The sequence below is a fragment of the Ahaetulla prasina genome, chromosome 2 (genome assembly GCF_028640845.1).
Source record: "Ahaetulla prasina isolate Xishuangbanna chromosome 2, ASM2864084v1, whole genome shotgun sequence".
NCBI classification, from domain to species: domain Eukaryota; kingdom Metazoa; phylum Chordata; class Lepidosauria; order Squamata; family Colubridae; genus Ahaetulla; species Ahaetulla prasina.
The window spans coordinates 81754187-82042544 of record NC_080540.1 but is presented as its reverse complement, the minus strand read 5'-3'; the positions used below and the strand labels follow the sequence as shown (position 1 = coordinate 82042544).

General features: G+C 41.9%; 2 protein-coding genes across 2 annotated transcripts; one reads left to right on the top strand and one right to left on the bottom strand.

Annotated features, from left to right (window-relative positions):
- The first annotated feature begins 136460 nt into the window (after nt 1-136460).
- On the top strand, nt 136461-240724 carry UNC5A (unc-5 netrin receptor A). The gene is made up of 15 exons (XM_058168679.1): nt 136461-136994; nt 214206-214427; nt 214680-214823; nt 215074-215177; nt 215544-215724; nt 217363-217527; nt 224327-224515; nt 227766-228065; nt 228452-228539; nt 229944-230112; nt 231745-231978; nt 233479-233628; nt 237298-237462; nt 239071-239249; nt 239705-240724. The coding sequence occupies exons 1-15, from the start codon at nt 136892-136894 to the stop codon at nt 239868-239870; spliced, it is 2559 nt and encodes an 852-aa protein (XP_058024662.1). The 5' UTR covers nt 136461-136891; the 3' UTR covers nt 239871-240724.
- A 364-nt stretch (nt 240725-241088) lies between these two features.
- Nucleotides 241089-284652, bottom strand: HK3 (hexokinase 3). Its single transcript, XM_058167847.1, has 18 exons — nt 284553-284652; nt 282413-283315; nt 257819-257967; nt 256565-256684; nt 253479-253577; nt 253279-253378; nt 252704-252890; nt 251787-251942; nt 250133-250366; nt 249271-249575; nt 248405-248553; nt 248108-248227; nt 246936-247031; nt 243495-243594; nt 242560-242743; nt 242303-242458; nt 241574-241807; nt 241089-241329 (listed from the first exon to the last, which is right to left on the bottom strand). Exons 1-18 carry the CDS (start codon nt 284650-284652, stop codon nt 241194-241196), a joined length of 3528 nt encoding a protein of 1175 aa, XP_058023830.1. The 3' UTR covers nt 241089-241193.
- Nucleotides 284653-288358: the final 3706 nt, after the last annotated feature.

Below are 288358 nucleotides of genomic sequence, written 5' to 3'. Positions count from 1 at the left end.
AAAGATGGTTTAATGGTGGTCAGGATCACATGGCTTGAGTTCCTGAACAGAAAAGAGGCTGAGATCCTGTGTGCTCCCTGGTTTTATGATTTTTCTGAGCTTTGACCTTTCTGGGGCACAGGAAGAGTATCCTGATTGGTTGTCAGACTCCCAGGGGGTGGGGGTCTTAGCTAGCCTTGCTGGCTGTCTCTCAAGCTTGCTTGAGCCTTGCCATGTGGTGAGTTTCAGTTGTATTGTGTTGCAAATCATGGGGGGATTGAGTGAGCTTGGTTGAAGCCTTAATTGCCCATTGACAAAGGTGGGGAGAATGAGTGAGCTTAGCTGAGGCTTTTAATGGCCCATTGACAAAGATGGGGGGGAGTCAGGAAGTTGCAGGGAGCTCCTTTGTCTTTAAAATATGTTTCTCCATTTCTCATCCAGGAAGGTATAATATTCTGCTTTTTAAAATATTTCCTAGAATATTTCATTCTTCTAGGAGGGGGGTGGGTGCTAAATTCCTACAATACGAGATTCACTCCCACAAATCCTGAAGTTATGAATGGAATAGGCAGGCTCCATTACATTTATAACTTGAGGACTACCTGTATTGCAGACGGGATATGGCTAGGATATATTTGGTGGATTGCAGAAATGTGAGAGATTACACAATAAGCAGCCCTCACATGAGAATATGCAAAAAGGTAGTGATAGCAGATTCAAATTAGTATGATTTGGGATTTAGGCTTTTGGAATCTGGTCCCTGATTGCACAGAAGTCCCCCTTGCCTTTGGGGCAGATCACATCCTACTAGGGATTCAATTTCCCCAATTTTCTCTTCTTTGGCGCAGATGTCAGTTGCAGAACCTGGAGAGAAACATTCCCAGCCAAGCTCACCTTATGCTGGGACTGCAGGAGTTAGAGAGAGAATGCTGAATTGGCACTTCAGGGGATTTTAGTGGTCCTGCTTAGGACACAGAAGAGTTGGAGAAGGGCTGGCATTGCAGCTCAAGGTCACCTTGCTATATCAGCAAAGACTGCCACTGAGAAAAGCAGTAGGTAATTCTTATTATCATTCAAATTAAATCATAGTCAGGCATTTTGTATGATTGGAAGAATAATAGTGGCCATTTATCTCCCATTTCCTGCTCCACCGGTCGCTTTGTGTCTGTCGGTCACATGGCTTCAGAGAACCCACCCTGCCCCTCACTCCTGACGGTGTTGCTGTTCCATGAAAGAGATTCTCTATGCCGGCCCCAATCAGAAGCAAAGCAATGTGCATTTCTCCTAGCCTATTGCAATTGCCCCTCAAAAAGACAGGAGTGAATCTTCGGGTGTATTTGCACAGCACTTCAGGCTAATTTGCTTTACACCAGGGGCAGGCAAACCTCAAGGTTATCTGGATTTAATTGTTACGAGATTCTATTCCCAGTTGTATGACAACAGCGGCAACTATTTTATTTGTAAAGCAGCTGCTGCAACAAATAAAGTTTTGGAAGAGTGAGGGATGCTTGAGTATGACAGACTCAGTTCTGACCACAAACACAAGATTTTGAGCAGATGCTCTGGCCCTTAATTCTTAGTGCAGAAAAGTACACACACATATATATTTGCAACAAGTTCTTAGTAGTTCCTGAGCTAGTCCTAAAGTGCAAAATATGGGCTGAAAACTATAAAGATCTTGGCCAGTAGAAATGATGAGCTGCATTACAAGGTGCAATGCAATTACATTTGGAATAGGCATCTCAGAAGGTGATGCATCTTGAGCACATTTCCATTATCTGGGGACATCTTGTCTGCTGGACATGCTAGTGTTCTGTGCATGAATTGCCTTCAAACGTTAGGCATTCCCATCGCACCAGCATTAAGCTTTGGCATGTTGTAAATGGCTTTCAAAGGTGCTTTATAAAATCACTATGTGTGAACACTTACTGGTATTAAAGTACCTTCAGTTAAAACTAAGAATTTACCACTCCCCTGGTAAAAAAAAAAAAAAGCTGGTTTTGTATCTTGCCCATTTCTGTCTACAGAATGTCTTTGTCTTGTCTAGATACTGCCGAAGCTGGCATCCTGACAGGGATAGGACTGTGTTAATACCTCCTGGGTAGATTAGGGTTGCCCTCTTTAGCCTGACACGGGCTTTGGATGGCACTCAGTTGGTGGTTAGAGTCCTGCTTGACCTGGCCAAGACAAATGAAATAAGATTATAGTATCTGGCTGTAGTTCTCAGCTGATCCTGCTTTGACTACTAAGTACCACAATGGTTCTTCTCTCTTTTTCTGTTTCTCTCTCTCCTGCTCTTGATTTCTCTCTGTGTGTGTCTGCACACAGTGCAATTGTTCTGTGTCTCACCTGTCCCCAGAACGACTGTAGGGTGCAGTGGACTAGAAGGTCCCGTTACAATGTAGTTCATAAAAAAAAGAAGAAGCTGCTAGGCGTCATCTGTGGGCTGCTGAACATCATCTGCCACGGTCTGTAGCTGGGCTAAGCATTGGGTGGAACTTCAAAGTAATGGGCCTGCCATACTCAAGCCCATAAATTTCCCAACCCCTTCCTGGGGAATAAAAAGTGCTGAGCTTGAATGGAAGAGCCCATCCATCTCAGCCAGCTCTTGACATGCCAGAAAGCAGCGAGAGTGTTGGCAGAGAAGAGAAGAAGGAAGGAAGGATGGATGGATGGAAGGAAGGAAGGAAGGAAGGAAGGAAGGAAGGAAGGAAGGAAGGAAGGAAGGAAGGAAGGAAGGAAAGAGAGGGGAAGAGCGCAGGAGGCATTTCCATTCAAGCTCCTCTCCAGATCTGACTTTTGCATTGTAGATCAGTCATAAAAGCTGCAGGGGCATTTTGTATCTCAGCTGCTGGGACAATCACAGGCAGTCCTTAAGATGGACAAAAATATATTACGCAATAAGTATGATCTGAGGAAGGTTTTGATTTTTATTTCATCTCAAGGCGTTCTTATTTCATTGCTGATGTGAATTTCCAATTATTTAAATTGTCCTTAAACCTTCTATCTGCTTTCATATTAGGGCTTTAACACACTCGTTAGCCCGCATCAGCTCTTCTCATCTTGGCAGTCTCCAGAATGCAGAGTTCAACTTTCCTGCCCATCACCAGGTGGCCCATCGGTTATGCTGTCTGCAGATGAATGGAGCTTACGACCACAATTGAGCCTAGAATTGTTAAGTGAGTTTTGCCCCATTTTACAACCTTTCTTGCCACAGTTGTTAAGTGAATGGGTCTCTGGTGGCTCAGACTGCTAAGACAGTCTGTTATTAACACAGCTACTTGCAATTACTGCAGGTTCAAGTCCCACCAGGCCCATGGTTGACTCAGCCTTCCATCCTTTATAAGGTAGGTAAAATGAGGACCCAGATTGTTGGGGGCAATAAGTTGACTTTGTATATAAATATACAAATGGATGAAGACTATTGCTTAACACAGTGTAAGCCGCCCTGAGTCTTCGGAGAAGGGCGGGGTATAAATGCAAATAAAAAAAATATCACTGCAGTTGTTAAGTTAGTTGCACGGTTATTAAATGAATCTGGCTTCCCCATTGACGTTGCTTGTCAGAAGGTCACAAAAGGGGATCACATAATCCTGGGACTTTGCAACTGACATAAATATGATCACCAAGCCTCTGAATTCTGATCACACGATCATAGCGTTGCTGCAAAGGTTGTAACTGTGAAAAATGGCCATAAGTCACTTTCGGTGCCATTGTAACTTTGAAAAGTCATTAAATGAACTGTTGTAAGTCGAGGACTACCTATAGTCCCATACATCAGGAGCAGTGGTAGGTTGCTACCGGGTCACCCGATCTGGGGCAACCACCGGTAGTGGCGCCGGTAGTGGCAGCCGTGGGAGGCTCCGCCCACCCACCCAGACACTTCTGCGCATGTGCAGAAGTGTTGCATGTGCACGTGGGCGTGTGAGCACCCATGAGCGAACCGGTAGCAACGGGTTTTGAAACCCGCCCCTGATCAGGAGGCTACCAAGTTAGGGAAGGTTAGCATACAGCAGGGGAGTCAAACTCACAGCATTACAGTAGCGTCACATGACATATCGGGACCTTTTTTCCCTTCACTAAGCCGGGTGTGGGCGTGGCCAGCATGTGATGCATTCAGCCCAGGGGCCGGGATTTTGACAGCTCTGGCATACAGGTTTGCCCATATAGACTCCAGTCTGCAGTAACTGTCATTACTGTAAGTCATCTGATGTATGTGGGCACCTCAATAAAGAAAGCTTTGCGGCCAGGAGGATGCAAATCAAGAGTGAAGCTTGACTCTGTTGCTTCATCTCAAGCGGAAGAGTAGGCAGCTTCAGTTCACACCGGTGAAGCTGGCAAGAAGTTAATTTGGCCTCTGCCATGGCCAATAAGATTTGCTTTCACTCCTCTTCTGACACTTTGGTAGGGTGTGAACTCATGCCCGCTATGGATGCTCTTAATCACTAAGGAGCAGCTAGGGTGGTGAACAGCTGCTTTGCCCTGGTTCTAGTTTTGCCTGGTCAACTTCCATTTGATATTCTGTCTTGTCAATCACCATTGTAATGAAGATCTTATCCAAAGGAAAAAGGAAAGCAGATGGTGTTGTTTGTGGATAGCCTGGCACAGGATCTGAGGGAGGTGTGTGTAGGCACTTCTCATGGCAGGCAATCTACCAAGGCTTGACTGGGCTGCCTCTGCTCAGAAGGGAGAGTTGGCATCTTACAGAAGAAGAAGAGGCATTAAGTGGCAAGGAGGGAATTGTTTTCCTGCTGGATTTGATTTTTATTCCCCTACTGTAGAAACAGCAATTATAAATAAGACTGGTCAAAGCTTTTGTAAATTATCTCTGGATGATAGTTCTCCCTAGCCCTAATTCCTGGGAATGACTGGCAGGGTCCAAGCAAGAGGAGTGTGTTGCAGTGCCAATCTGTTACTGAGCAACTGGACCCAAGAGCTACGATCTGCCACTTGGGACAGCAGAATTCTCCAAGCTGGCAAATTGGTATCTCCCAGGAATGGAGTAGAGCCTAAGCTTGAAAAATGGGAACAGCCTGTATGGTGATTCTAAGAATGATGAGAACAACGACTATAGCACCATCCCTGCTCTTGGCACTTTACAGAATAATAGATTATGATTTTATCACTGGTTCCTTGTAGGTACACTGAGAGCTTATGCACCGGAGACAAATTCCTTGTTTGTCCAATCATACTTGGTCAATAAAGAATTCTATTCTACAGAATAATACAAGCAGAATATTCCCCTTCCTCAAAGACCTTACAGTTTTGTGGTAAAACACACTAAACCATCAGCTATCAATGAAACCACATTTTAGCTAAGTGTGTTGTGATTACTCAGCCCCCGGGATTAGTTTATGTCATGCAAACCTAGAACAGGAGGTTAGTGAAGTTAGCCATAAGTAGACATGTCATGCAGGCCACCTAGATTTTCATTACAGAAGAGAAAACAGAGGAAGAGGCATGGATTACAGATGGTAAATATCAGTCAGTGGCTATACATATTATACTAGCTTTTGCTATATTTGTATTCCATACCTTTTGCATTGTAAACACCATTATTTTGCTCCGATAGGAACTACAACCTAACAGCCCACCAGATGTGTAAGATCCATCTCCCAGCATTCCAGCCAGCACATCAATGCTGAAAACTCTGGGAACTGAAGCACAAGGTGCCCAGTTTAGGGAAAGCTAGAAGAAACTGTGGGATATACAGAGAATTAAAACAGAACTTAAAAGAAGACAAGACAATAGTGAATCCAACCTATACATCGACTACCGTGCTGATTGCATAAAAAATAAAACCTACAATCAAAAAATCACCTCCAAACTCCCCATCACCCATAACAATCAACCAGCCATCCCAGTATTCAATCAAGTACCCATCACCCTACCACCCATTCAACCAACCATCTTACCAGCCATTCAACCAACAGCCATCCAACCAACAATCCAACCAGCCATCCAACCAGCCATCCAACCAGCCATCCAACCAGCCATCCAAACAGCCACCCATCAATCCACCCAACCAGCCATCCAATCAACCATCCATCCAAACAACCTAACTACCATCCAACCATCTATACAACCATCTGTTGTACACAACCCCCAACCTACTAACATCCAAAACTAGGTATGCACGCCCCTTACCTCTTCAACACCAATCACTTCAGATCTCAAATGCAAATTGATAAATGCAAGAAGCATAGTCAACAAATTACCTGAATTTATCCTCTTATTAAACAGTGGCACATTTGATATCATTTTTGTTTGTGAAACATGGCTGAACTCATCCCTTCCTGACTCCATTATCTCAAACAAAGAATATCAAGTCTATCGATCAGATCGTGAAAACCGAAGAGGTGGTGGAGTGGCTATCTTTACAAAAGTCACTGAATCTAAAAATATCCAAGTAGCACATAAACTCTCTCTTCCTGAAACTATAGTATCGACCTATCCCTTGACACTACTCTTGATTCTTACTATGCTACAGAGCCCTGACTATGACATTACCCATGCAAATATGCTAACCTCAATGCTAACATGGGCTACCTCTTGCCCATATCCTCTCATCTTCCTGGGTGACCTAAATCTACCTCTCATTAACTGGACAACTAATGAATGTTCAACTGACCCAATCCATACTACACTATACAACGCTGTTACAAACCTAGGTCTTGAACAACTTGTAACTAACAATACAAGACTCAACAACTGCCTTGACCTCATCTTCTGCAACAATTCAAACTCAATTTACGGACTACAAATTAAAGAACCTTTTTCCAACAGTGACCACTGCATGATAGATTTTCGTCTCAATATACGTCCATACTTAAATCGTCATAACAACAGTACTCCCAACTACAACTTCAAAAAAGCCAATTACGACCTTATAAACAACGATCTTTCATTTCTGAACTGGCAAAATCTGTTTGCAACCTGCATAACCGCTGAAGACCATTATAGTGTCTTCCTACTTGAAATCAATAGAGTCATTAAACTATATGTACCACAAATGACTACCATGACCAAAAAAAAACAAACTACCCATATCAATAAAAAAGCTTCAATCAAAAAAAAAATCCCTCTGGAAAAGAAACAAAAAAGGCTTTGTTACAAATTTCAAAAACCGCTACAGAAACATATGCAAACAAATAAAAACTGAATGCACAAATTACCACACCAAGCAAGAAGAGAACCTTCTGCGCACAAATTCCAATCGTGCCTTTTATAATTTTGTCAACAATAAATTTAAAGACTCAAGATCCATCCCACCACTAAAAGATTCTAACAACAAAGAATGCAATGATGAAACAGTCAAAGCAAACCTCTTCAACATTTTCTTTGGCTCAGTTTTTGTTAACTCCGATAACACATATCCGACATTCCACAAACGAACCAGCAATGACTATGATGATTTAACTCATATAGATTTCACTGAAGACAATGTTGGAAAAGCTCTTCACAACTTAAAACCATTGCTTTCTATTGGACTCGATGGACTATGTGCATACTTCTTTAAAAAAACTTTCCATTAATATAGCAGAACCCCTAAGTATTATCTTTGATAAAGCTTTCACTACCAGTTCTCTTCCCAAACTTTGGTCACTAGCCACAGTCATCCCTATCTTCAAAAAAGGAGACCCCAGCTTAGTCGAAAACTACAGACCGATCTCCCTTTGCTGCGTCACCTGCAAAGTCATGGAATCTATCATCAACCAATCCATTACCTCACACTTAGAAACTAACAACCTACTCTCCAACAAACAATTTGGTTTCAGGAAAAAATTATCATGTAACTTACAACTTCCCACTGCAAAAACATATGGAGTTCAAATCTCGATCAAGGCAAATCAATAGATGCAATCTACATAGACTTCTGCAAAGCTTTTGACTCAGTAGTACACGATAAACTTCTCCTAAAACTAATATCCTATGGCATCTCAGGACCCCTCCACAAATGGATATCTGCTTTTCTGTCTAACAGACAACAAGTGGTCAAAATTGGCAATGCTTTATCAAATCCTGTTCCTGTCAAGAGTGGCGTTCCTCAAGGCAGCGTCCTTGGACCAACACTCTTTATACTATACATTAATAATCTTTGTGACCATATCTCAAGTAATCATGTTCTCTTTGCTGATGATGTCAAACTATTTAACACCACAGACAATACTTCTATCATTCAAAACGACCTTGATCATCTAACCGCTTGGTCTAAAAATTGGCAGCTCCAAATTTCAACCAGCAAATGCTCAGTCTTACATATAGGAAAAAAGAACCCAAAAACTAAGTACATACTAGATGGACATTACCTTACAGACGACCCCCATCCCGTCAAAGACCTTGGAGTTTTCATGTCAAATGATCTAAGTGCCAAAGCCCACTGCAACTACATAGCAAAAAAAGCTCTAAGAATTGTAAACCTAATTTTGCGTAGCTTCTTTTCCAAAAACACCACACTACTAACCAGAGCATATAAAACATTTGCAAGACCAATTCTAGAACACAGCTCGCCAGTTTGGAACCCTCACCACATCTCTGACATCAATACAATTGAACGTGTCCAGAAATATTTTACAAGAAGAGTTCTCCATTCCTCTGAAAACAACAAAATACCTTATCCCACCAGACTTGAAATCCTAGGCTTAGAAAACTTGGAACTCCATCGCCTTCGACAAGACCTAAGCTTAACTCACAGAATCATCTATTGTAATGTCCTTCCTGTTAAAGACTACTTCAGCTTTAATTGCAATAATACTAGAGCAACTAATAGATTTAAACTTAATGTCAACCGCTTTAATCTAGATTGCAGAAAATATTACTTCTGTAACAGAATCATCAGTGCTTGGAATACTTTACCTGACTCTGTGGTCTCTTCCCATAATCCCAAAAGTTTTATCCAAAAACTTTCTACTATTGACCTCACCCCATTCCTAAGAGGACCATAAGGGGCGTGCATAAGCGCACAAACGTGCCTACCGTTCCTGTCCTATTGTTTTTTTTATATATATATATATGTTTATTTACTATATAATCTTTTTGTATGATACCTACATATATTGTTGTGACAAAATAAATAAATAAAATAAATAAATAAATAAATAAATTATGAAGATTTTTGAAAGAAAGGACAGAGAGTGCATCACAATGTCCTGGTTATGGGAGCTTATTTTTTTTAGTATACTGAGGCACTTGGGCAAAATTAATTTGGGACTGTAATTAGGATGTGGGAAAGATAGCGATGTAGGCAGTTGTACGCAGTGGTGGAATTCAAATAATTTAACAACTGGTTCTCTGCCCTAATGATTTCTTCCAACAATCAGTTCACCAAACTGTTCAGAAAGTTAACAACCGGTTCTCCTGAAGTGGTACAAACTGGTTGAATCCCACCAATGGTTGTACCCAATTGCTGGCTGGGCTTCAGGTTGGTCTTAGTTCTAGAACTGCCTAGGATTTGCATTTACTTTTCCTTAGTATCGGTAGTCCTTGACTTATAACCACAATTGAGCCCAAACTTTCTGTTGTTAAGTGAGAATTGGTTAAGGGAGTTTTGCCCCTTTTTATGACATTTCTTGCCAGTTGTTAAGTGACAGTTGATAAATTAATAACCTGTTTGTTAAGGTAATCTAGCTTCCCCATTGACTTTGCTTGGCAGAATGTTGTAAAAGGTGATCACATGACCCTGGGAATTCAATTTTTTTTACTACTACTGGTTCTGTGCACGTGGCTTAGTAGGCATGGTGTGGCTTGGTGGGCATGGCATGTGAAGGATATTGCAAAATCTCCATTCCCTCCCCACTCTGGGGCCAGCCAGAGGTGGTATTTGCCGGTTCTCCAAACTACTTGAATTTTCCGCTACCGGTTCTCCAGAACCCGTCAGAACCTGCTGCAATGGCCATAAGTATGAACCAGTTGCCAAGCATGTTAATTTTGATCACCTGATTATGGGGATGCTGCAAAGGTTGTAACTGTAAAAAATGGTCATGTCACTTTTTTCAGTGACTTTTTTGAAGGGTCACTAAATGGACTGTTGTAAATTGAGGACTACCTGTAATCCAATTAGGTGATGCAAAGCCAGTGCTTAGCTGAGAGCACCAATCGCTGCCTTGCCTCTTCCCACTCTAAGGGGATCAAATGGGTTGGTTATCAGCAGCCAATAAAAATTTGGCACGAGGCCAAGACTGAAAGCATTGTCTACCTCCCTGTGTCTATTTCCCTCCCCCCTCCCTGTCCAAATTCAGGCCTTGCCTATTTAATAGGAATGCTGCCAACAAAAAAGCCCCCAATCCATCCATTCCTTGGTTGAGGGTCATTGTTGTTTGCCTCTGTGATTGATAGATGGAGAATGGAAACATCTGTTTTCTTTTTCTAAAGTTCCTCACCTAGCATGATGTGGGAAAGTCCCCATTGCTTGTTCCACCTTCCCTACCTTGGTATTCTCCAAACCATAATCCTCCATCATCCTTAGCAACCACTGCCCTTGGCCATGCTGGCTAGGCATGACTGTTCCACACAGCTTGAGGGCACCAGGTTGGGGAAAGCTCTCGGGCAGCATTCCGCTGCAATTGAGTGGATTCAGGCTACAAACAGTCAGCAGCTGAATATGAGATGATGAAGAGAAGCATAGTTCTAAGATGACATTTGGGCATAATAGGCTTAATGACAAAACCATAGTAACCAATGGGTAATAATAGCAGTTCCATTGCATGGGACCAGAAGGAAGGGAGCGGACCCTTAAATAGTCAGACTCTTATCAGTTTTGCTGGCACGTATGCCACGGAATCAGAGACGTACCTACATGAGAGGAAAGGTGCTGGGACTGTGAGTCACTCTTTCCCATTTCGGCAACCAGAATGACCCATGCTTATTGTTCAGTATGTCGCAAGCAGAGAAAAGCGTTCATGTTCCAAGTGGAACAAGAATGGGAAACATCACTCTGCAAAGCTGCCGAGAGGGAGGGACGGAGGGAGGGAGGGAGAGAGAAAGAGAGAGTGGGGGAGAGATATGAAGAGGGAGGGAGAGAGGGAAATAGAAAGAGAGAGGGAGAGATATGAGAGAGAGAGAGAGAGGGAAGGAGAGAGAGAGAAAGAGAGAGTGGGGGAGATGAGAGAGAGAGGAAGGAGAGAGAGAGAGAGAGATGAGAGAGGGGAGGGAGGGAGGAAGGAGATAGAAAGAGAGAGGAGAGATGAGAGAGAGAGGAAGGAGAGAGAAAGAGAGAGTGGGGGAGAGATATGAGAGAGAGGAGGGAGGGAGGGAGAGAGAAAGAGAGAGAGAGAGATGAGAGAGAGGGGGGAGGGAGGGAAGGAGAGAGAAAAAGAGAGAGGGAGAGAGAGAAACGGAGGAAAGGAGGAAAGGAGGGAGGGGGGGAGGGAGAAAGAGAGAGAGGTTGGTTGTCAGCAGCATCACATGGACTAAGCAGTGGAATGCCGGCTTTGCATCTGCGATTTCTCCCGTTAAATCAGCAGCACATCCCCCCACCCCCACCCCAAGGAGGGGAAGGGTTGGGAGAAAGAAGAATCTGTCTAGTGGAGATTGCGGGCCAGGAGCCACATCCTGCATCGCCCAAAGACGGCGATTCTATACAGAAAAGCTGAACGGCATAGAGACCTTTCTAATACTGCAGAGTTCAGGGCAAGTTGCTCTCCAGGTGAGTCCCTACCGACTTTCCCAAGGCATGTGCTGCTGGAGATAATACGGGAAGCAAGCCCGGTGCACAGCATGTCTTAGCTCAAACAGATTAAACATTCAGATGGAGCTTAATCGTTTTGAAGCTCCGCTTTTCTAAATCTGCCCAGGCCCCATCCTTGACAGGATCAGCAGCCTGCCCATGAAGCCTGCAGACAACTGGCCAAACTGGACTTCTGCTGTCCTCTTAGGAATACTTAACCCCTTGACAGCCGTAAGGCAGAAACACTTTCCGCTCGTCCAGCTGCTTCAGAGAATAGCTCTTGTTTCTTTATCTTTTCACTTGCATCCACTAATTTTCCCAACCACCGAGCGGGGTGGGATGGGGTGGGGTGGGGGGGGGATGTCCATCCCCCACTCCCTTCGTTCAGAGCTGAGCTAGGGCTAGCAAATGAACAGCTGCTTCATTTTGCCTGTACTCCATCAGGAGCGGCTGCTTACAAATGTCTATTGACAAACTTTGAGCAAATCCATTACAGTAGCCACCCTGTAACAAGCCGACCCCCCACCCCCGATAATTTGATTCTCCTCTCCCTTCTCTCCAAAGCTGGGATGACACAATCAATTCTGCCACTTGCTGGCTGCCTCATTACAGCTGAGCCTAGTCGGGCTGAAGCCCTCGCTGACTCCAATCAACACACTCAGTACGGGAGCTGGTGGTGGCCTCGAGAAGGGCATGTGCCCAGCAGGAACCCTCCCTGAGCATTTTATCCAGAGGCATGAACACTGCCAAACAATACACACACCTCTGAGCAGAAGCCTTTCCTGCAGACAAATCGGGTGCCGACTTATACACCTCCACAAATCCTTGCTGGGCGTTATCGTGATCTGCATAACTCCAAAGAGAAGGACACGCTATAAAATGCCTACAGCCTATGCGTTCTTCCGTTCGCTCGCCGTGTTACCTATCGCCTTGTGGCAAGATTTACCAAGATCTTAACTGTCATTTTGGAGGAAGTGGGCTGTGTTCAAATGGAACTATTCTCTATAATTAGTTGTTGCAATTAGTTGATGTTTATCAAATAGACATATCTGGCAGAGGAACTCGATCTTCTCCTTCTCCTCTTTTCTCCCATCAACTGGTTATTTGTAGTCATTAACGGGGGCTATCAAGCAGTAAGAATGTCAATTAATTAATCAAATAAGTCATCTCTTTCCTCCATCTGTATACTTCGGGAAGACTTAAGCCAGCTTCCTAAAAGGATCAAACAGAGTTGGGAGGGGATAGGAAACAGTTTGGAGCGTGGAATTAAGTTTTAACAACCACAACAACTTTGGAACTTTGGGGACATGTGCATTAACTTTGTGATACACACAAAAGCCCTGTAATCATCATGATTGTTTCTAGATCCCATTCAGAGGGCAAAGATGAGGGGGGCAAGCCGAGTTTGCTTCAAAATGCTGCTAAGATCATAGTAAAAATAATAGAGCTAGAAAGACACTCTAACTTTGCCACTAAGCTACCAGCGGCAATCTGCCAGTGTTCGTTTGTTTTGGTGGTAAATACGGTCCTTTGTAAAAATACAGCACTAAGTGTGGAACTAAATGCAGTCACTCTCTTTCTTGGTGACCTGAATGGCAATAAAACTGCTGTGGTTACCTCTGTCGGCAAGAGTCACATCCTTGAAAGCTCCCTTCTGTGAACAAAGGGAGTACTTGGGGGCTTCTCAGAAGCTGCTGAAACACTAAGCGAACATGTCATTTAAACAAAATTTGGTGAGACCTCGTACGGGATCACCTCAAGCCAGTCCAGGCTCCAGGAGGGTTGACAATTAAGTATTTCAGGGATGGAAGCAGGGAAAGAGTTGCCTTGCCTTCGTTCGTCCCTGCCTCGCACCTCCTTGGTCACAGAAGGGATCGAGGGACGGAGATGACGCAAAGCCCTAGGCATCCGCTCTGCCATTTAGAAATGTTAAGGTTGGCTTGCAAATGCCAGGTTACATGCCGATTCCGGTAAGTTATTGTAAGATGTACTTGGAGAGTGCTGAAGCAGGCAGGCAAGGCATTGTAATTACAGGGTTCAGTCTAGCATGCCAGTATGGGAAAAGACACCATTTTGTTATTGTGCGCTGGCTTCAGGGATAGCAGCTGCTATATTGCTCTGCCGTCTTTGGGGAAAAGAAAGCTGCCCTGTTTCAGCAGGAATTCCTCCAAACTGCTGCGAGTCGCATGGTGCAGTTATTGCTGTGCCATTGGGGAAGGGTGTCGGTGTAATAATCTATAATTAAAGTGTATTCAGGGAGGGTATCCAGCAATATCCTTGCTTTTTTTGTCATTTGCTCTATCTATCATAATAGGGGAAAGTAAATCAGGAACTGCTGGTGGATCTCTAGATAATTGTCAGCAGTTGACAAGAGGCTAACAATAGTAAGTAAAATTCAAGGGTTTTTTTGTCATTTGAAAAAAAAAGAACAATCCTAAAATGGTTTTGTATTAATCTTTCATTTTTTAGCTTCAGTTATGACCATATATTTGCACTTGACCACGTTTTTGTGCAGCAATACCAACCATCTAAGTTGATATTAGAATTCCTATATTTAGGCATATATTTGCAAAGGCGCTACAGCCCATGGGTTCCAATGGACCAACCTACTGTCCCTTCCTTCCCATTCATTTGTTCCTGACCCTGATACTAGTAGGCCTTTTGGGTCTAGGAAAAAAGACACACAAGCCTCACATGCCTGAAATGCAGCATTTCTACTGTAACAAGGCCCAGAGGGGTTCAGTAACAGGATTTGTAGGACTGTCCAAATGTGGTCAATAGCTTCGGGAATGAATGATATTATTTCCAGTTTTAATCAGAAAGATTCCTATGGCTAGAAGCTAAGCAGAAGCATTTCCAGGGATTGGCAAGACAGAGAATAAGTGTAATGTATCTTTAAGAGTTTTGGAGGGAAAATAGAGTGGGAAATAGCACGTTGCTGATTGGCTGAAGCCTCCGACTGAACTGTATATAAAGAGGGGTTTTTCCGTTGTTGGTTGCTGGGTTCACTATAAACTAAAGAGCTGTTGTCACTCACTGGTCTCCTGCCTCTTTATTGCCCGAATCTAACACTGGCGACGAAGGTGGGATCTCGAGGCAAGAAAAAGAGCTGAGCTAACCAGGAATACGCGAACCCAGCAAAATAAGGGCGGATAGCAGCGATGTCCAGCTACACACCGCCAGCGCCATTCGACCCAGCTAAAGAAAAATGGGGGTCATACATGGCTCGTTTCGAGTGTTTCCTCGAAGCGAACGAACTCCAGGGAGTCTCTGACAACAGGAAGAGAGCGTACTTCCTAAGCCACTGCGGTTCGGAAGTTTTCGACACCGCAGAGTCGCTTTCGGAGCCAACGCCAGTACAGTCGGTACCGTGGCAAACCCTGCAGACCGCCCTTCGGGCTCACTATGCACCGACGCCCTCAAAATTCGTTCAAAGGTTCGAATTACGGCAACGGATGCAACGAGAGGGCGAATCGATTCGTGTGTACATGGCAGCGCTGAGAAAAGCCGCTAACCATTGTGAATATCGAGACTTGGAAGACGCATTACTCGACCAACTCATTTGCGGGGTCAGAGACATCCGATTGCGACGGCGGCTGCTGTCCAGAAGCAACCTAACACTGGCAGTCGCCTTGGACGAGGCCAGGGCTCATGAGATGTCCACCCAAGCGGCAGAAACCCTGCAAAAGCCGATCGCGCCAGGGACTGGGGTGAAAACAACCCCGGTCCACAATGAGGAAGTCCAGGCCGAGGAGGAAGGCGAGGAAGAGGAAGAAGTCTTCCACACCGGGAGGCCAGAGAAAGAAGTCCGGGCGAATCGCGAGTTGCGGGGACAACACCAGCGACAATACTGCAAGTTTAAGGATGCGACTTGTCGGTGCGAAGGAAGGGCACATAGCGCAGGCCTGTCGAGCGCCCCAACCTTCCCGCCAAAAATTCAAACCGACCAATCAGAGCGCGGGAACGGCGAAGCGGCCCGTGATTGGTCGATTCAAAAAAGGCGCGAAGCTTAATCAGACTGCCATGAGAGTGGGTCAAGCAGCCACGCGCCTTCTTCTCGGACTAGGAAGTTACATTGTCATCTGTAACATGGATCATCTGCACTTGTCATCTTGCACTTTATATGGCCAGCTGGAGTTTGTGGGTTATGGCCATTTTTGGAACTGTCCGGGAAGATGATTGGAGACCGACTGGTGCATCGGGGCCCTACTCTGAAACATCTACTGTGGAAACATCTATTTTGGAAATATCGGTGACGCCATGAACGGGGGAGATGAGTACCACCTCTATTAGGTTATGGATTTCAGGACTGAGCTTTGCGCAGAGTAGTAATAACTTTTTACCATCAGACTACATCTGCGATTATACCATCCTGTATCATCTTTAAGCCAGCCACCATCTGAAGATATTCTGGAAGATGGGTATCCACTTGGACTTGGCATTACATCTTGCCACCCCAGACATTACATTGCTACCTCTTATCGCCTGCTTTCTCCTGTTTATGCTTTTAATTTATCTATGCGATATTCTGCCTTAGAACTCTTGCGCCTGCAGTGCCCCGCCTGCAGGAATGGCCCGCCGCATTATCAAGGGCCGGCCTCAATGACGGGTCTTGGGACCCACAGAGGTGGCATGCGAGAAAAAAGAGCCTTTGGGGTTTTTTAGATAGGGCTTTTTTAAGGGGTGGGAGGGTTAGGGCGGGCATTGGGGGTAGCCCGTCGGGTGGGGAGCCAGTCCTCGCGCGTGGTGACGGTTCTTTAATGGGTTCGGAGGTTAGGGGGGGAGATTGCGTTCCTGTTGGTGAGGGTGGCCTGATTTGCACGGTAAGTGGGAGGGGCAGATATGTCGGAAGGGGGGGATCATATCGTTCTGGGGGGGCGCGCGCTCGATGTCTGCAGGCGATCGCGCGCCCCGATCCCTCGCCCTTTTCCCGTTCCCTGGATGGTCAAGACCGTCAGAGCCTGGGCCTTCGGCTGATGTTATGCAACGCACGGTCCGTAGTCAATAAGGCCCCCCTAATATACGATCTTATTCAGGGGGGCGCCGCGGACCTCATAGGCGTTACGGAAACCTGGCTGGGCACAGAAGGGTGTGTGCCCCTTGTTGAGATGTGCCCGCTGGGTTTCCGTGCATTCCATCAGCCGAGGGCTCAGGGTAGGGGTGGGGGGGTGGCGGTTGTGATTAGAGAGAGTCTAGAGCCGAGGGAGACCACTGTACCTCAGATTGCCGGGTGCGAGTCCCTCTTTGTGAGATGGGGTCATAGGTGTCAGATGGGTTTGCTGATCACGTACCTGGCTCCTTGCTGCGTGACAGCTGCCCTGCCCGAGCTCCTGGAGGTGCTGGCTGGGGTGGCAGTTGAGACCCCTAGACTTTTAGTCATGGGGGACTTTAACTTGCCATCTTCCGGCTCGTCATCGACGGCAGCTCGGGAGTTCACGGCCTCCATGATGGCCTTGGACCTGACCCAAGTAGTTGATGGCCCTACTCACATTGGGGGTGGCACTCTGGACCTGATTTTTGTCTCTGGTCAGTGGTCGAGAGATCTGGACTTGAAGGAAATAGTCACTGAACCTTTGTCATGGTCAGATCACTCTCTTCTTCGCCTGGACTTTCTGACCGCCATTCACCACCGCAGGGAGACGGAGCTGACACGTTGGTTCTGTCCCAGGCGCCTGATGGACCCGGAGGGGTTCCGGACGGAGCTTGGGCCATTTCCTGAGGGTCTGGCTCACGGCTCGGCTGAGGAACTTGTTGCGGCCTGGGAACGGGCCGTGGCGGGGGCCTTAGACCGTGTTGTGCCTTTGCGGCCTCTGACCCGACGCAGGTCCCAACCGGCTCCTTGGTTCTCCGAGGAGCTGAGAGGGATGAAGCGCCGGAGAAGACGCCTAGAGAGTTCCTGGAAGTCTAGCCGTTCGGAAGCTGATCGGACACTAGTGAAGTCCTATACTAGGGCTTACCTAGTGGCATTGAGGGAAGCGAGGCGTAGCTACGCCTCCTCCCTCATTGCATCGGCAGATAACCGCCCAGCCGCCCTGTTTCGGGTGACTCGCTCCCTCTTACACCAGGGGGAGCGGGATGACCCGTTGCAGGGACGTGCTGAGGAGTTTAACGGTTATCTATACGATAAAATCGTTCAGCTTCGGGATGGTCTGGACCAAAATTGCGGTGATGCGGGTGAGACGGCTGAGAGTGGTCTTGGTGACATTTTATGGGATGAGTTTGACCCTGTGGCTCCCGAGGACATGGACAGGTTGTTGGGTAGGTTGAATGCCACCACGTGTTTACTGGACCCGTGCCCCTCCTGGTTGGTGCTGGCCACTCAGGAGGTGACACGAGGCTGGCTCCAGGCAATTCTGGCGCCTCCTTGATGGAGGAGTCTTCCGGCCGCCTTGAAAGAGGCGGTGGTGAGACCCCTCCTCAAGAAGCCTTCCTGGACCCGGCTGTTTTAGGTAATTATCGTCGGTCTCAACCTTCGCTGCGGCGAAGGTTGTAGAGAGTATGGTGGCATATCAGTTTCCCTTACACCTGGATGAAACTGTCTATCTAGACCCGTTCAGTCCGGCTTCCGGCGGTTACAGCACTGAGCCGGCTTTGGTCGCGTTGGTTGATGATCTCTGGAGGGCCAGGGATAGGGGATGTTCCTCTGCCCTGGTCCTATTAGACCTCTCAGTGGCTTTTGATACCATCGACCATGGTATCCTGCTGCGCCGGTTGGGGGGATTGGGAGTGGGAGGCACCGTTTATCGGTGGTTCTCCTCCTATCTCTCCGATCGGTCACAGACGGTGTTGACAGGGGGGCAGAGGTCGGCTCCGAGGCGCCTCACTTGTGGGGTGCCGCAGGGGTCGATTCTCTCGCCCCTTCTGTTCAACATCTATATGAAGCCGCTGGGTGAGATCATCAGTGGCTTCGGTGTGAGGTACCAGCTGTACGCTGATGACACCCAGCTGTACTTTTCCACACCGGGCCACCCCAACGAAGCTATCAAGGTGTTGACCGGGTGCTGGGAGGCCGTACGGGTCTGGATGGGGAGAAACAGGCCCAAGCTCAATCCCTCCAAGACAGAGTGGCTGTGGATGCCGGCATCCCGGTACAGTCAGCTGAGTCCTCGGCTGACTGTTGGGGGCGAGTCATTGGCCCCGATGGAAGGGGTGCGCAACTTGGGCATCCTCCTGGATGAACGGCTGTCTTTTGAAGATCATTTGACGGCCGTCTCCAGGAGAGCTTTTTACCAGGTTCGCCTGGTGCGCCAGTTGCGCCCCTTTCTAGACCGGGATGCCCTATGCACGGTCACTCACGCCCTCGTGACGTCTCGCCTGGATTACTGCAATGCTCTCTACATGGGGCTCCCCTTGAAGGGCATCCGGAGGCTGCAGTTAGTCCAGAATGCGGCTGCGCGGGTTATAGAGGGAGCCCCTTGTGGCTCCCGTATGACACCAATCCTGCGCAGGCTGCACTGGCTACCTGTGGCCTTCCAGGTGCGCTTCAAGGTTTTGGTAACCACCTTTAAAGCGCTCCATGGCATAGGGCCGGGTTATTTACGGGACCGCCTACTGCTACTGGATACCTCTCACCGACCCGTGCGCTCTCACAGAGAGGGACTCTTCAGGGTGCCGTCAGCTAGGCAGTGTCATCTGGCGACACCCAGGGGAAGGGCCTTCTCTGTGGGGGCTCCCACCCTCTGGAACGAACTCCCCCCAGGACTCCGTCAACTTCCGGACCTCCGAACCTTCCGTTGCGAGCTCAAGACACATTTATTCATCTGTGCAGGACTGGCTTAGATTTTAAATTTATAGGGGTTTTAAATTGGTTTTAATATTTATATTTCAATTTTAATAATTGGGCATTAGAATAAGCTTTTTAATGATTATTTTAATTTGTATATAAATGTTTTTATATGCCTGTGAACCGCCCTGAGTCCTTCGGGAGATAGGGCGGTATACAAATATGAATTAAAAAAAAAAAAAAGATTTTTACTAAAACACACATTGAAGGGGTGCCGTGCCGAATGGAAGTGGACACCGGTTCATCGATCACGATCATGTCCTGGGACACTCTCGTGAAAGACTTGCCCGCCATCGCGAAGTGCAAGCTGCAACCACAGAAACTAAGGGTACAAGATTACCAAGGAAATCGCATCCCCGTCCGAGGGGTAACGTCTGTCCAAGTCAAGTATGGACAGCACAAGAAGACCCTGCCCATCACCGTGGTCGACGGAACCTTGCCGAGCTTGTTGGGACTGGACTGGTTCCGGGCATTGGGCATGGGAGTGACCGGAGTCTTCTGAAACGACGTCGACCTAAAAGACGAACTAATGAAAGAGTTCGGGGACGTCTTCAAAGACTGTTTGGGCAAGTACGAGGGGACCCCGATCTCCTTTAACCTTGACCCACAGGTTGCCCCTATCCGGTTAAAGGCTAGGAGGGTTCCGTTCGCCTAAAGCCCAAAATTGACCGGGAGCTGGACAAACTAGTAAGCCAGGAATACTAGTGCCAGTTGACCATGCAGTGGAGACACCCATAGTCACCCCAATCAAACCGGACGGGTCGGTCCGGTTGTGCTGACTACAAGGCAACGCTTAATAAAGCGTTGCAGAAGAGTCTACCCGTCCCAGTAGTACAACACTTACTGCACTCTTTGGGGCAAGGCCAGGTTTTCGCCAAGCTAGACTTGGCCCAAGCCTATCAGCAGTTACCCGTAGATAGCAGCACGGCCGAAGCACAAACAATCGTAACGCACAGGGGTGCTTTTAAATGCACCCGGTTACAGTTTGGGGTTAGTGTGGCTCAGGGTTATTTCAGAACCTAATGGAGCGGCTATTGCAGGGACTCCCCGGGGTGGTACCGTACTTTGATGACGTACTGGTATCCGCCGACAATCTAGAAGACTTAGGGGTACGGCTGAGAAAAGTTTTGGGCATTTTCCGGTCCGCCGGTCTCAAAGTTAAACTGAATAAATGCCAGATCGGGGTAGGATCCGTGGAATTCCTGGGCTACCGGATAGACAGGGAAGGAATCCACCCCACTGAGAGCAAGGTTAGGGCAATCAGGAAGGCCCCAGCTCCCCAAAACAAAACGGAGTTACAGGCATTCTTAGGTCTGGTCAACTTTTACGCGGTATTTTTGAAAAATAAGGCGACCATAGCCGAACCGCTACACAAATTACTAACAAAGACAGCTGTGTGGTCTTGGGGAAAGGCGGAAGCTAGGGCATTCGAAGCAGTAAAAAACCTTCTGTCTAGCGATAGCCTACTGATTCAATACAATGGCACGCTGCCATTGGTGTTAGTTTGTGATGCATCTCCCTACGGGGTGGGGGCTGTGCTCAGCCACAGGTTACCAAATGGCACAGAAGCCCCTATAGCATTTTACTCCCGAACAATGTCATCGGCTGAAAGAAACTATAGCCAGCTAGATAGAGAAGCCTTGGCCATAGTCTCCGGGGTAAAGAAGTTCCATGAATATGTATTTGGTCGTGACTTCGAAATCGTCACAGACCATAGACCCCTACTAGGTCTGCTGGCAGGCGACCGCCCAACGCCCGTGGCACTTTCGCCTAGACTGACCCGATGGACTATCTTTCTGGCTGCGTATTCTTACAAATTACTGCATCGGCCAGGAAAGGAGTTAGGGCATGCGGACGCTTTGAGCAGATGCCCATTACCAGAGACTATCGAAGACCCCACTCCGGGCACACCCGTCCTGCTAATTGACTCTTTGGACTCTGGTCCAGTCACTTCCAAGGAGGTGGCTCGGGCTTCTTACAAGGACATTACAATAAGAACTGTAATTGGTTGGGTGCAAAGGGGATGGCCTGCTGCGCCGGGCGAGCGGTTTAAGGAATATGTAAAGAAACGCGGGGAGTTGTCGGCTCAAGGAGGGTGTTTGCTCTGGGGGGATAGAGTGGTGATCCCGGAGAAATTGCGGAAAAAAGTTTTGGAACTCCTGCACGAGGGCCACCCTGGGATCGTGAGAATGAAGGGTTTAGCAAGGAGCTATGTGTGGTGGCCCTTGATGGACACGGAGATTAGTGACAGGGTAGGAAAATGCCAAGCCTGCCAGGAGTCCAGACCACTACCACCAACGGCCCCAACTCGAGAGTGGGAGAAACCCCAGGGCCCATGGTCTAGGATCCACATCGATTTTGCCGGCCCCTTCCATGGGCAAACATTCCTAGTGGTAGTCGATGCCTATTCCAAATGGCTGGAAATCATTCTTATGAGATCCATGACAGCCGAGGCCGTAATCTCAGTCCTTCGGCGCCTATTTGTAACCCACGGGTTACCCGACACCCTAGTTTCCGACAACGGTCCGCAATTCACAGCGACCCTATTTGAGGGGTACTTGGTGGAAGAGGGCATCCGGCATGTCCTCTCGGCGCCTTTCCACCCTGCGACGAACGGCCTTGCAGAACGTTTCGTTCGGAGCGCAAAGGAAGCATTGTCCAGAATCAGGCCAGGCGATTGGCAATTAAAAATTGACACCTTCCTAGCAGTACAACACAGAACCCCCTGTGTAGCAACTGGCCGCAGCCCAGCAGAGCTACTGATGGGGAGGAAGCTTAGGTGCCCGTTAGACCGGTTAAACCCAAACTACACCCCAGACGGGTACAAAGGGACACACGGTAAAACAAGAGAAATGACAGTGGGAAGTCCAGTATGGGCACACAATTACGGAGAAGGCCCAAATTGGGTAAAGGGACAATCCTTGAAACAACCGGCCCAAATCGTATCTAGTAGAGATAGAGGATGGCGGGTTTGGGCGCCACATAGACCAATTAAGGAAAAGAACAACCAAAAATCCAGAAACAGACGAAACAGGCCCTGACTATCCAATGTTTGAATCCACAGCTAACTCAAACCCGGGGCAAACGCGGGACTTATCTGAGTTCGATGAGGTCCAGCGACACCAACCGGTCCCTCCTGAAGAAAGCAGGGACGACTCTGCAAATAATCCAGGGCCGGATGGCCTAGAGGAGGAGCTGAGAGGAACAAACAGTCCCTCCGGCCAGCTCGACTCACTCCCAGAGAATGAATTGCGCAGGTCCAAAAGAGTTAGGAGACGCCCAGTCTACTTGCGTGACTACGTAGAGAAATAAGATGCTAATTTCATGTAAATATGGATAAAATGTTTTCTGGGAGGGAAGGAGTGTAATGTATCTTTAAGAGTTTTGGAGGGAAAATAGAGCGGGAAATAGCACGTTGCTGATTGGCTGAAGCCTCCGACTGAACTGTATATAAAGAGGGGTTTTTCCGTTGTTGGTTGCTGGGTTCACTATAAACTAAAGAGCTGTTGTCACTCACTGGTCTCCTGCCTCTTTATTGCCCGAATCTAACAATAAGTGTGCAAGGAATGCAAGTTGAAGAAATGTAATTGGCACCAACAAAGAGGCAAGCAGTCTTAAAGGAGACTAGGCAGATGTCTAAACGTGGTGGGAGAATGACTGGCTGGGAATCACTGGGAACAGACCACTTGAAAGAGGATGGAAGGCAAATTCCATTCATTCCCCACACTCTAGAATGGCCGGTGGTTGGGGGAACCTGTCTTAGGCTGTTCCTAACCACAGCATCTGATTACAGTCCAACCTAAGCACAATCGGGGCTTGTGTGCTGGGTAGGATCCAGGGATTTCCCTCCAAACTAACATCTGGTATAAGACACTTTTCTCCTGTTCTGGCTGCTGCCATTTTTGGTCTCTGGAAAAATGTCTATTTTCCCACCACAGTGCAACTGCTCCTGAATCTTGGGCAGCTGTCTGGGTTGGGATGTCACTAAAGGCTGAATCCAGTCTCAAGGAAAAGAGGAGGTCTTTTCTTTCCCCATCACTCTTCTGCTGGTCCCCTTAAAACAGGCTAAGAGAAAGAAAAGAAAGGGCTGCCACTCTAGGTTGGGTCTATGACAATTCGCCATGGCCAACTCGCTGCAGTCAACCTACCATGGCCAACTCGGTGTGGGACAACTCTCGGCAGCACAAGAGATACACTGATATCAAAAAATGAGGGAATAGAATTATTTAAAAAAAGGATGCAAAAGGAGGGAAATGTGAGTGACAAAAATTAAAATAGTTACTTATTTTAAATAATTAAACTGAATTGTTAAATTGTCCTGTGGTGAGTTGTCCCATGGTGATTTGGCCATGGGGTGGATATGTGCTTCTGTTTCTGGTGCTCTGCCTTTTTGCGTTTGCACATCACAGTTTAGGACCATCCTGCTTAGGGATTAGGAGAGTTGACATCCAGTGCATTGGAGGGCATCAGATTGGGGAAAGTTATAGTAGAACTTGATTTGAGTTATATAGCATTTCTGCATTGGAAGTAGCCTTACTTAAGAAACCCTGCTCTGGTCCAACTTCCATACCTTGGTGTTTTCTTTCATAACATTTGATCATATTCAGTGAAAGATCAGAAATAATTGGTAGAAGAGAATGGTATATTTTGTTGCCTTGACTTTTATACCTATAACTTTTGATTAAAGGACTAGGCAGTAATTATAAATATAGACCAGTGTTTTTTAACCATAGCAACTTTAAGATGTGTGAACTTCAACTCCCAGGATTCCCCATCCGCAATATGGATGAATGAAATGGTGGTTAACTCTAAGTAGTGTGTGTGTGTGTGTGTGTGTGTGTGCGTGCACTCAGCTGCATTGTGCATGTGCAGCATATAACCTCTTATGCATCTTTTGAAAAATGGGGCCAACGCAGAGACCACTAAGCTTCAGTCTCTTCTTCTGGAATGTGTTAGATCAGTTGTAGGTGGAAGAAAAATCAAGATATGCTTGTAGCGCTTCAGTTAATTTGCCTCAGCTTGGCAAAGGTTTCTGAATAATTTCATATTAGCACAAAGGAAAAACATTATTCCCCCTCCTGCCCCTTTCCCCCAATTAGGCTATTGATATTGGTACAATTTGGGGAGGAAAAAGTAAAAGCTTTGTGTGAAAGGATCTGTGTGCAAGCTGCTGTTCTGATACAAATAAAAAGTTATGGACCAAGCATATATTCAGAGGCACATTTTTCCCCAATTCTCCATCCAATTTCCCCGGTCCCTATTTTTGATTGATGCACTTCAGATCTCGACTGAAAACGTACAGTTGGTAAAGGCAGTCCCTACACAGGCAAAAAAAAAATTAATTTAAATCTTAGATGATTCACTTATTTTCTTATACCATTTTTTTAAAAAAATTCCTGCTCTCAAACATGTGATATTTTTGAAAAAAGTTAGTAAACATTGTTTGTTGTCTTAATGGCCAGTAATGAATGAGACAACCTTGCTTTAGTTACTCTTATACTGGCAATCTCTAGATTGAATTACTGCAATGCATTATAACAACTTTCAAAAACTACTTGGAAACTGCGCTCAGTTCAAAGTACAGCAGCTGGAACTGACTGATGGCATATGCCTTACTAATTGTTAAACAACATCAGTGACCATGGTCCATTTCCAAGCAGGGTTCAAAGTGAATATATGCGTTCAACACCTCAATAACCTGGGACCTAATAAAGATTGTGTTCAACTCTATGATTCCGCCTGCATGCACCTATAAAAGAACTTTTCTACTCGTTGGCCCAAGTCTAGAGGAGGCTAAGCTGAGCTTTGAAAAACAGAAGTGCAGATTTAAATGAACTTAAATGCTTACTACCTTTGCCCAAGTCCAGTGAGACAAAGTCAAGAACCGTACATATTATGCAGAAGAACAATTACTTGAGAAAAATATTGACTTTTTTTTAAATTTGCATTTATATCCCGCCCTTCTCCGAAGACTCAGGGTGGCTTATACTATGTTAGCAATAGTCTCATCCTATTTGTATATTTATATACAAAGTCAACTTATTGCCCCCAACAATCTGGGTCCTCATTTTACCTACCTTATAAAGGATGGAAGGCTGAGTCAACCTTGGGCCTGGTGGGACTTGAACCTGCAGTAATTGCAGGCAGCTGTGTTAATAACAGACTGCATTAGCCTGTTGAGCCACCAGAGGCCCCTTATTATTATTATAATAAGAGTCTCCTTATTATTGACTACAAAAAAAAACAAAACAGAATTTTTCTTTGTGCACAGGGTTCAGCCAAAACATAGTCAAGATGAATCAACAAAGCTGAACCTATTCCAATCGGAAAAACACTTTTCTACCCCAAATATCTCAGTCATCCTTCTAAGCCTGGTTCACTAACATGTGATTTATTTGGATTGTATGACATAGGCAATCAATATTTCTTATCTCTCATTTTTCCTTACCTGGAATACTTACGTTGATATTTTACAAGAAAAATTCTTAACATTGGGTCCTAATGGTTATCACTATTGTGAAACATTCACATGGCATTGGGACAGGGGTGGGCTGTTCGGGGTTCACAGGGGTTCGGGAGAACCTCTAGCTAAGATTCTGTACAGTTTGGAGAACCCCCAAATCCCACTCCTGGCTGACCCTGCCCATCCCGCCCTGCCCCATCCTTCCCAGGAGTCCCCATATGACCCGTTAGGATGCAGGTAAGTGCAGGGCGTGCATGGAGGCTCGGGGAGGGTGAAAAACGGGCCTACTGAAAGTTCGGGAAGGCCAGAAATGGACCTGTTTCCGGCCTCCGAGGGCCTCCAGAGCCTGGGGAGGCTGTTTTCGCCCTCCCAGAGGCTCAAAGAAAGCCTCTGGAGCCCAGAGAGGGCAACACCCCCCCCCCGCTGTGGTGTAGGAGGCTGACTAGGCCACACCCACCATGGCCACTCCCACCCAGCACCTGGGAGAGAACCCCTTGCTAAAAATTTTGAAGTCCACCCCTGCATTGGGACATACTGTATTGAGCATATTGCTGTAATATGACTATTTTACATGTTTTAGCATAACTTGAGCTTTAGGATATTGAAAAGAGAAAGAGAAAGAGAAAAACACCTTAGTTAACCTTCCTGGATTAAAAGAAAAAAGTTTTTCCATTGAGTCAACCCATTCCCCCATCTCTCCTTGCAATGCCCTATGCTATTCAGGAAAAAAAATAGACCTGCCCTTATTATCTAATTCATTTGTTTCTTAAAGTGGCTTTATGTCCCTCTCCTTTCTATGTTAAATCAATTAACACAAGTCTTCCTCAATCCAAAATCCTTTTACCCATAAAAGTTCATCTAATCCCTCCTTCATTTAGAAGGTCTAGAGGAGTTGCTGTGTCAATCCGTTTCAACACAATTAGCCACAAGGATTCCTGTGGCCTCCTAAAACCTAACCAATTTGTTATGGGATCAGCTTTCATGGACCACTGTTCTTTTCATTAAATGCAAATTATATGTCTGTAAGCATGGCTGGAAAAATGGGATTTTTTTGAAAATGAGAGCAGAGGAAATAAAACGCTGAAAGTATGGAAAGTATTTTATTAAAAGCAGCCTTTCACAAAACAGTGGTGGCTGGCAATCCAATTGTCTAGTCTGGGTTTGGCACTATCTCAAAGGATCATCTTAAGAGGCCCTCCTTCCAGTATTACAACTAGATAATAGACTTCCTCAATGATCTTTCCTAACTTGTGACTCTTCATTTTAGAATACAGAATCCATCAGCCTCTGCTAATGGAGCCGTTGGCAAAGCTGAATTGAGGGTGAAGATGGAAGCTGTCATCCAGCCTACCTGAAGGTTGCCAGGTTGGTGGGGAAGGTTGCCATGGAGGCTCCCAGAGTGCTATTCAATCTCTCTGCAGCTCCAGCTGAATCTGATTTTACTCTGCAGCGATGTTTTCATTGCTCTGCTGGGTGATTAATGGTTTTTTATCTGCTTTTTTTACATGATCGTTAGCTACTTTGCAAGTAGTGACACTGATGAGTGGGGCAAACATTTCCTAAATTAAATAAACAAATAAATCTTAATCTGGAAAAGAAAAGGAAAAAAGAAAAAGAAAAGAAACACCTGGGGGAAGTTCCTAAAGGTATCAGTTGCCTGAAGAATTGAGGCCTGAAAGAAAATAAATGGGAGCGATAACAACATTCAGAAGGAAGGAAGGAAGGAAGGAAGGAAGGAAGGAAGGAGGTGCAAACCTGCGTGGCTCGGTCTGCATATTTGTACACAATTAATATAAAATCCCACTTATGCCTCCAGAGACGTCTCCTCCAAAGAAATCTCAAAGCTCTAAGCAATTTCAGAAAAAATGTTCTTCACTCATCTTTCAGCTGACCACCGGACTGTGCAGCTGAGAGAGACTCCGAAGGGCTTCAGGTGGCGTCCCTACCTGGAAAACTTTGGTAGTTCCAACTAATGATGGCCTTTTGACGAATGGGGATAGGGAGGGGGTGCTAACCATCTGATGGGTTCATCCCTGTCAAAAAACACTGCTCTGCAAAACAGTCATTTTATATTGGTCATTGGCCAGCAAAAGGGGGGAAAAAAGCGGGGGGGGTTGCACGGGATAGTGTCACCAGTACAGGATGGATAACTTCAGTTGGCTGGCTGGCTAGCAAGCAAGTGGTGTACCTCCCTCCTCCCCAGCTGGAGAAGAGCAGGTGGCACAGCAGGGACTGCAGCACTGAAAACAGTGCAGCAAAGACCATTCATCAGCCAAGCCCTTTATAGCCCATATAATTCACCATGTGCTACCTGGCCTGGCACAGCAGCTGCCATAGGAAAGTGACTGTGAGAACAGCAGGTTGGCTGAGCACAGCCACCGGAGCCCATATCCTTCCCTCCATTCTCAGAGAACCATACATTAAAACGTCTTCCGCTTTTCTCGCCTTCTGACACATGCAGAAAATCTGTGCAAATCTGATTGGAGGGTTCATGCTCTGTTAAAGGGAACCGAGACTTGAACGCATCTCCATACGGGAGTGGAGATCAAGAATTCGCCATCATTGGCAGGATCGATCAAGGAAAGAAGAGAGAGAAAAATCAGCTCAAGTCCTATGGTGATGCCAACCATGTGGTGGGAAGGAATGAGGAGCTAATTCATTTAAAGGAGTAAGCACACATCACACGCTGCCTGGCAAGACAGGATTAGGCCAGTGGTTATAGAATGCCATCTTAAATAGCAACCCTGGCCAATGGATTCCTTGCTCCGTGTTCCTTAACACTGGACTACATGGTCTGAAGTTGTAAAGACAATCTGTGGGACCTTTCCTCATCCTGCTCCTCGCCATGAACTGATCAAAGGGAGATGCATTTACGTCTATTTATCGAGGATACTTTCTTCTTCAAAAAGAGAACAAATAATATCTTTGTTAAGTCAGTATTAAACGAGAATTAGAAAGATGTCTTATTTCCATCACAGTGAAAAGTAGCTGCTTTGAAATATTCTAAATATTTTATAGGCAATGCAGAACTCCGTAGAATTAACTCTTAGCCTTAAAAACAAGCAGATAAACAGGATTAATTCTGTGCAGATGTTGTTCTGGCTTTAGACGAATAAGTAGTTCTAATTCCACAGGCTTCTATTCGCCACTAGTTAAATAGAAACTTAGCAAGCGACAACATCTGGCTGACCTCTGTAGCTAAGCAGGGTTAGGTTTGTCTGGGACTTGAATAAGTTACGATCACATTAGACCAGGAAATTTAAAAAAAAATATTGTGGAAGAAAGCAATGGTAAACCACTTCCATTCTGGTTTTTTTAAAAATTTGCATTTATATCTCGCCCTTGTCCGAAGACTCAGGGCGGCTTACACTATGTTAAGCAATAGTCTTCATCCATTTGTATATTATATACAAAGTCAACTTTTATTGCCCCCAACAATCTGGGTCCTCATTTTACCTACCTTATAAAGGATGGAAGGCTGAGTCAACCTTGGGCCTGGTGGGACTTGAACCTGCAATAATTGCAACCAGCTGTGTTAATAACAAGACTGTCTTAGCAGTCTGAGCCACCAGAGGCCCCTAGGATAACAGTAAGCATGCATCCCTAAGATTGCCAAGAGTTGTGTTCAACTAGAGCCGTGATGGCGAACCTATGGCACGTGTGCCACAGGTGGCACATGCAGCCATATCTGTGGGCATGTGAGCATTGCCCTAGCTTAGCTCCAGCATGCATGTGCGCGCTGGCCAGCTGATTTTTGGGCCTTCCGGTCCCAACGGAAGTCGGGAAACGGGCCATTTCCAGCCTCCGGAGGCCCTCTAGGGGGGTGGGGAAGGCTGTTTTCACCCTCCCCAGGCTCCTAGAAGGCCTCTGGAGCCTGGGGAGGGTGATAAACGGTCCACCGTGCCATCATGTGCCAAAAACGGGGGGAGCGGCACAGGCATGCGCAAAGGGCTGGCCGCATTGAATAATGGGTGTGGGCACATGACCCCCCCCCACACTCCCCCTGCTTTTGGCATGCGATGGCAAAAAGGTTAGCCATCACTGAACTAAAGCATCTTAATATGTTTTTTTTTTAAATATAGATAGGACCTTTCCCTCCTTTCCAAAAAACCCCCATACATTCTATCAGCTCCTTCCAGCACCACTCTGTGCCTGGCCATTGCAGAAGATGCTGCTGGAACTGTCAATAAAAAGTGCTCCTTTCTGCAAATGGCACTATTGTCTGAGACATTAATTAACTCCAGAGTCAATCCTGCCCTCCAGAGATGCAGAGGGAGAACTGGGATGTAGGCCACTAGTGCTTGGTGGCTTCAGTTTCATTTATTTTCCTTCTTAAAATACTATCGGAGTGTCATCCTTGGTGTTTTACATTTTAGTGCAGGACCGTAGCTATTGGAAAGCTCTGCGTTGATTTGAGGAGCAGGATAAGATATCCAAACACTTGGTTCCAGGAGCACTACCTGGTCTTGAGATGGTTGGTGGAGCAGCAGAACTGGGGCAGCGATTGCCTTGGGGTAGAGAGGAATATAAGGAGGTATTTGGCAATGGAGCCCTGCAAAGGGAGAATATGTGGGAGCAATAGGAAAGGAGCAATGGTTTCAAGCTAGAGATCAAAGACTGTAGCTTGAGAATGACCCAGGCTACAAAATTCCAGAAAATCACTAGCTGGTGCGGTTCGCTATCTCTTTGCTGCCATCTTGTGGCCATCTAGATTTTTGCATGCCAAATATGGTAATTCTGACCTGAACCAGAGTGAAGTGGAAAAATACGATCCACAGAGATCTGGTGTAGGTTTTATAATTGTGCGCTAAGCCTTAGATGCAGTATTCAGCACCAAAGGAGCCCAAGGTTGTTTTAAAACAAGCAGTTTTCGAGTACTCAGTGCTGAAAAACTAGTAGGTGGCATTAGGCTATGGGAAATTTCTGAAACGGGGAAAAAGAGACCCAGATATCTTGGGGTTGTAGCCTGACTTGATCAGAACCTTTTGTTCCACCCCTGAAACAAAAAAGGGTTATATAATAAGCATATATATATATGTTTCGGTCACTTGCTAGGTCCAAGAAGCACAATTTTCTGGACAGGCGCACCCACAAAATTTTTACGTGTTTTACCTGCAGACAATGAAAAGGGCCAAATGGAACAATTTGCTGAAAATAGGGTGTCATTGCCCAAGGGCAGTCATTGTGCTAAAGCGCCACAGTTTTGAAACTAAAGGGATAGAAAGGAGCAGCTGGAAAAACCATGATGGCATTACGTGGTTACAAGAGAAGTTTGGGGTGGGCCTTGCAAAAGCCCCAGTGTGATCTTAACTAGGATGTTGGAACAAATAGGATTGATGTGCAGAAGCAGAGCCGGATCTGTACATTTGGAGATGGCAAGACTAGAATAGTAAAATGTGCTGCATTGAGGTGCATTGGCAAAATTGCTTGAGGACAGGCAGGAATATGACAAGGTAAAGAAGCAGGTCACCGTGCAGACGGAGCTTTGGGTGGGCAGCTGCCAAGGCCCTGCAATATTGAAGTTTCACCCCTGGCCCTGATGGCCACTTTGGCTCAGAGCTGAGAATTTGCTAAAGGCACCTTTGTGCTCCTCTCTCTCCTGCACACAGTTCTGTTATTACCAGTTGCCCTCACAAGATGCCTGATGGTGAAAGCCACCGCGTGTTTGTCAGCAAAGGAGGCCTCAGAAAAGGGCCATTCCCTGCGGAGAAAAGAGCTTGAGAACCGGATAGTAGGGAGAGGATAAATTGAAGGTGCCTACTGTGCATATGGTGGAGACCTGCAGCTGGCTTCTACTCTATGCCTGCTACCAGGGCCATGTTGGTGGGTACCAGCCGGTGACCCCAAAGGCGTGCTAACCTGTGGTGACAGAAGGAATCATAGGGGCACATGAAGTTTCATCCAGGGAGAAGGAAGACAAAGAAATATTCATCCCAAATAACAATAGTAACAGCAGTAGCAATAGCACTTAGACTTATATACCGCTTCATAGTTCTTTACAGCACTCTCTCTAAGTAGTTTACAGAGTCAGCATATTGACCCCAACAATCTGGGCCCTCATTTTACCGACTTCAGAAGGATGGATGGCTGAGTCAACCTTGAGCCAATCAGGAACAAACTCCAGGTTGTGGCAGAGTTTGCCTGCAATATTGCATTCTAGCCATTGCACCACCAGGGCTCCAATGAACTCAGTTTCTCCACTTTTCATGGTATCCTCACAACAAACTTCAATAAATGATAGTTATTGGCCCATATATTTACCAGCAACAATGTTGCCGTGCAAGATGCTACTTCCCATCCAATGCCATGCAGAAAGAACCAGCGATTCATTGAACTGAAATGACTATAAAGTTCATCTAGTCCAACTATCTACTCAAGAGGCTCCACAGAGTGTAACTGACAGATAACTGATTACACTTTGTCATCAGAGTGCATTACAGGGGTAAAATGCTACCAGTTCGGACCAGTTCAGGTGAACTGGTAGCGGATATTGGGGCTGGTTTGCTGAACCAGTAGCAATCGCTTCCTGGCCATGCCCCTGAACTGGTCTGCGGCCTGCAGTCCTGCCTTCCACGCAACCTTGCTGGTGTCCCTGTGGCCAGCTTGCAAAGGCAGGCAAGCATGGAAGGGCTGCAGGGAAGGGAGCTAGAACCCTCAACCCCTTCCCCGCAGCCCTGCCATGCTTGCCTGCCTTCTATGCTGCTTTCCCAGTGGTCCCCCATGCCTGCTTGCCTTCCAAGGTCGGTGTCCAGCCCAGCCCAGCCAATGGGTGGGTGGGTGGCCCTTGGTGGAGACACCGCTGCTGCGCTGCCCCAGGACATGTGTAGCAGCCCCTCCACTGTGGTGGCGCTACCCCTCTCAGCCCCAGAGCAGCATCTGCATCTCCACCAAGGGCCGCCTACTGTCAGCCTTACCAACGTGCTGGCTCCATTGGGCATGCTGAATACATCAGCGAATGATCTCTAGAAAGTAAGGCCGACTCTGGGGGTGGGGAGAGAGACCCGCTCCACTTGGCTCCTTAGAGGGACATGGCAAGGCTCGCTCGCCTTTTGGGCCTGCTGTGCTTGGCTTCCGCAGGGCCTTTGGACAACTGCTGCCCGCTTGCCTTTCACTCTGCCTACGGTCCTTCCTGCCCTCCTGGAGCACTGCTGCGCTGCCGCCAGTCGTTTTCTTCCTTCTCCCACCATGAAACAAAAGTGAACAGTGACGGGGTTGCTTCGGGAGGTTGCTTCGGGCAGGCGGATGTCTGCAGCCAGGTGGGGAGGGAGGGTAGCAAAAACGGTGGCAGCAGGCAAGGGAGCACCAAGATGAAGGGCTACCCACACTAGCCTGCCTGGGTAAGTGCTGCTGCCCAGGCCGAAGGTAAAACGCTGTGGGCTCTGTGCTGGCACGGCCAGGCCTAGCCCTCTCCCCGCATGAGGGGCTTCTGGCCCTCTTACTCTGCACTTCTGCTCTGTGCCAGCAGTCAAAGAGAGCAGGCAGGTGGCTGGGTGGGAATCCAGTGAGCTGCTTTGGAGCCCCAAGCCCAAGGAACCGGCACGGGAGGCATCGGTGGAAGGCGCCCTTTTCTGCATCATCCCCCTCCCCTCTTTGGATCACCCAGCAGGGCAGGCGGTTTGTACAGGGCAGGCGGTTTGTACAGAGGTTTGTACAGGGCAGGCGGTTTGTACAGGGCAGGCAGTTTGTACAGAGGATTGGCAGGGGGCATGCGCGGCCCTCTGGGATGGAGAGCGGGGCAAGAGAAGGCTCCAAGGTTTGCTTGGGCAGTCAAGCCAGATGGCAGAAGGAAACTCAAAGTGCTGGAGGCTTCAGAAGGGCAGAATGTGCTTCTGAATGTGCAGCTCCTGACTCTCTAACAGTGAGTGATGCACGTGGTGTCAAGTTGGCCACGGCCACCTGGTCACATGAACACCAAGCCACGCCCACCAAGCCACACCCATAGAACCAGTAGCAACAATTTTTAGATTTCACCAATGGTGCATTACTATATTTGCTGTAATGATATAGTTCTGCCTTTATTTCTGGCTTTTTACAACTTTTAAATCCATTAGTGGATTCAGCCCTGGCATTGAAAAATATGAGGACTCCTGTTTCATCTGAAAAGATGCAACCCTTTTCTCATAAGGGATTTAGCCACAAATTGCTCTTGTGGCTCTCATTTGGTGCCCCTACACTCTGAGTGGTAACCAAGCATCTTCACTCTTTCCTTTTTCTACCGTATATCCTGTCTGGCTTCGGGCTGCCCATCTCCTCCTCACTTATTTATTTAAGCTAAGAAACTCTTGTGATAGAATTCTCTTTGATTCAATGTGGTCATAGACAAATTGCACCCAGCTTCATATTTCCACCCTCCACTACAGCAATGTTTTTCAACTTCAGCACCTTTAAGGCGTATGGACTTCAACGCCCAGAATTCTCCAGCTGGCATGCTGAGGTTGAGAGATACTGATCCACAGCATGGGGAACGCACAGTGTTAACTTACAAGTTTCTAAGAATGCTGAGACATAAGACGAGAATTCAGAATATTTTACAAGCTTTCCTGTCTCTCATACCTCAGAAGTATTGGAGTATAAATATCCCAACACTCCTGGCAGATGAGGCTACAATCTTGTAAGCCAAGCTTTCCCAAACAGAGGCCTTCCAGAAGTGTTGGGCTACAAACCAACCAGCACAAATTATGGATAATCAATATTCTTATCTTGCAAAGTCAACAAGAAAATTTTCCCCAAGTCATGCCCAGTGGTAAACAGATCTCTTTTTTTCCCCTTCCACGTTCTTCAGAAATAAGTTTTGAATTCTTATCCTAAGCATGTGTTCTGCTTTCTGGTCCTTATTCTGATTTTAAGGGGACTGACTCATTACTTGTACCATTTTGTTCTGGGTTTTGTAAGGCTTTCAACAATATTTTGGGTGCTGATCTTCTTACAAGGCTATTTGGATGTGCTATGATGGATGGCGTATTTCATTCTGCATTTACTTATAGATTTTGTAAACCGCCTAGAGGATTTGATTAAGGCGAGCATTATAAAAATGTCATGAATGAATCATCACAAAGTAACAAAATGAAGCAACAAGCCAGTAGAATTAAAGCTGGTTAGCTGTGTGAGGCAGACTAAATAAGCCCCAGGAGTTCAGAATGAAAAGAGGGTTGGGGAAGGAAAGAGAGGTGAATGCTGTCTACATCTACCCCCCACCCTTTTGTGTCTCAGAGCAATTTGTCATAGAAACTGGATTTTCCCTGCCACTGCCATATACACACTAATACTCCTAGCTCTAACATCATCCTTCTTGATGGGCAATTTCTTAGCCATTAGAAGAATAATGCAACCTGCATTCTGCCATGGCATGTGTACTTTTCCCTTGTTCATTTATGGAAAACTCGGGGCCTTTCTGTCCCCAGATTTCTGGCTGATTCAAGCCAGCTCTGCTAATCACTGTATATTCAAGTTTAAGTGAAGTAGTATGCCATGTTCCTATGGCAACCTTCCCAAGCCACATGCGAGCAGAAGGGGTGGGCTTGCACTGAGAGAAAACGAAAAGATGTGCGTTACTTCCAACCAGGGGAAGTCTAGGTGTAAAGTGGGGAAGGGAGTTACTATTTGCATTGAGACACATCTGCTGTTCACACTTTTGAGTGATTGGGGTCCAGTTGAGGACAGAGGGGGAGATTGAGCCAGCTGGCAAGAGATAAGGTGGCGTGAAACACACTGTTGGAGCACTGGACAAGATTGGGGGCAGCAGAAGAGGCAAGATGAACAGCAAGATTTCTGTCAGGGATGAGAAAGAAGGGCAGGAAACCAGGGTGCTAATCCTCATGTAGGCTGCAACTATAGGAGGTTAGTCTATATGTCTAGCAGAATAAGCAAGTGTGGCACAGCAAGCAGAAGCACAGGGTGAAGTGGAGAGTGCCATCTTTGTCAGCAAAAGACTCCTGGAAGGAAAAGTTAGCACCAAAGCAAAGAGAATATCACTCCAGCTTGCTCCCTCCTATGCAAGATTTCTGCTGACAATAGATTCAGATGGAAACTGAACAAGGAGAGATTCAACCTGGAAATTAGGAGAAATTTTCTGACAGTGAAGGCAATCAACCAATGGCACAGCTTGCCTTCAGAAGCTGTGGGAGCTTCATCACTGGAGGCTTTCAAGAAGAGACTGGACTGCCACTGTCAGAAATGGTGTAGGGTCTGCTTGGGGGTGGGGTTGGACTAGATGACCTAAAAGGTCCCTTTCAACTGTTAATCTGTATCTGATTCCCTTCCTTCCCATTTAAAAATGGCAGGCCACACCTGCAGCCTCAAACGGTGCTACCACGTCTGCTTCTTCATTCTGCTCTATGCGTAGGATGGGCATGAACCTGAGGCACACTGTTTTCCAATCTTGGCAACTTTTAAGATGGATGGACTTCAACTCCCAGAATTCCCCAACTAGTATGCTAGCTGGAAAATTCTGGAAGTTGAAATCCACCCATCTTAAAGTTGCCAAGGTTGAAAAACACTGGCAAAAAGAGAGCGGCTCTTGCCTCCCTGAAGATGCTCCTCTTGAGGAACTGCTCTCTGCTCTTGATATATCTGTTTTGAGGTCTCTGTCAGGCTCCAGCACTGGCACAAGGAGTAGGTAGGATTCTCAGGTTTAAGGGAATTTTTGGGGAGGAGTCTGAGCAAATAAACAAAGGAACTTCTTTGAGGTCACACTCCTTGGAGAATGTTCTTATTGTGCGCAGAGGTGGGTTTCAGCAGCTTCTGACCAGTTCTGGAGAACCGGTAGCGGAAATTTTGAGTAGTTCGGAGAACCGGTAGTAAAAATTCTGACTGCCCCCACCCCCCATCTATTCTCTGCCTCCCAAGTCCCAGCTGATTGGGAGAAAATGGGGATTTTGCAATAAGCTTCCCCTGGATTGGGGAGGGAATGGAGATTTTACAGTATCCTTACCCTGCCACGCCCACCAAACCACGCCCACTAAGCCATGCCCACCAAGCCACGCCCACAGAACCGGTAGTAAAAAAATTTGGAACCCACCACTGATTGTGTGGGAAAATAATTGACAGAGGAAGTGTATCACTGGTTATGAGGCCTGTGCAAATCAATCTGATACCCAACATCCATTTGATTTTGTTTGCTGAATCGATCGGATTTGAAAAATCAATGTGCTTCAATCTGAACATCCGAATCATGTTAAATCAAATCATTCAATTGGATCTATTTGATTTGAATTGATTCAGAGACAACAACAACAACAAAAACCCCAATTGTTCATCCACACAACTAGTGTCCAAATCATCTGAATGCACCTTCAGGCTACTTCCTGAGATGAGTCAGTCGGAGAGTCTTCTCCATCTTTAAGCATCTAGAATTGCTCAGCTGGCATAAAATTGGCTGGCTCTGAGGCGCAGCGTGGCCTCCTCTGCCCACTCTATCCACAGCTGAAGGAAGTTGGGGGTGTGACAAGATGTCCAGGAAGATCTAAATAGAACTACATTTGAAGCCTCATCCTTCTTCTTGGCCCAGATAGATAGAACTCTTGCAATGCACTTCTAATTAAATTAAACCACATACTAAACTATAACCAAATCCTAAGAAATATTCAGTAAGGTTTTCTTCTGCAGAAATACAGTCCTGCAGTAGAGGTGATCAGTTGTAGGAACATACAGAGCATGTGAATTTCCCTTAAGACATTCAGGGAAAAGGGCACCATCATCCACAGAACTAAAGGGGTCACCTGGAGGAGGCAAGATCCACTCTCCAAGTTTCAAAATCAGAAAAGAATTTTAAACCCAAAGCCCTCGGCCCTGTAATGAGAAGGAGGGATTTGGCACTAGGCTCTCTCCCACCTCCATCAAAATAATGCCAGTCTGCTCCATAGCTCTGAGCTTTAAGGGCAACATTTCCGAGGCTAAATTTTGGCTAAAGGCTAAACTTACGCCAAAGATGATGGAAGAATTTTGAGACATACCTTTGCTCTTACACAGAGATTAATTTGAATTTGGAATGAGACATGAGCAGATGCTCATTTACTTGTTTATTTGCAAAATTTATAAACTGCTTCAACCCTGAAGGATTCTAAATAGGATAGAAATACAAAGCTGCATACTCAATGCAAATAGTAAAATACAATTACACTTAAGGAACGACATCACATTGTACTGAAAATTACATATCTTATGCTGGCACCTCCACCCCAAAACAGCCACATTTTTACAAGGCCTTTAGTGTGGGGAGGGGGCCTCTTTGCCTTGAGGAACAAGCTATTCCAAGGAGAGGAGCTTGGCCAGATAATGACCTATTTCAGGCCCTATCGTATCTTTCAGTGGGTAGAACCTTTACATGCGTTTTCCATCCATTTGACTGGGTAGGCAGAGTCTATATGGGGCGAGCCATCTTGCAGACGCCTAGGCTTTGAGACATATAGGATTTTATAACCAGACTCCTCTGATCATTAAGCCACTGGGGGCTCCTTCCTCTCTTGTCCTGTTCTCCTCTAGGCAGCATCTCTTTCTCTCCTCCCCCAAGGGCATTTACATAGACACGTTATAACATCTGTACAGGAACCAAAACACCAACTACATCTTCTCAAAATCCAAGCACGATACATCTTCCCACCGGTGGTGGTGGGGGTGTCAAGAAAGTCAAGATGGGCCATAGCCATGCGATCAAAGCCCTGCCCTTTTATTAACATGCAAATATCCCTGATCATATGGAATCTCTCTCTCTCTCTCTCTCTCTCTCCCCCCTATCTATCCATCCATCATTCATCTATCTATCTATCCATCCATCCATCCATCCATCCATCCATCCACCCACCTACCTACCCAACCTACCTACCTACCTATCATCTATCCATCTACCTACCTACCTACCTACCTAACCTACCTACCTACCTACCTATCCATCCACCCACCTAACCTACCTACCTACCTACCCATCCATCCATCATCTATCTATCTATCTATCTATCTATCTATCTATCTATCTATCTATCTATCTATCCATCCATCCATCCATCCACCCACCCTACCTACCTATTTATCTATGTATCCATCCACCCACATACCTAACCTACCTATCTACCTACCTACTATCTATCCATCCATCCATCCACCCAGCCACCTACCTAACCTACCTACCTACCCATCCATCCATCCATCCATCCATCCATCCATCCATCCATCCATCCATTCATCTATCCATCCATCCACCTAACCCTACCTACCTACCTATTTATTCTATCATCTATCAGCTCCAAGATTCTTTCTTCCCAGTCTCTTGCAAGATCTGTCTTGTCTTCTGTCTGAAGTTACTGATTCTGCTGTTTCAGGTTCAGTATTAAGTACAGCAAATCACCATCTCCTTTAAGAAATAGATGTCTTGGGGGGAAAAATTCCTAGCTTGTAACCGTGAATCTATCAGCTGCCTTTGCTGGCCTGCTCAGTCTTTCATAAGTCCCAGTTAAGGACATGAACGTGGCAGCGGGATAAAGGATGAAATAGGAGGGTGATAAATGGGATTTGCAAAAATCCCAGCAAGTATGATAGGGGATAGTTGCTTTTATGAATCACTGGAGAGCAATGACTGCATTTTTTCCATCGGAAACATCGCAGGAAGAGGATGGTTTGGGGCCTCATTGTGACCTCTTATTCCATGGTCTGTGCAGATGATTCCACCCACTCTCTCATATCCCCTGTGGCAGTGAGTTCCACAAATTAATGTGTCCCTTGGATGACCTTGAATTTTAGCACTGAGTAAAATGGTTTTTTTCCTCTTCAAGTGAGCCCTGAACTCAATCTTTGAACCTATTTTGTTTTATTCATTTCTCATATGCAAATAGCTAGCATACAACAGAGCATTCAGCTGTATTTGATGCTTCTTTTTCTCCCCTCAGGATCAGTCATAATTTTTTCTCCTTACATTTTGATGTGAAAACCTATATAATCACTGAAACTTTTCTCTGGCTTTTTCAAACACAGGAGGCCTTGCCAGACCATACCTTTGTGTTTCAATTTCCACTTGGTCATGCTGACTGCACAGTTCCTTCTCTTTGGCTATGCTCTGGGCATGCATATCTGTGCGTCTGGCTTATGTCTATAGATTGCATTCTGAGTCTTTAATCATTTATTCAGTATTTGTTAGAGGTCTGTCATGAGGATGTTTGAAAGCATGGCATAATCCCAGAAGTTTCCCAGCTGTTTCGTGAGTTTGTGGGAGGTAGGAAAGGAATAATTTCCCTTGTCATATTCTCTTCTTTTTAAGACATCCAATGCAATACATCTTGCCTCCAGAACCAGGCTGATTTAACTCATTTTGTTATATTCACTGTAACATCTATAATCACAATTGTGTCACATTATAAAAATGGTCCTTAAAACACCTACTGTATTTTTCAGAGTATAAGACGCATCTTTCCCCCCCTAAAAGGGGTGAAAACTTGGGTGCGTCTTATACACTGAATGTAGCCCCGCCCACCCCACTGGCCCCCACCCTTTGGCCTCTGCCTCCCAGCAATTTACCTCCTTGCAGCAAGAAGAAACAGCCCATTTCAGCTTCAGCACAGCCTAATTAGCACAAGTTGATTGTCCCTTGGATCTGCCTCCAGACTCTCAGCTGTTTGGCTGGGGCCTCTGCTGCTTGCTGCAAGGAGGTAAATTGCTGGGAGCAGATTTTTTTTTTCTTGTGATAATCAAGCTATGCTGAAAACGAAAATGAAAGTAAAACAGGCTGTTTGCTGCAACGAGGCAAAACTGTTGGGAGGCAGATTTCTTTTTTTTTTTTTTCCTCATCAAAAAAGGTAGGTGCGTCTTATAGTCCGGAGCATTTTATACTCCAAAAAATACGGTATATGAGTTTTCATGGATCTAAATTCCACTGGGTTTGAAAAGTGTTCTTGAAAAGTCTGACTTACAGCACATATAATGGTGCAGCCAGATGTTCATGGATGGCGAGAAAGAATTCAATTTGGAAATGTCAGTGATAGGAGTGAGAAAAATGAAAGCACATAGGATTTTTCAAGGGTGGAATTCCTCAGCAAACTAAGGAGGTAAAACATCTCCAATCCTTCTTAAGAAACCCAAATTCATTTATGCCGGCTTATAAAATAGCATGCTGTCTTTCAAGTTCTTCAGAAATCTTGATCAGGCAAGATCATAGCCAATGTAAACTAGGTTGTGGGTGTGGGGGGAAAGGCTGATCCAGATGCCATGAATTCTGCATTTAATATACGAAAGAGTTTGGTTGTGGTTTACCTTGGATTTTTCCCAAGGAATTCCAATCCTGTAACAAGAATTCTGATTTGAACATCTTCTGGCCATATTCTTTTCTTGCCCTCTCCCTCCCTGCTGGTAAAGCCAAACAAACATCATAGGTACGGGCTTTTCAGCTTGTACCACTTCAACCTGATATCCCTCTTTTTCCTAAACATGTAAAGAGTAAAGAAAACAAGTCCGTTGGAGACTTGCACCCCTGAGTGATAAGTGTACATTAAACAATTGCCTGGGAACCTGAAGTCTGAAACTGATATCCTAAGTGTACTTCCTAGGAACTCTATGAACTCAGTGGGGCTTAGCCCAAAGTAAACATGCTTCCAGTTGTACAATATGTCTCCTTCGCCTGTGGATTATTCCCAACTCCTTGCGGAACTGCGGCAGCTGCTGCTGCAGAGTGGCATAATTAAAGGCTGCCATTAATCCCAGCTCCAGGCAAGAGACAGTGGCTGTTCTTTTCGGCAGAGGAAGGTGGGTAGCTCAAGCACTGGAGGGATGGGGGTGCATAACAACCTGACTTCTGAGTACAGAGCAACAAGTGCTTGCTTTTCCTAGGCTGCGATGCTCTTGCTGCAGTCGGAGACATGGAAATGTGCTGCCGATTGTGGCAAGGCTCCACCTTTGCCTGTATTCAGCAGACAGAGAAAGGACTAGGGAGCCCCTGAGCCACCCATGCTGAGAACGTCTGAATCAAAGGGTATTTTGTGTCCCTCCTGGGCAAAAGTGTGATTTGCTTTCCCAACATCCTGTGGCATTAGCCTGCTCTCTTTATGTGTGTTAACCCCTGGCATATCCAATGACAATTGGGCTGCCCTTTCAGCCAATTTTAGAGACCTCCAAGAGTTACCAGAGGGTGAGGCAGGGGAGGGCTGAAATTAAGGAGGGACTTGAATAAATATCTCAACTACTGCTGTCAAAATAACTGAAGGGGTTTTACTCTGGGGGTTAAGAAGGTCTGGGGGACTATTATTTAATTTATAAATTTCTTCCCAAACAGCACGGAGAGAATTGGAGATTAAAATAACTGAATGTGGGCCAAAGTAAAGCTGACAGATTAGTGCATCTGGGCTTGGAGTATTTAACTCTTAAATATCTGGGCTCTTGAATCCCCGTATATTCCCTCTCTCTACATTTTGAACAGTCTCCTTATTAAGTTATTGCTTAATAACGTTTCATCTTTATAAAATGAAATCTCCCATTGGTCCAGGAAAGGATAATGGCTTTTATATAGATCATCAGATCATACAATCTTCATATCCGATTGTACATATATTTTATACAGCAAGGAAAAAAAATGTTACATTGGGGCTGACGACTATTTTTCTGATAGATTTCTAAGGCAGCAGCAGAGTGGGTAACATCAGCACCTCCATGCTGGGAATACTTGGTTGAATCTGCCCAGTGTAAGATAGTTGAGGCCTTTTAAAAAAGAATTTATTAAAAGTCATGCATTTCTTCACAAAGGACGGTTGGTTTTTTTTCGAAACTTGAGGTATATAAAGTGAAGAAGGGCAAGGAAACTGCACTGAGCAATTTATCCATCCTTATACAGGGAAGGGGGCAGGGGGATTGAGATGGAAAAAATATAGGGGAAAAAAATCCCCAAGCCTTCAATTTATTGCAGACAAACAAACAAAGTAGTACACAGAGTGGAAAGATTGCCTCATTTTTTCTAAAATATTCATTGATTTGATTTATTAATCCAAATATATAATTAATTATTTTACTGTGACCTAGATAGATATAAGGCACATTAAACAAAGCCAGTAAAATATATACAAGTTTCAGCACCAAACGCAGCATAGACACGCGTGTGCAGCAGACGGCAATTTCAAAAACATTTAAGCTCCACATAACTGAAACTACCTGAAAGTACAAATTGGGTAGCAAGGGGCCTATACGAATAAAGAATAAATACAAAATAAAAGGCCAAGGCAAAACAAGAAATTCTGAATTCAGAGTCCAGGAAACAGGCAGGTTTAAATGGGGAGAGAGAGGCAGTCTTTCAGCCACAATGCCCCCATCTTTTAGTAGTCTAGTATTGCACTGGTTCCTATTTATCAAAAATGTGACTTTTGGTGGAGGTGCCTTTGAGCCAGCATTGATTCCATGCAATTGCCTGGACAAGTTCTTGCTGTTTCTTGGAAAGATTTTTGGAAATAGTTTGCCCTTGCTTCCTTCTTACGGCTGAGAGAGAGAGAGATAGAAAATGGCCTAAAGTCACCCAGCTGGTTTTGTGCCTAGGGCGGATTGCCTATCAGCTCTTTGATGTCAATCTGTATATAATCCATCATCTCATTTTGCTACATCCTGGAGCAGACTTCAAGTCAACCTGAAAAAAGAACCACAGCAACATCAGTGTTTCTGTTTCTGAGAAGGGGAATCTTTGCATGTAAGAGCAGCTTTTTGGTATCTCCCAAGGGCTTGGCTTCCCCATGAGTTTGCCCATGCCAACTGCCTCTCCTGCCCCATACAGGCAGGCTGCTTAAGTGGTCCACCATGAGGAGACGTTGCACAGCATTGTTCAAAGAAGACTGCGGTCATGTGCAAAATTGCAGCATTTGTTTGTGGCAAAGGAAACAACCTGTTCCTTTACAAACAGGAAACCACTCCACGCAAAGAGAAAAATGTTTTGTGATTGCCTTTGTCACAAAGAGCCGCCTGATCGGAGCAGCGAGCACAATTTTCTGGCACCCAGTAAACAAAGAGTTTGTAACAAAGAGAGGTGATCCAGCTGTCTGAGGCCAATCTTAATCCCTTGGTACAGCCATCACCACCAATTATTTTTATTCAAAACTTGATAACAAGGCTGCAAATCCAAACAAGGAGAATTAAGGAAGAATGGAAGCTTTTTCCGCACGCCCAAGCCATAGAAATTTAGTAACAGCAACACGAGGACAGCAAATACAGTCTTCATATAAATAAAGCATGTGGTTTGTCACTGCACTACAGCTCTTTTATATGGGTTACAAACGTTTAGCAAATATGCAGAATGCAAGAGGCCAATTAATTGGTCAGAATCTGAAGTTGCAGTCCAAAACAGGTCTATCTGGAGATTTTATTTTATTTTATTTATTTATTTCCGTCAAGCATGTATTTTATGATAGATACAAGTGTAAACATAATTATAAATACATGTAAAGGGTATGAATAAAAAGACACTAGGACAGGGACGGTAGGCACGCTGGTGCGCTTATGCACGCCCCTTAAAGATGTAAAGTATACATCATCAAATCAAGTCATAGTTATTTTTGAAAACATGTAGATAAAAATGGGAAACAGGAGATCAATCCTAAATCAAGAAAAAAAACCCTATGTCTTAGTTTGTTTTTCATAGCATGTCCCAACTTTGTGAAACTGTAAGTACCTACCATTTCAGTCAATAGAAAAAAAGGTGTACTATTTACTCATTTTGTACCAAAAATCTACATGTTCCTTGGAGATTACTTTATGGTCAATAAGCTCTTAGATTTCTAATAATGGCAAACGCCTCCATAATGCTAATCAAACATGCATCTTTGTAAATTACTTTCCTCAACTTGTAGAATATTCACAGAAAGGGGCCTTATAGATTTTCTCTCTCTTGCATTATTCCTTTCAGTCCTATTGTTTCTTTATTTCCAGGAGGGACATTCGGCATCGATTTTCCTTTAAGTTAATTTTAGGCTGATCAGTTAATTCTGCTTATTGGCCCCACAAAATAAGGCAGAAAAGTTGCCTAAAATTATCTATCTTAAAAGGATATAAATTATGCTATGTGCAAAGATGATACCATAACATTGCTATTAACAACTCTGAAATAATATACTCTTGGGCAGAAGGGAGTATAGTCATTTTTTGACATTTTCTGACATAGTATAGACATTTTTTAACCAAATGGGAGAAAAAACAACTAGTGGAGGAGGACAATTTTTGAACAAAAACCAATGTGATTTTCTGATTTTTCTGATGACTGATTTTCCCACGATCTTATATTTCATTATAGCTGCATGTAGTTTGATCCAAGAAAAATAAACTGAAAAATCAAAATTATTCTGTAGGAATACAGTATAAAAACTATGGATTGGTTAGGAGTAGCTACCTTACCAAGAACAAAGAATAAACTTAGAATAAAATATAGAGAAGAAAAGAAGAAGAGTCATAGCTATAGGGTAGAATGAATACAACAGAATATAAAGAATTTAGGAAGAGGAATAGAGGAATAAAAGAAAAAGGAGGTTTAAATAAAAAATTCCATACCTATGTGGGGCAGATAAGGGAGAGATAAAACTTAAATAGAAAAATCAAACTGGATCAATACAAAGAGTAAGGAAACCCTTCCTTGGAAATATAAAGATAAGTAGAGTGTAGAAATGAAAGATTGAAGTAAGGCATAGAATAATACAAGAGTGTTTAGAGTCAGTATGTAGAAATAAACTCTAAGATTGAAAATAGGTAAATTAAGGCAGATGTAAGTATATGACAGGTTGTAAGGGCATGTTCACTGAACGATATAGACTACTATGTTCAGTCAAGAAACAAAATTCATTTTATTCTGCAACTTGATAATAAATGTCCTCTTCCCTTAACTGGAATTGTATGAATCCATGAACCTGACCCTCACTTTTTAATCCCTTCATCCCTTTCACTTATATCTACGGAGTTGTTGGTCCCTCAATAAGAACAGCTTTTAAATGAAAGGAATGGATCATATAATGACGTGTAAAAGGGAAATCCAACTGGACAGAATTGTCTGGTTTATAAAAGAACAGAATAGAATTTTTTATTGGCCAAGTGTGATTGGACACACAAGGAATTTGTCTTGGTGCATATACTCTCAGTGTACATAAAAGATACGTTCATCAAGAATTCTAAGGTACAACACTTTGTGATAGTCATAGGGTACAAATAAGCAACCAAGAAACAATAAATATCCATATAAATCGTAAGGATACAAGCAACAAAGTTATACAGTCATAAGTGGAAGAAGATGGGTGATGGGAACGATGAGAAGATTAATAGTAGTGCAGGTTTAGTAAATAGTTTGACAGTGTTGAGGGAATTATTTGTTTAGCAGAGTGATGGCGTTCGGGAATAACAACTTGTGTCTAGTTGTTCTGGTGTGCAGTGCTCTATAGTGTCATTTTGAGGGTAGAAGTTGAGACAGTTTATGTCCAGGATGTGAGGGGTCTGTAAATATTTTCACAGCCCTCTTTTTGACTCGTGCAGTATACAGGTCCTCAATGGAAGGCAGGTTGGTAGCAATTGTTTTTTCTGCAGTTCTAATTATCCTCTGAAGTCTGTATCTGTCTTGCTGGGTTGCAGAACCAAACCAGACAGTTATAGAGATGCAGATGACAGATTCAATAATTCCTCTGTACAACTGGATCAGCAGCTTCTTGGCCAGTTTTGAAGGTCTCTACTGTTGATACTGTATTGTCTAGTATTGTAAGAGGCAATACTAAAAGCAAACAGCAGACCAGTTGAAATAGCGCTGACAGTAGCTCTCCACATTGCACAACAATAATTCTGAAAGAAGCCCGCTGATGCTTCTCCAAGGACAGCCTTGAGTGACACTTTTATGCCCTCTCCTTCTTGCATGGGAACCAAGTGGACTTCTTTTCCACACAGGGAGTTCACAATTCCATAGAGGTTTCTTCTGACATTTGCTAATCTGTCTGAAGCACTCAAGCTCTCACAGCTCATGACTCTGCCTTGCCTTGCCTTCTTCCTTGGAGTATTTAGAATCCTCTAACGCTCTTGGTATCCCTACCCCCCATCCAACTTCGCATGAGATAAGAGAGCAGATACAAATTCAGTCATTTCCCTTCAAGAATTCTTTGTCCCAGAGTGTTCTCCAACAGGGACTACACTGATGCAGGTCTGCCATGCTGGGGAATAGCCTTTGTATATGTAGAGGAGGGGCTGAAATTCATATTTCTTCTTTGCTTCCAGGACTTGGCCCAGCATGGCCAGGTTTCTCTAAAACTAGTGTTAATTCTTGTTTCTCTAAAACTAGCATTAATTCTAGTCTCCTTAAGAAATCAAGTTAATTTTCAATGTCTTTAAAAGAAGCTACAGGTAGCCTCAGTGTACAACCGTAATTGAGCCCAAAATTTAGGTTGCTAAATGAGAATTTGTTAAGTGAGTTTTGCCCCATTTTACAACTTTTCTTGCCATGTTTGTTAAGTGAATCACTGCAGTTTTTAAATTAGTAACAAGGTTGCTAATTAAATTTGCCTTCCCCATTGATTTTGCTTGTCAGAAGGTTGCAAAAGGTGATCACATGATCCCAGGACACTGAAATATGAACCAGTTGCCAAGCATCTGAATTTGGATCACATGACCCTGAAGATGCTGCAACAATCATGAGTGTGAAAAATAGTCATAAGTTACTTTTTTCAGCACCATTGTAACTTCCAACAGTCACGAAGCAAACGGTTGTACCTATATGTTTAAATCATTTTGATAAAATTCTGCTGAAGCTGATACTCCATCAGCAATACCAGAAGCAGCCTGATATTGATTCTAATCATTTGCCCACACAGCTCATGGCTGAAATTTTTCTCATTCTATCTAGAGTTATCAGGATGCTGGGACCTGGGACCCCCAGTGGGATGTAGCAAATGGCATCCAAATGAGAGGCTCATTAGGGTTTCTACTTAAAAGCCTTTTCAGTTTTATTTTCTCAGACATTTAAAAATCTTGCAATATTTTTAAACCAAATAACTTGGTGTTGCTTGAGCGTCTTGTTCTATCTATTTTACTCCCAATAGTTTGTGGATTTGTATCTGTGTTACATTTCACTGTTTTGCTTTTGTTTTATTATAATAATAATTTTGGCTGAATCATCTAACTGATTTACACCTACTTGTTGCCAAGTAGTTTAACAACATGCTACAAGGAGGTGAAATTAAAAAGTGTTAAGAAAAAGATCCAGCAAAAAGGACAGCACCAGACAAGTACAGACCAATTACCTGCTTACCAACAACTTTCAAATTGCTAACTGGTGTGGCAGTTGATGCCTTCCAACAGCAACTAGTTGAAAACAAGCTCTTTCCATCTGAGCTGAAAGGAAACGGCCCAAACAGCAGAGGAATAAAAGATCAACCTTTAACTGACACAATGACTCTGGAAAACTGCAAGAGAAGGAAGGCCAACATGTGTGGAGCATGGATTGATTACAAGAAGACATTTGACTCCCTGCCACATGATTGGGTAAACAGGTACCTAGAAATAAATAGGCCTCCGTAGAAACATCAGAAGTTTTGTGCAAAGATTGAAGACACAGTTGCTGGTCATTGGTGATAGACTGGAGAGGTTAGTATCAAGAAAGGAATCTGTCAAGGAAACTCACTGCCACCGCTACTGCTTGTCATTGCACTGATTCCTCTGTCACCAACAGTGAACAAGTCAAGCCATGGCTATCAAACATCAAAAACATCTGCCAGGCTATCCCACCTTCTATACATGGACAATCTGAAGCTGTATGGAAAAACACCATCTGAAATAGAATTGCTGTTCAACACTGCCATATATACATACAGCCATGCTATTACAGTGGAGTTTGGACTGGACAAATGTGCCACGCTCACCATCAAACAGGGAAAAATAATGAAAACTGAAGAAATCAAGATGCCCGATGGATACAAGACCCAAGTCTCGATGACGACAATCACTACAAATATCTCGGCATCTTTCAAGCTGATAACCTCAAGCTCACTAAAGCCAAGAAGAAGGCTAGACGTGAATACATCAAGAGGGTGAAGAAGATCTTAAAGTCCAAACTCAGTGGATGAATTACCATCAAGGCAACTAACACCTGGGCAATTCCAGTCATTAGATACACAGCTGAAATAGTGGACTAGACTCAAGCAGAACTGACATCCCTGGATAGTAAGATCAGAAAAATCATGACAATGAATCATGCCCTTGCCATCCTTGCAGCATAAAGACTCTCTTACCAAGGAAAATAGGTGGGTGTGGAATGTTGCAAGGTTTGAAGAAGAAAAAGGGCATTGGAAGAGTATCTGAAGGAGATTAAAGAAGATGCATGAAGCTAGTATGCCAGGAAGGATTACTGAGTACTGGAGAGATCATATTGCCTTACAAGAAAGACCAGATGAAGAGCAGAAAAGCAACATGGGAAAGGAAAGCAATTCATGGCCAGTACATCAAAAAATAGCAGATAAACAGATAATAACAAGATCTGGCAATCTGCCATTGCCAGGTCTTGTTATTATCTGTTTGTCTGCTATTGGGAAGCCCCAGGTAGAACACATTAACTCAAGGACGACCCCCAGATTGTGCACAGGATCTGCTTGGGGCAATACAAAGCAACAAAGGTAGCACAGCTCCAGAACTGGAGAACCCCCAAAACCCAAAGCCATTCAGTCTTGCCAGGGTTTAGTTGAAGCCTATTGTTGCCCTTCCAGATCCATAGAGCCTCCAAAAACTGGGATAACACACTTATAGTAATTTTCCAGGGGCAGAGATATATAATTCTGTATCATCAGCATATTGATGATACCTCACCTCATGGTGATGGATGAGCTCACCCAGCTGTCTTAGGTAGATGGTGAATAGGAGAGGAAAGAGCACCAAACTTTGTGGCATACCACACAACGTTGGCTTACCAACCTGATCCTAAAATAGGATGCTGCCTCTAATTTGCACCACCTAATAAGAAATGTGCTTAGGCAACATGTTCTGCATACCATTCTAATTAAGAGAGATGTTCCACTGTGACTCAGTAATGTTGGGGCCAGGCACATAGTATAAGCATGTAAAAGCATGCTTTCTGATCTTGTTGTAGCCTCTGTTTAAGCCCACCCCATATTTCATGTGTTCCATTTTTTCTTCTTCATGTTAAGCATATTCTAGTTCTCTATGTTTCTTTTCACTGACTTCCTGTGTTGGGCTACTTATGTTTACAGTTCCTGATCTCTCCTGCCTCTTCATGATCTTCTTATTTATCTTCATCCCTTGTCCTCCTTTTTTCTCTCTGGTTCTTATCCCCATCACATACTGCGGCTGGCTAAACCTTATTTTCTATGTATCACTTTATCTCTGTTTCCTTTATCTCTTGGCCCCCAGAGCACATAATCTTCCCCTTGAAGGCTAATATTGCCCAATGTGATGCCTTCCAGATGTGCAGAGCTAAAATTTACAACAAAAGGGCTTTTCTCAAGGTGAAATCCAGCAGGTTCTGTCAGGTTCTGGAGAACTGGTAGCGGAAATTTTGAGCAGTTTGGAGAACTAGCAAATACCACCTCTGGCTGGTCCCAGAGTGGGGTGGGAATGGAGATTTTGCACTATCCTTCTCCTGCCACACCCACCAAGCCACGTCCACCAAGCCACACCCACAGAACCAATAGTAAAAAAAATTGGATTTCACCACTGGCTTTTCTTGACCCGGAGTGATGGGAATCGTAGTCCAACTCATTAAGTATATGAGACTAGTCTAGAAAAGGCTACTTAAGATATTTGGCTAGCACTCCCTTTGTCTCACTTTAAGAAATTATTTAAAATGCAAAGATTTCTCTTCCTGCATACTTTTCATGAGGTTCTATTTGTATGGGTTTAAAAATTCTATGCTTATTGTTAACTTAATTACTCAGGAATTTTAAACTCTTGCTTCCATTTTATCTCATCAAAAAGAACAAAATAGTTTCTCCCCCTCCCCTTGCCCCAACCTCAAATTTCCTCTTTTTTCCTTGCACATGTCTTCAGTTGTGAACTTGCGGTCAAGGTTCTGCACATTTTATTCATGAACAGTGCCAGTGTATTTTAAGCTTTTTATAAATAATAAATGATGGTGATGATGCCATAGAAGCCCTCAATGAACTTTAATACAAATGATTTATTTTTTATTGATAAGGTTATGGGAGATTGACACATTCCCTTCTCACAGGAATAGAAATCCCCAATGCACAGATAGATCGTAGGGCTTAAACATGGACAGAAGAGCTATGTTTTAATTTTAAAGTTTTAAAAAAATAATATTTACATTTGGGATAGGAATACAGTAACAACAAACCTTAGTTCACAGCTAAACTTAAGCAGCTATGTCGTTCTGTAGGAAGCCTACAGAAAAGGTGATAAAAGGCTGTACAATCAGGCCAGAAATGTATTAGCAAGGGAGATCAGAGCAGCAAAAAGAAGCTACTCTGAAAAGCTAAAGAATCAGTTCTCAACAAATGAACCAGCAAACATGTGGAAAACTCTTAAAAATATCACCGGCTATGGCAAACCTCCTTCCCAGGCTGAAGGAAATCAGCAACTGGCAGATGACCTGAACGTGTTTTACTGCAGGTTTGAAAGGAAATTACAGCCCCCTATCTTCACAACCCCCATCTCAGACACACCAACAACAGCCAAGCCTCCTACAACTGACCCCATCCCATTGGGTTCACAACCCCTAGTGATCACAGAAAAGGAAGTGCAAGACATATTTCACAGACAAAAGCCAGGAAAAGCTCCAGGCCCAGACAAGATAACTCCTTCTTGCTTAAAAGTCTATGCTGACCAATTGGCCACCATCTTCACCCATATCTTCAGTAAATCACTAGAGATGTGCTATGTTCCTTCTTGCTTCAAATGCTCTACTATAATCCCAGTGCCGAAGAAGCCCACCATCAAGGAACCAAATGACTACAGACCAGTTGCTCTAACATCTGTAGTCATGAAAACCTTTGAAAGGCTAGTGCTGTCCCACTTGAAAACCATTGGATTCGCTGTTAGACCCCTTGCAATTTGCATACCGAGCAAATAGATCAACAGATGGTGCTGTTAATATGGCTCTGTACTACATCCTACAACATCTTGAATCACCAAAGACCTATGCAAGGGTCCTCTTTGTAGACTTTAGTTCAGCACTCAATACTATCATTCCAGACACTCTTCTAACTAAGCTAAACCATCTACAGGTACCTGAACACACTTGTAAGTGGATCATAAGCTTCCTAACAGACAGGAAGCAGCAGGTGAAGCTAAGCAGAATCACATCAGATACCTGTACAATTAGCACAGGGCCCCCCCAAGGCTGTGTGCTCTCTCCACTTCTCTCTGTAAACCAATGACTGCATCTTTAACAATCCATCTGTTAAACTATGAAGTTTGCAGATGACATAACAGTGCTCGATCTCATTTGAGACAATGATGAATCTGCATACAGATGGGAGGCTGAACAACTAGCCTTGTGGTACAATTGGAACAATCTGGAAGTGAACACACTCAAAATCGTAGAAATGGTGGTAGACTTTAGGAGAAACCCTTCCATACTTCCACCTCTTACAATACTAGACAACTCAGTATCAACAGTAGAGACCTTCAAATTTCTAGTTTCTACCATATCGCAAGATCTAAAATGGACAGATAACATCAAAAACGTCATCAAAAAGCCACAACAAAGAATGTTCTTTCTGGACTTCCGGGTGGCTCCACCTCTTCGCTGAGCCCTAATTAAAGGGGCTCCGCACTGAACATCGTAAGCCAGGAAAAGCCGGCTTTAATCTTTTTCCCTGGATGAAAGGGGGAAGATAAGAGAAATAGGAAATGTTGGTAGACCTCCCCAGAGGCTTTGTTTTAATTAAGCAGAGCCTCGAAGGGTCGACGGGTCCCATAAATATTCCTGCCATTCTCCGACTTCAGTGCGTGTCTGCAAAAGCAGGAAAAGAAGAAAGTGTCCATCTCTGCTACTTGTCTTATCTTTATGGATCTCTTTAAGCAGACGGAATGAATGCAAGCGGACAATTATTGGATTGCAAGTATTTTTGATTTCCTGACTTCTACCTTCTAAAAAAGAATTTTTTTCTTTGTTTTAATTGACTCTTAAAGATGGCGGCTGAACGGGAGTGAAAGTGACGAATGGAATTTTAAACAGTCTGTGCAACTAAGAAGATAAGAAATGTTATGTGTGGATTTTAATGAAGTGAACTGAGCTCTCCTATACTTAAAGGGGAAAAGAGAAGTTTCTAGACTTATATTTTGTGAATTTTAAAACTGAAATGGCTACTAAACCACCTAAGACTGGGGGCAGAAGGGGTTCTGAACCAGCTTTAGAAGATCTGATTAAAGAGCAAGGGGAGTATATGGAAGAAAGGTTTAAGGAGATTATGGATAATAATGAGAAAATAAGAGAAGAAATAAAAGAGAATAATAAAAAAATAAGAGAAGATATCTTGATGGCTTTTCAAGGTTTGGCAAAAAGACTGGAGGTGGTGGAGGAGGAGGTGCAAGAAATTGTTCAGTCAAATCAACAAATAGAAAATAGAATGGGGAATGCAAATCAAATTGGATAAAATGAAGATCAAGTGGTGGTGATGCAGTATAGAATGATGGAAGGAGCTCTGAGAATTAGAGGTTTGAATGAGGAGAAAGGGAAGATTTAAAAATTTTATCAGAAGCTCTGGCTGAATTTATTGAACTTGATCCACAAGAGGTTGCTTATCAAATTGACAAAATTTATAGAGTTAATTCTTGGATTGCTAGGCAAAAGAAACTTCCTAGAGACATTGTGGTTTATTTTTGAAAGAACAGTGAGGAATCAAATTTTGCAAGTTGCTTTTCAGAAAAACTTGAAAATAGGGAACAGGAGTTGAAGGTTTTGAAAGAGATTCCTCCCAAGATGTTAAGGGATAGAAAGGACTTTACATTTTTACACAAGAACTTAAGAAATACCAGATTCAATTTAGATGGGAGGTTCCAGTTGGCTTGACAGTGTATTATCAAGGAAGGAGATATCGTATTGACACAGTGCTTAAGGCCAAAGATTTTCTTTCTACAGTGCTGTAATTTGAAATAGAAATAATAGAAAAAGAATTCAAGAGACTCAAATGGGTGTGGAAGCTGAGGTGATTCCAGTGATGTTACCATCAGAGGAACAACCACAAGAACAAAGACTGACGAGGGAGCCCTTAAGCGTAAAGAAAAGGAGCAACAAACTCAAAGTAAAGTTCAGGATTCTGCTACAGAAGCGGTGGGAGGAGCACGGTCAAGATACGGGAGGACGATCTTCAGTTGATTGCCCAAAGGCTTCAGCAGCCCAGTAATGGCAAATAAAATCTTGACTTGGAATGTCAATGGTTTGAACTCAGCTCAGAAGAGAAGAAAATATTTCATTATTTGAAACAATTTAAAATGATGTTATTTGCTTACAAGAAACATATTAAATTATCAGATCAAAAGTACCTAATAAACTCAAAGTTAGGTAAACATTTTGTTGCTTCAGCTTTGGAGAAAAAACATGGCATAGTGGTTTATTTGAGAAAAGATATACCAGCCAAGTTAATAGAGGCAGATATTCATGGAAGATATATTGCTATTGAACTTACAATAGAAACAAAAAGGACTCTCTTGCTTGGTATATATGCACCCAACCAGCAACAAGAAAATTTTTATAGAATGTTATATGATAAGTTGATTCTATGGGATTATAAATCGTGTATTATATTGGGAGATTGGAATGGAGTAATAGATACACGAAAGGACAAGAGAATTTCTTCCAAGAAGATACCTGCACATGCAAAGCTGCCTAAATCCTTTTTTGATATGATAGAAGATTTTGAGTTAAGAGATGTATGGAGACTGGAATTTGGAGGAAAGAGACTATACTTTTTCTCTGATAGGCATCAATCCTTCTCACGTATTGATTTTATTTTAATTTCTAATGATTTGCTTTTTAGGGTGAAGAAAACTAAGATATTTCCAAGATGTTTGTCTGATCATAGTCCTGTTTGGATGGAATTGCAATATGGTTGTTTTATTTTAACTATACCTTGTGTTTGTTCCGGGAAGCCAGGGGAGGGGAGGGGTTTGTGAAGGGAGAGGGGTTGGGGGGAAAGGGGGGAAAAAAATTTTTGTAAAACTTTTTGAATAAAAAAAAAACATTAAAAACATCTGCCAGGCTATCCCACCTTCTATACATGGACAATCTGAAGCTGTATGGAAAAACACCATCTGAAATAGAATTGCTGTTCAACACTACCATATATACATACAGCCATGCTATTACAGTGGAGTTTGGACTGGACAAATGTGCCACGCTCACCATCAAACAGGAAAAAATAATGAAAACTGAAGAAATCAAGATGCCCTATGGATATAAGACCCAAGTCTGGAGGACGACAATCACTACAAATATCTCGGCATCTTTCAAGCTGATAACCTCAAGCTCACTAAAGTCAAGAAGGCTAGACGTGAATACATCAAGAAGGTGAAGAAGATCTTAAAGTCCAAATTCAGTGGATGAATTACCATCAAGGCAAATAACACCTGGGCAATTCCAGTCATTAGATACACAGCTGAAATAGTGGACTAAACTCAAGCAGAACTGACATCCCTGGATAGTAAGATCAGAAAAATCATGACAATGAATCATGCCCTTCATCCTTGCAGCATAAAGACTCTCTTACCAAGGAAAATAGGTGGGTGTGGAATGTTGCAAGGTTTGAAGAAGAAAAAGGGCATTGGAAGAATATCTGAAGGAGATTAAAGAAGATGCATGAAGCTAGTATGCCAGGAAGGATTACTGAGTACTGGAGAGATCATATTGCCTTACAAGAAAGACCAGATGAAGAGCAGAAAAGCAACATGGGAAAGGAAAGCAATTCATGGCCAGTACATCAAAAAATAGCAGATAAACAGATAATAACAAGATCTGGCAATCTGCCATTGCCAGGTCTTGTTATTATCTGTTTGTCTGCTATTGGGAAGCCCCAGGTAGAACACATTAACTCAAGGACGACCCCCAGATTGTGCACAGGATCTGCTTGGGGCAATACAAAGCAACAAAGGTAGCACAGCTCCAGAACTGGAGAACCCCCAAAACCCAAAGCCATTCAGTCTTGCCAGGGTTTAATTGAAGCCTATTGTTGCCCTTCCAGATCCATAGAGCCTCCAAAAACTGGGATAACACACTTACAGTAATTTTCCAGGAGCAGAGATATATAATTCTGTATCATCAGCATATTGATGATACCTCACCTCATGGTGATGGATGAGCTCACCCAGCTGTCTTAGGTAGATGGTGAATAGGAGAGGAAAGAGCACCAAACTTTGTGGCATACCACACAACGTTGGCTTACCAACCTGATCCTAAAATAGGATGCTGCCTCTAATTTGCACCACCTAATAAGAAATGTGCTTAGGCAACATGTTCTGCATACCATTCTAATTAAGAGAGATGTTCCACTGTGACTCAGTAATGTTGGGGCCAGGCACATAGTATAAGCATGTAAAAGCATGCTTTCTGATCTTGTTGTAGCCTCTGTTTAAGCCCACCCCATATTTCATGTGTTCCATTTTTTCTTCTTCATGTTAAGCATATTCTAGTTCTCTATGTTTCTTTTCACTGACTTCCTGTGTTGGGCTACTTATGTTTACAGTTCCTGATCTCTCCTGCCTCTTCATGATCTTCTTATTTATCTTCATCCCTTGTCCTCCTTTTTTCTCTCTGGTTCTTATCCCCATCACATACTGCGGCTGGCTAAACCTTATTTTCTATGTATCACTTTATCTCTGTTTCCTTTATCTCTTGGCCCCCAGAGCACATAATCTTCCCCTTGAAGGCTAATATTGCCCGACGTGATGCCTTCCAGATGTGCAGAGCTAAAATTTACAATAGAAGGGCTTTTCTCGAGGTGAAATCCAGCAGGTTCTGTCAGGTTCTGGAGAACTGGTAGCGGAAATTTTGAGCAGTTTGGAGAACTAGCAAATACCACCTCTGGCAGGTCCCAGAGTGGGGTGGGAATGGAGATTTTGCACTATCCTTCTCCTGCCACACCCACCAAGCCATGCCCACCAAGCCACGTCCACCAAGCCACACCCACAGAACCAGTAGTAAAAAAAATTGGATTTCACCACTGGCTTTTCTTGACCCGGAGTAATGGGAATCGTAGTCCAACTCATTAAGTATATGAGACTAGTCTAGAAAAGACTACTTAAGATATTTGGCTAGCACTCCCTTTGTCTCACTTTAAGAAATTATTTAAAATGCAAAGATTTCTCTTCCTGCATACTTTTCATGAGGTTCTATTTGTATGGGTTTAAAAATTCTATGCTTATTGTTAACTTAATTACTCAGGAATTTTAAACTCTTGCTTCCATTTTATCTCATCAAAAAGAACAAAATAGTTTCTCCCCCTCCCCTTGGCCCAACCTCAAATTTCCTCTTTTTTCCTTGCACATGTCTTCAGTTGTGAACTTGCGGTCAAGGTTCTGCACATTTTATTCATGAACAGTGCCAGTGTATTTTAAGCTTTTTATAAATAATAAATGATGGTGATGATGCCATAGAAGCCCTCAATGAACTTTAATACAAATGATTTATTTTTTATTGATAAGGTTATGGGAGATTGACACATCCCCTTCTCACAGGAATAGAAATCCCCAATGCACAGATAGATCGTAGGGCTTAAACATGGACAGAAGAGCTATGTTTTAATTTTAAAGTTTAAAAAAAATAATATTTACATTTGGGATAGGAATACAGTAACAACAAACCTTAGTTCACAGCTAAACTTAAGTAGCTATGTCATTCTGTAGGAAGCCTACAGAAAAGGTGATAAAATGCTGTACAATGAGGACAGAAATGCACTAACAAGGGAGATCAGAGCAGCAAAAAGAAGCTACTCTGAAAAGCTAAAGAATCAGTTCTCAACAAATGAACCAGCAAACATGTGGAAAACTCTTAAAAATATCACCGGCTATGGCAAACCTCCTTCCCAGGCTGAAGGTAATCAACAACTGGCAGATGACCTGAATGAGTTTTACTGCAGGTTTGAAAGGAAACTACAGCCCCCTATCTTCACAACCCCCATCTCAGACACACCAACAACAGCCAAGCCTCCTACAACTGACCCCATCCCATTGGGTTCACAACCCCTAGTGATCACAGAAAAGGAAGTGCAAGACATATTTCACAGACAAAAGCCAGGAAAAGCTCCAGGCCCAGACAAGATAACTCCTTCTTGCTTAAAAGTCTATGCTGACCAATTGGCCACCGTCTTCACCCATATCTTCAGTAAATCACTAGAGATGTGCTATGTTCCTTCTTGCTTCAAATGCTCTACTATAATCCCAGTGCCGAAGAAGCCCACCATCAAGGAACTGAATGACTACAGACCAGTTGCTTTAACATCTGTAGTCATGAAAGCCTTCGAAAAGCTAATGCTGTCCCACTTGAAAACCATCATGGATCCGCTGTTAGACCCCTTGCAATTTACATATCAAGCAAATAGATCAATAGATAATGCTGTTAATATGGCACTGCACTACATCCTACAACATCTTAAATCTCCAAAGACCTACGCAAGGGTCTTTTTTGTAGACTTTAGTTCATCATTCAATACCATCATTCCAGACACTCTTCTAACTAAGCTAAACCAGCTACAGGTACCTGAACAGACTTGTAAGTGGATCACAAGCTTCCTAACAAACAGGAAGCAGCAGGTGAAGCTAATCAGGATCACATCAGATATCTCTACAATTAGCACAGGGGCCCCCCAAGGCTGTGTGCTGTCCCCACTTCTCTCTGTATACCAATGACTGCATCTTGAACAATTCATCTGTTAAACTACTGAAGTTTGCAGATGACACAACAGTGATCGGTCTCATTTGAAACAATGATGAATCCGCATACAGACGGGAGGTCGAACCACTAGCCTTGTGGTGCGACCGAAACAATCTGGAACTGAACACACTCCAAAGCGTAGAAATGGTGGTAGACTTTAGGAGAAACCCTTCCATACTTCCACCTCTCACAATACTAGACAACTCAGTATCAACAGTAGAGACCTTCAAATTTCTAGTTTCTACCATATCGCAAGATCTAAAATGGACAGATAACATCAAAAACGTCATCAAAAAGCCACAACAAAGAATGTTCTTTCTGTGCCAACTCAGTAAGCTCAAACTGCCCAAGGAGCTGCTGATCCAGTTCTACAGAGGAATTATTGAGTCTGTCATCTGCACCTCTATAACTGTCTGGTTCAGTTCTGCAACCCAACAAGAAAGACACAGACTTCAGAGGATAATTAGAACTGCAGAAAAAATAATTGCTACCAACCTGCCTTCCATTGAGGACCTGTATACTGCACGAGTCAAAAAGAGGGCTGTGAAAATATTTACAGACCCCTCACATCCCGGACATAAACTGTTTCAACTCCTGCCCTCAAAATGACACTACAGAGCATTGCACACCAGAACAACTAGACACAAGAACAGTTTTTTCCCAAACGCCATCACTCTGCTAAACAAATAATTTCCTTAACACTGTCAAACTATTTACTAAGTCTGCACTACTATTAATCTTCTCATCATTCCCATCACCCATCTCCTTCCACTTATGACTGCATGACTGTAACTTTGTTGCTTGTAGCCTTACGATTTATATTAATATTGATTGTTTCCTGATTGCTTATTTGTACCCTATGACTATCATTAAGTGTTGTACCTTATGATTCATGATGAACATATCTTTTCTTTTACGTATACTGAGACCATATGCACCAAGACAAATTCCTTGTGTGTCCAATCACACTTGGTCAATAAAAAAGTCTATTCTATTCTAAAAATTGTTTTAATTTTGTTTTAGGTCTGTTGGCTGCCCAGAGTCATTTGTTGAAATGGGCAGCCATTCAAATAAAATAAAGAAACTAGTTGGCAAAGTACAAACTTTTAAGTTTGAGATGGGAATGAAGTTTTATGTGCCTCACAAACAACAAAACCACGATGCCAGAGTAGTTGTGTCTAAATCTCTTGCATGCTCCAACCAAGTGGTTGCAAGAAAAGAAGTGGCTGCAGCAGAGCTCAGGATCTTGCATGGCAGGAGTTCTCTGAGCTTGGCTCGGGGATTACAAACATTTCACTACCCTATTAGGCAAAGCAACCATACTGAATTCAAAAACAACTTGACCTACAATGGGATAGGCTTGTCTGAAACTCAGTGTTTCATGTGAGAACAGCCACTGTGTAACAGAATAATTCTAAATAAATGTTTATTTATTATATTGTTTTATATTGTTTTAATATGCCTGTGAACCGCCCTGAGTCCTATGGGAGATGGTGCGGTATATAAGTTTAATAAATAAATAAATAAATAAATAAATAAATAAAGTATACTAGTCCAACTCTCTACCATTTCAGACAAATGGTTGTCCAATCTTTTCTTTAAAACCTCCAGTGTTGGGGTACCCACAACTTTTGGGGGCAAGTTGTTCCACTGATTAATTGTTCTAACTGCCAGGAATTTTATCCTTATTTCTCGATTGGTTCTCTCCTTGATTGGTATCCACCCATTGCTTTTTGTCCTGTCTTTAGCTGCTTTGGAGAATAGGTTGACTCCTCTTTTTATGGACAATTTACAGTACAACAATATAATATGTAGGGCAGATGGACCCTTTTCCCTTCTCAGTCTGCACCATATCTGGTGCGCATGCTTTCTTGAATTGCTGGAAGCTTTCTGTGAAGGAACCTAAGACTTTTTTTGCTTCTGGGCTAAGTGGAATTATTGTGAAAGAAAAAGCAAGAAAAGAAGGAAACCCATTTTATCACACTGCCACCATCAGGTATATTAAGAATGCAGACAATGCCATTTCAAGGGTAGGGTTGCTCAGCCAGTTTCGTCCCAGGGTGGACAGCTGGGGTTGGTCTCTGTCCCAAGCATAACCTGATTCTCTTCTTAAGTCAGAGAAGAAACCTTGGGAGGAAGGCAGAGAGGGAGAACCTGGGCTGTTTATGACATCCCAGCAAACAGCGTGGAGAAGAGGCAGGAACTGAGATCAACCTGAATCCAGCATATTGAATGAGAGGAGGGGAATCCATAACAGGCAGAAGAATGGGGCAAAAGGGATTAACAATGGGCTCCGGACAGCAAGTATGAAGCATGGTAGCTGGGCTAGAGCAACTTTTCCCAGCCTTGTTTGCAATCCTGAAATCTTTCTCTGCTGCTTTGTGCCTGCATTTTCCTTTCACCTCTTCCCCACTGTCTCCCACAAGATCAGGTGTACTTGCTTCAGGGAGGGTGTTTTTGTGTTGAACTGTAATGAGATTTCTGCTTGGCTGCGTAAAGAAAGGATCCAAAGCAGATGTCTTATGATGTCTCCCCACACCAGGCTTCCAGTCAGTCTGATGTAACTCTGTTCTACCAGTTGACTCTTCTGAAAAGCAGGCCGCTGTCCTATCCAGCCAGAATATGTGTAACATAGGGGCAGGGAATTAAAACAACAACAACGACAACAACATAATGATTGCAACTAGGCAGAATGCTAAACTTTTCTGAAGGTGAGCATACGGAAGCTCCAAGGTCTTGTCCTCTCTTCGCAGCCCTCAATAACGTTTTCAAGGGGGGGGAAACCAGCACAAAGTCTCCAGTCATTTTGAGGTGGGGCATAATGAAAAGTATAAAGTACACACCAAAACAGATTAAGTTTGACAAAAATCAGAGGAAACTAAAATCCCATTCACTCAGAATGAATGGAGGACCAGTATATCCTGGCTCCACCATTCATCTGTATGACACAGATTCATTGTCGCCTCCAGACATCTAAAGTTTTTGCAAGTAATCTTGCATTAATGGATTGTTTTACTTTCTCTGCATGACCTCCTCCCATCTCCCCTTCCAACATGAAACTGGGAACCACAGTTAGGTTTTAATAATGACTATCTGAACAAGGCAGGATAATAAATTAGGGTTTGAAATTAGCCTGCAGGGCAAACCATGGTAAATCTGTTTAGAAAACAGTTTCTAAACAATTCAGTTTACTTAGTGGAAAGTGGAAGCAAATATTTCAGACCTCCATAGAGCAATACAGGGAAATGAATATGAGAATCAAGAAACATTGTGAGCCAATTCTTATTCACATATCAATAAAATAATATTTAGTATTTTCATTCAAATGCAGCACCATGGATGTGTATTGATATATAAGACATCCGTCCTGCTATTCTGCTGCTGAGATCTTGGTTATAGACTGCCACACCTGGGAGTCAGGAGAAATCTTTTTAGTTGGATAGCTTGGAGAGCACGGGATACATCTCTGCAACTTTAATGCCAAAACTATACTTTGGAGGCTCAAAGAAGAAAGCAGATTCCTCGACACCTGTCTCAGAGCTATCCAGCATCTCAGTGGTAGGCTAAGCAGATGTACACTTAGCTCCCTCCTCCCTCCTTGAGGCTAGAATGTGACAAAAGAACGAGGAAAATCATGCCGAGTAGGGATAAGAAAGATGCAGAATGAGAGACGTGCATAAAAAAACAATGGATAACCTAGATCAATTTTTCCCAACCTTAGCAACTAAGGGATGTGGTGGCTCAGTGGCTAAGACACTGAGCTTGTCGATCGAAAGGTCGGCAGTTCAGCGGTTTGAATCCCTAGTGCCGCGTAACGGGGTGAGCTCCCGTTACTTGTCCCAGCTTCTGCCAACCTAGCAGTTTCGAAAGCACGTAAAAAATGCAAGTAGAAAAATAGGGATCACCTTTGGTGGGAAGGTAACAGTGTTCCGTGCGCCTTTGGCATTGAGTCATGCTGGCCACATGACCATGGAGATGTCTTCGGACAGCGCTGGCTCTTTGGCTTTGAAACAGAGGTGAGCACCGCCCCCTAGAGTCGGGAACAACTAGCACATATGTGCGAGGAGAACCTTTACCTTTAGCAACTGAAGTCCGCACATCTTAAAGTTGCCAAAGTTGGGAAACATAAAAGATTGTTAAAAGGAACCTAGATTTAAGGCTGGACCAAAAATAATGTGTTGGTTATAGGAAAACAGATGTGGGTAAAGTACCCCCGAAATGTTCACGGTTTCAAGAGCAATTGGACAATTTAGTCATCACTTTTACATCCTGCCCTTTGCTTTAGGAGTTATGGATGGCGATTTTTTGATTATTTCTCTTTATTCTTCGGTAAAGTGACTGCTGCAGAAATGGCAGGTGAGAGTTGTGTATGCAATAGCATTCAGGCTTAAGGTGTTCAAATGGTGAGAAGTATGGATTTCAATACTTTTGTACTGTTTCTTGTTATCGAGCCAGTTTATCCATTCATGAATTTTAAGATGAGAGCTTTGAATGGAATTTCAGAGCTTTCCCTACTTCTTAAACTGAATGTAAGTCTCCTAAAAGTCAAACTTGATTTGAGCAACATATGTTTCGCTAAGCTCCTGCCCTTTCAATTTTATGTCATCTTTTTTTTATCATAAAAAGTTTTATTTTTACAATCATATCAAATAATTCATCCAATGTACAGTTATATACAATTAGTCGGGCTTGCCCAGTCACCACCCCCCTTTTTAACACTCTTCCCTCTTCTACCTTCTTCTACTTTCCAGACCTTCCTCTCCTTCTCTTATCTACATCCTCCTCCTCCACCCTACACCTTCCTTCTCCTCTTCTACCCTCTTCCTTCCTCTTCTCCTCTTTCCTACCTCCTACTCTCTCTTTTCTCCCTCCCCACCGTTCTAAAATGGTAACTGGGCAGACCCGACCCTGCATTAATTATATTTATACATCTTCAATAATCCCTGTACATTAACCATCACTCACCAAACCCCCCAATTCCCTCCCCTTACCCCCACCCCCACCCTGACTTCCCAGAACAAAATGCAGGGTATCAAAACTAACAATCATAATCCAAAATAATTCCTAAATTATAATCTCTAGTCACACCACACTTAGTCACACTCTCAATTCCCCTCTCCTTCAAAAATATATCTAATACAAAATATTTCCTAAATTTACTCATATGCTATTCAATATTTTTTTTTATCTGATACTTATTTTAAATATAATCAATCCACATTTTCTATTCTAGAATATATTTTTCTAGTGTATAGTCTTTCAAGTAAGCGGAGATTTTTGTCATCTCTGCCAGATTTTATGTCATCTTATAATACTAGCACATTTAAATTACTTTTGCTCCTCTTGGTTAATTTTTTTAGTTAAAACAAGTATTCTATTTTACAATAGACTTATTAGTTGTTTATTAGACTTATTAGATCTTTAAAATCTAATCATAATTTCTCCTGGCAAGACAAATATGGAGGCAAAGGGGGCAAGCAAAAGATTCTAAGTGGAGATGAACAAATTGGGAAAAAGAAAGAAACCTCACAGCATCAGTCTGGGCTCCCTTTCTTCAACCAACAATCAAAGGCAGAAGAATCTGTAAGTAAAATAAATTTCCCTCCCATCTTTAAGAAATTTGCAGCCCTTAAATCACTTGAATGGGACCTTCAAACAGAACTGGAAAAAACAACAGCTGCTAAATCTTTCACTATCTGTCAGAGAAGAGCTAAATGAGAATCTGGATTCTCTCCCAGTCTCTCACTGTGTGTCTCTCCAGTGCAACTTGCTAGTTCACCTGCTAACCTCCAGGGAAATAAAAATAAGCTTAAAAATAAGATGCAAAATCAGAATATGGAGAGACTCCCGTGGGAAAATTCAACGGAGTTTATGGCAAAGTAATGCTTTCTTACCGTGCAAACTGTTATTTCATTATTTGAGCAGCTGTCAGGTATAAAATATGATCTGGAATTGCTGAGGGGGGAAAAGACTTTGAAGGGCACAGGTAGATCCTTTATGGGGTGCAGGTAAGGTTTTAGGCAAAGAAGGATGCATAGGAAACAGTACAAACAATTTTTTTTTTCAGATCAATCCTTGCTGCTCTCAAAGGAACAGCAAACATCCAGTTAAGGTTTGACACAGAAATGCCTGCAATGAAGGTAAGAGCTTAGAGGGTAATGATAAACTACCTGCTAAAAATCCAATTCCTCCGAGTTGGATTGACCCCTTTAATTTTAATAGACAATTTTTCTTTCCTGGAAACAGGCTGTAGAGCAGAAGTTGGCATTAGATGGGCTGTGTATTCCATTCCTAATTTCTTTAAGACATCACCAAACCAAACAACTGTTTACTCAAAGAATAAGGGATCTGGAATTTCAGACTGAAGTGAAAAGGCTGCTCCAACATAGATAAATAAGGGCACTTGGGAACCAGCAAAGTAGCTACAAAATCTAACTTTCCCAAGCTGAAATTTTTCAAAGCCTGGCATAACATCCTATATCCGCACTGATGCCAGGCAGATACTTCAAAACCTCATTAGCCAAGTGGAGCTGCCCATGTGGTGACAAGGAGATCGAAACCATTTCGCATGTATTACTACACTATAAATTCTACAGGAATATCGGTTCTGCTTATATTCTACTCGGAATATGTACGTTTCTGCGAAGAGCAGACAATTTCCATGTGAACCATCTTCTAGAACATTCGAAACCATTTATCACCTATTGAGTAGCCAAATTCTGTGTTGCTGGAATGAAAATAAGGCATAAATAGTTACAGAAAGAATTCGTTTTGTTTCATGTACCACTTTAGATGTAACACATACTAGCTATCTTGCTTTTAGATAATACATATTTTACTTCATAGTCTGCAATATTTTAGATTTACACTTGCGCAGGTAATTAATGCACCATTATAGCAGCGTATGCCACATTTTTACGTGTTATTTTATCCTTTTTATGCTAATATTTTATCTCATCTATTTGATTTCAGTGTTGTTATTGTTTTTTAATTTTTGCTGGTTATTGACCAATTAAACTATCTTACATATACAACTAAAACTCACATCTATTTGTTTGTTTGTACCCTCAATTTAGTTCAAGCAGTGCATTATACTGGAACAATTTTGAATCTAGGTAACAAAAATTATTAATTTAAAGAATGTGTTAAAAAATCTACATTATTACAGTTTTATTTGCAGAGTTGTGGCTGTTCAATGTCTCTGTAGTCACATGATCATGATTTCCAATACTCCCTGACAGCTTCCAACAAGCAAAGTCAATCGGGAAGCCGACAGGAAGTCCGAAAACTGCTCTTGCTCCCACTGCTTTTTTGCCTGTGTGTGGTCATTCTGTTTATCTGTTTGGGTAAATAAATATTGACTTATATTGATGCTTGTTTGCCATTTTAATTATTTTTCTAATTGTGATTATATATATTCTCTTTAGATGATCAAAGGACAATCTAGCATTGGAGTAAAACAAAATATATTCAGCCTAAAATTTAATGTTCATTCTGGTCACATCCAACTGTTTCTCAAAGGATGACCCAAGGACTCACAGAGTTTTCCAGTTATATGTGCTTGATTCTTGGTGATTTTAGGGGCAGATACTATGACTGTCGTGGCAATGAGATGAAGTTCTTGGCCACTGCCTTCTTCTGTGATTACCGGTATTTTGCTAGTTGTAAACTTAACCTATAACTCAGGGGTTTCCCGATAACTTCCCACCCAAGTGATAATCAGAGTAGACTCAGTTTGGCTTTTCAAGACTGTATAGAGACGATGGGAATCAAAACGACTGTGGATATTTTCTGTCTCATTCTCCTTCCCTCTATAATATTCATTCCTTTAACTCTAAGGGAATTTTCTTCATCTGTGTTCAGGGTGACCACCGTTTGACTTTCTCCTTTAGGGGTTATCAGTGTATTTCTTATTCTGGTCCTACACAGCATCTATTATACATGTCTAACTTTTTGTAAGGCTTACATTTTGCAAAAGTGGCTGTTACAAATTGCGACAGAAATTCTCACTGCTCAATTTTTGTCTCATGTGTTGAAACAAAACCCTTGGTCTTTCAGACAAGCGTTGACACCGTCTTTTGTCAAAGATTGCATGCTGAAACCCACACAAAAATCCCCATTACTCAGATTTGTCAAAGCCCACCCACTAAACACATTTGAGCTGAGATCTGAATCAGTCTCTAGCCACCACTGTCTAGGGGATTTTTTTTTAAATACATTCTGGCCTCCATTGGTCCTTCACTGGATATTTTCATAGAATGGATAAACACCGATCAGAAATATATTAAAAGAATTCAAGAGACAACAATATGTCTCTCCTTGGTGAAGTGTACTGCAGTGATGACTTAAGGTTCTCTATTACAGCTTCAGTGCTAGGATTTTGGTCTGATTCAATTCTTGTTAAACCAAACAGCAATTTATATCACCACAGTTTTAGCTTAATTCAATTCACGCAGCCATTGCTTTTTCCCTGCATGAATTGTATGCACATATGGTAAATTGGTCATGTGCATCAGACCTAACTAACAGCATATCACCAAGAAGCTGTGAGAGAAAATCCACATCCCTTGTTGTGAGCATGCTAGCAATTTGTACTTGTGCCAATGAACATGACCAGTCTGCCACAAGCAGCATATTCCACTTGCATAGAGGGAAGGGGGATGCATCGTTTCAAAAAACCAAAGATTTTCACAATGGATATAAAGATTGTTTTTCCCTGCATGATATTTGCTTATTGCTGTGGAAAATCCAGCCAGTGTGGATCCCCCTCCGCCACAATACGATTTCTCTTTTTGACAGCCCTTAGGGAGGTCCCTCCATCTGCCTCCCTGCCCAATAGGCTTAGGGTGTTTTTACAAGTGATGAGGCTAAAAAAAGGCTCTTAGTCTGGAATATGTCATTTGCAAATGCTATTACTGTGAAATAGAAACGAAGAATAAGAAAGCCATTTTAAACTGAATGTACCTGTCAGCCATTGTAGGTTTTACGTTTACATTATAGATGCTTAAACCAAGTAACGTCTCTGACTTCGGGGGGTTTTTTTTCTTTCTGTTTTTTTGCAAATTGTAGGTTTTGCATTTACATTCTTTTGCAAAAGAGAAAAAAGAATAGATTTTGGGGGGGGGGTGTAAATGCTAAGGAAAATGTCAGAAGCATTTTATCTGTAAGCAGGTATATAAGATTCAACCCGTGTGTATTGCACACTTTACTACTCTGTTCATAAATTCTAAACCTAGCCACTTCCTATCCCAAGATTGTGCTCTCCCCCTCTTTCTCAGCCTGGGGGAGGGGAAGAAGCAGATGTAATGCATTCACACAAATTCAATATAAAGAAAAAAACCCTCATTCTCAGCTCAGGGAGAAGGAAGATTATATGTGTGGATGTGGAACATTATGAAAAGGGGAACAAGACTGAAAAGAGATAATAATATAGAAATGTCACTGTGCAGACAACCTTTGGTTTGGGAAAATATTTAATTCTTAGTGTCTTCATGCTGCAGCCTCAGGATTTCTCCTAACTAAATATTAAAGAAATCTGATGCTTAGATTTTTCAAGATTAGCCAAAGTCATCTTGGTACTACCAACTCTTAAGATTATACTATTACCCTTAAGTTGTTTGAGATTTTAACTTGCTGAAGTACATTGCAAACTGCAAATGTCTGTGAAATCTGAAACTGGAAAACAGTATATGCTGGAGGGCCACAAAATTATGTTAGAGGCTTATAACAAAGTTTGCCTGCCATGTACTATGTACACTGCACTAATCGTGTGGATTGCCATTGGAAACAAGGAGAGTTAGAACGGGGTTGGGCTTTGGATCTTTGATACACATGTTCATCAATTTAGTTGTAGTTAAAGCCTCCAGATGGAATTGTCCAACTCCTGAAATAAACTTTGGGCAAGGGAAAATTCACACATATCATACATATGATTTGATTACTCTCACAATGATTTGTTACTAAACTGAACAACATTGTTTATAATTATGAGGAACAATGTGAACATTTGCTCCTACTCATGCACATATGCAAGCACAGGACTTCATGAAGCAGTACCAAAATGATGAAAAAATAAACATGCAAGTGATAAATCATCCTGGTACAATTCTCTTATCACCAGTATTTGCTGTCCTACATCACTTTTAAGATATTCTTGAGTGCAGACAAAAGAGTGTTGCTTTTAATTGGGTTTTTTCCCCCGCAGTGGTCTCTGGATTACCTTTTCCTAATCTTTGCCTCAACCCCAACAACTTTATAACTCCAAGATTGTGACATTTCCATTTTGGTTATTATCACAAACATCTTTGTGATATTACAATAGACAATATTCTATTATTTATTTTAGTGTCATCATATAAGAGGAAAGGTAGGGACCAGATCAGACACTCTACATTATTTTGCAAAGTTGTAGATACTTCATAGAATCTCCTGTCCCAGTTTGCCTAAATCTTTCTTAAAATGTGGCTCCCTGAACTGGGTAAATTGTTAAGGAAAGGCCTGACCAATGCAGAATGAAGTGGAAAAATAATTTCCTGTGATTTGAAAATTGGATTTGTCTTTTTTGCAGCTGCATCATATTGGTGTCTCATAAAAATGTGTAATCATTTCAGGATTTTTTCACAGTACTATTACAAGCCAGTTATCTGTCATTCTGCACATTTGACTCAGTGGTGGGTTTCAAATTTTTTACTACCGGTTCTGTGGGTGTGGCTTAGTGGGTGTGGCATGGCTTATGGACATGGCTTGGTGGGCATGGCAGGGGAAGAATACTGTAAAATCTCCATTCCCTCCCAATCAGCTGGGACTCAGGAGGCAGAGAATAGATGGGGGTAGGGCCAGTCAGAATTTTTACTACCAGTTCTCCAAACTACTCAAAATTTCTGCTACTGGTTCTCAGAACTGGTCAGAACCTGCTGAAACCCACCTCTGATTTGACTTCTATTTTCAATTTCATTCTAGCTATTTTCAACCCACTTCTCTTACATATTAAGATTGTTTGGGTTCTACTTCTGACAAGTTCTAAGGTATTAGGTATTCCATCCAAATTTCTGTCATCCTCAAATTTGTGCATTCCCTCAACCTTTTCACCCAAGCCATTAATAAAAGCATTGACGAAAGCAGAACTTAAAGATTGGAACTGCTGTATGTCATTTGATACTAACCTCCAATTTGGTAAGTAATTGTTGATAATTTTTCTATGTTTCCTGTTTTTTGAGCCAGATATATAGCCAATTAATTGTTATTTCATCCAGCCATCCTCTATTCACTAACTATGCTTGTTAACCGAAATGTCACAGAGTCCTACAATTTTTCAGGAAAATTACCTGATCAACAAGTGAGAGAAAGTTTGTCCTCAAAATGTATTCTTGAGAAATCTATGCTAATTTCTAGCAATTACGACATTTTAAAGTGATTATAGGTGGATTATTTTTTAAAAGTCTTTAATTAGATGAAATCCTTTGCAATTTGCTCTAAATGTTTTTCATGTAACAATGTTAGACTAATTAGCTAATCATTCCTTTGATCCTCCTTCCCTCTTCCCCCACCCCTTTTGGGAAGACAGGGACAATATCCTTTCCGCAACATTTCTCAGAGGTAATGCATAACAACACAGCCAAATATCAGCAACTTCCTGCAGTACTGTAGGGTGCAATGTATCTAACTCCAGAGATTTCATTTTAAGTGAATTCATTCTAAGTGAATCCATATTCCCAGAATTTCAATTTCTATCATCCTCAAGCTTAAGATCCACTCTTCATTGATCACTGCCTACAGTAATATAAATTGACAGAGAAAACTGAGCCAAAATAAATGTTGACCACTTGGCCCTGCTTTGTGACCAATAAACATGTTGACATCTTTGCCGAGAAGCTGACAAAGTGACATTTCTACCTTTCTTTCATTTTGAACATATCTGAAGACATGTTTGTTGACCTCTGCATCGTTTGCCAACCTAAGCTCATTCTCAGCTTTCTCCTTTATTATACTTTTCTATCATGTGTGCATATCCTTTTTTGCAACATCTTTCTCTTCTAATTTCTGTCTTTTTTTTATCTTCAGAACTTCACTAAGATTTCTGTGCAGCCCCACTGGTTTCCAGTGGTACCTGCAGGCAAAATCGGGCTGGGGGAGAGTAACAACTAACAATAACTCAGCCTTGTTCATTTTTCTGCCATGATTCCTCTAAGTGTCTCTTCAGTTGCTTTATCAGACACAGCTTTTCAGAAAACCAAATAAGTAAGGCAGAGCCCTGTCAAGTTTCTTCTCATAATTATTCTTGCACTCTTGCAGAAATCCAAACTGCACTTTGAACAGAAAATGATCTGATCATGGCAGATGTCCATTATTCAAATAACATCTCGTCTGCTCCAGACTAAACACCAGACCAAGTGAATGCCCGTATATAAGAGTAATCACCATTGCTTGGTTGACCATGGTTGGTTGCCACAGAGGCTATGAATTCATGAGCCATTCCAGTATCTTCAGTAATACTGAGAGCATATGCACCAAGACAAATTCCTTGTGTGTCAATCACACTTGGCTAATAAAAAATTCTATTCTGTTCTATCCTATCCTATCCTATCCTATCCTATCCTATCCTATCCTCAATCAAGGAGACTGAAATAATCCAAGAACATGAACCTGTGATGATTTTCAGGCAACTGCCAGGTAGCACCAGCTTATCTTGAATGTGTAATCCAATTTATCACTGAGGAATTAAAAACCAATCAGTCTCACTGCAATGTTATCATAGATGACTGTAACCACCACTCTTCCTTAGTCATAGTGTCATGATGGCTATAGAACTTTAAGCTTTCCAAAAGGGTTACATCCCTGTTGCTAGTCAGGGCTAGGTAATACAGGTCAAGTTAACATGCTTTGGATGGCAATAATTTTCCTCATTGCAGTGTCCTGAAAAGAACTATGTGGGGCATCGAACTGATTCTTGCTGCTTATCTACCAATGCAGTTTTCCTGTATTTGTCAGTTTCCCCTTACTCCAATCACAGTGTAGGCTGAGAACAGAGTCAGTCTATGATAGCCAACCTCAAAAGCTATCTGATAGTATCTTCTGTGACTAACCAATTTTATTGAAAGACATCAGCTTTTCTGAGCTGCAATTCATTTCATCAAATCCATAGAATGGTTCATCTGATGTAGGTTTTAAACTGGAGTGAGATATGGGAGGCAGAGGAACAGGAAATAGGTTGCTTATGCAGATGCAGGTTACATGTGAGACAGATTACAAGGACCTTATCAATTAACAATTAAAATGAATTAAAATCCTGTTGTGTTTGTTGAGACCTTCTGAGATTGCCTGAAATCTTTTGATATATGTGAGTTCAAGTCAGGGGTGAAATGCTCTCAGTTTGGACCGGATCGCCCAATCCGGTAGTGATGGCAGCGGGTGGTTCGGAGAACTGGTAGCAAAAATCCCTGCCCTACCCCCACCCCAGCTGAGCCACACGATCATCAGAGGTTTATTTTTTTTACTTTTAAAAGCATTTTTTCTTTGGCCAAAAAATGCTTTTAAAAGTAAAAAAAAGCCTCTGATGATCGTACGGCTCAGCTGGGATCATCAGAACTTTTAAAAGCATTTTTTCTACAACCTCTTCACCTGAAGAGGCTGTAAAAAGAAGCTTTTAAAAGGTTCCTGAGTTGCCTGATCGCCAGAATCTTTTAAAAGCATTTTTTTACAACCTCTTCGGCAGAAAAGATTTTAGAAAAAATGCTTTTAAAAGGTTCTGGCAATCAGGCAACTCACTGGGATTGTCAGAACCCTTTAAAAACTTTTTTTCCTCTTTGGCCGAAGAGGCTGTAAAAAGCAGCTTTTAAAAGGCTCCTCTGGCGATCCCAGCTGAGTTGCCTGATCATCACAGGCTTTTAAAAGCATTTTTTACAACCTCTTCAGCCACAGAGGTTGTAGAAAAAATTGCTTTTAAAAGTTAAAAAAAAAAGTTGGCCATGCCTACCCAGTCACGTTACCACCACCACCAAGCCTCGCCCACAGAACCGGTAGTAACAAATTTTACATTTCACCCTGGTTCAAGTATTTCTTGCTTACCGGTGTTTTTAAAATCCCACTTTTCCAATATAGTCATCTGAGTCTGCTATGGAGTGTCTTGGGAGGTTAAAATGCTGTGATATTACTTTATCCTTATTTTGAGTTCCAATGTCAGACTTCAATACATTTTTTCCATAGTATAGAACGAAGAGGGGCAAATGATGGTTTACAGTAATGGCCAAATTGTGGAAACATTTTGGGAAAAGTGTATTTTTGAGATTTGATTGCTAATAACACCACTTTTTTGGGGGGGGGAGTTTCAAGATTACCATATTCCACTGCTGGAATGGCCTGGGAATAGCCCAGACCTTAACCCAGTGATTCCCAAACTGTGAGCCGCGGCTCCCCAGGGAGCCGCGCTATCGTCATGGGGGCGCCATGAATATCTCGCCCGCTGGGTCCGCGCTGATGCGCCATTTCTGGGCGTCTGGTGCGCATGCGCAGTTGCAGGTCGGATTTCCGGGGGAGCCGCGGGCGAAAAAGATTGGGAACCTCTGCCTTAACCCAATTGAAAATCTATGGAGCCAACTAAAGAAATTTGTTAGTCAGAAGCAATCCAGAAATAAAACCCAGTTAATAGAAGCAATCATTCAATCTTGGTTTCACATTATAATAGCTGCAGAATTAAAAGACTTGGTTCACTCCATGGGAAGACATTGTAAGGCTGTAATTCATGCTAAAAGTTACCCAACTATTAAGTGAAATGGTGATAATTTTTGTACATCTCGTTTTTTTCTATGGTGATAATTTTTGTATATCTTCTTTATACTGTAATTGCTATTCTGATAGCAAATCCTTCATAAAAGTTATTGCATTACATTCTTGATTAAATTATCTTTCCATTGATATATGATTTTATGGTACTACTCACCAAAAAATGGTGTTATTAGCTAATTTTAGAAAATACACTTTTCCCAAAAGATTTCCACATTTTGGCCACTACTGTATATTACATTGGAGGAAGAGCATGTGAAGGCATCTCTAATCTTGTGTGGTACTTGTCGGGGCTTGTGATGGCGCTGCGGATGTAGATGTGTGGACAAAGTAGACATCTCAGTTTGCTGCATGTTCTGATTCCCATATTGGCATCATTAGCCTGTTGTTGCTTATCAGAATCTGCTTCAGGTTGGGTGGTTTTTCATATGCAAGTACGGGCCTGATATCCAGTGCTTGAGACAGTGCAGTGTCATTGTCCAGTATAGAATGTAACCTATTAATAAAGTTTTTGAATATTTTTTTCTGTGAACTGTAGGTGACAACCAGTGGCATTCTGTAGTTCAGTTTCTGTGGTCTGTCTTTTAGTAAGTCCTCCCTCGGCATTTATCTGGCTCTATTGATTTGTCTATTGATCTTGTTGGGTGGTTAGTCATCTCTTGAATGCCTGGTTTTATTCCATAAGTTGAGCATGTCTGCCAAGTGTATCAAAACAAATGTGGATTTAACTAGTTTAGCTAAAGATGACAGAGTTGGTGGCGTAAAGTCGGAAGCTTGTAGATATATATGGCAATCTGAAGGTTTTCCACATAAGGTAGGGTTTATACGGGTCTAGTTTTATAGTGACATCAATGAAGTAGATTTATTCTGTAAATAAGGCTAAGCTAAGGTTGATGGTGGAGTGGAAGTTGTTACGGTTACGTTGCAATTTGATAATTCATTTCCATTGGTTCAGATGACGAAAATAACATAAATCTCAGGTAAAGGCAGGCTTTGGGGGCTGAGAATTAAGAGTGGTGTTTTTATGTCAGCCATATTGTGCCAATGGCTTTACCTCTGATTTGAAAGTACATGCTACTGCCAAAGGCAACATAGATAGGGATAAGTAGTTATACACTCTGATAGCAAGATAGTGTTTTTCCATCGGTAACCATGTTCTTGATGGCTTGAAGTCCCTTATGGGGAATGGTGGTATACAGGTAATCTTCAATTTATGACCGCAATTGAGCCCCAAATTTCTGTTGTTAGGTGAGACATTTGTTAAGTGATTTTTTTCCCCCATTTTACAAACTTCATTGCCACGTTTGTTAAGTGAATCACTGCAGTTGTTTTGTTAGTAACCTGGTTGTTAAGTGAATTTGGCTTCACCATTGACTTTGCTTGTCAGAAGGTCACAAAAGAGGATCACATGACCCCGGGACACTGCAACCGTCATAAATATGATTCAGAGTATAAATTTTGATCCCGTGACCATGGGGATGTTGCAATGGTCGTAAGCGTGAAAACTGGTTGTAAGTCACTTTTTTCAGGGCCCTTGTAACTTTGAACGGTCACTAAATGAACTGTTGTAAGTCGAGGACTACCTGTATAGGACCACCAGATACGGAGTGGCTAAAATGGTTAATATGGTGATTGCCTATGGAGCCTGCCTAGTTTTCTTAGGAAGTGTGTGATATCTGGGAGTTCTAGGGCCGTAAGGTCTCAACACAGATTCCACAAAGCATGATTTTATTTATTTATTTATTTATTTATTTGATTTTTATACCGCCCTTCTCCCGAAGGACTCAGGGCGGTGTACAGGCAAAAATAAAACAGATAATACAATATACAATTTAAAATGCAATTAAAAAACTTATTTTAAAATTAGCCTGAGAAGTAAAAATATACAATAAACTAAAAACCCCATTTAAAATTAATTAATAAGAATTTAAAATTAATAAAATTCAATTTAAGCCAGCCCCGCGCGAATAAAAAGATGTGTCTTCAGTTCGCGACGGAATGTCCGAAGGTCAGATATTTGGCGTAAACCCGGGGGAAGCTCGTTCCAGAGTGTGGGAGCCCCCACAGAAGGCCTTCCTGGGGCCGCCAGCCGACATTGTTTGGCGGACGGCACCCTGAGAAGTCCCTCTCTGTGAGAGCGTACGGGTCAGTGGGAGGCATGTGGTAGCAGCAGGCGGTCCCGTAAGTACCCAGGCCCTAAGCCATGGAGCGCTTTAAAGGTAGTAATGATATTCTAGTTGTGATAGTATGGATGCTTGAGAGGGTGGGGAAGACAGGTTGCCTAGGTTGTGTAATTTGGGAAGTAGACAGAAGCCACCTGGCTGTGGTGCTTCCATGTAAACATATCTTTTCTTTTATGCACATTGAGAGCAGATGCACCAAGACAAATTCCTTGTGTGTCCAATCACACTTGGCCAATAAAAATTCTATTCTATTCTATTCTATTCTATTCTATTCTAAACGTAGTCCTGTATTTCTTTAGGAAATCCTTTCATCAAATTGCACAGTTCTCTCCGATAGGTTGTCATGGAATCTGGCGGGAGCAGTTGTTGGGAAAATAATGCTAAAGAATTGTTTCTCAGCTTTCTTGGCATAATCCACCTAACTTATTATGATGACAAGTGCCCTCCTTTGTCAGCTTGTTTGAGCCAACTACCAGTAAGGGAATGATTGTCTAACAGCTTGTTAAGTTTAGTTTTCCCACTTTATAGCACGTAGCAATTGTACAAATAATGTAAGATGTATGCCCTCCTTGAAGCTTATTTATGTCCCCGTATCTTCCTTTGTATGGTTTCATTTCACTTTTAATGTAAACAGTTCCTCTTTCAAGTCTCAGCTCCCGGTGACTTTATGGGCAATTTTTATACTTTTCTTTGTAGTAATACAGAATGGCTGAAATGGGGCTAACCGAGCCTGGGATGTATCCTTACATCAGCACTACCATACTCTGGGTTGCTCCACACCAACCATGGAGGTTTGTCTCGCCAACTGATGATTGTAGCCCAGCCAAAGAAGAAAATAAAATAATCAGCTTGCTTTCATAACTAGCACAATCGAACAACACTATTGGGCAGTGATTAGTAACAAAAACACACAACAGAAGTAGCGTAGGAGCTTAGCAGAAGGGGCAGCAAGTTTAGCCCTGGCATTGTTTTGTGCTGATTCAAGGAAGGGCGAAAAAACAAGCTCAGGATTGCATTTGGAATAAATACAGGAAAAACTACGCTTGGCAGAGTTTAATCTCCTGAGAGTTGTTGCTGTTAACTAAAGTCCCACATCACTACTACAGTACTTCATGTATATCTTGGAAAGATCTATAATTTCTTCTGGAAAGGTTTTCTCCGCCTCACCTGTTTCCTTAGGTGAGCAACACTTAATTTAATTTCCAGATGTTCTCTTACTATTATCGCCGAATCATTTGCCTGCGATTGCTGTGCAGGCGGGGATACTTTTTACGCAGCGCAAATCGCAACTCCTGCGCTCTGTCGGTGGACCAAAATCCGCCTGAAGTTACTCGGCCGACGCGGGGGTCCCACTCCCCTACCCACGAGCGGGGCGCGGAGGGGAGTGGGGAGGGTGAGGACTCGCCACGCTCACGCGAGCTGCCCCCGAGGCCGCGTCCTCCCACGAGGAAGCGAAGACGCCGCTCGGGATAATATGGTTTTGAAGGTTTACGACGGTGCTGGTCTTCCGGCCACCTGGAGCCAGGCTTGCCCAAGCCGCGAGGCGTTTGGACCGGGAAGGCGGGATCGGAGACGCGGGAGATGGAGGAGCCGGCTCAGGTCCTTCGGCACCGTCGAGCGAGCAACGGGCCCTTCCAAAAAAGACCTTATGAGACCCCGGGGCCAGTGCTGTGTTATATTAAACGAATAAAAGTGGCGGCTTCAGAAATAGGCAGATGGGCTGCTTTTGCCTACGGCAGGGGTGTCCAAACTTGGAAACTTTTAAGACTTGTGGACTTCAACTCCCAGAATTCTTCAGCCAGCAAAGCTGGCTGAAGAATTCTGGGAGCTGAAGTCCACAAGTCTTAAAGTTGCCAAGTTTGGACATCCCTGGCCTAAGGTAAACGAAAAAGGACCGTGAGAATTGCTGGCGGAGGAATTCTGGGAGTCGAAGTCCACAAGTCTTAAAAGTTGCCAAGTTTGGACACCCCTGGCCTACGGTAAACGAAAAAAGGACCGTGAGAATGAACCCTGCCTTCGCCTCCGCCCATCAGTCAGGCAGCTGCGCCGGTTTCTGTGTACGACGCCAGCGCTTGTTTTTTTGTTTTTTGTTTTTAAAACCAAGCCTCTGTCTTTTTACTCACATCTTCCGAAGTTAGATAGGTTTGAATTTTTTGCTGCTTGCTTTCATTTATTCTGTATGTATTCTGTAAATTAATTTAGGCTGCGGTTGATGGCGTGGTGGAACTGATCAAACTGTAGACAAGATTACAGGCATCTATTTTCTATCGGGCCCCGGGCCCCCAAATCCTGAGGCAGCTACTGCAATGTCCCGGGGTCGTCTTCAAACCGCACACAGAGCCGCAGCCCTCCACTGCTGGAATGGGAGGGAGGAGAGAGAAAGCTCGGCGCTCCTAGTCGGCCACCGCAAATAGCAGCGGAGCCGACCGCAAGCGCCGAGATACCCTCCTTTGGAACAGTGTGGTTGTGAGTCACATGACCAAGAACAGCAAAAAGGGAGGGGGAGAGAGTAGGGGGGGGAAGAGAGTGAGGGGAGAGGGAGAGAAAGCAAGAAAGCGATGAGCTCTCTTGTTTCTCGCCAAGCATCACAGCCTTTTCGACCCAAGCCTCTTGCACCATTCCCTGCCAACTTGTTTCTGTAGTCCTTTGTCTGCCGAGATATAGCTGCGGTCTGTGATGAAAGGAAGGCTAGAAGTGGATCTGAATGTAAAGATCAAAAGGACCGGTGCCTCCGGGTGAGTTCCAGCCTAGCCATGACAGGAGGCACCTTGGAGTGGCAGACCAGTCGATAGTTGGAAAAAACAAAAACAGCTGCAAGAAGGCACCAAGCAGCATTACTCAGAGGAAGGGACCTTGGGGGAAAGGAAGCAGGATTCACCCATCTTCTCCCCACTGCTTTTCCATTGCAAGTCCTCCCTCCCTCACCACACCCACACTTGCTCACCCTCCCCCCCTTACTTGTTTTATTTCCTTTCTGAGTGCCTGGAAGTAAAGCCAGCTCTTTATGATTAGCAAAACAGTTATGATGTAACCTTTTGTTAAGAATTTCCTGGATGGCAAGGTATGCTTAACACCTTTGTGTATTTGGGGCGCCTCTGAGAGGTAATATGCTATGGGAAATGCAGCAGCAGCAGCCTTTCTGGCCTTCATGCAAATCCTACAGCACGGAGAGCAGGCATGCATGGCAGCCGGCTGTGACAATGTGTCTGGAAGTCAAGGAGGCGTCCTTAATGGAGCCTCATGCTGTGTGGCAGGAAGTGAGCAGTTACCTTGCTCTGGATAGGAAAGAAAGGCAGTGTACACTTTGACCAACATGAGCATAGATTCTATATGCGTCAAGGTTGTGTCTGAATAGACATGTTGGAAATTGCACTGTCATGCGGGTAGGCCTTTTTTTGTAAATTGAGTATGTGTGAGATTGTGCCAGGTTCCAGCAGGTTCTGACAGGTTCTGGAGAACCGGCAGTGGAAATTTTGAGCAGTTTGGCGAACAGGTAGTGGAAATTTTGAGCAGTTCAGAGAGCTAGCAAATATCACCTCTGACTGGCCCCAGAGTGGGGTGGGAATGGAGATTTTGCAGTATCCTTCCCCTGCCACACCCACCAAGCCACGCCCACAGAACCAGTAGTAAAAAACTTTGGATTTCACCACTGGATTGTGCCCACTATTATCTGATGAGTTGGAAGGAAGGGCGGTTTAAAATATTCATAGCAACTTTTCTGTTTGTGTGTATGACAATCCCCCAATCCACAACCTGTCACAGTTCATCACAATCACTAAATGTATAAACATCATTCACTTGAAACCTTAAGAAGTTTTCAAACAAGTTCTTTCTTAGATACGTTGCTGGGTCCATTGCCTTCACAAGCCAAAAGAGCCTTCAGGAAGGCACTCAACTAAAAGTGCCAGAAACATGGTTAATCACTGAAGAGAAAGGTCAGCTACTGTAGGCAAGTTGTCAGTCAGTCAATCCCTTGTGAAACATGTAAGAATTTCTGTATTCTTAGAAACATAAATGTAATATCTTTTTAAAAAGCAGTGGAACACAGAAATGAGACCTTAGCAAATTCTGATTTAGGCTCCGGTTAGCATTAGAAATTAACTGGATTCCTAGACCTTGCAAACAAGGTCGCACAAGAAAACTCTGCTTGTTTTAAGATATCCCTGGACTTCAGTCACACAGATTGTCCTGCTGTTTGTTTTATGATTTTCACCTTCTCCTTGTGTGTGTGTGTTCCCCAACGCTTCAGAAGCCTACGCTGGCCAGGAGGGCCCCATAGCTCTTAGCACCTGCAAGAAATTCAGCCCTGATTGATTTAAGTAAAAGGAAAACACCCACCATGTTGACCAAATGACATTGTATTGATCATGATAGAAGGAAAGTAGCTATCAATCACTAGGCAGGCTGCTTGCTGAGGAGGCGGGGGTGGTGGGAGTGGGGGTGGGGAGACACACAATATTAAAAGAATGGACACCAGCAGGGAAAGTAAACTTCTGCTGAAGCCATATTTGATGCAAGTGGCACTGTTTTTCAAAAAGCTTAGCTAACCCGTAGTCATCTAAACAAGAAGGGCACAAAATGGCATCCTCCAAGCAGGCAAGTAAGTCCAAAATGTATCAAGTCCTTATTATGCTTACTGTACCGACACTGGTTTGTTTCATATTTCTGTACAAGTAAGGAATTGGAACTTTTTGTCACTTAAATGAGTTTTAACTGGAATAAGGCTTTTTACTACCTTTTGTTGTTCAGAAAGATCAAGCAGGTGAGGTAAGATCAGTCCAGGGCCTGAGGACACAAAGAGATCTAAATGGATGTCACAGCACCATTCAAAGACTCATTATCTGGAACAAGTTGCCCAGAAACCCAAAGTTGTCATCTGAATCCCAGCTGCTCATGACAAAAACCGCCTTCTTCTCCCAGGTGAGTTGGGTCAATTCCATAATTAATTCAATGAACATTTTCCCAGGGATAGTTAAAGATCACAGCCCTTCTCTGAGGAGCCTGAGAGTTCAAGGCCAGGCTGTTAAGACCGGCTCGGGGCACAAACATATGCAGTGCTCTTTACATTAATGAGGCAAGGAAACTTTTCTCCTGGTTTTTTTTAAAACTAGCTTTGCATCACTGAGGAAGAACACATTTCATGCTAAGTTAGTAACGTTCTGAATTTGGCCTGGATGTGAAAGCTGGAGAAAAAAACAACAACCCATAAAACGTTCCAGACAAGGGCTGAAATCCCACCTTCTGTGTCTCATTTCCCCAGAGCCAGGAGAGCTCAGTCTCTAATCTACTCTTCCCCATTCTTCATTCCCTAAGACCACTGGCTTCTCTGCACTTCATCTTCCTTTTTTTCATTCTCTCACATGGCGAACTGAAGGTTAATTCTGGCTGCTTGCCAGCAGCCAGCTTGTTTACCAGCAAGAAAAGAGTAAATTAGTGTCCTTAACCAATATTGCACATCTTCTGGCTGAGCCAACACTGTGTGCAGAGGGCAGATCTAGGGACCACACGGAACAGCTGCAGCAGCCATTGATGTTTATTTTAATAGACACTTTCCACCAGCAGCATTAAACATATTTAATCTGTTCTTGCAAATGGCTAATTTTGAAAATCCTCTTATCAGCATTAGCTCCTCAGCACTGGTATTTATTTACTGTTCATTTTAATAATCTTTTTTTTTAAAACTTCTCATAGCTATGTGACTGTTCAAATGTCTGGCTCCATTTCAGAAAATCCCGGTGAAGGAGAGCGGCGGATTGGCTGGTGGGGGAGGAAATTGTCACCTATTGTGATGTCAATCCGGCGGCATTGAGAAAAGAAGACTGGGGATGAACAGGTAGTCCTCACTTAATGACCATCTCTTTAGTGCCTGTTTGAAGTTACGAGGGTGCTGAATGAAGAGACTGACAGCCTGATCCAAAAGTTATAGCCTCTGCAGCTACTCTGCAGCCACGTGATCAAAACTCGCCCACGTTTAACAACCTTAAGGGTGCTGAACCTTTCTCCACCTATATCGCCCACCCACTCCCAATCTATATCCTTTTGGCCCTCTGTCACTTTGCGCTCCACCACCTCAGCCAACCTCTGCCATCTTCTTTCTCCCATTGCTGAAAAGGCATCCTTGGTCTGGCTGCTGAGCCAACAGTTTTGGCTGCGGGTGGGAGAGGGGGGCCTGAGGGGGGAAGAAAGCAAAACACAGCTCCTAAGCTGGGGTGTGCCAAAAAGCCCCTTTGTGGGATGCTCCTGGGCTGGGCAAATTTTGGGGTTTTGTTTGTTTTGTTTGTTTTGTTTTGTTTGTTTTTGTTTTTGTAGTACAATCTCCAACCTGGCCCAGAAGCATTGCACAAAGAGATGTTTTGATGAACTGTAGCTTTGGGGCTACAAAAAGCAACTCTTTAGTCAGAATGCAGCACAGCCTCAGCCTGGCCCTGCAGTCAGGCCAGGCATGCCTTGTCAACAGCAGGAGCAAGAATATGGCACGATATAAAGATAGCAGGAACATGATATACAAAAAGATGTTGTGACTCTAGAAAGAGTGCAGAGAAAAACAACAAAGATGATTAGGGAACTGGAGGCTAAAACATTTGAAGAACAGTTGCAGGAATTGGGTGTGTCTAGTTTAATGAAAAGAAGGCCTAGGAGTGACATGATAGCAATGTTCCAATACTTAAGGGTTTGGCACAAAAAAGAATGGGTCAAGCTATTCTCCAAAGCCCCTAAAGGCAGGACAAGAAACAATGGATGGAAATTAATCAAGGAGTGAATCAACCTAGAACTAAGGAGAAATTTCCTGACAGAACAATTAATCAGCGGAACTGCTTGCCTCCAGAAATCGCTCCAACACTGTGGTTTTTAAGAAGAGATTGAACAATCATTTCTCTGAAATGGTGTAGGGTTTCCTGCCTGAGCAGGCGGTCTGTTCCAACTGTTATTCTGTTATGGTGAAGGTTAGCTGGGACAGCAGAGCACAGGGCGGACGGGGTCTTGGAATGCAGGGTGTCGAGAGCAGCTGGGATTTGGCTCCAGTGGCTATGGCCTCCACGGAGCTGCACAATTCTGGTGCTACTTCTGCCCCACAAGGCAGGGTTGCCAAAAAATAGAGATGGGTGTGTTGTGTGATAGGTGGGTGGGAAAAGTTTCAGGCAGTCGAACCATTTTGGGACCAAGCCGAAATGGCTCAGATTGGGAGGGGTGCTTGACTAATCAATCATATGTGCTTAACGACTGCAATGGATATTATAGCTTTTAAGTGATATGATTGCATGTTATCTCACTTAATGACCAAAATTCTGGTCCCAATTGTGATAATAAGTCGAGGAGTATCAGTAAAGAAGAGACAGCTGCTTTTTTATTGAAACAGGCAGGCAATCCAGCACATTCACAGCAATCTGAATGCATTTGGGTGGTGAATTCACCATTATGCATTAAATAAATAGATGAGTGGTAATGTCACATTTTTGCTCTACTTACACATGTATATTCTGTCCACTTTTTAAAAAACGTGTTCTTGTATATTTCTATATATCTTATTATTCAAAGACAAGAATCAATGGTCTCTAGCCTATATATCTTGCAGAAATCAGGCTTCACCATTTTCTCTTAAAATAACTGGACTGGCTTGAATCAGTTCTCTGTCAGTACTACTCTTGGTTTATTATTTTACTTTGTAATACTAAATAAGGATGAGATATATTATTGGGTGGGTGTCTAATTTGTGCAATTTCAAACTATACTAGCCTTAGCGTTGCTTAAATATGGGGCCGCTGTTTTGCCACAGATACCGGACAATATTTTACATTCTTTGCTTTATATATTTTAATTTTTTATTAGGTTCTTTTAGGATATCTCAATGACTGTATTAATGTAGCAGAATCGTATGTAGATTCTTGAATACATACCCATTATACAATTCCCTTTTGTGGAAAGCAATGTTGTGTAGACTGCAGAAAAGACAGAGGTCAAGATCTATGGGCCCATCTACTGATGACCAGAGCATATGGAGCAGAATAATCAATTAAACATACCTCAATATCTTGAAAAATGGAAAAGTTTTCCCTATTCAGACATTTTTTAACTGCTTTTCTTGATTGTGGAAACTAAGAGGGCTTTGATCCCGTAATAAATATACATGTGCACAATCTTTTGCATGTTAAGTCCCGAGGAGTTCAATATTTATTTGAGCGTTTTACCCTCTGCGTCCAAAGAAGTGCAGTTTACACAAAATAAATAAACACAATGTCTGTAGATTTCAAATTGCCCGCCTAGACCTGAGTACCCTTGAGATATATGGATTTCATTTTTTTTTCAATTCTCCAACCAATGTGATCCTTGCTAGGATTACAATAGATTGGTTTAAGAAACAAAAATGAGGAAAAAATGGAGCACAAAGAGCGAAATCCAGCTAGTTTTTAAGCTTTTGTTAGGATTGAATATCTTGCGCTGCACCTTTTTTCTAAATCCTTTGCCATTATTTTAGTCCTTTTACTTCAGCTAGTTGAGTTTTGCATGGATAACGTTTACATAAAGTACTTACCAATTTGTGATTTAATCTAAATCTACCTTATTTCCTTTTCTGGGAGATAACCTTAGTTTGATGAAGCTCTTGTTACTATTCATTGGATTTGGAGAATGAAGTCTTCGCAGTTTGTACTTCTGTACCTGGCAACTATTCTTAGTGAGCAAAGGTGGTATTGAGCCGGTTCGGACCAGTTCACCCGAATTGGTAGCGGAAATCACAGGTGGGCCTGCCCACACACACACACACACACACACCGGCTCTATGCCATCCTATTTAAGGACATTTCTGAGGCCTGGTGCATGCGTAGAAGGTAAGCATGCATGTGAACCGGGTGTGCGCGTGCACGAAGTAAGCGTGCGCACACACGGCAAAACAGTAGTAACATAATGTGAAACGCACTGCTGTTAAGTGAGAGAGGAGAGTCCATCCTTGATCAGCCTAATGTCTCTTTTGTCTCATTGCAGCCCCAATATTCTGTCTGTGGAATTCAAATGAATGGCAACACTCATTATTTATTAACTCTTGCCTGGTGCAATTTTCTGTCTACATCTCCCTGGGTCTAAAGGAAAAAGTTCATATGGGGTCTTCTACTTTAATGTAAATAATTCAACTCAAAGGGAACACATACGTCCATTGAGCAGCCCCCCCTGAAATATTAACACAGAGAAAGGCTGTCAGAGGCTCATCACAAAGTGGCCAGTCAGGTTGGGAGACAAAACGAAAGCAGCCAAGAGGCTGCAGGCAAAAAGAGGGAAGGTATTTCTAAACCTCCCCCAGCTCACATCTTTCATATGCATCTTCCAAAATTTCCTTCAGTGAACAGATACTTTGGGTGACAGGGTGATGAGCTGAGGAATCTGAGAAAGCTTCCCAAATCTCTTCAGTGAACTCCTTACTTTGGGAGACAGGGTGATGAACCGAGAGATCAGAAAGCTCAGACATTACCAGAGCTTTCCAGCTAAGTCGTTTGTAATGAACACTGATGTGGGAAATGCAGTTTAGAAGAACATAGAATTCTTCCCAGAAAATAGACTTGTGTGCATTTGAAAAGTAGCTGGTTGAATTCTTTTCCCTTACATTGCTGGTGCCTTGGATACCATAAGATGCTTCAATTCCATTGTGGCCTTAGCTGTGAAACAAGAGCAACCATAGGTCTGTAGCAGAATAGAATAGAATAGAATAGAATAGAATAGAATAGAATAGAATAGAATAGAATAGAATAGAATAGAATTCTTTATTGGCCAAGTGTGACTGGACACACAAGGAATTTGTCTTTGGTGCATATGATCTCAGTGTATATAAAAGAAAAGATACCTTCATCAAGGTACAACACTTACAACACTTAATGATAGTCATAGGGTACAAATTTAACACTTAATGATACACTTAATGATAGTCATAGGCTACAATTAAGCAATCAAGAAACAATCAATTACAGTATAAATCATAAGGATACAAGCAACAAAGTTACAGTCATAAGTGGAAGGAGATGGGTGATGGCAACAATGAGAAGATCAATAGTAATGCAGGTTTAGTAAATAGTTTGACAGTGTTGAGGGAATTATTTGTTTAGCAGAGTGATGGCGTTCGGGAAAAAACTGTTCTTGTGTCTAGTTGTTCTGGTGTGCAGTGCTCTATAGCGTCATTTTGAGGGTAGGAGTTGAAACAGTTTATGTCCAGGATGAGAGGGGTCTGTAAATATTTTCACAGCCCTCTTTTTGACTAGTGCAGTATACAGGTCCTCAATGGAAGGCAGGTTGGTAGCAATTATTTTTTCTGCAGTTCTAATTATCCTCTGAAGTCTGTGTCTTTCTTGTTGGGTTGCAGAACCAAACCAGACAGTTATAGAGGTTCTATAGGTTCCTCTATAGAACTGGATCAGCAACTCCTTGGACAATTTGAGCTTCCTGAGTTGGCGCAGAACGAACATTCTTTGTTATGTTTTTCTGATGATGTTTTTGATGCTAGTGTCCATTTTAGGTCTTGAGATATTATAGAACCATATGAATTTAGTAATGGCAGAATGGCTGTCCAATGTGACACCAAAAGCATTATCTGTAAAGAGGGTTTTTTTGTACATAAAATCAATTTGAAGTTCAACATATCTCATGCTTAATGCTACGCATTCCCCATTCAATGTGGCTCCCAATAAACCCCAGTAGATCATATCCTATGCATGTATGGCATTCTTTATTTTGAAAACATATATCCCCTCTCTTTCAACAAAATGTTTACCAAGGGAAAGTAAAAAGAATTCTCATTCATTCTCTCTCTCTCCCTCCCCCCCCATCACACACACACACACCTCGGCAACTGTTACTGATCCATTGCTGATCCATTGAATGCTGATTTAGTTCAGCATTCAATACCATCATTCCAGACATTCTTCTTCTAACTAAGCTAAACCAGCTACAGGTACCGGAACAGACTTGTAAGTGGATCACAAGCTTCCTAACAAACAGGAAGCAGCAGGTGAAGCTAAGCAAGATCACATCAAATACCTGTACAATTAGCACAGGGGCCCCCCAAGGCTGTGTGCTCTCCCCACTTCTCTTCTCTCTGTATACCAATGACTGCATCTCCAATGATCCATTTGTTAAGCTACTGAAGTTCGCAGATGACACAACAGTGATTGGTCTCATTCGAGACAATGACGAATCCGCATATAGACGAGAGGTCGAACAACTAGCCTTGTGGTGCAACCAAAACAATCTGGAACTGAACACACTCAAAACCGTAGAAATGGTGGTAGACTTTAGGAGAAACCCTTCCATACTTCCACCTCTCACAATACTTGACAACACAGTATCAACAGTAGAAACCTTCAAATTTCTGGGTTCTATCATATCGCAAGATCTCAAATGGACAGCTAACATCAAAACATCATTAAAAAGGACAACAAAGAATGTTCTTTCTGCGCCAACTCAGTAAGCTCAAACTGCCCAAGGAGCTGCTGATCCAATTCTACAGAGGAATTATTGAGTCTGTCATTTGCACCTCTATAACTGTCTGGTTCGGTTCTGCAACCCAACAAGAAAAACACAGACTTCAGAGGATAATTAGAACTGCAGAAAAAATAATTGCTACCAACCTGCCTTCCATTGAGGACCTGTATACTGCACGAATCAAGAAGAGGGCTGTGAAAATATTTGCAGATCCCTCGCATCCTGGACATAAACTGTTTCAACTCCTACCCTCAAAACGACGCTATAGAGCACTGCACACCAGAACAACTAGACACAAGAACAGTTTTTTCCCGAAGGCCATCACTCTGCTAAACAAATAATTCCCTCAACACTGTCAGACTATTTACTGAATCTGCACTACTATTAATCGTTTCATAGTTCCCATCACCAATCTCTTTCCACTTATGACTGTATGACTATAACTTGTTGCTGGCAATCCTTATGATTTATATTGATATATTGATCATCAATTGTGTTGTAAATGTTGTACCTTGATGAACGTATCTTTTCTTTTATGTACACTGAGAGCATATGCACCAAGACAAATTCCTTGTGTGTCCAATCACACTTGGCCAATAAAATTCTATTCTATTCTATTCTATCCAGTCAAAGTTTATTTTCATCCCCTTGCTTCTGTAGGCAACTGGCAGCCAGGTAGGGTTACAGAAAGCAAATATCTTATTGTGTCTCTGTTTTTGGCTGATGGATGGAGCACTTCATTTTTTCCTATGCCATATTTTTCTGGGAAGGCAGGGTGTAAAACTTCCCTGTCTAGCCTTTTAATTCCCTTGACCAGTGAATGAAACTACTATTAATTTTATTTCTGTTCTTCAATCCCAGGACAACTGGCATCCAGAGCAACTCTATAAGTACTTCCAGATGCTCGGCTCCCAATATCACCAAAGGATGTGCAGCTCAACCATTTCTTCCTTTTTGTGTTTATTTTTGTAATAAAACCTAAAAACTTTGAAATGTTGCATTTGTATCCCTCTGAAATATTATCTGCATGAGGCTTGGCAACTGCACACTAAACCTACCCTGAGTTATCTAGGGGGTCCAGATAGATTTTTCTGCCTTAGGCACCAGAATACTTTAAGCCACCCTGCTAATTTAAAGGCAAGTCTGTCATTATTACTCCCAGAGATTACAATTGTAGAACAGAACTGATGTTTTCCCACCTTCCTTCAGCACTGACAGGTAGCTTTTTCCAAGAAAACCTTGACCTTACTTTCACAACTGATTTCTTTTTTTTTACAAAACTGCACAACCCCAAGATTCGTATATATAATAAGCAGAAGCTTATTTAACAAGGCCTTTGATAAAGATTCCACTACCACCAAAGTAAAGCTTGGAAACAGATGGTTACAGAGAAAAGGAGGACAAAGTGGGAACCCTCACAATAAAATATATTTCAGAGCCTCTGCTTATTAATAGGATTCTTTTCTGACTAATAAGGTATGTCTCACCCAAATGGCTGGCGTATACAGAGTTTATCTAGCCAAGTGAACTGGAATCTAATTTTTAAGATACTCAAGCTGGCAATGTTCCCTCCATAATAAGTCACATTCCACCTGCATGTGATTTTCCTGCAAAATCCCAACCATCCATGTTTACATTATATCACAATGGGATTTACTCTCGGTTTCATATGCACGAGAAACCAACTGTTATCAGTTCATGAAACAATAATAAATTGTTATTTTGGAGAATTTTCCTGTTTTATCGCAAGGAGTCCAGCCACATTTAAATGGTAAATTAAAAGCAAGGATGCAAGCTGAGAAAACCAAGAGAAGAATGGCAAAATAAATACAAGGGACAGATTCATCTTTCATACCTTTCTCAGAGATTAGGGCAGGTTGTAGGTGATACCTCAGTGAAATAATATGCTGAGTAGACAGTCACCAGATTGATGGCCAGATGGCTGCTCTACACTAGATACAATCTTTTTTCACTGAATTTACTTTACTTCACAGGTGACCTTTTTGAAGTTATAATAGAAATTGATACAAGTTAGACTAATGCCTGTTAGCAGAAGCTCCACTGAAAGCAATACAATTTCTGAGCAAACATGCATAGGATTGCAATGAAGGTTCATAAAATATGGATAAATAATTTCATATTATATTGAGTTCAATAAGCTTTTCAAGATGAGACATATATGTCCATCTTGTTGATATGGGCATAACATTTAGCAAGCTTAACCTAAACTCTTAAACAAATTTAGGAGATCACATCTTGAATGAGAGAAGGAACATTACTACTTACTTAGCAGTGGAACACTTAGTTTGCTAAGAGTCTTTAACATCGTTTCAGTCTATAAAGACTGACAGCTAGCAAGAGCTGGAATATTTCTTATCTTGAAATCCTTGGAGGGTTCCTGCCAGTCAGAACAAATTAAAGTTTTGAGTATTTATATTGGGTACCCAGCATAAAGAATGAGTTTTTGAAGCTGACAGAACCTTTTCTTGGTTGAACATTTAGTGTAATGAAGAGCTCAACGTAATTCAGACTTTTAAACCTTTCTTGTATTATTTCCAATTTGTAGTGTTTTTCAGGCTTCATGTAGAATGGAAATTGTCAAGTTCACTAGGTTTACACACTGAAGAACATTTTTATTTTTATTCTGCTTTTATTATTTTTTTAAAATGATTCAAGGCAGCAGACATATCTAATACTGATACTCCTTCATATTTTCTGTACAACAACCACCCTGTGAGGTGGGTTCGGCTGAGAAAGAGTGCCTGGGCCAAAATCACTCAGCCGGCTTGCATGTCTAAGGCAGGACTAGAACTCAGATTATCCTTAACCAGCACAACAAACTAGCTCTTTAGATACCAGTAGAGTACTAGCCAGTACTAGTTAAAAACATACAGTTCCTTCACATTCTTTTAGTCTTGGCTATTTTCCTGGTTGAAAAAAACATCGAAATTTTTGGAACATTTCTGCATGATCCGCTATCCATGGTCCAATGATGCTACAAAAAATGGATTTAATGGCCATGAAGAGACAGAGTCATGTTCAACTCAATCCTGACCCATGCAGATAATATGGAAAGAGGGAATTTGAGCCTGCTGTAGGGCATCCCATGGAGACAATTATGGCACAGTGTTTTTCTTTTATTGTGTTACTGTTTTATGATTATTTATTGTGAACCACCCAGAATTGCTTAAGATGGGCAGCCATATAAATGTTTTAAAAAAGAAATAGGGAGTCTGCCCTGTTCCCATTGGCCACCAGACATTGTAGTGGGCACACTCCTTCCCTGTTTCTGGCCACTGGTTTTCAGGGCCATTTTCCAATTTGGTAGCAGGAAAGGATGAACACCTTCAGGGCCAGAAAGGCACCTTTCACATTTCTCTTGCCAACCTAAATCCTCCACTTCCTCTCACAGGAAATGGAGGATTTCACTTTCCTCCTCCTCTAACATCTGAAGGGCTGAGCGTCCTACTTCTCACATGGAAAGGGAAGAGGGATTGAAGCAGCTTTTCAGCTAGGAACATCTCATTACTTAATAATAACATTACTATAGTGATGCCAGGTACAGAGGAGTTCCCCCTACCCCCCAAGGAAGGAAAGGGGATTTTCTATGGAGAAATCAGGTCTTTGGGGGTCCCACGGGAACTTTTTTCTCTCCTGATCTTCTATTTTCCCTGACATTTGTATGGTGCTAGAGAGAATAGCTCAGGGGTGAAATGTTCCCAGATTGGACTGGATCTCGCGATCTGATAGCGATCATGGCCGGTAGCTTGGCGATCTGATAGCAATGGTGGAGCAAAGCTCCGCCCACCCACCCAGGTGTCATTACTTCCTGGTTTTAACCAGGAAGTAAAGTGTTTTTTATACTTTAAAGGTTTTAAAGTGTAAGGTTTTGCGCATGCGCAGAAGGTCTGTGCATGCGTGTGACATGCGCGGCACATGCACTTCCAAGCCAGTAAGGAAGGTAAGTAAATTTCACCCCTGGAATAGTTCCTTTGCTGCCAGTTCTCTAATCCAGCAATTCTTACCCTACATAATTCTTACTGTATGATCTAAGAATTAACAGCAGAGGTCTTGCACCCTCTCTTCTCCCTCCCCTCCTCCATATGTTACATTTCTTTTCATAGATGGTAGAACTTCGTTGCCCTGAATGAAAGGAGTAGGGGGAGAGAGGAGGCAGTGAATAGGTCCTTTGGTGCCCATCCTGTCATCATGCGATGGGATCAAAGCACTGGCAACAATAAAGACCAGCTGCCAGTTCTTGCACCAAATTAAGTTTTCCCCACCTCGCCCCTCTCCCTTTCCCTGTCTTGTGCAGTCAGACTGCAGCTCTGATTTATTGCCAAAGCAGAAGGGGGGCTGGAAATGTCATTATCCCTTCTTTAAGCCAGCATACCTTTCTGCTAGCTCCCACACTGAGTAACGGTAGTTTATGCTGCGGGTGTGAAGGAACCCCGAGTTAATATACAGGATTAAAAAGAGAGATTTGATTTAATCGTCCATTTCTTGCCGTTTCTTAAGTGAAAATGTTCACTCCACCAGGCTAGACAATATTCCAAAGATTCCGGCGAAGAGAGGGTGATGAAACTTAATTCCATGGAATTTCAAAGAATTTTCATGAAACTTTGTAATAGTTAGGTGCCTGTCAAGTCAACTCCTGATATGGAGATAGAAACTTGGCAAGAAAAAGGAACAAGAAAGCAACCCTCACACAAAATCTGCATTTTGGCAGCACCTGCCTGCTTGGGCCTCCTGATGCTTTGGGGAGAACAGCAGTGCTGGTGGCCAGCTTATGTGCAGACATCATGCATTGTTTATTAATCCATGTCTTCCTGTGCTTTATTTGGCAGCCTGCAGTAGCTTGGCTAATGCAACAGCATTTAATAATGATCTCCCACTTACTTAAACACTCCAAGTGAGCAACAGACAGAATCATGGGAACCAACCATTCATTGTAGATGAGCTCAGCTACATCTAGTTAAATATTTGATGACAGTTCAGAAAAACTTTGATACACTTCAGGCTCTTTCTGATTATGAGTCTATAAGGCCATGAAGCTACCTCCATGATATATAAGACATCTGCACCCCAGGCCACCCAGCAATAATTGGCAGAGTGGTCCAAGTAACAGAGTGCAAAGGCAAGATCACAAGCGGTGGAGGTGAACAAAGTATCTATGCTTGCCTCCCTTGGTGCTCTCTTGGCCAGAATTGAGTTCAGTCTTTCCAACTTTCTTATAATGGTCTAATAAAATGCTGGGTCAGAGATCAAACGCGTATCTCTTTCTTTACAAGTGGGACTTGTTCAGAAGGGCAAAAACAGGATGGGAGATTCTAAATGGACAAATATGTGCCATCTAGTCACCATGTTACAGAATGAAGAATAGAATAGAATAGATTTTTTAATTGGCCAAGTGTGATTGGGCACACAAGGAATTTGTCCTGGTGCATACGCTCTCGGTGTACATAAAAGAAAATATACTTTTATCAAGAATTCTAAGGTACAATACTTAATGATAGTCATAGGGTACAAATAAGCAATCAGGAAACAAGATAGATGATTGATACATAGATGTCTTGAGATATAACAGATTAACAGAGTTGGAAGGGACTTTGTAGATTATCTGGTCCAACTCCCCTGCCCAAGCAGGAGACCCTATGTGTATCCCTTCCAAAAGTTGGCATATTGTCTCTTCCCTACCCATATTCAAGGACAGAAACCGGACAGGCTCAGGAATCTTACCCAGATACCGACAGTGGACTAGTGTTAATCCCCCTGAGGATACAAACTACTTTCAGGGGGGAGTGTCTATGGAGATTCTCAGTCATCCAGGTAATGGTTGTCCCAAAGGTGCTTTTTTTTTTTCCAAGAGGCAACTGGACTTTTTCTTTGTTTTTCTTTGAAGATATTTTGCTTCTCATCCAAGAAGCTTCTTCAGCTCTGACAGTCAGAGCTGAAGAAACTTCTTAGATGAGAAGCATAATGTCTTCAAAGAAAAACAAGAAAGTCCAGTTACCTCGGGGGGGAAAAAAAGCACCTTTGGGATTTCAGGGGGGAGGATATATTCTGCCCAATGCAAGAAACAGTCTAAGACTTTAATGAGAAGCAGCTGGGAGGATTCAAATTTGCTTCTTCTCCCTAACATTTGCTATTGGTGGCAGTTGCGCCACGTCTGAACCAGTCTTGTCCCAACTCTGCCACAGCTTTTCACCATACATTGTTTTACTTACAAATAGGTTGAGAGGCTGTTCATACGTCTACTTTGCTCCCAAGTCCAAACAAGCATATGTATATCGTGCACTGTCAATTAACCTTTTCCTAACTTCTGGCCCACTTTAGATAAATAGAATAGAATAGAATTTTTTTATTGGCCAAGTGTGATTAGACACACAAGGAATTTGTCTTGGTGCATATGCTCGGTGTACATAAAAGAAAATATACTTTTATCAAGAATTCTAAGGTACAATACTTAATGATAGTCATAGGGTACAAATAAGCAATCAGGAAACAAGATAGATGATTGATACATAGATGTCTTGAGATATAACAGATTAACAGAGTTGGAAGGGACTTTGTAGATTATCTGGTCCAACTCCCCTGCCCAAGCAGGAGACCCTATGTGTATCCCTTCCAAAAGTTGGCATATTGTCTCTTCCCTACCCATATTCAAGGACAGAAACCGGACAGGCTCAGGAATCTTACCCAGATACCGACAGTGGACTAGTGTTAATCCCCCTGAGGATACAAACTACTTTCAGGGGGGAGTGTCTATGGAGATTCTCAGTCATCCAGGTAATGGTTGTCCCAAAGGTGCTTTTTTTTTTTCCAAGAGGCAACTGGACTTTTTCTTTGTTTTTCTTTGAAGATATTTTGCTTCTCATCCAAGAAGCTTCTTCAGCTCTGACAGTCAGAGCTGAAGAAACTTCTTAGATGAGAAGCATAATGTCTTCAAAGAAAAACAAGAAAGTCCAGTTACCTCGGGGGGGAAAAAAAGCACCTTTGGGATTTCAGGGGGGAGGATATATTCTGCCCAATGCAAGAAACAGTCTAAGACTTTAATGAGAAGCAGCTGGGAGGATTCAAATTTGCTTCTTCTCCCTAACATTTGCTATTGGTGGCAGTTGCGCCACGTCTGAACCAGTCTTGTCCCAACTCTGCCACAGCTTTTCACCATACATTGTTTTACTTACAAATAGGTTGAGAGGCTGTTCATACGTCTACTTTGCTCCCAAGTCCAAACAAGCATATGTATATCGTGCGCTGTCAATTAACCTTTTCCTAACTTCTGGCCCACTTTAGATAAATAGAATAGAATAGAATTTTTTTATTGGCCAAGTGTGATTGGACACACAAGGAATTTGTCTTGGTGCATATGCTCTCGGTATACATAAACGAAAAGATACCTTCGTCAAGATACAACACTTACAACACTTAGATAGTCATAGGGTACAAATAAGCAATCAGGAAACAATCAATATCAATATAAACCATAAGGATACCAGCAACAAAGTTACAGCCATACAGTCATAAGTGGAAGGAGTTAGGTTGGAGTTGCAGCCAGGGTTCTTCATATCGGCAAAAGTTTGTAACTTGAAAGTTGTAAGCAATATCTGTATAGTCCACATGGTTCTGCAAATTATGGAAATGAGTGTTGCTTCTATGGGATCTAACTTCCTTCTTTGTGAATTAAGAATTCTGTAGGCAAAGAAAATGCCAAAAGGAAGAAACGACACCAGATAAGCTAATGAAGTCAGATTAACCCTTTAAAGGCAAACATCGTTCTGCTTCAATCTGTAAGTAATATAAGCCACACCAAACAACAGAGCTGAAAAAGCTTCTTGGATGAGAAGCAGGGGTGAAATGGTCCTGGTTCAGACCGGATTACCTGATCCGGTAGCAATGGTGGCAGGTGGTTCGGAGAACTGGTAGCAAAAATACCTGCCCCCCCCCCATGCCCAGCTGAGCCACATGATCATCAGAGGGTTTTTTTACTTTTAAAAGCATTTTTTCTTCAGCCAAAAAAAATGCTTTTAAAAGTAAAAAAAAGAGCCTCTGATGACCGCACGGCTCAGCTGGGATCGTCAGAACCCTTTAAAAGCATTTTTTCTACAACCTCTTCGGCCAAAGAGGTTGTAAAAAATGCTTTTAAAAGGCTCTGGCAATCCCAGCTGAGTTGCCTGATAGTCAGAGGCTTTTTTTTTCTTTTAAAGGCAAAAAATGCTTTTAAAAGAAAAGAAAAGCCTCTGACAATCAGGCAACTTGAGTCAGAGAGGCCGAAGAGGTTGTAGAAAAAATGCATTTAAAAGTTTTTTTTTAAAAAGTTGGCCACGCCCACTCAGTCACATTACCCCACCACCACCAAGCCATGCCCACAGAACCGGTAGTAATAAATTTTACATTTCACCACTGATGAGAAGTGAAAGGTCTCCAAAGAAAAACCAGAAAGTCCAGTTGCCTCTTGAAAAAGCACCTTTGGGACAATCATGACCTGGATGACTGATAATCTCCATAGACACCAAAAACAGCATATGTCAATATTCTGACATCCAGTCAAGGAATATTTTGCTGCACTGGTTCAATGGAACCTAAGAGAAGTGTCAGAATTTTACCAATATCAGAGTTTTGCAACCTGGAACATTACAAAACTGTAGAAACAATGTAGTGAATAGTGAAGATACTGAACTAGAACCTGAGAAAGCCATGTTCAAATCCACCCTACCTTACAGGGCTATCTCATAAGTGTGCAGCAGCTGCTAAAAAAGCCAACACAGTTCTGGGCTGCATAAACAGAGGGATAAAATCAAGATCACGTGAAGTGTTAGTGCCACTTTATAATGCCTTGGTAAGGCCACACTTAGAATATTGCATCCAGTTTTGGTCTCCACGATGTAAAAAAGATGTTGAGACTCTAGAAAGAGTGCAGAGAAGAGCAACAAAGATGATTAGAGGACTGGAGGCTAAAACATATGAAGAACGGTTGCAGGAACTGGGTATGTCTAGTTTAATAAAAAGAAGGACTAGGGGAGACATGATAGCTGTGTTCCAATATCTCAGGGGTTGCCACAAAGAAGTGGGAGTCGGGCTGTTCTCCAAAGCACCTGAGGGCAGAACAAGAAGCAATGGGTGGAAACTAATCAAAGAAAGAAGCAACTTAGAACTAAGGAGAAATTTCCTGACAGTTAGAACAATTAATAAGTGGAACGACTTGCCTGCAGAAGTTGTGAATGCTCCAACACTGGAAATTTTTAAGAAAATGTTGGATAACCATCTGACTGAGATGGTGTAGGGTTCCTGCCTAGGCAGGGGGTTGGACTAGAAGGCCTCCAAGGTCCCTTCCAACTCTGTTGTTATGTTATGTTATGTTATGTTATGTTATGTTATGTTATGTTATGTTATGTTATGTTATGTTATGTTATGTTATGTTATGTTATGTTATGTTATGTTATGTTAAGTAGAAAATAGGCACATTCAACTGTAAGCCACCTTGAGCCTCTAGAGACAATGCATGATAAATATCCAGAAAATAAATAATTCATATCAGAAATTATTTAGAGCCGATACTCTTCATTTAAAGAGCCAGCTTTTTACTACGTTTATTCTACCCTTCCTGCAAAACGTTCGGAGGGGTAAATGTTGCTGTACCTTTTTTTTTTTTTATCTCACTGGCCATTGTGAAGCACTCTAGGCTAAGAAAGAGAAAGAAACTGATCGTTTCCATATTGACCCTGCAAAACGTCAGCATGGTTGGTGGTACATTCTTCATTCACTTTTAAATTTCATAAATTTATAGTAAATTTTTAAAAAAAAAACCTAGAATAAGGCTAGCATTTTAGAGCATGGCTTCTGAATACTTTCCAATTCCTTTGCTTTCTTTATAGCAAGTATCGGTATTTTCTTCCATTGTAAACAAACCAACATGCTTTTCTGCATATGCTTCTGCTTCCTCCTCCAGCCCCATCTGTATGGGTTTGTATCAATGTGTGCATTAGGAAGCAGGGGCAGGCCACGTACTCTCTGCTCTGGGTTACGTGCCAAGGACCAAGAAGAAAGAGGGAATGGAATGGAAGAGTTAACGTCATTCTGAGAAGCTGCCCAACTGCTTCTCCCATTGGAATACATAGCGAGAATGTTTTTCTCTCCAACTGCCAGCCAGATGCAGCCTGTTTTCTTTCTTTTGTCAGCATCTCCCACCACACCAAGTTTGGTCCTGCAACTAGCCCGTCTGCTGACAGAATGACAGATGGGCAGAATCTGCAGCCCTTTACCTAATTTCTTTCAACTTTCTCTTAGACTAGAAATACGAATAATGGTGTCTCTGCCTTTTGATGAGGGAGCACCTGCTACCACTGGGCTTGCGCTAGATGGAAACTAAGCAGTAGAAGCTGTGGTAGACACTTAGCCATTGTTGTCACCAGACCATCATTATAAACCATGATACTATTAATTGATTTGAAATTGAGTTTTATTAACCCGGGTTTAGGGTTTAGTGTGCCGTGTGAACCCAGCACATGAGAAGTGGTGTGATCCCCCTGGATAGTGTGTTGGATTTTGTCTGAGGATGGCTGAGTTTAAATTCATAGTCAACTATAGATTCATCATTGAATTTTGTGAGTTGTGTGAATTGGAGTACTAGAAACCACTTTCCTTTCCTCTGAGTACTGAGTCTGTGTATATAGAATGAATTTCCTACAGACCTCTCTCCTTTCAGGTATTTTGGCATGCAACTAAGTGCAAGATATTGATAAAGACCCTTGATGGCTCCATCAAAATTCTGGCTGAAAAAAAACCTAAAATCTGCAAACTGGTCACATTCTGCAGATCTAGATCAGTTAAGATTTGCTTACCTGGGTAGATTTCTTTCCAACGAAAGGGAGGAAAGAACTATGCATATCACTGAATAGTCCAATTTGTTCATGACTTAGTAATCTTTTGCAGAGAACTGCTAAAAGAGTGGAAGTCATGGAACTTCTGTTCAATATATTTTTATATCCATTAAAAATCTATTTGCTTTTCTCAAAAAGACTTTGGCATCTTTGATCTTTAGTTTTATCAAACAAGGTTTAGTGGAATATATTATCTAGGTGCAAATACCACTTGAGCCAGATACAGGAGAAGGACAAAGAAAAGGTGCCAGCTAACCAGCTAAAGGAGGTTCCTTTGAGTAGCTCATCAAACCAAGACATCTCAGTCTGTGCTCATTTCTCATGCAAGTCATTTAACAAGCAGTAATCCCCATCACAATCTCCCCCGCCCAACACAATCCAATTTAATTTAGAGGAAAAATCACACAAAGGCTGTAACATCCAGCTTATCCCTTGAAATGCAATCGTTCTGTAGAAAAGAATTAATGTTTAATTCCATCTTAATTACTCAGAGTAATAATCCATTTACACAGAGCAATGCGGTCAGCACATGCATTGCATTGCTCTGAAGGGTCAGAGTCATGTGACTAATAACCTTGTCAGCTGACAGGTTGAATTAATCAGAGGGCATTGTTGTCATGAGCCCTGAGAGAGATTGGAGCCATTGATTAGATCCTTTGGATTGCATGGTTATGACTTTCAATTAGTAACTTTCTGGCATTAAGCAGCTCAACTAAACTGTCTTTGCCATGACCCAAATGGTAGTAACTAACCATTCTTTTAAAAATCTGTTGTCGTGATACTATCCCATCCCCAGCCTATTATTGAAAATATATGACTTTATATTTTGTTGATCTAATATTAAAGTGGTGTTTTTATTTACTTGATCTGATATTAAAGTGGTGTTCTCCCAACACTGCCTTGTTTTATGTGAACTTGGTGATAAGATGGTTAGGAGGTGGAAACCCTCCAGTTCCTATTGGCCACTTCCAACTGCAATGGACAGCCAACTTCCTTCCCTTCCTCCAGTCACTGGGCAATGTGGGCATTGTCCTCCATGAGCATTGTAGTTTGTTCTGCTGGGCCAATATTTCACCCGGATTCCGCAGGGAGAGAGCAAATTAATTCTGGCATACTTTTGTGTCACATCATGGACTTGAGGAAAGCACATTACAGTATTGCTGCTGCCTGGATGAGCACTCAAACACAGAAAATGCATTAGTATCATCTCACCAAGTGGTGAGAAGTCCAGGGCCAGTAGGTCAAAATTTTGTTTCCTTTGGCTGACAGAGCAATTCTTCTTACTATCTTTGACATCTCTGTTCTGTTTACAAGCAACATACATTCTGGGAGCAAATAAGAGCCTACCACAGTCAACACAGCAGGTGAACTTACTGTAGAACCAAAACTAGAGTACAGACTATCTCTGCAGTTGCATCAGAGATTTCTCCCAGGCTGGCTAAACTCACATATTTTTCAATAAAAGTTCTCCAAGATTTTGCAAGCTTTCTCATTATTTGGAGGCATTTGTCCTATTATTGATTCAGGGTGATGAAAAGCAAAAGTAATTGTGAGGAACTCCAGAAAGATCTGTTTAAACTTGGTGACTGTTCAACCCTATGGCAAATACAATTCAATTTGAGGATGTATAAAATGCTTCACATTGAGGCAGAAAGCCCAAATTCACCTATATACCTTGATGGGGCCTCAGCTGCTCGTAACTAACCAGAAAGAAAAGGATCTCAGAGTCATAGTGGAGAGTCCAATGAAGATGTGAACTCTGTGTGACAGCTGTGAAAAAGGGAAATTCCATGCTAAGGATCATTAAGAGAGGCACTGAAAATAAAACTGCCAACATTGTACGGCTCCTTTATAAATTGTAGCAGGCATGCATCCGTACTATGTGTACGGTTCTGGTCACCCCATTAGAAGAAGGATTTGATAGAGCTAATAAAAGTGCAGAAGATGGAAACAAAATTATCGCAGGGTTTTCTTTTCCCTAGAAGAAAAGGTTAGAATGTTTGGAATTCTTTAATGCAGAAAAAAAGATGACCAAGGAAGGGAAATATTTGAGGTGTATACAATCCTATGTGGTCTGGAGAAAATGCACTGTTTTTTTTTAAAAAAAACATTGGATTCGTAGGTCATTGCAACTGATTAGAAGGAGATTCAGAATAGATAACAGAGAATACTTCTTCACACAGCACATAATTATCCTGCAGAATTCATTACCTACAGAATTCATAAGGTGGGGTCATAGGCACTAACTTAGCTTTATAAAGGGATTAGATAGATTTATGTAGAAATACTGGTAGTCCTTTATTTATGACTGGTCACTTAGTTACTCCAGACCTTCCCTGGGTTACCTACAACATGGATTTGAAGATGTGATAGCCCTCCCCCCCCCTCCCCACCGCCGGTCACATTATTACATTTTGGGCATTCAGCCACTGGCTTGTATTTATGACCGTTTGCAGCGTTCTGCAGTCACATGACTGAAATTAGCAACGCTTTTTGCTAGAAACCAGCATTTATTTCCAGTTTCCAGTAAAAAAAAACAGCCATTGTGGACCGTGGATTCACTTAGAAGCTGCTGTGTTTGTTTGCTTACTGACTGCAGAGTTTGCTTAACAACCATGTGATTCACTTAACAATGGTGGCAAAAAAGTCATAAAGTTAGGCATGGTCACATGGTGACCCATTTAGTGACCAGCATGACTTATGACTGTCATTCTGGGGCTCAATTATGATCATAAGTTAAGGGCCACTTGTATCAAGGCCTATTATTCTTAAGGACTCCATATTACTTTGGGGTTTGGGGGAGTGGTGGGTTTCAAATTTTTTTACTACCGGTTCTGTGGGCGTGGCTTGGTGGACGTGGCAGGGGAAGGATACTGTAAAATCTTCATTCCCTCCCCATTCCAGGGGAAGGTTACTGCAAAATCCCCATTTCCTCCCAATCAGCTGGGAATTGGGAGGCAGAGAATAGATGGGAGCGTGCCCAGTCAGAATTTTTACTACCGGTTCTCCGAACTACTCAAAATTTCCACTAACGGTTCTCCAGAACTGGTCAGAACCTGCTGAAACCCAACTCTGGTTTGGGGGCAGCATGCCTCTGTAAGGGGGTAAAAGGGAGAGAACAATATGCTTCTGTTGAGAGTTCCCCTCTGACAACTGGCCATTATAAGAAACAAAATGCTGCACTAAAATAAGTCTTAGCTTGATTCTTTTATTCTTATCCTAAATTTTATAATGGGCAGTGTTCAGGTAGTCCTTGACTTACAACCATTCCTTTAGTGACCGTTCAAAGTTACAATGATACTGAAAAAATTGATTTACGACCATTTTTCACAGTTACGACCATTGCAGCATCCCCACAGTCGGGTGATCAAAATCTGGTCGCTTAGCAACTACCTCAAATTTATGACTGTTGCAGTGTCCTGAGGTCATGTGATCACTTTTTGGGGTCTTCTGACAAGCAAAGTCAATGGGGAAGCCAGTTTCACTTACAATAACCATTATTTTACTAACTTAGCAACTGCAGTGATTCACTTAACAAATGTGCCAAGGAGGATTGTAAAGTGGGGAAAAACTCACTTAACAACTGCCTCACCTAGCAACAGAAATCTTGGGCTCAATTGTGGTCGTAGGTCAAGGACTACCTACAGCTCAGTCTTGCTCTCAAGCACACGTTGCAAACTGTTCAGCTGTTATCCGACCACAATGCAGTGAAATGGGGGTCACACTCTTCAAGCTCAAGGCAATCTCTCCGGTCATTAGCTCTTGTTGGGCAACATTCAAAAATCCTTCCTATTAAAAAACAATCAGTTAACAAAAGAACATTTCCCAAAGAGCATAAGAGCTCTAATTGCAGGTACCTATCTCTTGCGCAAAACATATTTTTTCTAATGAATTTTAAAATGTGTTTGGCAGTTGTTCTAGCCCAATGATTAGCATGAACATTCAGGAGCAGAGTTGATCATGGCCAAGAAGCTGTCATCTTGGGTGGCACAGCAGGCTTGTCCTTCCCTTCATCCTCACTCTGGTTTGCTGCACAGAACCACCATCTGGTCCTCCCAGGAAGCACACAGATTAGACTGATGCATATTGTGGCAGAGACAAATCTTGCGACAAGCCAATGGGACGAGGACCGTAAAAAGCAGGCCGGTCTGCCAGCCTGAGTGGATTAATTGGGTAATCAGAGGAGAAGAGGGAAGTCTTAATTTGAAGTCATTCTATGCTCTTTCCCGTATTAAAAACTTCCAGAGCCGGGGAGGAATGGCTATTGATTCAGAAGACTAATATACACACCTTGAGGGGGTGGGATATTAGCTGGGAGCGATTTCTTAATTAGTGCTATGATACAAGCCCCAAATCTGTTACCAGCACGCTTGTCATCCTAAACATAATGAGGCTGTGTTCAAATATGAGCCTTCTTTCTCATAATGTTGTTGCTTTTTTATTTTTCCTTGCCTGCGGAATTGCAGTGTAACGTCCACAATTTGTTTCTGTTAATGTTTTATTGCAAGGAAATTTACAGGATACCAGGGCACTATACTCAACCGACCATAGTAATTGCACCCAGATATCACCAAAGGTTCTCTGGATAAGCAGACACCACTAATTTCTGAAATGCTACAATTGGAAGGCTTTGATTTCATGTGGGAGATTAAGTTGTTCCAGTTGGGGAAAGAAGCCCTGGAGGAGAATCCTTGTTTTATAGTTTCCTCCTGAGATATCTCACAAGGGATGGGAACTCATGGCATACATTCTCCGCACAGATGTATTGGGTGGGTAGATTTTGCCTGAAGTAGACAATCTAGAACAGGGGTCTCTGACTCTGTAGTTTCTTCCCCAAACCCCCAAAACTTTAAGCTTAAACTGTCTACTGTTGACCTCACCCCATTCCTAAGAGATCTGTAAGGGGTGTGCATAAGTGTACCTGCGTGCCTACCATCCCTGTCCTAATATTCCTTTTTACTTACTCTTTTCATGTATCCAAATTATGTTTATACTTTTACCTGTTATCTTATATATGATTGACAAATAAATAAAATAAAATAAATAAATAAATATAAACCTGGGCAACTTTAAGACTTGTGACTTCAACATGACTTCACGTGATCGCCCTTAAACATCGAACACGTGCTCCCGAAGAACGATACGGCCCCCTGCCTCCGCCATATCTGCCTCTCCCACTTACCGTACAGATGGAAAGACATTCTCTGCTCTGCACAATCCCCTCCTCCCTTGTCTTCGGACCAACTAAAGTACTGTCGTGAGTGCGCGCTGGGAGTGGACATACCCCCCCCCCAACCCTTAAACTCCCCATTAAAACTCCCCTTAAAAAATCTATTAAAACAACTAATTAAAAAACCCCTAAGCCTCCTATTTTTCGCATGCCACCTCTCGGGGCTCCAAAGCCCGTCCTCAAGGTGGGCCCTCGATAATCTGGACGGCCAAACCCGTGAGAGAGGGGCATCTCGCAGGGCAAGTAGGTCAGCTGCAGTAAACGTTCGCATCACAGAGAAAGTCCGGCAAGAGGCTCATCCTGGGCTGGTCAAGATGGTAGCAGATGATAAAGCAGATGATAAAGTGACCACGACCAGTCTATCCTGATGGGAAACAGTTAGTGGTAATCCTTATGCGGTAGATGACCAAACCGCTAACTCAGTCAATTCACCACCCCATACAAACAACCAGGGGTGGACTATGGAAGAAGGGGGGAGGAACGATGATAAAGATGTTAAATAATGGAAGGGGTATCCGCTGGGCCCGTGGGCCTTCCTCAAGGCACCACCAGGTATCCACTCCACCCGCTAGGACAAGGCTACAACCACGTTGGGCCTATCGGGCCATCCGCCACCTCAAAGCACCGGGGCAGGCCGCCACCGCCTGCCACCTCCACCCCGGCCATCGCCGCTGGAAAAGCCCCATCGCCACCGCATGAAGGCCACCGAAATCCCCACCATCCGGGAAGGGACACCAGTCGCCAAATCCTGCCAGCAGTCCCAGGGCTCCACCGGCGCCAACGCCGAACGAAGGAAAACCAGGCCACCGCCGCCGCCACCGGGAAGTCAAAAAGGCCGACGGAAGCCCGGGAGGCCCTCCAGATCTCCACTGGGGCGCAACCCCTCCGGGGCTCCTCCCATCGCCCCCGAAGACGCCCAGCTCCAAGTCACCCATCTTCCAGGTGACTGAATCTTCCTCCATCAAGGTAGGAGTCCAGGGGGGTCCAAGGTGTCAAAGGCCCCCCGCCGCCGCTGCCGCCGCCGCCGCCAAAACACCGAAAAGGCTGGCGGCGGCTCGGCAGGCCGCCAGGATCACCACCAAACCGCCGCAACTTCGGGGCTCCTCCCAATGCCCCCCGAAGTCGCACAACACCAAATCACCCTTTTTCCGGGTGACTAGATCTTCTTCCATCAGGGCGGGGGCCTAGGATGTTATCAAGGCCCCCCCCAGACCCGGACAAAGCCCAAAAAGGCCCGTCGCCGCTCCCCCGATCAGCAGGGCGACGCCATCTTGGACATGCTCAGTAGGGCTTTTCCATTATCAGATAGTCAGCCGTGTTTTGTACCAGTTGAAACATCTGGGTACTCTTCAATAGCAGCCATCTCTGGATTAAGTCACAATAGTCCAGTGAGGAGAAGAGGTGGACACGAATGATCACAGTCAGTGCCTTCTATTCCAGAAAAGGCCACAATGGACATGCTAGCTAAATCTGCATAAAGTTTTCCTGGACATAGCTTCAGCCTGTGCTTCAAACCTGAACCTTAATCCAGGAGCACTCCCAGGGTGTGAGCTTGCATTTAGGGGAAGGGCACAATCCCACCTTCAGCCAATTTTGGCGCCAGCTTCTAAATCAACAGCTATTTTATCTTGCTTATGTTGAACTTGGTTTGTTTTCCCTCTTTGCATCTTTACCGTCTCAAGGTGCCAGTCAAGACTTTTACAGCATTTGCTTCTCAGCCCAGAGCAGAGATACATAATGGTATCATCAGCATATTGATGACCCCTCATTTGATGCTTATGGATGAGCTCTCCTGATGGCTTCATCTAGGTGTGAAATGAAATACAGGAGGATCAAGATCTAATCAAGGTTTTGGTTACTGTCTTTAAAGCGCTCCATGGCTTAGGGCCGGGTTATCTACGGGACCGCCTACTGCTACCGAATGCCTCCCACCGACCCGTGCGCTCTCACAGAGAGGGACTCCTCAGGGTGCCGTCGGCCAGGCAATGTCGGCTGGCGACCCCCAGGGGACGGGCCTTCTCTGTGGGGGCCCCTACCCTCTGGAATGACCTCCCCACAGGACTCCGCCAACTTCCTGACCTTCGGACCTTTCGCCGCGAGCTGAAGACCTATTTGTTCACTTGCGCAGGACTGGCATAGGATTTTAGATTTATATGGTTTTTAATTTTATATGGGTTTTATCATTTTAAATTTTTTAATCCTGGCCAATTGAATAAGTTTTTTAATTGGATTTTAATAGTATTTATATTGTAATATTATTGTTTATTTTATCTGGCTGTGAACCGCCCTGAGTCCTTCGGGAGAAGGGCGGTATAAAAATCTAAATAAATAAAATAAAATAGAGCATCCCGTAGTGGCATGTTTAAACACTCCTACTCTTCATCCCTACACATACCAAATAGAACTGTTAATCAAGCAGGATTGAAAACATTTGCAGGAGATCCCAAAAGATATAGTAGGTAAGAGCATCTATAGGCAACTGATGGACTCCACAAGACAAGGATGCCTGTGTTTCCCTGTAAAGGTCCCACCAGGGGTCACCTATAACAACAACCACTAAGAGCAGTTTCTTTTTTCAGAATCCTAACCAAAAAGGGTTCAGATAACCACTTCTTCCAGAAACCTTTGAAACTAACTCATCTTCTTCACTATTTTTTCCCCAGAAATGGAGGTTGGAGACAAGACAGTCGTTGTCTAATATGGCTTAATCTTGGGTCAACCTCTTGAGAATATGAATTCCTCTTTCAAAGATGGTAACATCTCCCCCTGCCAAAAAGAGGCATATTATCACAGTCAAACCCAGTCAGGAGTGCCTTCCCAAACTAGCCAGGTGGAACAAGAATCAAGTCCACAGATTGCGAGATTTGCTTCATAAAGGAACTTGCTCTTTTCGTCAAGATTTATAAGTTCAAACATATCACAGATGATATTGTAATATATCATCCCCATCAACTGTTTGGATGCTATCCAGCCCGCTGCCAAATCCAGACCAATCTGAGTGATGTTACCAAGAAATAGTTCTGACAAAAAATCACATCAATCCACTGATGGCTTTCTCAGCCACTCATTCCCTAACGGTACCTGGGTCACTTGAGAAAGTGCTCCTGGTGAACCATATTCCACAAATCTAATGAAGATAAAGAAATAAGAAAGCTTCAACACCCTTCCTGCCATGGTGTAGACTAGAAGCTGTATCCCACTATTTGTTGCTTGTTTTTTACCAGGATTTCTCCAGCATCTCGTTACTTCAACTGCTACATACCTCAATAAACTAAGTTTATCTCAGTAAGCTAAGGTGGATAAGGAGAGCCTACTTAGGTGCAACCGAATCCAATGTGTTCATTCCTCTGTGTTCATTAGGTCTACTCCAGGTCACCAGTTAACTCCTGAATACCTTCTGGAATCCAATGTATCCATAAGCTTATGGGTGGCCCATTCTAAGCAGTCCTTTTACCATATGAAGGTTCATGGTGCTGGTTATCTCCATGGTTACTACTAGAAGAATACTGTCTCTCTTTCTAACAAGATTTACTGTGTCTCCCATCACCTGATCGGATGTCAGCTGCTCCGAGATATTATATCCAGCATGTAGTTTCCATTGTTCATTGAACTCATGATGACCTGCAACAGGTCTATGGTTATCATAACAGTCATAAAATGAAATCCTGGACTGTATCTGATTCTACTTTTGGAGAAAGTAGGTGGAAAACACCCAGCATTAAAAGACGGGCTGAATCTACTACAAACCCGGTGATGAAATCTGGGTAGAAATGCTTCCATGCATCAGAGAAGACAGTACAATAGCAGTACCCTCGCTTGTTCTTAGCAGTACCCTCGCTTGTTCATCGCAAACAAGAACTTATATCCAAATTACCTGGGGTTCTTGTAGTTGACCCCTGCTACACCTCCTCCATACCTTGGGGGTCAAGATTGATGTAGTACCCATCAATTGGATGCTATACCCTTGTATGTTGGGTAGAAGAAAGTCCCCATCCTTGCCCAGACAGGTTTTCTTGATACATGCTCAAAATGGCCTCTCGTCCTTGAGTAAATCAGGGACGAGGAAAGATTTAATGCAGAGTGATCAGGTATTTAATAACATCGGTGTAAATTGAAGGATTCAATTAATTCAGACTTGTGGTTCTTAATCTGAGAACAAATGAATAGAATGGGAATTGGTCAAAAATTCCCAGTCTCCTTTTCTCCACAATGGATACTTTAATCTCTTACAGATCTTCTCTTTTGTCATTATAGTAATTGTCCCTTCCTTTCTATATCCTTCCCCTGCCTCCCACCTCAATCTTGCTCCTTCCCAGGGATTATATAGCAATGTCAAGACTTCTGTCTCTGCCCAGAAAAAAAAAAAAACCACCAATGTTCTTCTATTTGTCTCAGTTTGTTCCTTCAATCACCTTTACTATCACCACCTCCACTAAAACTACTGCTGCATCACAAGCCCTCCAGTCCATTTTGTACTGCTACACTTCAGCTCCAAAGCCTTGGATTTATCGCATCGATCACTGTCACGGTTTCTTGTACAATGTTTTCCTTTCGTCTGTGCTGTGATCTGAGCTCCAGTGGTGGACAAGCTACAGTAGTTTTCTGCCTGTGTTTCTGCCTTAGACAATGGATTTGGCAAGGCTCCAAGTGGCAACCCAGTCTCAGCAGGTATAACCACAGTTGCACCTCTGATGGCTAAAAACACAGAAGCCAAGAATCCTGGTTTCTCATCATCACACACACTGCTCATGTCCCCCAGTACTGAAGACATTGTCTCCTGCAATCTCTCACCTAGCCCAAGTATTCAGTTCTCAGCCAGACCCATTGTTTCCTTTTCCTTCTCCTTCATCTACACAATTTCTTGCTTATTCCACACATTTTTCCACCGAAATTCCTTCTTTCTCTAATATCAGGATCAGCATCACTGTCAGCATATCCATCACTCGCCTTCACTAGCTAATAACGATTTGCCTAGCTAATAATAAACCTAATTACTAGCTCACTCCTAAAACAGTTTCTCATTCACCTTGTTAACTCCTGAAAAGACAGAAGAGTATATGAGAGTACACAGACGCCTTACGTATCTTTCCTTTCTTAAAAAACAAGATTCCAGAAGTTTAAAAATATGGGCTGAATTCCCCATATTAAAATCTCATAATAGTTGTATTTCTCTATTTTTAACAATAAAAAATCTGTTACTTGCAACAAAATCTTTAATAACGGGATTCATAAGGTCAGGTAAGGAAGATTAATGGGTAAACAAATTGTCCCTGGAGAGCAATGGTTTGGATATCATTTGCTAGAAAGTTGGTGATTATTTTACACGCCATTTCCCTTCCTCAGAATTACATTGTTATAAGTTATATAAAATTGCTTTTATCTACAGAATATATGCAGGCATGAGGTCTCATCCATGTAGCCATATTGATGTGCTTTCCCTCTACACCTGAGACAGAAGGAAAAGTATGATTTGCAGTCACAACCAACCTTTTATCACACCTCTGGCTGAGGTGTTGCTGTCCTCAGAAGAAGTAACTTGGTTGTGACTAGTTCTTCCAAAAAGACATCAGTGTATGGAGAAGCAGCCCTTCCACCGTCTAACTCTGACCTGGAAAGCTCAGCTCTGGACAAATAGTAAAGGTGGAGAGCCTTGAGCTGCAGAGAAGAAAGAGCAGAGATTTCATTGTCCCAAAGGTGCTTTTTCAAGAGGCAACTAGACTTTCTGTTTTTTCTTTGAAGACGTTTCACTTCTCATGACCTGGATGACTGAGAATCTCCATAGATATTTAGCAGATATTTCAATCTACCCCTCTGCCCCACCATCAGTGACTATGGTTGGTGAAAAGGGAATACCTCAGTCCTTCCTTCCTTCCTTCCTTCCTTCCTTCCTTCCTTCCTTCCTTCCTTCCTTCCTTCCTTCCTTCCTTCCTCCCTCCCTCCCTCCCTCCCTCCCTCCCACCTTTGCCTGGCTAGGTGGCTCAGTGGCTAAATTGCTGAACTTGTCGATCAGAAAGGTCGGCAGTTCGAATCCTTAGTACAGGTTTGCTGCGTGAGCCAGCCTCATTCCTGAGGTGTGGACTAGATTCCAGCTGGGAGGTGCATCTCATGGGGAGTAAAAAAAAACATGGGCCTCAGAGGCTTCATCCATTTTCTACCAGTGTTGTGTGCCTGTTTGGCAAAAAGAGGACAGATGGTTGTTGCATCTTGACTTTGCGATGTTCCTTCGTGCAATTTAGCAACTCCAGGTTCCCCCCCCCAACTCTCTTACTATTACCTCCCTCCCCCACTCCCTCCCTCCCTGTCAGCCCTTTGAGGAAATCCAGGCAAGAAGCATAATGAGTACTAATACTACCTTAACTTTAATGTTACACTATCAGAATCTTGCCAGTCTGAAAGTATTCTCTCCTTCCTTATTTTTACTCTCCGGAAAACTAGGGAGGTCCATTCTGAGATGTTTTCTCCATCAGATTTCATGGGACCATTGCCTCGGCTACAGCTTTTCCTCCTGTCTCCCAAGGTCATTCCCACCCCTCCTTCCCTCCTCTTGTGCATTTACAGTATTGTCAAGGCATTCAAGGCATTTAATTTCTCCGCTGAGAGCCTCAATCTGCTAGCTAGCTGCTATTCTCAGAAGAGGGAGGGAGGGAAGGGGAATGGCTGCATCACCAGACTGGAGCTTGCTATGGGGTTCCTACTCTGCTACAGTCTTGTCATTTTGAAGAAGCAGGCAGGAGGGCAAGGGAGGCTCAACTTCATTCAGCCTGTTCCCAATGGAAGCTCAGGTGCTAAATTGCACAAAGGAGCATCGCAAAGTCAAGATGCAACAACCATCAGTCGTCTTTTTGCCAAACAGGCACAACACTGGTAGAAAATGGATGAAGCTCTGGGGCCCATGTTTTTTTTAACTACCCATGGGATGCACCTCCCAGCTGGAATCCAGCCCTCTACAAAGGCTCTTCATTTAATACCCAAAGAATATAATTTCTGTTTCAGGATTCACACAAGGGGCAGGAGTGAGGCTGCCTTCTCATAAAGAAATGGCAAAAACCATCTTGCAGAAACCAGCGAGTGACAAGTTTCTGCAGTGACCAGCCCTAATCCTATGGGATATATGCAGTTTTAGATTTCCTGTCAGTTTGTAAGTTTATATACCACTTCCCTTGCAATGGTATCCTGAAGCAGTTAACAATTGCAATGCAGTAATAAAGGGAGGAAACAAAAACAATATAAAACAATATATTCATTAAAAAGGGAGCGTGGAAGAAAACCAAAGAGAACTCTTCATACAATATTCATATAGGGAAGACACAGATGAAGAGAGAGGTCTTCAAGAGACATCTAAAAGTTGTACGGTATACAATTTCAGAGAGCAAAGCTTTCAAAAATTCAGGCACTGCCATAACGAAGGAACTACAAGATGGCACTCTGTATATAACTGTAGCAGAACTCCCCCTGATTATTTGAGTGATCTGTAAGGTCTGTAGAGAAAATTTTAGTTTTCTCTCTTTTCCTAGTCCCAAATTTTGCAGAGTTTTAAAGGTCTTCAGCAAAACCTTCAACTTAACTTAGTAGCTAAGTAGCAGCTAGTGCAGCCCCTTCAACAAAGGTATCACACATGTTTTGCCAAGAGCTCTACTCAACAGTTCTGGCTACTGTATCTACAGTGACATTCTTTGTGAAGTCGGGAATACTTAGGTGTTCTGCAGAGACTTTCAGCAAGTCTCTGCAGGATCTATTGTTGTTAGTCGCGAAGTCATATCCAACCCATCGCAACTCCATGGACAATGTTCCTCCAGGGCCTTCCTGTCCTCTACCATCCCCCAGAGTCCATTTAAGCTCATGCCTACTGCTTCAGTGATTCCATCCAGCCACCTCATTCTCTGTCGTCCCCTTCTTCTTTTGCCTTCAATCTTTCCCAGCATTAGGCTCTTCTCCAGCGAGTCCTTCTTTCTCATTAAGTGGCCAAAATATTTGAGCTTCATCTTCAGGACCTGGCCTTCTAAAGAGCAGTCAGGATGGATCTCCTCTAGGACTGACCAGTTTGATCGCCTTGCAATCCAAGGGACTCGCAGGAGTCTTCTCCAGCACCAGGGGTGAAATTCACTTACCTTCCCTACCGTTTTGCAAATGTGTTCACACATGCCATTGTCTGTGCATGCGAAAAGCCTTCTGCACATGCGCAGAGGCTTAAAATTGTCACAAAAAAGCAACATCGTGACATCCACGTGGGTGACGGAGCCTCCCTCAGCTCCCGCTACCAGTTCGCCCGAGCTGGATAGAACCAGCTGAATTTCACCATCGTTCAAAGGTCTCAGTTCTTTGGTGCTCAGCCTTCCTTATGGGGCAAGATCTATTAGCTTTCCAATAATATTAGTTTTCTGGAAGACATGCGGATGATGACCCTCTATATAAAGACAGTATCCCCCAAAGAAGTCACAGGCTGCACTACTGCCATATCCGGAGGCTTAGGCAGATACAATAAATGCCTCTGCTGAGGCAAGGAAAAAACCCCAGGAGGCGCTCTTTCAGCAGGCCAAGTGGACTTCTACAAACTCCTGCTCCGCCTCCTCCACCCGTGCTCGAAGCTTTGCTCAGGAAATCTCCTGGGTGGGGGGTGGGGATCCATCCAGTGATGGGATTCAGCCAGTTCACATCTATTCGGGAGAACCGGTTGTTGGAAGAAATCTTATTTTGTTTTTTTCCACATTACAGGGCTAATCCTGTAAGGAAGACAGGAAGGAAACATTCTGGTGTTGTTTCTAGCCTCGTCTTTATTGCCCTGCTTACAGAAACTGCCTCTCTGGTTAATCCTTATTACATTGTAACAGCTAAGGAGAAGCGCCCATCGACGTGAGTGATGTTGAATTGGCCACGCCCACACAGTCACATGACCACCAAGCCACGCCTACCCAGCTGGTCATTAGGGCACAGAACCAGTTGTTAAATTATTTGAATCCCACCACTGAATACATCTTTAAAGTTTGCACAGGCTTCAGCTTGTCTCAGCAGCGGGTTGACAACAAGATGGACCTGCTGTGACGACATGTCTCCTGTGCACAGTAATCTAGGTCCTCAGGCCAGGGAAGGAGACTTTGCAGATCAGGCCTGTGAGTGGGTGTTCATGACTGTGCAGGAAAATAATTCGTTCTGTCGACATTATGTAGTTTGTCGGATACAAAGATGGAAGTAAGATACCACAAAGGGTGAAATTATACTATTTTGACATTATGGATTTCACCATTTTAAAAATCATTTTTTTAAAAAAAACTGTTGGGTTTAATGTATGGCATTCAGCAGGAGAAACATGGGAAGAAAAAAACATGAAACCAAAACTTCTGGAAGCAAAGCGCAATGGAACATCCACACCTCTCGGATTTGAGCTACAATTTTGGATCTTTTTTTGCCCAAGCAGATTATTCCAGTTAAGAGGAAATAAAGAATGAAAAAGACTTAGGAAAAAACATGACAATTAAAGGATGAGCACAGTATCTGGACGTGGGGTGAAATTACTAGCATGAATAGTGCCTTTTAGGCACAATTTTAAAAGGTTCATCTGAGCCAAGGTCAAGGGGAAAAAATCCTATTTGCTGTCATTTAAAACCTGGTGAAATGTGCACTCGTGTATTATAAGCTGAGAGTCTGCACACCTTTTAGAGAAAGCAAATCTAAAGCCATAATAACAAGTTATTCAAATGGCAAAATGTTGCTGTCAAGCAGCAGGTGATCTTGCATTACTCTTTTTTTCTTGTACAGAACCATTAGAGTGCTCATTTGGTACAGGTGGCAAAGACAATCTGCTATGTATACACAATAATATGACAAAAACAATTTGACAGCTGAATTGGGCATAATAGAAGAGATAGCTGACAATGTTCTTTGTTTAGCAAGGCCAACTGGAGTTTTCTGTTTAAGGTATAGGATCCCAAATAACCATCTTATCTAGGATTAAAATTTAACGTTAGTGCAGGAAAAAGCATGACCTGCTGGCTGTCACAGGAACATCAGGGGATCTCCTCTCCTCTCCCCTCCCCTTCTCTCCTCTCCCCTCCTCCCCTCCTCTCCTTTTTCCTCCTCTCTCCTCCTTTCCTCTCTTCTCCTCTCTCCTCCTCTCCTTTCCACCTCTTCCCTCTCCTCCCCTCCTATCCTTTCCCCTCCCCTCCTCTCTCCTCCTCTCCTCTCCTTTCCAATCCCCTCCTCTCCTCTCCTCTCTCCTCCTCTTCCCTCCCCTTTTCCTTCCCTCTCCTCTCTCCTCCTCCCCTTCCCTCCAATTATGTTTTCAATTATGGCTTATGAAGGTCCAGGTTCAGGACCGTTTTATTTTTCTTGTGAGAAGATATTCTAAAAGAGCATTTTTGTGCTTGAATAGAAGCTGAGTAGGTAAGAAACAAATCAAGGAAGTCACTCCCCCCCAATGTAAATTGAGTTCCAGCCCCACTCCCCACACCCCCATCTGAACCAGGAGAAACCTTTTAACAATCCTTAGGTAATGACACCAGTGAAGCAGCAAAACTCTGGGTAAATACCAGCTGGTAGGAAGAAGTGTTATCTGTGTCTCCTTGTTGAGTCTGTCATTTGCATCTCTATAACTGTCTGGTTTGGTTCTGCAACCCAACAAGAAAGACACAGACTTCAGAGGATAATTAGAACTGCAGAAAAAATAATTGCTACCAACCTGCCTTCCATTGAAGATCTGTATACTGCACGAATCAAGAAGAGGGTTGTGAAAATATTTACAATCCCTCACATCCTGGACATAAACTGTTTCAACTCCTACCCTCAAAACGACGCTATAGAGCATTGCACATCAGAACAACTAGACACAAGAACAGTTTTTTCCCAAAAGCCATCACTCTGCTAAACAAATAATTCCCTCAACAATGTCAAACTATTTACTAAATCTACACTACTATTAATCTTCTCATCATTTTTATCACCAATCTCTTTCCATTTATGACTGTATGACTGTAACTTTTTGTTGCTATCATTAAGGGTTAAATTGCAACCTATGACCATCATTTGTGTTGTAAATGTTGTACCTTTGATGAAGGTATTTTTTTTCTTTTTCTTTTCTTTTATGTACACTGAGAGCATATGCACCAAAACGAATTCCTTGTGTGTCCAATCACACTTGGCCAATAAAATTCCATTCTATTCTCCTTGTTGCCATCCAAATGTTTAGTTAGCCGTTCAGAGGCTCCACCAGCTCCTCCATTTCTGTTCTAAAGCTTTCTATGACTCAGATCTGATGAAACCAGCCCTAATCCTACGGGATATATGCAGTTTTAGATTTCCTGTTGTAAATTTATATAACACTTTTTTTACAATGGTATCCTGAAGCAGTTAACAATTGCAATGCAGTAATAAAGGGAGGAGACAAAAACAATATAAAACAATATATTCATTAAAAAGGGAACGTGGAAGAAAACCAAAGAGAACTCTTCATACAACATTCAGATAAGGAAGACACAGATAAAGAGAGAGGTCTTCAAGAGACATCTAAAAGTTGTATGGTACACAATTTCAGAGAGCAAATCTTTGAAAAATTCAGGCACTGACGCAACGAAGGAACTACAAGATGGCACTCTGTATATAAACTGTAGCAGAACTCCCCGATTATTCTAGTGATCTGTAAGGTCTGCAGAGAAAACTTTAGTTTTCTCTCTTTTCCTAGTCCCAAATTTTGTAGGGTTTTAAAGGTCTTCAGCAAAACCTTCAACTTAGCTTACTAGCTAAGTAGCAGCTAGTGCAGTCCCTTCAACAAAGGTATCAAACTTGTTTTGCCAAGAGCTCTACTCAGCAGTTCTGGCTACTGTATCCTGCACCAGTAGCAGCTTCTGGAACAATTGGAAGCAGCAGAGCTGTACAATAAACAATCTCAACATAAGGTTAGCAGTGCATGAATAGCAAGGAGTTAGGTTGAATCTGCCTAGGAAAGGTATAGTTGGTATATCAGCTAAAACTAGTAATCAGCATTTCTGGGCACAGAGGTTGTATTGAGCTCCTACTGATTTTAGGAGCATTTTCAAACCAGGTTCCCCTGTTTTTGGAGTGAGTGCAAAGTTCTCTGTTCCAAAATCCATCTATTCTCCCCCCCCCCATCTAAAAGGGGTCGGATGTGCCAGGATTCCATCTTAATTTACTGTCTCTTAGCAATCTGACAAGTTATTAAGTTTGGTTTTGGTTTTTAGAATTTTAGAAATGGTCCATATGATGGTTTAAACAGACTCATGGTAATATATACCGTAAATACTGCCCTTTTTGGGGTGTGTGGAGGGATGCTTTCCAGTTAGAGTTCCGACTGCCTGGATATTGTGCCTACGGCAGAACTAGAACTCAGGTTTCTAGCCTTGGGCTTTAATTACTGCACCAAACTTGCTCTCACTTTTACTTCCCTATTTATTAATTGCAAACTCTTTCCTTATATAAAGACCCTACTATAGTTAATGTGGCACCAACTGGGGAAGGTATCACTAAGAGACAAATTTAGCAGAAGAAATAAAAACACTTGATGGATCAATCTTGAGCTGAACTGTTGCATCCACTGGGAGCTACTCAAGATTTTTTTATATATTGTGTGCCAGATCCTGGGTGAAACGTTCTCGTGATAGAGACTGTGGCCTTTTGCCTATTGGGAGTTCTGGAAGTTGTAGATCTGTGTATTTGGAGGACAACGGAGAAAGGAAGATAGTAATATAGGAATGTGGATTGTTTATCAGCCACTCTGTCCCACACTTTGTGGTCATGTTCATTAATTGGATATCCACAATGGAGCTCTGCCATCAAGGGTCCATCTGGTTCCTGGCATTAGATCCAGAGAAGGGACTCTCCACTTATTTTTCTGCTGGGAATATAACTGCAATCTGCTAATCTTTGACAAGAATGTGGTTGTTAAGAACAGAAGCAGAGAGAGGAAACAAATTGGAATTTGATGGGGATGATCAAAGTGCTGGCAGTGTGCCAGGCACTGCACAAAGCCAAAGAATTTAAGGCAGGCTTTTGTCCAAACAGAAGGGGTGCTTAACTAGCTAGCATAGCCTACCCCCCCCCCAAAAAAAACCACACACACGGAGGCCTTCCAGATCCATACATCTACAATTCTCATAATTCCCACCCAGGAAAGTAAAACAAAGATATCATTGCTGATTACATTTTTTGTATTACCCAATTGTATGCAGTATTTGAGTTTATGAAAAATCATAACCTGCACGCTCAGTGATGCTGCTTTTTCCATAAATGAAGAAAAGCCCTGAAGATATTTCTTAAGAGGCATGTTTTTGTGATGCACCAGTATCCATAGCTCTACATACGCCTTTCCTATTGCTTAAATATTAACATCTAAAATATGACAGAATATTAGGGGGAAGGATGCAGTGTTATGTTTCCTTTAATTCTTGAATTTGTGTTATCTTTAAGACAGAGGGTATGAATGTCAGACTGCTTGCTTTGCCTCTAGATATTTACAACTTTTGCATTGTAAAAGATATAAGCATTCTGGTTTATTTAACAAAACTGGATGATGGGTGGAAGAGAAAACTTTTGTTATTCAGTGAGAATGAAGCAGTTAGACCAACCTGGGGCGTGTTACCTGGGAGTGATGGAAGTTATAATCCAACACATGTAAAAAGAATCGGAATGGTAGATGCCAATTTGGGCTTCTGATCTAGTCAGTTCCTGTTTATATTGGTATTTTAATCCCAATGTTTAAAGTGAAAGCAGTTCAGAGCTTAGTTAACCAAGCACACTGGAAATGAGAATATAGCCAAGAGCATATCTTTTTAATGATGCCCCTGTGTATGAAAATGCTGCCATTGCTTTAAAAATTACTCTTGGGCCAAATCAGAGGCTGGATCTACATTATGCAATATATGTTTATTTTCAGTTTGGGCTTCATTTCTGGATAATAGCAACAAAAGAGGTTCAACCAAAAGTTTTATTAAAGTTTGAAAGAAGAATAAAAGAATTTTTCCCTAGAAAGTTAGTTTATCTTAGCAGGTAACAGAACTTGTCTTACCTTCTCTGCATTGGTAAGGTAAGGAGAATCAAGCCTGACTAAGGTATGGATGGGAGATTTTTAGGCAATATTGGAAGTGTAGGCTGCACTGGGAAGTTAGGGGGGAAAATCTTGGAAGAAGATAATGTCGAACTGCTTACGTATTATGATAGGGAAACTACACAGGCACGTCCACAAAATCAGTAGGAGCTGAGCTTGACTCAATTTTCTGAAGGTTTTCCATACTGAAATTGATCCCCTATTGACCTTGACTGAAATGGCTTGTAATTGCAGGTCATGCCAAACCTGGGCTACATTACCTTGGCCAGGATGGTGACATCCAAGTGGCTTGAATGCAAATGATGCAGTCGGAATGCAGCCTTCTCATCCAATCCCGTGCGGGGCGGGGACAGGCTTTTGTGGTCTGTGCCTCTGTAGACTTTGCAGCTCGCATCGTTTGCAGCTCTTCAGTAAGAGGGAGAGCCAGGGAAATTGAAAGTGATTGCCCCAATCTGTATTAATTAGAGTCTATTAACTCATCAGAGCGCACAAAGGCAGCTGCATGGGCCACTTCATCCATGAAGAGAACTGCCAGCATCCACTCTTGGAACAAAAAAAAAAAGAGGAGCTGAGCCAGGTAGGCTGTTGGTGTTTTTGCTCAAAGCAGGACCTTCTCACTCTCAGGAACATGGAACCTGGACAACATCACCCTGCCTGTAACAGGGCGAAAGGAAGTGAGGTAGTGTTCGAATTACAGCAGTTTGTTTAGTGGCCGTTCAAAGTTACCACGGCCCTGAATTAAGTGATTTATGACCATTATTCACACCTAGGACTGTTGCAGCATCTCCCTGGCCACGTGATCGCAATTCAGATGCTTGGCAACTAATTTGTATTTATGATGGTTGCAGTGTACTGGGCAGTGGTGGGATTCAAATAATTTAACAACTGGTTCTCTGCCCTAATGAATAGCTGGGTAGGTGTGGCTTGGTGGTCATATGACCGTGTTTGCGGGGCCAACTCAACATCATTCATGGCGATGGGCGCTTCGCCTTAGCTGTTACAATGTAATAAGGGTTAACCAGAGAGGCAGTTTCTGTAAGCAGGGCAATAAGGATGAGGCTAGAAACAACACCAGAATGTTTCCTTCCTGCCTTCCTTACAGGATTAGCCCTGTAAAGTGGAAAAAAACAAAATAAAATTTCTTCCAACAACCAGTTCTCTGAACTGCTTAGAAAGTCAACAACTGATTCTCCCGAATAGGTGCGAACTGGCTAAATCCCACCACTGGTCCTGGGGTCACCTGATCACGTTTTGCGACCTTCTTACAAACTAAATCAATGGGGAAGCCAGTTTCACTTAACCACCCTGTTGCTAACGTAACAGACTGGGATGAATCGCTTTACAACTGTGGCAAGAAAGGTCATAAAATGGGACAAAATTCACTGAACAAATGTTTCACTTAGCAACAGAAATTTGGGGCTTGATTGTGGTCATAAATCGAGGAGTATCCGTACTGAGTAGTCCTCGTCTAACCAGTTGCTTAGTGACCCATTCAAAGTTATAATAGAGCCAACCACCACCAATAAAAGCTATTTAGATTCTGGTTCTGGAGTTCCAATGGCCATCTGACTGTATTTCTGGTGCTTGGCAACCGGCTGTCTTTCACAGACATTTGTAGCATTCTGCAGTCACATGACACAGTTGTGATATTTTTCACCACTTTCCAGTCTTTCAGCCCATAGGAATACAGATAGTCCTCAACTTACAACAATTTGTTTAGGGACCTCTCAAAGTTACGATGGCACTAAAAAATGTGACTTATAATTGACCATTTTTCATAGTTATGACCTTTCCCCAGGATCATGTGATCAAAATTCAGACGCTTGGCAACTGGTTCATACTTATGACCATTGCTGTGTCCCAAGGTCATATGATCACCTTTTGCAACCTTCTGACAAGCAAAGTCAATGGGGAAGCCAGATTCACTTAACAACCAGGTTACTAACTTATCAACTGCAGTGATTCACTTAACAACTGTGGCAAGAAAGATCATAAAATGGGGCAAAATTCATTTAACAAATGTCTCACTTAACAACATAAATTTTGGGCTCAGTTATGGTCGTATGTTGAGGACTACCTGTACATGGATTCATTTAATGACCACAGCGTAATGATTGCTGCAGAAAGAGTCTGGTCATGTGGGTGCTTTGATTTATCACCATCATGACTTATGAGAGAAATTCCGGGCTCCATTACAATTGTAAATCAAGGACTACCTGTAAATGTGGGTTTATTATTTTCTATCTCCTGACATTCTTTCCTCAATAAAGAAAACACACCAAGACCACATCAGGATGTACGTAGGAAGAATACAGGAACAGAAATGCAAGAAACATGACATCGTGGAAAATATGACACAAGGGAATGAGCTCCCAGTGTATACAGGTCCTTCCAATATGTTTTGTCCAAAGTCATATCAGGTGGCTGTTCCCATCATCCTTGATGGTTCTGCCTATTAGAAGCTGGAGTCCTACAAGATTTGGGGCAGCGCAAGGTTAAACCATTGGATTAAAGTGGGAGTAGAGGAGAAAAATCTGGAGCAGGAATGTTTCACACTGAATCAAAAGTGAGCTCCAGTATTTTATGCAGGTGGGAGTTGCCAAACTGCTCTTTTATTTACAAAAGATCCCTCAGCAGCACAACACTCAGTTGCCTGGGATCCAGCAAAGGACTTCAGGATTTTCAGATCTTTCCACTCTCCCTCTCTCTCTCTCTCTCTCTTTGGCTACAACTTTACAGCATTCTTTCAAGGACGAAACCAGATGTTAAGTGGTTATGAAGTGCTCCAACTTGGCCTGAATATTGGGATGAAGGTCTTTGGTTTGGATTTAATAGTTGCCTGGGCAACAAGGATAGAGTGAAACTAGACAGTGGAAGGCTAAAAGGAGATGCCATTTTTTTTTTTTGGACTGGGCATGTTTCTTTAAGAGAGGTTCATACTAAGCCACAATGGGGCATTTGATGAGGTTGGATGAGATGCCTTACTATGATCAGTTGATTTACAAAATACACAGATAAAAAATGAACCAAAATTGAAAAATTGAATAACTATTGGTATGCACGTCATCTGCAGGTTGACTCTGGTTTCCTTCTAGCATGTGCAACAAACCAGAGTTAATACTGACTACAGGGTGGGCATTTTCCACTTACAAGCATCCCCAAGCAATCTCTTTCTTCTGCTATAAGAATAGAATAGAATAGAATAGAATAGAATAGAATAGAATAGAATAGAATAGAATAGAATAGAATAGAATAGAATAGAATAGAATCAGTGGTGGAATTTAATTTAACAACTGATTCTCTGCCCTAATGATTTCTTCCAACAACCAGTTCACCAAACTGCCCAGAAAGTTAAAAACTGGTTCTCCCAAAGTGGTGCGAACTGGCTGAATCCCACCACTGAATAAAATAGAATAGAATAGAATAGAATAGAATAGAATAGAATAGAATAGAATAGAATAGAATAGAATCAGTGGTGGGATTTAATTTAACAACTGATTCTCTGCCCTAATGATTTCTTCCAACAACCAGTTCACCAAACTGCTCAGAAAGTTAAAAACTGGTTCTCCCAAAGTGGTGCGAACTGGCTGAATCCCACCACTGAATAGAATAGAATAGAATAGAATAGAATAGAATAGAATAGAATAGAATAGAATAGAATAGAATAGAATAGAATAGAACCTTGCAGGTCTTCTAATCCAGCCCCTTGTTCAAGCAGGAGAACCTACACCATTTCAGATAAGTGACTGTCTATTCTCTTCTTAAAAACCTCCCCAAAATGTTGCTTCCATCTCATTCTTTAATCATTCTCAGCAGCATTAGTATTACACAGAATTTCCTCCTTTATCCTGCTACCATCCAACAAAGGGAAGCTTTGAGAAGAGTAAAACCTGTTAGGTTTTATCACTCATTACCTGTGTATGCACTCAGGTGGCTGCAGCGACTTGAAATAAAAGCAATAGGGCAGGAAGAGGTTTGGCAATATGAACCGCAATTGTCCTCCTGAATGAGGACAGTGAATGAATTCCTAACGACTTGAAAAGGGGTGAAAAACATTTGAGGTGAAACACGGAGAAAGGCCGTATCACTTAGTAGGACATATCAGTGCCGCCCAGACAGAGGTATCATCTCAAGCTCTGAGTGCCACTACTCACCAAGATGAAAAGGATAAGGGAAACTTCAAAACATTTGAAGTTTGACTTTTCATATGAGCATCTCAATGCAAAAGGCCAGCTTTCTCGTTAGGTTCTTGGTATGACTATTCCGGCATCCTGAGCCAGAAAATGAAGTTCTGTTTCCTCAAATCCAGGATGCTACACAAGTTATGTTCAATTGCAAAGGTTCCAAACGGAAACATTTGCAAATAAGGTTAATAATTACTTGAGTTCCTCCCCTCCCCAATACTAAAGAAAGCCACAGATTAGGTGTAGGCTCCTCCCTCCTCCCATCTTCCTTCTGTGGGGGTGTTTGGCCAGCTTTACTCTTAGATGGGTGTATTTTTCCTGGCATCAAATTGGCAGCGCCAGAAGCCAGCTCTGGAGACTATCCTGAATGGGGGGGAAAGATACAATAATAACAGAGGGAAGAACAGATGGAAATTTTGTGTGCTGGCCGTTTCAGCGAAGATGTAGTACACTACAGTGCTTTGCCCTGAGATAGCCCCACTCTCTGTAATTTGTGTGCATGCAGGTAGAGGATGGAAGTGAAAGCATGTGTGTGCTAGGAATCTGATATTTGCATGCAAAGTTTGCACTTTGGGCATGTGTGTGCAAAGCTTTGATAAGTGTATCTACATGCAAAGCCTGCTTCTGTTTGTCCTTTTATGTCTGATTTGATGTGCATTCACTAGGAAATCTAATCCATCGCTGTGTTCCCTGCTGCCCCCTAGAGAAGAAAGAAAGCAATGAGACTCTGCTGTTTCCTTGCAGCTGTTGGTATCGGGTGCCGCTTGGCTTGTCCTTACACAGCACCTCAGGGTTCCCCTGGATGAAACTGCTCATTGTTTGTGTTCTACCAGCATTCAGGCTTCTGGACTCAGTTTCCAGAGCCACCTGTAGGATTTTTTTTACAGGAGCTGATTCGCTGAACAGATTCCTCCGCTTTTTCCTCAGTTCAGTCACCTTTGATGGTGTTTTTCCAAAGCTCTGCTCAGTGGGGACCAAGCCATAAGGCCAGCTGCCTCCCTGTGCACCTTCTGTGCTCAAAGACAGTAATGGAGTTTCATCTTCAGGTTCCCTAGCATCTTTTAAAGCAGGGCCTTTGACTAAACGGTTTAAGAAGGTGATGTAAGGATTGGAGAGAGAGAGAGACCCAAGCCAGGAAAAGTAGATGCTTCACAACATAAACTTTGTCACAAGTCACAAGAGGCACTAAACACTTTTCTCTTCCCACACAGAAAGCCAGCAGCAGCTACTGTATAGAATTTGGAACACGGGTGTCAAACGTGCCGAGCCACATTGCCTTCATGTGATGTTTCGCAATGTTTTTCCCATTTGCAGAGCTGGGGGTCGGCGTGGCCTGTGCATGACGCATCTTCCCCGGGACTACTAGTTTGACACCCTTGAATTAGAATAATGCAAGGCCTATCCCAGCAGGGCCTAAGTACAGCACCCAACCCTGGAAAAAAAAACGGGTGTGACCTTCCATATCTAAGAATGAAGAGGCAAAGCAGCTTCACTGGGAAGGGAGTTCCACAGCTTTGGTGCTGATGCTACCAAGGTGTCTCCTGCATGGTTCGTATGGAGAGGCTGACCATGGAAACTGAAAAAGAAGAAAGTAGAGAAACCATCCAGCCTGCATGAGCCTGGCTCTTCCTTTGGCTTCTAAGTTCATGGGCCCAATTCTCTGAGCTGCCCGGTCCTTCTAGCTAGCTGCCACTACTCATCTCTTCCCCCAGTCTATGTGAGATCACAGTCATCTCCACGGCAACTTGCAGTGAGCTCATGTGCAAGAGCTGTGACTTCAGCAGGAACAGATGGAGCTAAGAGTAGCAAAACATCCTGTTTTTATGCAATGAGTAATGTGTTTTTTTTTTTTAAAAAAAGTGGAGGGAACAGTGTACCAGGAGAGTTGTTTTTCTCTACATGCATGATATCTGTACATGAGCAATTTTTTTTTTAAGTTGTTCCATATGTAGGGGAGGGAATTATTTTATTTTTTTAACAAGGTAATTGCTAGACAACCAAGCTGCAATCAGGATGGTGCAAACAAACCTTCCCATGAAGAAAATTGACAGAATTGTGGCATACCTGTCAGATTAGCCTGAAGCCAGAAGGCCTTCCTTTTATTGGTTTTTGGGGAAAATATGACATTCCTCCCCACAGGTGCTTGAGGTTCAACATACAAAATACCCTTGGCTTTTAAAACTTGGAAGAAGCTTTATTCATTTTTTAACCTGAGGGGTACTGTGATCAGATAATTTTCAGGAAAGCTTAATAATCTCTCCTGGTTATTAAAATCAGATATGAGATCTATTGCTCCTGACCCGGTGTCAGGGAGGCTATTCAATTCTCTCAAGAAGGCATTGCTAACAACATTCATCTAATAATTGCTCTTTTCCTAGCTAATTTTAAGTGGAGTATTCCCATTTTGTTCAATCAGGATATGTTGGGGTATGCGCACAATCTGTCTCTCAGGAATTGGTGGTAATCTGAACATCTGTGTTAATCAATGCTGCAGGTCTTCACTTTGCCAGAAGAAAGGCACAAGAAGCTGAGCAAAGGCCAAGTGAGTCTTGATTGGAACTGTCTTTGGTTCTGAGAAGAGACCTCTCAAGATACTCTTTGGGTCATTGCGATTGTAGTGCCCCTCCTGAACTACAAAATAGAATTTCGTGTAAGTGTAAAGGACAGGGCCTGCGCAAAAGCAGACCCACAAATTTTGAAGGTGAATTTAAAAAGCAAAAATGAAGGAGGACTTCAGTGTTCTGAATTTGTTAAATCTGATGAGGATGTGGGAAACCAAGCATATCGCATACACAAATGAACTTTTTTAATCAGAAAGGTCGGATAAATAATGATGAAGCTGCATTTTCTGGGAATATGTAGTATTTAAAAAGAAAGAAAAAGAATGTTCTTTTTTGCCAGCTCAGCCAAGCACGCTTACACATGCCCACGTACAAACATAAGCAAATAATTTTGGCTACGATACCATATTAACAGTAACATCATTAGTAATATTTGTGGCTGAATTTTGAGTTGAGAGAGCCAATTTGGTGTACTGGTTAAGGCACAAGCTAAAAACCAGGAGACTGTGGGTTCCAGTCCCATCTTAGGGACTAGTCCCCAAAAATGGCAAAGACTAGATTAGGCAATTCTCCCAGAGTCAACACTAATGCACGTATGTACACAAACACGTGTGAGAGTGGGTGCGCGCACACACACACACAAGCTGCCAATAATTGTTACAATGGCAACCTTGGGGATACAAAGCAACACTATCCCTACTGTAAAAAAGCTTTTCAGTCTTATTTTCTGCTGCCTCTGAATGCAACAAGAACAAGAATCCTCTTCATTTGCAGAGCTGTACCAGCCCTTCTCCAGGCTCCAGCAGTCAAGCTTCGTACATTTTTCTTCCTACATTTCTCTGCCTTATGCCAAAACTTGATTGGATTGTAGGTCTCCCCCCCAATACACAAAGGTTCAGCTCAGGATGTAGAGACAAGACAGGAATCCTTCTGTCTTCTGCAACCTCACCCTTAATAAGTCCATTAGGTTTTTTACCCTTCAGTGTTTTAAAATAGGAAGGATCTCATCTGAAATGAATAGCCTGGGTGAAAGGAGACCCAGATGATATAGGGCAGGGGGGCGGGTTCAACTTCAAGGAAGAAACAACAAAGGATATTTGACCCTAAACCAAGAAATCAAAGCAGCTCTTTTCATCTTAAATAGTTGCTGGGCAGACAATTCTATCATAAAAGGCTGACTCCACCTTTCCCACTCTGATAAGTGTTGTACCTGTAGACCAAAGAATTCAGGGCGAGGGCTTTTTCCCAGTTACTGAGATAATTCATATCTGGGTTCATACAATTTTTTGAACCTTAAATTGTCCCAAATAATTAGGCACACACAACACGGAGGTTATAGAACAATAAATAAGGTTAAAACCAACCAACTTTAGATGTTGTACAAGAGCATCCATCCTTGCTGTTCTTTCCTGACCTTGTTACGTGTGTCCTGCCAACAGAGTTCATTTCCATTTAGTTTGATTGCAATTGAACCACCATTCCCTCCTCTCTTTATTCACCTAGACCAGCCTATTTGGCCTGTCAGTAAACCCTGCTATTAAAATCTGGATTCTACTTTTTTCCCCAGGTTGGCATAGGTATTTCCTTGCAATGAACCTCCGAGGTATTCAGGCTGAGAAATAATGAGTAGCCAGAGTTTGATTCATGAACCACAAGGCTCAGTAGGAATGAGGCATGGTGAACAGCTTCTCTGTCTTTTTGGTTTACTCTAAAGGAGTATGCTACTCTATGGAGTGCTAAATGAACAGGTGAATTGAAGATAGGTCACTAATTTTGGAAGGTCTTGGTCTCATGGTGAAATTAATCATTTTCTAATTATTCCTAAGCTCTTTAGATAAGAAAGGCATTATCTATTGCCAAGCACCACTATAGTTTCTGAAGAAATGAACAACAGGCATAATCACATACGTGCAAAAGTAGTCATTCACAAAGAACAGTTTAGAAAACATTTAAAAAAAATATTCTGGGGATAAATATAATCCTAATGTGTAAAGGCATAAAACCCCTTTGTCGGGGACTATTTTCCTTGCCCTTTTCTGTATCTTTTCCAGCTAACCAATTTATTTATTTTTTTATTTGTAGCAATTAGAATAATATGCAGCATTACAAATACCAGTTGTGCCTTACATTTGTATCAAGGCAATGGCATTTTTATTTTGATCCATTTCATGATTGTTAGCCGGCCCCTAGTTTTTCAGATGATGCTTACTAAAATAACATTTTCACAACGCTATGACCTCAAGTTCCTTTCCTTGGTCAAGCACAGTCGATTTAGAACTCCAAAGATGGTAGTTTTCATTGCTGTGATGAAATTTCATTGGGGTGGGTGGGGGTGGGGAGGGTGATGGTGATGATGTCATCTACCACGAATGGTGTTCAGTTCCTGAAAACCACATGAACATTTCCATATTTTTTTCTCACTTTGTTATTGTCTTCTTCCATTATGTTTTGTTTTTGCTGTCTAATCCACAGTAGTCTAATCTGCAATACTGAATTTTCATAGTTGTCTCCCAGGTACTGTGTTATCTAACCCTACGTAGCATTTTGACATTAGCTGAAGTCAGCTACACAGAGTCTTTGGTTGTGATTTAATTTTAGAGACTGGTGTAATGCCCAGAAAAGTAGTCACAGTTGTTGTAGCAGAAGGAATAGGACATCTTGGTGTCACTAAAGGATCCAATGCTGTCACTTCATCTAATAAACCTTCTATTAAAATCTGGATTCAAGTTGTATATACAGGTACAGACCTACAGTGTTATCATTGGGATATCATTTGGACTGGAGAAGTGTGACCAAACAATAGTCAAGGCAGAGAAGATAGTTAAAATGGGTGGATAGTTGATGGGTGGAACTACAAGTGGACCACATAGCAGACATACAGACCAGTTATGGTATCCCATAATCACATGGAAATCACAATGAGGAGGCAAAGAAGACAGCAACATCCAAATACCACCAAAGAATAAGACAGGTCCTGAAGAACTAGCTCAATGAGAAGAACAAGATCCATGCCATCATCATGTATGTGCTGCCAACCATCAGATACCTTGCCATTATAGTCAGCTGGCCAACAAAGTACATGGAGACTCCAAAGCTCCTTATAATGTATGGAGGTTTCCACCCAAAGTCCAGCATTCATACACTGTACATCAACCAGAAAGAGTGTCTGTCAGCCAGAAAAAGTCTGTTGAATGTCAAAGCCACTGTCCTGGATGAAACCCAGAGCATCCAGGAGAACATCAGTAAGATGTCACCCAAAAATAAATGGCTGAGAGAATGTGATAGACAACATCAGGCACAGGAGGAAGATCAAACAGAAGAAGTGCCATATCAGAAAAGACTAGGCAAGGGATGTACCTTATACATTAAGGTGAACTGACTGATATTGGGAAATACTATCAATGTCTGAAATTAAAAGTCAGCATTGAGGCACTAGTCACAACAGCACAAGAACAAGCAATAAGCATCAGATTCATAGAAGCAGGGGTCTAGCACACTAGACAGGACCTGACGTTCAGATTATGAAGAGAGGCCTCAGAGATAGTCCAATGTTTAGTTGCAGGCTGTAAGAGGTAGGCAAGAACAGGATACACTCAACAGCACAACCAAGTAGCTGGCATTGTGTACAGAAACATCTACAGAGCATATGAGCTAGAGCTAGACCAGGGGTCTGCAACCTTAAACACTCAGAGCCATTTGGACCTGTTTCCCACAGAAAAGAAAACACTGGGAGCCACAAAAACTGGGTGGGCATGGCCAACTCAACGTCACTCTCTTCCACCAGTCACATGACCCCCTAGCCATGCATACCCAGCCAGTCATTAGGGTAGAGAACCAGTTGTTAAAAAACACTGGGAACCACAAAACCCTTTTGAAATCTCTTTCTCTCTCCCTCCATCCCTCCCCCCTCTCTCTCCCTCTTTACCCCTCTCTCTGTATCTCTCTATGTCTGTCTGTCTCCCCCTCTCTCTGTATCTCTCTATCTCTGCCCCATCCTCTTCCATCACCATTACCTTTTCAGGCCAAGCAAGGAGTGACTTGGAGGGCGAGGGTCAGGGTCAGCAAGTAGTGGGATCACCCGACAGGGAGCCACAGCAAAGGACCCAAAGAGGCTCCGGAGGTTGCTGACACCTGAGCTAGACCTTCCCAAGTCCAGATCAGACATTCCATATAGAAGATTGTGGAGAGTAACAGGGCTAAGATCCTTTGGGGCTTTCAGATCTAGATAGACCAACAGGTACTGGCCAATCAACCAGAGATCGTAGTAGTAGACCAGAAGATCATGGTGGTGATTGATGTAGTGGTGCCAGATGACAGCAACATCAGGAAGGACTATAAGAAGTTGGAGAAATAGCAATAGCACTTAGCCTTATATACCACTTCACAGTGCTTTACAGCCCTCTCTAAGCGGTTTACAGAATCAGCATATTGCCCCAAACAATTTGGGTCCTCATTTTACCCACCTCGGAAGGCTGAGTCAACCTTGAGCCTGGTGAGATTTGAACTGCCAAATTGCAGGCAGCCGGCACGCAGCAGAAGTAGCCTGCAGTACTGCACTCTAACCACTGTGCCATCGGGACTCATAAGAGGGCCTGAAGGGGAAACTACAGAAGATGTAGAAAGTAAAGGCCAAAGTTGTCTAAGTGGTGGTAGGAGCCCTTTGGGCTGTGACTTAAGCTGGGACAGTGGCTCCAGCAGATCCCAGGAGCAACATCAGAGCTTTCTCTGTCCAGAACAGTGCAATACTAGGAATAGCTAAGATTACTGTGCAGAACGCTGAAGCTCCCAGGCCTCTGGTGCAGGATCATATTTGAGGAAGACAGAGACTAGCCGTTATGTTGAGAAGGGATTTTTTTAAAAAATATGAGTAGCGCTAGGAGCCATCTATCTGGAATACTTTTCACTTATGTAGAGTACTTATTGCAACAACTTGACAGCAAAAAGAATTCTTCCTCCTCTGCAAGTACACATCGTAGTATGATTTCATGGAACAAATACAGCAAAAAAGAAAGCTGCATTTTTGATTTGGCTGAACAGCTAATAGAACCAGCAACAATAGCAAACCCAACAATTGTGGGGCGTCCATGCTTTTGTATCCATTCCAAAAGATAACTGACTTCTCATCACAGAATTAAAGACTAGCTGAGCGAGGAATGTCCTTGGGAATTTCTGGTGTTTTGGACAAAGAACAAGGAGATCCCATAGGAAGCCTTAGAAGGGCTGATCAAGAGCTCTTAACTCTATGCATATGTTAGTCTCCTTCCAGCAAGCTGCCAATTCCTTGGTAGCAGTGTGAGGCAGTGCCCATGAGAATTGCAGAGAAATTAGGAATCTGGAGCTAAATTAGAAAATGCTAGGTGTTTTATCTCTGTACAGCTATCACCCATCTCTCAATTTACTTTGTATCTTCCTTAATAACTTTACTGATGCTGTACTATAAATTCTAGTTGAGCTGCTGTGTGGTAGACAAAACAACTTTAGGTACAAGAATCTGAAAGAGTCAAGCAACAAAATTGGTTGTAATGATAAGGATCCCAAAGGACTTGGGGAAAAAAAATAAAAGAAGCAAGGATGGGATAGAAATCTGCATCAAATCCAAATTGCTGGTGTAAAATACCCGGATTTGGAAGAAAAGACCTCTCCTGCTCTTTTGGGGGCAGCAAGCCCAGTTAGGACTTGGTATCTATCAAACCATGGGCTAGCATGGGTAACCATGTTAGATAGCACTTTAATGCCTGCAGAAACATTAACAACATGCAAGACCTTTTGGTTTCCAAATCACAAACTAAAGCTTTGGTTTTAAAATAAGCATTCTTGGGAAAAGCTTGTCTGCATGGATCTTCCACTTCAGTTGGGTACTCTGTGTTTAGGATTTGTAGAAAAGCTCCATGGGAAAGCATATACTTTGCCTGCCAACAATTCCAGGTTCACTTCCTAGCAGCATGGCAGCATGGATAGACAGGGCTAGAAAGGAGCTTTGCCTAGACTCTGGAGTCATTGCCAGTCTATCCTGGGCTCACATACGCAGCAGCATCCTCTTACCAAAATCTAGCCACCCAAGGGATTTATGAGGTCCATCACAATTGAAAGAAAGCTGCCTTAGGGTGCAAAGTCATTTTGTGAGGAGCTATTGGACCTGGCAACGGTCCTGTGTGAATTCAGCATGGACTCTACGCAGTCAAAATTCTACAAAAGCTTTGTGTTAACAGTAGTGTTGAAAGAAATGTCCATCTGGGTTCAGTTCCAAGTGGGGAGAAAGACACTGGAAACATGGTGGCTGATTGGAAAGATGGTTTTTAATGGTGGACAGGACCACATGGTTTGAGGTCCTGGGCAAAAAAGGCACATGGGTGAGAGAGAGAGATTTATACCGACTGTTGGGCTTTGAATTTGAACGTGTGTTTGATTCGTTGTCAGACTCCCATGGGGCCATGCAGGGGTAACTTTGTAGATTGTCCTTTTAGTCCCAGGCTTGGTTGACTCTTGCTGAGTGATGATATAATGAAATGGCTTTGGGCAATTCCTACTATGGCTCTGCCTGAAGGAGGTAGATCTTAGTTATGTAGAATAGACTGGCCCAGGCCTTAATGGCCCATTGACAAAGGTGGGGGGGCTGAATTTCTGCCTCCCTTTTAGGGGAAATATTCTACCCTTTTAATATTTCCTAAAATATCTCATTTTACTAGGAGGGGGTGAGTGCTAACTTCCTACAGAAGAAAGCACTATGGAAGTGATATTTCAGGGAAGGTTAAACAACACAACTGATCTCATCTGGAGCCTTTTGATAAAGCTCGGCATTTTCTGAAAATCAATCCATCACTTGATAAGTGCACAAACAACTGACTTATGATGATAGTCCTTCCATTGAAACTCACAATCTTGTTATGGTCTGTTTTCTCCTCTCCAAAGGGACAGGTCTTCGGTAGTTGCTTATCTTTCACCAGCCCAATTTTTGTCCTGTTTCTATCATCTTATTATACGTTTTGTCAGGGCCAAGCAAGAGGAAAGAATAGAAAGGTTAAGGAAATAGGGTCAGGACAGACAAGGAGTGATTAAAGACACTGGTCTCAGAGTGATGGGATGCAGTTTCTTTCTTGCACATGCCTCTGTGCACTGCAGAGCTAATTTCTTTTGCATCTCCAGGGAATGAACCATTAACAAGATGCTCAAAGGCCTTTAAGAACTGAAGTGGGTGAGAAAAGACTGGCCCTGCTGCTGCCTTCCTGCAGTCTCTAAGAACCGTGTGTTCTGGTTCGCTCAATCAAGAGAGCTTGAGACCTTTTTCTGGAGGATTTGGTGCTGGTTTGGCACTCCAGGTCTGTACCAATATTGCTATTCCCTCAAATCACCCTTAAGGAGCTCCTTCGTCTCCCACATCTTCTGCAATTGAGTTCCTTTTGCAGGCTTAATGCTGGAGTTCACTTTTAAAGGAAAAATATAATCAGATATATGATTAAAGCAGGAAAAGGAAGGGCAAAACCATTTTCAAACGGATGTTGGAAGTTAAAACCCATCCCTCTCCTAGAAAAATTAAATATTCTAGGATATACTACAAAGGGAGAATATTTCCCCTAAAAGGGAAGTAGAAACTCAAAGAATCAGAAACTCATTCCCATCCCCACTTTGTCAATGGGCCATTAAGGCCTCAGCATCCCACCTGTAACACAAAGGACCTATCTAGCAACAGAAACTCACCACATGGCACCTGGAAAGATTACATCAGCCAGCAAGGCTAGCTCCGACCTCTGATAGCAACCAATCAGGATACTCTTCCTGTGCCCCAGGAAGTTCAAAGCCAGAGAGGGTATAAAACCCAGGGACTCTCAGCATCTCTCCCCTTTTTTCTGTTCAGGAGCTCAGGAAGCCATGTGATCCTGTTCCTCAATAAACCTATTTTCCAAGCAACTTCCATGAATCCAGTGTCTTTTTCCCCACTTGGAACTGAACCCACATGGATATTTCTTCCAACACGGAGTAACAGAAAACCTTCTTTGGATCAGAACTGCTCTGGCAGAGGGAAGCTTTAGCCTTCTGCCTCCAATATGCTCCAGATTAAAATTATTTGCTTTGACAAGAATCCTCCAAACTGGCACCAATAGTAGCCATCAGTGTAATATGAGGGGGAGGACAGTCCTAATTTTATCTCGCTGTTCCTACTGTATTGTTCAGGCTGGTGGGAGGGGCCATTTTAGACCTGTCCCTCTGCATGCAAGTGAGGCTCGACCAAAGCTTCATTTGGAAATCCTCTGTGCCACTTGTTGGCTGCTTCGAAATTAAAACAGGCAAGCACAGATCTGCCATTCCATTGTGCAAAGTCTCCCCACTGGGATGTCATCTGTTTTGTTGGTGTAAACTTGGTGTTGCCAACCAAGACCTCACACAACACAAATGAGGAGCCAGTGATTTTCAGGTCTTCTTAGCTGCAGTGAACCTGAGACCAGCTGCCAATTGGGCCATTGCTATTCCCTGGCGCAGGCAGTGATATAACTAATATAAATGGGTCCCAGCCTGAAAGAGGCACAAATATTACTAAGAAAGACCTCACATGTGACCCAAGCATCTGTGCATTAGACCTATTTATGCATTTCGTGAAAATAGAAGAACTTAACTACTCTCTGCTGCCAAGCTGTTTTGTCCTCCCTCATCAATCATCAAAAAGCTCCAGAACAGCAGGGACTCTGCTGGGACTCCAGCCTTCTGCTTAAGGCATGGGCGAATAGGAGATAATGACCAAGACTGGAATGGAGGGAGATAAAGATTTGGGCAGTGATTGGCTCGAAAAACATTTCTGGAGATGGGGGTGGGGAGACACACACTGAAAAAGTGAGTTGTTTCATCTTTATATTACGGGTCACGGGCAGATATAACAGCCTCCCCCCCAACTTGGTGTATTGAATATCTGTAATTCCCAAGCACATAGCCATTGAGGATTAATATCCAACACATCTGGGCTTTTATTGACTTCCGTGACTTGAAGCAGCACAGAGAATGCCAAATTCTGTGATCCTATTTTTTGCTGATAAAGGTACTCATGAAGGGCATTCTTGAGAAATGCTGCCTTCACAGCAGGCATTTTGTTTGCTGCGTGACATTCGGTCTTAGTCCCGTCATAGAGTATTCTGCAATATTTGGAATATTTTAGAAAGCAACAGGGAGGGGGGAGAAGCAAGAAAGTAGGGGGACATAGGTCTGGAATTGAAAATAGGAGAGGGGACTCCATGAGGCCCCTGGTCAAGTTTCTTTTTGGTTACTGAAATCTCAGGGAAACCCACTCTGTCTAAAATGTTCCCAGAGCCTGGAGGATAAAAAGACCTTGCTCCAAATCCACCTCTCAAAAGATTCTCTGGAAATTAAATTCCGTACCAGATTCCCAATGTGTATTTATTGGCTTCAAGGGTGAAACTACTGCAGTCAGCAATGGCTGAGCCTAAACTCAGCAGCCTGACTTTGAAGCACTGATTAATTTTGATACGTGGCTTTCCTCTTAAGCGACAAGATACATTTCCTCTGATTCTGGCAACTGTCATTATGCCCACCTGACTGTTGCCCAGAACAATGAATGCCAACCTGCTCCCTCTTTTGCATGACAATGTGTATGTATATGCAAGCTTTTGTGCATCCCTTGGGTTGCTTCTGACATTGTCAGAATGGGAAGTGGAGAGGCACCTATCAGTCCTTCTGGAGAGCACCGATTGTCACTTTCCATAGGTGTCAGGAGTGCAGCTGAATCTTTGCAACATACTCACAAGGAAGGATCAGTTCTGCGTCCCCATTTCCTTGACGCAGTTTCAGGACAGCACCTGTAAACACCTCTCCGTCCTGAAAAGCATTCAGGGGTTGAGGAACACCTGCTGACAGGCAGCCAGATCTTCCCCTCCCCCTTCCCCCATGCTCAGGTCAATGTGTGCTTGAAAGGGGGTTTCTATGGAAACCCCAAGGCTGGGCAGTGATGTCACTGCTGAGACTTTGTCTCATATAACCCCAGCCGTGGCTGTCAGGGCCAGTGTCCCCCAAGTGCGTCCACCCCTTTTCTCTGACATTTGCCTGGCCGCTTGTTCTCTTTCTGACAGTCAGGTCTGAGGCGTCACAAGTTTCTGACAGGGATACTGTCCTCCGAGGGAAAGTTGGGGCACTAAGGGTCCAGTCCAGCGAGTCAAAAGTTCCTAAAATAAGCACAAGTGCTGGAGAAATCAGGAAGAAGAGAGCAGAGGCAGATTTATGGAAGCTCTGAAGCAGACAATTCCATTCAAAAACCTTGATGCATTTACTGCCCCAGGGGAATTGTGTCTGCTAAGTAAGTGTTTTAAAAGTGGGGGGGGGCCTGCAACTCCATCCACAATATCCTGGACTGGCAGTTTCTGAATTTCAAATGAATCCATTTTATAGCTACCCACAAATAGGTCTTCAGAATCCCATAGTCCTTCAGAAGAAGTTAGAAGGGAGCTTGGCTCCGCCTCAGCTCTTCCTTATCTTGTTTTGGGGCCTTGGAGGGAGTGGACGGCAGCATTATGGATGGCTACAGCTGCCCAGCATATTGCTCGCTGCAGGAGAGCTAAGTGTGCCTGCAAAGGAGTGGCAAAAGTTCTGTGATGGGAGGCTCTTAAGCAGCTGCCTTAGGGGCATTTTGCTGTCCTAGATTCAAGCAATTATTTTTTTTTCCCAAAGAGTCCTTGAGAGAGATTGGCCCTCCTTCCAGTTTCACACCATGTACATGTATCACACTCAGTCGAACCCGTCCCAGTAAGAGACCTTATAGGGTGGATGAAGAGTGTGGGTGAGGGAAGGGTCTTGTTTCCTCCCAGGCCCTACATGTGCGGAGGCTGCTTTGTTGACTTCAGATCTAACTAAACCCCCACATAAACTGTACTGTATGGGCACATTGCATATAACTTAGACTTACATTTTCAGGGTCTCCTTCCCTTTGGATTGGTCTTTTTCTCTGTTCCTTGATGCCTGCTAGATGCACTGACTACTCCTCTCATAATTCCTAGCCAACACACCACTGGCGATGGAAGTGCTACACTAGCAAATCTGCCAGAGACCAGGTAAGGGAAGGCTGGACTACAGAATAGCCTGTTATTCTTTGTGCTGCTTTGTCTCTACACCTTCCCTTCCTCCCCCATTTTTCCATGTCTCTGGGTTTGCTATGCTTTCCTGGGTGGGTGCATGCAGGTGATGTATGTGCATGCATGTTTGCGTCCCTGTATGTTGCTCGGTGTGCCTTTTTGTGCGATTCAGTGTACCTATTGTTTGCCTATGTGCCTCAGCCTGCCTGTATTGTTCTCTGCCTATTTTGTCCCATCTTTTGTGTCTCTTTCTGCTGGCTGCGGGTCTCTGCGCCGGAACAGATGCAGGTGTCTTTTTGCATCAGGTCAGCCTCCTGGCCTGAATCCTGTCCTCACTCGGGGCACTGGCGGAGTCATTTGTGCCCTTCCTCTGCAGCAGAAGGGGCCCAGGGACAGCGCAGGGATTCCAGGCAGCTCCTCAGGGGACATTTGTCCAGAACAGAAATGCCGGTGATTGGCAGCCCCTGGCCTGCACCAGAGAAGCGCAGGCCTGGACTCAGAAGCAGACGGGACTTTGGAATCCCTTGGGAGTTCTGGCTCCTCTGCCAAGGTGGAGAGTGGAGGAAGAGGAGCGAGCCTTCCCTGCAGAGGGCATGGCTGCATCTCCCAAATCAGCGGGGTCCCTTCCTCGCCCCTCCCCCCCGGTCCTCCCTCGCTCTCTTTCCTTCTGCAACATATGAGCGAGTTCCTTCGCGAGTGAAAAGAAGAGGCGATGACTGCCAAAAGACGGGCGGGGAGGGGGCGTGTCGCTGTGGGCTCATTGACCTTGGCCCCCTTTCTGGGTGGAAGGTGGAGGGCGCGACCGGCCGGGCAACTCTTGGCGCTCTCTCTTGGGAAGGCCGCTCGGAGATCAGAGGCTCCCGGAGGCTCCCCTCGGTGTGCCGGCGGGGCTGAATTCGCGAGTGCCGCGAAGGAGGGAGGGTGGCGGAGGTAGTGGAACCGCGGACCTGTTGGACGGACGGGCTGCTTTGACAAGGACCGGAGGAGGGGAAAGTACGCTTGCAATGGGGATGGTGGGGGGGGGAGGGCGTCTCCCCACACAGCCCCAGATTTGCTTACGGGCCTTCCCTCGCGGAAAAAAGGCAGGTGCGGGCATCAGCGCGCCCGTCCCCTTTCCCCGAGTGTCCGCGGGCAGGTTTTTGCAACCCGCTTTTGCCGGGAGCCAAGCACTGGAGGCAAGTGCGCGCGGCTCCGCCTGGCGGCTGCAGCTCCCGCTCCCTCCCAGCGGAGAGCTTGTTTGCGTCTCCGGAGCTTGTCAGTCTGGAACCAGCTGTTGCTCCGTCCCTTCCCGTGGCGGATTCCAGTCCGGGTTTTGCAGCCCCTCGCTGGCTCTTTCTTCTTTCTCTTCTGCATTGCCGCGGACAAGGTGCTCGCCGCCAGCCCAGCGCTGCCTGGCAGGGAAGGACCGAGAGCAGAGCTGGGCGAGAGCGAGTGAGACACGCACACGCACAGTCGCGCCGCGGCGCTCGGCCAGCGAGGGGGGTCTATGCGGCTGGCCGGCTCGAGCTCTCCAGCGCTGGCTGCCGGAGCGAGCCCCCTTCTCCGCCCGACGCCCTCGCTTCCCCGCAGCTCGCCCTCCGAGCCCTGGCGGCGGGTCCGTCGGGCCATGAGCCGCAGATGGGGCAGGCAGGGAGCCCGCGGCGGGCTTGGGTGCTGAGCGGCCCTGAAGTGCCCTGAGTTCTTGCGGGGGGCAGCGCCGGGCGGACTCCAGCTGGGACAGACGGCTCCCGCCCGCTCCCCTTCCCTGCTTCCTCCGGACCGGGTCTCGTCCCGTCCTCCTGCCGTCCCCGCGCCTCCTGCCGAGGAATGGCTCGATGGCTGCAGCTCGGCGCCAGTGCCCGCGTGGGCACAGGGCTGTGGCAGGTTCTGCTGGCCGGCACCATCCTCACCAGCCACATCCATCCCAACGGTGAGTCAGAGCGGCTTTCACGCGCGGCGGCGGCGGCGGTCTCAGTGGACAGCCACGGTGGTGGCACTCTTGCCGGGGAGACTCGTGGGAGGGACGGCGGGCGGGAGGGCGATGAGGCTCGACGGAGGAGACGACGATGCCCAGCGGAGGCACGGAAACTGACCGGGATCTCCTTTCGAGGGACGGGTTGGAAGTGGAAAAGGAAAGAGAACCCGACTTTGTAAAGGATGCGGCGGCGGCGGTTTTAAGATGCGCCGGGGGCGTCGCGTTGTTAGGCGAGACACTTGGCGAGAGGGAACCCAGCTCTTTCGGGAACCCTGGACTCGACCGGAGAGCACTTGGTATCACAAAGTGCAGCAACAAAGTTTCAGCTTGGCTGTATCCTTGCTCTGCATAAAGGAGCCATTGGGCTCAATGGCATATGGATGCCGCCTCCGTTGCCCTGGGAGTGCCAAAGACTCTGCTTTTGTTGTTGCTGCTGCTGCTGCAGCAGCGCTGTATGCGAAGGCCTTGCTTGTTGTTTCTGCCCATTGCTCCTGTCCTTCCACTGAGTCCAAAATCAGAACTCCAGAGAGAAGCCTACCTCCCGTCCCCATCCCATGCCTATCTGATGCCCCCCCTCCCCCCCGCAGCTTCTTTGCCTTCGATAGAATAACCTGATTCTGGGGCCTGTCTCTCACAGAACTCGGAGACGATTATTTTCTGCAAGGTGACTGAAGGATTTTGTGGAAAAAGGCAAACCAAAGTTTACACTGCCACTCTGATCTCGGCAGAGTGACTGGAACCTCTAGAAAGGCAAAATATGGAAGCAAAACTTCAGCGGTTCTTAGGGCAGTTGCATGGGGTGGGGGCATGTAAAAGAAGGCAAAGAATCAGAAAGGTACAAGCGCTTAGCCTGAATGACTGATTTCTGGGATGGATTCCCCCAGGTGGTGACATTTCCTGTCCTGGGTCCTGGAGAGACAGGTAAGGTTGTGGGAAGAGATGCAGCCGATGAGGGGGGAGGTGTAGGTATTATTAGGGCAACAGAATCTCCTTCAAAGCTTTGCTAAATTCTCCACAATCTCCCCATAATAATGACACCCATGGTGTCAGCCATGGTATAACCAGACTTCGATGCAGTTTCTAGTTTTAGCAGCAAAACACAGCCTGTAATAAAAATAAAGCAGCTGCACAATCCATTGGATCCAATCAAAGCATTCATTCTGAGATGGTAGACTCAGGACCCCAAATTGTGGAGATCTTGCAAGGTCAACCAGCAGGTCAGGTGCAACGCAGCTCTTCTGCCTCCTTTTTTCCCCCCAGGCAGGGTCCCAAAGAATTAACAGGAGTCACAAGTTGTACTCTCTGGCATTGCTTGGAAAACCTCAAAAGCTGAAAGATTTCCAAATGACAATCCTATTAATTCCATCATAATGCAGCAAGGTCATACTGTAGTTCACATACATTCTTGAACACGCTTTCTAACTGATCAGACAGGTGATCTCCAGCTATCTTGGACTTCAAGTCCCATAATACCCACTGGCCACATTGAATAAGAATCCTGGGATTTGTTTATTGCAGCACAATCAGACACCATCAGGTGGAAAGATTGCTTCATAAGCGTTTTTGATAGTTAAATGGATGTTTCAAAAATTAAGGGACTTTACGCCCATGCATGCCATACATATATGCACACAGAGACTGAGACAGCATACAGTGAGACCTCATGTTCCACACATGATATCGGCATGCACAGATCTTCACACAAGCAAAATGTAATTTATACATATGACTATTGGATGATAATGAAATGTTCATGCATGCACACACAGATACCAGTGTTTACACACACACGCACTCAGTACACAGACACACACACATCTTGCAAATATTCCCAGAAATAATTAACACTTTTTAGGCAACATGCCTCCAGTCCCACATGGCCCACAGACTTGCATGCCATAGAAACATTCAACTCTGTACACAGGCAGAACATCTGGCAGTAAAAACAGGCACTCTCTACAGAGCACCAACTGCAAAAAACAGCCCCCCTCCCCATTACAGTTTACAGCCGTATAGTGGTTCTTTTCAAACTCTTCACATGCCACAGGCTGCTTTGAAGGATGAGGACAGGATCTGGCAGCTGAGAGGAGCATAAGTGGATACTGTTTGTCTTTTCATTCTTTCCCACTGATCGCAGTGCCAGCCTGCAGGGAGCCAGCCAACCCTCCAGCAAAGTGGGAGGTGGGGAGAGGGTAGAAGCCTGCCAGCGCAGAGACACAATCACCCAAGGAAGGCTGTGGAAGGGGTTAGTTCCCTGCTGAAGGCAGCCAGTGTCTAACCTTCCAGGAGCCTGTGGATTGGACTCCCTGGCAGGATGTGAGGCCTGCCCCTTTGAGGAAGGGCAATTTAACCGATTTGCACAGTGGGGTGGACAGCAGCAGAATATAGCCACCTAGTTGTGCTTTATTCCAAATTCACAGGAATCTAGGCCAATCAAAATGCCTCCCTACTATCCCCTTGCCCCCCTCCCCCGCCCCAAATTATTGTGCTATTCTGAGAGTCACAGTGCCAGCCATAGCCAGGCACAGTGTAGGAGTTGAAATAAGCTCTCCAAATTGCTTGACTGATTCCTTTTCATTCCACCTCTCTGTAGCCCCAAGCGCCCCTTTCCTTGGATGGCCATAACTGCTCTTTGGTCTCATATGCGCTTTGTCCTTGTCTCCGTTTTTTCTTTGGTTCCATAGACCAACAGCCCCTTATTGAAATCAATGACTCTTCACTCTCTTAATTCCAGTCTCCTTCCCAATTCTGTCACCAAGGCATGTTTGTGAAACTGAGAAACCCAATCACTAATATAATACAATACCTCCTCTTTTTAATCCAGAATATTTGGCACTCAGGACATAGTTACTAAAATGAATTAAACTCCACTTTATCATACAAGCATGCCTCAGACTCCACCCTCCCCCAATCCTTCTTGTTTCTTTTAAGCTGCCCTGACTGATAGATAGATTAAAGGATATTCAGGAGTGATTGATTTGTCTCAGTATTGATCTTGGATGTAGGGGCCTTAGAGTAAAGGTGCACCAGACAAAGATACTTCGATTGGCAACCTCAGTTTAGATGGAAAGTGTCCTAAGGCAACAGCTGGAGAAAAAGGATGCCTGAGTTGCTCCTGGGGTAACTTCTAGGAGTTAGCCATGTGTGGCATACAAAGGGAAGCCAGGATCCTGTAATTTAGTTGGCATATTCCAGAAATGTTTCTTGATTCAGCTTGACTTGTCCTCTCTGTCAGCAGTGAGACAGAACAAAGCACTGTCTGCTGCCTTCTCATTCCTCCACCACATCTCCCAGCACCTTAAGTTAGCTGTAAGTTAAGCAATATTGAGCCTCACTTTTCATGCAAAGTAGGGAAAACAACAGAGTTGCTCCACTGCTGCCCTGTTAATGTAGTGTTGTGCAAAGTTCTGGGAAGGAGCCATACTATGAACTGAAAGCCCAAGCAGGGCTCTTGATGTCTTCTGAAGAAGGATGCCCTGTTAAGTAGCCACTGAATATATATTTAAAAATATGTGACATCTGGTAACATGGAACCTTGCCTTCAGTTCCTTGTTCTAAACCCCAAGGAAGATGTCCCACATAAATTTCTCACAACCCATGCAGGCACAGAGTGAACATCCTTTCTCAGTTACCCATGGAGAAATGTAGTGGTCAGAAAAAATCTTTGAATCTAACCTCTTTCTGGTCAAAGAGCAAATAGGGAGGGTGTTTGAGGAGAAATGTATTCTTTGGGTAGAAAAGGAGAAGGCCAAGACTTGAAAAATTGGGGAGAAAAGCTCTGAGGCCATATTCTCCATCCCTGATTTCTGATCACATTGTCATTATTATGGAATTCTTGCTAAGGATCCTGCTACGCACACGCACACACGTCCCAAATAGAGTCAAATACTAACAGAGGAGAATATTTGTAGCTCAGGATTGTAATGAAGGCTCCTTGGTGCTTGAGCACTGATGATGTTACCTAGTTTGGATAATAGAACATCTACAAGAAAGCAACCAAGTTCGGAGTGCACCAAGGACTCCTCAGACCCAAATACTATACTGAAAGCATTCACAATCCTATAAATAGACAAGAAAGTGTCAGGCAGGTCTTTCTCCAGCTCCATCCACCTTCACAATGGTCCCATTTCAGCTTACCTTCCAAGGTTCTCCATGTACCAGCATCCCAAAAATAAGGAGGCATGTCAAAAGTAGTTTCTCCTTAACTAGCGCTGTCTTGAAGTGTTAATCTACAACTCCCATAATCTGTAACTAACAAGACATACATATTTGGAAACAACATTACAGAACATCTAGAAGGTGGAAGAAGGCTACCCACTGGTGGTCTTCAAATTTTTTTACTGCTGGTTCTGTGGGCGTGGCTTGGTGGGCATGGTAGAGGAAGGATACTGTAAAATCTCCATTCCTTCCCCACTCCAGGGGAAGGTTACTCCAAAACCCCCATTTCCTCCTGATCAGCTGGGACTTGGGAGGCAGAGAATAGATGGGGGCAGGACCAGTCACAATTTTTATTACCAGTTCTCCGAACTACTCAAAATTTCCGCTACCGGTTCTCCAGAACTGGTCAGAACCTGCTGAAACCCACCTCTGAGGCTACTCTAATGGAAAGTTAGTATCTAGGCAGAGAATGCCCTGTGAAGAGGGGGAATAACATCCTTTGTTCAATGTGCCATAAGAACATAGGCAACATTCAAAAGTACAAGTATTTCCTTAGAAACATCATAGAAAGGGTGGGGTGGTGTTCATAGTTTGAGAATTGGCTCATTAGTGCAAATTTATCTGAAGTAATCCACCAATAGGATGGGTGTAAACATGGTTATCTTGTACTGTAATATTGTCTCTCTCACAGTGCCTTGAAGGGCCAAATGTGTCTTGGATTAGGCATCTCATCTTGGGGGACAACCAGTATACCCTTTCAGTCTCTTCTGAAACTGATATAAAATCAGCCAGCCTGTTAAAACTGAAAGCTGAATATGATGATTTCCATTCTTTAGAAATACATAAAGAAAGGGAAGGCAAGCTTCTGGGTTTATTTGAGAGTTCTCTAAGGGTCAGTTGTGAAAAATACAGGTGGAATTTAGGAGTTATACTGTTCGCAAAGCAGCCTGTTTTAATTGTTAATTCAAATCCTCCACAAGGAATAGAATCACCTTCTACTATGTTACTCGCTCTTTGTTTCCATAATTACATGGGCTAAACACAGTTTGATGGATCATTCCTCACTCACTCTTCAATGTTCCAGGCAATGTTTTTCTAATTCTAATCTAATCTGCATCTTTGATGGTGGACTAATTAACCTAGAATGTTCCTTAGAGACATCAACAGGTATTGCAATCACCATTTGATTCTTGGAATAGTCTTTGGAAGAGAAACAAGAATTCTGATAATAGAGCTGTTAAATGTATTTAAACTTTGAAAAGAAATAGCCTGTATTATCTCTGAAACGATCCTTTAAATAAACAAGGACTTATGCATTAGGAATAGCAAAAGGAAGTTTTAAACTACTTGTTTCCCACCTTTATTTATTTTTCCAAATAAGGTGATGAACATATCCAGCAACACCTTCCTCCTCCTATTTTCCTCACATCAACAACCCTGCAAGCTGACTTGAGCTGAGAGAGACTGACTGACTCAAGGTCACCCCAGCTAGCTTGGAACTCATGGTTCCCCCCCACCCCACCCGCTTTCTAGCCTGGTGCCTTAACCATTGGACCAAACTGGCTGTCATTAAAGACCATTGCTAAAAACTGCATCCAGAGGGTGTGCTTATACAGTACGGCAGGGCATGGGGATGGATGGGGGAATGTATTGGTGAGGGGAAAAAAGTGTTGATAAATCAGAGGAGATGTAGAGACTCTGTAAGAATGACTCGAGGGCTGGGAATGTTACCAAAGCAATTCGATCTGTTTAGTCTCTCTAAGAGAAGGGTAAAGGGTGACTTGATCACAATCTCTACATATCTACATGGTACAGAAAGAGAATTCTGATGCTAGTTGGAACGTTAATGCAGAGGAGAGCCCTGTGTCTGAAGACCGATGGCCAACAAATTAAGCCAAGAAATTAGTTGCCGATATGCTGTACCCTCTTAGCACCAAAAGAGAGGAAAGTAACCACTGAAGTAACCTGACTACAGAATTGTTGCTTTATTCAATAAAGCCTTCTTTCGTAACAGAAACTTCTGCCAGAACAAAGGATCTGTAAGATCTTTCATTAGCCCTACTTTCCAACATACATGAAAACGCAAGACCGTCTGATAACTTTGGGATAGCATCAACTAGATAACTACTACTGAGCCAATTTGTGGCTTTTTTTGGTTCATGCTGGGGTCAGCAGCACCTCCCCTCAAAAGCATGCAGAAGTAAGGAAATAAAAAGGCCAGTTGTGTCTTTTCTTCTAGGAGACCAGATCATTACTGTGAAGCAGAGCTGAAAAGCAAGCAGACACTTCCAGTAGTTGTATGCTAAGATTTCCACAAGCACATGTGGAAACTTAAAATGGGTACTTCTAATATTATAGGCTTTTCATACATAATTCCTAGGATTTCAGTTGAAGCCTAGTGACCACAGATAAATTTTCTTCCCAAAACCTCTTTTTCAGGTCTCTCAGTGGTGCACTCATTGCAATTGCAATCCATCCAGCTTGCTGTTGGTCATCTGCTTCTATTCCCAGCATAGAGCCTTCTGCAGAAAGCTAGATCTTTGCACAATGTAACCAAATTAGAATAATTTGAGCCTGATCATTTGTGTCTCAAGTGAGAACTCTGGGTAGATTTGTTGAATGATCCATTTCTTACTTTTCTTGGCTGTCCATGGTATTCTCAGGTGTCTTCTTCCACCACCAAAGTTCAAAAGTTCAATACTCTATCTTGCTTCTTTGAAGAAGCAACTTTGCTACCATAAAATGCCATGAAGAATATTATTTATTGCATGATTATAATGCTTATACATATAGACATATCATAACATCTGAGTATCTTTTCTAAAACATTCTAATCTATCAAGTGCTAGTCTTGCAGCATATTTCTTGATTACCTGTTCTTTTATTGTTGATGATGGATCCTAAAAGGCACTTCAATATCTTAATTGTCAATTCTAAGGCTAGTTGGTGTACCTACTGTCGGTAGCTTTGGCTTATTTATATTTAATTTTATTCCCATTTTTATTGAGCTTCTTGACTTTTATTACTAGACCTTGCAAATCTTTGCATTTTCAGCTATCAGAGTAGTGTCATCAGCATAATGCAGATTGTTTATGTTTCATCCTCAGTTTTAAAACCATGCTAATTTTCCAGTTCAGCTTCCCTTAATATATATTTAGCATATAAGTTGAATAAATCAGATGAAAGTGTGCAGCCTTATTTCACTCCTTCGCCAACCAGGAGCCACTTTGTTTCGCCTTGTTCTGTCTGTACTGTGATTTTTGGACTTGTACATGGTCAGAGTAAAGATGGTGTAGTAGCAGCAGCAAATGCTACTTTGGGGTTCAGAATCGAATTTACAGCTCTTCCCTTTCCATTCTTGCACAGCCATCCCAACTAGTGGAGTCTCCAAAATCAGAAATTTTAGCAAAGCTAAGGACTTCCTTTCACTTCCTCTCCATAATCCAACCAATTATTGTTTTGACAATGAACAAATTTGTGTTCTTCAGTTCTGCTACTACAATTGAGTCTCATCAATATATGTCAGGACATCATAAACATCACAAGGAGAAGCTGTGAATGTCTTCCAACTTTACATTATTTTGGTCAGAGGCAGCTTTAGGATAACAATTCATTGTTCATCAATTCTTGTATTTTTTTAGCAACTGAATCATAAGCAGAAGAGAGATGTTGGGGTGGAGGAGAGTGTAAACATAAGAAGCGAGTTTTTCCCCCTCTGGTTTACAGAAGATAGCAATGTGTAGAGTTCCCTGCAAAGATTGTGATCTATAAATGACCTAAGACAGTAGGAACACTAGAACGTGGGAAGAAGCCTTATGTTAAGTCTAGCTGTTCAGTATGGTCTAAATATTCTACAAACAGCTCTTCAAGTTTTCAGTCAGGAGTTTTTCCCACCATTTCATCAAAATACTGAGGCAGGAGCTCTATTTCACACAAGCTTCCTTATAAAGAAAAATGGGATAACACCAAGTGAATAATAGCTGCAGCAATGCATATGTCCTATTTCACAGAAAGCACACTTAAATTTGCTAAATTTCATTTGGCCAGTAGCTTTAGTTCCTGGCTAGAGTCTGCTAATATTGTATGACCAGGATTCTTCCATTCTGATCTTACTTAACATTCCCCAGCCCTAATGTGCACTCATAACTGTTCTTTTTCTTTTAAGAATGTACCAACAGTACATTGTGTTGTTCACTTACTCCTGCCATCCTAGATCTGAATCATTGCAAATACCAACATAAAAATATAAGAATTATTGCCCCAATCAAAAATCCAACCTCTCTAAACTGGAAATGCTGTAGCTATAAGATACTTGCAAACAAGCCATGAGAAAGATTTGTTTTTTTTCAGGCACATGACAGTTGGAAATAAATTGCCTGTTGTTACAGATTTCCTTTCTTGTAGCTAATATTTGTTGATAGACTTACTCTCTGTTATCTGTCTTTTAAAGTCATTGGCCATCATCACATACAGGAACAGTAAATTTCATATGCTAATTATAACATGCATAGATAAGATATCTTAACTACCCAGTCTACTTGCCAATAATTTAATCTGGATGAATAAAGAATTCACTATTTTGAAAAGGGAAGGGATAGATTAGTTCTATATAATTTCCTAATACTATTCTTAACTTAAAAATATTTCATGTTCTTCTTTAGTCAATTTTAGTAATCTAAAAAACGTTGCTTCATTATTATTTTATTTAAGATGTCACAATTCCCTGATTCTCTTTGCCAATTATGCTAATGAAGCAGCTCACTAGCCCCCTTATAGTATACCTACATCTAGATCAAGCAACTAACAAAAACTGTTCAGAAATATCTTAACTACCAGTCAATATTAAGGACATTTATGACCTCAACTATACATATGTTTACATACACATATCACACATTCAGTTTGGGGAAAGATTTTACCTAATGAATGCTAATCTAGGCTCATCATTCAATTTATTGATAGGTCTACATGGTGGTTTGGCTTATATACTTTTATTAGCATAGGCTAAAATGGAGTTATGCCTAGGGTATTTTGCAATGCTGAAATCCTACCGGTTCGCAGGAACCAGTAGTGATAAAAGCTACCGGTTCGGTAAAAAGCTATGGGTTCATCTGAACTGGTATATCCGACGAGCAGCTGTGCTGTACGATTTCCTGCTTTCTAGCGAATCTAAATGATGTACCACAGCTGTTCTTCCCCTCACTGTTCTACTTACCTTATTAAGTGTCCTTTTTCCATGCAAAGTGCACATTTGGCACACACTGTGCATGCACATGTGCGCAGTGTGCATTTGATGCACACTGCGCGCATGTGCACACATCATGCATTTGGCACGCACTGCACATGCGTGGACAGAGAACCAGTGGCAAACTGCGGAGGATTTCACCACTGGTATGTTAAGCCTTTTATGTTAAGCAATACTTACTTGGGCAAATTATATGAACCTAATTGTGATTTTTCAACTCCAATTTGGAATCTAGGCTGTTTGTCAACTCAACCACGTAGATATCTGTATCACAGATCAAACTAATCAGTAATATGTACAGCAATATTATGTCTCAGTGTTCCCAGAAAACAAACCCCTTTGCATATGGAAGATTAGAATGGAAGAGTATACATAAAAATACTGGTGATGAATCAGACAACAGTATTCAAACAACAGCCAGTTCATCTAAGGCTCTAAGCAGACTGTGAAAGCTGCATCTTTTCCTCATCTATATACTACTAAAACTTCCATTGTCATTACCTTTAACTGGGCCAAAAAGTGCATCATAAGGCAACACTTTTTGAACTTAAATGGACTAACTTACAGAATGTTTCCAAAATCCAGGACCCATGACTACAGAAAGAATTGAATTTGGGGAAATTATAGCTACATCAATGCTTCTGTTGCTGTGGACACATGACCTTCATTTTCAAGATACTTCCTACCAGCTGGGAAGAGAGATTTCCGATGCTCTCTGCCAGATTTCCACAAGGAAACTCAATGGAAAAGCCAGCAGGAAGTCAGGATTCATCCCTGCTCCCATGCTTTTTTTGCCTTCCCTTGGTCATTTTGTTTTTCTGTTTAGGTAAGGAAGTATCTCTGAAACAATGCCCCAATGGGGCATGGATTGTCTAGTTTATTTCAAAATTCTTTGCTTTCAGGGCCAAGGAAATAGCAGAAACCTTTATGACATGCTACTTTTAAACTATGTGTGTAACTATGTGTACTGGAGAGCATTCACTTATATGATCTCCCACAAGCAATCTGACATGACGCATTCCCAGAACAGAAGCATCACGTGGTGTTTCCAAACATGTGTAGCTCTGTTTTGAACTTTCCTCCATCTTCTTGGCTTGAATCGATCTGACTGCCTGAGGGCCTTTCAAGTGCTAATCCTATTTGAATCTTGGATTTTCTTTCATTTGTCCCTGCATTACAGAACTATTCCCAAAGGGTATGTGGTTTGCATTATGGACAGAAAAGGGGAGGGGGATGTAAGACAGCCCAAAGTATCCAAAACTTCCTTGGGGTGATCTGAGAGCAGATCTGCTGCTTACTCATACAAATGAGATGGCCCATCCAGATGCAGGCTAAAGAGGGTTCTGAAAGGGAAAATCTTCAGTCACCCTGGCTGCCCACTGGTATTTTCGGTATAAATATCAGTGTGAGAATCTAAATCTGAGCCAGAATGCTCTGGGCTGAAAAAAAACACTTGTAGAGTTTGGGCATTTGCCAATGCCAGAACAAAAGGGATCAATTCTGTATTAATTCTGGAGAGGACAGTCTAAAGCAGACTATGTTTGCATATGGGCTAGATTTGTGATTAGCGCATAATGCTGAAAATCCACCCAAAATGAAATCACAAGTGGCAGATTCAAATTGAGAAGTAGCCAAAGGTTCCAGGAGACATAACGCTTCATGGTTTGCTTGCATTATCATAGAAACGCAGACACTCCATGTTCTGCCATTTGCACTAAGGCTATCAGGTCTGGGATGCAAAACTTTGGATAACTGCAACATATGAGCAAAGAGACACATAAATCTAATTCTTTGCTGCTGTCTGCTCTTTGTCTGGAATTTTGCTGCCCAGATCTGGGAGCTCTAATCTGCAGAAAAAAACCTAGGACAGAGGTTTACTCCCAACACATCTCGCATGTTGGCAAAGCTGGTCTAATGAGTATTTATAAGCTTTTGATTCTATCATATTTCTTTTGATTGAGCTATATGGAGGAGGTTGAGACACAATTTGTGAGTATAAAGAACCAGCTGTATGAAAAGGGGAATAATAAATATCACCTATGGTCATTCCCCTATGACTATAATTAGTTCTCTTGGCCTATCAGGCCTGTAGGATAGGCAATACAAGGAAGGGAGCAAGCTTTTTTAAGTAACTAGTCATGTGATTCTCATTAGTGTTAGAAATATCTGGATAACCTCATGATGGCAGCAGAGAGATAAAGAAGTCTGGCCTTCCTATTTTCAATTCAAACTTCAGGTCAGAGAGTCTTCTCTAAATCATATTAAAAATCATTAGCGTGCTATTGGTGCGCATGTGTGACTTATGTTTATATAGATGTGAACAAGAATCATTAAAATAGAGCCCTGTGGCAGATTTGACCAAGTCCAAAGCTTCATTAGAATATGAACTGTCCATAGTCGTTTATGTTTGGAATATGCATTCATAGCAAAGATCACAGCTATGTTTTAAGGATTGTGGGGGATATGAAGAAAACAACTAAGGGACATCTTAATTATGCATTAATCCTACTGTCAATAGTTCCTGATCTTCACTGCATAATTGTGACATCAGTTTGCATGAACGTCCTTTAGGGAAGCCGGGTGACAAAAGGGGCTCTGCAAATAGTTCACAGTTTAGCAACCTATGCCCTCTGGGTTGTTAAATCTAGGCTAGGGGAACTGGGGGTGGTGGAATAGGTCTGGGGGAACACAAGTCTTCCAGATCTACATCACCCCAAGTCTGCTTAATGTAACTCTGAGGTTACATAGGGGCAGTATTAGAGTGAGATGGACAGTGTGAGAAAAAGAGGTGCCTTTTCCTCCTTATGCTAGTCCATATATGGGCCAAAACAACCCCCAATCTCCTCACTTTCCTTCCCCTTCCTAGCTGCAGCTGAAGAGCCCAGGACTCAGGGTGACCTTGAGACTCCAGACTCCTGAATCCCAGCGTTTGCTCCTCAGCCGCAATTAAAGGAGAGGCAGAGAATGTGCTCGGCCTCCTGGAGCTGCTCCTGCTGCAGTGCTACTTCACAGGGGCGCCGGGGAGGGCTTGCATTTTGGGGCATTGCAAGCCCTAGCCCTTCTACCCGTCCCCCGTCCCTCCATGACTTGCTCATACCCACCCAACCCCGTGCCCAAACAGACTGGCAATCACTTGAACTCGCTCGCTCCCCTCTTGGCCGGGCTCTCGGGCCAGCGGCAGGTTTGCTTTTCCTCTCCCTGACGGCAAGTCCCACAGCCACCCCCACCCCTCTCGTTCTCCACCTAATCTGCCCGCGGCCCTAAATCTGGGACAGGTGGAAGTGGCTGTAGCAAATGGTTGCTGAGGTAAGTGGTTGCTACGGCAGCGCGGCTGATGCCTGACGACCGGCAAGCATCTGCCATTAATCAGGGCAATAAGTGGGTCTCTCAAGACTGGATTCAGGGTGCAGATCAGCAATTAGCGAGGGCGGCCTGCCCGTAATGAGCAATTGTGGTAACAAGGGGAAAGCGCGCCTCCGCGCGCGCGGGAACTAGGCAAGAGGACGGAATACCCGACAGACCGCGCGCGCCTCACGGCTCCCAGCTCCGCGCTTGTGTGCTGGGAAGTTGTTAACAGCTTCTGTGCTGAACTCACTGGAGTGTAGCAGCCGGTTCTCCAATTAGCCCAATGCCCTTTCTTCCTCTGTGTTGATGTTACCAAAGTGAGCTGCCGCCTGGCCTTTTAAGAAGCAGCTTCCCCACCACCATCACACACACACACACACCTGGGGAGTTGTGTTAAGTTCCTACCGGCCGCTGAGCGTTAAGGCCTGCTCAGCGTCTCTTTTGAACCACAGGACCCTTGTGCCAAATGAGGGAGCTGAGCTGGCAGTGGGAGGTGGGCGTTTGTCCCTCTCCCCCACCCCGTCAAAAAAAAGCTTGCATTCTGATGCCCATCAGCCCTACCTGGTACAGCCAATGAGAATTTTAATCGGTTATCATCCGGAGGGAGCCTGCTCCTTGGGATCAGGGATCTTGGCTTCCATGCTTCCTACTTTTTTTACTCCGCTTCTTTTGCTGTTTACGGTACTCTATCCAGGATTCACATATACTAGTCATACATACTGAAGTACCGTAGTATAATCTCTTCCATATTGCCGTCTTATCATTTTGCAGAGAAATGGCATTTTAGCTGAGGCTTGCTTTTTTTATCTTGGGTAGAGATTGAAATTATCTTTATTCCCTGAAAATTAGTTTCTGCAGGATAGTCATGTTAGATTACTGGAACAAAACCAAGGGGGAAAAAACCTTGTATCATCTTATTATGGCATAGTGGACTAGATCAGAGGCATGGAATATCATCCTGAGATTAGATAGACCTAAAAAAGAAAATGGAGATGGAGTAATCAGAGGAAAATGAAATGTAAGAAGTCCAGGCAGGGATAATTATAGTTAGTGGCCATACAGCTATAACAGGCATAGCAGATTGTTTGCCTTGACAGTTTTTCCGTGCACAGGATGTATTTTTGTAAGAAAATAATCATGTAAATCTATCCACTGAAATTTTTCATCATGCAGTCCAAACCATGTTAATAACAAATTGGCTTAAAGAAGGTCGGTAAGAAACAACAACAGAAACTGGAATATGGCTTCCTTTGGAACATAAATATTTTGGAGCTCTCAGGTGGCAAAATACCGTGTCTATTATGCTTGTGCCATTTCAGATTAAGAATTCTTAAAAGATGTATTGCATTCTTCCTTCCCAAATAAGCACATTTTGGATTATTGTGTCGGGCCAGAACATGATTCTCTTTAGGGATCAGCCTAAGAAATGTTCTGAGACTGCCTTTTAAATTTTATATTCTTTTTATTATTTATGTAATCAGTGTATAACTGTCTTTGCATTTCTAAAATCCCTCAAAGTAACGGCAATCACTGTGCCAAATGACTGGAAAGCAGGATTGTTCCCAGGGACATTGTACAAGGAAAAAGCCACAAGACATCATAGGTTGTGTCTCCCAAGAGTATTGTGCATCCCATTTTTAATGTTTTGTGGCATGGTGGTGCTGCACTTTCTAGCCATTTGGAACAATTATTACTTTTTTAAAAAATAAAATACATCTTGAAAAGCAATCTTCACATTAGCAACTCTTCCCAGTTAGAATTTTGTGTGGAATTTTCTCCTTATTAGTGCATAAACAGGATGGAATAGATCTGAAAATGAATGCAGGTAAAAATGACACATAGAATTTCTTACTTCATGCCACAGGTGAGATATTTCATAATTGCATTTTCTTCATAAACAGGCTCCATATATAAAATAGAAACATATCAAGGAGATAAAATAGAATATATATAGCTCAGGGCTGAAGTGTGGCATTCTTGTTGCTCTCTGAGCTTGGGTGTTTGCAGACATTTTATTACTCAACTAGGTAACATAATCAGTGCACTGTGTGTTGTAAATGTGTTGTAAATGTTGTACCTTGATGAACGTATCTTTTCTTTTATGTACACTGAGAGCATATGCACCAAGACAAATTCCTTGTGTGTCCAATCACACTTGGCCAATAAAATTCTATTCTATTCTATTCTAATGAAATGTCTGCAACCAAAGAACCAAGCTCAGAGAGCAACAAGAACGCCGTATCAAGAAGGTTTTTGTCCAAAGTGAATCCATTGCTTCTCCAGCTTAAGTGACATAGACTCTACATTTGACTACTCTTCGCTGGCCTAACCTTGGGTACAGCTTAACTTGCTTGCATGTACCACAGACTCCAAGTAGTTCTTCCAGTCAGAAGATCAGTCACTCCTTCCTCATTTAGGGATGATGGAACAATATTCACTCCTATGTGCCCAATGGTGCATTTCTTCATAAGGATACATGTCCTTCCCCTGGAAATGGGGTGTTTTGAATTAGGTTAAGGTACCAAACTGAACACAGTTCCAGGTTGGGATCTTGGGTGGTCTTCTATGGTCCCACCTCACCTCTGGGAATCCATATTTCGCAGGAAGGGTGATAAAACAGATCTTTCCAGCCTCTAGTGCTTCCTTAATTGCATGTAATGGCAGAAGTGTTATCAGCTGAAATACTTAATTAGCTAAATTCCATTGTGATGCAAAACTGCCACTGACAAATTCATTTATAACAATCGCAGACTTAATCAGCACTTGGCCCTATCATTTATTGTGAGTACAGCATGAGGCTGTAAACTGGGAATCCACTTCAGCCTCAGGAGGACAGCTGTGCTTGGCTTCCTCCACCTACTCTTTGGCAACAGGGAATGGGTGTGCGTATGTGAGTATGAGAAGTAAGAGAGACAGAAGAGAGCAAGCAGTTTATTTATGACTGTTGAATGAGAGAGCTCCAAGGCATTCCTGCTGGCGTGAAGCAAGGGAGCATTGAGAAAAGGTGCCTATTTGACAAAGTTGCCAGTATCCCAAGTAATGAAAGTTACGTGTGTTTATATGCATGTTTATAGTACGTATGTGTATGTAAGTTTATATGTGCATGGATCCCTATACACACAGACATACAGTAAAATTATTGTACTGCACTGAGGTGTATGTATAGTAAATAAAAATACTATTCAATAATAAATATATGTCAGTGGAGAAATGGTCAGAAATGAATCAGAAAAATGCTCTATATTTCTGCCAAGGCTCAGCCCCCAGGAAGATGGTAAATTCTGAAAATTAATAATGAACATCTCCTGAGCATGAAGAAAGTACCTTTCTCTCACTGCAGGTATCCTAATTTATCCCATACTCTCAGTAAAGGGGCTTCAGCCCTGACATATCTCATTATGAAATAAGGCCCCTGTTTTTATCCTCAGTAGATTGTACACCGTCTTGAAAGGTTCTCATGGGGAAGATAGCATAGAAATTGTACCGTTTCTCCTCTCACCCAGCTCATCCAAGCTTTTGAATCGCTTGACAAGAATTTTATATCTAGTTTGATGTATATGCGACGTTCTCGCATGAACGTTGCTTTTTGCTTGTTCCCATCAACCGCGGGTCTGACCAAATCGCATGGGGATTTCACACACTGTTGTTCACATTTACCAATGCTGATGATGTTGGTGTAAGACGTCGTTCTTTTTAAAAACAGTTTAACACATTACAGAAGTCAGTGAGAAGAAAGCAGCTTTGTGACAGAAACCATAACACAGCAGCATGTAAATCGGTGCTCCCCAACCTGGTGACACACACATTTCTTGGACTTTAATTCCTGTAACTGAGTGTTGGAGTTCAATACACCGGGAGGGCAGCAAGTAGAAGAAAGTTGAGGTGAATTGTGCTTCCTAGTGAAGGGGGAAAAAGTAATATATTCCTTAGGTATTTCATAAGTTGCGTAGTGCAGAATTCCAGAAGATTGCTTCAAGCCCAAAATGGTTGTGTAAAAATGAGCAGTTTCACATAAAACTCTTCATGGTTGATTTATAGTCCCACCCCTTTTGCAGCTTTTGGCTTCAATCAGACTAGTGGGCTCATCTCCAGTGCTGCCAGCCAGGATCCCCTGCCAGATCAGTTTAGTCCAGGTTGTCGTGTCCCACTCCTCCGCTGACGGCCGGGTCAGGGAAATCCGAATCAGGCGTGCCTCTGCAGCTCTGCCAAAGTCCTAGCAAAGTTCTCAAGGCAGGCAGGAGACCAGAAAGTGACTTCAGCAAGATATGTTCAACTTTGCCTGACTCAGAGAATGCCAGAAAGCAGATCCTTTATATAGGCCATGGGGTGTGGCTCCATGACTCAGCACTTATCCCGGCCTGCCCCTCCCTTCCTTCTGTTGACGCCGCTTATCAATTCTCCTGAAGCGAGGGTCACTCCAGTCTGCAGCTGTTGGTAATTGACCTTCCTCAGGCTCACATGCTGTGGGGGATGGGGAGGAGTCTACTTGCTCCGTTTGCCTGGTCATGGAGCCAGGGCTGGGGGCTGGAGATGCTTCTTCTTCCTCAGCCTGTCTGGGCATAGAGCCAGGGCTGGGGCCGGGAGGCATGCTAGGACATTCCTCAGCGTTCGGAAGCAGATAAGAAGGCCCCAGCTGCGGGGAAAGCGGACGAGGCACAACACAGGTATGATAGATGTGGCTGGATCATACACAGTACATAGAAGCTCTAGAGCAAAGTTTGCCTTGTGAAAAGAGTACACGTGGGTAGCAAGATGCTGATAGTTTTTTTTTTAATTTTTTCTTTTTACGCAAAGGCAAACTTTGCATAAAAAGTTTGCCTTTATTATAGCAATGGAAAGGGCCATTTATTCAAATATTGCTCTGGCTAGGAATCCAGCCAGATGGCTGCCCAGCCTCACTACCTTTCTCAGTAATTAAATCCATTGTTGAAGGGCTCTTGCTGTCCTGTTCCCAGGTATCTATATCAGGTTGACTGGTCTATCGTTTCCCTGGTTCCTCCTTTTGTTAAACAGTGATGACTTGATAAGGTTGGCATTGCTCGTTCTCCAGGATTATGTAAAGGTTTGGCAAAACTCTGAGCAAGCTCTTTCAGCATACTAGGATGCAATTTACCTGCTGCCAGAGATTTAAATTCATTCAAAGTAAATAGTTATTCCTTGATCCTAATTCTTCAATCCCATCTCTTTAGCCTAATCATCTCATCTGCCTGATGGCAGTTATATCCTGTACACTGAGAAGATTGAGCCAAAATAATGGGTTCCTTTGTTACCTGTTAGCATTTTGCCATCTTACCTCAGTAGCCAATGCATTGCTTGTTTTCTTTTGAACTTCTCTAAATAAGTTCTTTTTGTTGTTGTTAGCCTTACTTGCCAATTCCAGCTCATTCTAAGATTTACTCATTTTAGCATCAATTCTACAGTGGTGGGATAACACTGAATAGCCTGCCTTGGTGAGCTATACTTCTTTCCAATGTTTGTATTTCTGTTGGTCTTTCTCTTTTTGGATTCAGGCATATAAGCATCTAGTCCTAAACTCTACACCATATGCTATCAAACACTCTTTCAGCCCAAAGACCCCTCTCTTCCCAACAGTGAGCATTAAAAATATCTCAAGGTGTTTATTTATTTGCACACCATCCAAATAGAAAATGATTGAAAGTATAAGATGGCCAGCTATATAAATGTTTTGAATAAATAAAGTATAACATAAAACAGATAGCAAGATGGTGAATCCAATAAGGCAATCCAACCACCTCAACCCAGGGCTAAGGGCAGCCATGTCTTTAAGGCCTTCTGGAAAATCATTGCGTGCTACCCAGATTCCTAATTCTTTCATTCAGACAATATCTTTCCTCTTAATTCCCATATGGATGTAAATTCCCTGTCCAGTCCCCTCTGTGTCCCCTGATATCACCAAAATGTGTCCGAAACAACCATTGGCCAAGTGGTAAGACAACAATTATTGTATCTGACCTTTTTTCTAGTGCTCCAACTGTTGATTTGGCAGTATAGTTCAAAGTAAAAGAAGATTATAATAGTTTACTACCTGGCAATTAAAAAAAGTCCATCCCATTGCATTTCAATGAGTCTGGAATATTTAAGGATTCTTTTGGTTCAGTGTTACCCTTTTAACTCTACAGCCTCATCTAGGGCAAACTTCTAGCACCACTGCACAATGAAGGAAGGACTTCAAACTGGGATCTACTACTATCTAGTTAGGCATTTCATGAGAGTGGTCCACTAAACCAAAGCTAAGTCAAGACCTCTCCTGGGGTTTATCTCACTTCTAAAAATGTTTTTTTTTCCTGCAGAGTTCAGTAGTTTGTTTTTTATTTGCTATGTATATCAAACACCTTTTTTTAAAAAAAATGCATAAATACAAAATCTTTCCAGAGGTTAGTGCAATGGGGAGTAGATGTTAGAACACCTGGTTTCTTTTCCTGGGTAGAGTCTGATTAAAATTAGCAGATGGACAGGAGATTCCAATCTTGTTTTTTGCTTCCTTTATCTCCTGTGAGTTTTGTCTTATTTGTTCATGCTGTGTATTTTGGCAGAAAGATTCTAAACTCTATTGCCTGCCTCACTCTAGTTTAAGATGGAAAATGTAGCATAGTCCTACCCAATTTGGTTCCTCCCAATGAAGTAGATTATAACTCCCACCATCTCAGCTAGCATTGCCAACATGGATAATGGGAAATGTGTTCTAATTTTGTGGAAGGCTGTAATCAGTCCTTACTCTACCTCTTGGCTGAGTCAGCCTGTCTCTCCCACAGAAATGCTAGGGCTTTTATAGAAAACTTATTCAGTATTTTTATCTTCCACCTAATACTTAAGCCATAGGAGGGCTTTTATTAAGATACTTCAAAGATCTTGAATGGAGAAAACCCCACTTCTGTGCTGTAGCTGTTCAAATGCCACTTTCTATGGGGCCCCATTATAAGTGAAACATCAGTCTCCTTTCACAGAGGTGATCTATGTGTGCCCGGACTATATCACTTCAGGCGTGGATTATACATCAATGCTACTTCATGAAAATGAATGAATGAAACTCTTTGCAGAGAAGAATGTGAAAGGAAGAAGACTAATCCAGAATCTTCTTCCTTATATTTTTAAGTGGAGGATATTCAATCAAGTATACCTCAATAGTCTAAATAGCCTAGAGAGATGTTGAGTACTTAAGTAATAAACTGAGTGTGAGATTGTACATTTCTATAATTGTTAGTCTGAAAAGGTATAGCATTTCCTGCCGAAGCAAGGGGTTGGACTAGAAGACCTCCAAGGTCCCTTCCAATTTTATTCTGTTATTCCTAAAAATGGTGGTGAGGAAGTGGAATTATTATTCCCAAATAGTTGTCCAATCTCTTCTTAAACACTTCCAGTGTTGGAGCATCCACAACTTCTGGAGGTAAGTTGTTGCCCTGAATAATTGTTCTAACTGTCAGGAAATTTCTCTTTAGTTCTAGGTTGCTTCTCTTCTTAATTAGTTTCGCTCCAGTATTTCTTGTCTCGCCTTCTGATACTTTAGAAAATAGGCTGACTCCCTCTTCTTTATGGCAGCCCCTTAGATATTGGAACACTGCTATCATATCACCCCAGTCCTTCTTTTCATTAAACTAGACATACCCAATTCCAGTAACCATTCTTCATATATTTTATCCTCTCCAGTCCCCTAATCATCTTTGTTTTTTACATCGTTGCAACCAAAACTGGGTGCAGTATTCCAAGCGTGGTCTTACCAAGGCATTATAAAGTGGTATTAACACTTCATGTGATCTTGATTCTATTCTCTCTTAATGTGGTCTAGGACTGCGCTGGCTAGGAAAGTTTGTTAATTTTCCTCCAGTCCTCTGCCTTGTGCCTTTAACTATTTGGTCACGCTTTATTTTTACTAGGGAAGCATTACTAAAAGAGTTTCCTCAACCCCTTTCACACTTTGTCATCCTAATGCAGTTAGGAAGGTACTAGGCTGGGGAGTATTGGGGTAACATCCTGTGAAAAGTTAGCCAATTCATCCAGCTTTAGCTAACCTCAGTTCCCTGTGGCTGAGAGACACCAGTCATAGCTTGCCAGGCCTAGTCGGTTTTTGGCTGCTAAGTCACTGGAGCTCTGCCCAGGTAGAATTGGTGCTTGACAATTCCAGCTGGCATATCCCCACCACAGGGTTCTAGTATTTGCCCAGCTGGATGCCCATCAATACTGCATTCCAGTGTCATTAGCAATAATGAGTAAGACTTATTTATTGTCACTATGATATGTCAAGAATGTATTTCTTGACTGTCGTGTAAGGTTCATTCAAGTACTTGACAGAAATTCTGCCCTGGGCTTGTATTATTATGGATGCAATATGGAATGTGGCTATGTGAATATTAAAAGCATCTATTATATTGAGTAGTTATGGTAATACTGTTAACTGCTTAAGGTGGAAAATTCAGACTGAAATTTATTTTATTTATACTGCGTCATCTTCATCATCGTAATCATTATAAATAACTCAAAGCAGTGAATGCCCACAATACTCCTTCCTCCTCTTATTTTCTCCACAACAAACCTGTGAGATGAGTTGGGCCAAGAGAGAGTGACTGACCCAGCTGGCTTTCACACCTAAGGCAGGACTAGAACTCATGGTCTTCTAGCTTCTAGTCTCATGTTTTAATCATTAGTCAAAAAATGCTGTGTGTGTGTGTGTTATCAGGTGCCTATATATTCTCTTAGACGCCTCATTAAAGATTTCTTGCTTCTTCCAATCTTAAGATTTTAGCTTCGCTACACATTATGGAAAGCAATATCAAATCTGTAAATATCTTTAAGTAGCCAGACATTCTCTCTCAACCTAATCCATCTCGCAGGTAGTTTGGAAGTTGTTATGGGAATAAAACAAGGATTGATCTCCCTATATGTTGCCTTCAGTACTCTGAGAAAGATGACATAAAAATGAGATAGTAACATCGCTTTCTCCCCCTGTCTTGTGCAATTTGAGAGAATTTTTACACACTTGCTAGAGGGGTGAAATGCTCACCATTTTTACAGCAGTAATCTAAAGCAGTAATTTAGTTTTCTTGAATGGCAAACCTAGCTGGTTATCCCTCACCAATCCTTTACGAATGAAAGCAAATGCCTATTACAACTGCTGGTGCCCCCCTTTTTGTGCTGTTCTTTGCTTGTGGGATTATGTGGCTCAGTTCTTGGAAGTGTGAAGGATCCGCTCTTAAAGGTGGGGTTTTTACTTCTTCCAATTCTTGACTTCATTAGGCAAACCAATAACATGTCCATTAGTAACTTTAATTAATATAACACACTGAACTGGCATATTGATTCAAGCATTCGAGGATGGGGAGACTGTTCAATATTTTCAACAGAGATTGGGTTGGAAGTGTCATCACTTGATGACAATGGGGAGAGAGCTAAGAGCACAGCAAAAATAGTCTTCTGAATAGTGGAGTTGTTTACAGATTATTCCATCAACACTGAAATATGTTAAAGATCTCTCAGGGAGCTAAAGCAGGGGTCTCAACCTTGGTCCCTTTAAGACTTGTGGACTTCAACTTCCAGGGCTCCTCAGCCAGCAAAGCTGGCTGAGGAACCCTGGGAGTTGAAGTCCACAAGTCTTAAAGGGACCGAGGTTGGAGACCCCTGAGCTAAAGGACTTACTGAAGTGACAGGAGCAATTTGGGCTCAGTTGGGTGTAATGGTGCATCAAGTGTGCAAGAAGCAGCTCAGGTAAAGCTTAGCTGTTTGCCTGCCTTGTTTAAAAAATTATCTGTCTTTTGAGGACTAGTCAGATGTTGAGCCAACATCAAAAGCTGAATGTATCTGAACTCTCAGATGTCCAGACGTTTGTCAAGGAATATGTTCATTGGAAGATAACACAGAGGAAAGGACAAACATGCAAATTTTACTAGATCTGAGGACACAATGTCATGTGGGTTGCTATTATCCCCAAATAATTTTATTTGGCACTGGATTAATTGCAGCTGCAACATTCTATGTCCATTCACAATTACTTTAACAAAATTAGCAGAAAATGGGAGACAAGATGGATTAGACATAACTGAGATTATAGATAGTTTGGAATGCAGGATGAATAAGGAAATATTGAAGAAGTTTAGAAAAAGAAGATTAGCCAAATGATAACTACTTTTAAATATTGAAAGACTACATAGAAAAGAAATAGGTTTAAGCAGTAGGACAGTAGATTTAAGTCAACTGTTAGGGGAAATGCAATGGGTATTGGACAATTGAACTTTATGCCTGGAGATATAATGGAACTTTTATCAGCTGCATAAAAAGTCACATACTGTAATTGTCTTCATTTATAACTTTAGAACTGGGGTAAATAAATGCCAATCAAATAGAATGGATTGGATTAAGATTGAGTATGTCTAGTTAGTAAAACAACAAACACCGTTGGCCAAAAGATCACAGCAATTTTGCACTTGATAAAGTGGACTATAATCCTCAAAAGCTTATCCTATGACAAACACATTAAATGTGCCAGAAGATTTAATGGTTACCATGAAATATATATTATTCTCCTACACATGAACAATGACCAAAGCAAAAAGTGAGTTGATCCTTGAAGTTCCTTTCCTGCCTTGATTCTGTTCAGCTATTTGGAAGAAGAGTTGGGATGGGGGGGGGATTTCCTAAATCTGCCCTGCGTGAGCTATGAGCAATTTTAGAGAAAGAAAAGGAGAAAGTGTTATTAGTTATTAGGTTAGGAGAACTACAATTTAACAGACTCTAAGTGCCATACTTTTTCTCCTCAGTTTGCATCAAAAGGAGGCTACTGGAAGTTAATGTATGCACGAGAGCAACTTTTGAGTATTTTTATTTACTTATTTATCTAATTTATATAACTGCTCATCTCACCAAAAACACGACTTAGAAGAACTGATGTTGCCCTTGTTGCCATTGCCCCAATTTCAAAATGGGGTTTTATTCTTATTTTACTTTTTTAGGCCACAAATTGAATCAGTTTTTTATATTGTTTTTAACTTGTTTGATATGTATTTATATGTATTTTATTGGCTGTGAACCACCCTGAGTCCTTCGGGAGAAGGGCGGTATACAAATCGAATAAATAAATAAATAAATAAAAATAAAAGCCTTGGAAATAAGTTCACATTCTGGTTAGACTGATCTCTACCCTCTAGGCAGCCAACCCAGAGAAAGAAGGAGATGGCAAAACTATTGCAAAATGTTTTCCACTTTAGGCTTAAATTCTGCATGGGAATTGGCAAGTGGCTTTGGACAATTTCTCCACAGGGAAAGTGGCCCTAGACTGAAAATTGGGTTCCTACCCCTGAACTAGACCAGGTTTTGTCTCAGCCTCTTCTATTCGTAACTTTCCTTAAATCTTGGCCAAAGTGGACAGAAAACAATGTGAACATTGGCCGTAATAGCTCAGGCTGTTAGAGCCTGTTATTAGAACACAGCAGCCTGCAATTACTGCAGGTTCTAGTCCCACCAGGTCCAAGGTTGACTCAGCCTTCCATCCTTTATAAGGTAGGTAAAATGAGGACCCAGATTGTTGGGGGGGCAATAAGTTGACTTTGTAAATATACAAATAGAATGAGACTATTGCCTTATACACTGTAAGCCGCCCTGAGTCTTCAGAGAAGGGCGGGATATAAATGTAAATTAAAAAAGAAAAAAGAAAAAGAAAAAGAAAAAAAAGAAAACAAGCACATACTACTCAAAATGTTCATATATGATGGGTATGATTTAGACTCATCTTCAATAATAGCTGATTAAACATCTACATTTTCTGATCATCACCTGTTGAGGCTAATTCACTGCTGGATTCATGCACTGAGCTAAGCCAAAATGCCCTTTCCATCTTGGTTTTGATTTATGATGTTTGTAAACATAATCCACTGTGGTACACATTTTTTTAAGTTTTAAAGAGATAGGGGACCTATGCTCTGCTCTAGATTACAGTGCAACTGGTGACAGCATCTTGCAACCTTGGCAAAAAAAAAATAAGTATGGCATGTATGGTTAGCATTAGGGTAGGAAAACCTTGAGTGACCCCAGCTCTGGAGACTACATTAGGATTTTGAAAGAAGATCCCAGGAGAAGGCAATGGTGTAGTGTAGTCATTTAGGACTGAAATTGCCTTTGCTGGGGTGTCTGATGATTTTCACTGAGGTCAGTTCTTATTCCCATTAGCCCAATGCTTACTACTTAGGTGTGAATCTTCATGCTCCCAATTCTTTGCTCCTTCTATAGCCAGACATGTATGAGTCACCACTAGTATGGCTGTTCCTTTTGGCAGGTATCATGGTTTGTGATTTCATGCTGTACTACTACAATATGTTTTAATCTAAACTACAACCGAACTCTGCAGCAAGCAGCTGAGTGTTACTAATTTAAGATGCCCCTGCAGACTGAGTTTACCTGCTATTTATTTGATGGAACTTTTAAACTGATACACATGCATATTCTTTAATTCACTGTTTAGCTTGGCACCAAAATTTTCTGCCAGCCTGAGTGGTTTCCCCATGATTACAGAATGCTGCACTTGTTTTGAATCCAAATTTTTAATAGTCTCCGGCTAACCCCTTGAGCTCTAGCAAATAGCCAGTTGTTTCTGTTTAATCAGCCACAGAGCAAAATGTGAAAAATTTATTCAACTTCCTCTTTTCTAGAGATTTGGGAAGGTGTGTTCATGAGATCAACTCAGTCCTGATTGGTCTGTGGCAGATTCAAGAGGAAGTGATTCTATCTTAGAAGGTATTAATCATCCAATGTGTTCATCAGCCAACCAGCCTCTTCAAAATATTCCCCATCCACTATCCATCAAGATAATACATTTCATTAGCTGGCCAAGAAAACAAGTTGCATTACGATAAAACAGCAACGGCTGAATGATGTTAACATTTGCTAACGGAAAAGGTTCACAAACGCACTTGCTGAAAATATCTGTGATTTCTTTTTGCTCAAATTCATGATTCAAGGCTTGGAAGGAGGAGGAAAGTTTCAGCGAAAAAATAAAATAAAAATAGAACATATGGTCGAAGTGAACTTAAAACAGATAAAAGACACAGGGTAGAATCCTGCTGTTCTATTGCTATTGTCTTAGGGTTGCCAAGTGAGCAAAAAAAGGCCTGCTTTTGTATCTTTTGTAACAGTTTGGTCTACAAATCAGCACAAGAACTTTCTTAAGATATACAGAAAGCCCTGCGCTTTTCTGATGTCTGTAAATGAAGCTGTGTTAGAGGCAATAGTATTTGTGTGTGGGGGGAGGGGGGAATTGGTAACCTATTATCTCACCATTCCCTGTGCCAGCTCCATCTGTGAGATCTTAGGCAAAACTGTTTTTCCACACTGACATTTTTAAATGCTCCCTGCAGTAAACAAATCTGCGCATGAATTTGTTCAGATGTATTGTTTCAGTATAGCATATTAATCACACTTTTAACTGGATAATTGGGATTTGACCAAGACTATAAAACCCAGGACTGCATTACTGCAGAAAATAACCCATTACCTGTATAAATAATGTAATTCTCAACTTCAGTCCAGCACAGTTAAGAGAGTCCATGATGGGATGCAATACCACCTGAAGCTCTTGCGCTCCAGGCTACTTCGAGATCTGTACTTTAGCGATGAAGCTACAGTGGGGAGAAACCTGTAGGTTTCTGGCTGATTTTGGGCTAGTCACTTTCTCTTATCCTACAGAATTGTCTTGAGAATGAAGAGGGAGGAACCACGTCCCTCCCTTTGGTGGAAAAGTAGAATTAAAACAATCTTTTTTTTAATAAAGCCAGATTACTCAACCCAAGCAAATAGCCTCACATAAATCGGTCCGCTTTGGAAATCTTAGGCATCGGTGATACCAATTTCATACATTCATTTTAGGCACGCTCCTTTCTCGCTATGCGGAGGGCTGGAAAGGGACTCGTATCTATTCCTAGTTTCCTGGGATGTGCACGGATCCTGATCTTCTTTCACTCAGTGCGATCCATTGGGCCGGCTTTCGACAGCGACCTTCAAACAAAAACTACTCAAACGCGGAAACATAAAAGCAACATAGGGCGACGCTGCTGCTACTGCAGCAGGACTCGGTCTGTTGAAACTGTTTAGTCCGGACTGTCTTTTAATCACTTTCTGCTCCCAGCAGGGGTCCCGGGGAAGCTGGACAGGATCAGACGCCCCTGTACCTAAATCGCACCCATACACACACACACACACACCCCACCACATAGCCCCACCGCCGTCTCCTCAGGTTATCCTCTCGGCGGAGTTCACGCCAAAAGTTTCCTCGTTTAGGAAGCGCCATCAGACGCGATTATGGTTTTAATTACCTGCTGTCGGCGGGGACCAGGAAGGTTGTGAAGTGCGCTAAAATCTTTCATTGTAATGGAGTGCTGGTCCCGCGGCGCGGACTCGATTTATAAGGCTCCAGATGGCATCTTTAACTCCATCGTCAAATTCCTCCGTTCCTAAAAAGGACCCCCGGGAGGAGAATGCAGATCAATTCTGAGGGAGAAGGAGTGGAGTGGCCGGGGGTGGGGGATGGGAACAGTTGGCTTGGCTTAACGTGAAGTGAAGGAGGTGGGGATGGGTGTAGAGGGCGACCCACGAATCATTTAGAGAAAGTAGGGAAGCAGCACCCTTCCATTCTCAAACCAGCCTGTAAAAAAGCCATTTTGTTTCACCCTTAAGAAGGGCTACAACAGGGGTGTCCAAACTTGGTCCCTTTAAGACTTGTGGACTTCAACTCCCAGAGTTCCTCAGCCAGCTTTGCTGGCTGAGGGACTCTGGGAGTTGAAGTCCACAAGTCTTAAAGGGACCAAGTTTGGACACCCCTGGGCTACAACTATTTTATTTTTTTTACATCCTAGGTTGAGTCCTTGCACTGGGAGAGGTGCCAGTAGTCAATAGGAGTCTTCCCTATGAAGCAGAACTGCCTCAAGGCATTCTACGCCCAGAAAAACAAAAAAAACTTCATCCCCTTCATAGCAAGAGAATAGAGCAATAAATTAAATTAATGCACTGCCATTTCATGCTGCTCAAACTGGGTCGGGATAGTTGCTGTGCCTGGTCCTACCTGGAAAAGGTAGACTGTAGACCTTGGCAGAGATTCCTTTAATGTAGTAGTGGGGTATAAGAAGAAGGACCTGACCAAATTCTGTGGCAATAAATCTAAAGGGTTCATCTCCATAAGACAGAGATAGGCAGGCATAGATAGAGATAGGCAGATAGATAGGTAGAGCAGACTTCTTCACCTGAAGTGGGACATGGTTCTGACAACCCAACTCAGATTTGTTGCCAGAACCAATATCCCAAGTTGTGGGGATTTAGATGTTCTTCCTTTCATCCTCTAAAAGCCGAGCTAGACTCAGAGGAAACTCCCTGGTTCCTGAGTTGCATGAAAATGACAGTATTTTGTTATTTATGTGGGTTGTGCTCACTTTATATTAACAACGCAAGAGAAATAGGGCTAAAATTAGAAAGTTTTGCAAAGCTGAAAATCAGAACTGACAAAATACTTTGTGAAAGCAATACATTGCAATGTGAGACATCCCTGTACTTGGTCAATACATGTATGCTATCTGAAGACATACGCATGCAGTACAGCTTCAGAACATAATAATATATTTTTGTACATATCTATTGGTACAAAGAAGTATAGACTATTTAGTTCTTCCTCAGACAGATTTCCCCCCAGTCTATTGTGATTCTGTAATAACAGGCATAGCCTCCCATTGAAATAATTTATAGTACACTAGTCCATTTATTAGAAGTTCTGTACAGCTCAAAAACCTGCATATTGTCATACCAAGAGAAAGTGGCTATGAACAATGCACTTCTCTGGCTGTTTTGCAACCAGTTTTTGGGGTCAGTGAACAAAGAAGCAGTAATACCATCTCTGATGCTATGGGTCTTGAAGCTTTGAGATTTCTAGCTGCATTAGGGATTTTGGAGACTGACTCTTTGTTTGTTTTCTATGTATGTCCATTCTTAAAGTTTTGAATACTTAAATTCATATGTTAATGCATTAATTGTAAATCACTAGTTTCAAAAAACAGTGGCATCTTCTGTATATCATTATTTGACTTTATAAACAAGTACAGTACATTTTAGAATTAAGCTACAGTTGCTGAGAATTCACAGTAATATTTAAAGTTAGTAGTTTTGTTATTTTTCACACCTACAGATTTCAATTAATAACAAATAAAGGTTTCTCTGCTCAGTGTTGTCCTTATGGAAACCAGAAACAGAAAAGGAGGGAGGAAATGGCTGAGGACATTTATCATCTAAGGCTACAGCAATGCTTCTCAAATAGTGGGGCGGGCCCCCCAGGGGGGGCGCGAGGCTCCGTAAAGGGGGGCGCGTTTGACCTCGGCAAACACTGTCATAACAAGCTAAGCCCCGTGTTTACAGTCGCGCGGGGGGCGCGAAAAATGTTTTCTTCTTTCTAGGGGGGCATGACAGAAAATAATTGAGAAGCACTGGGCTACAGGATCAGGGTTGCAAAATTCTGGGTGGCCACAAGATGGCAGCAAAGATATACAGAAACTTCTTTACTAGCATCTAGGCCAATCCTGATTTTTCAAAGCCCAGAAAGTAGCTTTAGCATCTCCCTAAATATCAAATAGCTAAAATATTCATCTGAAATCTGAAGATGGAAGCCAAATTGAGGAAACCTACCTTACAATGTTGTTGTCAAGATAAGTAAAATAAAGTCATTATGTGCTTATGCAAATTATGGCTGCTAAATGGGAAGCCTAGAATAGTTCATTTGCTTCAAATAGAGATTATAATTAAATCAACAAATTAATCTCCAAAAAAACCACCATCATCTTTAATTATTAGAATTGAAGTCTTTCCTTAAAGCTATTAGATATAATAAGTTGAAACAATAGAATTACGACTACAGATACAGTTTGATCATTTTAAAACAACTGAGAAGCATCTGGCTACGCAACTTCCACATTCTCTTTTACTTTGGCAAACACATATGTGCAATAAAACACACTTTTTGAGTCCATGCCAATAAGCTGTTGTTTGTTTAAAATTTACATTGATATTTTCCATATGGACTTTTTCCAGAATTAGATGTAATAATAGGTCAAGCATGGATCTTAAATTTTGCCTTGACTTGTCCTCGGAATGCCTTTTAATCCAAAGAACAGAAATTATATGAAGCAGATTGTCTCTGTGCAAGTGTTCCAGCCTTCTGCTAATGCTCAGGATTCCTAAGGGGTCTGAAGCCCAGAAAAAGCTTGTGGGGGGGAGGGCGTTGGATGGGTGGTTCTGTTTAGAGACTAGGTCCCCACCCCACCCCACCCCAAATGTACTTCTAATTCCTGAAATATAGGACAGCACACATGCCCCATCTTTCAAAGTTAAAAGCACAGTCTCAGTTCAGAAGCAGCAAGACAGGTCCCTCAAACCTGCCTCTTCATCTGGAGATAGATGTCCTTCCTTCCTTCCTTCCTTCCTTCCTTCCTTCCTTCCTTCCTTCCTTCCTTCCTTCCTTCCTTCCTTCCTTCCTTCTTCCTTCCTTCCTTCCTTCCTTCCTTCCTTCCTTCCTTCCTTCCTTCCTTCCTTCCTTCCCACCCCATCACTCTTCTGCCACCTGACCCTTCAGATCGCTAATAGATTCTCCCATACTTGTTAGGGGGGCAATTAATTAAAGCGTCTCTCTAGCAGGGAAGAAAGAACGTGATGGGTGACGAGGAAAGTGTCCCCGAGGGAGCGGTGTCCAGGAAAGGAGAGAAGAAATAGCCCTGGGCCTCGCTGGGAGGTTGTGTGGCTGAGCGAAAAGGTTTCACTGTTCCTGTTCCTCCTGCCTATGCACAGGATAAGGGTGGCGTTAGTACCGCAAGGAAAAGATGCTGCTTGGGTTCCCCTCCCTTCCCTTCTTCCTTCCTCCTTGCAGGTGGTGTCGGAATCTTGCTGAGTCTCACGTTATCAGCAACCTGCTAGACTCTCCGGTTGATTTTAAACGTTTTTGGAAATCGCCCTGGCAAAGAGAGAGGGGAGCGGCAGTTGAGCGAATGTGCAGGAGGCGCGTGGGAAGAGGGAGGGAGGAATGGGGGCAGCCCGGGAGAGAAAAAGGAGAAAGTAAAGAGTGGAGTCAGTTTCGGAAGCTCGGATCCGCTGCTCCCTTTATGGGGGGGGGTCGTCGTTTTCCTTCCTCATTTCACGCTGTGGAGTACCGGGAGCGGATCGTGAGGTGGGGTGGGGGTGGGGGACAACAAAAGAATATCTATCAGGATGGCCCTGGTTCAGGCAACCGACTGCATTTGCAAAGGGAGAAGAGAAGGTTAGGGGGGATAAGTGGCAGGGTTGTGCGCCTCTGTTTCTCTTTCTACGTTTTTGCTCCTGCTCTCCCTCCTCAAAGGCTCTCTCCGCGTGTGGCCGACGCCACTTAAAGTCTTGGAGCAGCAGGAGGCCGAAATGCTGTAGACTCTGCTCTCTCTTCCCTTTGTGCGCTTTCAAGCAGAAAGCCACGTGCCAACTGGGCGCGGGGCAGCCACGTGCCCGTCTAGACTGAGAGCCATTTGTTCTCAGGGGATGGGAGGGAGGGGGAAGGGGAGAGAGAAAGAGAAGAGAAAGTGAGCTGGATGTGCGCGGTGCTGGTGGAAGTGATAATCCCTGCTCATCTTCCAGTTGCATTAAGGAGTCCCTTTTCCGAAAGGGAGTTGGCACGGGGGAAGGAGCACACCAAGAAGCGGGGCCAGAGCAGATGGACTTAGGGTCTGTTCAAGCCTTGGCTTCTTGTTGTGAAGGGGGTCATCAAAAGAGAGCAGATTGTTGGCTATTTAAATCATCGCATTATGCTGCCAGCCTAGAGGGGAAAAATGAATGTTCTGCCACGGGTGCCAAAATAACTTGATTGGCCTGTCTTTCAACTTGGGAAAGTGTCCATATTCAGCAATGTATCCAGGCAGCACTCTCTAGTTTCCCAAAAATTCCAGCGTCTTCCTAAATATTATGGCACCATACACTTCTCATGGGACTAGGGAAAGCTGTGTATAAGAGTCCACCCAGAAAAACGCTTGGTGTATTCCTTCCCATCTAGGTTTACTCACACTTATACACATGTGCCCATACACCATGCAAAGAGAGAGTTCTGCAATATATAAGGCAAGCTGCTGATAACAAGAAAAGATGGAATAGGAATTTATTGGGGGACGGAGTAAAAAAAATGAGGAATCGCAGAACCTTTTCTAACTTACAGAATTCTAACTTACAGAAACTTAAAAAGCATAAATTGTCATGACCAGTTCATTTCATTGGATGTATCTAGAGTTAGTAGGAAAAAGAGCTGTCAGATTCCTGTTTTTTTTTGCCACTGTAGACTTAACATGGCTGTTTGTCTAAAATATGGGGTGGGGGGGAGTTCACCATCTTCCTGAGGACAGGAGAGTCAGGGGTCTTTCTAGAAAAGAACAACTGTAAAAGCAGACTGATAAAAGTGGAAGTCCATGAAATGTCAGTCACAGAGAAGGAGGGGTACCCCAAAAGCAGCACTTCCCTGAGCTGGACCTGGGAAGAGATTTTAGCATTTCAGCCCAGTAATAAAATATTTATAGCTGGCACCAATCTCAGATCTTACATGTTACCAAGTATTCTGTGGGATCACATTCATGCTTCTAAGAGATGTTCTAAAACCTTATGACAATATAGTCTCCAATTTTCAGCTCTCCATATCTGTTCCTTACATTCCTGCTCCCTCACCATTTTGGGGAGCGTATTAATCTTTCAGGCAATGCTACATTTTTTTTCCTCATCCTTACAGATTTTGAGTTCTCCCTTTTCTTGTATATGTAATGATCACAGGAGTGGGAAGGTGGTCTAATTGAGGTCTCTTCATTATATTGATCAATCTTTTCATTTGTTTCCTGCGTCATTACAGAAAAGAAACCTTTTAAACTTTGAGTCACTAGTTGTTCTTTTGAATAGCAGTTTGTGTCATCACACTTTTGTCCCCTCCTCCCATTTTTTCTTGAATTTTAGATGCTATATATTCAGGAGCTTCCTTTTATCTCACCCACTTTCTGCTTTGGCAGTCCATGTGCAATCCATATGGAGATTTTTTTTTCCAGGATGATGAATACCAATTATGGGCATTATTATAGAGAGTTTTCTTTTGTTTACTTCTTAGCATTCACACTCATGCTTTAACATTCAGATGCTAACAGCTTGAATCAAGCCCATAGGGAGATGACTTGGATGCTTTACCTGGTGTTCAGCCAGCAGGCCAAAGCTATAACCTAGCGGGACATTCCCTCTCTGTGTTCTTGGCTAGGCTTACTGTACATGTTCAGTTGGATGCTTCTGTTGTCACTGGAGTTGAGTTGTGTGCTGGGGATCTAGAGACTTCAGCCGGCCATTTAGTGGACAATGGTCCAATCACAGGAATGCTGTGTAGAGTTTATATGCTGCTAGGCTCAATGAGTCTGTTGGGGGCAATTGCCCTCCAGTTAATATTCCTGCCTTCTTTTAGAGAAAATGTGTTTTATCTTCTTTTGTCAATAAATTCAAAGTATAACTGAAAGTCATGGAGTCTGAAGAAAGGGTGCATCGAAGGGAATACCATATTGTAGAAGCAGTTCCTTTGCCAAGTTAAGTTTAGTTACATGGACAGAGATTTTCTGAGTCGCAGAGAATTTGTCTGTGGTCAGGGCAGAGCTGCATCAGCACCATGGACAGATCACTGCGTATACACTAAGGTTGCCAAAGAGACAAACAAAATTTGAATTTGCCATATCCAAATCTTTCCCAATTAAAATGTGCCCACATGTGTGCCTTCAGCTTCCAAAATTCTCCAATCTACTTATGAGAATTTTGGGAATTTCCAAAGCATTCATGATGGAGAAGGCTACCATGTCTGTAACTTATCTCATTGTTTCTTGGGCAGCCTTTTCCAATTTAATGTCTCCAGATTTACTGGTTTATAACTTCTATTATCATCAGCAATCTCATGTTGGCTGGGAAAGATAGAGTTAATTGTTCCACACTTCTGGACGGTAGGAGAATTGGAGTTGCTTGCTGTAGAACAATGTTCAGGGTAGATAGTGCTGGGTGTACAACATAACAAAACGTTATTGGGTTGTTGTTTTTTTTTAACTATTGTGTGTTGCAATTCACTGGAAATCAGAAAGCAAGAAAGAAAAGCACCAAAGAAGCCTTACTGAGCTCTTCAGAAGAAACGATGCTCTGCAAACACTTTCACACTCTGTTGCCCATGGCAGGAGAGTGCCAAGGCCCCTTTTCCCTGACTGAGGAAATCATCATCTTAAGCAGTCAAGGGTGATTTTAAGAGAGAGAACCAAATGTTACATCATGTAAGAATAATAGTGAGAAAGAGATGTTTCAAGGAAGAACTCTAGCAACAAAGAATTTTAGAAAAGCAGTTCTGTGCCTACAGTTATTTGAATTCTGCATGTGCTTGGTCCTACTCTAGGAGGGCAGAAATTGAGCACAGAAAATAGCATCCTGGAAGCTACAGTTTTCATTTGTAAAAGGAAAAGGTCAACAGAATTCATATAAACTGGGATGGAGGGTGGGGTGGAAATAAAATTCTAATACTTTAAACTATGGGAAAATTCTGGAGAACTCTCAGGAATCAGAAGATGGTTTATAGGATCTCTAGTCATCAAAGATAAGACTTCAATGCCCTTCCATGACAACTCAAGACAAACAGAGGCAAAATGAATTATGCAAAGTAAGTGACAATGGAAATTTACCTAGTTTGCCTAACTGATACCAAACTCAGCTGTTTGTGACATAGAGTTAGAATTTATGTGGCATGGGATGCTTGTGTTCTCCCACCCATTTTTCCCTTCTACATAGGCGGTATGCATAGGCTTATGGTTTAACTCTAGAGCAAGCTGATTAACTTGTTGTTTGCCTTTATGCAACTTAGAATATGCCTTACTGCCCAGAAAGTCTCTCTTGGAAAATTAAGAATAATTGCTACTTTGCTTAGATGGCCTTGCAATCTGGGTGACATTTTCTTTCTAGAGTTGAATAATATCACGTGTCATTCAGGAGTATGTTTAGGAGCCAAAATTCTTCTTGGTGTCTTCCATTCGATTCCTTACCCATCCCTCTATAAGCTGGATCATGAAATACGGATGATCCTAACATCTCCTTCCATCCTGTATATCAAAGGTAGTGAACAAGGAATTGCCTTCTGTTCATAAATGGGACATTCCCACCGTGCTTAATTAGGCTCAGCAGTGGAAGACAGCAGTGTGTTCCAGGCCTGATCTTTTGTTAGAAGTCTGAAAGGACAATAACTGGAGTGACTGATGGTCGGGTGTCATGGTCTGAAAAATCTAGAGGTAGTCCTACTGCCATTTATATTGCGGGCAGGCTTTGAGGAAGTCAGAGGGGTATTTTTTGCCTTCAAAATAAATAATAACACCAGAGTTTTCTGATTCCCTTCTTAGACAGAGATAGAGATGTTTAGACACATGGACAGTCTTTAGCAAACCAGGCAGATCTCCACTTTGATTTTGGAATGAGTGATCAGTGTGATGTCTTAATCAAAACAATGACACATTTCCATAAAACAATACAATTTGCTCAGGTCTCAGGGCAGATACTCTTTGTTGTACACATGTGCCAATATCACCATAGCAGAACAGAACGTTGGCAGGAGAAACAAAGGCTCTGCTCTCTTGGCTAGCTCCGAGTTCCATGCAAAACATCATCACTGGATGTTGCTTCTAGCAGAAACCGCCTGATAAATGGCCTGTGTCAGACTCACTTAGCTATGTGGGCCAATGTTGTCACTAAAGTAGACATGCTACCCTGGGATCCTGATCTCACTGTTCAGCGCAAAGTCCAACATGATGCCACGATCTGTCTTCTCTCAGAAGCCTCACAATCTTCCTCTGTTGAAGAAATCTGACTCTTGTTAGGATTTGCTTAGAAAAAGTCCCAGAATTCTTGCTCCTGGTGACCTTAAGCTATACACACAAACAGCTCTTTCTATATAGAGTACTGAGAGGATTGGAACCAGCTAGTTGAAGTTTGTTTGCGATTGTTTGTGAAAAAAAAATTGGGAATTGTTTCTACCTACCTGAGCAGGACTTGGAATCCATGCTCAGGGGAATACATGTTATATCAGTTTCTGCTGCTTTCTTTCTACTCTCCTTAGATGAAGAGGTGTGTTGGTGAGCTCTTCTGCTCTTATCAGATCAGTCAAAGAGTTCCTATATTGACTTTTCATGGACACTGAATTCTCTAGATAGAAAGAAAGACCCAGCTCTGACAGGGATTCCATTTGGGGCCATGGTGCAGGCGAGAATTATTGGACAAATGAAGAAGTCTGTACATAGATTGAAGAACATATTTTCTGGCCAGATTTTAAGTGGATAATTCAGAGGTCACTTTAGGATGGAAAAAGAAAAGAAAAGAAAAGAAAGATCACCATTCTCAAGCACCAGTGTCTTTGGAGAAACATTATATGTGCAGTATGCTTGCCCTTGTTGCTAAAGTTAGCGCAATTTTAGATCTATTTATATACAAGGTCTATACCTGGGCTCACTATCATTGTAGTAAACTGAGACAAAGAGACTCTGTAGTGCTGCTGATTGAAAAATCTTTCCCCAGCTTTTTCCCCTGCCGCAAAAGGGTTTGGGCTACAATTCTCAGAACATTGAGCCACAGTTAACTGGCTAATAAGCGACTGCTCACTGCTGCATCACAAATAGATATATGAAGAGCAGCATATTCTCTTAGGCTCTAACATTGAGAGTGCTGAAACCAAGGACCGAAGGCCTATGGATCTTGATTTCAGTTGTTCAAGAACATTATTCTGGGCTGTCGATATTATTATGTTGCATTTGTAAAATCCTATCAGCCTAGTTTGGTGGAATTTAGTCAGGGAGACAAACAAAATGATGCAGTGACTGGGTCACAGACATTCGTATCTCTCACCCTATTTTTTCTCCCAGTGGAAGCTTTTTTAAAATCCCTAACATTGGAGAGATAGCTGTAACCTGGATTAAGAGGGGAGATTGTCTGAAGAACTGTTGTGGTGCTGTAGGCCCTGAGCCTCTGAGCTATTATTAAATGCCTCCCCGCAATTCCACTTAATCTCCTACTGTGACTTTCATCAAATGCTGCTCTTCTGTCATTCACTTGCCCCCCCCTGCAGGGGGCGACACACACAGGTCCCAGAGCAGCAGCCCTTATCTGGAGAAGAGGTGCTATTTCTAAGTAGGGCCCATATCAGTGGTGGGTTTTTATCAGTTTGCCCTGGTTCGGATGAACCGGTAGTGGCAGCGGCCGGAGGTTCTGCCCACCCACCCGGACGTCATCACAGACGCTCTGCGCGTGCGCAGAAGCACTGAGCGCGCTCCCAATTCCGAACCAGTAGCGAAGGGTAAGTGGAACCCACTATTGGCCCAAATCCCTCCCTACTATAACAAATACACTTTCCTTTCGTTTCCATCTCTGTCAGAGGGATTGTGTGCGAATGTGCGTACCTAGCAGTGCCCCCCTACAGTGTGTAACTACACATAATATTCATGCCTCTCACAATGCATCCATTTCCCTAAATGAGCTCACACTCTGTTTGGCAGTTCTCTCCCCTTGTCAGGTCGGTAATAATAACTAACCAGTCTGAGAAGAGGTGAGCTTCTGGATCTTCTCAGAATCTGCCTTGCACATACACATACATTACCATAACCCAAAATAGCATGCAAAATAGTGCCTGAATGGCAGGAGAGCTCGCAGTCCCTGAGGGTTTTTTGCCTGGGAAATCCTGAGGGCAAAAATAGGTAGGTCACACTTATTTGCTGCCTTCTTCAGCACCCCATCCCAATTCCTGGAGCAGAGCTCCAGTGCACTCAGCATAAAATAGCTACAAAAACCATACACTGTTTATTTTCCCTTCCCTCACTATCTGTATACAGTGGAAGGGGACCTACTTAGCACCATGTTGTTAGACTGTTGAGCTAAACCTGAGTTGGCTTACAGCCCTGCAGGCAGAGCTGAACTGCTGCTGGCAGGAGGGCCATCCTAGTAACCTCCCCGCCCCCGTGCAACCCCTCCCCCCCAATGCAGCCACCCACCATCCAAAGCTAGCCCAGTACAAAAGCCTCGCCTTTGCTGCTTCCCTATTTCATAGTAAGGGTGGGGGGACAGAAAGAGACGATGCAAAAACACCCTATCAGATGGCAGGTACCTGACAGCTTGCCATTAGGGTGGACAGAGGAAACTGCAAGCCTGCTTAGATCTTCTGCCATCAATCTTGACTCTAGGCTGGACCTACCAATAAGCTGTCTGTTTCAAGAACAGGCAGCAGGCTTGATTGTCACTGCAGATCATTCATATTCTTTGTACACTGCATGTGGAGGGGCGCAGTGGCTGAGTGGCTAAGACACTGAGCTTGTCTATCGAAAGGTCTGCAGTTCAGCTGTTGTGTCCCACTCCTCCGCTGACGGCCGGGTCAGGGAAATCCGAATCAGGCTTGCCTCTGCAGCTCTGCCCAAAGTCCTAGCAAAGTCCTCAGAGCAGGCAGGAGACCAGATAGTGACTTCAGCAAGATAAGTTCGACTTTGCCTGACTCAGAGACTGCCAGAAAGCAGATCCTTTATATAGGCCATGGGGTGTGGCTCCATGACTCAGCACTCATTAAGGCCTGTCCCTCCCTTCCTTCTGTTGCCTCCGCCTATCCAGTCTTCTGATGCGAGGGTCACTCCAATCAGCAGCTGTTGGAAATAAACTTTCCTAATGCTCACATGCTGTGGAGCAGGGGGAGGGGTCTAGCTGCTCCGTTTGCCTGGGCATGGAGCCAGGGCTGGGACCGGGAGGTGCCCCCTCCTCTTCAGCTTGTCTGGGCATGGAGCCAGGACTGGGGCCGGGAGGCATACATTCCTCCGTGTTTGGGAGCAGATAAGAAGGCCCCGGCTGCTGTGAGAGCAGACAAGACACAACATCAGCAGTTCAAATCCCTAGTGCCAAGTAATGGGGTGAGCTCCCGTTACTTGTCCCAGCTTCTGCCAACCTAACAGTTTTAAAGCATGTAAAAAATGCAAGTAGAAAAAATAGGGACCACGTTTGGTGGGAAGGTAACAACGTTCCATGCACCTTTGGTGTTTAGTCATGCCGGCCACATGACCACGGAGACGTCTTCAGACAGCACTGGCTCTTCGGCTTTGAAACGGAGATGAGCACTGCCCCCTAGAGTCGGAAACGACTAGCACATATGTGCGAGGGGAACCTTTACCTTTACACTGCCTATGAGGAAGGGGTAAGCTTGCAGGGGCATGCAGGGGTGAATGGATTGCAAGGAAAAAGTGCTGTTGGCTTCCCCAAATGATGTGAAGTCATCATCTCGATAGAAAACAAGCCTGTCATCTGTTTAACTGCCAGGGATTTGGGGGAATTAAAATCCCAATAACTTTGAAGACCGTCTTATTAGGGGAAACTAGTTTATTTGGACTAATAGTAATAGTAATGTGTCATGTGAATCTCTAACCCAGACAACTAAGAGAAGAAGGAGTTAATTGAAACAGTCCTGGACCTTTTGGGGAATGAATGCTCTCTCTGCCCACGTTGCACAATCAGCAGTATCTGTAAAAGGCATTTGTCAGTCCCAGACATCACTGCATCTGATCATAGCTGAGAGAGAAGTCTCCTGGACTCCAGTGCTCTAGTCATTATCCTACAATGGTCCTTCTTGTGAGATATATTGATGAATTGAGGGGACTCAGGCAGATTGCAAAGAATAACATATTAGGGCAATAGAAACAGAAGAAGCCAGATTTAATGTACAAGCTTGAATCCAACATCACCTCTGTAAATTAAATGCACAAATTAATGCTTACTCTATGAGTAAGCCTCTGGTTGGCCTCTTTGGGTTGCCCATCCTCTGGGAGATATACTAAGGCAGAATTTTGTCCTGAGGACTGGGAGATGCCAGGAGCTGACATCCTTCAAATAATCTCAAAGAATTCTAGTGACTCAGTGAAGTTGCCAGCCAAGACAGCTGTGAGACTTCCCGACATGAGAAATCCACCCACTTGACTAGATTTATAACCATGGAATTATCAGCAACATTCACACAAGACACACATGGAATTGGTCCACTCAGGCTGATGATCTAAATTAAGGATGAGCCTTTATTTCAGCAGTGGATGGGATGCATTCTAGATCTGTTCTCATGGCACACTTAACTGGATCAAGGGATGGGGGACTGTCATGCAAATCCCAGACAACTAAGTTAAGAAGGAGTTGACTGAAATAGTCCTGGGCCTTTCTGGGGATGAATGTCTACATTGTGCAATCAGCTGCATCTGTCAATGCACTTCACAGTTAATTTCTTCTTTCCAAGACAGAGAATCATCTTATGAAAATATGCTTCCCCAGGAGCTTTTATTTTTGTCTCCTTTTAGTTTCTGGGGTGGAAAAAAAGTGTGTGTGGGGGGGATCACAAAGCCACATTCTTCCAGCCTCTTCTGTGGTGGTTGAAAGTACGCAGAAAATGGCTGTTACACAATTGACCAGATCATTGGTGATTATTTCCTGCTGGCACATAGAAATGAATTAATTATTTGAAGAACCAGATGACCTGGTGAGTTGTGTTCTTGAAAAAGAGCCTTGCATTCCTGTGGATTCAGGCAGAGTGGATTTTGAGAATAAGACCTTATTTTAGAGGGGAGAAAAGGCATGGCATCTGGTCTAAAGATGGGACTGTCCACCACCAATTTAGATGGATCAAATCGTATCACAGAGTAAGAAGCTTCCTCCCCCAATCATCTCTTCTACTTTCCAATAGATTTTCCGTTTAGAAGAAAGGGCGCAAGGCATAGTTTCTTTACTCTCTTTGTGTGGAAAGTCAGCCTTTTTGTCTGAGATTTACATGGTTGTTTTCTTTCATTGCTAAGACAAGCCAAAATGTTGTCTTGAGCCACATATAAGGCAGAATTGAAGATCCCTACTTACTCAATATTTTATACAAAACTGATACCTGTAAATATCATACATGCATAGAAGTGTGTGTGTGCGCACGTGCATGTGTGCATGTGCATACATACATACATGCGCTCACACACACACACATATATCAATGATAGCCACTATTATTTTTAAAGTCCAAAATCTGATGTGCTCTTTTTTTACATTTTAATCACCATGATTGAAATGGACTTTAGTTACTTCTTTATTCTGCTTCCTGGATTGCAGTCTTTAGTGGTTATGTCTCACTTGTACCATGTGGTGTTATGACTGCTTTGGGGGTAAGTTAAATTTTGATAAACCTCTATAATTACTTTCGGAGTGTAAGATTCTTCAAAATGGCTGATTGTAGTAAGTAAAGAAGGGTACGACCTATGACAACACAAAATGAAGTAAAAAAAGAAGCAGCTACAAAAGGAAGGATGAACAGTTGCTGGAAATGGGAATTTTATCCAGCAGATGTGGTTAAATTGCAATAAAATGTACTGAACCTTGCTATTTGGAGAATTTGCAAAATATATTTATGGTATGATATAGACTGTAGCGGGAATTTATTTATTTATTTAATTAATTAGATTTTTATACCGCCCTTCTCCCGAAGGACTCAGGGCGGTGTACAGCCAAATAATAAAACCACACAATATACACATTAAAACAGAAACTTAAAACCAAGCATATTACATAAATGGCCGAAATTTAAAACAATCAATTTAAAACCCTAAAATTCATAAATAACCCCAATTGAAATTTAATAAAACTTTTAAGCCAGTCCCGCTTGAATAAATAAATGTGTTTTCAGCTCACGGCTGAAATGAGATTAAGTCTCTATCTTGCAGAAGGCCTTTATGAAAATAAAATAGCCTTAATGTGGTTTGGCATAGATGTTTATATAATTTGTCAACCTTCTTTTGTTGAAAAAAAACATTGCCTGAATTTGTGGTCCAAAACCATTTTGTCATTTGATAACCAGAAAAAAGTCAAGAGGTGATGAACTTATACTAAGGAAATGGATTTTAGAAGATGTGCTTACCCCAAATTTGCATATTAATTGAGATTTACTTCAATGGAATCTGTAAGAACCAGTGGCATCAATTATTGCAGAAGGAGTTATCAACTGTTCTAAGCCTAATAAGGTATTTTTATACTCAGATGAATTGTCAAAGAAGATCCTTAATGGGAAAGTTAGCCCATCTCCCATTTCCTTTCTCATCTGTAACCAAACCCCTCAGATATCCACTTGTACAAAAGAAGTAGTATTTTAGCAGATGTGCTTACCTGAAATTTGCATATTAATTTGAATTTTCATTCTTGAGATAATTAGTTTCACTACTTCTCCCTTACCCGGTGCCAAGGAAGTATTGGAACAGGGGATGTTGCCCCATATAGTAAGTCAAACTGTGGGTCCATACATCTTACTTTTGTGGTGAAACTGATTTTGGGGAGGGTATTGGACCACAGAACTTTCATAATCGCTATTTGGAAAATGCATCTGGAAGAAGGTTTCCAGGCCTGACAGGCCTAAGATTTCAGACTTACCTCGAAATGCCAGAAATTGAATCTGGAAGAAAACTGTTCTCCCAGTGAACAAGATGAGTTATGATATATTACCAGTCAAAACTGTGCATAAATTGCCCTGAGAAAAGTTTGCTTTCATACTCTTGAGGTCTGTTTTTCAAAGAATGTTGATCTCCTACTCTGTTTATCTTTTATCTCATATTATTTATGACACTGCCAAGCAAGTCTCCTTGGCTTGCCATAGCAGCCAACATCTAAGTAGAATATTTTTGGACAGTATTTCTGTGTATTGTTTTGCTTTCTCACAAACTACTCTGCTTCTGTAAGAACTGCTACATATTGCTTTTCCTGGGAAATCCAACATTCTGAACTTGTTTTCTGAAGTTTTACCTAACTGCTCATTGATCGCAGCTATGAGCAATCAGTAGGACAGATAGAAAGCACAAAGTACTTGCTGAAACTCTGAAGGGGGGAAGGATGAAGTTCTCATAATATACCCATTTCTCAATTGTGCTATACAAGCTTTTTGCCATAGCTGCGTTCCTGTAATAACCATGGTTTACTATAGTTTGAATAAACCATAAGTCATCAGATGTAGGCAGAATGTAAATGATAAGCCAACTGAATCACAAACAAGCTGTATCAGGAATTATCACCTTACGACAAGCCAGTCTATTTTACAGGAGATAGGAGAAAAAATAGGCTGCATGGAGGTTTTGTATTGGAGAAAGAATGTAGAATCATGAATATATTAATCATAATATCCTAGGGTAATTATTAGAATAATGACTGGGAAGTTCGGGACACTCTGAAGTGAACAATGTGAAGAGGAACTAAACTAAGATTAAATCACAAAATCTCAGCAGCACATTCATAGGTGGGGGGGGGGCACGTTGATTTATATAGCTTGTACCTGCTAACATATACCTAAAGATGTGGATTTAGGAACAGTTTCTAGGAACTAGAAACCAAATACATGTCACCTCAGTGGTGATAATGGCATCAGCATCTATTCAGTTGGCTCTCCAGGTGCCAGCTGAATAGGAAGCTTTAAAGAGACCATTTGATCTTTCAAAAAGTGAAAAGCCTATTTGGAAGTTACACCTGAGCCTACCACTGTCCATAATGCCAACTGTGTGTCTTCTGATTATGGGCACTTGGTAACCAGGGAAAGATCCTCCATCCTTGCTGACAAGGTGCTTTGGCTTCCTCCTCTCCAGTTTCCATATGCCTATTTTAGAAGTGAGCAGAGCACTGAGCTCAATGAAAACTCCCGCATGTTCCCAGCTTCCCCCACCTCCTTGCAAACTGGATTACTGTAGTTTAGATCTGCCACTCCCCAATCTTGCTTTTTCTTTCTTTTCTTAGTGTTTGGATTGGGGCAGCCCAAGAAAACCCTTGCTGTGCTTAAATACATCGTTTCCTGCATTCTGCACTGCTGGGAGGGATAATTGATATTAAAGCCCTGGTTAATGCACTGGCTTTGCTGGGGGATTTATCGCCGCCGCCGATAGCGTCTCCTGCTCCCAATTACCCATTTAGCTGCCGAGATAACAGGCTGCTCAATCAGCCCCATCCCCATGGTTATATACTGCTGCTCAGTGCTCATAAATATACCATCCAGGCGCAGCTGCAGGCAGGCACATCCTTGCTGGGTTCGGGTGTGAGACGCGGACATCCATTCAGAAAAGCCTTGCTGGATCCAGCTCCTGCCTGGCTCCTCCCTCCGCCCTTCACCTTGCCCTCCCTCCAAGCCCCTCTGCGTCTCCTTCTCGCCTGGGAAATGGAACTCAGACTCGTCACCTAGGTGACTTGAAAAACACCGAGCCTGTTTCCATGACAATCTTGAAGCAGGTGAATGGGGCAGCAAAGGCAAGAGGGCAGCTGCATGGCAATACCAGCTTTCTCCTTTATGGTCCTCCACGGGTAGGACTTGCAGTGTGACTATCTGTCCAGCCCAAGCCTGGTTTAGAGCTGAGGAATAATCGGAAGGGTCCCAAATATGCCCAGTCATCATTGATAGGCCCAGACAGACACACCAGGCACCTCCGGTGCAGCTTCCTTCCCCTTGTGATGAGAGGTTTTATATTTAGCATATAATAAGGATTTTAACATTTCAATGTCTACTTTTAAATCAACACACCTGTGTTTTTCCCTACTCTTGGTTAGGTGGTGCATTTTCTGGCTCTTTGGTAGCCAATTTCAAGTCCCTGCTCCTTTCAAAAATGGTTTCTTTCAGGGACAGATACACGCTCATATTGGGAAGCTGGAGGCTCGTTCTGTATTTTCCTCGACTTGGAACTTTTCATATCAAATCATTTTAATAGTATCATCCTGAGAGGAAAAGTGAGAGTGCCAGTTTGGTGTAGTGGTGAAAGCATCAACACTAGAAACCAGGAGACTGGGACTTCTATTCCTTCCTTAGGCAGGAAAGCCAGCTGGGTGACCTTGGCCAGTCATTCTCTCTCAGCCCACAACATCAAGCTCGGGTGACTAGCTGGTCAGTCAATTCCTGTCACAACCAATGGATCAATATTTGGTTGATCCAAAGGTGGGGGGAGTGGAAAATGTGGGACAACACTAGGAAAAAAAATATTGGGAGGGAAAGAGATATAAATCAAGTACATAAAAAGTAAAATGAATCCTTCAAATGTCCAGTCTTTATGGTCTTTACCATTCCCACTCCCTGGCTGCCTGAAATAAAGGATAATGTTATTGGACCACTTTATTTAAGGAGGTTGTCAAGAAGTTGGAATAATATGCAAAAGGATTATATTAGGCATGACATAAGATATAAAAGTAATCTTTTGTAAACTTCTCATTGCTGCCAAGAATTCCTTGGTTTTAAAATAGAAGTGCATTTTATGTTTAAACCTCCAAATATGCAATTTTAGAATATGAATTTTTCACTACTGCTGAGATCCTACCTCATATGAGGTGACTTCTTTCTATCACCTCAGAATACTTGCCTATGTGGTTTGAGAGGCTATTCTGTTTGGCTTCTGATGATACCTCAGGATCTTAAGTCTTTTGCCTTAAGTCTTTTGCCTGCGTTGTTTTCAAATGAAGCTCTCTCTCATCTTCCTCTGTGTCTCTGCTTGAGTCTCTGTTCTCATTCCTGACTGGAAGAAGGCAAGCCTTGAACAAAGAAAAATGCCTAAGCATCAGCCTCTTTTAAGAGAGGGCAATGCTGTATTTAACTAGCTAGAGTGACTAAATGATCCGGACCCAAAGCTAAAATGCCTATTCCTCGGTAAACACTGACTGAAAAGAGAGATAATCAGAACAGCAAAAATCATACCAGAGATACAGAAGGTCACCTCTTTGTGAAAAATCTAAGTAAGTTGTCAGTTTCCCATGAAACACTTTGAATTAAGTGCAAGATAAGGCATATGTTAGGTACGCCTGCTTCTCAAGACCATGCTATCTGTTGTTCCCCTATTCATGTGTCTTTCCCATAATACAGTCCATCTTTCCTCTTAACCCAGCAGCTGCTTAACTATCACAGGTGGTTCTGATGCAGATGGTTGGCTGTAATGGGCTGTGTGAATAACATGGGAGACGGCAAAGCAGCTGTCTAGAGTAGACAAACTAAATCTGAATCCAAGAGAGAGATAGAGAGGGAGAAAACATCCTAGAAAGGACCCTCGTTAGTTCTCTAGAAAGAAAAGGAAGGGAGAAGGAAGAAAAGGGAAGAGGAAGTGCTTCCAGCTTGGCAAGATTGAGGAGGGGAGCTCCTCAAATTTGCAGACAATACAAAGCTGGCAGGAGTAGCCAACACTCCAAAAGATACAGAAAAATATCAACAGACTTGAACACTGGACCCTATCTAACAAAATGAAATTAAATGGTGAGAAAAGTAAGGTTTTAAATTTAGGCAAGAAAAACCAAAGAATAGAATAGGTGGTACCTGCCTCAATAGTAGTAACTGTGAGAGGGATCTTGGAGTCCTAGTGGGCAATCACTTAAATATGAACCAACAATGTGCTGCAGCTGCCAAAAAAGCCAATGCAGTCCTAGGCTGCATTAACAGAGGGATAGAATCAAGATCACGTAAAATGTTAGTACTGTTTTATAATGCCTTAGTAAGACCACACTTGGAATGTTAATTCCAGTTTTGCTCACGATATAAAAAAATATTGAGACTCTAGGAAGTATTCAGAGCTCAACAAAGATGGGGGCTGGAAGGTAAAACACACAAAGAACAGTTGCAGGAACTGGGTATGTCTAGTTTAATAAAAAGAAGGACTAGGGGAGACATGATAGCTGTGTTCCAGTATCTCAGGAGTTGCCACAAAGAAGAGGGAGTCAAGCTATTCTCCAAAGCACCTGAAGGCAGGACAAGAAGCAGTGGGTGGAAACTAATCAAGGAGAGAACCAACCTAGAATAAAGGAGAATTTTCCTAACAATTAGTGGAACAGCTTGCCTTCAGAAGTCATTGATGCTCCAACACTGGAGGGGTTTTCAGAAGAGGCTGGACAACCATTTGTCTGAAGTGGTTATAGGGTCTCTGGCTTGAGCAGGGAATTGGACTTGAAGATCTCCAAGTTCCCTTCCAACACTGAGTATTGTTATTGTAATCTTACAATAACTTTGTAACCTTGGCTTAGATTTTTCACGGGTGTCCCACTGTGAGTTCAGCCCCCAGACCACTGTTGAGAGACAGAAAAGAAACTCCTGCCTCTTGCACCTCTTAGCATAAGGAAAGGCGGCAGCAACAACAACAACAGCATCCTGACCAGGATGCTGTAAACTCCTAGAATAGAGATTTGCTTTTTTGCCAGCCCTTCCCTCTCTCCCTCCAGTACACATACACACGCCTCCCAGCCACATCCCCAACTATTAAAGGGGCTGGAAAGATAATGAGCTGACAAGGAAACACAAAAATCAAGGCAGCCCCCAAGCTCCTGTTGTGCTCATAGAGAGAAACAAGATGGTAATTACAAGGACAGCGGGCAATTAAATGGGTTGAGGGCTAATTAGTTCCAACAGGTGGGGGCTGTCACAAGGGACTCCCCCCCCAGCTCTACTGGGAATGATAAAGCAGGGGAACTTGGGGCCTGCCGCAAAAGGGGCTTTAGGTGGCTATGCATCCCCCCTGAGTCATTTAGCTCCAGGGAAGCTGCCTAGTTGTTTCTCAAAATGAAATCAGGGCTACGCTTTGCTCTAGTCCTGATGTGTGGGTAAGATTAGATAAAAATCCCCTCATTTCAATCAAGTTGGGGGCCATTTATTCATTTATTTCTGTGGGTGGGTGGGGAGGGGATGCTGCTAAGGAAATTAAACGTCTTCTGAAAAATGAGAAGCAATGTATTTATTACCTTTTAAAATTCCACACTTTTTTCAAATTACTCATTGTAGTTGGCAAGTGTCTCACAATGTTCCTACTTAGCTCTGTGGCTAGAACAGTATTTGAACCTGGTTCCTTCAAGTCCTAATCTAGCTCCCTGATGCAGGGGGAAGTGCCTTTCAGACATTGAGACATTGGGATGGGTGGATTATTAGTGGGTGAGAAAATAATGCAAAATGGATGGGAAACTATGTAGAAGAAGGGGAAGGGAAATGGAATGGATGACCTTGGAGGTCTAGTTCAAACCCCTGCTGTTGTGGCACAATGGTTAGAATGCAGTATTGCAGGCTAACTCACTGCCAACTGTCAGCAGTTCGATCCTGTCTGACTCAAGGTTGACTCAGCCTTCCATCCTTCTGAGGTTGGTAAAAATGAGGACCTAGATTGTTGGGGGCAATATGTTGATTCTGTAAACCACTTAGAGAGGGCTATAAAGCACTGTGAAGTGGTATAAGTCTAAGGGCCTATTGCTATTCTGTTTTCCTCTATAAATACCGTTTTTATAGTTTGGGGACTTTGGCTTGAATGCCTTTTTTTTTTAGTCTGTTTTAAGCCTCATACCCAACATTTGCATGTTTCCTTCCTGCTTCAAAATGAAAAGAACAATGGTCCTGATTCAGACATGATAGTCAGTTTGAGCTATGGGAGTCCATTGTGGTTTGTGGCCATCTGGTTTCCATATCCTAAATTCTCCATCACTTTGGCTTCCAGTGATTTGAAACCATGTCTCCATATGGTTGTTCTCATACGCTAATGACTAGATTGTACATGAACTTCCAATGTACAATGGAAGGATGGTGTTGGCTTGGTATTTTCAGGCACTTGCCCCAAATTTAGGGACTCAGAAGAGTTTTGCTAACCCATCATCAGTCAGCCAACTCACCACAGCCAACTCACCATGGCCAATTCACCACAGGACAAGAGTTACACTACTATCAAAGAAATAGTGGAATAAAATCATTTTAAAAAGGATGCCAAAGAAAGGGCAAAATGAAATGTGAATGAAAAAAGTTAAAATATTTTTAAAGTTATTTTGAATAATTAAATTGAATTGTTGAATTATCCCGCAGAGTTATCCCATGGTGAGTTAGCCATGGTGAGTTGTTCCGCAATGAGCTGGCCACAGCAAATTGGCCATGGCGAGTTGGCTGTGGCAAGCTGTCCCATTCCGGTTGCCGGTCACTCACTGCACATCTTCTCCCAGACGTCTCTGTTGGATGGCATGGACCATGAAATTTAGGGTGAGAGTCAAAATGATGCTTCATTCCATCCTACAGTGAACAAATAATATTGACATTCCTAGACATAATTCCCAGGACCAATAATAGTGTCTGCTGGATCACTCAGGGATCAGATAGTGGCCAAAGTGTTAGTAGCAACAAATGGGGGACCAATCTGGTGCAATACATAATTCCTGGGTCATACAGAGGATTTGGCCTCAGCCCCATTTGTTCCATACAGAAATAATTCTTGCTGCTTTGGAATTAGCATTTCATAGAACAAGGAATGGACCAAGATATTACACTGACTAAGGGAGACCTAGAAGAAGGGGTTGGAGTGCTGCAAATTCCTGAAATTCGAGTCACGTATAATTTGGAGGTATACCACTGGAGGTTTCTGTTGCAAATATTCCAGTGCAATGTTATCCAACCAGGTGACCTCAGAATATATGAAAGAATAACATGCACTCCAGCCAGGACTGCATATTTGGCTGGCATCGGATTAGGGAGGGCTCTTGTAGTGGGTAAGAGTCAGTTCTGTAAAAGGATGGGTTATTGCCAACCCATTTGTTACAGTGCTATCAACTTGGAGAATGGGTGGCCTTTACCATTGATTAAAAACCTACATTCTGTAATAGAAATAACTTATATAAATCTTGATTATTCTATGCATATATAATTTAATTGCTTTCAGGAATTTGCATATATGTAGCTTACAGAGCTACTCCAAAAAAACAACAACTAGAGATGTACTGCCAGATGTACAGCTATCACCACTATGCAGTAGAATTATGCTACGGAGTCTGTTGATCTGGGAATGGATTTCGGCAGAAAATCTGCAGGCCATGTTCTGCCTGCCTCCTTTGCACTGCCAGATCCTTTTATTAAACATTAGACAAGTTCCGATGTTTTCACACATGCAACCTATGCAAACGTGAAATAAATCCACAAAAAAAACTAGATTACGTATGCAATTGTCTGTTAGTTATGCAGCTGATGATGCAGTAGGACTACGAAAAAAGCACACATGCAAATACTACATTGTGTTTCATACGTGAATGGGAATACAAGTTCAGGTTTTGCCTACCTTTGAGAGATGCATTGCTAGATATTTTTATCTATAGTATAGATATATCTATAGTATTTGTTTTTGGAAGTGTCTTGGCGGCGTTTGACGAAGTCTCATTCGTCATCTTCAGGCTTCAGCTTCGTGCTTCTGGGAGCAATTCAGCACGAAGCTGAAGCCTGAAGATGACGAATGAGACTTCGTCGAAACGTCGCCAAGACACTTCCAATTTTACGCGGGAGAAAACCCGAATAACCAAAGACCTACATATCTGTAGTATATCTATACTACATCCATGTAGTATCTGAACCTTTTAGCTGATGTAACCAAAAATCTGTGGGAATAATTGGCAGCCATTGATTATTACTTCAAGTGACTCCAGGTAGTCCTCGCTTTACAACAGTCCACTTAATGGCCGTTCAAAGTTACGACGTCACTGAAAAAAGTGACTCATGATCATTTCTCAGACTTACAACCATTGCAGCATCCCCATGGTCATTTATTTATTTATTTGTCAATCATATATAAGATAACAGGTAAAAGTATAAACATAATTTGGATATAGTAAAAAGGAATATTAGGACAGGGACGGTAGGCATGCAGGTGCACTTATGTACTTATGCATCAAAATTCAAACGCTTGGCAAATAGTTCATATTTGCGGTCTTTTAAGAAACAAAGTCTATGGGAAAGCCAGATTCACTTCACAACCCTGTTATTAATTTAACAACTGCACCGATTCACTTAACAAATGCGGCAAAATTCACTTAACAACTGTCTCAGTTAGCCACAGAAATTTTGGGCTCAGTTGTGGTCATACGTTGAGGACTACCTTTAATACATTTGGAACCATTTTGCTTTTCTGTTTCTGAACAAATCAGATGGTGGATTTCCTCCCCCCTCTCAAGAATCCCTCTTAATGGAAAAGATTGGTGTATGGGGTAGCGGGGATGAATTTTTCTATCACATTGAAGAAATGTAGACCCTTTGGACAACGTCGTCAAATGCGTAACGCGATATCTGCATTTGTCCTTTTCTAGCACTGGCATAATTCATCCCCCATAATCAAGCAGGGCAAAAGCCTTGCTGCAATTTGCTACTTGTTTTTCTTCTGGTGGCTGAGTGAGCACAGTAGGGGAGCTTACAGGCAACAAGGAAGCCAAGGGAAAAATATACCTTCACAAAAAATGTTCCTGAAACGACAGTACTGTAAAAAGGGAGGGAGGGCAATGCAAGTGTGCAACCACACACATCAGCGACTAGATGCGCACACCAGTGCTTCAAGAGCACACTAGGGAAAGGCAGCCGTTAAAGACAGTTTTCCGGGGGAGGGGGGAAAGGACAATTACCGTATATACTCGAGTATAAGCCGAGTTTTTCAGCACGTTTTTTGTGCTGAAAAACGTCCCCTCGGCTTATACTCGGGTCTATACGGCTTATACTCGAGTTTTTTTTTTTTTTAAGCCCCTCGGCTTATACTCGAGTATATACGGCTTATACTCGAGTTTTTTTTTTTTTTTTTCACATTTTACCGGACGGCGCGGGGAAGCCCTGCCGGTGCAGTGAGAGGGCGGGGCGGGGGAGCCGCCAGCCTTCTCAGCTGAGGGAGGGAGGCTTTCCCCAACCGGTAGGTGCCTCATTTCCCACCCTCGGCTTATACTCGAGTCCCCAGTTTACCCCAGTTTTTGGGGTAAAATTGGGGACCTCGGCTTATACTCGGATCGGCTTATATTCGAGTATATACGGTAATACATTCTTCCTACAAATAGGAAGAAGGGCCGGGGGGCTTGTTACTCGGCAGGATTAGTGCAATCAGGTGCTCTATGCAAGATGGCACATTTATCAATAGCCATTGGACCAGTCACCTGTGCGGCAAGGGCCAAAAAAGAGGTGAAACTCATTGCAGAATTAGCAATTTTGTGATTAGGTATTCCTAAAGTAAATGGCAGTTCTGGAGATAGGGAAACATCGGGAGCATTTTTCTCCCCTGCTTGCAGCAAATGTTGTTTCTCCTTTAGCTGCTCCATACCTTAAAATAAACTAATGGCAAAATTTCTGATTGTCATATTTGTTAGGATATGTTAAGAGTAACAACCTAGTGAAGAAGCTGTTATATATGAGAATACACTTGGGGTTTTGACTTCTTTATTGTAGGTTATTAATGTGTCAAACGTGACTAGCAAATAAATATGGATTCCGCCCCTGCTTTTTTCTTCCCACTTTTTGGCGCTTGCACTCCCTTAGGGATTTATGCCAAATGCCGATATTATGATAACTGTCAAACCTCCATCTTTCTTTCTGGCAAGTAGTCAAGATGGCTGACAACATATGGAACCCGCACTTAAGATCTTAACGCTACAGAGTTCCTGGGCCTGGGTCCCCCAATCTTCAAATCAGCCTTTCATGTTTGTTTGCAGACAGTGACTATTGTGTTTTCCCAAAAATAAGACCCTGTCTTATATTTTTTTGAAATAAGCGCTTGGCCTTATTGCCATGCACTCAAAAGCCCGATTGGGCTTATTATCAAGGGATGTCTTATTTTGAGGGAAACAGGGTAGCTTACATTCTCAATTTTCTTCTATGTTTATGTAGAAGTAGTAGACGATACCCCGTGAGGAGTATGGCTTGGTAGATAACTCACATTTCTGTTGCAACACCCACTGAGCCTGCTTTAGAGATTCTGACTCTGTTTGCACAGAACACTGGAGCCATAAACAAGTCAATTGAGTTTTGGCCTATTACGTTTTGCAAAACCTAACCTGTACATTCAGTTTATGGTTCAGGGTATTGGGCGAATTCAGAAAATTGGATGAATTAAAGAAGCCCTGGGCAAATACGTCGGGTATATAGAGCTGGAGACTTTTGAGCAATCTCCCTTCCAGTTTGTAGGCTTCACTTTCCTTGACATTAATTGCTATGAAATTTCTTTGGACTTAGTCCCTTTATCCCTTTGTTTTCCTTCCTCTTCTCACTCACTAGTTACCCTTCATTTGTATTTCTTCTTTTCAGCTAACTGCCTGTTTTGATTCCTAGTTTTGGGTCTTTGCTTAGAGACTTTCCATGCCTTCATTTTCTTGCATCTTAGTCCCCAGCTTGCCCAACATGAAGTCTTATTCCCAACTAAATGGACATCTTCGTTTTTCCGCCTAACTTACTAGATAGACAAAACCACTTCTCTTGTCCAACCAATAAATGTCACACACTTCTGCAGGAGTTCAATAATCTACTAGCTGACGGGAAAATACATTTTTCTCCTGTTAAGATATATATTCTGCTGCTTCAACCCAGCAATGCAGTCTCTTGTAGCACCTTCACAGCTAACTTGTGCAGCAATTTGTTATTTGAGTTCTTCTCTCTCTGCTATTCTGTATCTCGGCCAGCGATGCTAAGTCCTGACCTTTTCAGCATGTTTCTGTGGCCCCTGCTCCAGATTCCCATTTGCAATCTCTTTTATGCAAGGGATATTCATAACATGCAATGCTGCCAATATGCTTCCTGCTTGCCTACAACTTCTTTTTAGCTGTTCACATGTGAATTCCCCTCATGCTTTCTCATCCTCCTCATCCTGTTTGACATCTCCCTATCTACTTCTGTAGCCTCAGTGCCTTTACACTCCTGTTTAGAGGTCTTTCTCAACAGGGATGATTACTTGTGCCAGCATGGTAGATTGTGTGCATTAGCTTTTGTGACAAAGCTGAATGCCCCATTTTAAAGGCTGCTAAATTCATTTCACATGTAAGAATTAAAAGCACGGGCCTCTGCAAAGGCAGCCTTGCATTGCCAAGCGTGGTTTCCGTGTTCCAAATGCATGAGGCTTTTTGCTGGAGGAAAAGGACATATTGTACATTATTGCCATAATGTGGTATCAGGGGAGGGAGCAGAAAGGTAAATGGAACAAATAAAGTGGTTTCCTATAAGATGATGTTTTTGCCTTGAGGTAAATTGCCCAGCACTACATGGATCAAGAAGATGTACAGAGCGAGTTTATGTAGGGAGATTGTGTAATTCAGACGCAGAGTATCTGATATGTAGTAAAGGGGCTGTAGGTTTATTTTAAAGCGTACTTTAAGATTTGACATATCACTTTGCCAAATAATTGCATGGCATATCTTTCCAATGTTAGGTATACACTGTTTGCAGAAGCACAGATTCTCAGTGGAAATTTTTTATTTGCGTATTTGGGTTGTTAGAAGTGAATATGTGTATTGAAAGTGCACTATATGTACCTGCACTTTTTGTGCTGGGGTCTATCTCTGTGTTACTGTATGTACATAAAACAGCAGGCTTGCTACACATTTTGCCTGAAAGGAGGGGAAGCACAGCGCTCTGTGTGTGACTTAGGCACTAGTGCTTCAGGAACCCTGAAACCCTCCCCCCCAAATCTAAACTGCAGACAACAGGACCACGCAGTGGGCTGGGGGTTGAAAGTTGTTAAATCAGTGAGTTATGAAATGTCTTTATATCCAGGACAGGGGTTTTAATTAAATTAATTGCCAGCAACACTGTAAAAGTGCTGAGGGGTAATAACCGGAGTGTTATGGCGCCATTTATCTTTCCCACGTAAATTAGCTGCAGCACCTTACTACATGAAGCAACCAGACGTGAGCAGGGTGCAGTGCCCAGAAAGAGGAAAGAAAGAGGAAAAGCCCTCTCATGCCTGGCTCCTCTTCTCCAATCAAATGTCTCTGGCCAGTCTCACCCATCCAGTAGACTCAGGGCCCAGGTGGGAAAGCAGACACAGCAGGGGGGGACAATTTGCTGTGGGACAACTCACCATGGCGAACTCGCCATGGCCAATGCGCTGCGGGACAATTTGTTGTGGAACAAGAGTTAGTAGAATATAATCATTAAAGAAATGATGCTAAAGGAGGAACAAAATGAAATGTGAATGACAAAAGCTAAAATATTTTTGATTATTTTAAATAATTAAATTCAACTGTTGAATTGTCCTGCAGTGAGTTGACCATGGTGACATATCCTGTGGTGAATTGGCCATGGTAAGTTGTCCTGTCCTGCAGCAGGGATGTTGTGACCTAGGCCCAAGTAGTTATTACCAGACACAATCAGTTCTAAATAAACATATTTTATTAGAACAGCTGAGAATTACTTCATTCTCAGCTTAGTCCAAATTAATTCCAAAACAAAGTCCTTCAGCCTTATCACAAATCTTTGTCTTCTTTGGCACCCTCCCAAAGGCTTTTCTTGGCAAGAACCCCAAGACACAGGAAACAAGCAACAATTGTAGCAACATTGCTTTCCTACAAAGAACCCAAGATCCGTTGCTGCTCTTTTAAGCCTTATGGGAGGGGCCAATCATCTCCTGGCTTTACTCCCGAGTTATCCTTTTTGCTTTAGCTGCTCTTGCCTTCTGGCAGCCCTTCGCATGCGTGCACTAGGAACAGGAGGAGCCTTCAACAGCTCTGCTGTCCGCCTCTGCATGGCTCCGGAGTCTGTGCATTGCTCCCAGATGGCCCTGGCCTCTGCCTCCGACGCAGAGCCCTCGTCCAGGCCTTCCCCTGACTCCAGGACTGGCCCATTGTACTCCCCAGTCTCCTCACTGTCCAACTCCGCTGCCAGTTCCGCAGGCTGCTGGTGAACCACAATACAGGAGTAGAGCAAGTAATCCATTGCCTTCTTCTGGTTTGATGGGACACTACAGGGCAGAATCATTCTCCAGGTTCTCTCCTCTAGCCTGAATACTGAAGGTAGCAAAAGACAGGTGGTTTCCCCCAAAGCCCATCAAAAGACTCTGCAGTGACCATTTCTAGGCTGCAGTCCTTCAGAGGTATTCAATTTTTCACCACAGCTTCCTGTGTTGGAGTCCAGCACATTTGGAAGGCATGTGGTTGCAAACAACTGCAATGATGCCTACAGGGCTGGACTTTAGGGCAGCTCATTGGACAAAAAAAGGGGGAGGGGAAGGTGGTACCTTGAATCATTTCTCCCCAAGTTCTATAGTTGTACTTCTCCTACAGAACTTTTAGCCATTAACTTCAAAATATATTTAATATTTTCCCAAAACATGCAATTTTGTAGCATCGTTATAAGTCACAGTGGCACAGTGGTTAGAGTACAGTACTGCAGGCTACTTCTGCTGACTGTTAGCTGACTGCAATTTGGCAGTTTGAATTACACCAGGCTCAAAGTTGACTCAGCCTTCCATCCTTCCGAGGTCAGTAAAATGAGGGCCCAGATTGCTGGGGGCAATATGCTGACTCTGTAAACTGCTTAGAGAGGGCTGGAAAGCACTGTGAAGCGGTATGTAAGTTTAAGTGCTATTGCTATCTCAAAACAGGTGGCAGGGATAACTCTGAGGGCTTTCCTCTCCCCCCAGGATACTTTTGTTCCAAGGTTCAGTCAGCCCTGAGAATTTAGTTGCACTTGAATCTATACACGATGATACCAGAAGCAGGGGAAAAAAGGAGACTTGGCATTATCTGGTCACAGGCGGCAGGAGATAGGTAAAGCTAAGTATCCCAAAGGGAATTAATCTGAAACTGCATGAAGGAGCCTTTAAAGCAGAGGTCTCCAACCTTGGCAACTTTAAGACTTGTGGACTTCAAGTCCCAGAATTCTTCAGCCAGCTTTGCTGGCTGAGGAATTCTGGGACTTCAAGTCCACAAGTCTTAAAGTTGCCAAGTTTGGAGATCTCTGCTTTAAACAGTTTTGAGGTTGGTCTTCAAAATGGGCAGGACAGAGAGGAAGCAATTCAGTTCTTCCCTCTTAAAAATAATGCTGATGAAAACTCTCAGATGGTGATGGAAATCTTCAGGACAAATAAACAAAGCATTCCTACCTGTCCTCTGAATTATTGCCAAGTTCCAATGTTATAGACAAGATCACCATGAAGCAGGAAGAAATGTTCCTCCAAATGCTTTTGGTGATGGTGGCCTGACTTTCTGGTTGTTCTTCCCACCGAGGTGGATCTGGTAATTCTGAAAATATCTGAATTAAAACCAGAAACGTTATGGCAGGTTAAAAGGAGAGAAGTCCAAATCCTGTGCTCTAATACCTCCTTCCCTCCTTCCCAGCACTTTTTACAAAGAAGGTCAGAAACTCACATTCAGAATCATCAAATCTAAATTAGGGAGTTTTGTAAGGCTGCTGGTGAAGTGTAGAGCTGATCTGCTGGCGGCTTTTTTGTTTTTTGAGGGGTGGGGAGGATTGTTTGGCTGATTCTGCAGGTATGTACTTATCTGGAAACGGGGAGATGTTTACTTGTGTGCTGAGCACATGGGAGAGGTTTACAGCTTCAGGTGACCATTTGATAAACAGAATCACATTTTTCAGCCAGGTTTCAGGTCCATTCCTCCTTTAGAAAGCGGACAAATAGTTCGGAGTAGTTGGTTTGCAATCAGTAGCTGGTGAGTAAGTCATAAGAGGACAACACTGGCAGAAGGATGGACCATGAGGGAGCAGTACTGGTGAGCTACAGATACAGAGTGGGAGGCCCAATAAATTTCTGACCTCTCTTGCTTGCCATTTGATTTTTCAGAAGGTAGAAGATGAAATGGGAGAAGGAGTGAGCTGTTCTTGTCCTAATGCTGGTCAATAGTGGACTGAAAGTATCAAGCACTTTCAGAGAAAATGACCATGGCATGTGGAGTCTAAGATAAAGAAGCACCATGTGGAATCTAGTATTCAGTCCTGCATGATTTAACATCTTTATACGGGATCTAGAAAATGGAATACGGCAGAAGTTGTTTATAGTAGTAGATGTTTATTAAAGATGACATCAAATTAAGGGATTAGCTAACATTTTATAGGCCATACCGTAATCATGATTTAAAATTACTTCAATGAACATTAGCCCAAATGCAACAGAAACTTGTTCTGCATTGAGAAATGTTGTTGCTTTGAACAAGAAAATGAGTAAATATAGGATTGAAATGATTTGGCTTGGCAGTAGTTTGTGAAAAGAAGCTAGAGTCCTGGTGAAACACCAGCTGTACATGTAAAAGGAGGGTGATGTATCAGCTAAAAAGACAAATGCAGTCTTGAGCTACATTAACCCTACATTAACAGAAGTACTCCATCTAGATCACAGGAGGAAATAATTCCACTGCATTCTGCACTGATTGGACCATGTCACTGAGTGTGTTTAAGGATTTGAGGAATCTGATTGAAGAGCCATCAGAGTCAGACTGCTTTCCGGCATTTTCTTGATCTGATTTTATTCACTAACAGAGGCAGTTCGATGAGTTCAGCCAAGCTTTACAGTTCCACTTTTCAAGCTATCTTTCACCCCCTAAAAGAGGGTGGAAATGTTGGTGTATCTTATACACCGAATATAGCCATTTTTGGCCTCCCAAAGCCCTGCCCCACAAGTCCTGTTTTTGCAAAAAACGGGCTCGTTTTTAGCAAAAACAGAGTGTGCAGAGGCCTTTGGAGGCCTGCAGAGTGCTCCTGTGGGCTGGGAGGGCAAAATCGCCCCCATTTTTGCAAAAGTGCCCATTTTTGTGAAAAATGGGCCCATTCTTTTTTTAAAAAGGGGTGCGCAGAGGCTTTGGGACAGTTGTAGGGTGCTCCTGTGGGCTGGGGGGAAAAACACCCCCATTTTTGAAAAAAATGGGCCCATTTTTTTCAAAAACAGGCCAATCTTGGTGCATCTTATATACGGTTCGTCTTATATTCTGAAAAATACAGTAATTGTTTTACATTGTTTTGCAAATCTTTCCTCCTGCTGTCCTAACTGACACCTCCCCCCACACCCATGCAAAGATAGATTGTTTTCTCTGTTCTTTAACTTGTAGAAAACTCAAAGCAAGTTTTGATATAGACATAACATATGCACCTTCCAGGGTTTCTAAATACTAGAATTATTTCTATTCAGAGTTATGAAAGGGGTTGAGCTTGTATTGGCTGACATTCCTTTATTACACTGGCAATCCTTTGATCTTCTTAATGTGCCTTCCACCCCTTATATCTTCTATTATCTCCATTTCCACTTTCTGCATTGTATAAAAAGGTGCCATGATATCTTCATCTTCAGGAAGTGCCCACACAATTGGCAATCTTCCCACTGCCCACAAACACATTTAATTCAGATTAACCAATCCATATTGGGTTTACTAAAGACTAGTTGCTGTCTCTGACTATTTAAGGCTTTTAGCTACTGCCATCAGCTTCATATCTAATCTCCTTTCCATACTTCTCCCTCCCCAAATCCCCTCTGTGGGTTTAAATTCCACCTTTAACGCCAGTGTGGCATCTGACACTGAAACCAACTGATCCATAGCCCCTCTGTCTCCTATTTGAACTTTCCTATGAGAATTTAAAGTAATCCCTTACCCTCAACTCCTTACCATCAAAACGCATTTACTTAATATATATTTGCATGGATTGGACACATAAATATTTGAAGAGCCAGTGAGGTGCTCCTTGTTCCAGCCTTCTGAAAAGCATATCACCTGAGATTTGTCTAGCCCATACTATGACTTTACTCAAAAAAGCTCTCAAAATTTTGTTTTTCTCCTGGGCCTTGCATTAACCTGAATGGTGGGCCCACAAAAACACTCTTATTATTATTGCAAAGATGTGCCAATTCTACTGAATCATTTCATATTTTTGATAATTTTTTTTGTTTTGAATGTTGTGTACCAGCCAGTTGTTTTGAACTGGACAACCTTACACATTAAATAAATCAGATTGAATTAAAATTATTATTTTTCCCCAGGTTGCTGTGAAATATGAGGAAAATAATTTCTAATAAGATCTTGACGGTCCTATGTTTGCAGCCATAATTATAGTGGGGCCCATGACATTAACATCTTTCAAGTGATAAACCATCTTGTAACATTTGGATGCAAGTTCTGCCCCGTCTCTATTTGCCTGCATTATTGTGATACAGGTACACAAATGGAGAGCTTGTATCATGATGCCATAGTGCGTGGTTTATCCTTTTGAAATAATCACAAGCAGAAATAGTTGCCTCTAGGCTGTTACTCATCATTTTCTAGACAATCCTCTTGTGGTTCAAAAGAAACTTGGTTCAACAAAGCTTGGTGGCTTTGTTTTTTGTTTTTTGTTTGTTCCAAGAAGCCATTGTTTGTTTTCTAGTGTGATAAACAAGCAAGCAAAGCTCTGCCACTGAAGCAAGAGGGACTTTTAAATGATGCAACTGTATCGTGGCTTAAGGCAGAACCAAATATGAATATGAATTTCAGAGACAATGTAATAACCGATGCCTAAGAACCTCACACATGAGATTTCAGCTATTAAATGTTCTATAGAGATTAAGAATATTATCCCCACTCTAGTCCATCACCGGAAGTTTTCAAGAAGAGACTAGACAGCCTTTTGTCCAGAATGGTCTATCTATCTAGACCCGTTCCAGTTCGGCTTCCGGTCCGGTCACAGTACGGAGACAGCTTTGGTCGCGTTGGTGGATGACCTCTGGAGGGCCAGGGACAGGGGTTGTTCCTCTGCCCTGGTCCTATTAGATCTCTCAGCGGCTTTCGATACCATCGACCATGGTATCTTGCTGCACCGGTTGGAGAGTTTGGGAGTGGGAGGCACCGTTTATCGGTGGTTCTCCTCCTATCTCTCCGACCGGTCGCAGACGGTGTTGACAGGGGGGCAGAGGTCGACCGCGAGGCGCCTTACTTGTGGGGTGCCTCAGGGGTCGATTCTCTCGCCCCTCCTGTTCAACATCTACATGAAGCCGCTGGGCGAGGTCATCAGTGGTTTCGGGGTGAGTTATCATCTGTACGCTGATGATACGCAGCTGTACTTTTCCACCCCGGACCACCCCAATGAAGCTGTCGAAGTGCTGTCCCGGTGTCTGGAAGCCGTACGGGTCTGGATGGGGAGAAACAGACTCAAGCTCAATCCCTCCAAGACGGAGTGGCTGTGGATGCCGGCACCCCGGTACAGTCAGCTGCAGCTGCAGCTGGCTGTGGGGGGCGAGTTATTGGCCCCAACGGAGAGGGTGCGCAACTTGGGTGTCCTCTTGGATGGGCGGCTGTCGTTTGACGATCATTTGGCGGCCGTCTCCAAGAGGGCCTTCCACCAAGTACGCTTGGTGCGCCAGTTGCGCCCCTTCCTTGACCAGGATGCCTTATGCACGGTCACTCATGCCCTTGTCACTTCCCGCTTGGATTATTGCAATGCTCTCTACATGGGGCTGCCCTTGAAGTGCACCCGGAGGCTGCAGCTAGTCCAGAATGCAGCTGCACGGGTAATAGTGGGAGCAACTCATTGCTCCCATGTAACACCACTCCTGCGCAGTTTGCACTGGCTCCCTGTGGTCTTTCGGGTGCGCTTTAAGATTTTGGTTACCACCTTTAAAGCGCTCCATGGCTTAGGACCCGGGTACTTACGGGACCGCCTGCTGTTACCTTTTGCCTCCCACCAACCCGTATGCTCTCACAGAGAGGGCCTTCTCAGGGTGCCGTCCGCCAAACAATGTCAGCTGGCGGCCCCCAGGAGCAGGGCCTTCTCTGTTGGAGCTCCTACGCTCTGGAATGAACTTCCCCCTGGTTTACGCCAAGTGTCTGATCTTCGGACTTTTCGCCGTGAGCTGAAAACGCACCTATTTATTCAAGCGGGACTGGCCTAAAATTTTATTGGGGTTATTTATATTTTAAAGTTTTTTAATTTGTTTTAACTTTTCGGCCACCTTATAATATGTTCTGTTTTAATTTCTTTTAATGTGTATTTACTTGGCTGTACACCGCCCTGAGTCCTTCGGGAGAAGGGCGGTATAAAAATCGAATAAAATAAATAAATAAATAAATAAATGGTATGTAGGATCTCCTGGCATTGGAAGGGGATTGGACTAGAGGACTTGCAAAGTCCCTTCCAATCCTATTGTTCTATGTTCTATCATGGACAGCAGGCTCATCACAGTCTCCTTGGACCTCTGTGCCCATTTCTTGGTACTGCCTTTTAAAGGGACATGGAGAAGCTCAAGCAAATCCAGGGGAGCATTACCAGAATGATAAACAAGTCCTGCATGGAATGCTTGAAGAAGCTTGTTTAGGTTACAAAAACACGGAGAGGTAATTATGAGACCAACATATGAAACAGCGATCAGAACTTCTCTCTGCTCAGGCTAAGAAAGGATAGAGACCAACAGGTTGATATATTTTTTTTAAAGGAGAGAGTCGGATGCGTTTTAGAAGGAGTTTTCTGATGATAACAGCTTTTAAACAGAGGAGCAGTTTGCCTAGAGCACAGTGGTAGATACCCCAATGAATACTCTGGAGATTTCAAATCTGATCTTGATGGCCACTTACTAGGAATAATTTCATGTTGTGGTTCCAGAATTGTGTGCTGTGGTGCTCTGTCTGAACTCTGATTCTTTCGTCTCTGGTGCTCTGATGTTCCAGAATATGTTACTACTTAATAAACTGAATGGTTAGTGAACTTGCTGCAGTGAGCTTTCTGGGACGTAGGGTGCATATTTTGGGACAGCAGAGTGCTGTGTAAAAATACTGAGATACTAAGGGCACTGTGAATTGGCAATGTTTGGGAACATCTTTAGTGGATTTTTGCAGACTTGTGAAGGTCAAGCTAAATAATCAATGATGTCCTTTTTATGCCATATATTTATGATTCTTTATTTCATTTGAATACATTCTACATGCCAGCCTTTCTAAAAAAAAAGTCCAGGATAATTTACAATGGTGTAAAAGAGCCAATATTAACACCCTATAATAAATATCAAAAACTCCAATATAGTCAGCAAAGAAACAAACTCTTAACAGTAAATCCAACCACATTCATGACAGTGTGTATTAGCACTCATTCATAATTGTCCAGATAAATCAGAGTCCCAGTCCTAACTCAGGACCAAAACCTTAACATCTATTGACATCTAGCCTATTTCTGAAAAGTGGGGGAAACACCATGAAAGAAGGTCCTTAACAAACAGGCTGGCTTGGAAAGAGATTTGTTCAGCCATCTGGGTCCCAAACCACATAGGCCAAGGGGCACATTTGGTCCTTTAGGCTTCAGGTGGCTCTCAGAATGTTCAAAACTTAACTTAAACATTATTTTATACATGATTGGATGGTAAGCATATCAAATGTGTGAATTTTAATTTTAAATGCCAAAATAAAATAAAACAGCCCTACCCACTTTACCAGGGGTCTCCAACCTTGGCAACTTTAAGACTTGTGGACTTCAACTCCCAGAATTCCCCAGCCAGCAAAGCTAGCTGGGGAATTCTGGGAGTTGAAGTCCACAAGTCTTATAGTTGCCAAGGTTGGAGACCCCTGCACTATACCACTATTTTTTGGGCTGTAGCCATAGTATGATCTTTTCACAGATGCACACCAAAATTTGTACATCTCTATTGTGAGATAGCTCCCCAATACCTTGAATCTGGCTGAAAAACAACTAGCCAACTAATGGCACATTCTCAGGGTGGGCAGACAGCTACTGTGAGCAGCATCCTATTAGCTGTATTTTACAACAGTTGTAATGTCTGTGTTGTTTTCAAGGACACCCCAAAACAAAGGACATTGCATTCATCCTGATAAGTGGTTATCAGAGAAGGGGTCACCGTGGCTAAGCTGTCTGAGCTAAGCTAGAAATGTTATTCTCTCTGGAACAGAAGGTCTAATGAAGCATTAAGAACAGGAGAGCTACAGTAAGGATTGAACTGCAGGGCTACCCTTCGTGATGAGAACAAAATGAATGTGTGGTTTTGCCCTTTGTGTATTATTCCAGCAGTTCAAAAATAATTTCCACTTACTCGCAGATGATTCTATATTTAATCTGTTTCTTTCTTTCCTTTTCCAATCAGCATCAAATGCTCATTTCTGCGTCTCCATAATTTCCCACCGTCTGTTTTCAGGGGCAAATAAGACTTCCTTGCCTTCACTGAGGCGATTTCTGCTGCTGTCAAAAGGTTTAATAAACAACTCTCACCCTTTTGGCATACACCACTCAAATATACCTGGGTTTTGCAGTTTCAGTGGGAAGTTTGGATGATATTTTCAAGTGTAAGTCAGTGTCCTTCTCCAGAACTCCAGACTCCAACGCTGAACACTTAGCCCTTTTCATTCCAAGGAATCCCTTCCTTTCTAATTAATCCCCACTTGGAAGAGATACAGGATGCTCATTTCCTGTTAATCAAAGAAATAAAAAAAGCAATTGGGGTGTGTGTGTGATGCAAGGCTGAATGCCTGTGAAGTGGCTGTGAAGTTGGATCTATAGGGCTCAGCTGTGTAGTGTAGCATCATTCTGACAATGGACTCAGCTCACTCTCAGAGAGTTTATGATTGCCAGCAACCCCTTCTTCACCCCCTTCTGCTTCCAAATTCTGGCCCAAGGAAGCACAACTAAAACAAATGTTAGCATATTTATACAGATTGGCTCATTCAGGTGTTGTTTCTGCCACCAGGTGCCAGAAGCCAGTTGTGTTCTGCTTGGAACAGAATGGGATGAGACAAAGAGAGATGATTGGAAATCAGTTTGCTGAAGAGAAGAAGGCTAGTGAATCATTATGTTCTGTTCCCGTGAACCATGCTTTTGTGTAATGAGAAATGGCTGTTTGTTTCAGGTTTTTTTCTTAGGCTTTAGTATCTTGGCTGGCTCTGAAAAAATGAAGTGGGTGGGACCTGCCTACTGCACAGGGCTGCCAATTAGACTGGGAAATGGAGAAAAAAAAACCATCATCCTGGAAGAAGGCAACCTTTATGGTGCTCAACTAGAGATCCCATGGACAGATGTGTTCTCTCTCCAGACCTTGACTGAAATCCTTGGAGATCTCCAGAGGCTGTTGAAAAATCATGATTTCTAATCTGATAGACAGAAAATAAATAGTTAAATATATTATTGGAGAGTAATCACGTTAGCTACTGTTAATTTGTATTTAAAATAACTAATTTAGTTTATGTGCAAATAAATACCATCAAATGGTATCATATTCATTTTTTTAACTGCCCCACACCTCCTCAGCAAGGTGCTACTAACCTTGGGCTGAAAATAATTGTTCATTCACCTTTAAAAGATACAGGTTTTATTAAATGTGTCCTCAGCTTTTTACTGCTTAGGGAAAACCACAGGACTAGATGAATACAAACTGAACTGAACTGAACCTGTACAGCAGGACATTTGTTTGAGATTAGGAATTTAAGGGCAATATGCATGTTCATATTTTTGTGATGATTACCTCTGATTTAAAAAAAGATAATCCCGTCATTTTATTATACTTACAATAACTTGTCATTCTAGGAATGTTCTGTTTGTCTCTTTACACACACACACACACACACACACACACACACACACACACACACACACACACACACACACACACACACTCCTCCAAGCAGTATAAAAGAGTCTATAGAGTTTCCACTGTTTTACAGGTAGTCCTCAACTTACAACAGTTCATTTAGTGACCATTCAAAGTTACAAGGGCACTGAAGAAAGTGAACTTTTGATTGTTTTTCACAGTTATGACCTTGAAGCATCCCTGTGATCATGTGATCAACATTCAGATGATTGGCAACTAATTCATACTTATGACCATTGCTGTCACAAGATCATGCAATCACCTTTGGCAACCTTTTGGCAAGCAAAGTCAATGGGGAAGCCAGATTCACTTAACATCTGGGTTACTAACTTATCAACTGCAGTGATTCACTTAACAACCGTGTCAATAAAAGTCATAAAATGGGAGCAGAACTCATTTAACAAATGTCCCACTTAACAATAATAAATTTTGGGCTCAATTGTGGTCATAAGAACCACCTGTATTTTATTATTTTTACAACAATCTATGAAGTAGGTTATGATGTAGGTTAGGGATTTATCAAAGAATCAACTTAAGATACCTCAAGCTCCAAATAATCTTCTGTTTGATTCCTGGAGTTCCAGATGTGTGTCAAATGCAAAACTATAATTGGAGACATGCCCAATTTTAATGGAAGCACAGGTCTGGTTCTTAAATCTTTGGCTAAAATTTCAGACTGGCTGCCTTACCCATTTAATTCCAGAAGACAGATTTAAATCTACGAAGACGAGAGCTTTGAAGAAGTCAAAATCTATTGTGTATGAACTCCAGGATTCATTACAGTGCTGATTTGAAAAGTCCATAAGAAAAGTCAGATAATGTACCTAGGATTCAGTGTGCAAAGGGATAGGAATTTGTGGCAAGGTTGGCTAAGGACAGCTTTGGCTTTACCATCTACCCAAAAGCCACAGGGTTTTTACGCTAGCTTGATTTGGTGCTTTTACTTGAGTGATAATTATGGGAAACATTAAAAAATAGCATTTAAGCAAAGTTGTAAAACTCATGAAATGGAAAAAAAGTGAACAATATTCTTCTATTGTCCACTTTTTATAAACACACTTACGATATACTTGTTTTGTCCCTCCTACAGTATTTTCTAGATAAAGTCCGAATGTTATATTTCCTATCTCCCATCAGACCAAAGGTTGAATACCGCCAGCAATTTGCCACTGCTTCATGCTTCATCTGCAGTAGAGCAAGATTTAAGACAGCTAAGATCTATAAAAGATCTCAATCCTATTTTTAAACTTTTTAAAGTTCTAGGGCTATAAGGTTATTGTAGAATTATAAACATTGAATACCCTGTTTCCCCCAAAATAAGACATCCCCTGATAATAAGCCCAATCGGGCTTTTGAGTGCATGGCAATAAGGCCAAGCGCTTATTTCAGGGTTCAAAAAATATAAGACAATGTCTTATTTTTGGGGAAACATGGTATATATGTGTTGCTCTGTTGGTCTTCTATGCTGATCTTTGGATCATAACAATAAACTAAATTAACTCAATGATATCAAAATGTTAGCATATAATATATACACATGATCCACTACATTTGGTAATTCCTATTTGTATTTTGCATTCTGACTTTGATTCAACAAAATCAAAAAAAAATTCTTACTGGACAATTGTTATGACTGTGTCTCTCTTTTATGTGCCTGGGTAAGTGTATGTTGTACTGGTGCTTGAACAATCGTTGTAGAACATCCAAAATGTTCTTATTATTACTTCATTCTCATTGAAAATAATAAAAATGACCATAGTTTGTATATGCTTAAAATGATTCAGCCTCCAGCACAATGGCCAATCAGAAAATGGTGTGTTAGCACACATAATGCAATGCACAGCCTGGAAAAGCAGTATCTTGCTCTAATTAACACATTTTCTAGATGTATTTTGGTGATGCTCATAAATGTAAATTCACCGTTGCATCCAAACCTGGTAATACAAAATAGATCTTCCCTGATTTCATCACTGCTAACTCTGTGCTTGTCTGCAGATTAGATTTCCAGATTATAATGTAGAGCAGTGGTTCTCAACCTTTTCTTCACAATGGACCCCCTTTAAAGACCTTTTGTGGTCATGCACTCCCCAAGACTTAACTCAAGATTTAAATCATAACATTTCTTCGTGGACCCCCTGTAATGACATCGTGCTCCTGCCCCGAGTGGTCTGTGGACTGCAGGTTAAGAACCATTGAGGTAGAGTACCATAAAAATGGCCTTGGGAAAGTGCAGAGACTGCTAGAAAAAATATGAATGAATCCTAGGAAGGGAAGACTGAATTAGCGAGAAATGTAAGTGACTCTCTTTGATATAAGAAGGCGGGCTAGGGAACTGCAATCAGGCTTTCATAACTAATGTTAGCCCTTTGAGGTTGGCCAAGTCAGTGTTTCCACAGACTCCGCAAGAACTCTACTAGTAATATGGGCTTTCGAGCAGAAGCTTGAAACTCTGACAGAAGCTTCTGATATCAAAGAAACTCAAAGCAGGGTCACTTTAAATAAATAGTACTTTCTTCTCTCCCTGGGCTTAATTCATGTTTTGTTATGAGTTCCCATTTACTTTCCCCAAAACCATTTCTGTGATTCTCTATAATAATAAGTCAGTTTGCCGATCACTAATTTGAACCCAAGAATTTCCATTCAATAATCATTTAACTATACCCAACTATAGTGTAGGATCAGTCCTATACTATAATTGGGTATAGTTAAATGATTATTAAAAATACCTGTAAGACATGAGCCAGAGACTAGTGTAGAGATCAGTCAAAAACTTGTGCCTTCTATATGCTGAGTCAGAGATATGGGAAAATGCAGAAAGACTGTGAGATCAGAATGTCTAAGAAATGTATCCTTAAAAATTGGAATTGGAACGAATGTCAGCTTTTGTTTCTTTTCTTTTTCTTTTTTTTGGCCAACCACTGGTGTTAAAATCTGACATCCCAAAAAGTTTTTGCTCGTAACGGACACGATCGATAGGTGTGAAATCCTTCTTGTGATTACAGCATGGGTATATAAATTTGCAGAGGTAACTGCCAATCATTGATCAATAACCCTCAAACCAACTCATTTGGCAGGGAAAAAAGTGTGAGATTGACAAAAACTCACTGGTGAGCAACATCTTTTTTTGCCAACCGAAAAAGGAACAAGAACCCAAATATCTTCACCTGTGGGGGCTTAAAGACATTTATGCATAAAGAGACTTTTGGAACATATGGGTAGACGGGTGGAAGAAAAGCAGGGAGAAACAGGCTAGTGAATCAGGGATATTTGCATTGGGCGTGTGAGAAGTCTGGCATGGAAACCTGGAGGAAGCATGTGGGTGGCTAGAAAAAAACCCGGAAGCTTGACAACGTGAGGAAATCACTCTGCTGCTAGCTTTCCAATAACTTCTGGAGCATGTAAGAATTCTGGCACAAGGAGCGAACGTGGGAAGGTTGTACGTGAGGGGCAGTATGTGTGAGGAGCTGTTGGGAAGCATGCTGGTGGGTGTGGAGCATGTGGGGAACAGGATATGTGGGGAGCAGGTGGAGAGTGTGCAGGTGGGCGGGGAGCAGGCAGGGAGCATGCTCAGAATTAATTCCCCTGCATTCCATTCTGTTTAATTGCTTATTAAATTCTAAGCAGACAATTATCAGCAGCAATTACAGCTCCGTGCAGTGACACAATTGCCGCTTTAGCATTTGTTAATCAAATGCTTATTTAGTACTCTGCTTTATTAGCTGTTTCTGGAGGGAGAGCCCAAACCCTCAGACTGGGTGGGGAGAGAACTTCAGCCTTCTATCTCGCCCTAGGCTGTTATCTCCTTTGGGACTTTCAATCTCTGTCACCCCCGGGAGAATTCCCTTAGGAAGATTAATCATTCCACACCTATGAAAAACTAAGCAACAACATCCATCAGTTCTCAGGTTGTAATGGCATCCCTTCAGGGCTTTGTGGGAGATGAAGTCTTCACCCATCACTTGGGCCTGTGGCAACCTGCTCTGCAGACAGGCGCTTCAGGTTTCAATCTCCAGAGAACAGGGTTTGCAGGTGAAGTGGGCTACTTTAGGCAACAGCTCTGGGGATGGTGGGGAAAGGAATAAATCAGAGAGGGAGGGAGAGAGAAAAGGGAAGCAGGAATTGCTACATGAGAATTGCACTAAGAGCCTTTTTCAACTATTTGCTTTTGTGGAGAGAAGAGGATGTCATTTAAGCTCTGCGTCAAGGAGCCAAATATCTTGGACCAGTCCTGTGAAGGACAATGATAAGGACTAGTCCTCACACCATGGCAGACAAAATTAGCAGGAGGGAGCTGCATGGGCAAACAATCTGATTGGGTATCAATCAGGTTCTCTGCAGAGTTGCTTTGTAAAGGAGGTTTAAGTATGGGGGTGGTGGTATAGGGGCCTCTGAACTTTTAATGGAGAGTCGCAGCTCTTGATCTCAACCAAGCATCGCCTTGCAACTACACGCTTCAATCAAATTTCAATAGCCAAAGCCAAGGAAGGACCAGAAAGAGATATTAATGGAACTTATCAGCAGGAAATTGATCCTTCCGCTTCTCTTTTATGATAATGTATGCAATGGCTTTACATGTTTTTTGTGCATCTTGACATGGAAACTCATCAAAGAATTATGGAGACCATATATGAGAGGAAAGTAGAATTAAGGATGTTCCAGTAGAAGAGTGCACTTGTATTATTTATTTTATTTTCATAATTGGATTGGTCATAGCTTCTCTACTCCAAATTACCGTAAATAATTTCTTTGGCTGATTTACCACCTGAATGCAACATTAAAATAGTGTCTAAAACTAAAAAAACAACTCTAAGCAGCATTCACATAGGTATTTTTTTTTAGCAAAGGTGTGATATGCTTGGATTGCTCTGACAATTTTTTTTTGGGGGGGCAGCATGTCTGTGACTTAGAAGCAGAGTGATTAAATAGTCTTGAGTGGAATCAAAGCATCTCTTTAGAGCCTTTGGGGATAATGAAAAAATGGTGTCCTTTCTTTTAAATGCGTAGCTGCTTACATTTTAATAAACAAACCGACTGCCATTCATCACTAGAAGAAAAAGCCGTCTTTAATGTTTCTTTCTCTTCAGTCTGACAGCCCAGCAAATAGTACTCTGTATGACAGCAACACGCTAGAGTAAAAATATGGCTTCAGAAATGAATAAGTTCAAATCCAATCAGTGCCAAAGATACAAATCTAAAAGATACATTGGCTCTGATATTCGCTCTGTGCTACTGCTACTGTAGACTCACTACTGCTAAAGAGAAAGTCGGGGCCAAAAAGGTTTCACCATGAATGCAGCTCTTACGCTCACTTTGTTTACCAGGCAGAATGAGGAAAAGGAAGTTAATCTTCCAAGTTCTTTTTCATTATATTAGCCACAGAGATGATAATTTTAGTACATTTGATGCAGGTTATATTGTCCATCCTCAATTTATGAATACAATTGAGACCAGAAATTTCATTGCTAAGCAATGCTTTTGTTAAGTGAATCACACCCTATTTTACAACCTTTTTTTCCACAGCTGTTAAGTGAATCATGAAGCCATTAATGAATCTGGCTCCTCTCCCACTCTTGATTTTGCTTATTGGAAGTCACTGGGAAGGTTCCAAATGGGGATCAAATGGCCCGAGGACATTACAATCTTCATACATACATGCCAGATGCCAAGCGCCCAAATTTTAATCACATGATTGTGGGAACACTGCGACAATCTTAAGTGCAAGGACAGATTGTAAGTCACTTTTTTCAGTCCCATTATAACTTCAAACAGGTGCTAAACAAATTGTTGCAAGTACAGGATTACCTGTAGTGAGCAATTAGATGCTAGCTAATCTTTAAATCTTTGTGATCTCAAAAGGTGGAATGACCTCTGAACCTTATCCTTGCTATCTTAATTCTCCCTGTATTTCCTATTCTGGGCTAGAAATTCTGGTTTCTTAACTGCAGACCAATCAGCCAACAACTTAATTAGAGTAAAGTTTTAATCAACAATTATAACTACTGAATGAGTTATTGTTTACTTACAGACCTACAATAATATCAGATCTGGACTGACAGGCCCAAAGAAGCTTTAGAATGCCTTTCCATTGTGGATTGTCTGCATTTTCTTAAAGAAGTCTTTCTTTCTAAACCTCATCTTCTAATCTGCACGCTTAGGATAAAGAAGGATAACTTCATAAGGGATTTACAAATATGGATGACATAAACTTTAGTGGTTGTTTTTCCTATTACATTTTTACTTCAGCCTTCTTCTCAAAAAATCATGGTGACTGACCAGTTCATTCTAATCTTTAATTAGTATAAATCTATAAGATAAGGTTGACTGATGGAGAGGCCCTGGTCCAGGGTCACACAATATGCTTAGAATCTGAATCTGAATATGTCCTGGTTTTTCCAAAGCAGATATGATGGTAGGAAATCTGTAATCACTTCTGACCATTTTAAAGGCCAAATCTTACTATGACATACCTGATTGGGACTAAGGCTACAGCACTGCAAGAAAAGATTAGCTGCTTTCTACTTTTTTCCCCTTATATAAAGGTGCTGATCACCATAAAGAGAGAAAAAATGTACATGTCATATGAGCATCAGGAAGAAAGATCTTCACTATCAGTCTTATAAATATGGCTCGAGGAATACTCTATAGCAGTGTGGAAAATTGCTGCAGCCCCATTGAAGGGGAACTAGAAGGTTCTAAATATCACCAGGGAAAATTTATTGTGCAGCTATTTTAAAACCTAATTTGCCTAATACCAACCTACCTGGGCACTAAGTTCCCACTTATGGCCAATGATTGCTGTACCTGGGTTAAGGCATTCTTTATGTTGATGCCCGGATTATGAACCACCCTCCATCGCAATTTAGTTTTGAATACCTTTTGAAGGCATGCTTGTTCATTCAAGCACTTTCAGGACAAGACTGCCTTCTAAAAGTGAATTATTGTTTTACTTGTTGCATTTTGGATATTACTAAATTGTTTTCTTTGCTGCTAAATTGTGTTATTGTTGATTGCTATATGAATCGCTTTTATTTCCCTCCCCCCCCTTTCTTTAAAAAAAACCCCCTCTACTTTGGGCATCTTTGAGAGACAGCTAAACAAAGAAGCAACACATTCTGATTCCTCTGCTTCAATTCATTCTAGAATGAATTTATTCTAAAATAAAGTCTGAACTAGCCACCACCACCTCTAGAAGTTACTGATTCACTCTTGAGTAATGGAACCAAGGGGCAAGGAAGGCTGGGCTTCCAAGGCCTTTTAAGTATTGGTGCAGTTTTGCACTGCATTGTCCATGCTACAGCAGTATTTTTTATTTATTTATTTATTTGTCACAACAGTATATATAAGCATAAGCATGAAATAATTATACGATATTTAAGCATAAATATAATCATAAGTATGTGATAACTATATGAAATTGGATACAATCAAAGGGAACATTAGGACAGGAACGGTAGGCACGTTGGTGCTCTTATGCACGCCCCTTATATATCATTACCCACCGAATAAGTTTCATTTATTAATTTATTTCAATTTATCGGATGATGCAGGAGCCTCGCGCTCTGCTAGGTCAAGTTTTCCGACTGCTGGGAACGGGAGAAGCAATGACGGCGAAGGGGGGGAGGGGAAGGAGAGAAACATTTAAATATAAAGCAGAGAGAAGCTCTCGTAGCAACCGTTGCTGAAGTCGACAAGAAGCACCAGCTGCGGGCTTTTGGCAGGAGAGCGGTTGTTGTGGCTCCGAGAAGCCGCGGGGCCTTTGGCACTCGGCCCCCTGCAGGGGTAGCGGTTGCGTTGTCGCTTTAGCCGTCAAAACATGCTCTCCTCCCCCCTCCCCTTTTCTAGGCGTCCGAGCAACCTCTTCCCAAGAGTCTTCGGCCCGTTCGCTGTGTGTGTGTGTGGGGGGGGGTTTCCCCCCTTGCTTTTAGCCCACCGCCGTCCCAGGCAATCCGGACGGGACGGAGCTTAGCCCCGCCAGGTGGCTGCCTTGCAGCGGAGCCCTGCAGAGACGCCAGGCCTCTCTAGCAGGAGGCGGGAAAGCGCGGGCAAAAGAGCGAGCGGGATCAGTGCAGCGTGGCATGACGAGACGAGGCCCCCCGGAGAAGTGAGCTATGTCCCTTATTGGTCACACTACATTTCTTTTTCATTAGCAGTTAAATGCAGACATGAGGGATCGGCGCAGGTTCACTGGGCGCGCGCCGTGCAGCGTTTCCTGCTGTGATGGATTAGCCCCAGCGGAGGCCCGGCAGCCGGCGGGAGGGCGGGCGGTTGTCGGCGGTCCGGCCCTTGCAAGCCTGGCAGAGGGGGAGCCCAAAGATAACCGCCTCGCCAAAGATTAGGAGCGGGGAAGAGAAAGAGAGGCGAGAAAAAACATCCCTCTGTCTGGAAGGATTAAGCGGGCTGTAAAATGCCGGACGGCCAGGAGATGGCAGCAACGAGAGCCGGGGAAAACTTCACTTCGACCGATATTTCGAAGTCTCGGTGAACGTGGAAGGATGGGGTGTATGCAGTTTTAATTGGTGGGGGTGGGTGGCTGGGTGGGGAGACGACTGTTTATCATACACATTGAATCTCCGGAATAGCGTTCTTATTTATCCAGTTTCTTTCATCCCTCTCTGCTAGTTGCTGCCCTAGTTTTGAAATATAACTGGCAGGTTATCCTTTTGGCACTTTCATTAATTCAGGGTTGAATCTAAAAACCTTGTCAGTATATGCTGCACTTTAAAAAAAAAAATCGGAAATCATATTCTCTTGGCCCTGGGATAGAACTGCAAACCTCCCGTTATGTGTAGTCCTCACCTTTCCACAGTTCACTCATTGACTATTCAGAGTTACAAGGGCACTGAAAAAAGTAACTTACCAGTATTTTTCACACTTATGACCGTTGCAGCATCCCCATGATCATGGGATCAAAATTCAGATGCTTGGCAACTGGTTCATATTTATGACTGTTGCTGTGTCCCAAAATTATGGGATCCCCTTTTGTGACCTTCTGAGGAGCAAAATCAATGGGGAAGCCAGAATCACTTAACAATCAGGTTACTAACATATCAACTGCAGTGACTTACTTCAAAAGTGAGGCAAGAAAGGTCATAAAATGGGGCAAAATTCACTTAACAAATTTCTCACTTACCAAAAGAAATGTTGGGCTCAATTGTAGTCATAAGCTGAGAACTACCTGTACTTACTTATATAGCTCTTTCCCACGATGGTCCTTTTGCCTTGCGGGGTGGACTGTTCTCTTCACCACAAGTCTTCCTAACTTACTGAATCTAATAGGGAGAGGAAGTTCTCCTTGAAAGAAATGGGGACAGAGAGTGGTAGGGGGCTGAGACCAGTGGTGGGATTCAAAAAATTTTACTACCAGTTTTGTGGCTTGTTGGGCGTGGTGTGGCTTGGTGGGCATGGCAGCAGAAGGATATTGTAAAATCTCCATTCCCTCCCCACTCCAGGGGAAGGTTACTGCAAAATCTCCATTTCTTCCCAATCAGCTGGGATTTGGGAGGCAGAGAATAGATGAGGGTGGGGCCAATTAGAGGTGTTATTTACCGGTTTTCCAAACTACTCAAAATTTCCGCTACCGGTTCTCCAGAACTTGTCAGAACCGGCTGAAACCCACCTCTGGCTGGGACATAGGGAATGACTCTCTGTAGTATAGTCCCCTGTCTCTGGAACAGCTCCCCCCAACTTCCCCTCTAAGATTAGAGGTTACCTACTTTAATGATATTTGGAAAATGATGAAAACACTTTCATAGAGCATTTAAACTCATTTTGATTTGTTTATAATTATTAGTATTTCTCATTTTTTATTGGACATATGAATGGATTTTATTATTTTATTGTTTTTTAATCTCCTATGCTATAAACCAGGTAGAAGTGGAAGAATTAGTGATTATATATTTTGGTAAATAAACAAACTAAATAAATATAGGAACATAAACTAAATTAATATCTTAGTTTAAGTGATAATCAACAAGTCTGAATCATAACAGCTAACTTTATTAGTGATAAGGAGATTAACCAGCAAATCTGAGTGAAGTTGCTTATTAGTTGTGCATGACAAATTTTGCATTAGTTTTTGTTTATTTATAAATCAAATTTATAGGCTGCTCAACTCACAGTGACTCTTATGTGATTTGAAGAGCCCAGCAATGACTACAAAATGCAGTTTATTTTGATAGGTTTCCAGTATTCCAGACCAAGAAAAGCCTATGGCAAGTACAGAATCAGCATAACTATTTTTATCTAATGAATATTTATATCATTTGGAAGGAATGTGATCTTCTTTAGTGAGATGGCTGAATCTCATAACCAGAGCGGTGGTTGTAACTCATCATACCCAAATCAGTGTGAATGACATTATGGCTTGGTTTCACCTTATTATCAGGGGGAACTTTAAATTCTCTACAAGTAAAGAGTTGACTCTAAGGCAGAGGTTTTTTCCCCCCACACATCACAACAATACTGACTTACACCATGAAGAAAATCCTAATAATCTCTTAAGAACATCAGTGAAGCTATGAGATGGGATGGATAAAGGGTGACTCATATTCAGAAGCCTTCTGTTCTAAGGCTTGTATCCATAATCTATTTTTACAGAACTGAACCAGCAGCATGCCATCAGTATCTTTCCTGCTAGGAAAGTATTGCTGTCAAGTATCCATATCAGTAGAAATAATCACTGAAATGTACCAGACAGCATATCCCATCATTTCTATGCCAAGAGAGTAAATAAACATAAACATAACCAAATCATTATAGCTGTGACACCATCTCTGGTATGCATAATAAACAGGTAATGTTCAGTGATCATTTATGTTTACCTTGTTGATGTGCCTCAAAAGGCTTGATATCTCTCTTCAGTTTAGGTGTTGGTTGTTGTTGGTTTTTTCCCCCCATTAAGAATTACTGGTAAATATCAGCGAATGAGAAGTATTGACATGTGATGAAAGGAATAAGATATCTGTAATACCATCAAACATCAATGTCTGCCTATCCCACATCCTTGGGAAGGCCGCAATAGGTGGACAAAAATGACAAATCCTTTCTGAACATCTGGCTGGCTGTGTAATGAATGATACCGTCTTTCTTCTGACCCTTTGCTGTCTGTGGAGTTGGGAGCATGTATGGTGGAGGGGGGCTGTTTTAAAAGCGTGAGCACCTATATTAGCTGAGGCAGCAACAGGATGACCACGTGATAGCTGCAGTGGCTTTTATTTTTCTCACAGAGCAGTTCAACATGCAGTTGATCAAAGATCACTAAAGAGCTGGTGTCATTTTGATGACATTGAAAAAGGTGAAACCTTGTTTCACAGAGCTTTCATTGTAGATGCTGATGGATCCGGTGGAGGAAGGACACCGGGCAAACTGAACTCAAGTATTGACGTAAAGTGTGCAATTTTGGAAAAATCACACCACTAAATATCAGCATCACTCTATACCTATCTTTTTTTCACCTTCATAGAGGGATGCTGCCATGCTGTGGGATATACGGAGCTCTATATCTGATCCATTTGTTTTGTATTCAAAGCTGCCTTTAGTGTCCTGTTCTGAGGAATACAGGTAGTCCTTGACTTACAACAGTTCATTTAGTGACTGTTCAAAATTACAATGGCACTGAAAAACCTGACCATTGTTCACATTTATGATCATTGCAGCATTCCTATGGTTACATCATCAAAATTCGGATGCTTGGCAACTGGTTTATATTTATGATGGTTGCAATGTCCCGAGATCATTTGATCCCTTTTTGCAACAAGCAAAGTCAATGAGGAAGCCCTAGTTCACTTAACAACTGTGTTACTAACTTAACAACTCCAATGATTCACTTAACAACTGTGGCAAGAAAAGTCATAAAATGCAACAAAACTCATTTAGTAAATGTCGCACATAGCAACATCAATTTTGGGCTCAATTGTGATTATAAGTTGAGGACTACCTGTATTAAGCAATATTCATTGGTGCTTCTGAATGCATCTCACCAAGACCACAAACTCCCAGGATGTAATTCTTCAGCGCCTGCTCTAATGTCATTGCTGCTACACCAGTTTCTAATTATTTTGTTTCTGTCACCCAACACAGATGCTCAACAAAGTGCCACCGTGCCCATTCCTGTGCCTGGCTCTGGCTCTGACCTACTCCCCCACTTCCTGCTAGAACCTGAGGATGTTTATATTGTCAAAAACAAACCTGTGACTTTGACATGCAAGGCCGTGCCGGCCACCCAAATTTACTTCAAATGCAATGGTGAATGGGTGCACCAAGGTGACCACATCATCCAGCGCAGCAAGGATAAGAGCACCGGTGAGTGCTGAAAGGGCACTGAGACAGTCTATCAAAGAGAAGGAAAAGGATAGCTGCTGTAGATGGGACGTATAAATGTTGAGCTGAGTAACATAAGGAAATCTGTTGGGTATCAGCATATGTTAAATTTAGCAGCTTCTCTTGTTTTCTGCACTTCCGCAGAGTTGTGATGTGTCTCTAACTCTGTTCGGAGCCCTTGTAACCAATTAAATTTTCTTCCTAATTTTTTTTTGCTGCTTGATGTTTTGGCAGGCCTACCCCTCATGGAGGTACGGATAGATATCTCAAGGCAGCAAGTGGAGAAGATCTTTGGCTTGGAAGAGTACTGGTGTCAGTGTGTGGCCTGGAGTTCCTCCGGCACCACCAAAAGCCAGAAGGCCTTTGTGCGCATTGCGTGTGAGTGATTTCCCTATCCGGAATCTTTCTCCTCAATTCTCCCGGTGCTTTCCATCCATTTGCCAGCGGGCTTTTTTGGCTCCAGTGAGGAACAGTCATGGCACAAGTGCTATGTGCTCTCTAAGGATCACAGGTGCAACAGTGGCATTGTCAGGGACCAGATGAGTCCGTGCCACTAAAGAAGCAGCCTGGCATGTTGGGGAGTCTGTATGATTGTCATTACACCACTCTGAGTTTCTTTTCTTTCTAGACTTGAGGAAGAATTTTGAGGAGGAGCCACTGGCCAAAGAAGTCTCACTTGAGCAGGGAATTGTGCTGCCTTGCCGCCCTCCAGAGGGGATTCCACCTGCTGAAGTGAGTACTGCACATAACATTCTCATTTTGGGCCAATGTGAGGAAATTACTGAACGTCCAGTTGATACAAAGAAATCCCAAGCCGCTGGATGGGACCACCAGATAGGATGCCATATACCTTTCCTCTTGCCCTTGGCCTCTGCAGCTTCTGCCAGCGACCTAGGCTGGGTTCTTGGTGTGCCTCCTATTTGCATATTCCCTACCTGCTGCTTGACAGACCGCAGCTTCTCTCTTCTCTAAGCTTTCTTGCATTGACTCTGTCCCTCCCTTGGTCGATGTCTGTACATGTTTCTTTTGGAGCACATTTCAGCCACCGTGTTTTAAGGCTTCTGACCCAAATGAAATCAGCTCTTGTGTTTTCTCAAGGTGGAGTGGCTGCGCAATGAAGAACTTGTGGACCCAACACTAGACCCCAATTACTACATTACGCTGGAACATAGCCTGGTGGTGAAACAAGCTCGCTTAGCTGACACGGGCAACTATACCTGCGTGGCCAAGAACATAGTGGCTCGCCGTCGCAGCTCACCTGCCGCTGTCACTGTCTATGGTAGGACCTCTTCAGGGAATAGGGAGGGTGACCCTGAGAAAAAGGGGCACTGTTACCCCTTTTTACAACCCCTCCTGTGCATGAATCCCACCCTACTCCCAAGTTTTGTTCAGTTTGCAGAGGAAAGGGTAAGATGGATGATAATAGGATGGGACGCTTTCAGTTATTTTATTTTTTTCCTGTTGGTTGCGGGGGTAACAGTGCCCAAAATATTGAGGCCTTGCTTCTACTCGGGTTATACTATACCCAGTTGTTTTGGGGATGTGAAGAAGAGCTTTGGAAGGAAGGAATTCTACTGCAGATGAGGGTCATAGATCGTACCTTCTCAGACAAGGAGAAGGAAGGTTGAATTGTAAATATGACTAAGGAGCAAGTTATGCTCTTGCAGAATACAACAGAGGAAAGCAACATGACCCTTTCCCTGTTCCTCTTAAGTGTTTGCCCCTCTGCTTGTGACGCCTCCTTGCATATCCCCATGTTTTCTTGTGTATTCTCCCCAAACTGTTCATACACACAAATACACCAAGGAATCCCAAATTCTGGAGCCAGCAATTTTGTCCCCAAGACAATGAAAAGGCTTGGCTACCCCTCTAGGCCTGAAAAGCACTCTGCTCCCAATGGGGGTGGCAGCTCACTCTCCCGACCAGCTCTCCCAGGGCAGTCGTTGCAAGCTCTAGCTGATGCTGTCCCTTCCCCCCAGTGAATGGAGGCTGGTCGACGTGGACGGACTGGTCAGCCTGCAGCACCAGCTGTGGACGGGGCTGGCAGAAGCGGAGCCGGAGCTGCACCAACCCAGCGCCACTCAACGGGGGGGCCTTCTGTGAGGGCCAGAATGTGCAGAAAAGTTCCTGCGCCACCCTGTGCCCAGGTACTGCCCCTGCCACCCCGTGGGCCTGCTCCCATGGTTCAGTTTGCTGTGCTCCTTAGACTCCAAGCCCCTCACCCAAAGCCCTTCCCAGAACAGTGGAGAAATGCTTAAGAAGCCAACATATGTGAAGTTGTAATCATTTGAGCTGATCCACCCACTTCTGCTAATCTTCCTCACTCACGGTTCTAGACTTCTTCTCTATTTCACCACCATCCCCTGATGTGGGGTGCTCCCTGTTCACACAGTTCTGCTTATGCTATGCTACTTCAACCATACTTTCTCTCTCCCATTGCCCTGTTTCAAAAATCCAGCTGTTTTGATTGTGAATATGGAAGGATGCTGAGTGTGCCTGTGTTCAACTCTTGGAAGCAACAGCTCAAAAGCACTTAGCTCTTGCCTTGCCTTGCTTTCCCTTCCCTCCCATTTGCTCTACTTGTCTGCTTCAACCCATCCATGTGTCTGTTTTTGTCCTCTCCTATCTCGTAATTCTTCTGAGGCAGGTCACAAATTTGAGTAGAACTCTTTCCCCCCCCCCAGTAGGGTAGCTTCGGTTGCTGCCCCAAGATGTACAATCCTATCCCTTTCTCTGCCAAGGAGACATAGCTCAAGAGCATTCTCATGGATTGTGAGATTGTTAGAGCGATGCCTGCTGGGATGTGGTGGGGTAGGGTGGAACAAGGGGAAGATGTAGTGTTTACTGGGGGGGTGAGAAAACTGTTGAGTTAGATTTTGGTTAGTAAGTATTTATACTGCTTCTTTCTAACTGGCAGTACCTGGTGGTTGGTCAGCCTGGAGCTTGTGGTCAGTATGTGGTGCTGACTGTACACATTGGCGCAGCCGTGAATGCTCTAATCCAGTGCCTCGTAATGGTGGGGATGAGTGCCAGGGGCCTGAACTGGAGACCCGCAACTGCACCAGTGAATTGTGTACGCATGGTGAGTCCCTGTCTCTTTCTTGATCTTTGGGAACGACTACTGTTACTAGAGATACAAAGGATGTTGTGATCAGGGTAGTAATTTTCATATTGTCAAGAAAAAAAATGCATAATCAGAGAGGGGAGATAGGACCACAAAAACACTTGCCTATACTAATTTCTATGTATGCCAGGGGTGAAATCTACTTACCTTCCCAACCAGTTCGGAAGTGCACGTGCCCCGCGCGCATGAGCATCGCATGTGCACTTGGACCATCTGTGCATGCACAGAGAGTAAAAATGAGGTTACTTCCTGGTTATAACGACGACCAGGTGGGTGGGCGGAGCCTCGCGCCCCCATCGCTACCAGTTTTTCGAACCCCCGGCCATCGCTACTGGTTCTCCGAACTACTGGCCGCCATTGCTACCAGTTCAGCCGAACTGGTCTGAACCGGGAGCATTTCACCCTGATATATGCTTACCTATTTAGTAATTATTACAGTTTAAACACATAAAGCTCAGCTTGTCATACCTGGGAAGACTGCTGTTAGGTTATTTGTATGCCAACTTTCCAAATGCTTATTACTAATGGGCAATTAATAGATCATCAAATTGCTGATGGGAACTTTTAAGGGCCCAAATTCCTCTTCTTGAAAAACAGGCAGCACAACCTCTCAGTCAGACTAGTGGATCCCTTCAAACAGAACACTGTCCTCTTAGATAGAGGCAGGGAGTGCTCTGAACATTGAAAAACCACTTCAGGAGGCAGAAGGCTGACCTGGGTCTCCTGCTGAGGTTTGCTCTGAGTGGCTGGACATTCAGATTAAGATATCGGGGAAGCCAAGCCTGTCAACTCTAGTCCGCCTACCCACTCACGCAGGAAGAAACAGCTCATTGCCTTGTGCAGACCGATTCTCTGCTGCCTAGTTTAACATGAGCTTGTGGCCATAGGCAATAAAGTAAGTACCTGCCTTAATTGTGGCCACCCCTACCACACCAGCGCAACTCCCTCTTCCCTCATTCCCAAGACAACAGTTCAGAATTGCCTCCCAAAAGGTGAGCTCCTTATTTGAAGCCTGGTCACCCTAGAGAATAGCCAGTTGGACTGCAGGAGGGAGAGCTCTGTGCAGACACAAGGGAGAGGAAGAGTGAGTGACAGACCCCATCCTGGCTCATTAACTAACTAGCTTGCTAGGTCTCCTAGGACTTTTCTCTTCCTTTTATATCAAATTAACGTTTTCACAGTTGAAGTAAAAGCAACGTTCGTCTTCCCTCCTGGGGCAGCTCATCCTAAATGCTGCTGGCGGTAGGGATGAGGGTGGAATTTAGAAGGACAGCAGGGCAAAAATTTCAGTCACATAAATTAATTCCTTCCTTCCTTCCCATACATTGCTTCTTAAACTACTATAAACTGATATTTGAATATTTGGTTGTTTCTGTGACACAGAAATGTTGCTTTCTTGTACAATATATTCTCCTGCTCACCACTCCCAAATAGTCCCTATTTTCTAGTCTTTTGTTTGTCTGCCTCTCAGTGGATGCTTCAAAGGACAGTCTGCATTCATCTTCTCTTGTGTAGTTAACATTTGGTTCATCTTCAAGCCAAACAAAAGGGGGCATGGGGAAGGGCAAGGAGCAAATAATCCATTCTCCCAAATAAAGACATACTGCTTTTACTCAGAAATTACTGCATGGAAGTGGATGTTGTGTCTCTAAACCCAATTTCACTTGCCTATTATAAACCCAATTTCACTTGAACGTATCTTTTCTTTTATGTACACTGAGAGCATATGCACCAAGACAAATTCCTTGTGTGTCCAATCACACTTGGCCAATAAAAAATTCTATTCTATTCTATTCTATAAAAAATTCTATTCTATTCTATTCTATTCTATTCTATCCTTAATGGCATTCTCTGCTGCGATGCCTGTTACGATCCCCTGCTTGAGATATGGGGTGGCATATCTCCACCCACAACTGAAGTTAATTGGCTTGCCTTGATGATGTTTGATTATCAGTATGATTAAGAATACTTGGTGATTTCAAGTAACAGTATTTTAAGCATCATAATTATTAACTATTAATAATCATTAATAGGCAGATTAAATTGCATTTTGTGGCAACCTAGGACTATATGGTTCTGTGAAGTGGTTGTGGCTGAAATGACTGAGGCTTTTCTTTGAAGTATGGATGATCTCAGTTTTTAGAATAGAATAGAATAGAATTTTTATTGGCCAAGTGTGATTGGACACACAAGGAATTTGTCTTGGTGCATATGCTCTCAGTGTACATAAAAGAAAAGATACGTTCATCAAGGTACAACATTTACAACACAATTGATGGTCAATATATCAATATAAATCATAAGGATTGCCAGCAACAAGTTATAGTCATACAGTCATAAGTGGAAAGAGATTGGTGATGGGAACTATGAAACGATTAATAGTAGTGCAGATTCAGTAAATAGTTTGACAGTGTTGATGGAATTATTTGTTTAGCAGAGTGATGGCCTTCGGGAAAAAACTGTTCTTGTGTCTAGTTGTTCTGGTGTGTAGTGCTCTATAGCGTCGTTTTGAGGGTAGGAGTTGAAACAGTTTATGTCCAGGATGCGAGGGGTCTGTAAATATTTTCACGGCCCTCTTCTTGATTCGTGCAGTATACAGGTCCTCAATGGAAGGCAGGTTGGTAGCAATTATTTTTTCTGCAGTTCTAATTATCCTCTGAAGTCTGTGTCTTTCTTGTTGGGTTGCAGGTATATGATGAATTTTGGTGTACAGGTATATGATGAATCGCTGGTAATATGATGAGAATTGCCAGGTTTACGGTTACAGGAGAAGGGAGATTGATAACTTGCTGCTCATTCCCACTTTGAGCCTGTGATCTCCTATCTGGACTTCAGGAATAGAATTGCTGATTAAGATTGGCTTGGTGATAAACACCAAGTCGACTTGCAGTAAGACCTTGTTCATCCACAACTTGGTATTTGATGAGCAGACAGATGGTTCAATGAAGTGAGAATTATGACCTTCATGGATAAACTTTTCCACCTTTCAGGTATACCACCAATCTAGACTCCAACCGATGCTGATCTTGTTTGTGACCAAGGATTCTACTTTAGAGGTGGCCTTGTCTGAATATTTATATGTTAAATTGGGGCAGAGGAAAAAATCAGGGATCTTGCTTATGTCAAGATCACCCTGCTGCCTGACAGATTCCTTGCCCAAACTGCTCAACCTTCTCATGGGACTAGTGTTGGAGTCTTCCTGCCTGTTATGTGATTTTAATTTCTTGGATGTGTGTCAGTTGAAGCTTAGGTATGCATGAAGACCTTGTGTTTGTCCAAGGAAATATCAAGCTTGACAGGTATAAACAGCCACATGTTGAATCTTGCTTTTGCCTTGAAGCAGTGATGCAGGGATCTGAATACAGAGCTTGCCTTTCTGAACCTTTTGCCATCTCAGACATTGTCATCTGGGTCCATGTTGGGTGAATAGAGTGATTATCCCAAGATGTCTTAGATCTGGAGTAGTTCCAGACAAAGGGGCTTTCCCTGTGACCTTGCAAGCAGTTCAACTGAGTGTGCAGTGAGCCACCAGTATCATGAGGAAAACTAGGCACTTGTTGTGATTGCTTCCGAGCAGGCTTTCTTTGTTTGCTGATCCAGAATAGCAGGGAGCTCTGGGAGATGAAGTGGCAGAAGTACACATGAAGCACCCAGTGGAGGAAGATGAAAAGTGATTTTTACTGAGCGCAGGTAGAAGCTCAAGTTGCAGCCTTCCTGTGGCAGAAACAGAAGTGAATTGTTACAATTTCTTCTGCCTGATTTCATTGATAGGCTGTTAATCAATGGCTTCATCTAGGGTGAACAACCCCTTTTTGGAAGGTACGATGCTGACCATTGTGATCAGTTTACACAGCACAGCACTTTTTCCATAAAGTCCTTCAGATTTGCTGAAGTCTTGACTTTTTATGGGCAAAATGTGATGGACCGATTGGGACAATATCTTACCATATTTAATTAGGTCTCAGGTGACTTTAGCTTACCTGTGGCCTCCTATGGCATAAGGGAGAGCATGTGATGTTGGCTCCAAAATGTGCTTCCTTTTAGGTGGAGATAATGCCAACAGACCTGACAAAGTCTGTGGTGTGCTACCTCCTTAAGAGGTACTCTCTGGGTCCATCAGTACTTGACAACTATCCTCCTGTTTCTAACTTTTTTGTATAAGTACAGAGCATTTTAGAGGAAGTGGTTACCGGCACCCTTTTCACTCAGGTTTCAACTCTGGGCAGGAATGGAAATGGCATTAATTGCTTATGTGGATGATCTTGTAATGGAGTGTGAGAGTAACTTTGAGAAACTAGCAACGGAGTCACAGACTAGACAATGATCTGATAAGTGTTTTCAGACTTGCAAGTTTCACTTACTGTAACCTTACAATAAAGATAGTATCATACTCGTGGTTTTGGATTCCTGTCTAGACTACCTTGAAGGGCTGTCAGATCTTTAGCAGGATCTTGGAGCCTTGGTGGACAACCAATTAAATATGAGCCAACAGTATGCGGCAGCAGCCAAAAAAGCCAATGCAATCCTAAATTGCATTAACAGAGGAATACAATCAAGATCAAGTGAGTTACTAATACCACTCTATAAAGCCTTAGTAAGACCGTACCTAGAGTACTGCATCCAGTTTTGGTCACTACACTATAAAAAAGATATTGATACTCTAGAAAGAGTGCAGAGAAGAGCAACCAAGATGATTAGGGGAGTAGAAGCTAAACCATATGATGAACAGTTGCAGGAACTGAGCATGGCTAGTCTAGTGAAGAGAAGGACTAGGGGAGACATGATAGCAGTGTTCCAACATTTGAGGGGCTGCCACAGAGAAGAGGAGGTCAAGCTATTTTCTAGGGCATCTGACGGCCAGACAAGGAATAATAGCTGGAAACTGAACAAGGAGAGATTCAACCTGGAAATAAGGAGAAATTTTCTGACAGTGAGAACAATCAACCAATGGAACAGCTTGCCTTCAGAAGTTGTGGGAGCTTCATCACTGGAAGCTTTCAAGAAGAGACTGGATTGCCATCTGTCAGAAATGGTGTAGGGTCCCCTGCTTGGGCGGGGGTTGGACTAGATGACCTACAAGGTCCCTTCCAACTCTGTTTATCTGAATCTATCTAAATGGAGGTTATGCATCTCTTCTAGACCCATTGGACCTTTCAGTAACTCATATTGATGCTCTGGACAACTAAGGAGGCTGGTAGAAGGCATTGATGTATAGTAGTTCCGTTCTTTCCTTAATATATAATCTGTTTATAGAATAGAATAGAATTTTTGGTGCATATGCTCTCAGTGTACATAAAAGAAAAGATACGTTCATCTATGAGAATAAGAACCTGCATATACATTATTTTAATAATATAACAAAAGCTTTTCAGTTGGAACAGTTGGGGGAGAGCAGAGAAGCAGGAGCCTTCCCTGGTTCACATCCCAATCCAGGATTCTGTTTGAGAGACACACAGATTCCTGACTAACATTGGTTACTATTATAAATCAGCCACTACTGCCCTTCAGATATGGTAGGTTTCATTGTCAGCATTTCCCCAGACAAGGTAAGTTGAAATGCAGCTCATCTGAAAAGAATCATCTTAGGGAAGGCTATCTAATTAAACAGGGTGATGTGTTAAATACGTTGACAATACATTTCTTAGGGGAATCTCTCTCTCTCCCATCTTCAGTGTTGATAGCATTATTTTAGTTATTATGAAAGCTGACCATTACAAATATTCCTAAAATACACTGCTTGTTTTGCAGCTTCCATTTGAATTTTTCTAAGAGCCTTCCTGAAAATGTGGTCCTACCTTTCTAAGTTGAAAAGTGAAATTAAGCTTCTGGGTCCTGGAGTTCTCTTATTCTTTTATTCTTTTATTCTTTTATTCTTATTTCTCTTATTCTTTCTATTCTCTCTATGACTGCAAGGAAGCAGTCAACCAGTGATTTCTTCTGAAAAACAGAGTACAGGCGCAAGACCCTTCATGAGCCATATATGATCAGCCCAATGAGAAGCAATGCACTCCAGTACAGGTCTCTTTCCTACAAATTCCATTCCCTGGCAGATGTTGCCATGGATAACAGATGTTGCACATCATGTCCCATGTAACACCACTCCTGCGCAATCTGCACTGGCTTCCTGTGGTCTTCCGGGTGCGCTTTAAGATTTTGGTCACCACCTTTAAAGCGCTCCATGGCTTAGGACCCGGGTACTTACGGGACCGCCTGCTGTTACCGTTTGCCTCCCACCGACCCGTACGCTCTCACAGAGAGGGCCTTCTCAGGGTGCCGTCCGCCAAGCAATGTCGGCTGGCGGCCCCCAGGGGCAGGGCCTTCTCTGTGGGAGCTCCCACGCTCTGGAATGAGCTTCCCCCTGGTTTACGTCAGTGCCTGATCTTCGGACCTTTCGCCGTGAGCTGAAAACGCACTTATTTATTCAAGCGGGACTGGCCTAAAATTTTATTGGGTTAAAATTTTAGTGGGTTATTTATATTTTAATATTTTAATTCATTTTAAATCTGGCCACTTTATAATATGTTTGTTTTAATCTCTTTTAATATTGATACTGTGATTTTTTACTTGGCTGTACACCGCCCTGAGTCCTTCGGGAGAAGGGCGGTATAAAAATTGAATAAAATAAAATAAAATAAAATAAAATAAATGTCAATGAGCCTTAGGTTCATTCTTCTAAAGCAAACACAATTGTTTCCTACTGCAGACTAGAGCTTGGCACTGGATTCAATGCGCACCCCTCCTCTGTTCTCCTTTCTAGAAACTGGTGGCTCTGAGGATGTGGCTCTGTATGTTGGCTTGATTGCTGTAGCCGTGTGCTTGGTACTGCTGCTTCTAGTGGTAACCCTTGTCTACTGCCGGAAGAAGGAAGGGCTGGATTCAGATGTAGCTGACTCTTCTATTCTCACTGCTGGCTTCCAACCAGTTGGCATCAAGCCCACCAAAGCAGGTGAGTAGCCATCTGCTCTTGGCACATTCTCTAAGTGCTATAAGGTAGATACGAATCCTTTTGGGACCAGAAATGTGGATAAAGGGGTACCACTGGGGCAAGCAGTTATTCTGGAACCACATTCAAATCTTCTGTAAATTTGTCAGGTTTTTTTAGAGAGGTGGCTTTTCTTTCATTCCTCTTTTATTCATTTTTCTGTGGCAGTTAGGAAAGATGTAACCACAATGCCTCTGACCATGTCTCTAAACTTTTATTATATCAGTAGAAAAAGAACATGAGCAGTGGAAACGTGCGGGATAAATACAGCAACAGCTGCTTTGCGGATGAGAGATAAATTGTTGAAGGTAGAGGATTGCTGGCATACAGGTGGACTTTGCTCACCTGACCTTTTTCTTCATTATAACTCTAACAATTAGATTTGAAAAAAGTCTTCCAATAGCTGAAGTGAAAAGCTTTACATAAGTTAAATTTCAGGATGGTGCACTGCCTCCTTCAAAATTCATGTGTATCCTACTGCAGTCAACTAAAACAAAAGCTAAGCCTAAAACAGCATGGTTTAAGGGCTGGGATGCGGGCTTCTCAGTTTTGAAGCCTTTTCATTTATATATTTGTATAATAAACTTGCATGCCATGCATCTCACTGAAGTAACTTTAGGCGGCTTATGAACATTCATGATGCAGTTAGGTTTTAATAAATCCAAACTGCATTCCTAACATGTGAGAGGGAAAGGAAAAAGGGAAATGGGCGGAGTTTGATTTGCCTTACCCATTTTTTCCCCCACCAATTTTTCCAACTTTTTTGGCATGCCTCCTTGTACAGCCCAGATGGCAGTGCATCTTTCAGGTGGGAAAAAACCTCACCCATTTTTGTTCTGCTCTTGAATGTCTGTTATCCTAATTCTTGCCAGCTGGAAGCCAGATCTACCAAGGAGATACACCACCAAGACTTCAGAAGTTGGCATGTCAGGAGACTTTATCATGGATGGGGAAGCCATGCCCTGTCTACAATCTTCCAAGGTCTTGTTGGAAGCAATATCCTTCTGGGTTCAGTTCTAAGTGGGGAAAAAGACTGGAAACATGGAGACTGCTTGGAAAGATGGTTTAATGGTGGACAGGATCACATGGTTTGAGTTCCTAAACAGAAAAAGTGATCACATGCTTCAAGATGTTGGGTGAAGAACCAAAGAGATGAAAGAAGAGTGGAAGATGCTTAGAGTGCCTGAGTTTATACCCTCTGTGGAGCCCCACCTTAGTGTTTCCTGTTCCTATATAAGAAATGTATCCTGATTGGTTGTCAAACTCCCAGGTGATCTAGGGGTCTTAGCTAACTTTGTAGGTTGTCTCTCAAGCTTGCTTGAGTCTTCCCCTGTGGTGAGTTTCTGTTGCTAGATGGTCCCATTGTGTTGCAGATGAGGCCCATTGACAAAGGTTGGGGGAGGCAGGAAGCTGCAGGGAGCTGCTTTGTCTTTAAAACATGTCTCACCATTTTTCATCCAGGGAGATATAATATTCTGCCTTTTTAATATTTTCTAAAATATTTCATTCTTCTAGGAGAGGGGTGGGTGCTAACTTCCTACAGTCTTAAGTGTAGCTTTTGCAGATGCCATTACCTGCTAAGGAGTGTTAGTCTGGGGATGACGATTGTAGTTGTTTCCTGTTGTCTCTAAGAGTTTCTCGAAAGAGGACACTGCAAAGCTATAAGAACGTTCTTCTGGTTGCTCACCACCCAAAACCATGCTAGGTGTTACTACAGTCTTTCAGAACAAGTTTAGGAAAGCAGATTTTCCATTAGATAAGAAACATTTACTTCTGGTGTAAGGTAGTTGCAGAAATGATATATGTAAAACTCTTTCTGATTTATCTCACTTATGCTGATTAGTCAAATACTCCTCTCTTTCTCTCTGTGAATACCAGATTAAACCATAGGGAAGGAACCAAATAAATATAGGCAAATGTTCCAGTATTTGTGAGATATTTTGCTCTTGAGATTTTAAAGAGTCCACTATACAAAATGTCCCCCCCCACACACACACATGCACTCATCCATCAAGACAAACATTTGACCTTTTGGAACCAAGCCATAGAATGCACATACGTTCACACTTATAGACAGTTTAGTTTCAGGTCAAGGAAGCTTCCCTTTATTATACCATTCTCCCATATTGTGACTCATGGTCTTAGAAACATTCCTTTTTACAGTCTGATAAGTGACAAGATATTAAAATGACACGTGTATTCTGTTGATCTACATTTGGACTGCACAGATGGTTTCTGCAAGCTCTATTAACCCAAAACTCTGAGTCTAAAAAAGGAGATTACATTGCATCTTTAAAAAGCTGTCTTTGGGAAATAAAATGCATAACCTTATTAATGCAGAAAATGATGGTCTGAACAGAGATCTTTGTTTCTCGGGTCATTGCAACAGTCTGTTACCCCTGCTGGTTAATGTATTTTATGCAATACTGTCTGATGAGATAATGTTTTGTGATTAGGCTGCTACATACCTGAGGTGACTCAAATATCCGCATTTGCATCTATAAAGTAATCTAGCTAGGTTTTCCACTCTGCCAAGGAAGATTTTTTTTAATGTTTTGAAACAAGATGTGTAACTTTACCACCTCAACTAACGGGAGCCACTCGTTGCTCCCACGTAACACCACTGCTACGCAGTCTGCACTGGCTTCCTGTAGTCTTTCGGGTGCGCTTCAAGATTTTGGTTACCATCTTTAAAGCACTCCATGGCTTAGGACCCGGGTACTTACGGGACCGCCTGCTGTTACCTTTTGCCTCCCACCGACCCGTACGCTCACACAGAGAGGGTCTTCTCAGTGTGCCGTCCGCCAAACAATGTCGGCTGGCGGCCCCCAGTGGCAGGGCCTTCTCTGTTGGAGCTCCTACGCTCTGGAACGAACTTCCCCCTGGCCTATGCCAAGTGCCTGATCTTCGGACCTTTCGCCGTGAGCTAAAAACATACTTATTTATTCAAGCGGGACTGGCTTAATAGTTTTATTAATTTTAATTGGGGTTTTATTGTATTAGGGTTTTTAAATTTTTTAAATTTTTAATGTCGGCCTTTTCTAATATGCTCTGTTTTAAAAAAAATTTGTTTTAATTGTATATATTCTGAGTTTTTATCTTTTTGGCTGTACACTGCCCTGAGTCCTTCGGGAGAAGGGCGGTATAAAAATCTAATTAATAAATAAATAAATAAAACTGATCCCATTATCATCTCCATCTTTCTCTCACGCAGATAATTCCCACTTATTGACCATCCAGCCTGATCTGAGCACCACTACCATGACCTACCAAGGCTCACTGTGTCCACGCCAGGATGGGCCTGGCAAGTTCCAGATTGGCAACGGGCACCTGCTTAGTCCCCTGGGCAGTGGACGTCATACTCTTCACCACAGCTCTCCCAGTGCTGATCCGGTAGACTTCGTCTCACGATTCTCTACCCAGAGTTTCTTCCGCTCTTTGCCCAGGGGTGGTGCCAACATGGCGTATGGAACATTCAACTTCTTGGGTGGACGTTTAATGATACCCAACACAGGTGAGGTTGACAAGGAGGGAAAATATAGGACTGACAATATGGAGGGTGGCTACAGTGGGAGCAGCAGAGCTTTCTGATGCTCTAATTCTCCTCTGGATCCTTACTTAAGCACAGGCATCCAAGGGAAAGGGTTTTTTTTTCCTAGGCTGGATTCCTACATGGGAAAAGAAACATTTCCATAGATAAACTCAACAGAAGATACATTGTTTCCCCCTGGGATTTCTTATAAGGAGTGGATTGCTCATTTCCTCTTCCCTGCCTCTTTTAGCTAAGCAGCCTTTGACCAAAACCCATTCTTCAGTGTCAGCTTGCCTGTGAAATTGGAAGGCAGCTTGCCTGCAAGCAGTGGGTGGTACCCCTTGAGCCATCTCGTCTTTGTCTTTTAGGTGTCAGCTTGCTTATCCCACCTGATGCCATCCCACGGGGGAAAATCTATGAAATCTACCTAACGCTGCACAAGCAAGAGGATGTGAGGTACGTAGCTCATTTCCTGAAAAACCCTAGGAATCCTGGGATACTTAATTTAGCTATACTTACCTGTAATTTATCATGCCCACAATGTGCTCCTACATCTCCATTTTTGTAAAACTTCACTGGGAACCCTTAAAGGCCTATCCCCTTTCTGTCCTCTAATTTGAAACCAGGTATATGTATATAACCCTGTGAGAGTCAAAGGATGTTGTGGGTATCTGAGTGCCATCTGATATATATGCCATGGTCTTGTTAATCTGCAGTCCTGCAGGTGGACATGCCAAGAGTTGTCTTTGCTGATGTAGTGGGTACCACTGTATATAGATAACATTGTCTCCTTTAATGGTAATTACTCTCAACCCTTTGTATTGTTGGTGTTTTCAAGCCTACCATGGTATGGCCTGAAATAAATAGTGATGTAAAGTAAACGGTAAATTCACTTATGAGTTCATAGGGACAGAGGCAGTCTTGAAGATAAGGCATGAAAATAGTTTTCATTGAAAGGAGTGGAAATGTTCCCCGCATCAAGCTCATAGGGGAAGATAATATAATAAAGAGGATACAACCTTTATTAGGATGACCAAGCCATTTCTAGAGGTATTTATGCTGCAGGATCCATGATATTTAAAAAATATTATTTTCTTTAATGTTCATCTCCTGGCTCCTTGCAACTCATTCTTCTTTGTTCTCGTGCTCAGGGCTGCCTCAGCAACAAGCACAGATAGCCCGCTGCCATGAGGGCTTGTTTACTTCCCAGAATCCCCTTGGTGCTGTCTAAGGACAGAGATGATAGATTTGAGTGGGATGTCTAAATTGGGCTTGCTCTCAAGCATTCAGGATAATCGCCTTGTTTAAAAAAGGTAGTGGAGCTGCCAGCAGAAAGCACCTTGCAGGCTGCCCAAAGTCGAGTAACTGGCTACCAGAGCTTAACTACTAATCATGCCCTGATCCCTTTTTCTTCCCAGCTTCTGCTGGAAGAAAGATGCTCAACGGTGCCATTTGTTGCCGTATTGTCAAAACTCTTCTGGAGTTTCTTCTTGGCAGAAATTCCCCGGTGATAATCCCTTGCCGTAACCAGGAGAGAGTTCTGCTGTTGCCAGGATTATTGTATTAATGCTGATCTTCGGTGCACTTCTTGATAATTCCTAATCTCTAAAACCAAAGAATCATCTCTGGGTGTATTATTGTTATTATACTTGCTGATATTAACCCCATTCTATTCCTTCATGCTGTATGTCTCTCCCCACCACCACCCCCTTCACCTGAATTAATGGGTTGCAGATCCTGTTCCTTTTCTGTTTCAGCTGAGATTATGGTCAAGAGAAAGTAGCCGATGACTGGATCATGGAGGTGGGGGAGTTCTTAAGCCCCTTCCTTCTATTACTGATGCTTCTCTCTCTTGCCAAGGCTTCCGCTGGCAGGCTGCCAGACTTTACTGAGCCCCATTGTTAGTTGTGGCCCTCCGGGGGTGCTGCTCACCAGACCTGTTATCCTAGCCATAGATCACTGTGTGGAGCCAAATCCTGAGACCTGGAACCTGCGCCTGAAGAAGCAGTCCTGTGAGGGCACATGGGAGGTGAGGCATAGCCTGGAGTGTACATGTTGAGCAACTCATGGGTTGTTGCAACGCTAGGACTGCAGGTAGTCCTCGACTTACAATAGTTCATTTAGTGACCGTTCGAAGTTACAACGGCACTGAAAAAAGTTAACTTATGACCATTTTTCACACTTAACGACCATTGCAGCATCCCCACGATCATGTGACCAAAATTCAGACGCTTGGCAATTGACTCACATTTATGACTGTTGCAGTGTCCTGGGTATCTCCTTTTGCGGCCTTCTGACAAGCAAAGTCAATGGGGAAGCCAGAATCACTTAACAACCAGGTTACTAACGTATTAACTGCGATGACATGTTGGGGCAAAATTCACTTAACAAATGTCTCACTTAGCAACAAAAATGTTGGGCTCAATTGTGATCGTAAGTCGAGGACTACCTGTCTTTTATGCAAAACAGATGAATGTCATGCCAAATACACTACTTTTATCAACCTCTAAAATATATTAAAATCCACTAGCCTTGGTTTTGCAAAACATACCTTATTTCTGTGTCGTTCCCAGTACTTGGGGCCTAAGATCATCTAATTGTAAAATCCAAGGGTCTCCTTACTCTGGAAAGCAGCCACCACAGTAAGGGCCTTCTTGATAATGGCCGCTCAGAATTCTCCCTGGAAAAGCTGCTTGGGGCCTATATTAATATATCTTCACACCAGGTGAAGTCCTTCTCTTCTTCTAAGTTTCTTAATTTAATGTCAAAATATCCTCAAATGGATATTAATTATTTAATCATTGCTTTAATATAATTGGCCTGCTTTGCTACAAGAGGTTTTTTTTCTTCTAAATCTCTGTGTTATTATTTCAGTGGATTTGTCTTCAGTGCTATGCTATTATTTGTGCATTGATTTCTCATTTTGCATTGTATGTATGATTATTCTTCTCCCAGATAACACCAGTGATGAGATACTCAGAACTAATCCAAATAAATTAAGTAAACAACCAAGAATAGCACTGACACCCCCCATCCCGCCCCCCCACCCCAAATACCATGAATCAATCATTTGTCTGGTTTCCTTGGATATAATTTTAAGCCCATTTTCGCATTCCCAAAGCCAGGTCTTTGCCTAGTTTTTCTAAAAAAAGAAAAGAAAAAAAGAAACCTAAATTCTGCCTCAAGTGCTCCACTGTATGGTTTTGCTTTTTTGCAGAGTATACACAGCCCACAACTACTGATTCAATGTAATGGGTTGCGTGATCCCCAAGACCAAGAGAGAATCTCACAGGCTTCTCTAAGGAGGCAGTTCTAGTTTGTGCCTTGCAGTTTGTGCCTTGGATGCAAGCAGGGCCCTTAGAGCAACTGAATGTAATGCAAACAGTATAGATGCTGGAAAAAACACCACCACTACCCTGTTCCACTCAGGCTTCAGTTGCAGTCCTTACTAGATAGACCGGTGAAGCACTATTGTGACCCCACCTGTGCCAAGTGATATGTCAACCTGCCATTCTTTGTCTTCCTCTTCCACTATCTCTGGGTTTGCCTTAATCTCTCTCTCTTTTTCTCTCCCTCTCTCTGATATTGATGTGTATGTTCTGCTCTTTTGCCGTTTCTCTTTTTCTGATGTGGGGATTGTCTTCCTTTTCCACCTTTTTAGGATGTACTGCAGTTGGGAGACCCAGGATCTTCTGAACTGTTCCATTGCCAGTTGGAACCCCAAGCTTGCTACATCTTCACAGAGCAATTGGGCCGCTTTGCGTTGGTGGGAGAATCCCTCAGCATGGCTGCTTCAAAGCGCCTGAAACTGGTTCTCTTTGCACCCACAACTTGTACTGGGCTGGAATATGATGTCCGTGTATATTGCCTCAGTGACACCCGTGATGCACTTAAGGTACTCCATCAGGAAACTCTTTCACATGCAGTCCCTTGAAGCCGCCTTCCATAAAGCTCACATAGGTTGGAGTACCGTGTTTTTTACTACTTTTCAAGGACTCATTATTTGTTCATTTGTACTTGAATCATTTCAGTACTTTTGATCACGTAGCCAGAGCACAACTTTAATAATACAATCCTAGCTTAATTGCAGGATTAAGGCTCTGCAGATCTTCAGTGAAGTACTTCATTTCATCAGACGGTGGGGCAGAGAGTCCCTTTGAATGCAGCAAAGCATAATGGTGCCGTGCTTTTTAAGTAGTTGAATGAGTGTGCCTTTTGCTTCCCTTAGTAGTGGTTGTTTCGGTGTATATCTAACACACACCGAAGCTTTTTTTTAGTGAGAAGACTGGTTAATCCAGGCAACTGGCTGATCTTGATGGTAGAGACAATATGTAGTGAAGCCAATTACAAAGGGAAATTGTTCATTATCCACACTTTCCTATACAAGAAGCCTAATTTCTCCCTATGCAATTATTCAGCCTTTCCCATAATAATTCTAGTATCTTCTTCTAGTATACTAATATTTTCAATCCAGGAATTTTGTTTACACAGTACAGAATCTCCATAGTTTAGATTCAAACTCTACAATACAACAGAGCTGGAAGTGTCTTTCTAGCTCATCCAGTCCAACCCCATGATTGGTGCAAGAATCCAGACTAAAGCATCCCTAATGGATGGATGGCTACATTAACATCCAATGAAGAGAGGGCACCATCACTTGGGGAATCTGGCTCCACTGGTGAATCTCTATTAGGAATCCTGTATTTCAAGCCAATGGTTAACTCAGCAGTAATATCCTATAAACCAGACTCCAAAAAAGAGACAGGGTTAGGAAAGCATGTAATTTGTTTTATATTCATATTTAATAAAAGTTGACTGCATTAATAAAGTTGCTCCCCATTTTTAGTAATTTCCACTTACTGTCCCATTAAGAATGGACTTTTTAAGAAATCTAGAAAAAATTGCAAAAACAACTTGGCTATTTATCCGAGGCCCTAAGGTAGACCCATTATATTGGATTATATAATGTCTCTGGGACTAATTGTGACTCTCTTAGTGTTTTGTGGGTAGTTTTTTAATTATAAGTCACTTGAATCATTGGGTAGTCTAAATTTTATGAATAAATAAACACTAAAATGCAAAGATACTAGGGTCATGATACATCTTCGAAGACCCAGGTTTAGTATCCTTTGTCTAGTCAGTCACTGGGCAAAACTTTCAGCCTTGAGAGCCACACATAATATCTACAACTAGTTTAATTCCTCTGCACTTAGACATGCATGGAATACCATCACACACACACTTACATGTACATTTTTTTTTCACCATCACCACCACTACCTTCTCACTCATTGTCCCCCTTGAAGGCCAGAACTGTAGCTTAGTACCACAGGATAGTATTTGCTTCTTTAATTCCCCTCAGTTAGGCATGTCCCCTGTATTCATACCATTACAGGAAGTGGTGCAGATAGAGAAGCAGATGGGTGGACAGCTGATCGGTGCACCGCGAATCTTGCACTTCAAGGACAGTTATCACAATCTGCGTCTCTCCATCCATGATGTGCCCAGTTCACTGTGGAAGAGCAAGCTCCTAGTCAGCTACCAGGCAAGGTTTCTAATCCTGGGGTTATTTTTATCCAAGACAATACTGATTCTTTGTCTGAAATTGCTTTTATTTATTTATTTTATTTATAATTACATTTCTATTCCACACCATCTCCCGGAGGACTCAGGGCGGTTTACAGCCAATTATTAAAATACCCACACCAATACAATACCATTTTGTTGCATCAGCTTTGGAAAAGAAGCATGGAATTGTTGTATATATCAGGAAGGATATACCAGCTAAGCTAATTGAGGCAGATATTCAAGGAAGATTTATTGCTATTGAACTGGTGATAGATGCAAAAAAGACTTTGTTGATAGGTATTTACGCACCTAATCAGCAACAAGAAAAGTTTTACAAAATGTTACATGAGAGGTTGACCCTCTGGGATTATAGTTCGTTTATTTTATTAGGAGACTGGAATGGAGTAATTGATACAAGAAGGGATAAGAGAACTTCCTCCAAGAAGATACCTATACATGCAAAATTACCAAAATCTTTTTTTGAAATGATGGAAGACTTTGAGTTTAGAGATATATGGAGGTTACGGAATCCAGATGAGAGAGATTTTACTTTTTTTTCTGATAGGCATCAATCTTTTTCACGCATTGATTTTATTTTAATTTCTAATGACTTGCTTTCTAGGGTGAAGAAAACGAAGATATTTTCGAGGTGTTTAACTGACCATAGCCCAGTATGGGAGGAAAATTTAATAAAGCAAATTAGAAATCAGACCCACGAGCATATAAAGAGATTGTATAATGTGTTGCTTGAAATAGATTCGGAAAAGGATTTGGTAAAGGATTGTATGATAAAATGGGCACAGAATATTCAGGAACCAATAATGTTGGAAACATGGGAGAAAATTTGGGTTAGAAATGTTAAGTTTACACAAGCACAGAATTTAAGGGAAAATTTTTATAAGATGTTTTATAGATGGCATTTAGATCCCAAAAAATTATCATGTATGTATCCTAATATCCAAGCGAAATGTTGGAGGTGTGATTGTGATGATGCTACATATTTTCATATTTGGTGGACTTGCAAGAAAATTAAGGTCTTTTGGATAAGAATTTGGTGGATTATTCAAAATGTACTGAAGAAGAAGATAAAGTTCCTGCCACAATTTTTCCTTTTGGGAATTATAATGGATTGTACAGGGATTGAGACTAAACTGATTTTGAACTTAATAACAGCAGCAAGACTGTTGATTGGACAATACTGGAAGAAAGAAGAGATACCTACAATAGAAGAATGGATATTGAAAGTTATTAATTTGGCTGAGATGGCTAAAATCTCAGCGTTTTAAAAGACAATACGCAGGAAAGATATTTAATTGAATGGAAAAATGGATTGATTATCTACAAAACAGATATCAGATTAAGAAATATCAGATTGCCTTTGAATAATTAGAAAGTTATTTTATGTAATGGGAGGGGTTGGGAGACGAAAAGCTTTGGATGTGGTTATTTGGATTGGACTTTACCTTGTGATTGACCCGGGAAGCCGGGGTGGGGAGGGAGGGGATGTTTTGTTTTTAAAACTCTTTCAATAAAAAAAAAAATACCCACACCAATACAATACCATTTTGTTGCATCAGCTTTGGAAAAGAAGCATGGAATTGTTGTATATATCAGGAAGGATATACCAGCTAAGCTAATTGAGGCAGATATTCAAGGAAGATTTATTGCTATTGAACTGGTGATAGATGCAAAAAAGACTTTGTTGATAGGTATTTACGCACCTAATCAGCAACAAGAAAAGTTTTACAAAATGTTACATGAGAGGTTGACCTCTGGGATTATAGTTCGTTTATTTTATTTATAATTACATTTCTATACCACACCAATACAATACCATTTTGTTGCATCAGCTTTGGAAAAGAAGCATGGAATTGTTGTATATATCAGGAAGGATATACCAGCTAAGCTAATTGAGGCAGATATTCAAGGAAGATTTATTGCTATTGAACTGGTGATAGATGCAAAAAAGACTTTGTTGATAGGTATTTACGCACCTAATCAGCAACAAGAAAAGTTTTACAAAATGTTACATGAGAGGTTGACCTCTGGGATTATAGTTCGTTTATTTTATTTATTTATTTATTTATTTATTTTATTTATAATTACATTTCTATACCACACCAATACAATATAAGTATAATAAATAACAATATTTTAAAAACAATTAAGAACAAATGTTTACTGGCGAATCACTAAAATGCAAAGATACTAGGGTCATGATACATCTTGAAGACCCAGGTTTAGTATCCTTTGTCTAGTCAGTCACTGGGCAAAACTTTCAGCCTTGAGAGCCACACATAATATCTACAACTAGTTTAATTCCTCTGCACTTAGACATGCATGGAATACCATCACACACACACTTACATGTACATTTTTTTTTCACCATCACCACCACTACCTTCTCACTCATTGTCCCCCTTGAAGGCCTGAACTGTAGCTTAGTACCACAGGATAGTATTTGCTTCTTTAATTCCCCTCAGTTAGGCATGTCCCCTGTATTCATACCATTACAGGAAGTGGTGCAGATAGAGAAGCAGATGGGTGGACAGCTGATCGGTGCACCGCGAATCTTGCACTTCAAGGACAGTTATCACAATCTGCGTCTCTCCATCCATGATGTGCCCAGTTCACTGTGGAAGAGCAAGCTCCTAGTCAGCTACCAGGCAAGGTTTCTAATCCTGGGGTTATTTTTATCCAAGACAATACTGATTCTTTGTCTGAAATTGCTTTTATTTATTAATTTTATTTATAATTACATTTCTATACCACACCATCTCCCGGAGGACTCAGGGCGGTTTACAGCCAATTATTAAAATACCCACACCAATACAATATAAGTATAATAAATAACAATATTTTAAAAACAATTAAGAACAAATGTTTACTGGCCGAATCACTAAAACGGTCAAAGACCGATTAAAACCCCTTTAAAATTTCGCTAAAATATGTCTTAGGCTAGTCCTGCTCGGTGAAATAGTAAAGTCTTCAGTTCACGTTTGAAGGCCCGGAGGTCGGGGAGTTGGCGTAATCCCGGAGGTAGCTCGTTCCATAGGGCTAGTGCCGCCACAGAGAAGGTGTGGTTGACGGCACCTTGAAGAGGCCCGCTCTGTGGGAGTGCACAGGTCGTTGGGAGGCAATCGGTGGCAGAAGGCGGTCTCGCAAATAAGTTGCTAAGTTACTCTTGCCCTTTTATGCCCATTTTCTTTACAACACTTGATCAGAGTTATAACCACCAACCTATCTATAGTCCAGGAATATCACCTTCTGAAGCCAAGAAAATCTGACTGCTCTCTTTTTGCAGTGGTTTGAAAAGTGATTTGGAATATATGAGCAACACACATCACACTTGTTACTCCCTCCTTAAGTCAACCATGTTGTTTCTTGGATTAGATACAGCTTCTTCAAATAATTGTTTAGAAATGCAACGTGAATGCATACATAATTCCCCTTTGAATCGGCATTGCTGAACAGTCCAGTTATTAGTCAATTTGGGAACAGACAGCAGTTATGCATCTGCTATTTGGTACCAACCTGTACTTGGTTCAGCTGAGGCTGTTGGCACTTGCTTGTAACTTCAGCCAAGAAGCCTTTTCCTTTAGAAAAACATCATCTTGTAATTTGCATCTGGCCTTTCCCCTTATAGGAAATTCCTTTCTACCATCTTTGGAGTGGGCTACAGCCCTATCTACACTGTACCTTCACACTGGAGCGACTCAGCACCAACACATGCCAATTGGCATGCAAAATTTGGATCTGGCAGGTGGAGGGTGATGGGCAAAGCTTCAATATTGACTTCAACATTGCCAAGGTAAGGGCAAGAATACAATTCATGGAGATTGTGAGAACTTCTGTTAACTTCTTGGCTGGTTCTCCTGTGCTGGCAGAGGAGGGATTAGACTGGATGAGCCCTGTTAACCACACAGTGGAGCTCAGCAGGTATTTTACCAAGTACCTATTACCTATCTTTTGAATAGCTTTCATGTTCCTTATGTGGCTTTCTAGCTAGAATATTGGGTATGATCTCATAGAGGTCCTACTGAACATACTTAAGAATAGACATCAGAACAGATTTGTGTCGCAGGGTTTTGTCTTGTATATAATCCTTCCACCTGCTATTTTTTTTTATTGTAAAAGCCAGTGCCAAGCCATCCATGTGCTCAGAAAACAACAAATTACAGACCTGTTTTGGCAAATATTCCTGACTTACTGTTACAGTTCATGAACCAGGATGACTGTTAGGACTGCATTCTCACCTATATTATGTCCATTTTCTCCTGATGTGTCATGCCCACTTTGTTAGAAGATAGGGAGTGAAATGAAACAACCAGAAACAGGCTACCTTGTACCATATAGGGCTTTGTAGATGATAACCAGCGACTTGAATTGCATCTAGAAGCCTACAGGGAGCTAGCGGCAGCTCCCACATGGTCTTCAAGGGCAGCCCCATGCAGTTTAGCCAAGAGGTGATTAAAGTATGAGTGGAACAGGTGTAGTTAACACATTAGATGCACAAAGGACCTGACCAAGGCTGCCACATGCTCTTTAAGCAGGAGCTATGAGTTTAACAGGACTCCCAAATTGCACACTGGGTCCGAGTGGGAAACTGCTATCCTATCTAAAACCAAAGATGGAAATTTTCAGTTCCTGGATAAGGGGACCCCCAAACCCATACCCACTGTTGTATTGCCAGAAACAAGGAACATCAAATTAGTGTAGATTTATAACACAGAATTTTAGCCGTATTCTGATTTTTTTAATTTAATAGCCTGTGTAGTCAATTAACCTTAAATCAGTAAGTCCCATGCCAGATACAATAATGGATTTGGCCAAATCAGATCTCTGCACGAATAGCCAACAAACAAGCAGAAGTGCAAGGAAGAGCCATATAGCTTTTTTGCTCCTTCCTACCCTGTTTCCCTCAAAATTAGACATCCCCTGATAATAAGCCAATTGGGCTTTTGAGCACATGGCAATAAGGCCAAGCACTTACTTCAGGGTTCAAAAAAATATAAGACAGGGTCTTATTTTCGGGGAAACACGGTAGCTTCATAAACTCTGGCCTTTAAAACTGGAGAACTTATATCTTTCATATGAAGAGGTTTCTAATAACCTAGCGTAGATGGAGAAATGCATGAAAGCATATGACTAGTGCTTGCTGAAATTTCAATGGCTAGAGAAGTGGTCAGATAGTTAGACTCCATTTTTTGTTTGAGAAAGCAAACTGAGTTGCCAAATTAGAGGATATTTGGAAAGAAACAACATTATAGTTAGGAACCTTCATTCTCCTTAAAACCTGCATCTGGCCAAATAGAATAAACAGCCTTGTTATTATATACTTTTAGCTCTTTCTCTCAGCCCAGAATACTTACCACAAAGAGAGTATATGTAGGACCTAATAATTGTCTCTTTTTCTCAGGATGCACGGTTTTCGGACTGGCTACCCCCAGACAATGAGGCTGGCTCTCCTGCCCTGGTGGGCCCCAGTGCCTTCAAGATTCCTTTTCTTATCCGCCAGAAAATCATAAGTAGTCTGGATGCCCCAGTGGCCCGTGGGGCTGACTGGAGAGCATTAGCCCAGAAGCTGCACCTTGACAGGTATAAGGATTCTTTCTATAAAAGTGTACTAGTATAGAAGATGGAACTTGCTGATACAGAAATATGTGAGCTGGGTAGTAAGGTGGGCTGTGCAATTCTAATAGAGAGCTGGAGATGTTGTTGTTTTTTTATTTACATTTATATCCCGCCCTTCTCCGAAGACTCAGGGCGGCTTACAGTGTGTAAGGCAATAGTCTCATTCTATTTGTATATTTATATACAAAGTCAACTTATTGCCCCCCCAACAATCTGGGTCCTCATTTTACCTACCTTATAAAGGATGGAAGGCTGAGTCAACCTTGGGCCTGTTGGTACTAGAACCTGCAGTAATTGCAGGCAGCTGTGTTTTAATAACAGGCTATCTTACAGCCTGAGCCACTCAAGGACTGTGTTCTGTGTTTGCAATCACAGAAATGCTGGCGGTTTTTATTTGTATTCTTTCCCTCTTTCCACAGCCATCTCAGCTACTTTGCTTCAAAACCAAGCCCAACAGCCATGATCTTGAACTTATGGGAGGCACGTCACTTCCCCAATGGAAACCTCAACCAGCTGGCTGCTGCTGTGGCTGAAGTGGGCAAGCAGGACAGCTCCCTTTTCATGGTTTCAGAAGCTGAGTGCTAAAGCCCTAGGCAGGGACAACACAGGCCTCAGTCTGGAGATGATGAGGGGCACCTCCATTTCAAGGGTCACAGCATCTGTACTTGTCCTGCTTTGAATATGCCTGTGTGCCCTATCTGATCCTTGTGCCAAATTCAGCCAGAAGGCAAACACTGGGCTCAGTCTCCAGAAGCCATGGAAAAGGCTACCAAATCCCTACTCTGCTGCTACCAAAGCAGTTCTGGAACTGGTTGGGGTAGGTCTGTTTTTCTACCAAGTAGGCTGGCGAGCAAGTCTGATATGCTGGCATCTGGCTTGGATAATTATTCTAGAGCTTTCTTCTACTCTAGCATGGGAAGCAAAAGGAAAGGAAATGGTTAGCACAGAAGTCATTGTGAGTGACCAAGATAAAAGGTAAGCTTTGCTTTGAAGCTGAGTCATCTGTGTCCGGTCCACCGCATCCCCCAGGAAGCCCTTTGCCATAATAAAGTTTAAAAAAAGAGGGTAGCTCAGGATAGTTCCAGAGCCATTTTTGTAAATGTTTGCTCCAGCCCAAGAGGTATCTGACACTCAGTCAGAGAGGGCAGCCCAAGAGTTGGTGGCTTGCAGACACCTGGAGACCCATGGGACAAGGAAGAAACAGAAGGTCAACCAAAGGACGAGGGCCTTGCTCTCCTGGTGACTGTATCTGTGCCTCCTTAGTCCTTGCCCAGTGTATATGCAAGGGATTTGTGCGTGTGCGTGGAAGTCTGATCTGTGCAGTGAACGTGTGCTGGACCAGGCAGGTCTATGCCGTATTGTGTAAAGATCGTTTTTTATTCTGTATTCAAGTGCATTCAAGTATTTACACTTGGCCTTATGTACATATCAGCGTCTCGCACAGGGTTTTGGCGGGCATGAATGTAAATAAATTATATATATATATATTGCTACATGAGGCTTCTTGTATCTGTGCTCATACTTCATTGATAGAAACATGACTTCTAAAACAGGCAGTCAGAATTTGTAGCTTGAAGTATTCAGTTGCTCTCCTAAGTACCTTAAGGATGTGGAAATGATGAGGTTATGAAATTACTTTCATATTAGCCTCCTCTACCATAGCTAACTGGATTAAGCTCTTTGGAAAAAATGATAGCCTGAGAATCCAAGAGGCAATGGAGTTTGGTTTATTTCCCTCCTTGCTTTGAGCATGAATCAGAAATGTTAAACAAAACTGCAAAGATGGAGTACCACAGCTACCGAAATCTGGCTTTCTGCAATTTTGTCACAGCTGCCTTAAAGAAGAATAAAGTCCACGCTGCAGATCAAGACCTGTATCTAGTGAAGAACAATCCAGTTGCCTGCTTATTAACAGACCTTTGTACGGCAGGCCACAGCAGCAATGAGTGCAGCTCCCTTTCCTGAGCCATCCTCTGACACTAAGAATTTGACATTGCAGTTTGGAGCCAGCAGAGCTACTGTATCCTGAAGTTTTTTTGCAAAGCTGTAGATAGAAAGAAATACTATCACGGGAAAAGGAACCAACATTTAGTCCAGAATCAAGCAAACCCCATACCAACAACACAGCACCCGAGTTAACACCCTGCCTGGAAATATTGGCTCTTGCTGTTTACTCCTTTTTCTTTTCCACAAAATAAAATTAACTGACATTGCAAGCTCCAAATATCCCAAAGATTATATATAATTTTGCCGCCCCCCACCCCCCCGATGCAGAAAAATCAACTCACTAAGGGTTCATCTTATACACTGTCCCATCCACTCCAACCGTCACCTCCAACTTTGCCATGCGCTTATTTTCTCGAATCTTTTCTACAATAGCTGCCACTCCAGCTGCACACATCATAGCAGCTCGTGAAGTCACGGTATGACACACTTCCTTCACCACTTTGGCGTCCTCGGGAGAAACGGGCAACCCCAGCTCTTCCAGGCTCTGATAAACATGTTGGCGGCTTTGGCTGTCACTTAATAATATTAGAAGTAGAGATAGAAATTTGTTCTTTATTGGCCTTACAATAAGAAGTGGAAATATGGGGATTCTGGCAATCTCAACTGGGCCTCCTTTTAGCCATATTCATTCTAAAGAAACACTATGACCAACTGTGATCAGTAATATTTGGCATATTCTTAAACAGAAACCTGCACGGTTCCAAATAAACAATGTATAATGCATCCATGATCACTCTCTAGTCATATACCAACTTGCCTATTTTTTAAATCTTGTTTTGATTGACTTTTTACAGAATTTAGACATTAGGGCAGATGCAGTCTTCATTAAAAGGAAAGACCAAGGTAGACATGAGAAAGCCAAGTAAATTCACTCCAGACAGAAAGGTGAATAGCCTAAAGCTGGTAACTTTAGGCATTTTAATTGCATTGGAACTTAAATTCTACATCTAATGGCAAGATTCCTCTTATCAGGCAAATAATAATAGACAATAGAATATATAAATACTTACTTCTCTATGTCTGATAACAATTTAGTGGGAAAGATGCCTTTGTTCTGAAGTCCTTTAAACTCATGACCCCTAAAGACAATTTTGCGAGACGCTAACTCCAACAGAACATAGCGCACTATCTCACCCAAATACATGCCACTAATCATCTTCTCAAATCTGTGGGAGATGGAAAACAGGATCATACAAGGAGTTGACCTTGCAGGCAGCCATCACCACAGACCCCACCAGTCAATCCCCAATAAAAGCTACACAGTCACCTTTGTTGGCTAGGATTGAGAGATTCTTTATCCACAATGTCATCATAAGATGTTATGTAGTGCTCAAGACAGCCATCATCTCCAAATGCCCCACATTCCATATTGATGCACATTCTGCCATCATTACTCTCCAAGGTGCCCACATTCCTCATTTCTTCCATATAGCAAGCATTGCATCCAGTTCCTTGAGATAAAATAAGAGGGAAATGAATCATTGCTCAAAATTGACTATCATACTTTCCTCCATTCTGACCCAAGAAAATACTGTGGGCCAAGGATATTTTTTTTTAAAAGTCTGTCCAAGTATTTTTGCATTTTAAATGCATTAGGAACATTGTTTTATATATTAAGGATTAGTGGCCTGGAACAACAGGACATGTAGCCAACAATGCCAAGACCCAGATAAAGGAAGGATGAATCTGCATTTAGGAAGATCTCCTTCTGAATTTCAAAGATGGACTCATTTACAGAGTTACTATTTATAAAGAGGGGCAGCTAAGTTCCTCAGTGGTTAAGATGTTGGGCTTGTCAGCTGGAAAGCCGGAAGCCCAGGTTTGAGACCCAAGTACCATGTGACAGGGTGAGCTCCTATCCTCATTCCAGCTCCTGTCAACCTAGGAATTCAAAAGCATGCAAATGCAAGTAAATAGGTACCACTGGTGGGAAAGTAAGAGCTCTGTGATGTCATGCTAGCCAAATGACTGCAGAAATGTCTTTGGACTGTACTGGCTCGATGGCCTCAAAACAAAGATTAGCACTACTCCCTTTAGTCAGCAACAATTAGTGAAGTAAAATCCATAGGGACCTTTACTTTTTTACCTTTTACTATCAATAAAGACTCATCCTACTGATCTCTCATACTATTTGCCTAGTTTACTGAAAGACAAAATATAATTTTTGAAATCATAATTAAATGATGCTGTTTCCCAACTTACCAACAATAAGACCAACTTCACAGTTACGGTCTAGATAGGCACATGACATCATTGTTCCCACAGTGTCATTCACTAGGGCAACCACATCTACATCTATAGTCTGGGAAAAGAAAGGGCCGGAGGGAGAGAGAAAACAGCAAGATGTGTTACCAGGCAACATGATTTCCTGTCACCAAGTAACCACAGATCCATTGGGTTTGTCGCACTGAAAATTGGTCCTCTTTTCCTTCTCTTTTAATATTAGAAGTGCTGCCCTGGCAGCCTAAAGAGAGCTCTTCAGCTGTGTCATTACTATCCAGTTGATTTGGTGAAGGGATATCAGTGTTTCTGTTTATGAAACTAGATTCACTAAATCAATAGCAAAATAGGTACATTCTGTGAATGCCTTAACCCAATTACCAATGAATGAGGAGGGTAAGCTTTAACCCAAAATTGCCCAGGATTTAGAAGAAAGTTAAACCACCTTTGTTCAATAAACCCATTTTGTTCAAACAACCGAGTAAAAGGTGGGGCAGCTCTAAAATCCTACCTTGTTAGCTAGTTAGTTTTCCATGAAAAGAAGTGAATATAAAGTGTAGCTGTAGCTGTAAACCCAAGTCTTGCCTTTATAAGCTCATTTGCAGTCTTTTTCTTCCACCTTAGATCAGTATAGTGGTTGTCAGCATCCAAGCCAAACCACCCCTGCCTGGCCAGTGGAGTTAGTGATACAATGAAGTTTGTCACTTTTTTTTTCTCTTCATAGAGAATATGTGAGATTTTTGTTCTCCAAAGAGTGACTTTTGAACCAGTAATTGTGTGATTGTGTAATTGTATAATTATGTGCTGATACCAGTAAGAACTGATCAGATTAGCGGGCAATTGTGTACAGCATATGGTGAGAATAGAGCCAGTGACCTTTCCCATCTGATAGACTTCAATTATAGCCCATTAAACAGTATATACTGACTGTATCTGAACAACATACTCTGGTTACTAAATTGATCTATTTTTGAGTTGCTACAATGCAGTGAGCTAAAAACCAACCAGATGGTTTGGGTTAATACAATACAATAAGTCACCAAAAAAAAAATCTATCAACATTTTTAATCAACATTCTAAGTATAATATTCTATGAACAGCAGCATCTGTGGATGAGTGGTGGTGTCAGAACAGGCAAGATACTATAGTGGCTGTAACAACACAATTCAAACTTTGGCCCTTTTTATGTGTGTTACATCACACACATGTACAAAAGATTGGGGCTTTATTCCAATGCTATATCTGTGGACCCCTCTGAGGACACCACTGTAGAAGAATGCAGCTACCAGGTCTTGAACTGACCTTGGTAAGCTGAGTGTATAACCAGAAGCACTAAATCAATTCAAACTTCCCACTTGTTTCTTTCATCTTAGATATTTATTTATATCCAACTTTTCTGCTCTGGCAAGTGTTCATGGTAACTAGCAGAATGTAAAAATCAAAATAGTATATAAAAAAATACAAATACAAATAAAATAAATATTGAATCATCTAATAATTAAAACCTTAGCAAAAAAGTTACATCCTTGTCTTACACATAGGATTGGGGCGGGGGGCAGAGAGACCAGCTGCTACCCCTCCCTCAAAGAGTGTATTCTATAAAACAACTGGGAGAACAGCGCCTTCCGTATGCCAGAAAGATGGTCCTTTGATAGCAGGAGTTTCTTCAAGCAGGTCTTTCCTCCCAAAGTTAAAATCAGACAAGTTCATAAAGATTCAGATAGGTGCTCAACAAATTGCAGTTTTAAAGTTTACTATAAATACCTTCAAGGGTACCCATAGATGATTGCCAAGTTGGATCTTGCAGTATGAGCCATCATATGAGCCAAAAATTTTGTACCAGTTAACAACTTCAAATACAACTTCAAGAAATGTTTAAAATATAGTCCTGGGATAAATGTTGCAGTAGTCAAGATGGGGTATAACCAGTGGTGGTATTTAGCCGGTTCTATCTGGTTCAGGTGAACTGGTAGCGGCACCTGCGGGAGGCTCCGCCCACCCGCCGGACGTCATCACGTCCCGTTTTTGATGCTCTGCGCATGTGCAGAAGGCCCTGCACGTGCATGGAGGCACACACGCTCGCATTTGCGAACTGGTAGCGAAGGTAAGTGAATATCATCCCTGGGTATAACTAAGGCATGGATAGCCACTGCCAAAATAACTGGTTTACAGAGGAACCCAGCTAAGCAAACGTACAAAACAATGCAAAGGCAATCCTTGCCACAACAATTTACCAAGAATCCAAAGGATCGGAGATCAAGGAATATTCTCAAACTGCAAATCTCTTCCTTCAGAAGATTACAGTCCTGTGCAAAACAGGATGCCCTTGAATCTGCAAATCCAGTTTCCAGATTACTAACATTGCCTCTATGTTACTATTGGATTTAAATTTAGATTATTTTCTCCCATGCAGCCTATTTTCAAACTTCATTAAGTTGGGAAAAAATCCTATGTGTGGAACTATATATGTACATAAGTAATGAGCAGGAAAAGAATATTTGTAGGGTAAAGTAACTGGGAGGAAGAATTTGGAGTGGAAAACCCAAATCTGAAGAGACGTACTTCACCAATTCTTTGCCTGCGCCTTCTCCTTTGTATTTGGATTCATTAAAAAAAAAATTCCACTCCTGGACGATTTCACATGACATAAGCCCCTACTTTGTGGAAAAGAAAAGCTAGGCTCAGATTTATAGAAGAGGTTTGGCAAAGAATAATAGTTAATAAGAAATTTTACATATATCCCTCTTGAAGTTAGAATAGAATAGAATTTTTTATTGGCCAAGTGTGATTGAACATACAAGGAATTTGTCTTGGTGTATATGCTCTCGGAGTACATAAAAAGAAAAGATACATTCGTCAAGAATCATAAGGTACAACACTTAATGATAGTCATAGGGAAACAGTCAATATAAATCTTAAGGATACCAGCAACACGGTTACAGTCATACAGTCATAAGAGGGAGGAGATGGGTGATAGGAACGATGAGAAGATTAATAGTAATGCAGACTTAGTAAATAGTTTGACAGTGTTGAGGGAATTATTTGTTTAGCAGAGTGATGGCGTTTGGGAAGAAACTGTTCTTGTGTCTGGTTGTTCTGGTGTGCAGTGCTCTATAGTGTCGTTTTGAGAGTAGGAGTTGAAACAGTTTATGTCCAGGATGCGAGGGGTCTGTAAATATTTTCACAGTCCTCTTTTTGATTGATAAAGATCCTCAATGGAAGGCAGGTTGGTAGCAATTGTTTTTTCTGTGTTGCATTTCTTTTAGGAAATCAGTGAGTAAGTACTGGTATATAGTTTGCAAAGGAATATGGCATATACTCTCCCCATCTATAGCACCATTTGGATCAGAGTGAGTAATCTTGAATAACCCATGTCAAATACATTAGCTTTATTTAGACACTGCTTTTGCATGTCATGTATACCTTCTGACGCTGTACTGCATCCCGCAACAAATTCACAACATCTTCTCCTACACAGTCAGTAGCACTGAAGCCCTTAGTCCATCTCAGCAAGATGCCCTGTCAATGCCGGGGGAAAAAAGGAAAATTGCCCACTTGGAATGATTCAGTAGAACTGGTCTCCAAACTGTTGGTACATAACATGCTATTCAGTAGCACGCAGGCAATATAGTGTCCGTTGTTTAAAAATTTATGTATTTTTTGTATGTACATTTACAAGTATAATGCCTGTCAGAACGGCTTCCTTGAGCTTGAATGGAGTGCATGGATCATTAAGTTTTTTTAAAAAAGGATTATATTTTGTCATATAGGTCACACTAGCATTCTAGAAAAATAGCAGGTAGCAATTACTCAGGGTTTTATTGGAACTATGTAAATCTAACCAGAAAAAAAGGACAAAAGTAAATTGGGGTAGAGCACACAACGCTCAATGAGAAAAAGATACCTAGCAAGGTACTTTCTGGTAAATTGATATCCTGTGACTGCCTATTCTACCTTCAGAGCCATATTGTAAAAAATGCCCATGAAATCTCCTTAAAATTGCAAATATGCCCTAAAAGATTGCCAATGACTGCATTAGGCTATTCCCTAACTATTTTGTCAAGGAGAAATGGCAGCAAGCAAACAACTAGGAAATAAGGCAGAACTGATTTAGGAAATGAACATTTTGAACAGCCTTTATCTTCCTATCTCGCAACTGTGAGGACTAGAAACTTTCCAATTCAAAACTGGATAGCTTTTCTGTGCTTTCACAGAATTATAGCAAGTCATGACTTACCAGAAGAAAATAATGAAACTATTAAAAAAAAAAAGTTCCCTGGAAGTCATTACTGGTGGCATTTCCAGCGGATAGCTGGATTTCCCAATTTAGAAGCCGCATCATGATTTCCTTTGTTTTTTAAAATTCTTTTTCAATCATTTCAATTGATTGATTGATATTGATTGATTTAGAGACTATCCAACTCTAGAACATTTCTAGGTGATTTTCAATTAAAACCAGGAAAAACAATAAGGGAAAACACTTGGTTTATTTCATATTTCTTGAGTTCATTCTTGTTTTTTTCCCATTTCATCTTTTGTTATATACATACATTCTACTATCTGCATAATAGAATCCCACCCATTCAGTTTCATACCTTATCCAGGCTTATTTGATTGCAAGGAAAGGAAAAAGTGAAACCAAGTGGTAAAACATGTCCAGACATCCCATGCTTAGTATGAAAATCCACCATACAATTCACAATGTGGTCAAAAAGCTGTAGGAATACAAAAGAAGGGAATGGGATATGATGCAAAAATAAATTTGGAGTTGAAGTTACTTGATAGGCAAAATTGCTAGTCCTAATTTAAAAAGAGTATCCATACTCATATGTCACAAGAATTCAAGAAATCCACAATCCATTCATGCTCTATCATCCTTCTCCTGCGCTTACCTGTATCCCAGTACTTTGGGTTATTTCTGGTGGAATGGCGTAAGTCTCATTGATGATGTGCACACCGCCCTCCTCTTGGCTTTTCACCTGTACCATCAATACTCGGAAATTGGTTCCTCCTAGATCCAGTGCCAGGAAATCCCCTCTCTCTATAAAAAGTGTATGGACAACAACAGCCTCAGTGAAATAGACAGAACTTTACAACTTCCAATCTTCATCAGGATGCTTCAAGAAAACCCTACATTTTTCTCCTGTGAGGCAAATCTCTTGCCAACCTTAACAAATGGCGTCAAAGGAAACATGTCATTTTCCTTCAGCAAATCTTATTTGCCCTCTAGCACATACGTTTTTTTTATCTGATGGCTTAAGACCTACTAGTAGTTTGCTGCTGAACTATTGGCAGATTAAAACAATATATGCTGCCACTGCAAATATGTGCAGTAGAAAATGATAACTGGGTCTCAAGAGTAAGTCTAGAGTAAAAGTGCATCCCTGCATGTGAAATTGTTCAAATCTATTGTCCTAGGTGAATTGGAAAATCTCTGAACAGTCACTGTCTCAAGCCAACCCACCTCACAGGGTTGTTATTTAGGGAAAATAGGAAGAGGAAGGAATATCAAATAGGTTCACGACCTTGAGTTATATTTATAAAAATAATAAAGGTGGAATGATAAATAAAAGCAAGCATAGTGCCCTTTGCAGCAAGATAAACAGCAATGGTCTCAGGTCAAATCAATAACCAGGCTCAGGTAAGATCTAGTCACATGGAGAGCTTTCTCCTGACTTCCCTGAGGCAAAGTCCATAAATACAGTTCAAAACACTTCCCTCTCTAGATATAGGGCTCTACCCAGCTTCCTTCTCTCACCGGAGCCATCAGGCAAATAACAGACGAAAGTGGGCAACATGCGTAGACAGCTTTTCTTGGTGGGTGCCTTCGACAGGCCGTTATCCATCTCTTGTCTGATCCCATTCCGTAATCTTTCAAGATCTACAATTGAAAGCTTTAAAGGAGCCAGAACTTGAGCCAGGCCCTCTCGATGGTTTCTAAGCTTCACTTCTACAGCTGTCACTATGGCAGCCCCTAAGATACTGCCATCATCTGCTGGGATAAATGTGACTGAATATTCAGGAACCAGCTCTTTCAGGGTTTGCTGTAGTATCTCACTGTACCTGGAGGCAGAAGAAATGTCAAGGCTTTTTGAAGGATAAAGACAAGAAGTAATCCGTTGCATTGGTCCAATCACTCTTTCTTGACCTATGCCTCTTTCTAGGATTATCATGCTCAAAAAGGAGTAAATTTGCTTCTTATATGTACATATAGGCCTCCTTACATTATCCAAATGTTAATACAAAATGGTAAAAAAATATAGTTTGAGATGGTGTAAACAACTTCCAAAGGAAACAATTCAAGCTTAGAAATATTTAACTGGATAGAACCATTTCTCTCTCTCCCTCCCACCCCCTCTCTCTCACACACATGGCTTACAGCAATACAAGAAACTGCAGCAAAACAAAGGATTAGGCAGACTTACTCAGCTGATAATAAAAAATATAAATATTGGCTGCTAAGCTGAAGAAGAGAAAAGTTTTTAGAACTTGTACCCTAATCCAGGAGAAATGCTAACAAAAACATACTAATTGAGCAATAATACCAATAACTATTGGCAAGAGAGACTAGCATTGGTCTGATGAAAATAAATGTTCCTCTGTCCAATACAGTTCCTTACAATGAATGGCTCTTGTACATGTCCCCACTCATAACTACACAGATCTTCGTCTCTGGGAGCTGATGTTGTTCATGAATATGTGTGAGAACAGCAGCCAATCCAGCAGCACAGAGTTTGGCAGAACGGGTGTATACAGCTTGGCATATTTCTTGCACATGGAAACAATCTTGATTGCTTGCCACTAGTCCAAGACGACAAAGGAAACTTTTGGTTTTGGCAAGGCCCACTTTATCACTATAATTAAAAATATATATGAGTTAAGGGAGATGCATGCAGAAGACACAGTTCTGACCTCAGCAAAGGTTATTAATGGTAATGAATAAATCTAACTATAATAATTTGGTAGAAGTGCTCTATTTTTTAACATGACATATTACCAATGCAAATTCAATTTAACTTTCTTTCCTTAATCATGTCTGTGAAGATTCTGAGTCATCCAGGTCATGGTTGTCCCAAAGGTGCTTTTTCAAGAGGCAACTGGACTTTCTAGTTTTTCTTTGAAGACGTTTCACTTCTCAACCAAGAAGCAAAAAGCAGCTGAAGAAGCTTCTTGGATGAGAAGTGAAACATCTTCAAAGAAAAACCAGAAAGTCCAGTTACCTCTTGAAAAGCACCTTTGGGATTCCTTAATCATGGTTTAATGTTTAGTTTACACTGCCACTAGCCACTAACTGTGATAAATACTAACCAGCTAACATCTTAAATGGCCTTGGAGGAGGAAATACACATCTTGATCAAAAAGGACCCAGTTAACATTAACAATGGTCAATTTTAGCATACAAGCTGTCCTAAAGCATCATTAAGGGAAAAGCTGGTGGAATTTCTGCAAAAGAAGGAAAAAGAAATGGCGGAAGGAGTGTTTGTAAAATGATCTGCTCAGTAATAATAAATTTGCAATTGCTAACTCTCCTAACATGTGACTTCTTTCTTTCAAGTCTTACATATCTTACATAAAACTACTTTCTAGGTAAGAAAAATGTAATTAAGCTCATTTATAAATCTGTACCAAAACCACATACATTTTAATACTATATCAAATAAATTTAATATCAATTGAAATACTGTATTTCAAATGATGTGTGTTTTAAAGAAAATTACCAAATGTATGTAATCTTTGAAGTAGCATAATGCTTGCCCCGTCAGTGATTTTTATTTTTATTAATTACCATTTATCATCTTCAATGATTTGTAACAGTGATTATACAGATTAGCTTATCCAGTGTATCACACTTCTGAAATATCTTTATATCTTGACCTGTATATGATGTATTAGTCTAGTAAAGACACACAAATATTTCATACATAATTGACGCTCCATAGAATAATGCTCTGGAGGTTTTTGTGTATATGTTTTTCAGACTGTTACATACATTATATGACCTCTAAAATCCCATTGCTTTGCTTCTATAAGGATATTTTATTCTAGCAGTTATCCTACCTGGTGCCATAAACAATATATCTGTGCATTCTGCAAACACTCAAATGAAGAAGCTAATGTATTTTTAAAAACATGACACACAAGTTAAAGTTAAAAGGCTTACTCCTCTTGATTGCCATGTGCAAGATTAAGATTAAACTAATAAATCACCCCAATCTCATTCTACTATTATTTTTAGTATAAGGAGAAAAATCTGATATCACAAGATTAGCTTACTCTGTGACCTCCACAATGTCTTGCAGTGCCAGCTTCCCCTTCATTAATAATGTGGGAGTCAGAACACCATTGAATAATTCAGCATTCCCAGACAGATTAGCCAAAATAATTCGGACAGTCTCACGCACATAATAAGAACTGGTCATCTTCTCAAACCTGGCAGCAATAACACAGGAAAATCATTGCCCAAAGAAGAAATTTGAGTGGAAGCAGTGAAACATTCATCCTGGGTAGCTAGCAGGTAAACTATACACAATTCACAAAACAGCTTGGCTATGTCTTATTAATAGTTGGTGCTATTAAAGACTAAATGAATTTCATCCCACACTAACAAATGAGTGTAATATATAGAATCAGAATTATTGGATTTACTTACAATCCTGGAACTAACTATAGTTCTGTAATTTTAGGATCCTAGTTCCAGGGCAAGTTTCTCTAGATCTGTCAAATTGGAAATCCAGAAAAAAAAATGGAAGTACAGATAAAATGGGATAAACCAAGGCAAATATACATAATAATATTTTAATTTAGTGGATTGAAATGCAGATTGAAATGGTTTGCCATTGATTCAAAATCTGAGCCACTGAATTCATGGATTACATAGCAGTCTTTTTTTTTTACTTTTTCCCTCTCTTTTTGCAATATTTTACCTGATAAAGAATTTCTGTGTTTTGATTGATTCTAATAAAAAATATTACCCAGACATGAATTTGTTTGGTATTGCATGAAATTTATTTGTTATAAATGCAATCTGTAAGGCTTTGGGGCTTCAAGAATGGAATTTGAAGCAACAATTCTGATTTTTACTGGAATGCATAAATGACTTAACCCATTGATTCACTGATTCTTCTCTGTGGTAATATAGGTTAATGCTTTATAAACATTATGTTGCTTTCATTTCCTTTACTATGACCCACCTGCATTTTCCTTGATCCATGGATTCTTTATCTACCAACAAGTCAAACTCTGTTAGTTCGTCACTCAATTCTCCATTACTCCCAAAGGCCCCCCATTCTGTGTTTATACACATGAATCCCCTAGTTTCCTGCAAGTTTCCTGGTATGCGCTCTGTATCTTCCATATAACAACAGTTAGTGCCAGAATCTACCAGGAAAAAAAAACAGAGGAGACACACAATGCAAAGGAAATAATCACAATAAAGCACTAAGCAGAAGACGACTTGAAAGTTAAATCAAACTATCTACCACCTTTATAGATCTTTGAAATTGCTAAACTATTTAAGATATTGAACCCATCTATGATGATACTGCTTTATCTTGGACAATGGCTAGTGTTCATTGTTTTGAGGAGATGCAAAACCTTTCAGGTTCTCCCTATTACCTTTATGGACATTGTCCAGTACTCAATTAAGAAGCTTTCAGTCCAACATATATATTTAACACCTGGGCACAAAAAAATAAACCCTAAAGTGTGGCATGTATGATCCTTGTAATTGATCAGCAGTATTATCTTGTGCCCAGCATTTGCTTACCTATCATTACTCCTATTTGACATGGCTTGGCATTAGAAGAACAGCTCATCAAATCTCCCACAACATCATTCACAACAGCAAGGACCTCTATTTGGTAACTCTAGAGTAGTTAAAAGTAAGAGAAAGATCAAGGTGGCTCTCTTGCTCTGTCTTACAGAAACCTCTGTTTTTACTGCCATTGACCCAATTACTACTCTAACCTTGCAGTTCTCATTGATAGCCGTTTGGAGCAATTTGGTCACATCTTTCCCCTCCACACCTGGCCATCGGAAATCCTTTGTCCATCTGATCAGTTTACACTAAGGGAAAAAAGCAGAGAGGGAGATTTTCTTCAACATATGCAGTAGCCACTATGAAACTAAGATATTACCTACACTCTTTCAGAACAGAATATGTAGAGTAGTAAACTGTAATAAAAGCCTCTCACTTAAGGCTAATCTAGGATGATTTGCTTCCTGGTCTAATGTAAGAATCAATGTTTTCTGAAAAGAGAAGGGCCACATCTTAAAAAGATGTGGAAATCATGTTTGGTGGGTACCACACTAATCTTATCAGAGGGTATTAATCTAGAGCAAAAGAGAGAGGGTAACAAAAGCTGGGAAAGAAATATATCAGAAAAAATTGGGGCCAACAAAACAAGAAATAAAGGGAGAAGCATGAGAGAGGAAGGTAGATTTAAAAATAGTCAGGAAAGAACAGTGAAACCACTGAGACTATCACTCACAATCTCATATTCCTACACTAAAACACAGAATATGAGAAGTGAACAGAGAAACCTAATACAGACTATATGCTGCCATAGACACCAGCAAAATTCATTGAGGTGACCCTCAACTGGAAAATTACAACTTATTCAAGAGAATAAACTCAACATAAAAAGTGGGGGATACTGTAAGTGAAGTCTCAAATAATTCTTATGTGAACGAAAAATAGAAAATATTTAAATTTATCATTATAAATACACACAGAGCTTTCTAAAGTGTGGAGAAGAAAAAGATTAAGGAATCTTTTTTTAAGGAAATGGTACATACCCAAAGATATAAGGCCAGAAATTGTAGATAGTTTTTTCTTTCTAAGAAGTAAAACTCAGATTTATTTGAAGTTTGTAAGAAGTGCTCAAAACAGCAAAATATACTTTTCTGGTGTATTAGGCAAAGCAAAAGCAAAAGCAAAGATGATATAAACTTGTTAATAAGAATTGTTAATGGATGATGGCAAGGAAATAATGTGAAAACTTTTGTGAAAAATATATCTTTTCTCAGAAAAGAAACAAACCTTAACTGGCCATAACTGTGCCACTAATAGGAGGAGGAACTGCATCATAGGACAGACAAGAGGGTTTAAAATAACCCCAGCTAATTTAAATGAACTAAAGCCTCAAATTATAATCAATGGTACTGAAAGAACTAGTGGAGCTTATCAACTACTAGCTAATCTTTAGGAAATGGAGACCTGCTAGGGTCTTCAGAATCCTGAAGGAGAGACCGTATGCTATCTCTTCTTTCTTCCATAATAGAAAGGAGGAGGATCTGGAAAATTACAGATCTATTAGCTTGACATTTGTGCAGGACACGATCCTGGAACAGATTACTAAACAGCATGACTGTGAGCATTTATATAGGATTGCAACAATTAAAAGGCGTTAGCTTGGATTTGTCATACTTTTTTTTAATTAATGACCTTAATAAGTGTAAAAGGTGAGGGGATGATGATCAGACTTGCAGATGCTACAAAAACTAGGAACAGTGGATACCATTATGGGAGAGAAACAGAAAATTCAAAAAGATCTAGATAGGCTTCAACATTGGGCTGAATAAATGTTGAACCATCTGAAATTTAACAGGAAGAAGCGTAAATCTTGCATTTAGGGAAGAAAAACATAAAATCTGCAAGCATGGGATAAGGGAGAACTAGTTTGTTAATACATGTGAAAAAGCTCTAGATCAGTGGTGGGTTGCTCCCGGTTCGGTCTGGTTCTTGTGAACCAGTAGTAAAAGCTGCGGGAGGCTCTGCCCACCCGCCCAGACATCATCATAGATGATCTGCGCATGCGCATATGCATCCAGTTGCAAACCGGTAGTAAAGGTAAGTAGAACCCATCCCTGCTCCAGATGTTCTAATAGATTATAACAACATGAATCAAAAATGTAATAAACCTACTAAAAAGGTAAATACAATTTTTGGATGCATTAGCAGGAGCAGAAAATCCGTATCACAGAAAGTAAACTTCATCTGTGTTTTTAGTTCCTAAAAACTTCTAACGTTAGTTCCTAAAAACTTCTAACGTCCATCTAAACTTAATCTGCCTTTTTAGTTCCACTTGGAATATTGTTCTAGTTCTGGGCACTGAAGTCCAAATAAAATATTGATAAACCTGAGTGAATTCAGAGACATGCTACCAAGATGGTAACAGGACTGGAAATCAAGCCCATGAGGAACAATTAGCAGTTCTGAGATGAGAAGACGAAAGGGAGATATGATAGCAATGTTATTTAAAAGTTATACAGAGAACAGGAGCAAAGTCAGTGGACTGAATTACAGTGAAGTATATTTGGATTAGATACTGCAAATAATTTTTGAATAGTAAGAGCTATCAATAAATGCAATAGATTGCCTCATGAAGTGCTATGTTCCCTTCCATTAAAGGCCTTCATTGAAAGCTGAAGAGATATCTGTCCAAAACATTTTAGCAGGTCCTGCACTAAGGAGGCAACTGGATTAAGTGGTCTCTGAGGCTCCTATGTCAATTCTGTTTCTTAAAAAATGTTACTCCAACTGGAATGCCATTTGAATCTTATTTCAAACTTGCAATAGGTGTTCCCCAGCACACTCAAGGATAGTAAGGTACATCTAAGTCCATGGGGAAGTTGTATAGTTCATAGCTCTATCCTTAGGCACTTTTTTTTTATTATCTGTTACCTGATGTTGCTTCCTTAATTTGCCTCAAACTAGGCTAGCTTTGTTCCCAGTCATTTTAAGCAAGGCTTTTTTCACTTCAATGATTTATAGCATCTTTTAGAGCATGCAACCATTGCTATGGCGATATATCACTAATGAAGACAGGCTTTATATCGCCACAACAATGACGGGGTGATGCTACATGACACTATAAAACATTAATGTAGAAATCTCTTTACAGCTATTCCTTGCTAGGCAATGTTGTATGGCAGCAATTGTGGTCAAATCTTATTTCTACTTCTTTGTTCTTCCCATTCAGAAAATGGCAATCTAAGAAACACAGTTTCCAGTCTTCCAGATAGTTTGCTATTGTCAACCAATTATTCACCTGGTTCAGTGCATTATGATCACAAGAGAAGGGGAAGGAGAAACCCAGTGGGAAATATTTCTTGTTTAAGTTAAGTCCACCCAAAAATGTGTTCAGGCATTGAGCCATGAATTCAAAAACCTGAAAGAACAAGGAGAACATTGTAAGTAGACAGACTATGCCCCCATCCTCCAAAATGGTACAATTCAGAATTTAAAGTCAAAATAAAATTTCCAGATCTGAACCTGGAATCAGATCACATGACTTTTAAAAAAAAAAATAATCCTTGAATCATCCTCAATTTATTAGTTCATCATCTGTATACCACTCAAATTATATATGTCTCTTCACCCTTTTATTCTCACAACAATTTTATAAAGTAGGCAATTAATTTAAACACAGATATAGGGACTAAGTCGCTCTATGAACTTCATGACTGAATGGGCAATTGAATCTATCTCCCTACTGAAATTGTATCACTACAATACAACTGATCTTTGCTCAGTTCTCTGGTTCTAATTTCTCTGAAAAAGCCAAGCATAAAATAAAATATACTGGAAAAAGGAGGAAACATGTGGAGGGAAAGCCACTAAGAGGAGAGAAAAACATTCAGGAAATATTATTTTATTATACTTTTGATAATCTTGGGAATATAAGGATTATATATTTATAGTATATTAAAAATTACAATCAAAATGTGCTCAAGTGAAAAAGACATGGCTAAAGATCTCATAGGACACAAATCATCCCAAAAATAAAAGGCATAATTCCTTTCCATATGCAGGGGCTGTGTTGACAAACATTACTGGTTTTTTCCTTAGGTTCTAACAGGTTCTTGCAGAATTTTTTTCAACTGAGCCAAATGATTTCAGCTGCTGCACCAGAAGAAATAGGGTAGCATATTTTGCAGCATGTTCTCTTGCACTGTGGGAACAGATGGATCATATTTGTAGGAATTCCCACTATTCACCTTCAGTTCCTTTCTCCTTCCTAAAATCAAAGTATTCCAAGAGGAGTACTGTATAGCAGAAGTTCCAAGAAAGCAAAGAAGAGCAGAATGAAAGTAGCTAAGAAAAATGGGAAAAAGTGAAAAAAGTTACAAAATCAATAAAATAACTTTTAATTATGGTACAAAAGAGGAAAAAATGAAGACTGCAGAAGAGCAATGAGATCATAACGACAAGTAATTATGGATTAGATTAGCTGAAATAGAATTTATGGATTAGACAAGCTGACAAATTTATGGATTAGACAAGCTGACGCATAGAACCATACCTGCTGTCCATTGCCACTCAAGATCTTCTCAGGATATAAGAACTGCTTTTTTTTCACCACCATTGGTTCATCAACATTATCCGTCAGTTGTAATAGCAAGACTTTTACCTGATCAAAAGTCAACTCTAGTCCCAGGAAATCCCCTCTCTCTGAAAAACACATATAAGCATCTATTTAGTTATCAAGACTGTTTCACTCCTCCTATGGCTGCCATACAACAGTTTTCAATTTCCAGATGAAAGATGATGTTTCTTGGTGTTTTATTTGTTTATTTATTTACAAATCAATGCACAATTTTAAGCCCAATGACAGTAAAGAGTAAGCAATGATAGATTATTTCCCACTGGGAAAGGAAACATTACTCATTGTCCAGAACGTCTATCACAAATGACAATCTATCAAAAATAAAACATCATCACCATTTTTTCAACATTTGCCACAAAATTAGAATAGCACAATAGTGAAAACTCACATGCCTGTTCTATTAATTTATCACATAAAAACATGATAAAATTGGATATAGTTAAGAGGAAGCACTGTAGAATCTGGTAGAATCTTTTGTAACTACCACATTTTATTAAAAAATATAAACTTTCATGAGCTGCACCTCGGCTCATGAAAGCTTATAAATTTTAATACAGTATGTTAGTCAAAAATATGTTACCACATTTCTAGTTTTTGTTTGTCACCATAGACTTACATGGGTTTCCTCCTGCAATGAAGGTATAGAAATGGGTTTATTATACCCAACAGTTAACCTTTTATGATGGTTAAAACGTTTTTGGAAACAAATTATGCTGTCTCTGTCTCTGCTAATGCAGAGGCATAAGCCAGCACTGCATACACATACACACTAAAATGTTAGATTATGTTGCTAGATGCAACAGAAGTGTATGGAGCATCTAACAGTGGATCTACATATCCTTTTATATCTTAAAAGTATATTGACAGCCTCACTCTACTAGGCCTGATGTTACCTCCACCTTGGAATTTCCCCCATATTATTTCAAGATAGTTTTTTTCAACACAGTTTCAATGTGCCGTCAGGTAAAATGTGGTGCAAAGTTGTGTAATATACATTTTTCTTGTCAAATGTTAACAAAAATGGATTATGATTATAAGAACAGGGAAAGTCAGACCTGGAAGTTTCCTGCAAAAATGTGAATGTAAAAAGAGTAAAATAAAACAATGTTTTCTGATAATACCTATTTCTAAGATTGATTAGAGAGAGGACAAGTTGCAAAAAGAACGGGAGACAGGGGTATCCTAAAATGTGCTTTCCACAGGGATCTGGAGGATAGGCAAGGTTTTATTTTCTCTTCTTTCTAAAAAAATTATGACAGAAAGCAAAGAAACAATTATTCAAATCTGTGCATGTTCAGCAGATAGAAAATTGTTTATCATGTGCTTCCTGAAAAGCAAAGAGAGGTGGCAGAAGAGGGAGAGAAAAGAAGGGAAGATAAAGATAATTACAGGGCTGAGGGAAATCTGGTGTGAAACAGGATGCGAGATTGCAAATTTGAGGCCAATCACCTCTTTTGGGTCACTTTCTGACAACTATGGGGTTGCTAAATGCCACAAACTTCTGTAGGGAGATAGGAGCTATTTGAATACTCTGCCCCAGACACCTGATAGGTCCAGCTTGTTTCTTTATAGCATTTTGGGAGTTTCCCAGTAGCCTAGAATGTTGTTATGTTGGGAGTCTAGTTGATCTTTGGAATATGGAAATGACAAAAACTCTCCACAAGATTTCTCTCAAGTGATTTCTTCCTATATACTAGTCCTGATGAATCCTTTAATTTTTAGAAGTACTCCAAAACAAAGCATCAGAAGAGATACTTAGAGCATCACTAGTGGAAGAAAACAAGCAAATCTGATTGAACACGAATGCAAACTCAGATCTGGGCCTATGCTATGGTGAGGAGGTCATATTTCTCTGTCCTTATTCAACAACCTTCACCACCCCAAGGATCCAGCAGCTCTTTTACGGTAAACCTATGTAGCGTTTAGGGAAGAATGATTTGGAAGAATCATCAATGGACCACTGAGTTACTAACAAAGCAGTTTGCCTTCATTCAGTCAGAAAGGTAAACAGAATCTGAAGAGATATCAATGGTTAATCTAGCAGTGTTACCTAGAAACAATGCGACCTGTAGATCATAAGGTAATCCAGAGTCCTTTAGTGGGTGTTCTTGAATCCTATTCAACCTGACTTGGTTGTGCTACCAGTGAGAGGATTAAAGCTTGGTCTGAACAGTTGTGAATGCCTTGTGGGAGGATGAAACATCAGTGTCCCTGAAGAGGGCATTGGGTAACCTATTCTAAGAAGCTAACCTGAACCAAGCTATATTAGACAACTATGGTTCGGTCTTAATCTGCCCTTTTACGGATGATATGAAGAAAGTGGCCATTGTAAGAGGAGGGAACGGCCTTGAGGGACAGGAAGAAGAATTGCTATACCAAGAAAACAGCCAAATAAAAGTGTCCTGACTCTTGCCCAAGAATGTAACATGAATAACAGTTTCAGACAAGTTCTCCCTGATTCTTATGAAGTGGGGGAAGCACATTCAGACTTGCAGGATATAGCTTTGCAGTAAAAATAGTACCGACCTACATGATATTGAAAGCATAAATTGATCTGTTCAGAAGGACTAACATTAATCTTGCAAGTCTCCTACTTTCCAGAGAGACTGCTGGAGATAGCAGGACATACTGTCAAACATCTCATTGTAGCTTTGCTGCAAAACCAGCAGCGAATGAATTTACAAATAAACAATTTACAAAATACCATGATGCAGCTAACACAACAGTTGGGACAGAATTTGCCTCAATCTGCAGTACAGCAGCCTGCAGCACATGCAATGAGGCTTCTTAGGAAATTTGGGACATCAAGACTAATTCCTGACATTTACACTGCAATGTGAACTGTTTATGGAGGGCAGACCAAGGGAGTTTCCTACACATCATACCAGAGTGAATTTTGTGCCAAGCTGACTAAAACAAGGAGTGGCTAAAGGACCATATCTACCATTGACAGCAACAATCCAGTTACCAGATTGCCAGTATATTTTATTTTATTTATTTGCTTTTATTATTTTATGAATACTTGACCACAATTTATACAAGGCATGACAAGTTTGAATATACAGGGATGTTGTTTGGCTTGATTAATTGTAGAACTATCTTCTTTAGCTGCAGAAATGAAATATTTTTGGACACTTTAGATAAGTACAGAATGGTGTATTTAGATAACATGTTGGTTACTCTAAGAATCCTCCCTTGCATGAGATGCACTTCAGAAATGTCTCTAAAAACCACTGTGGAAATAAGTGCTTTGCCAAATTGGAGTAGAATCCCTTTGACCTTCCTTAATTAGACGATTTGGGGTACAGGATCTCTATTGAAGGCATACAAATGGATACTGTAAATATACAATCTTTTTTATCATTGGCACACTTGCACACCTTGCTCCACTAATGTAAAAGTTGTGTAACATTTTTCCGAGCTTTGCTACTTTATATTGAAAGTTCATACCCAATTTTGCTGACCATATAAAACCACTGTCTCAGCCCAAAAAAGTTAATAGATTCTTATGGTCTACTCCAGAGTAAAAGCACTTCGAAAGTTAAAAGAACTCTTTGATTCTCGGCCACTACTCAAACATCCAAACTCCACCCATTTTAATATAGACCAAAGCTTAAATTTGCCGGTAAGAACAATTTTCCTCCACTCAGAGAAAGAAGGAAAAAAACAGATCTACTGCCAGATGCCTTTCATTCAAGATTGCTTCTCCCAGTAGAAAGCAACTATGACATTTCCATTTGGAGTTTTTTGTAATGAAAATTGCTTTCCAATAATGGAGGTATTTCCTGAAAGAGGCTGCCAATACCATTGAACAAGCCATAAGAATTTAGCTATGTGGGAGGTACAATTCTTCACTATTCAACAAATCAGGTGAGAACACTTTATCTTCTGTTTTGATTTTTTTATTTCCAACATTCCAGGCTCACAAACAAGTTCCAGATCCCATCTCATGTAAGCCTGAGTACAATCTACAATGTATACCCAACTCCAAATAACATACTGCAACCAAGCAATTTGGAATCCCACCCAAAGTCAGATCCTATGAAAGACTGAGGAGCCAGGAGCCAGAGTGATTATTTCAGAACAGATTAGAGCATGGCAAGTTTATATCAGGGTTCAAATGGATTACCTCCAGGGACCCCAATAAGGCAATTTTTCACCTTTCATAATAGAGGAGAGGGCACTGTTGTACATTGTTGTTTATACATTTCCCTTCTTTAAGATAAGAACTCTAACTCTGTCATGGCAGGGGGGGGAGGGAGATTAGGACTTTCTGGTGGTCAAGGGAAAGGGATTACATTTCATCTTGTCATGTCTATTATAAAACAAAATCTGTTCCTGGAAAGCCGCCTGGCTTGCTGTAACTTCTAGAGGGAAATGGCCCTAGAACTCAATATTAGTGGATTTTATTATGATCTACCCCCAATACAGGGATACCAGCAGCTGTTAAGTAGTGGATTTATTCACAAAACCAGCCCATTTAATCTCTTGCAAGAGTCTCCCAACAGCCCAGGAAACAGCACAGCTCTTGTTTTGGATCTAAAATGTTTTTGGATGAAGAGTATTAGCCAATCATGACATTTTGGACCACAGCACACATTTACATCCATAGTTTGGGAGACGCTTTCCCACTTTTTAAATATTAAAATTAATTTGTCATTCTCATATAATCCAGATTGTAATGGTGATTTTGAAAAAGTTATTCAATTATTGTGGCAATATTTTAAAAGCTACATCTCCTAACAATAAAAGAATTGGCCTGAAATAATGCCTCCTGCAGAATTTGCCAACAGCAGTCCAATATATCCCTCGTAAGAATGTTCCTTTTTCAGGCAACATTCAGCTACCACATTCATGTGTTTCCCTCCAGTCCATACCTAATGTATCATTAGTTCCCTGTGCTCAGAGGCAAGTGGGCCAGTGGCCTTAAAGGAGCAGCTAGAGCTGGTAAAGACAGCATACAAATAGGCTGTACACAAGCAGAAGAGGAGTCAAAACTGCTGAAGAGGATTTGGTGTGGTTTTCTACAAAACCTTTGCCATTTGCCTGATCTTCAAAGAGACTTGACTCGAAGTTCATTAGTCCCTTCCCAGTGATTAAACAAATAAACCCAGTCTTCCATTTGCAATTGCAACATCAATGAAGATTCATCCTGTATTCTACAGATATAGGTATCTGCTTCTAAAAGAGGCACCCTCTTCCCTACACACAAGGACAAATCCACCTTTCCTCATGCTGGTAGATGGGGAAGAACAACATGAACTGGACAATATACTGGACTCTAGACATAAAGGAAAATGTTTAGGCTACCTGATTCAGTGGAAAAGCTATCAAAATTCAGGGAGATTATGAAAGGCAGCCTCAGATGTGCATGCTCCACAAATGGTGTACCATTTATTGATTAACAGCCAGAAAAACATCACCCACAAGAACTACTACTGTTACAAAAGACTGGGGCAACCCAAAATGAGCAAAAGTTTGACTCTATGGGTTGGAAGGGGCCACAGAGCTATGCCATGTCTGATAAGGTCCATAACTTGGAAACAACAATAAAGTCACAACAAACTATCATCGACTCCATTGAAGCAAGCTTAGAAAAAAGAATACTAGCATGTATTGAACCACGTTTCACAAATCTTGGGAAAAAAATTATAGCACAAAAAAATGAAAACTCAGATCAAAATCTTTTCCCAATCCAACAAACATTACCTAATCCACAATCTAAACCACAAATATCTGCCAACCAACCAAACAACGTAGCCATACTTGTAAAACATACTATCAAAAGAGAACAAAAATGTCAAAATGTCAAGGGCCGTGGTGGCTCAGGCTGTAAGATAGCCTGTTATTAAAAACACAGCTGCTTGCAATTACTGCAGGCTCGAGTCCCACCAGGCCCAAGGTTGACTCAGCCTTCCATCCTTTATAAGGTAGGTAAAATGAGGACCCAGATTGTTGGGGGGGCAATAAGTTGACTTTGTAAATATACAAATAGAATGAGACTATTGCCTTACACACTGTAAACCGCCCTGAGTCTTCGGAGAAGGGCGGGATATAAATGTAAATTTAAAAAAAATGCTATATTATTTGGATTAGATAACAACAGTGAACCAGATATCACTAAGGTTCGTAACATCATTAAAAATTATAATTCACCCACCATCTCCACTGATGAAATAATTGAAGTCTCCAGAGATGGACCAGAATACAAAAACAGTGATGGCTCAATGGCGCCTAGATTCTGTAGAGTCATCTGCATAAATGAGACCAGCAAACAAAAGTTCATTTATGCTATAAACTCAATTGCCAGAACCAACCCCAGCCACAGCAAACTTAGATCACGACCTGATCTATCATTTCTGCAATGGATCCATTCCCGCGAACTCCGCACAGAACTCAAACGACAGCAAGACGAAGGCAAATCCAACCTTTACATTGACTATCGTGCTGACTGCATAAAAAGAAAAACTTACAATCAAGTACCCACCATCCAACCCCCCATCACCCAAAACATCGAACCATCCGTTGTACAGAACTTTCAACTAGCCATCATCCAAAACTAGGTATGCACGCCCCTTATTTCCTCTACACCAACCACTGCAGAATTTAAATGCAAACTGATAAATGCAAGAAGCATTGTAAACAAAACGCCTGAATTTCTCCTCTTGTTAAATACTGGTACATTTGACATTATATTTGTATGCAAAACATGGCTGAACTCATCCCTCCCTGACTCCATCATTTCAGACAGAGAGTATCATGTCTTCCGGTCCGATCGTGAAATCCGCAGAGGAGGTGGAGTGGCTATCTTTTACAAAAAGTCACTGAATCTAAAAAATATTCAAGTTGCACATAAATTCGCTCTACCAGAAACTATTGTCTGTGAACTGTCCCTTAACATCACACTTCGCTTCTTGTTATGCTACAGAGTCCCCGACTACGACATCGCACATGCGAACATGTTAACCACACTACTAACATGGGCTGCCTCTTGCCCGTATCCTCTCATCTTCCTGGGTGACCTCAACCTACCTCTTATTAATTGGATAACAAACAAATGTACAACTGAACCTATCCATACTACCCTGTACAATGCTGTTACAAATCTAGGTCTTGTAACTAACAATACAAGACTCAACAACTGCCTTGACCTCATCTTCTGCAACAACACAAACTCAATTTATGGACTACAAATAAAAGAACCATTTTCCAACAGTGACCATAGCACGATAGACTTCTTCTCATTATACGCCCTTACAATAATCTCCATAATAATGGTATACCAAACTACAATTTCAAAAAAGCCAACTATGATCTTATAGACACCGACCTCTCATCTCTTGACTGGAAAATTCTATTCTCTAACTGTATCACTTCTGAAGACCACTATAGTGTTTTCCTACTTGAAGTCAATAGAGACATTAAACTATACGTACCACAAACCACCACCAAAACCAGGAAAAACAAATTACCCATATCAATAAAAAAGCTCCAATCCAAAAAAAAAAATCCCTCTGGCGAAAAAACAAAACTGGCTATGTAGCCAACTTTAAAAACTGCTACAAAAATATATGCAACCAAATAAAGATTAAATGCACCAATTATCACATCAAACAAGAAGACCTTCTGCGCACAAAATCAAATCGTGCTTTCTATAATTTTGTAAACAACAAACTTAAAGACTCGAGATCCATCCCACCCCTAAAAAGATCTAACGGTAAAGAATGTAATGATGAAACAGTTAAAGCTAACCTCTTTAACACATTCTTCAGCTCAGTCTTTGTTAACAGTAATGGCTCATACCCAACATTCCCCAGTCATACCAACAATAATTACAACAATCTAACACAAATAGATTTTTTAGAAGATAATGCTGAAAAGGCCCTTCACAAACTGAAACCATCTCTATCTATTGGACCTGATGGTCTATGTGCATACTTCTTAAAAAAGCTCTCCACTGTTATAGCAGAACGCCTAAGCATAATCTTTGAAAAGTCTTTCAGGACCAGCTCCCTTCCCAAACTATGGTCACTAGTCACGGTCATCCCTGTCTTTAAAAAAGGAGACCTCAGCCTAGTTGAAAATTTCTTTATGCTGCGTCACCTGCAAAGTAATGGAATCAATCATCAACCAATCCATCACCCTCCACCTAGAAACAAACAACCTACTCTCTAATAAAAAATTTGGTTTCAGAAAAAAATTTATCCTGTAATTTACAACTTCTTCACTGCAAAAACATATGGACTACAAATCTTGATCAGGGCAAAGCAATAGATACAATTTATATAGACTTCTGTAAAGCTTTTGACTCAGTAGTACATGACAAACTTCTTCTAAAACTAAAAACCTACGGCATCTCCGGACCCCTCCATAATTGGATAACACCGTTCCTGTCAAACAGACAACTAGTGGTCAAAATAGGCAGTGCCTTATCAAATCCTGCTCCTATCTATAGCAGTGTCCCCCAAGGCAGTGTTCTAGGACCAACACTCTTCATATTATACATTAACAACCTCTGTGACCATATTATAAGTAATTGTGTTCTCTTCGCTGATGATGGTAAACTATTTAACACTACCAACAATATGGCTACCCTTCAAAAAGACCTTGACCTTGCTACTTGATCTGCCATCAACATATTAAACTGACCTCTTAATATATTTATTGATTCTTTTATTTTACTATTTCCTGGGCTATTTATCAATAATTGTTCTTTCTTTTTAATTTCCTCTTCCAATTCCTTTTTCTTTTTCTGCAATTTATTTTTGTATTTAATATTCATTTGTATAAGATTTCCTCTCATATAGGCCTTGCTAGTATCCCAAATCACCTCTATAGATGTTTCTTTTTTCATATTCATAATAAAAAATTCTTTCATTTGCTTTTTACATTAATTTACATTTTGTTCTTATTTAAACAAATTCTCATTCAACCTCCATGATCTCCTAGCCTCCTTTTCCCGATCAAATTCAATCCAAACCGGACTATGATCAGATAGAGTTCTTGAACAAATCTTAGTCTTCTTCACTCTAGAATACAAATCATTAGTAATCAAAATAAAATCAATCCTCGAAAATGATTGGTGCCTGTCAGAAAAGAAGGTAAAATCCCTCTTTTCTGTATTACGTTCTCTCCAAATATCTCTTAATTCCAAGTCCTCCATCATTTCAAAAAAAGCCTTTGGTAATTTTGCCCGGCTTGATATCTTCCTTAAACTTTTTTTGTCTTTCTGAGTATCCAACACACCATTCCAGTCACCCATTAATATATATGATTTATAATCCCAAAATACTATTCTTTTATGTAAAAACTTGAAAAAAAATTCTTGTTGTTGATTCGGAGCATAAACTCCTATTAATAATGTCTTCTTTCCCTCCAACAAAAGTTCGATAGCAATATATCTTCCTTGCTTATCCACCTCAATTAATTTTGCCGATATATCCTTCTTTATATATATAACTAAACCATTTTTTTTTTCCAAAGAGGAGGCAACAAAATGTACTCCCAGTTTTGAATTTATCAAATATTTCTGGTCTAAAGATCTAATATGTGTTTCTTGTAAACAGGTAATGTCATTTTTAAATTGTTTCAAATAGTGAAATACTTTCCTTCTCTTCTGTGGTGAATTCAAACCATTAACATTCCAAGATAATAGTTTAATTGCCATTATCGGCCAAAGGAAACTTTTGGAACACTAGCCGGAGATCACATTTTGCTTTAGGCCTTGCTCCTCCCACTGTTTCCGTTGTGGTAGTTGCCAGTTGTTGTTGTGCCTTCATCTCTTGTTCCTTGCGTTTAGCAGCAGCTCTTGTCAGCCTTTGTTCTTTTGAGTCTGAACCCGTCGTAGGTATTTCCAACACTTGTAATAAATCTTCTTCCATCACAATCTGTTCTTGTACCTGCTTCACTTCTCTTTCCTTCACTTCAGCCTCCTTCTTCTAGCTTCCAATGGAGGAAGACTTCAACTTTTAATACCTCAACATAAAATTCTCTTGCTTTTCCAACTGTATTGAGACGATGTACTTTCCTGCATAATATACTATTATACCAGTTGGAATATCCCATCTATATTCAATCTGACGTTTTTAAGTTCATTCACCAGGAAGGCAAATTCCTTCCTAGCCCTTAACATTTTGGTGGAATTTCCTTTAATATTAAAATATCTTGACCAGCAATCTGAATCTTCTCCCCTTATATGAGGCTTGCAAAATCTGATTTCTCACTGTTCTATTTGTAAAATAAATAACAACATCCCTTGGCAACTTTTTTGCCTTGCTATCCAAGAATTCACGATATATTTTATCAATTTGATAAGCCACATCTGCTGGACGAGCTGCTAATATCTCAGCAAATACTTCAGAAAAATTTCCTTAAATTCTCTTCTTTATTCTCTTTTAAACCACGGATTCTTAGAGCAAATTCCATATTTCTATATTGTATCAAAACTATTTCATCATCTGTTTTTTCCATTTTACTTTGAAATTCAGCCATTTTATTTTCTAATTTTGAATTATGTTGCTTAATTTCTTCAACTTCCTCTTCTAATAAAATCACATTTGTTGCCAAACTTTGTACTGCAATTACAAATCCTTCCTTAACTTCTTTATTTCCCACTTGAATTTCTAATATCTGCTCTTTCATTTCAGACATCTCATCAGTTATTACTTTAAATTTTTCTTGCATAAAGTCTTTTAAATTCTCTTGTACCGCCTCTAAATTCAATGTTCTAGTCTCTGCTGTATGAGCTGGAGAGGCACCAGCTGATGAAATTCCAGAGCCCTTTGTTACAGTAGACTTTAATTGTTTGGCTGCCATCTTCTATAAAATTATTTATTTATTTCCAACTTAATATTCACTTTAAATCTTCTTAACCTCTGAGAAACACAGTCTTTTAAAGCAATATTTAAAAAGAAAATCTCCCCTAGATTCTAGGCAGCAAAGAGTTAAAGAGTTGAAGTAGCAAATAACATGCAATTTACCAGCACCAGACTGCAGGCTAAAAGTATCACTTTCACTTTCCACTCGTTAACTTGTTAACAATTCGCCTCCATTTTCTTGCTGTTTTCAAGCTTGTTACAAAATAACGGGGAATTGACTTGGCTACTTGCATAAAGTTCTCCCACTTTCGTTCTGTCCGGTATAATCCTTTATTGTCCAAAATAAATCTCGGTGTTTGGTCATGGTGATTGGTTCCGCCAAAGCAGAAAAATCCTCGGATCTGGAGCACTTCGGTTACTGGAGGGAACTTAACCCTTCAAACCCCTTTTTTCTCAGGGGCTTTAGGGAAATTCAACCTTTGCCCTCAGCTCACCATCTCTTCTTCTCCCGAAGAGAGGGTTTTTCAAACCGCTGGGCAGCAGATTTAAGCTGTCCTAGCGATTCCACATAATCCAGAGGTTGGTGATCGTAAAGATCACCGGCATCACCTACGGTGCCAAACAGGCTGGTAGGCGGGAGGTATCATCTCGTTTGTTCATGCTGTGTGGGCATTTTTCAGAATAATCAGAGAAGCCATCGAGATAGAAAAACGCCCACACAGTATGAACGAACGAGATGATACCTCCCGCCTACCAGCCATTTGGAAACCCGCCCTTATTGACAAACGAGTCCTTAACACGAGGAATGACACCAGACCCACACTCACGAGGTCCACACAGGATGTCACCACCACACATCCACCCAGAAAGCAGACCCAAACCCACACTGATCAGGAAGCACGACCAAGGACCAGAAGCCAGACCGCAGCTGCAACATTAGCCATTTCAAACCCCTCCAATCCATACATGCAGCAGACTGACACCCACTACGAAGAGGTAGCACGACCACGAACACGAAGCCAAACAGCAGCAGTGCAGCTCACCAGCTCAAATCCCCCTGCAACTCAGACTAATCTGAGCACAACCAAGCCGCCACCCAAACAGGACACACCTCCAGCCAATCAGAGCACAAAAAATCCCCCATCCAATCAGAGCACAGCCAAGCTCCCACCCAATCAGTTCAAACCCCCACTAGCAGTTAAAAAGGAAGAAACAGCTGCAATCACACATTGCTCCCAGAAGCACGAAGCTGAAGTCTGAAGATGACGAATGAGACTTCGTCGAAACGTCGCCAAGACACTTCCAATTTTACGTGGGAGAAAACCCAAATAACCAAAGACCTACACACATATATATATATATATTTGTTTTCTGAGGTTTTCGCGGGTGTTTGTATGTAGCTGAAGCCTGAAGATGACGAATGAGACTTCGTCGAAACGTCGCCAAGACACTTCCAATTTTACGCGGGAGAAAACCCGAATAACCAAAGATCTACATATATATATATATATATATATATATATATATATATATATATATATATATATATATATATATATATATAAATAAATATATATATATATTTGTTTTCTGAGGTTTTCATGATGAAATTCCAGAGCCCTTTGTTACAGTAGGCTTTAATTGTTTGGCTTCCATCTTCTATAAAATTATTTATTTATTTCCAACTTAATATTCACTTTAAATCTTCTTAACCTCTGAGAAACACAGTCTTTTAAAGCAATATTTAAAAAGAAAATCTCCCCTAGATTCTAGGCAGCAAAGAGTTAAAGAGTTGAAGTAGCAAATAACATGCAATTTACCAGCACCAGACTGCAGGCTAAAAGTATCACTTTCACTTTCCACTCGTTAACTTGTTAACAATTCGCCTCCATTTTCTTGCTGTTTTCAAGCTTGTTACAAAATAACGGGAATTGACTTGGCTACTTGCATAAAGTCTTTAAATTCTCTTGCTTTTCCAACTGTATTGAGACGATGTACTTTCCTGCATAATATACTATTATACCAGTTGGAATATCCCATCTATATTCAATCTGACGTTTTTAAGTTCATTCACCAGGAAGGCAAATTCCTTCCTAGCCCTTAACATTTTGGTGGAATTTCCTTTAATATTAAAATATCTTGACCAGCAATCTGAATCTTCTCCCTTATATGAGGCTTGCAAAATCTGATTTCTCACTGTTCTATTTGTAAAATAAATAACAACATCCCTTGGCAACTTTTTTGCCTTGCTATCCAAGAATTCACACGATATATTTTATCAATTTGATAAGCCACATCTGCTGGACGAGCTGCTAATATCTCAGCAAATACTTCAGAAAAATTTCCTTAAATTCTCTTGTACCGCCTCTAAGTTCAATGTTCTAGTCTCTGCTGTATGAGCTGGAGAGGCACCAGCTGATGAAATTCCAGAGCCCTTTGTTACAGTAGACTTTAATTGTTTGGCTGCCATCTTCTATAAAATTATTTATTTATTTCCAACTTAATATTCACTTTAAATCTTCTTAACCTCTGAGAAACACAGTCTTTTAAAGCAATATTTAAAAAGAAAATCTCCCCTAGATTCTAGGCAGCAAAGAGTTAAAGAGTTGAAGTAGCAAATAACATGCAATTTACCAGCACCAGAATGCACGCTAAAAGTATCACTTTCGCTTTCCACTCGTTAACTTGTTAACAATTCGCCTCCATTTTCTTGCTGTTTTCAAGCTTGTTACAAAATAACGGGGAATTGACTTGGCTACTTGCATAAAGTCTTTAAATTCTCTTGTACCGCCTCTAAGTTCAATGTTCTAGTCTCTGCTGTATGAGCTGGAGAGGCACCAGCTGATGAAATTCCAGAGCCCTTTGTTACAGTAGACTTTAATTGTTTGGCTGCCATCTTCTATAAAATTATTTATTTATTTCCAACTTAATATTCACTTTAAATCTTCTTAACCTCTGAGAAACACAGTCTTTTAAAGCAATATTTAAAAAGAAAATCTCCCCTAGATTCTAGGCAGCAAAGAGTTAAAGAGTTGAAGTAGCAAATAACATGCAATTTACCAGCACCAGAATGCACGCTAAAAGTATCACTTTCGCTTTCCACTCGTTAACTTGTTAACAATTCGCCTCCATTTTCTTGCTGTTTTCAAGCTTGTTACAAAATAACGGGGAATTGACTTGGCTACTTGCATAAAGTCTTTAAATTCTCTTCTTTATTTCCCACTTGAATTTCTAATATCTGCTCTTTCATTTCAGACATCTCATCAGTTATTACTTTAAATTTTTCTTGCATAAAGTCTTTAAATTCTCTTCTTTATTTCCCACTTGAATTTCTAATATCTGCTCTTTCATTTCAGACATCTCATCAGTTATTACTTTAAATTTTTCTTGCATAAAGTCTTTAAATTCTCTTCTTTATTTCTCACTTGAATTTCTAATATCTGCTCTTTCATTTCAGACATCTCATCAGTTATTACTTTAAATTTTTCTTGCATAAAGTCTTTTAAATTCTCTTGTACCGCCTCTAAGTTCAATGTTCTAGTCTCTGCTGTATGAGCTGGAGAGGCACCAGCTGATGAAATTCCAGAGCCCTTTGTTACAGTAGACTTTAATTGTTTGGCTGCCATCTTCTATAAAATTATTTATTTATTTCCAACTTAATATTCACTTTAAATCTTCTTAACCTCTGAGAAACACAGTCTTTTAAAGCAGTATTTAAAAATCTCCCTAGATTCTAGGCAGCAAAGAGTTAAAGAGTTAAAGAGTTAAAGAGTTGAAGTAGCAAATAACATGCAATTTACCAGCACCAGAATGCACGCTAAAAGTATCACTTTCGCTTTCCACTCGTTAACTTGTTAACAATTCGCCTCCATTTTCTTGCTGTTTTCAAGCTTGTTACAAAATAACGGGGAATTGACTTGGCTACTTGCATAAAGTCTTTAAATTCTCTTCTTTATTTCCCACTTGAATTTCTAATATCTGCTCTTTCATTTCAGACATCTCATCAGTTATTACTTTAAATTTTTCTTGCATAAAGTCTTTAAATTCTCTTCTTTATTTCCCACTTGAATTTCTAATATCTGCTCTTTCATTTCAGACATCTCATCAGTTATTACTTTAAATTTTTCTTGCATAAAGTCTTTAAATTCTCTTCTTTATTTCCCACTTGAATTTCTAATATCTGCTCTTTCATTTCAGACATCTCATCAGTTATTACTTTAAATTTTTCTTGCATAAAGTCTTTAAATTCTCTTCTTTATTTCCCACTTGAATTTCTAATATCTGCTCTTTCATTTCAGACATCTCATCAGTTATTACTTTAAATTTTTCTTGCATAAAGTCTTTAAATTCTCTTCTTTATTTCCCACTTGAATTTCTAATATCTGCTCTTTCATTTCAGACATCTCATCAGTTATTACTTTAAATTTTTCTTGCATAAAGTCTTTAAATTCTCTTCTTTATTTCCCACTTGAATTTCTAATATCTGCTCTTTCATTTCAGACATCTCATCAGTTATTACTTTAAATTTTTCTTGCATAAAGTCTTTAAATTCTCTTCTTTATTTCCCACTTGAATTTCTAATATCTGCTCTTTCATTTCAGACATCTCATCAGTTATTACTTTAAATTTTTTCCTGAAACCAAATTGTTTATTGGAGAGTAGGTTGTTTGCTTCTAAGTGTGAGGTAATGGATTGGTTGATGATTGATTCCATGACTTTGCAGGTGACGCAGCATAGAGAGATTGGTCTGTAATTTTCGACTAAGCTGGGGTCTCCTTTTGAAGATAGGGATGACTGTGGCCAGTGACCAATTTTACACGGAGAAAACCCGAACAACCAAAGATCTATATATATATATATATAAAACACCACAGACAGAATCAGCAAGATCCTCCACAAACCTAACATCAAGACAGCATTCTGCACAAACCAAAAAATATCCACCATCCTAAGAAACCCCAAAGACAAAATTGAGTTAGAAAATCAAGGAGTATATGAAATCCCATGCACCGCCTGCCCCACCACATACATTGGACAAACGTGTCCCTAACACGAGGAATGACACCAGACCCACACTCACGAGGTCCACACAGGATGTCACCACCACACATCCACCCAGAAAGCAGACTCAAACCCACACTGATCAGGAAGCACGACCAGGACCAGAAGCCAGACCGCAGCTGCAACATTAGCCACTTCAAACCCCTCCAATCCATACATGCAGCAGACTGACACCCACTACGAAGATGTAGCACGACCACGAACACGAAGCCAAACAGCAGCAGTGCAGCTCACCAGCTCAAATCCCCCTGCAAGTCAGGCTAATCTGAGCACAACCAAGCCCCCACCAACACAGGACACACCTCCAGCCAATCAGAGCACAGCCAAGCTCCCACTCAATCAGTTCAAACCCCTCCAATCCATACATGCAGCAGACTGACACCCACTACGAAGATGTAGCACGACCACGAACACGAAGCCAAACAGCAGCAGTGCAGCTCACCAGCTCAAATCCCCCTGCAGCACAGATTAGACTGAGCACAACCAAGCCCCCACCAACACAGGACACACCCCCAGCCAATCAGAGCACAGAAAACCCCAGCCAATCAGAGCACAGAAAACCCAAACAACCAAAGATCTACATATATATATATATATATATATATATATGTTTTCTGAGGTTTTCACGGGTGTTTGTATGTAGCTGAACCCTGAAGATGACGAATGAGACTTCGTAAACGCCGCCAAGACACTTCCAATTTTACACGGAGAAAACCCGAACAACCAAAGATCTATATATATATATTTTATGAGGTTTTCACGGGTGTTTGTATGTAGCTGAAGCCTGAAGATGATGAATGAGACTTCGTAAACGCCGCCAAGACACTTCCAATTTTACACGGAGAAAACCCGAACAACCAAAGACCTATATATATATATGTTTTCTGAGGTTTTCACGGGTGTTTGTATGTAGCTGAACCCTGAAGATGACGAATGAGACTTCGTCAAACGCCGCCAAGACACTTCCAATTTTACACGGAGAAAACCCGAACAACCAAAGACCTATATATATATATATATATATATATATATATATATATATATGTTTTCTGAGGTTTTCGCGGGTGTTTGTATGTAGCTGAACCCTGAAGATGACGAATGAGACTTCGTCGAAACGTCGCCAAGACACTTCCAATTTTATGCGGGAGAAAACCCGAATAACCAAAGATCTACATATATATATATATGTTTTCTGAGGTTTTCACGGGTGTTTGTATGTAGCTGAACCCTGAAGATGACGAATGAGACTTTAAATTTTTCTTGCATAAAGTCTTTAAATTCTCTTCTTTATTTCCCACTTGAATTTCTAATATCTGCTCTTTCATTTCAGACATCTCATCAGTTATTACTTTAAATTTTTCTTGCATAAAGTCTTTAAATTTATTGTTAACAAAATTATAAAAGGCACCACAGACAGAATCAGCAAGATCCTCCACAAACATAACATCAAGACAGCATTCTGCACAAACCAAAAAATATCCACCATCCTAAGAAACCCCAAAGACAAAATTGAGTTAGAAAATCAAGGAGTATATGAAATCCCATGCACCGCCTGCCCCACCACATACATTGGACAAACCAACAGAAGAATAAGTGCACGCATTGAAGAACACAAGAACTCATTCAAAAGAGGAACCAACTTCTTCTCTGGTCCAACACTTTAAAGTCACAGGACACGATATTGACTTTAAAAAGACCAGAACTATCGCCAAAACTGAACACTTTAACAACAGAATAATCAGAGAAGCCATCGAGATAGAAAAACGCCCACACAGCATGAACAAACGAGATGATACCTCCTACCAGCCATTTGGAAACCTGCCCTTATTGACAAACGTGTCCCTAACACGAGGAATGACACCAGACCCACACTCACGAGGTCCACACAGGATGTCACCACCACACATCCACCCAGAAAGCACACCCAAACCCACACTGATCAGGAAGCACGACCAAGGACCAGAAGCCAGACCGCAGCTGCAACATTAGCCACTTCAAACCCCTCCAATCCATACATGCAGCAGACTGACACCCACTACGAAGATGTAGCACGACCACGAACACGAAGCCAAACAGCAGCAGTGCAGCTCACCAGCTCAAATCCCCCTGCAGCACAGATTAGACTGAGCACAACCAAGCCCCCACCAACACAGGACACACCCCCAGCCAATCAGAGCACAGAAAAACCCCCAGCCAATCAGAGCACAGCCAAGCTCCCACCCAATCAGTTCAAACCCCCACTAGCAGTTAAAAGGAAGAAATAGCTGCGATCACACATTGCTCCCAGAAGCATGAAGCTGAAGCCTGAAGATGACGAATGAGACTTCGTCGAAACGTCGCCAAGACACTTCCAATTTTACACGGGAGAAAACCCGAACAACCAAAGACCTATATATATATATATATATATATATATATATATATGGAAGAAGAAAAGAAAAACAATAGGACAGGAACGGTAGGCACGTTTGTGCGCTTATGCACGCCCCTTATGGTCCTCTTAGGAATGGGGCGTTCTTTGACAGGAAGGACATTACAATAGATGATTCTATGAGTTAAACCTAGGTCTTGTCGAAGGCGACGGAGTTCCAAGTTTTCCAAGCCCAGGATTTCAAGTCTAGTGTGATAAGGTATTTTGTTGTTTACAGAGGAATGGAGAACTCTTCTTGTAAAATATTTCTGGACACGTTCAATTGTATTGATGTCAGAGATATGGTGAGGGTTCCAAACAGGTGAGCTGTATTCTAGAATTGGTCTAGCAAATGTTTTATATGCTCTGGTTAGTAGTGTAGTGTTTTTGGAAAAGAAGCTACGCAAGATTAGGTTTACAACTCTTGGAGCCTTTTTTGCTATGTATTTGCAGTGGGCTTTGGCACTTAGATCATTTGACATGAAAACTCCAAGGTCTTTAACGGGATGGGGGTCATCTGTGAGGTAATGTCCATCAAGCGAGTACTTAGTGTTTGGGTTCTTTTTTCCTATATGTAAGACTGAGCATTTGCTGGTTGAGATTTGGAGTTGCCAAGTTTTAGACCAAGCGGTTAGATGATCAAAGTCTTTTTGAATGATAGATGTATTATCAGTGGTGTTAAATAGTTTGACATCGTCAGCAAAGAGAACACAATTACTTGAGATATGGTCACAAAGATCATTAATGTATAGTATGAAGAGTGTTGGTCCAAGGACGCTGCCTTGAGGAATGCCACTCTTGACACGAACAGGATTTGATAGAGCATTGCCAATTTTGACCACTTGTTGTCTATTAGACAGAAAAGCAGATATCCATTTGTGAAGGGGTCCTGAAATGCTGTAGGATTTTAGTTTTAGGAGAAGTTTATCAGGTACTACTGAGTCAAAAGCTTTGCAGAAGTCTATATAGATTGCATCTATTGTTTTGCCTTGATCGAGATTTGTAGTCCATATGTTTTTACAGTGGAGAAGTTGTAAGTTGCATGATAATTTTTTCCTGAAACCAAATTGTTTATTGGAGAGTAGGTTGTTTGCTTCTAAGTGTGAGGTAATGGATTGGTTGATGATTGATTCCATGACTTTGCAGGTGACGCAGCATAGAGAGATTGGTCTGTAATTTTCGACTAAGCTGGGGTCTCCTTTTTTGAAGATAGGGATGACTGTGGCCAGTGACCAAAGTTTGGGAAGGGAACTGGTAGTGAAAGCTTTATCAAAGATTATGCTTAGGGGTTCTGCTATATTAGTGGAAAGTTTTTTTAAGAAGTAGGCACATAGTCCATCGGGTCCAATAGATAGCGATGGTTTTATGTTATGAAGAGCTTTTCCAACATTTTCTTCTGTGAAGTCTATATGAGTTAAGTCATCATGTTCATTGCTGGTACGTTTGTGGAATGTCGGATATGTGTCATCGCTGTTAACAAAAACTGAGCCAAAGAATATGTTGAAGAGGTTGGCTTTAACTGTTTCGTCATTGCATTCTTTGTTGTTAGAATCTTTTAGTGATGGGATGGATTTTGTGTCTTTAAGTTTATTGTTAACAAAATTATAAAAGGCACGATTGGAATTTGTGTGCAGAAGGTCCTCTTCTTGTTTGGTGTGGTAATTTGTGCATTCAGTTTTTATTTGGTTGCATATATTTCTGTAGCGGTTTTTGAAATTTGCTACAAAGCCTTTTTTGTTTCTTTTCCAGAGGGATTTTTTTTTTGATTGAAGCTTTTTTATTGATATGGGTAGTTTGTTTTTCCTGATCATGGTTGTCATTTGTGGTACATATAGTTTAATGACTCTATTGATTTCAAGTAGGAAAACTCTATAGTGGTCTTCAGCAGTTATGCAGTTTGCAAACAGATTTTGCCAGTCCAGAAATGAAAGATCGTTGTTTATAAGGTCGTAGTTGGCTTTTTTGAAGTTGTAGATGAGGATACTATTGTTATGACGATTTGAGTATGGACGTATATTGAGACAAAAATCAATTGTGCAGTGGTCACTGTTGGAAAAAGGTTCTTTAATTTGTAGTCCATAAATTGAGTTTGGGTTGTTGCAGAAGATGAGATCAAGGCAGTTGTTGAGTCTTGTATTGTTAGTTACAAGTTGTTCAAGACCTAGGTTTGTAACAGCGTTGTATAGTGTAGTATGGATTGGATCAGTTGTACATTCATTAGTTATCCAGTTAATGAGAGGTAGATTTAGGTCGCCCAGGAAGATGAGAGGGTATGGGCAAAAGGTAGCCCATGTTAGCAGTGAGGTTAGCATATTTGCATGGTTAATGTCATAGTCAGGGGCTCTGTAGCATAGTAAGAATCGAAGAGTGGTGTTAAGGGATAGGTCGCATACAATAGTTTCAGGGAGAGAAAGTTTGTGTGAAACTTGAATATTTTTTAGATTCAGTGACTTTTTGTAAAAGATAGCCACTCCACCACCTCTTCGGATTTCACGATCTGATCGATGAACTTGATATTCTTTGTTTGAGATAATGGAGTCAGGAAGGATGAGTTCAGCCATGTTTCACAAACAAAAATGATATCGAATGTACTACTGTTTAACAAGAGGATAAATTCAGGTAATTTGTTAACAATGCTTCTCGCATTTATCAATTTGCATTTGAGATCTGTAGTAATTGGTGTTGAAGAGATAAGGGGCGTCCATACCTAGTTTTGGATGTTGGTAGGTTGGGGGTTGTGTACAACAGGTGGTTGTATAGATGGTTGGATGGGTGGATGGATGTTTTGGGAGGTGAGTGTTTGGATGTTGGGTACTTGATTGTTTATTGAGATGTTTGGTTGAGTGGTTGGTTGGTTGGTTGGTTGGATGGTAGTTTGGCTGGTTGGTTGGATGGCTGTTTGGATGGCTGGTTGGGTGAATTGTTGGGTGGCTGTTTGGATGGCTGGATGGATGGTTGTTTGGATGGCTGTTTGGATGGCTGATTGGATGGCTGGCTGAATGGCTGTTTGAATGGCTGGTTGGGTGGTTGGCTGGATGGATGGTAGGGTGATGGGTACTTGATTGAATGTTGGGATGGCTGGTTGATTGTTATGGGTGATGGGGGGTTTGGGGGTGATTTTTTGATTGTAGGTCTTATTTTTTATGCAGTCAGCCCGATAATCAATGTATAGGTTGGATTCACTGTTGTCTTGTCTTCGTTTAAGTTCTGTGCGAAGTTCAAGAGAACGTATCCGTTGTAGAAAAGATAGATTGGGACGTGATCTAAGTTTACTGTAGGCAGGGTTGGTTTTAGCAATTGAGTTTATTGTATAAATGAATTTACGTTTGCTGTCCTCATTTATACATGTGACTCTACAAAATCTTGGTGCTGTTGATCCATCACTGTTTTTATATTCTGGTCCATCTCTGGAGACAGAAATTATTTCATTTCGGGAGATGGTTGATGAGATATAATTTCCAATGATGTTGTGAATCTTATTAATATCAGGTTCGTTGGTGTTTTCTAGTCCAAATAATATTGCATTATTTATTTTTTGTCCTCTCTCCATGGCATCTCTGATTAGTTGGTTAGTAGTTATTTGTTGCTTAGGTTGTGTTGTATTTATTTGTTGTCTAGGTTGAGTTGTAGGTTGTGTATTATGTAATGATAGATGAGTTGGGAGATTTGGATCATTTGAGTTTTCATTTTTTAGTGTTGAAATTTGTTTTATCAAGTTTGTGAAACTTTGTTCGATAACTGTTAGAATTTTTTTCCCTAAGTTTTATTCAATATCTTGTATTCTTTTTTCTAGGTTTTGTTCAATAGCTAGTAATCTTTTATCTAAGTTTTGTTCAATAGTTATTAATCTTGTTTCTAAGATTTTATCAGCGTTGGATTTTCTGGCTGGCATAATGATATTTTGAGTTTTTATGTAATTGGTAATGAAGTAGTATCTTTCTTATTTCTTTGTTTTATTACACACTCTTTCTAATTTTAGTAATGAGGAAGTATTTCTGCAATTTTTCTTGATTTTTTTTTTCCTTTAACTTTCTATGTCTCCAATTTGTATTTTGTATTTCTTTACTGTTGATGACTGCATCCTTCTAGGCAGGATTTGAAAACCGGGAGCTCTTTTCTTTAGTCCAACAGTTCTTTCCTATATAGGTGGTTTTAGTCATAATATATGGGGAAGAAGAATTAAGCCTCCAGGTATTCCAGTATGGGTGCCTCAGGGCTCAACCTTCTTTGCTATCCATCTTACTTAATATCTACATGAAGCTGTTAGGGTCTAACATCCAACAGATTGTGTTAGGTGTCATCAATATGGAAATGATACCCAGTTACACATATTTACTCCTAGCTACCTGGGAAATACAATGAAATTCTTGACTTGATGCCTGAAATTTGAAAGAGGCATGTATGAGATTCAGAGTTAGCAAAACAGGCAGCTGTTGCCCAAATTTTCTGTTGTGAAACATTTGTTAAGTGAGTTTTGCCGCATTTTACAGCCTTTCTTGCCACAGTTGTTAAGTGAATCACTGCAGTTGATAAGTTAGTGACCCAGTTGTTAAATAAATCTGGCTTCCCTATTGACTTTGCCTGTGTGAAGGTCTCAAAAGGTGCTCTCATGCAACGGTCATAAATATGCACCAGTTGTCAAGCATCTGAATTTTGATCACATGATCATGGGGATGCTGCAAAGGTCTTAACTGAAAAACGGTCATAAGTCACTTTTTTCAGTGCCATTGTAACTTTGAATGGTCACTAAACAAACTGTTGTAAGTTGAGGACTACCTGTATACCAGTTGCAAATGTTCCTGCAATAGAAGGTACTGGCTATAGTCAACCACCTCCTTATCACCTCGTGGCTGGACTACCTGTAGTATGTTCTACATGAATCATTTTTGATGACCACCATAAATCGCAACTTATGAAAGTACAACCCACATTTAGCTGAGACAACCTGGTATTATTATATAATACCCATATTGCAGGAATTTCATCACTTGCCCATTTGTTTCTGGATACAATTTAGACAAATGACAACAAATAAATAAAGCCTTGGAATCTAATCTTACCATAGTGCTTCACACATTGAAGAGGTTCGAGTGCAGAGTCTGCTTTTGTGATACTCTTATGCATTTTCAGTGTGAAGTCATTAAGAAACTGCTTCTCTACAGTACTGGAGAGCTATCCTCAACAAGATTTACGTGGAGGTGGCAGAATTTTACCAAACTGTACTCTGCATAACTGTACTACATTAATGAAACCTCTGCCTATTATGGACAAACCCAAGAACCCAGAGCACAGACCAAAACCTTTATCCTCACCCTAGGAATTGTTGCCTCAGCCCAGCTGCTCATGAGTAAACATCACTAACTGCAGTTGAAGTGCAGGTTAGCAGATCTAGGCGTTCCGGGACCATCATTTTTGATCTTTTTATTTTTATGTGAATTTGGAACAGGGGCATTATATTATTATGTTGACTTTGTAATCTGCTTACAGCCTTAGAGAATAAGTGGTATGCAGACTCAACAAACAAAGACTAGATTAAAAAAAATAATTTCATAGTCATAATTTATATTCTCCCCACAATTCCAAGCAAGGAAAAATACTGTTTGGGGAAAGGAATTATGTGCATGTTTCCACTTATTGTGGATACAACTTTAGATGTTAGAATTCCAGCAAGAACATGGAGGCAAACATTGCCTCTTACCTATACTTCAGGCTCATTTATTCATTAGACTGGTATCTCACTAATTTCTATGCAACTCAAGGCAATGTGTACAATACTCCTACTCCTATATCTCCACAACAATCCAGTAAAGTGGATTGATCTGAGAGAAACGGATTGTTCCTCAGCTGGCTTCCATCCTTAAAGCAGAATAAAAGCTCATGGTATGGAACTTTTTCCAGGGCCTTAATCATACCAATTCAATAATTGCCTTCCCAGTAGTGATGAATATTATCTGGTAGGATGTTGGGAGCAAATTATGAGAAGGCTATACCACTGTGCAATTTTACATATAGGGATATGTGCAAAACAATAGGTAGTAATGCAACATTCAAACTCATTCCTTGTGACATCTCATGTGAGAACACCTTACATCTGTATCATTTTTAATTTTCAATTATATATGTGTGTATATATGTGTGTGGGTGTGTTTCAGTGGACACCGTATTGATGATCTTGCATTAGGATGGAAATCCATAATCTATGAAATTGCAAAGCATGCTTACCACTACCATCTGGCAAAGCCGAAACGTACGTTGGCAACATAGGTAAGTAACTGGTTACTTTGTCCTTCTGTTTGAGGCCGTTTTCCAAGGCTGCCCCCATTAAGTTCTTCACTTTTTTGAGCTGTTCCACGGTTACATAAAAGGGCAGTATACGTTTCTGGATGTGTTCAGGGATAGAGGAAATTTTAGGCGAAGGTCGATGGGGTATTAACCTATGAGCAGGCCTGGCTTCTGAGACGGCTGGTAAGGCTGTTTTGGTAACGGACATAAAGGAGGTAGTTACACTTCCTCTGTCCTTAAGCATTTGCTCATCTCTGGAGAAGCGTGGCAAGCCGGAATGCATTAATGAAAAAGAAAGAAGGGATGAGGTGGTGGCAGTAGAATCCTGATGGGGAAAAAGGAAAGAGTCTTTCTCGGTCCGGTCAAGCTGATTTATCTCAGAGGCATCAGACCCCGACTTGCTAAAAGTAAAGAAGGTGTTAGAGTCCTGGGAGGCATTTAACATCAGGGAGATCCTGTGTGAGCTCTCGGGAACTGGCCTTGAACCTGAGGTACTTTTCAGGAAAAAGGAAACCTTAGAGCCCCTGGCAGAGGTAGGGCTTCCTGGCCCAGCAGAACCACCGCTGGCCCGCTCAGACTTGGGACTTAAGCCCTGCTCAGCCATGGCAAGAGCCCCCTGGCCCTCCGAGTCACCAATACGTGCAAGAGGAGAGGAGAGGAGAGGAGAGAAGCGCAGGCAGCCAAAGGAAGCCTCAGAGGGCAAAGAAGAGAAACTGAAGGCTAGCAGGTCAAACTGAGCGTCGGGCGCTGAAGAAGGCACCGGGTGCAAGGGGAGGAGGAAAAGGTGATTAAAGAGGGGGGCGCCAGCTAGCTGTTGGGGGTGAAGTCCGGGAGGAGAGGGGGCTGAGGTAAGGGGGAAAAGGAAGAGAGAAGGAGAGAGGAAAGAAAGAAGGAAGGAGTCCCGGACGAGGGAGAAGGAGGTGGGCGGGGGAAGGGCGGGGAGGAGAATCCCTGGAAGGCAGTTGGAAACGGGCTGCCGGCAGAGAAGAGCCGGAGGGAGGGGTGGGGAGCGTAGAACGGGGACCACAGAGTTACGCGCAGGTTAGAGGGGTCGTCGCTTTCTCTGGAAGGGCCTTGCTTGACCTCGCGTGAGTCGTTTCCCCTCCCCCCCCAACCGTGGGTGTGTGCGGGTTGCAACGCTCTGCCCAGGATTTCCATCCAGTTGACCCCCACCCCCACCCCAACTCAACATTGGGAGAGACTGGTAACAGATCGCCCCTCCCTGCTTTCCGTTAGGAATGTTGTCGGTTTCTACTTTTGTTTAATCTCACTTCTAGCCCGCCAAGTGATTCAGGCTGGCTTCATAAAGTGAAAAACAGAAGGGGAAAAAAAACCCTCCCTATATAATAGATTAAAACATACACACACATACTTACCCGAAGGGAAGAATTTAAAAACGAAAAACACCCTTTCACATTACCCCCATGCTTCAGGAGTCTGCCAGCCAGTTTATCCGAAAGCCCGGTGGGGTGGGGGTGGGGGGGAGAAGAACAATGTTTCAGGCTTCCTTGAAAGAGGTTAAAGTGGATTATTCTTAAAATGGGCATCTGAGACCAAGATAACTGGCCATAGAAATCACCATCTTTCTCTTAAGCTAAAATGCATAACCAGGACAAAATGCATCTTTGCTAATGGAGGATTTACTGTGGGTAAAATTGAAATGGTTTTGTTCGTTGAAAAACAAGATTAGCTTTGGTAAAGCAAATTCTGGAGTGAATGCAGTCCACGAACTCGGTTTGCAAGGAAAAGGGGAGTTGCTGCTTTGAAAATGTTTCCCAGGAGAACTACAGTGGAGTTCATTCAGAATAGCTCTGTAGAGCTAGAGAAAAGATTTACAACTATCCTTGTAATGTAATCTAATGTTTATAATCTCTGCTGCACATTTGGGAGAGGGGAGGGCTGAGGAGTGAATCTGAAGAAGCATGCAACAACCTTGTAGTGTTGGCTAGCACTGTTGCTTAGAAAATACATTGCAGGAATCTCATATTGTAGTTTATTTTTTTAATGTTTAGTGTATGCTGTTTTTCTCCCCAGATGAAGAAATTCTCCCTGCTCCTAATTTTTCACCACCACCACAAACCTGTGAGAAGGTTGGCTTGAGAGCCGAAGTCACTCAGTAAGCTTTTACGGTTAAAGGTGGTCTTGGCCCCGAGCAGGTTCGAAACCATCACCATCACCATTACACTTCACTGCCTAAGAGGTTTCCTGAAAAGAAAGTCTTGGAAAGGTAAGCTACTTTTAATATTGCATGCCAGAGCTAGAACTGAATTTGCCATGACCAAAATATCCCATTGAAATCATTCTTCACGTTAAAAAAAAGCAGTAAATCTTATACCTGGCCCAGAACTACTATCTGCTGTGAATTGGAAATATGTGCTCCATTGATTTGCATTTAGATGGATTGTGGATTTAAAACTTCAAAAACTTTTTAAAAAATCCTGTGATGTAAAATGTGAGTTGGAAATAACAAAGCATAGCATAGCATCTATAGAAGCTACGCATGGCGTATCACTTCGGTCAAGGTTTGCTTGGTAATGTGCCCTTTATCCAGAAGTAAGACAAATATAACCTGGAATGATACAGAAATACTACTGGGATTTTGGTGAACAATCTCTTTGGTTAACATTTTGGTCAATGGGTGACTTGTGACTGGCTAATGGCAACCATTTTGCACTGATCACTGTATTCAAGAAAAGTTTTTTCTTAAGGGTATTCTACTGGAATTTCATTGGGAATGAAACTGGAATTGAATGTCTAGGTATAGTATATAGAAAAAAACAAGAGACTGGTCTAAAGTTAGTATACGCCTTGCATGACCACCTGGGGTCAATCCTTGGTACTTCTAACCTTGTTTGGAGAACTCCATTCATTTTTGGATATAGATAAGAGACTGATCTAAAGTTAGCGCATGCCATGCATGACTACTAAACTAATTGTCTGATTTGTTATAAAATAAACTTTTTATAATTCCAGTGTTTTGTTTTGTTTTTTGTTTTTTTTTGTTTACATTTATACCCCGCCCTTCTCCGAAGACTCAGGGCGGCTTACAATGTATAGGGCAATAGTCTCATTCTATTTGTATATATTTACAAAGTCAACTTATTGCCCCCCCAACAATCTGGGTCCTCATTTTACCTACCTTATAAAGGATGGAAGGCTGAGTCAACCTTGGGCCGGGCTCGAACCTGCAGTAATTGCAGGCTTTGTGTTCTTAATAACAGGCCTTACCAGGCAGAGCTAAACCGGCCCAATACACCAATAGTTCTACATACAGGTGTCCAGTTTGACAGGAACCATCAGTAGGATTCATGGATTGGTAGATATTGTTGGGGGAGACTAGAATGGAAAATATATCCATTCATATCTTACTATTGGGATTTTTGTAAAACTATGAGAACTATTTTAGTGTCTAGTACTGCTCTTAATAAAATATCTAAGAAGTCCACAAGTCTTTTTTTTTTTAATTAAGGTATTTTTTTTAACATAGTGAATGCTATTAAATATCTGTGTGCAGCTCTTGCACACAGTAAGAGAAAATTCTGCCCAGGATTTATTAACTTCTTAAAGAGGTATATTTGATTTCCATTCATTGGTTTTCCTATTGATGGTAGTTATTATTCACAGTTTATGCAGTATTGACTGTTTTTGCAATAGCCTATGGCTAAACAAATGCATTTAAGATGCATCAAAATTCCTTTTTTTTATGTTGCTGCAACAAACATATTTACCTCTTCAGGAATGTATTTATTTTATTTATTTATATATCACATTTCGAGATTGTCCATCTCATTCATAAAGCCGCCCTGAGCTTATGTTTACAATTAAACATAATTACCCCAATTGTTAATTACAGTTACCCCTGTTGTTAATATCAATAATCAATGAGCTGAAACCAGCCATGAAAATATCAATCTTTGGGGGTCAGAAAAGGCAAGTGATAGATTAGAAAAGAGAATTTGAGATTAAAGTGGATTGTTCCATGAACATGTCAGCAGCTTCCATGAACATGTCAGCGGTTTACAGCAGCTATGGAAAAGGCAAATTCTAATAGAAGAGAATATATATAACTTATGGTTAAAAGTTGGAGTTCTTAGTGCTCTCTGAGATTTTTTTGTTTGCTTGTAGACATTTTGTTACCTGACAAGGGAACATCATCAGTGCACTACTCCAAAGCGAAATAAGTATGAGCTTTGCTCCCTGTTTATATACAGTAGCTTGCTGGAGGTATGGTTTTCTCTGTGGTAATTCTTTCATTGAGGGAAGTGTGTTGCTTTCTTCTTTCCTTGTTGATGTTATTCCTTTGAAGATGTTGTGGTTGTTTCATGTACCTTCTCTAATTATTTCTTCTTTATTTTGGTGAAGCTACTGCCTACATACTAGACCCATACTTTGAATTGTATGTGTATGAGTGCTATAGTTTCTAGATGCCGCATAACAGTCTCTTCTACAAGTTCTGAGAGTGCTGATCCCATGGATGTTCCTCTGATTTGTTGGTATATTTGTCCATCAAACTGAAAATAGGTAGAGGTTGATGACACCTATGATTTAGATATTTTGATCTCAGTGTGTTTTGCTAGATCAGGGGTGTTGTGTAAATACTGCTACCACAGATTCTTTCACTGGTTCTGGATCAATGGACATAAACTTCTTCCTCCTTCTGTCTGTCAACCATTCCTTGCGTTGTAAAATGGGCAGAGTGATTCCAGTCTCTAGATCCTGATTTAAATTCTCCTCTCCTCCTTGGCTTGCCACTTCTCCAAAGCGAAACAGCTGATCTCCTCTGGAGAAATGGTGAGCAAGGTGAAGAAAAAGTTCTAAGAGTATAGCCACCTGTCAAACTGTTGACAATCACAGCAGTGATGTTAAGAATGGAAAGCAGGGAAGACTATAGGAAACAAGGACAGAGTCCTTTAACTGAAGCTAAAACAGAGGCAATTACAAGTGTTAGTGAGCATAGAAAATATATGCTGGTTTAGTTTTCTGGTGGCAAACAGATGAGATGAGAATACTTCAGCTGACCTGGAAAAGCTCAGAGCTTCTAGATCAGCTGCTTGGGAATAACTGCAGGAACTGAATTAATATCTTGCTTCTTGAATTCTGATAACTGTCTGGTCATATGAGGCCAGATCCAAAATGAAGACATGAAGAATCAGAACCAACTTTAATACACTTTGATACACTACCTTGGACACCTACTAAAAGCTTAATGATATCACTGAATTGGCTCAAAAGCTGGGGGACATTGTGTCACTTTTTCCTTTTATGCCTATGACTTTCACTTAGCTGGAGTGTAAAGCTTCACACCTGATTGAAGCACAGGGTGGTTGCAAATATCCTTTCCTACCAACATGCTGCAATTAGCAGCAGTTGCAAAACACAGCTAGATAGTGTCATACTGCTATGCACAGTGTAGGATATAGAAGTGTGACATAGCCAGGCAGAATTATCCAGTCCTCCTAGGACAAGGTGATCTGGCTCATTAAAAGCTATTTATTTAAGTGGTTTTATTCCATAGTCAACCAATTATTAAAGAGGAGCTACAGGTACAAGTCCCATGTCTACTGCTGCCGCCACCTGTTATTTTGCTTCCCCTTCAGGGTCTTGAAATGATGCCCAGTTTGATTCCTTATTAATTAACATGTTATACATATAGAGAAGGAATCTTAGGACACTACGACATGTTTCATGCATTATACTAAACTCATTTGATTTTGGGTACATTATGTTTGGCCTCAGTTATTTTGTTCTTTGTTTTTAGATAATTTTATTAATAATTAGAAATGAAGAGAATAAAAACTAATAGAAACTACAAAAACTACAAACAGAAAAATACAAAAACAAAAATAAAAAGGGAACGGGGGGGGGGGGGAGGAAGGAAAAAGAAAA

Coding starts and splice junctions, on each gene's coding strand:
- HK3 (XM_058167847.1), bottom strand. CDS start 284,652: ATGGTGATGGTGATGGTTTCGAACCTGCTCGGGGCCAAGACCACCTTT. Junction 249,576..250,132: donor ATGTACAAGAGCCATTCATT/GTAAGGAACTGT, acceptor TTCTGCCTCCAG/GTACAGTGAGATACTACAGC. Junction 241,808..242,302: donor TTGTTATCAGACATAGAGAA/GTAAGTATTTAT, acceptor AATATTATTAAG/TGACAGCCAAAGCCGCCAAC.
- UNC5A (XM_058168679.1), top strand. CDS start 136,892: ATGGCTCGATGGCTGCAGCTCGGCGCCAGTGCCCGCGTGGGCACAGGG. Junction 214,428..214,679: donor CAGCAAGGATAAGAGCACCG/GTGAGTGCTGAA, acceptor ATGTTTTGGCAG/GCCTACCCCTCATGGAGGTA. Junction 215,725..217,362: donor TGCCGCTGTCACTGTCTATG/GTAGGACCTCTT, acceptor TCTAACTGGCAG/TACCTGGTGGTTGGTCAGCC.